The sequence below is a fragment of the Lepidochelys kempii genome, chromosome 10 (genome assembly GCF_965140285.1).
Source record: "Lepidochelys kempii isolate rLepKem1 chromosome 10, rLepKem1.hap1, whole genome shotgun sequence".
NCBI lineage: Eukaryota > Metazoa > Chordata > Testudines > Cheloniidae > Lepidochelys > Lepidochelys kempii.
In genome coordinates, this window is record NC_136389.1 from 8614469 (window position 1) to 8900450 (window position 285982).

Here is a 285982-nt window from a genome sequence, read left to right on the forward strand (position 1 = left end):
GAGCAGATAGCTAGATACTGCACTAAATCCCACAGCCCTTATACATGCAAAACATCCCTGGAAGTAGCTGGGAGATTTGGCTTGCCATTGGTTGTGACTGAAAGTGAGCACCATGTGACAACAGTTTGGTGGTTCTCACGAGGTGAGTTGCCAGGAGGGGATCCTGAGGGACAGTTATTCACACCACAAAATCCATCGCTGCTATTGGCTCAAATTGGCATCCTGTGGTGGAAGATAAACATCTTAAGGATCCTTTTGAAAAGAGAACAACACCAAATTAGCACAAGAGTAGTATTAATACACACTAATATATACCATTAATATATTACTATAACACTAATAATTCAGTGCAACCCGTACAAGAGACCAGTCTATTTGGCACCCCCTTTTTTACAAACTTGGCTTCAGGTATCTTGACATGAACTCAGTAAAAGGAAATGATTTTTCTTGGTCCCTTGACTGGTCTTTTTTAGGCAGGTTTCACTGTAATTAGGAACCACACAGCAGTGCAGGGAGACTTAATTATGAGAGTTACTGTGGGTGCATTGTCAGACAGCTCCAATCCAGTCCTTTTGGCTAAGACACTTGGATCTGATTGAGACGAGCCTATTGACGAGATAATTAAAGTCTGTGAAGTGTTTTAAGATCCTCATGTAAACCGCAGCATGGACACACACACCAAGCCAGGTTTATTAAAAGCCCCTTGACTCCACCAGGGAGCTTGTTTTTTTAAGTCTTGCTGTACCCCTCAGGATACACACCACAAGATTTTTTTTATTTATTAATTTTTTTAGAAAAAAGTAAGTGACTCACCAGTTTCAAACTGTGACATTTCAGTCCTGAACTATTCTCGGAGCAGCTGGCTCCATGACACAGAGACGTGGGGAAGGGGTGGCGGAGAGAGTCAGACTGAAATGTGAAAGCTACTCAATCTCTTCCCCCACACAGGTATGTTGCTTTGAGCCATGTGATTGTGGACAATCTGGTAAATTCTACAGAGGACAAAAATTAAAATCATACTTTGAAAAAATCTTTCTGAGCCAGAGATAAAAGTAAACTTTTGCTAGGCTGGTTTAGCAGCATGGTTTGATCTCTGAACCCCAACCAAGACAGGGAAATTCACTATCCCCAAAAATCTACCCCTTGAATTTGAGCATTGTAGTTCTGGGCTGCTCTTTCAAAGAGCCATCATACGATGCAGAGGTAAGGCTTAGTCCTCAGCAGCACTCAATTAATGTTGGGGGTGAAGCTTGGGTGGGGAGGCGGGGGAGTCAGAAGAAACCCATTTGCAGTTCCCCAATCCCCTGGGTCGTTCTACAACATCCCCGGTGTAGTCTGGAGCAGCCTCAGTGAAAGTGCAATATCATCATAAGCATAACACCCTGCATGTGCGCATGGTGTCTCTCAATGCACATCAGGGGTGTGGGTACATCGGTATGTACGTGACATGGCAGTCCTAGCGGCATGTTGCAGACATGGGCATCAGCATGGCTGATCATTCTCTCACAGGAGCTACGCGGATAAATTCATTAACATTCGGGACGCCCTCGGCTATCAAGGTGATAGATGCAGAAGCGGATGCCACCGTGCTGCCACACGTGCCTCAGGGGCAGGTTTGCAAAAGTGGACACTATAGTTTCTATTGTTTTTAAGGTCAGGCTTGACAAAGCCCTGGCTGGGATGATTTAATTGGGGATCGGTCCTGCTTTGAGCAGGGGGTTGGACTAGATGACCTCCTGAGGTCCCTGCCAGCCCTGATATTCTAGGATTCTATGACACATCAGCATGGCATGAGATCACAAACTGCAGACACAAGGTAGGTGGCGTGAGCATGTCAGCATGCATGCAACGTCACCGCTGTACGTGTCAGAGAGGGAAAACCTCCGGGCAGCTTCACATGGGCGGCTGCAGGATGGTTTTCTACTGGGAACATTGCACCTGTACTGATGTAGAGGGCAGGGGATGGATTTACCCTGTAAAGTGCTGTCTAGATTTACAGCAGCTAGACAAATCATTGCTCACAATGAGGCTGTAAAAGCACACGCCTTGCTGTGCCTTGTACAGTACAATCTAGTGACAGATTCTGGTGCGGGAAATAGCCATGCAGAATTGCAATTCAGTCCCAGTTGCTGGTATAAACGAGAAGGTTTCTTCTGTGGCATTCTTTACACAACAGTGCCCCTGGTGCTGAGTGGCAAACTCAAGCCCATTCCAAACCCGCACCTGGAGGAAGCCTTGTTAAAATCAATGCTCATTCAGGGAAGACGAGCGTGCCTGGCTGCTCTGAACAGTGAGGCATGCAGCACCGGTGACCTTGAGTAGGTATTCGCCTCATGAATACAAAGATGGATATAAAAGCGCTGGGCTCCCCCCCACCACCCCTTTTTAAAAACAATTTCCTGCTCAAGGGAGGGAAGTGCAATGGGTTATTAAAGGAGTGGCTCCATCAGAGCTGGATTTTTTTTGTAACTTCCCTAAATGCCCTTCACCAGCAGGGAAGGGGGAGGGGATTTGCTCTTTGAAGCCATTTCCTTGTGGGAATAGAAAACATGGAAAGAATTCAATTCTCCACCACCGCCAAGCACCATTGATACATGATTCAAAAACCAGGGCCCACAAGGCAGGCAGGCTGGCTGGTGGATGGCTGCTAGATTACTGTAGCAGCAGATTGTGACGGTCCGCCATCCAGCATCATTAATCGTCCCCCTACAGTGTTAGAACAGAGAAGGGAGAGGAGGAAGAATGGAGACCGCACGAGAGAGAAAGGAAAATTAGGAAATTCAGTGCAGAAAAAGAGTTGGAGCTAGTCAAATCTTTGATCAAAAGCACCATCTAGTGGAAAAGAAGAATGCTGCAGTTTAAACCTGTCCTTGGTGAGGCTGCTTACACACATAATGAATGGAATTTGGCTTTCTACAATGCCTCTCAGATGACTTACACTATAGGTTGGCCAATAAAAATGCGCCACAGCGATGGACAAGAACAGGGGCAATAATACAAACAATAAAAAGCAGTCATATAAGAACTCTTAATACAGTCACAAAGCTGTGCCTGTCGCTAGCACCTTCCATCAGAGGATCTCAAAGCACCTTAAAAACAATAATGAATCAAACACCCCAGGAAGGCTGATAGACTTTAAGGCCAGAAGGGACCATTGTGATCATCTAGTCTGACCTCCTGCACATGCAGGACACAGAAACTCACTCCTGTAATAGACCCATAACCTCAGGAAGAGAAGCATCGCCATTTTATTTCATGAAACCAAGGAAGAGAAAGGTTAAACGACTTGCCCAGGATCACACAGGAAGTATGAGGCATATTTGAGAACAGAACCCAGGGACTCTGACTGCTATATCTGAATCACAGATCATTCTTCCTCCGTTTTGTCAATTGTGAATGAATCTTAACCCCTTAATAGCCTGGGGGTGAGGGAGGGAGAGGGAGGGTATTAGTATTTATACAGTTCCATAGGTATGCTTGATGCTTTTCCAGCATGCTCCTTCCTCCAAGAAGTTTTCACAATCTAATGTCTTGTCTACATGGGGAAGTTAGTTTACTGTGCACTAAGGTGTGAATTTAAAGTGAGCTAGCTATTCCTCACTAACTCCCCATCTGGACACTCTTATGGTGCACTAAGGGCTTGGCTACACTTGTGAGTTACTGTGCTCACAAGTAAAGGAGCCCCGGGCGCACTAGCTCACTACCCATCCACACTGGCAAGGCACGTAGAATGCTCTGACTCCCGGCTCGGCGAGTGGAATAACGTTTGCTGTGCCCCCGCTGGAGTGCCGCAATGCCAGTGTGGACAAGATGTTGCATTACTGCGCTCTGATCAGCCTCTGGAAACGTCCCATAATCCCCTTAAGTCAAGTGGCCACTCTGGTCATTGTTTTTGAATCACTGTAGGAATGCGGATATGCCCTTTGAAAGCTCTGTTTCTAACAGCCGGCTGCTTATCTGCTCTGAGACAAAGCAACCATTAGTGTGGAATGCTGTGGGGAGGCGGGGGGGAAAAAGGGGGGTCTGCTGCTGTCTGAACTTACAAGATAGCATGCTGACATGCTCTCAGCCCCCCAAAAACCCACTCTCTCTCCCCCCACATACACACAACACACTCCCTGTCACACTCCACCGCACCCCCACCCCCATTTGAAAAGCCCGTTGAAGTCACTTGCATGCTGGGATAGCTGCCCGTAATGCACCGTGCCCAATGCCACTGGCCACGCCAGTGTGCTTGAAGCTGTCAGTGTGGACACTTTACAGCTCTTTCCCTACTGTGCTCTACGAAGGCTGGTTTAACTCAAAGCGCTCTACATCTGCAAATGTAGCCATGCCCTAAGAGTGCCTTCAGGAGGTTTAGCTTAGTATTAAGCTAATGCACACAAAAGGCACTCTTAGTGCGCAGTATGAGTGTCCACACAGGGAGTTAGTGCAGAATAGTTAGTTTGCACTGGCTAGTGTGCACCAGTTACTGCTGGCTTTTTTCCTTTTGTAGATAAGCCCTAAATTAGACATAACACAAAGAGAAAGGGGGGATGCAACAAAAAGTTATGTGATGTGTTTTGTGTATGTATGGCACACTGAAGTCAATGGGAGCAGTACGTGCTCAGCACCTCTACAAATCTGCCTCAAGCTGGCATTCAAACATTAAAACACCCAGAATGAGTGGGCACCTCTGAAAACATGGGCCTCAACTTTTCCATGTCTTCATTTTTTGATCTGTGCAATGGGGAAAATAATACTTTACTGGGCTATTGTGGGACTGTGAGTCTAGGTGCACACAGTTCTGCAGTATCCATGATCAGAATTCTTTTCATTCCATTCCCCAGCCCTTGGTCTCTCTCTCAGTTCTGTTTTCATTCATTCATTCCTTCTCATCAGCCCACAGTCTATGCAGGTGGAGGGGAGGAGAAATCTCAGTTTTACAGCAGAAGCTGTGATAAGAAAAGCTCTGATCAAGCTCCAGCCCTTTGAACATTTACATTTTCTAGCCTAAGACATTGTGAAAACTGGAACTTTCAGTCCAGGCTTATTCAAGGACCCTTACCCTGAGAAAGACTTTGCTAACCTGTGAGGGAGTCTGCAAAGACTTTATCGCTTAGCAGGGTGTCATAAATATAGGGGGAAGGGTAAACACCTTTAAATCCCTCCTGGCCAGAGGAAAAACCCTTTAACCTGTAAAGGGTTAAGAAGCTAGGATAACCTCGCTGGATCCTGACCAAAATGACCAATGAGGAGACAAGATACTTTCAAAGCTGGAGTGGGGGGGGAGAGACAAAGGTTCTCTCTGTCTGTGGGATGCTTTTGCCAGGAACAGAAAAGGAATGGAGTCTTAGAACTTAGTTCTAGTTATCTAGCTAGATATGCATTAGATTCTGTTTTGTTTAAATGGCTGATAAAATAAGCTGTGCTGAATGGAATGTATATTCCTGTTTTCATGTCTTTTTGTAACTTAAGGTTTTGCCTAGAGGGATTCTCTATGTTTTGAATCTGATTACCCTGTAAGGTATTTACCATCCTGATTTTACAGAGGTGATTCTTTTACTTTTTCTTCAATTAAAATTCTTCTTTTAAGAACCTGATTGCTTTTTCATTGTTCTTAATATCCAAGGGTTTGGGTCTGTGTTCACCTATGCAAATTGGTGAGGATTTTTATCAAGCCTTCCCCAGGAAAGGGGGTGTAGGGTTTGGGAGGATTTTGGGGGGAAAGACGTTTCCAAGTGGGCTCTTTCCTTGTTATATATTTGTTAGACACTTGGTGGTGGCAGTAATAAAGTCCAAGAGCAAAAGGTAAAATAGTTTGTACTTTGGGGAAGTTTTAACCTAAGCTGGTAAAAATAAACTTAGGGGGTTTTCATGCAGGTCCCCACATCTGTATCCTAGAGTTCAGAGTGGGGAAGGAACCTTGACACAGGGGTTCTCAAACTTCATTGCACCAACCCCTTCTGGTATAAAAAAAATTACTAAGTCCCCAGGAGGGGGAACCGAAGCCTGAGCCTGCCCGAGCCCCACCCCCGAGATGGGGGGGCCAAAGTCAAAGGGCTTCAGTCCCAGGCAGAGGGCCTGTAATCTGAACCCCACTGCCCAGGGCTGAAGCCCTTGGCTTTCAGTTTCGTCCACAGGTGCTGGGGCTTGGGCTTCGGCCCCAGCAAGTCTAAGCCAGCTCTGGCAACCCCATTAAAATGGGGTTGTGATCCACTTTGTGGTCCCAACCCACAGTTTGAGAACAGCTGTCTTATAGGGACAATCTCATGCTCTTAAAGGAGGCTGCCAAAACATTTCTTAAGGGAGCAGCCACATTTTAGGCTCCTGCTAAGAGAAAGATGACGAACAAGAGACTGGAAGAACTAGAGCACAAAACTGTGGCCTTAGAGAATCAGATTAAAAGACTGTGTATCCAGCTCAATGATGCTTGCAAAATGAATTAGACATCGCTAGAACCACTTATAACTAGCTCCTTACTAAAAAAGAGACGAGGTTGCTCTTTTGGTTTTCATAAACACCTTCTGTAAGGGGAGGAATAGAACTGGCAGAATGCTTGTCAGAGAGGCACTGAAATATTAGAAGGCTTCCAGCTCTTCAGTTCTGGAACAAAAAGGTTTAAAGGGAGGCTCAGAAGACAGAATAGACGGTAATAAACGTTCCTGCAGAAATTTTTAAAGAGTATACTAATTCTTGCCAAATTGCCATGTGTGTTCTCCAAAAGAGAAGCCTCGGTTACAAGAGATTGCAAGCACCAGAGATTAATTTGATGCTATCAGTGGTATTACTCCAGGGATTAATTTAACCCAATGGGTTTGATGTTTAACACTCTAGGGAATCCTGAGGCTGCTGATATCCAGAGCCTTCGGTTTCATTTTGCTGAGTTTCCATCTCTAACTGCAAACACAATCTAAAATGTAGCCTTTATTCCCTGGATTGCTACTGGCAAAGCCCCGATCAGGGCTATCCATTTTGGAAAGGTGCCCCTGGGGCGTTGTTGAGTTTCAATCCGACTTTGCCAAGCATCTGAAAGGCAGACAGGTGGTGATGCAGTGGTGACCTTGGCTTTTTCCAGTTAAATGAAATAGGGTGGCAGATGTTACGCAGGTTACCATGGAGGTTAGAAGTAATCAGCTGCTCAGTGGCCTGTGAGAATGGAACTGGGTTATGGGTGGAAAAGATGGATCAAAGGTGACCTTTGCCATCTCTGAGATCTAGGAGTCTGTAATGACCATTGTTTCCAATGGCGTTACCACGAAATAACTTGAGTTGTTTTGACTTAAGAAGTTGTCATTTGTGGGATTACATATAGAATAGTATGCTATTCTTTCCTGTCCTCCCCCCAAAGATGGACATCCATCACAAAAGTTTTTATAGTGAAATGGATCAACCTCAGTCCCATTCCCTTTCTCTCCAGAATTTTATTCTCTTAATTATGGACAATCCCTAATTAAAATTAATCCATGTTACCAGTGTATCTCCCATATCTGAAGAGAGGAACAATACAAAATAATCAGAATATAAACTGTCCTTCAAAGACAGAACATAAACTGTCCTTCACTGGTGAAGAGCTAGTCTACCACTTGCTGTTATCTATGGGAATACACACTTGGGATTAGCTGGCTTGGCATATGGATGGTGCTGCTATGCCTCTGGAAACCGTCTGCAAACACACTTTCCTGGCTTTAACTAGGAGAGACCAGAAATTCCTGGGGTTGTTTAGTCTCCAAGGACCAGAAATAGGAAATGGCTGTTTGAGAGGAAAATGCTCTGAAGTATTTAGTAATTAAAAGTTCATTTTAAAATTGGAGCCACATTTGATGCTGTTGAAAGAGAAGGACTAATGATATGGCTGGGTAAATGAAGAGAGGCAGGCCCAGCCCAGCAAAGTGCTGTGAAAGAGTTCCCCTCCCTCCATCTCTACCACTGCATCTCAATCCTATTGCAAACCTGTCGTTATTCCAGTCAAGGGCTTCCTCACAAAGCTCTGTCAAAATGTCTCAATCCTGACTCGCAACCACCCCTCCTTGCCATTCCAGCTCTGAGGCAATGCACAGCAGCTCCAAAGCAGGTCTGTTCTCTGCAGCAGCACACCTTTATATGGGTCCCGGTCTTCCTCAAACAGCTCTGCCTGTGCATCTCAGTCTACAAAACTGAAATGAATTTTTGAAGATAGCACTAAATGTAGTGCTAGTGACAAGTTATGACCTGGCAGTCTTGGAGACTGGAAGCTTCCGTTAATCCACAGAACACGTACATCATGGGCAGTAGCAGGACATGCTTTTCACACAATGACCAACCCATGGACCTTAACCCTGAGAGAGTCCACCATTTCTGTGGTGCAAGGGCTATTCACAATACTCAGCCCATTCAGTCTGAGGGGTGCAAGGAGTTCCAAGAATGATAGGGACATTGGTGTCCCTTCAGGGTCGTACTGAGACCCTCAAATTCATTTCACATAGGACACTGGGCAACCACTAAAGACCTAGGCTGGAGTCAAACTGCTGACCTAATGTAGAAAGGCTCCACATCCCATTACCAATACCCTGAAGTTTATTGCTGAGCAGGGAGATTTAATTAATGGAGACAAAGCTGAAAACCCACCTTTGTGTTTGCAGGCCCCATCCCGTCAAGAACAGGTTGAAATGCTAGTGCTCCACAGTCTGGATTATGAGTTGATAAAACTACTAAGTGAGTGTAGAAGACTCTCCAAGGTACAAACACCTAGTCCTGTAGTTTAGGTAAAAATTGTCTGTGGTAGAAAACAAAGTATGGTACCTCTTTTGAAACCCACAAACCTAGCAATCTTTGGGAGTTTCTTTTCTATGCAAAGATGAAGTATAGAGTTCAAACAAGATTCTTTAAATATCAACTGGGATCAAATCCACGCAAAAATCTCTTATTCAACCCAGCTGCTCTCCTTAAGTGAAGAGAGAAGGTGTTGAAAGCTGGTTAAAGATGCCTCAGCACCAGATGGTGCTCCTGAAGTTTGCCTCTGGGATGTAGTAGTCTGAGTGAAATCTGTCTATCAGGTGCCCTGTATTTAAAAAGCATCTTTATATAATGCAGGACATTTGGGGCCATTTTTTAGGCCTATGTGTCATTTTGTCATTTCCAGTTCAGTTGTTTTTCAAAATTCTGCTCAGGGATCATTTTGCCACACCTTGGCATTAGCCCAAGTCACATGAGCAGGAAAGTGGGAGTCAGTTTATGTAACAGTGTGTTAACTCCTGTTCAGTTCATCACATAAAAAAACCTCAGAAATTGCCTTACAGCTCTGAAAATATACCCCATGGCTTCAGATAAGCAGTAATGTTATTTGGCTGTTAAAACAAAATAAATGCAGTGGGACAAACATATGAAACCATGTATATTGCTTTTAACTTGTCTTTCCTTTACGTCCTCTTAACATTTATCATTCTAGTTATTGGGGCCTCAGAACTGACATAGACTGCAGGCTGCTCTTAAAAACTCACTTTACAGAGGGGTGCTGGAACTAGGGGTGCTGGCACACCCCCTGGCTCGAAATGGTTTCCGCCATATACAGAGTTTACAGTTTAGTTCAGTGACTTTCAGTACCCCCCACTATAAAAACTGTTCCAACACCACCCGTTCGAATATCCACTGATATTCTCTACTCCATATGTAGCACTGTGATACAATCTCCATTCAATATGAGATTCTGCTCCGCCTCCAATGGCGAATCCTCCATAACAACGCATACCTAATAAGTGTCAGGAGCCCACAAAGCGGGATCCGTTTGGACGCTTATTTAAGCCTACAGCAGGCCCCATCCCAATGCCCCCATTGCCACACCTCTCCTTCAATAGCTACTGACTTCCCCAAACTGGGCTAGCCTTTTGGGGCTGGGCGAGCCAGGCTGGTGCCCTGCTACCCTTTCGTCTGAGTGTGATTTAGGGTGAGGGGGCAGACCCAAGGCCTACTCCTCCTCTGAAGTCACTGCTGTCTTTCTCCTCCTTCTCTCTCCTCTCTCCCCACGTGCCCCATTATTTCCCTCCCTCCATTAGGGGAGGCGCCACTACTCTTTCTGGAGCCTTGGCTCCATTGCTGGCTCTGTCGCTTTTCGCGCCGGGAGGGCCCAAGGGGCCCCTAGCTGCCCGCTCCGCCCTGCCGCAGAGGGGCAGCAGCAGGAGGAAAAGGAACCGCAGGCCGGGCGGGCTCGGCGGAGGCTGCAGCTCGCAGCGCTGGGAGGGAACCCCCCAGAGCTACCAGGGGCTGCCCTGGAAATCCCAGAACACGTTTCCCGGAGATTTTCAAGCCTCCCGCCCTGGGCCTAGGTCATATACGGGCAGCCGCCGAGTTTTGGGACCCCAGCAAGGCAAGGGGCCCGGCTATTCCCGCACACGGGGCGGGGGAGTGTCTTTCTCTGCCTAGCGGAACCCCATGAAAGAGCCTATGTTTCCCAGCCGGACAGTAAGTGCGGTGGGACCCGCTGGTCCGTTCCTTCAATCATCCGCTCCGGGCCGAAGCAGGCAACATCCGCCTCTCCCCCAGCGAAGGAACCGCCTCGCTCCTGGTGACGCGAGGGGGCGGGGAGCGCGTTCATTGGTCGGCCGGCGAATGCCGGCCACTTCCCGGTGTGGCCATGGTGACCGGGATCGCCAGGTAGGGTAGGAAGTAGCGGGCGAAGGGTCCCGCCCCCGCCGGGCAAGGTGGGGGCCGCGGGGCTGGCCCCGGTCTCGCGGCCAGGTAGGGCTCCGTGGGGGGACCGGGCTGCGCCAAGGCTACGGAGCGAAGCGGCGCAGCCTGGGGCGAGGCGGCCCGGACCCGCGTGGGGGGCCTGGCTCTGGAGAGCGGCTGGTCTGGCGGGGCGCAGCGAGCCCGGCTGAGACTCCTCGTGCAAGGCGAGGAGTTGGGGACGAGCAACGGGGCGGGGTCCTGGCTGATGTGCTGGTTCCCGTTACCTGTAGGCGCCTGTCTCCCTCCAACAGCCCCATCTCGGGGGGGGTGGGTGGGTGGGGGGGCTCGTAAAAGGCCCCTGCCGAGGTTCACGGCGCTGCAGCCTGGCCACCCCTAGGACGTTGGGCAGAGGGAGACGCGATCTTCTCCAGGGAGGTACCAGCTACTTTGCAACTTGGGGCTTGTCGGCCCTGGGGAACAGCCTGGAGTCGCTATTGTGGAGTAGATGGTTCTTTACAGTCAAACCCGAGTTTCTGTGTATTTGTTTGCTTGTTTTTTTTTTCAGTAGCTTCTCCCTGCAGCCAAGCCCTTCGGGTGTAACGCCTAGGTGTTACTTCTCTTCCCTGCACACTTGTTGGTCATAGGAACTGAGAGGTCGCCAGAAGGGGCAGGGAACGGAGACATTCCAGGGAAAGTAGCCCCAGAAATGAGAGGCGCCTGCAGCTGTGCTGCAAAAGCAGCTTCTTGGTTTGGCAAACATCATGTGGCTCTCCCGTGAGGAACCCTGGTCTGCTTGACATTAGCAGAACTGATGCAGAACAACTTCTGCTGTCAGATTAAAAGTAGGCTAAGGGACTGGTAAAGTCTGTTGTCTGGAACCTGAAAGGGAGACTGGGCATGAAGACTAGTGAGTTGCAGAGGCACCACTGGAGAATGGAGGTTGATCTCTCCAGTTTTGTTGGCTTTTCTTTGCTGAGTTAAATTTAGTTACGTCAATTAAGGGGGCTAGTTCTGTAACTAAGTGTAAAATTTGAAAAACTTAATTCTGAGATAAGCAAATTTATTAGAGCATAAGCTTTCGTGGGCTACAGCCCACTTCATCGGATGCATAGAATGGAACATATAGTAAGGTATTGAAAGCTTATGCTCTAATAAATTTGTTAGTCTCTAAGGTGCCACAAGTACTCCTGTTCTTTTTGCGGATACAGACTAACACGGCTGCTACTCTGAAACCTGTAATCCTGAGATGTAACTGCAATCTATGATGTGAAGAATTTGTGTGTGGTAACCAGTTCTTTAGCTACAGGAGGGTACAAAGTCAAATTACTATGAACAGACAGCTGTTAATAATTTATAGTCTTGGGTAATGGGATAATGAACATTTTGAACTCTAGGTTACACATTCAAATCCATCCCAAGACAGTAGTAGTGACCAAAAGTCATTGCTGTCTGATGGCTGTTCAATGGCCTATATGAAATAGAGCTGCATCTCAATCAGGTCTACATGAGAAACTTTTGTCAGTATAGAAATATTAGTTTGAGGGGGTGGCTATTTGCATTTGGGGTTTTTTGACATTGTATGCTGGCAGAATTCTTAGTGTAAAAGCAGTTATGCCAACACAAAAATGCTTTTGCTGATATAGTTTATTTAATTTGGGGAATAAACTAAGCTTTGCAGTAAAAGCACTCTTTTGACAGTGAAAGCTGTGTCTACTCTAGTATGGTTTACCAGTAAAGCTATACTGGAAAACCTTTTCTAGTGTAGGCCTGGTCTTTGTGTAGGTCCTAGTGGATACCTGTCAACATTAGAAAAATCACAGTTGGCACCTTTGTTGGTAGCGTCAGCAAAGAGGTTATGAACAGAATGAGTTGTACAAACTTGAACTACCTATAGATGTAGTCCGTAGAGGTCAGGAAGACTGGTAAGACAGTGTGTGAGGAGGGAAGGAAATTGCCTCACTGCTGTGCATACTGTATCTTAGGGCTTGTCTACATTGGCACTGTACAGCACTGCAACACTCTCGCTCAGGGGTGTGAAAAAACACTCCCCTGAGCACAGAAAGTTTCAGCACTGTCAAGTGCCAGTGTACACAGTGCCCCAGCGCTGGGAGCGACGCCCCTCGGGGAGGTGGTCTTTTTAGAGTACTGGAAGCCTCTTTCCCAGCGCTGTGTTGCAACTACACAAGCCAAGTTAAAGCGCTGCCAGCATAGACTAGCCCTGAGTCTGTGAATAAAGATAAGTACAGGGCTCTCAAGCTAGTACCTTTCACTGCTGTTATACTCACTAATTATAACTTAAAGAAAACAGGGGAGGAGGGTGAAATTGGAGATAGGTTAATTTCCCCAAAATGTTTCAGGTGGTGTTTGGTCTGATAGAATAATTTTTAGCAAGATATTCTTCTTGGCTTTTGAATCTTTTTTTTCCTGTATTTGTCGGTGTTTTAGCTCGTGCAGTACCCCAAGCACCTCAGCAGAGGGCTTAGAAAGGGGGATTTAGAAATAAAGTTGAATGATCAAGTGAAGGGGGCTTAAAAAAGGTTGCTGAGATTGGGAATGATCTGTCCTAAACTCCCAATCTGGCAGTCATGTCAAGTGCTGAAAACATTCATTTTTTTCCCTGTCTCATAAGGAGATCACTGTATTGTATAATGACCACATGTCAAATCATACACAATACCGTGAAATTTCCTATTGAAATACAGGTGTTTGTTTGACTTAAGATATGGTTTGTAGTAATGTCTACAAGATGAGCAGCTTGTAGAAATAAAGGTGCAAAAACTCAAGCCTCAAACTAAAATTAATACAACTGTGTCCATTTAAAAACAAAAAGCCCCAAACTACTGATTTATTGCTTTCTATTGTGTTCCACTATGTACAACAAAATTCAAACCCAAGATCCTTACCACTTGTGGCTCTTAGACCATCCATGGCACTTTTTGTAAGAGTAAGAGAGTTAACCATGTTTCAGAGTAGCAGCCGTGTTAGTCTGTATTCGCAAAAAGAAAAGGAGTACTTGTGGCACCTTAGAGACTAACCAATTTATTTGAGCATAAGCTTTCGTGAGCTACAGCTCACTTCATCGGATGCATTCAGTGAAAAATACAGCGAGAAGATTTATATACACACAGAACATGAAAAAAATGGGTGTTATCATACACACTGTAAGGAGAGCGATCACTTAAGATGAGAGTTAACCATGACATCCTGGCCAAATTCCAACTTGGGTTATTGCATTCTTTCTCCCTAAATTCCCTCTGCCTTTTCAGTTGGATACAGAAGTTTTCAATTTCTGTGTCATGTTGGTGAATTCTGTGGAATGGCCACTGAGTGCCACCTTTGACGTTTTAGTGATGGCTGATTGTCTCTGACAAATGTTCACATTATTTTCAGTTCATAGAGTCCTTTGGAACAAATGGTGTTATGTAAGTGTAAACTACTGTTTTTAGGTAACTTAATTGTTCACATGTGTAGGAGTGCATGGCCATCCCTCCCTGTCAGTCTCAGAGGGAGCCCACGCCCCCTCACTCTTGGGTCCCTAGCAAGGCAAGGGTTACTGGGGAAATAGCAGTTTCTAAGGGCTTGTCTATACTACCGGCCGGATTGACCGGCAGCGATCAATCCAGTGGTGGGGGGTGTCAATTTATCATGTCTAGTATAGACGCGATAAATCGACTGCTGATCGCTCTAGCATTGACTCTGGTACTCTACCCCAACGAGAAGTGCAAGGGGAATCGACGGGAGAGCGTCTCCTGTTGACACACCGCGGTAAGTAGATCTAAGTATGTCGACTTCAGCTACATTATTCACGTAGCTGAAGTTGCGTAACTTAGATTGCTGCCCCCCCCCCCGTAATGTAGATCAGCCCCAAGGCCCTTGCCCCCTAGGCAGGGCCAAGCTCCAGAGAGTCCAGGGGCTCAGGCCCTCAGCACCAAACAGTCTGACACCCTGGCTCTGCCAGACAGCAGACAAACACTAGTCTGTTGGCCTCAGGTGGGGAGGGTGCCACCCCAGGGGTGGGGTTGGCAGCAGGGCGTAGGGGGACCCAGGCCCACCCTACTGCACCAGGTCCCAGTCCAGGGTCCTAACAGTGGTAGTGGTTTCCACCACATGGTCAGTGGGGATCCAACTCAAACACTGACCTGGATTCAGGCAACAACGCAACCGGACTATCATCTGGTGTCCCTGGCCTACTTCCTATGCTTCCCTCATGGTATACCTGTTGTTTGGAGTTCTCCTCCAATCCCCGAGGTACACTGCTAATCGCAGCTCTTCTGGGTCCTCGTTGCTGTAGAGGTCTCCATTGGGTTCAGTCTTCAGCAGGAGTCATCTGTCTCCTCCAGCAGCTCCAGCCCAACTGAGCTGCAGGGCCTGCCTTTTATTCTTCCTGTCCTGCCCCTCTGCTTCTGGCAGGGTGGGCGTGAGTGTCCTGGCTTCGCCCACCAAGGGGCAGGCTGGGGAGGCCAAGCCCCGTTGCTACAACATAGATTTAATCACTTCACGTTACACCTATGTTTTTCTTATCAAATTCTGAATTAGTCTTTGAGCCTCAGTCTGTCATTTGCAGAGAACTCTCATGTGGTCACATGGAAATTCTGAGTTTGTTACCAACTAAAAATTGCTGTTCACTTTTCATGAGATCATTATAAAAGTTTAATAGGTGATGTTTCTACAGCAGTTTTTTAAAGTCTTAGGTGTGATTTAAATTCCTCTCCAAAGTGGTTGGCTCAATAAAGAGATTAACTGATATGAAACATAAACAGCCCTGGGCCCAGCACTTAAGATACTGGGACATCTCAAGGATGGAGAGAGAGGAGGGGTCTGTTTTTGTTTTTCAAATGTAGTGTGATCCAGTTTCAGGGTCTCTACTCCACTGGAGAGTTGAACTGCATTTGGAACATGCTCCCACTCTGCAGAGATCTCAGCTGGTCCATGAGTCTTTCCCTGCCCCTGCAAAGTACATAAAATTCATTATTCTTCCCGGTAGATGTTCTCTTCAGCCCCATCAGCACCAGCTTAAAAAATTAAGCTGCTCTCTCTTCAAAGGTTATTTTTGTTTTGTTTTTTTCCTCATTCTTCTCTATATCTATATAAGCAGCGGGATCTAAATGACCCTCACATCTCCAAGGTCACAGACAGTGTTCCTGAGGTCTGTTGCTAGAGGCTGTTCTTGGCAATTTCCTGCCAGTGTTGGAGCGAGAGTGGCTGCTTGGCCCCCTGCCACTTCCCAGTTTAGATCTGTCTGCCCCGTGTCACCAGACCAGAGGGAGACACTATCCCAGAGAGCCACTGCTGGCAAGGAAGCTCTTTTCAAAGGTAGGAGATTGTACTTTCTTCAGACCAAAGACAGTAGCTCTCACAGGACAGGGCTGCACTTCTTCCAGCACAGTCAGTCCCCTAGATAGGGGCTCTTCTCTCTTTTTGTTTTATTTTTTAAATGAGACCCTTTGCTTTCTAAAAATACCCTCACAGTTGCTACCATTTGTCATGTAAAGGACAACGTGATTCTAGGAGGCTGGAGTTACAGGAGAATAGGTATTATGAGAGACAGTTCTTCACTGTATAACTGTCTTAGTTTTGCAGTTTTTCATAGAGCCCCTTGGTACTTTAACTTGTCTCTGTTGCTTTCATGATCTCTTGTACTTGATAGGCAAGCCCTTTCACTCCTTCTGACTTCTACAGGCTTCTATTACCTTTCGTTTGGTTTGTTTTGAGGGGAAAAATTATTTGCATGTGTGGATGTGATCTGTTTTATACTATTGTCTTTTTGACAAGTTCCCACTAATTTGTATTTGTTTATATTCATTACAGTTTTTATTTGCCCTCCTGTTCAAGGTCCTTTCTCTTCCCCCACAATCTGTATGTTCTTCTGTGCTTTTGGGGATCGTGAGAGATATGATCAGTGATTTGTGACAGTTATGAGCTTGGAGTCCCCTCTTTTCCAGATAATTTGGTGTCATCTTAAACCTTCCTTCTAGCTGTCAGGAAAAGGTAGTGGATCCAAGTCTTGGAATGATGATGGTGGAATCTTGAACTTTGAAGCTGGAAGTCTGGGGAGTGCCCATTACGTCTTAAATTAACCAGCAGGGTTGATATATGGGCTGCCTCCTTGTATCTCTTCCTGAGATCCCTTTTAGTTACTCTGAAATTTCATCAGGTTTTAGGCCTTCTGACCTTCTTTCCATAACCTTTTGAATATTAATTTTGTGCTGTGGATAAAATCCTTGTTGATTCCTGGCCTGTATTCCTTCCCCAGTTCACAACTACTCATTCCTTCAAACCCCCTCCACCAAGTAAATCTCAAGAAAAATGGTCAGGGCACATTCTGATACCCTGTTGTGTCAGCAAAGATGACTGAAACTGATAGTACCCTGCTTAATAAATGAGAGCACACCCTGTACTGAATTCCTTGGTTTCTGTGGCCATCCATTCCAGGTTGGGTCTGCCTCCACGCTAGCTGTACCTAAACTCTCACAGCAGGTCATTGCTGGGAGACTGGACACAAAAACTAAGGGCTAGATCTATCACCTATTAAAAGGGAATTCTGTGGACTTTAATGGGAGCTGCAGTAGTGCCCAAGGTGAGAGGTATTCTTGCCTTTCATGAACCACTGAAATCCTTTCTATCAGGAAGTTAGTCTAACTTGCAGCTATTAGGAGCTACTTCTGTCCACCCCTTTTATGCATTTAGGAACTATCAAGCAGGGTCCAGGTTCCCTCGGATACTCCACAGTACATGCCATTCCACAGTACATGCCATTCCATATATAGACCAGAAAGCAAGGTAGGATAGGGTTTTCTATTCAAGCTATGACTAGTGAGCGAAACCCTCCCTGGAGTTTCCAACCCCATATGGCCAGGAGAGTAGCTCCCTCTTTGAATCAGTCTTAAAATGTGCTGAATGGTGGAGCCATCAGGCCATGCATTCTGTCCTTATTTTCATAATTCATTTCCTGGGCTACTGGGCAATTCCTTAATGGTTTTAAATTCCACTGGCGGTGTTGGTCCCTGATGATGATCTTGATTGAATGCAGGACCTTTGCTCTCCCCATAGAAAAATAGACTGTAGAACGGAATGGAATACAGCTACCTGGTGCCGTGTTTACTTGGGGCAAACTGTCCTCCAGCACCAAGAGACCCAGAGTGGACTAAGGTATTTTCTCTGTTGACCATGGAATCCAAGACGGTTGTTCCTTGGGCGCGGATGTTTACAAGATGGTTTGTAGTTTTTTACTTCTTATCCATTTTCTATGGGTGCTACCTTTTGCTTTAATTGGATTCTCAAAAACCACAAGTGAAGAAAACAGCAGATCACTGGGAGCTTTCACCAGCCAATAGGGAGCCACGTATACACAAGTCACCTTCTTCTGCAAAGCCTTTTTACCCCAAGACATGTGACTGTGAGGAACGGGGATAGTTGCTGGTATCCATGTTATGTTTTTTCATCCTCTTGTCTGATTGATGGTTTCACCCTTGGCCACTGCTGCAACTCTTATGCCATAGTGATGCTTTCCAAAGTGCTGAAGTGTTCCAGCACTGCAGATGGGATGTACTTGGTACATAATGCAACAAAGAAAGGGCTAAAGTGTGTTTTGTGAGCATAAACAAAAGCCTATGTAAACATGACGTCTTGGCATTCCTTTGCCATATTTACTGTTTCAATGACTTCTATATTAAGCGTCTTCAGTTTTACAATTCAAAGAAATGATTGGGGGTTTTTTTACGTGTAAGTTGACCCTGAAAATGGAGCAGAGCTTAGCAATCTAGGTCTGAGGTACTTTAGCAATTCTTTCCTATGCTTATACCTCTACATTAAGATCAACCCTGATCTCTGTCCTGAGGTTTCAAGCCTGACTGAGTTGGGGCTTCTTTTGTCCTGGGATTCTTTATAGAATTCCATTCCAATTCCATCCTCGGAGTCTCTCAGTGGCTGGCAAGCCTTCCTATTCAGGTAGGTATCTCTGATCATTCATATCCCCCCTATTTCACCAGTTCTTTCTTCCTCTTTTATTTTCCCCTCTCTGCCCTGTGTGGGAGGGAGAGTTATCCAGCGATTGGAACACTAGACTGGAAGTTGTAAAATCAAAGTCCTGCTGCTGGTTGTGCAGCTGGTTCACTGTGATCTTGAGGTGGAGATTAGGTGACTTGTCCAGTTTCCCCATTCATAAATATGGAAATAGTAGAAAAAAGGCAACAAAAATTATTAGAGGTACAGAAAGGCTTCCAGATTCCAGTTTAGAAAGGAGATGATAGACAAGAATAAAAAAAGTGTGGTGTACAGAAAAGGTGAGTCAGGCACTCATTTATGCTCTTTCAGAATGTAAAAACAAGGGGATGCTCAATGAAATTAAAAAGCAGCTTATTTTTGTGGTCAGTAAACCAGATGACTGATCCCCACAACAGTCTGGTGCAGTAGGTAATTCTAATGAGTGTGAACTTGGACTCTGCAGAATTGCTATAGCTATCACACGAGAATTGTCCATATGCTGTCGAACAGGGTGGTTAGCACAGTCATTGTAAAACTGGTTAAAAGGTATTCTAGCCCCACTGTACATATGGGGAAACGGAGGCAAAGAGGTAAAGGGCCAGATTTTCAGAATAGCTCAGCTCCCTTATAGGCACCTCAATTAAATGGCCAATTCCCAGTGAAAACAGCTTAGATGCCTAAATGGGAGTTGAACATCTACCTTGCCATAACTTGTTCCAAAAACAAGGGTCAGTGCCAGGGCTCTTGCCTCCCAGTTTTGCACTCAGACTCTAGAGCATGGCTTCCTTTTGTTCTCTGTGGGTATGTCTACACATTAAAGAAAAACCCGTGGCTGGCCCATGCCAGCCAACTCAGGCTCATGGGGCTCAGGCTGCGGGACTGCTGCATAGACTTCTGGGCTCAGGAGCCTTCCCACCCCACAAGGTGGACTGGTTTATATCCACCTGGAATAATGCATAGGTACTTGTCTGTTATAGTCAGCATTTCGAGACTGTGGTGATAAATGCTATAGGAAAATCTAAGACGTTTTTATAGCACCACAGATGTGCAGACACTTCCTAGCCCCAAGGAGCATGTCGTCCAACTGCTACGTGCACAAGAAAACAAATGCAGAGAGTGAACAGAAATGTACAATGAGAGAAAAAGAGGCTGTTGGAAATGGAGTTTCTGAGCCTAACCGTGTAGCAAGGAACCTTAAGATGCCCAAAACCAAATGTCCTTGTGTGATGCTCAAATGGGCATTTAAGTATCTAAAATGGGCATTTACATGATACTACCAATTTTGTGCAGGATTTTGACATTTTCCTGAATGTGTCCACATGAAAACTGGGTCCTGTGTGCTGGAAAGGGGCCAGGGTAGGGGGCAGAGAGTGGGTACGTGTATGTTAGCTTCTTACTCTGGTCAACATCCTAAAGGGGAAAAGGGACACCAACAGATTTCAAGCTCTTCCTAGCTTTTCTAGCTGTGAAGTGCTTGTTTGCTTTCGTTTTGTTGCTCTAGGAAGAACATTCACAAAGGGAAGCTCATGGATCTCACCTTCACAGCCATTGTCCCACTGCTTCTCGGAAGCGTGGGGCTCTTCGCCCTCTTCAGGCTGCTGCAGCGAATGAGGATGCAAGCCTACCTCCAGGATGCAGTAGTGGTGATCACAGGAGCTACATCTGGCCTGGGGAAAGGTGGGTCTCCAAGTGCACTGCAAGGTGGCAGGAGGATGGGAGTCTGGGGCACAGAGGGGTCTGAAGAGGAATTGTTTGTTCAGAGCCACACCCTTGTGAACATGTAACAGCATGGAGCAGAATGTTTCTGTGCCTTTGCACCTTGGAGAGGTAATGGGAATAGCCATACATCCAAACCAATCACAGCCGCCCAAACTATACGCTTCCATGTAGGATACCATACCTCGGCACTTACTAGTAAGGCGCCTATTGTTTGTTTATATAAACTTGAGAGCTCATTGAAGTGAATGACTGGTAGCAGAGACCCTATGCTGTCAGGGGTCTTTGCCCCCCTAACATACTGGGAAAGCCAGGAGAGCAGACTGACAGATCCTACAGATACATGGAAAATTCAAAGACTCTTATGTCAACTTTATAAATGCTAGATGTATTTGTATGGGCTGGGGTTGTATTCTGGCTCCATGGGAAAGTTATAGGAGTTTTATACAGGAACTAAAATCATTGGAGGAGGGGGGCAATTTAATGCACACCTCTAGGTTGGTAATAAGTCTGGAGAAGCCTCACATTGCATAGACTGGTTTGATGGGGAGAGAACAGCCACTCAGATCTGATCCAAGAACTTACATGGGACTGTGAGGGACAGGCCCTGCAAAAGGACCTGGCATCCTTTAAAACTTGCGAGGGTCTCTGTAAGGTAGATGGGTGACTCTTGGTAAGATAGAAGTGTGTACAGGAGTTGTTCATTGTTTTAAGATTTGTCTTCTCTGAAATGCCGTTGTTCTGAATAAATACTTTGCTTTATGAAAGCTGGCTGGTCCCTGGTTAACCCTGTCATTGTCACTGAGAGAACAGGACTGCAGGCACTGAACTAAAGTCAGACCTGCTGAAAGGATTTCAGAGAATTGCCAGAGAATTCAGAGAGTTGTGGGACTCCCTAGAAGCCTGAGACCTAAGTGGGATGCCCTCAAGGAGGACACGAAGGGCTTAAAGGTGCAGTTACTCAAGAACTGTGACACAGACCATTTCTAAAAGACCTTCTGGAGCTGGTGGTCTGGACTCGTCTCCTCTTGTACTTCCAGATTATATTTTCCGCAGTCTGTTCCTGTCCACAGTTATGGGGCATGATTCTATGCATGCTTCTCTCTCCTTGGGTGCAAATTCCAAGTGGGCAAATTTTAAGTTCAAACACTCCACCCCACCACTGTCAGTGGGAGCCAAGAACTTTAAGAAATGCAAAGGTGGTTCATTTAAACAGCCATTAAGTATGTGATCTGGTAGCTTTTGTCAGTGAGAGACTTATGAGCTGCCTGGGTGGATGTGCTCTATAATTCTTCTTCCCAGAATTGCCTTAAAAAAGCTTTTTGGGCTTAGTGTCCTTTCTGCTGTCTTGTGACTTCTCATTGCCACTTGTACAGCTTGTGTGTGTACTACCTTTTTGTGTGGATTTGTCCTTGAGGAGCAGCAACCTCACTAGCAAAATGGTCAAAATATACTGGATGCCCATCTCAGACAGTCAGAACTGAAGACCTGCAAGTGTGAGGGGGCAGGAGGCAGGGAGGAGTATCATGTTTCATGTTTGGAAGAGAGACAGAACCAGTGTCCTGGGAGAGACCTTTGAAGTCCAAGTAGCGTATTACAATTTAAATGCCATACATTTATTGGGAGTCGCTTTCCTACTTGTTGCTTTTTCAACTAAGGAGCAAGAAGGGATCCTCCCAGCCAATGTTCCCTCTAATTTTTGACATACCCTGTGTGCAAAAAATTTCTTCTGTGCAAATTTTTGTGTGCATGGTGTTTCACCGTGTGTGCAGGGTTTAGGATCTGTGTGTGCATACACACACACACACACACAGAGCTTGGAGGGAACAGTGCTCCAAGCCCAAAGTTCTTACCCCCTTTTCAAATTTTAGTTCCACCCATTATGCAATCAGTTTTCCTCTCTTATAGGCTCTGCTGCATTAAAATGCCAAGAAGAGCTTATGCCATCTCTTTTCTCAGGGCTATTTATACATTGACACATCTAATTACCCTTGGCTACGTATTGTTCCGCACCCTTAGATGTCATCACAAAGCAGTCCAGTGTAATGAATAAGGGACTTATTTCATTAGGTCATGATCAAAGGGCGTGGAAGAACATAAAGCTGCCCTAGTAGTTAAGAATTACACCAGAAATAAATAGCCCTGAGAGAGGGATAACATCACGTTATTTTTTGTTGCCTTTTCTTAAGGATTAGAATAATAGTAGCTGGGTGGATAAGAGTTATCATTAGGGCCCTACCAAATTCACGGCCATGAAAAACATGTCACAGACTGTGAAATCTGGTCTTGGGTGCTCTTACCCTATATTATACAGATTTTACAGGGGAGACCAGCATTTCTCAAATTGGGCATCCCAACCCAAAAGGGAGTTGCGGGGGGGGTCACAGGGTTATTGTCACCCTTACTTCTGCATTGCCTTCAGAGCTGGGTGGCTGGACAGAGGCAGCTGTTAGTGCGGCACTCAGCTCTGAAGGCAGTGTCCCGCAAACAGCAGCGCAGAAGTAAGGGTGGCAATACTATACCAGGCCATCTTACTTCTGCGCTGCTGCTGCTGGCGGTGGCTCTGCCTTCAGAGCTGGGCTCCCAGCCCGCAGCTGCCGCTCTCCAGCTTCCCAGCTCTGAAGGCAGCGCCGCAGCCAGCAGCAGTTCAGAGGTAAGGGTAGAAGTACCACAACCCTCCCTACAATAACCTTGCGACACCCCCCTGCCCCCCCCTCACAATTCCTTTATGGGTTAGGACCCCTAAATTACAGCACCCTGAAATTTCAGATTTAAATAGCTGAAATAATGAAATTTATTTTAAAAATCCTATTACTGTGAAATTGACCAAAATGGACTGTGAATTAGGGATGTAAAATAGTAAACTGTTGGTCAGTAAGCATTAGTCTTACCGGTTAACTGTCCTAACCATTAACCACAGCTGTGCCGACTGGCTGGTGGCCCCAGCAGTTAATCAGTTAAACAATATAATTTTAATCATTTAAACGGTTAACTTTTTTAAACAATATTTACATCCCTGCCGTGAATTTGGTAGGGACCTAGTTATCTCACTGCAATGCCAGGCTGTAGTCTCCCTTCATAGAGAATGAAGCTGCCATTATTCATGACCCTAGTGCATTTGGCTAGGAATGATTTTCCAAGGCCCCTAATGTTTCAGATGCCTGAAGAGGCAATGTGTCCATTTGTTATGTCCCTCCTCCCCATCTCTCTCCACCTTCCAATGGCATAAGGCATTTGTTTCTAGTCCAGGAATGTTAAAATACTGGACCTTAAACTACAACTTTGATTTACAGAAAAACTAGTTTAGATCCTTTTTCGAGGCAATGATTTCCATTGCACTGGCATCTAGAGGCTAAGGCCCCGGTGTGCTAGGCACTGTATATGCACAACAAAAAGATGGTCCTTGCCCAAAAGATTTTACTTTGTTTTAAGACTAGGGACAACAGGTGGACATGGGGAATGTAAGGGGACAGTAACATAGTTATGAGCAGTGGTCAGAACAGGCCAACTGCCTAACCATTGTTAAGTGTTTCTAAAAGACAGAGTTTCTCTCTTACTCCAAGGCCTTTCTGCTGGGACTTATGCTTCTGAGGCAGCCTGGCTTTTCAGACAAAAGATGAAAAATTAAGATACTACTGTAAAAATAAAAAGCTTTTCTATTAGAAATGTGGTATAAAGAAAATGTGTCTTGCTATGGGTTTAAGATTCTGTTGGCGGGTTTGTGAGATGATTTGGTCACGTGATCAACATGGCCATCTCCAGCCCATACTAATGGGATCTTTAGTGCATGTCTCCAGCTATAAAATAGATACAAAATCCGTTTCTGACATTAAAACGTCTGCTCTTCTTTTACCCCCTTCCTCCAAAGAATGTGCAAAAGCTTTCCATGCAGCTGGTTCCAGACTGGTGCTCTGTGGCAGAAATGGTGAGAGACTGCAGGACCTGGTGCAGGAGCTCTCTGCCAAGGCAAATCACGCAAAGAATGTAAGTGTAGGGAGAGAATGGGCTGTTACATCCTGGTGCTGGGTTTGCTGTTCATTCCATTACAGGATATGCAGAATTTCTTGTTGGCTGTGTTGAATGAGAAAGTTGCAATCCCGCAATTATCAGCAGTTTATGCTGCATGTATGGGAGTATAATCTAGTGATGTGTCCTGTCTTGCAGAAAATGTTCATGAGTCAACCAGCTTAAAAATGATGCATGATTTAACAAACCAAGTGTGTGCATGCAGGGTATAGACCTGTACCCCGGGCAGAGTAACTTAACTGACTTTAATTTTGTTTTTGATCTCTCCCTATGAAATTGGTTGGATAAAAGAATAGTATCTGGTCACTGAAGTTCTTCTTAGTGGTGCAGGTACAATCCCAGGATAACAGAACGGGCTGGGACTCTTTGACCATATCCGACTTATTTTATCTAACAAAGCAGTAACACACAGGAGCAAGAGAGATTCCAGGGGGATCGCACTTGCTCACTGCCTGCCTGGTGTTGGGAGCAGACCAAAGCGCAGTGCACTCCAGCTATTCTGTACTGATTTATTGGCCCACAGAGGGCTGTTACATGTTGACACAACTTAGAGCTGCCCTAGGGAGGTGCAAAGGTGATTTAAAGCTGCCTTTTGATCCTCTCTCTCACCTTGTTCCTGCACCAGGTGCAGAAAAGGAGCAACATAGAACTGAGGCCCTTAGTTGTACCTCTCTCTGTCCTAACAATGCATCCCTCCCAAACAGAACAGAACAAACTGGAGGGATGTGTGTATGGTACCTCCATGCACTCTGGCATTTACTTCCACAACTCTAACAACACAAGAATTTTCTGCTGTGCTCTTGGGCCAGATAATAATGCCATTTCTGTTTCCTCATTAAATAGCTCTTTGTCTCTGCTACTTCCACCCTTCACATTGCCACAAACCCTTCCCTAATGCAGAAGGGTGATCCATGTTTTAAAGTGTTACCAGTCTACTGCGGCTCAGATCCCCAGTAGTTTGAGGATGGGACTGCTAGGAGGATGTGGGTAGGGAAGAAGAGTGGACTCTTCCCGATAGGGACTGTCCTACGGAAGTCTGACAGGATATAACAAGTAGAAGAAAATTGATCTCCACACCACTCCATTTCATTACCCTTGTTACTTCCAGTGCTGGGAAGATCAAGAGGTGGCCCAGTTGTGAGGATCATAGAGTTCTAAGATGTGGCCAGGGGCAGCTACCCTCTCTACCAGTAATACTCAGACCTCAGTGTTTCAGGATCAGCATTACCCAAAAGAGTCACAGTAGTGTGAATTCATTGTTTCATTTACCAAGCCTCAGTCTAAAGTATCACTGCTCAATGCTATGGAAGTGTGATCTGAGATTGACATGGTCCCAGCATACAGTTCTTCAGATTAAGATGGAACATTGCATGCTGGAACCTCTGGTTTCTTGAGTCCATACCAAAGGAAATGGAAATTTTCCTCTATTGATGATTGTGGGCTCCTTCCAAGTAGCCACTGCAGCCTATGATCGGACAAAGATTGGGTGATCCTGCCTTCTCAGCTTTGAAGGTACATTCCTCTTCTTTGCACCTTCTCCCTAAGAAATGGGAATGAACGGGCAGAATGTCCAGGAGCCCAGAAGAAGCCTTTTGCTAACATGTAGTTTGTTCACAGATACACAAACCTTTCACTGTGATCTTTGACCTCTCTGATACTAAAATGGTAGTAAGTGCTGCTGAAGAGATCCTGAAGTGTGTGGGTCATGTGGACATACTGATCAACAATGCAGGGATCAGTTACCGAGGAACGATATTGGACACGGGGATGGATGTGGACAAAAAAGTGATGGAAACCAACTACTTTGGTCCTATAGCATTCACAAAAGGTACATGCTGCTTCTCCCTTCCTCATGCATTCAAGTGGGGCTGTTTCTTAGCTCTTCAGATCAGGATTACCTCTGCCCCTTGTTCTAATTGCCTACCCATTGCTCTCTGCTTTACATTGCCACCCCATTCTTAATCCTAATAAGATTCTTCAGAAAAGACCTCCTGAACTCTTTGCTCTCTCAATTCTCAGAGGCCCTTGCACTAAAATAGTTTCTTCCGTAATTGTTGCGTATCCATATTATTTGTGTATCCCTGGTGACAGCCCTATTATGTTTGTCTGGTTTGGAAAAGTTTCTATATAGACAGCAAAACTGGGATCCGTCTGGGAAGTAGGTACCTGACACGAGTTTAGAAATATTGAAACCAAGAGCAAAAGCACTCTTTATCACTTCCGAGAGGCATTTCCTTCTGCCAAGCCATAGAGGGTTAGAAAAAGACAGACACCTTTATTGATAGCATATCTTACTCTACACAGAAGTAATTTGCCTCTCCTCCTTTAGTAACATTTCTGTTGCTCCCTGCCACTTTTGCTGTAGAATGTAAACCGTCCAGTCCTGCCTAAAATTGCCCAGAGTTTAGATGGGCTCAGCAGAGCCGGTCTTCTGTGAACTGTGCTTAGGTGCTTTGTCTTAACTAGAATCCCAGCTGAAGCTGCAGTTAGTGTTCAGGTTTAAAATGACAATCATGGTGCACGCAACCCTTTTGACCCCAAGGAGGGTGGTTCATGAGTCATTAGGAGTGTGTAGAATAGTTCATAATGGAGGGTGCCTCTGGTATTGCAGTCTCAAGTGGAGCTGGAAGATTGGGGTTGGGGGAGAAGAACAAGGAGAGAATGGACCTTCTTGGCATTGCTTAATCTGGGGCCTAACAAGGGGCTTTCACTTTAACGTGAGCATCTTGTTAACCAGTGTCCCCTGGCCCTGCTCCTAAATTGGATCAGCAGACCTTAGATGACCCCAGGTGTCAGTGACATGGCTTTTATAAACACTGATTCTGGTTAGCAGTAACAGCAATTATTAATCTCTCTCTCTAGCTCTTCTGCCCTCCATGATCAAAAGACAACAAGGCCACATTGTGGTGATCAGCAGCGTTCAAGGCAAAATAAGCATTCCTTTCAGATCAGCATGTAAGTAGCTGTACGCAGGACGGGGAATAGGAGTCCAGGGCACTTGAGTGGAGGGCTGAATATTTGGATACTATTTCCACTGTTCCCGTCCTTGGAGGAGGCACTATGCATGGAATGCAAGAGCTGTGGAACATTCTCAGTGTGGCTCAACCCTCTGACAGTGGTCAGAAGTATTCAAGGGAGGGGAGCCTTGATCATAAGTCTTAAAATCTTCATAGACTGAAGCGCTGGTCTAAAATTCTCATGGGAGGGCAGGCTAGACTCTCCTTCCTTCCCTGACAGCTTCATGGCATCGATCCATGCTAATGTCTGAGAGCCCCTGCAAACTTTAGTTACTAGGATTTAGCTCCATAATGGTATTGCCGTTTATCCATGCTCTTTTCCTGGCTGCTGCGTGACAGTTCTCCCTGGGTGTAGGGATCCTGGGAATGTACAAGCGAATCCTGTTACTTAAAGAGCACAGTATTTTTATCAAATCCATAAGCAGATAAGGTCTTTGGCATGAAGAGCCTGCAGTCGAATTTGGACATATAAGGGTAATAATTCAGACTCAAGACGAGCCATCTGTGAAAAAATTAGTGTAGGAGACCTCAAGAAAATAGAGATTTAAAAGGAGAGAGGGAGAGTGCTTGAAACATGGGAAATTGGAGACCATTTCAAGCATAGACTGCAGGATGGAAAGAAGATACAAAGCTGAGAGATAAGAGGGAACAGCAAATAAGGAAGAATGCACAGACGGGTTGTACGATGAAACGAGTGGAACTGTAAAGAGTCTGGTAGGGGAGGAGCTTGGACTTGATATAGAAGGAGAGGGGAAGCCAGTGAAGGGTTTCAAGAAGGGGTTGTGATGTGTTCAGAGCAGCAGCAGCAGAAGATAACAGTAGTGATGTTTTGAATAGATTAGGTTGGGGGAGAACAAGATAAGCTGAAGTAGTTGATAAAATATGCTCCAGGCCTGGACCCAGTTTTTGGAAGCTGGGATGAATGAAGAGAATATGGATTTTAGAGACCACATAAGTGACAGGACTTAATGAGAGCCTGAATGTGGGTTGGAGTAGGGAAGAAAAGAGATTCCAATTATCTAGTCTTGCAGACTCCATGATCGGGGAGAATTAGAGTGTTCCTATTGGACTGGGAAGAGAGACTTTGGGCAGTAGCTCAATTGAGGGGAGGGGGATGCATGGAAAAAAAGGTGAATAAATCCTGCCCTAGGTTGTATGACTTGTCTTTGCTCCCACCTAGTTGTATGATCAGGTTTTTAATTAAGTAAATGTATTTGAAAGAAGCCACTCCCTGAGCCTGCTCTATGCCTTGTCATTATCAGGCCCTGCTGTCCTGCTATTGGGAATTATATTCCTGCTCTGCCTCAACCATGTATTTCCTCAATTGCTCTTCTATGCTGAACTCCAGCTCTCTTATCAAATATGAGAGGCAGTATTGATTGTTCCAGGGCCTTCAGCCCACGTCCGATATTAAGCCCTGTATCCTAGCCAGCTTCCAATTTGGGTAATGACATTTTGAAAATGCCTTTTGAAAATGCCTCTAACTTCCATTAAGAGTTGCTGTTCTTCGCTTCTTGTAATGAAGCAATATAGTGTTGCAGTGTGCTGTTAAATGGTGCTGTGCTCTAGTGACAAAGGGGTTGCAGGTGAAAAAATTTGCCTGAACCCTGCTCCTCCCCCGTCTGACTGCACGCCCAAGTTGTGTTTTGCAGATGCAGCGTCCAAACATGCCACCCAGGCCTTTTTTGACTGCCTGCGAGCGGAGATGGAACAGTATGAAATCGATGTGACTGTTGTGAGCCCTGGCTATATTCAGACAAACCTGTCTGTCAATGCTGTAACTGCAGATGGATCTCGCTATGGAGGTGAGGATTGGCCTTCTGCCAAATTAAATGTAAAAATTTAATAAGAGCCAAAAACTCAAAAGGTAATAACAAAATGTTTAAGTACATCAGAAGCAGGAAGCCTGCTAAACAACCAGTGGGGCCCCTGGATGATCGAGATTCAAAAGGAGCACTTAAAGATAAGTCATCGCAGAGAAACTAAATGAATTATTTGCTTCAGTCTTCACAGCTGAGGATGTTAGGGAGATTCCCAAACCTGAGCCGTCTTTTGTAGGTGACAAATTTTGAGGAATTGTCACTAGAGGAGGTTTTGGAATTAATTGAGAAACTTAACAGTAACAAGTCATCGGGACCAGATGGCATTCACCCAAGAGTTCTGAAAGAACTCAAATGTGAAATTGCAGAACTATTAACTATGGTTTGTAACCTGTCCTTTAAATCAACTACTGTACCCAGTGACTGGAAGATAGCTAATGTAACGCCAATATTTAAGAAGGGCTCTAGAGGCGATCATGGCAATTACAGACAAGTAATTAGTTAGTTACGGCAATTACAGTACCGGGCTAATTAGTTGAAACAATAAAATTGTCAGACGCTTAGAAGAACATAAATTGTTGCACAAAAGTCAACATGGTTTCTGTAAAGGGATATCATGTTTTACTAATTTATTAGAGTTCTTTGAGGGGGTCAACAAACATGTGGACAAGGAGGATCCCGTGGACATAGTGTACAGTAACTTCTCACTTAGTCGTCCCGGTTAACGTTGTTTCGTTGTTACGTTGCTGATCAATTAGGGAACGTTCCCTAATTGATCAGCAACGTAACAACGAAACAACGTTAAAGTTTAAACAACATTTAAAGTTGTGCAATGCTCCACTATTATGTTGTTTGGCTGCCTGCTTTATAATATACCTGTAATTAAATTGCTTGTTTAAAATGTATATAATGCCTTTTTGTCTGGCAAAAAAAAATTTCCTTGGAACCTAACCCCCCCCCCCCCCCCCAGTTACATTAATTCTTATGGGGAAATTGGATTCACTTAACATCGTTTCATTTAAAGTCGCATTTTTCAAGAACATAACTACAATGTTAAGTGAGGAATTACTGTACTTAGATTTCCAGAAAGCCTTTGACAAGGTCCCTCACCACAGGCTCTTACGTAAATTAAGTTGTTATGGGATAAGAGGGAAGATCCTTTCTTGGATTGAGTAAAAGACAGGGAACAAAGGGTAGGAATAAATGGTAAATTTTCAGAATGGAGAGGGGTAACTAGTGGTGTTCCCCAAGGGTCAGTCCTAGGACGAATTCTATTCAACTTATTCATAAATGATCTGGAGAAAGGGGTAAACAGTGAGGTGGCCAAGTTTGCAGATGTTACTAAACTGTTCGAGATAGTTAAGATCAAAGCAGACTGTGAAGAACTTCAAAAAGGTCTCACAAAATTAAGTGATTGGGCAACAAAATGGCAAATGAAATTTAATGTGGATAAATGTAAAGTAATGCACATTGGAAAAAATAACCCCAACTGTATATTCAATATGATGGGGGCTAATTTAGCTACAACTAATCAGGAGAAAGATCTTGGAGTCATCATGGATATTTCTCTGAAGACGTCCACGCAGTGTGCAGCAGCAGTCAAAAAAGCAAATGGGATGTTAGGAATCATTTAAAAAGGGATAGAGAATAAGACGGAGAATATCTTATTACCCTTATATAAATCCATGGTACGCCCACATCTTGAATACTGCATACAGATGTGGTCCCCTCATCTCAAAAAAGATATACTGGCATTGGAAAAGGTTCAGAAAAGGGCAACTAAAATGATTAGGGGTTTGGAACGGGTCCCATATGAGGAGAGATTAAAGAGGCTAGGACTTTTCAGCTTGGAAAAGAGGAGACTAAGGGGGGATATGATAGAGGTATATAAAATCATGAGTGGTGTGGAGAAAGTGAATAAGGAAAAGTTATTTACTTGTTCCCATAATAAAAACTAGGGGCCACCAAATGAAATTAATGGGTAGCAGGTTTAAAACAGATAAAAGGAAGTTCTTCTTCACGCAGCGCACAGTCAACCTGTGGAACTCCTTACCTGAGGAGGTTGTGAAGGCTAGGACTATAACAGGGTTTAAAAGAGAACTGGATAAATTCATGGACGTTAAGTCTATTAATGGCTATTAGCCAGGATGGGTAAGGAATGGTGTCCCTAGCCTCTGTTTGTCAGAGGGTGGAGATGAATGGCAGGAGAGAGATCACTTGATTATTACCTGTTAGGTTCACTGCCTCTGGGGCACTTGGCATTGGCCACTGTCCGTAGACAGGATACTGGGCTGGATGGACCTTTGGTCTGACCCAGTATGGCCATTCTTACGTACTCATAGGAAACACTATCGCTTCTCTGCTAACAAACTACTCTCAACGCCTCCACCTTGGCGATTTGCCAGATCTCTGTGTTGCAGGCAAGAGAGTGATTGCATTAGCAGAGTTCTACAAAAGGGTTGCATCGGCCTCAGGAGTTTGGGGAATGGGGTTTTCCTCAGAGAATGGCTTTGATGCTGGCTGTAGGGGTGTCTCCAAGGAGTAGCACAAAAGCTGAGATCTCTCACAAAGAAGAAATTGCTATGTGGGGGTTACACAGGGACCTCAAGGGGCTTTAAATGGTCCATATGAGCAGGCATTTTTAACAAGCCAATTCTGTGGCAGTCCACACCTGTTTGAAACAAGCTTAATTGACCGTATTTCTTACAGTGTTGCTGTAGCCATATTGGTCCCAGGATATTAGAGAGAAGGTGGATGAGGTAATCTTTTATTGGACCAACTTCTATTGATAAAAAAAAACATTACCTCATCCACCTGGTGTCTTTGTTTCTTACAGGGATACAAAGACTATCCAATAGAAAGGAGGCTGTTAGTTAAGAGGGAAGGAGGAAAATGAGTTCAGATTATTGAACTATAGCTCCAGCTGAGCTTTGGGGAATGTGGAAACTATCCTCGTCTCCCTCATTTCAGCCAGTCAATATGCACCTGGCATTTACGCAGTAAAGTAACAGCAAGTGAAACTTGTGAGAGTGTTCAACATTGGAGCCTCCATCCATAACTGAACTAAAATGTCTAATAATGCCTCTGGTGAACCGCATGGTTCAGTGGTGGAGCAATGGCCTGGGATCTGGGAGGACCCCCTCTACTGACCCGAGCTCAGCCATCACTCCAAACTTGGACTCCCAACAAAGCCATCTGAAACTGGTTTAAAAGCAAGAATCTCACTGACAACAAAACGCTGAGCTTTCCTGGGGAAATAACCCTTCAGAAACGAGTGCTTACCTGCTGCGGTCCATGCTGATTTCCCTTTGCTCTTTACAGTTACGGACAAGAACACCAGTGAAGGCAGAACAGCTGCAGAGGTGGCTCAGGTGGTTCTTAATGCAGTGGGGCAGAAGAAGAAGGAGGTGCTCGTAGCTGGCTTACTGCCTTCCCTGGCTGTTTACCTGCGAACTCTGTCCCCCAGACTCTTCTTCACCTTTATGGCATCTAGAGCAAGAAAGGAGAGGAAAGCGAAGGACTCTTAGGCAGACCTCAGCTCCCACAGGCATTGACTAGGGAAAGGAAATGAACTCAGGCATCTTGGCTTTGTCTATGGATGTGTTACTTCAAGAAACAAATTTAAAAGGTTCCATCTTACCATTGAGTGCAGAGTTGGAAGTTCCATGCAGACCACAGGAGGCCCACGGTGCCAGAAAACAGTGCCATACCATCACCTAGAGAAGGCTTCCTCTACTACAGGTGAACTGGCTGAAGCTGCAAGGGATAATACCTGAGGAGAATCTTTCCCACTCTCCCCACCCTCATTTTGAGTTTTAGTGCTCTCCATTGAGTAGGAACCAGTGCTGGCTAAAGCCAAGCACAGGCAGATAGATGTTAACTTTCCCCCGCAGTGCTTCCAGTGAACTTCAGTCCTCACACAGGAGCTCTCCAGAGCTGAGTCTGCCCCCAATCTGATCCAGAAGTTATCCCTTGGGTTGGAATGGTCTGTGTCCCTAGTACACAGCATCACTTCATTTAAGCCAAAATTAACGGTTCAGTGCTGCTTTTTAAACAGTTTAAAGTGTCCAGGTCCAGTCTGGGATGACACCATGGATATCTGTACTGGATGGAGCATGAGTAACCCATTAAGCCACCTAACCTTCAGATCAGCGTTTGTATTCGCTTTTTCCTAAAGTAGCTCTAGGAAGACAAGCCCTCCACTGCCGTGTTTGGCTGCAGTGCGTGTTGCTGCCAGGTAAGCACTGAACACCTGTGAAAGATGGTGGTGGCGGCAGCAGCATCAACGTGAACCTTGGACTGTAAAACGCACCCAGCATTGTTCTGCTGCGTGCCTAGAGCAAGGAATAAGCTGTGACCCCTTTGGTGCCAGGCAACAAGCCTCGTGATGACAAGGGGTGGGAAGCGAACCTGTAGGTTCAGCTAATGGAGACAGACCCATATGGTTTTGGCTTTAAAACAGGTATTATATATTAATTGGGACCGATTACTCCAAAACACAGTGTGGAAGTAGTATCCTGCTAAACAACTTCAGCACTGAGGCTCCAGGGAGAGGACACTGTATCTGTCCTCCCATTTTCCCTGTGCCTAGTGGAGCATCTCCCTCACAGAGGGAGGCAGGACCCTCATCCCTTCTCCTGAACACTGATTACTAGTGGGCAGGTTAGAATCTGTACCCTACAGGGTGGCAGTGTTGCTCAATTTTCCACTTGTTTGATAAGGCAGGCAGAAGCGGAGCTGAGTCATTCTTAGCTTCCTTATTTAAAAAAAAGACCCTGATAGCAGAAACCGAGTAAAATCCATCCACACCCAATCCCTGCACTCAGCTGTTAAGACCACATCCTGTTCTTATTCTGAGTCTCCATTTCTCCGTACTTTACCACTCTTGTGTGCGTCCTGCCTGTAAGTGCACCACAACTAATGGGAATAAAAGTTGTACTCCGTGTCCCTCCAAGGTTTGAAATGAAGTGTTTTGTGCTGCAGCCCATGTTGGGCAAGGCAGCTGAAGCTAATTTGGGGGAATTCCTGTGCTGGTGCCTTGCCAACGGGGAATCAAGATGAGATTGTAGCATATACACCTCAATCCCAGCCTCCGCTGGCTTGGGCACAGTCTCACTTGTAGAGTAGCTCTCTCCGGCTTCTATTCAGGCAAGAGCTAGTTGTTGTGAAGGGCAGCCTTTTGCAAGGGTGAGGGGCTGGGCGGGCCTTCCCCTCAGAAACTTGCTTCAGGTTTTCACCTTAAAATACTGAATTGCTTTGGCTCTGTGGTGACCCTTGCCCCTGAAAGCCCTAGCAAAGCATTACATTGCAGAGCTGGTAACATAGGATAAACATTACAACTCCTTGGATGGCTGACACCACAAGCTTCTTGTGCAAAATCTCAGAGCTGAAGTTGTAGCTAATGGAAGCTTTCTGATTTACTAACTAAAGCTGAAGGATCTCCCCGCTAAGACTTAAATCCAAGGCATTACTAAGTACTGTTGTCCTTAGCCTTGGAAGGGGAGCTTCCCTTCTACGAGGGGAACTTGTTCTGTGTTTGCTAGCTTAAGTTTTCATACCTTCATACAATTGATGTGTTTTGTGTAGTTCTTGCTACACAGCCAGTATGTCATTTAACCTGCCTGGATCCTTGCAGTGTTAGTGGAATATAGCACTTCTTAATAGTCTTTCCCACCAGCACCATCTTCAGCCCCTAACAGTGGTTCTAACAGAGCCCAAATTGGCAAATTACCATTCTTGGTGCCACTTGTGATCATCACAAGGCTAGGTACACTCTGGCACATCACACCAAGCAGGGGGAGAAATGTTACCTGATGATGAAATAGTTTTAGAACTGCACTGTACAATGAGATGAATGTATTTACAGCAAAATCAATGTAGCAGCCAGCTGAAATTTTGCACATTATTCATATTTATAAAACATTTTCTCCTCTCCCTCATGAAGTTTAAGAAGATACTTAGAGCACCCCATGGCAGCTGAGCATCTGACCTGCAGGAATGGTGGCCAGGCAGCAGTAGGGGCTGGAGTACTCCTTCTGGGGAGGAGGCTGCCCTCGGAGGATCCTAACCCCTGCAGGACAAGAGAACCTCACATGCAAGGGTTACGAACTTTACACAAAGGCTAGTGGGTAGCTCTTGTAAGCAGGGCTGGTGCAGAGCCCTGCTGGAATGTAGTCTTAAGAGATGGCTATGGCTACCTGCACATCTCATTCCATTGTGCAGGTTACTGAACATGCTTTGCACTTGTTTTAATCCCCTAACTTCCCTTGGCTGAATCATCTCTATCCTATCTCAGTTAACTGAATAAACGAATCAGGGGGTGGAAACCAACACAGCCATCCTAAACCTCAGCTTCTGTAGTGACTCCTCGCTGTCTCCATTGTTGATAATCCCATTACAGGCAGAACTGACAGTCTCAGCACAGGTCACTGCTTCATTCATGTCTCACACTGTGGCTTTCAGATGGCACAGAATTCACTAGCAGCCAAGGGATGGTGTTACACTCTGTCAGATCAGTTGGTTATTAAACTGACACTTGAGGTAGTTCTGGGCTGTTTCTCCCTACACATACCATTGTAGAGCATTGTCTTCCCCACACCTACCCCTTCTATACAAAGAACTTAAACCCAAAGATTACTGATGCTTAGGAGGAACTTAGTACAGGAAGAGTCAATTTTTAAGCACACCATCCAGAATCTTCCCCTTCGCCTGCCTTCACTGTTTATACCTGCACATTTCTCTTGTGTTTGAAGCACTGAATTCTTCTTGTGACTAAGGTGCAATCTCCATTTTGCTGGGACAAACATTCATGGTAGTTGCTGGCTTTCCTTGATACTGACCTAAAATATAGAGATGAAGTGAGGGGTGTTTCCACATGTCTTCTCAGACCTTAGCTGAGAGTAACAGCTCTCAGTTACTGTAAAAAAAATGGAACCCAATTTCTCACTCTAGCAAGTAGGTCGAGCTGTCTGTTCACATTTAAGCTCGTAATACCCCACCCACCCCTGATTTTTTTTTTAACTCACTAAACCTCAGCTGATCCAGATGCACTAAGGAGAGGCAGGTAGGGTTTAGTTCCAAGTCATACTGACCCCTCGTGGGCAAGAGAAGGAGTGACACTGACAGGTACCAGCACAGAGGCTCCTTGGCAGCAAAAGGAAATGAGTGGTCTTGCCAGTCTTCCCTGTCAGGCAGGAATCTCTGCTTTGTACAGCATTGCTAAAGGAACTAGGTGCAGAAATATTTCAGCAGCAGAAGTCCATGCCAGCTAGATCCCACCTGCCAAGTGGTATGTTCCAGATGACTTTGATTAAGGCAAGACTTGAGAAATGAGAGAGAGAGAGTTGGAAAAGCACAACACCCAGGTTGGGCACAGACAAAGCATTTGTTTCTTCTCCCCCTACCCCAAAAAAAAAAAAGCACAGGCAGCTGTTCATGGGTGCTATAAATAAAACAGCTCTGACATCTCAGCTACTTTTAACCTTGGATGGAGATAGCTGTATTAGCAGCTTTTGTTAACACAACAAAGGCCAGGGCTTTCACAACGGTCTTTGTCTAGTGAAGCCAGCCGAGGCAGGAAGAGTCAGAAAAGTGAATTGAGTCCTGATACCACAAGAACTCCCTTTAAAGCCTCCATTTGGCATTGTTTATCGGCATTTCTAAATCTGAGCAGTGAGAGTTACTCAAAATGCTGTTTGCAGGCTGTGAAACGTTAGCCTGTCATTAAGGCTAAGATTTTGTCATGGTTATTTTTAGTAAAAATCATGGACAGGTCACAGGCAAACAAAAATTCACAGAAGCCGTGACTTGTCTGACTTTTGCTAGTGCAGCTCCATGGTTTCCTGCACCACCGTGGTGGCTCGGAGCTTTGAGGTTCCCTCTCTGCCCATGGCCACTGGAAGCTGCAGGGTGACCATATTTCCCAGAGAGAAAATGGGACACCCACAGGTGTCCCCCTCCCCCTGATGCGAGGCTGTGGTCAGAACCCTGAGGAGGGCCCCCTCAGTTGTTTGTCCCCTGTCACTGGAACCCTGCCAGGGCCCCACTGGCTGTCAGCTCAAGTCCTGCAGCCCCTGGGGCTGAAGCAGAGAACGTCATGGAGGTCTCTGGAAGTCACGGGTTCCATGACTTCCATGACCTCTGTTATAAACATAGCCTTACTTGTATCCGTGCAGGTAGAGGACATATGCCTGGAACAAAAGCTTTGCCTTCCATACCCGATGCTTAAATGAAAACAGAAGACTACAAATCCCAGCCCTCGGCCAAAATATTCTGCTGAAATTTCAATGTGATAGGGAGTTTTCTGGCCTGCTGTGCCATATGGATAAAGGTGAGTTTAGTTTGGTCTCTGACCTTGTGTGACTCCATTCCAAGGTCAGTACCTGAGCTTTGGAGGTCAAGTTGCAACAGCTATTTAAGCAGGCAGTACACCTGTTCAGGTTACAGGGCTTTGCTCTCAAGCAGAACTGCCTTTCTATAGCAGACCACACGTACCATCACATCTGGCAGGAAGAGATAGGAGCCTGTGTCTACTCCTCTTTAAAATGCAGTTTTGCAAGATTGGTCAGTTACAAATGCTTTTCATTCAAGCAGAAGAGGATTTTGAGTGTTTCCAGCTAGGCATTTATGCACTAGATTGAATTTTTAAATTCCAGAATAGGGCATAATTATTTAACAATTACACAGTTAAGTAGATGGCCTCTTGCATTAACGGCAAGTTCCTCTAGAAGTTACCACCAGTGCCAAAGGAAGTAAATGATCAGGGCACATGTTGCTAATACTATTCTAATTTCACGTAGTGGAATTATGTGCATGACAGTAACAAAATATGACAAGGGTGAAGTAGTCAGCTGCTCCCCTCTGGAGCCCTCAACTCCAAAGCAGTTTAAGACTTACCTACCACACCAAGAGAGCTTAATCTTACACCCAATGGAGAAGTGTCCATAGTGGAGAAGAACCTGTATGCAAGTTGAGCAGGAAGTACTTGGCACCAACAGGAAATTTAGATTAATTCCCACTGAGCTCTGGAGGAAAATGGCAGGACAGCACTGCAATCTAAGAACAGAGCATCAGTGCTCGAGACAGATCATCATAAAAACTGTCACAACCAGCACCCTTTTACCAAGAAGCAACTGGTGATGCACAGGAAGTCAAATATCCCATTGCTCACCAAAGCCATCCCTTCATCAGATTGCAAGGTCACATGGGCACTGCTGCTGTGTATATATAAAGTGTGAATTGCCATGGCTCCCGTGGCAAGATGTTAGGTCCCCTCCCCACTTGAACCGAACTCAAAAAGGAGCCACTTTAGTAGTAAAGAGTGCAAAAGCATTTGAAATTCTCATCTTTTAATGGGCAATGATAACTTTGGGCTGGTTCTGTGTATACAATTAAACAATATACTTAAAGGTTCCCCCACCCCCCAAAAAAAACTTTCACACCCCCTTTTCTTCCATCAACGTTCCACTGCTGGATTTGGCTCCCACAGCCTCGCATACAGCTCTCAAGTCACTGCAGATCCACATCTTAAGAGTAATGAAGAACTGAAAACCCTTGGTGCACCAGTGATGTGTTATTTTAAAAATAACTCTATTAAACCAAATGCCTTCCCAGTCTCCACTGCTTCTCAGAGGAAAAAAATGTTACTGTGGGAGTCTTAATACACTTGTCTTTGTGGCTCTCTCTTTTCCCTACTGAAGTCATACAACGTAGAGTTCATAGATCTTCTTTACACAGTACACCAGGGCAGCAAGTGCTATTGTGTTATGCAGTCTCTTTCTGTGCAGGTCATCCTTTCTCACCAGCACCACAGGAGTGGAGGAGGTGAGTGTATGCAGGGGCAGGCGGGAAAGTTTATAGGCATCATACTCCACTTGGTACTTGCAGCAGGGGTCGAACTGCCAGGAGATACCGTAGAGGGTGCAGCAGGCCATGCTCAGCACGCCCGCAGGCAGGGAGATGTAATGGGAATAATCTACTGGAAGTACCAGCGGGGTAAAGAGACAAGCGGTGCCTGCTAGGACAGCGGTCTTGTGCAGGCAGTTCCCAACTGTGATCCAGCGAGCGGTCTCATCACCGATGCGAGTGGGCTCTATCACTATATATTTGTACTGTGCTTCCAGGGCCTGCTCCAGCTCGTACTCAAACTGGTCCTGAGCATTCTCCCCATTGTAGATTTCATGCACAATGTAACACTCCGTGGAGGACAAGATGATCCTGTTAACAGAAAACACAGAATTAAGCTACAGAACACAGACAACCCTACCCCTACATTAACCCAGTAATCTTGGAGTTTGAGAGATTGACAACTGAAACCAGGTCAGCACCTCATGGTCACTTGATCACTGCTTCTTCCCTCAACAAAGTAGTACTTTTTCTGATCAAAACTCATTTGAGAGCAGCTGATTGTTCAAGGGAAACTCGGAAAAGCTCTTTCATTTAGGCTTAACTATGCATTTTACATACAAGTGAATTTTACTTTCCTCACTTCGGGGAATTAAGAACTTTTCAAGAAAACAAGATCTTGCGATTGGTCGAATCCTCCTGAAACAGATTCCCCACCTGACTTCTGCCATCAGTGACATCACAGTCAGCTGCTGTGGAGATGGTGTCAACCAGCATTTAATTTGTAATTAAAGAGGTGCTGGGGCTCAAGCAATTTTTTTTATATTCATAACTGATGCAGCAAGTCCAGAGGTGCCAGGGCTATGAATTGCCAAGCCCAGAGTTCTCGGGAATCAACCCTGGCAAAAATTAAGCACTGGTGTCAATGTCACAAAGAGGAGACTGTCAAATGATAGAATGAGCCACCAATACAAAAAAAACAAAAACTATGGATACAAAAACAAGTTGTCCCCTCAACGAAGGTGTTGCAAATTTTCAAAGAGACGTGCGTTTTGGCCACCCTCTTTCCTGGCACAGATCAGAACAACCTATGCTAATCCCCACATTTCCAGATCCACACCTCAACCATGTTAGTTCTAGAACCAACAGCTATGCAACCTATACTCCAGCTTGCTAGAAGACTGGATAATTTGTGGGATCCAGCCTGTGGTGATAAGGAATGATACAAATGTGTAGCTAGAGGGAGAGGCAATAGCAGAGCATCACTCAGAATTTGTTAACACATTTGGTTCCTTCCTCTTGCAACAGGGGAAAGAGGTGGGTTTTACTGCAACATTGGTTAAATGCTAAGAAACAGCTGCTCGCATTACCCTGGAGCAGTCTCCCTATCCCTGCCACTGGACTGCATTAGGTAAGTTCTGTACACACAGACTGCATGTAAGATCTCCAGCCCTTTGTAAAATAGCTATAGGTAGCCTGGACTAGTTTCCAGCTTCCTGCCCCTCAGCTGCATCTTATCCTTTATCTTGTTACTCTAAAGTCCACAGATACGTTCGCTTATCTGTGCGGTAGCCTCACATCTGCTCTGCGCCCTCAACGCGAAAGCAGAACAGAGCAAATGGTGTTGTCTGTTACACAGGGTGGGTTTTACCTCCTTAAAAGAAACTGATTTCAATATGTTCTCTTAGAGCCCCAGTGTCCCGAGCACATACGCTCCCAAGGATATAGTTATTTGGCAAATTCCTTTAGCAGAGCAAGAGCAACCAGTACACAACTTTGTCCTACTCGCAGCAGACATCGTTCCTGATAGTACTGGGACTCACTTGGTATTAGTGATCTGGCAATGGAGAACTCTGCAACGAGACCAACACTAACCCTTCTTTCTCGCTCCATTAGCACAAAGATATAGTGGGTTCGCACTGGAAATGGCAAAGGAAGAGAGGATACATGTTTGCAAGCTCCTGTTGTACCAGCCATTACCCTTTAAATTCTGTTTTAGTCACACTGTGAAGGGTATTGTGCAGCAGCCACCTGCAATCAAGAATATTGTTAAATTACAGGCTGTTGCCTGAAGTAGCTTGTTTACAGTGAATGGTGACCAACAATACCAAGCAGCAGTAGCTAAGACTTATCAGCCTCCTTCTTTAGGACAGAATAAGCTGTTTTTATAAGAGTCTGGTTGGCAAGCAAGGTTTTCCGTGTAAGCTAGACATTGGGCATTCTCTGGTTACATTACATTTGCCTTGAGCATGTCTGCACTTAGAATAGGAGAGTCTGCCAGTGCTGCCTAGGACAAGGACTGGTTGGCACATCTCCTATGAGATTCTATTTATTTGGTGATGGAAACAAAACATTTCACTGTGGAGCTTAAGATTTCTTTTCCAAAAAACAAAACAAAACAAATGTTCTCTAGCAGATTAACCCCTTCAGTTTGTCCATTGCTCAGCCCTGGAGCTGCAAACTTTTACAAGAAAACATTTTTGCTAATTTAAAGGGATCATGTCTAGTGAAAGTACAATATTTGCTTTAAAACATATTGAAACATGTATTTGTTTTTCATTTCAGAAAGACATTCCTAAGGTTTAAATGCCAAACAGAATTGGGTTAGCATTACAGCACCAGGAAAAGAATTTGAGCAACCTAGTTTCACTGCCCAAATAGAGTCAAATGTAGTCATGGCATACAGGGTGAAGTTACATCTTTTCACCAACCGTTTCCCCCTTGAGTAAGTACTGAAGACGTCTTAAGTGCTCGTGTAGCCAGGACAGAAGAATTTTCAGATCCATTTCAGAATGCATCAGGGATGGCATGATATTTACCAGAGATGGTTTTTACCTGGTAAAAACCACGTTTTTTAATCACCCCAGAAAAAACGAGTTAGCCACAGTTTAAGGCATTTTCTATTTTAAAAACCGTTTAGTTAATGCACACCACATTACACTTAGTTTTAGTTATATATTCAAATTGTGGTTACACAAGGGAGTAGATTAATCGATTAGTTTAGTTTAGGTTTGTACAATTAAAACTGCAGTGGGTGAAATACTAATATTTAATTAGAATACTGAACATTGGAATGCCTATGCATTTTGGTTTGATATGTTCTCAAGCCAGTTATGCACGTCACGGCTCATTTCTGTTTTTAATACTCTATAAACAAAGTCAAAACCATTGGATTATATGAAAACGACAATAATACCGTTGTAGGCTTGAAGTGTTAAGCAGTCAGAGGTACACAGACTTGCAGACTACCAGGTTCATCTGGCCATGCAGCGTTCTGCAGCAGAAGACCTCCTTCGATGTAGTGGACAGACTGAGCCCATTCCTCAGTTTTGAATCTATGTATCCAAAGCTTGAAAAGGATTTGTTCTATGCTTGCTGAACTAGCCGAGCACTGATGCAATTATTTCCCCTGGTTTAAACCATATGTATGCCTGTATTTACTAGCGCCCTGTCCTAAACTAATTTTTTTCTGGGAAACTGCGAACCCTGAAAGGCACACTTGAGACATAGGCTTTGTGAAACAGCAAGTGGTTTCACCCAGTTGGTGCGAACACTTGACTTCAATCCAGCTTCAAGGGGAAATGCTGCTGAAAGCCATTTTCAGCAATGGTTCTGCTTCCTAGTTAAAAACAAGGCTCAAGTTTCTTACATCAGAAATGCCATGTCAACCAAGTGAAGTTACGGGAAATGTTTATGTTGAGAGAACCACTCTACCCACTGTTAAACTTCCTATAATTTTGTTGGTTGCTCAAATTAGGTCTCTGGCAAGTTAAGAGGCAAGGGCCCATTCTCAGATTGGAACACACAAACCCAGCTCAGACCCCAACACTCTCGGGGCATGTCTACACTTACCTCTGGAGCGATCGATCCAGTGGGGGGTTGATTTATCGCATCTAGTGAAGACGCGAAAAATTGACCGCCGAGCGCTCTCCTGTTGACTCCGCTACTTCACCGGAGCGAGAAGCATAGACAGAGTTGACAGGGGAGCGTCAGCAGTCGACTTACCGCAGTGAAGACATCGCAGTAAGTAGATCTAAGTACACCAACTTCAGCTACGTTATTCATGTAGCTGAAGTTGTGTAACTTAGATCAACCCCCCCTCCCCCACGCCAGTGTAGACCAGGCCTCAGGTTTCAAGTGACTTCTTCCCTCCAGAATCCTTCTGGTCCTTGAAGGATCTTTGAATATTCCTCCTCCCCTGCCTTCCTTTCCCCACACTTTCTATACCCTCATAGACCCACTTGGTCAATAGCCTTCCAGTCAAGGAAAATAGGACAGGAACACATTAAACATGGACTGAAATTACGATAGGAAAATAAGTTTATTCAAGCCCTCCTCTCTCTTCAGAAACTTTATGCATTCTTGGGCTCTAGGCTTTTATAGGTGTGAAGTCAAAACATGATGCATGGGAGCAAAAATAAGCTCAATAAAACTGTTCCATATAAAAACAACGAGGAGTCCTTGTGGCACCTCAGAGACTAACAAATTTACTTGGACATAAGCATGGAGTGGAACATACAGTAAGGAGGTATAAATACACAGCATTTGAAAAGATGGGAGTTGCCTTACCAAGTCGGGGGGGGGGGGGGGGTCAGTGCTAATGAGCCAATGCAACTAAGGTGGAAGTGGGCTATTCTCAACAGTTGACAAGAAGTGTTTGCTGTGTGGTATGCTCTTGTGGTTCCAAGCACAGCAGCTGCTGATCCCTTGACCAAATAATCCCTGTTAGAGCAACTTATTCTTCCATCAGACAGTGCTCAAGATGCAATTGATCATCTTGGCAATTGACTAGATAATCCTAAAAACAAGGGATTGGGGGGGAGAAGAGAGGATATGAGCTACTCAAACAGTAGCAGGTATGAGGAGACAGTGGAGTGAGTAGAAATTACATATGGGGCAAATGCAAGATAAATATTACACTAAAGTTCAGGCAGGTGGGAAGTTAAATTCAGTGTGCGTCATTCCCACATTCGAGGCTGGCTGCAGCAGGTGGAAAGCCTGGGGAAGCCAATCGCACACAAAAGAAGAAAAATCCAAAGAGTGTGTAATGTCCCCCCATAGCAGAACTCTGCCTACAAGACTTACCAGAACTTGTTGACATGCAGAACAAGAAAGGGGTTCTTGCCTCAGAGACCTCAAGTACAAAGACTAACAAAACTGATTTTCCATGACATAGAGCCTTTCATTTGAACAAAACAGCACACACTGAAGCCTGTGAAGTATGCTTTTTGGAACTCACCACCACCCCTGGAAAAAACACAGCCAGGGTTTAAGCATTGTCAGTGCTATGCTTGTATGGACCTAGGTGGGGGTACTGATAACTCAGTTATTCTCAATTTTACTTGGAAGTGCGATAAGTAACTAATGTCAGAGGGAATCCATGTTCAGACAGCATGTAATGATGCCTGACAGCCAAAGGCTGGATGTGCTAGTTATGCTTAAAAGCAGGTGTTAAACTGGGCAATGTTAAATGATTTTCTAGAGCCCTTCTTCCAAGAAGGAAGGGCTTTGCCACAGGAAAGTTTTATATTCATTCTGTGGTAGTTGTGTAACTTGTATCTTGAATGCTATTTGCATATCACTAACGGATGAATCCCATTTCCTGTCATTTTTTTTTTTAAAGTGTCTCATTCTTGATGCCTGGCTTTTCAGTGTCCTTATAAAAAAAAAGGCAGAGGAATGCTCTGTTCTGATGGTTCAGTAGATTAAATGGCTTTTGTCACTAGTTTTATAAGTTTCGGAGTAGCAGCCGTGTTAGTCTGTATTCGCAAAAAGAAAAGGAGTACTAGTGGCACCTTAGAGACTAACCAACTTATCTGAGCATGAGCTTTCCTGAGCTACAGCTCACTTCATCCGAAAGCTCACAAAACTCTTATGCTCAAATAAATTGGTTAGTCTCTAAGGTGCCACTAGTACTCCTTTAGTGTTATACGGTAATTTACACTGATTTCTGTACTTGCAGGATTACAAACAGTGCACCTCAGCAGCTGATACAGCAACCACCAGCAAGAGGGGCAAAAATGCCCATGTTAACCACATGGTGAGTTTAAAATTAAATTTGAAATTTATTCCCCTACTAAAAACATCACTGAATGCACTAAGAACACATTGCAGCTAGCTAGATGCTAGGCACTCACAAAATTTCCCAGTTAGGGTTCCAAAATCTGCCTTCTCTGTCTCCCCTAAAAAGTTAAAAAGCCTCTGGTGGCCACCTAAATGTCACAGGATGCTTCTCAAGCTACCCTATGAGCAGTGCTGTCTAGCCTGTTTTCGTGGTCTCCTAGTCACAAACACACAGTCTGTTTCTTTTTCACCACACATACCTTTTATCCCCAGTTTCCAAACTCGGCAGGACATAGCACAGGTATACAGCAGGAGGAGCCTTTCACATCTTGCTCTCTTGCCAGCTCTGCTGAATTTGGGATCCAGGACAATGTCCTGGAAGAACTCTCCCAGCATCCTCCTCCAGCCAGCAGCTGGGAATGGAAAGGAGGTAAGTCTTCTCATCACTGGGGTGCCCCTGGACCTCACTGGTGGAGACCCCCTCCCTGTCCCGTCTATCATATATACTTCTGGCTAGTAGTTTTAAGTTTTGACTGGTTGGTGTCTGGAAAGCATCTCCACTCCTGATCAGAAGTATCCCCCAATTGTGCACAGTTCACGATTCCTTTCTTGCATTTATTGTTCAAGTTTCTGAACCCCTTTTATATACAACGTGTAAGCCCCAGGTTGGCCTTTTGAAATAGCAGATACAATTAGAATCATAGAATATCAGGGTTGGAAGGGACCTCAGGAGGTCATCTAGTCCAACCCCCTGCTCAAAACAGGACCAATCCCCAACTAAATCATCCCAGCCAGGGCTTTGTCAAGCCTGACCTTAAAAATATCTAAGGAAGGAGATTCCACCCCCTCCCTAGGTAACGCATTCCAGTGTTTCACTACCCTCCTAGTGAAAAAGTTTTTCCTAATATCCAACCTAAACCTCCCACACTGCAACTTGAATCATAAAATATCAGGTTGGAAGGGACCTCAGGAGGTCATCTAATCCAACCCCCTGCTCAAAGCAGGACCAATCCCCAATTTTTGCCCCAGATCCCTAAATGGCCCCCTCAAGGGCTGAACTCACAACCTTGGGTTTAACAGGCCAATGCTCAAACCACTGAGCTATCCCTCCCCTCCGTTGCTCAGGGACAACAGAATACCTGTGGTTCCACCATTCAAAGAGGTTTGACGACTGTAGATAAACAGTACTAGGCAGAAATTCATGAGAACTGCAAATGCAGAGAGACCTGTTTGGGTGGTGACTGAAAAAGATGGGCTTCCTATTGTGTGATAATGCTTGTGATTTGCAAAACTTGCATCACATGCAACATGCACAAAAGAAATGAGTACACCAGTGCAACTAAGGACTGAAGGCTGGCGTGTGAATGAATTCCAATAGAGCCACATCACAGATGGCCAAAAGCACAGTGTCTGACATCATTAGAGTCCCAGCCAAACCTGAATAAGTCAGTACTGCGTGGACAGGCCAGACTCAAGAACATTAATGCACCAATCTTTTATTTCTAGATCTGGGTTCAACTCTGGTTACTTTCAATTATGAAAAATGAGTTGTGGTCTCACCTTAATCCCCAGTGTAAAAATTCCACATCACAAAACCATCATACAATTTGACAAGTTTGTCCATTTCAGCTCAGGAAAGGTCCAGGACTGCAACAACAGGGGTACTCCACATGAGAACTGAGGTATGGCAACAGCGCCGTCCCACATTCTAGCATTCTTAACCCATTACTATCAGTATCTCAGCACAGAGATAGTGTGTTCGACCACAACCTTCAGAGAACAATAATCAATGTGGTCAGAACAAAGAGGAGAAGAAGCAACAGCACAGAGGCAAAGCAAATTTCCATTCAAGGGATGCAACTTAAATGCAATAAGATTATAGCCAAATAAGGAATTCTATATAGTTCTCTTTGGAAAGAGGACTGTGGGGAGGGAGGGGAGAACAGACCAGGGAAAATGAGTCCGAGACCCTCAGAGCTGCACCAGTGATAGAAGACAGTACTCATCACTGAAAACATTGCAATAGCATTAAGGAGACCACACTGAGCAGGAGAAGTGCCACTTTTAGTTTAACAAAAGAATTAGCTAGACTAATGGAAGCAGATCAATCACTGCTCCAAGCAAGCGGATTGCTGGAAATCCAAGCAGTACAGGTAGTGAAAGAAAAGACCTTTAAGACTGCCCAGAAACATAGTTGGGATGACATTAAAGCTGCCTTATTGCATTGTTTATTCTGAGCTGTACAAGTTTGTGAGAACATTTCCCCAGGGAACAAGTGGCATTCTGCTCTGTGCTCTAGTGGTCATCGTGCAGAATTTTAGACAAGAACTCCAAGTGCACTCAGTAGCTGTTCTCAATTATAAATTGCTTTGGGCTACGGATTAGCAATTCCCTTTAGATACTCTGCATAAAGAGTCCCTTTGGAATGAGGGAAAGCAATATTTAGTGGGTTCTCTTTAGTTTGTTTTTCAGTATTTTAACTTTTAACCACCATCATAAAACCAGCCCAGAATCGACAGCTACTATACTGTTACATCCTTAGCCATATGCCCCACGAATAAAGTATAATCTGGTAGTGACCAAAGAGACCTTCCATGTATCAATCAGATCTTTTATGGAAGGATATAGTCTTCATAGTTACAGCTGCCAATCATTTTGCTACATTTGACTAACTTTCCTAACACTGGACAGTATTTTATTCACTAGCTATTCCCTTGACGTTACCCCTCAGCATACACTCCTTTTAGACTAGCTGGCTGACAGCTACAAACTGAGCTACAGAAATACCTTAAAACAGCTCTTTGATGAGAAAACTGGATCAGTGTTCTCAGTCAGTAAGAATTTGTCTTTGAACAAGAGTCATATTCATAGAATCATAGAATATCAGGGTTGGAAGGGACCCCAGAAGGTCATCTAGTCCAACCCCCTGCTCAAAGCAGGACCAATTCCCAGTTAAATCATCCCAGCCAGGGCTTTGTCAAGCCTGACCTTAAAAACCTCTAAGGAAGGAGATTCTACCACCTCCCTAGGTAACGCATTCCAGTGTTTCACCACCCTCTTAGTGAAAAAGTTTTTCCTAATATCCAATCTAAACCTCCCCCACTGCAACTTGAGACCATTACTCCTCGTTCTGTCATCTGCTACCATTGAGAACAGAATATTCATGAACATAAGAAAACTGTATTTGCTATATATAACATATACATGTCATTGTCTGATGATAACTGATCCATCACCATTGCCCTGTACACAAGCTGTGTTCCCAACACCACACAAGATGGGAAAAGACTCTTGAGAGTCTGGCAGTGGATATCTCCAATTCCACAAATGGGAGAACAACATCACTTGGCTAAGAAGATTTACACTAAAAGCAGGTGATCTTACCATACAAAGTTATTTGGAAGGGGAATTGTCTGACACCTAATAAGACTAGCCCTTTGCCAGGTTTGTGTTGGGAGGGAGTGTGTAGTAGTGGTTAGAGGTACTCTAGTCACAGATATATTATCTTGCTGTGTCACCTCTGTGCCTATTTTCATGCCCAACCCCCAACCCCCCACTCATTTGTAAAAGTTAGGATCATATTTAAACCTCAGAACAGGTCAGTTAGGCAAGTAACTCGTTTGTGTTTGTAAAGATTTCAAAGTATCTCTATACAACATCATCATCACCACCACCCCACCTAGGGCTGTCAGAGTCTTTAAATTGGGCTGTAGAACAAAGGACAATTTTGCTACTCCATAAAAAGACAGCTGCTTTCAAAGGCTGTTGGTTACACTAGCTAGCACCAGGGTGGGAAGAAGGAAGGAGATGCCAACGGAAGGGACAACAGGATTGAGCCAAAAGTTTTAAGAAAGTAAAGAATTATGCATACAGATTTTAAGGTAGTGCAAAAAGATTTCTCTCTTTCCTGTCTTTAAAGTTAGGCTTCCAAAACTTCTACAGCTACTCCGCACGTAGTTCCACCATGTCCCAGTTGCTCATCCATCCTGACAGAGGCAGAAACAAAGCTGGTGACCAAACATGCATTTTAGAAAGCTCTTTGTGAGTGCAGACACTACAAAAGCCAACAGCAGCAACCGCCACCAGAGCAGCCAGGCCAATTATACACCCTTCCCTCCCCCTAAAATTACTCTGCAGCCTCCAAATCCAGGGAGAACAACAGTAAAATCCTAAGGACACAACCCACTCAACCAGCATTAAGCCCTCTCCAAAGGGAGGTCACTCTGAAGGTCTTCTGTTGCCTCCACAGCCTTTCAACAGATTTTTAAGGCACGTCCTAGTCTCCAGAATGCTCCTACCACTGAGCAGGGTCACGCGGCATCGTTCAGCCTAAGGGTTAAAGCTGCCTTTGGTAACGTGCAGATTTGCACTGACCTTCCCCCTAACGCTGCCTCTCCTTCCCTTTCCCTCCCCCGCCCCGTGCTCCTCACTCCCGTGGAAACTCGCCCCCAGCCAAGGCACTCCAGCTGGAGCCAGCTGCAGACCGTGCCTCCCTCGCCGCAGCTGGACTCTGCCCTGGATTTACCCGCAGGCTCGGGACTACCGCAGCTCTGTCCTGAGCTCACTCTGGCAGATGGTGGCTTGAATTCCTCCCATCACTGCCCTGTTCTCCCCCCCCAGCCCCGCACCCCCCCCTCACTGTCCCCTCCCCCACCCGTTCTTCCCCTCTCCTCCCTCCCCAGCCCCGCACCCCCCCCACTGTCCCCTCCCCCACCCGTTCTTCCCCTCTCCTCCCTCCCCAGCCCCGCACCCCCCCTCACTCCACCAGCTTCCCGCTCACGGTCTCCTTCTCCCCTCCCCCCACTGGTCTCCCCCTTCTCCCCGACCTGCACCCCCTCACTCCACCGGCCTCCCATCACGGTCCCCTTCTCCCCTCCCCCCCTTCCCCCCGTTCTCCCCTTTTCTCGTCCCCCCCACACTGTGCCCTCCCCCCATGACCTGCAGCCCCTCACTCCACCGGCCTCCCCCTTCCCCCCCGACCTGCACCCCTCGCGAGCCCAGCCTCCGCCTCTGTGCCGTGCCCCCCGCCCCGTCCCATCCCGCCCTCGGGGAGGGGGCCCAGCCTCCGCCCAGCCCGGATCAAGCAGGATCCCGGGTCCACTCCCCATCGCCCCGGAGTCCCCCGCTGCCCGCTCGGCCAGGCCTCACCTCTCCCTACCGCCACCGCCGCTGCTGCCGGGGCCAGCGCGCCTCCTTCCCCACGCCGCCATCTTGGAGACTCTCGGCTCGAGTCGCAAATGTCTCTCCGCCAAGGGGGCCCGGGCCCGCGCCCGAGCCTGCCGGGAAATGGAGTCCAGGCCGCGGGGCCGGCACCACTGCGGGAGCGCGCCCTCCGCCGGAGCGGCCTACGACCCCCACCATGCCCTGCGCCGCGCTGGGGCCCATGGGACATGTAGTCCTGCGGGCCGCAAGGCGGGGACGCTTCCCAGCTGGGGACGCGCCGGGCGGCGCTAGAGAGGCCCAGGCCCTGAGCTCAATCCCGTGGCCTCCCCCTAGCCTGCTTGTCTTCGCAGGGAAATACCCAGGGGAGTGGTTGGGGAAGTGGACTACAACTCCCACAAAGCACCGGGGCAGCCTCGTGGGAGCGGGCCACGTGGGGCCCCAAGTGGGGTCGGGAATGTGCTCTCAGCGTTGGGGGCAGGGGGCCGAGCCCCTGTAAAAGCCTCCTCCGCGGGCTTCCCTCCCCCGCTTCTGTAGGCTTGTGAGCCGGCTGCCCCAAAGCCCAGGCTAAGGTCAGGGAGAGGCTGCCCTGTGGGATACTGCTCTGGCCTCAAACAGGCCTGACCCCACCCAACCCCAAGGGCAGGGTCCGGCCCTGGGTGGAGCAGTGGGGACAGGCTGACCTGGCAGAGGGGCTGGGTAGGGCCCGACAGAGACTCCTGACTACAGCCCCAGCACGGCACCCTCCATGTCCTGCTAGGAAGGAGCAGGAGGGGACAGCAGTGTAATAATACATGCTGTAGATTACGAGCCCCCAAGTAACCTGAACATCGCACAGCTGCAGTGCAGGTGCTAGATTTCTTTAGCTCCCGCAAGCCAGGGCTTCTGCTACTGAGCTGAAGAGAAATCTCCTTCAGCTGTAGGACTGTGGTAGCGGGTTTATGTCAGCTGTAGGCGGGTAACCAAGAAGGGGTGACATATCGCTCTCAGTTGGGCGGGTCTGAGATTCCATGCAATAGAGGCAGGTCTATTGGCATCCTGGGAAGAGAGAGTCGAAACCCACCCGGAACTAAAGACCTGCCCCATCAAGTGAGGGGGAGCAGCCACAGAGCCCAGAAAGTAACTAATTCTGGGGGGCAATGAATGACAAAATGGGGAGAGGCATGAAGGCCAAAGGTTCAAAGCAAGGGCTGCAGAAAGGGAGACTAAGCAGAGAACTCTGAACACCATCCACTGCCTCATGAAGGAGCCCCAAGAGTCAGTGGATGCCACCTGAGGAACTCTGCAATCGAGGCAGGATTGACGCTACTGAAAGGGGGTTCCAAAGAGGATGGCTCTAGACTGTTCTCAATGGTAGCAGATGACAGAACAAGGAGTAATGGTCTCAAGTTGCAGTGGGGGAGGTTTAGATTGGATATTAGGAAAAACTTTTTCACTAAGAGGGTGGTGAAACACTGGAATGCGTTACCTAGGGAGGTGGTAGAATCTCCTTCCTTAGAGGTTTTTAAGGTCAGGCTTGACAAAGCCCTGGCTGGGATGATTTAACTGGGAATTGGTCCTGCTTTGAGCAGGGGGTTGGACTAGATGACCTTCTGGGGTCCCTTCCAACCCTGATATTCTATGATTCTATGATTCTATACACTGCTGGGAACCAGGCGTTGTTGGAATTCTCAAGGCTTTGGTTCAGTGCTGCATTGAAAACAGTAACGGAGCAAGAAGCTGCAGGCTGCAGAAAAGACTGTTCCTGAGCTCAACACCCTCCATTGTGCCATCACGTAAACACCGGGAATACATTATTTTCATGATTTTTTTTTAAAAAGAAATCCCTTTTTATGTCTATTTTTCTGGATCAAATCACAAGGAAAACTTTAGGGAGGGGAGAGGTGACAGCACCCAAGATGCGAGTCTCGGGGTTTCACTTGCAGACAGGTCTGATTGACACATGGAGATGGATTACCGTGTGAGGGAGAAGGATGGAGGGCACGCAGGGAGCTGGTGCCCTGGCAGGGAAGGACAAGTGGGTGACAAGAGCTAGCTGTATTGTGTATGGATACTGTCGAGATGATAATATTTGTGCCTGAACTGAATCTGAACTAAAGATTCATCCCATCTTTTGGCATGAGCATGGAATCTCTGGGAATAAGCCTGCCCTAATAAAAGGAAGTGGACTAGCTGGTTTAGCAAATTTCCGTCTCCAGTTTCTTACTATCCCAAAGCATTTTGCAGATTTAACAAACTGACATATAAACTTGGCAAAAGGATGACCTCACCCACCCCCTGAAATGCAGCTTCCCACAGGGTGAAATGGGAGAAACACCACCACATAACAGATTAGGAGACTACAGGGGTGATTTTTTTTTTTTTTGGTTCAGATTGCCATCTGTAAATTACCTGAGATGGAATTTGGCCAGGACCTACAGAAACCAAACTCACCTCATACCTTCCACTATGTACTTAGCGCCGATCACGTGGACAGAAACAGAATAGAACAGGAGGCCAACTGTAACAGAAAGTAGGTGGAAGGAGTACCAGTGCTTGGCCACACCCTGCCTACCCTCCAACAGGGGCCAGTACCTCTCAGGAAGTGGGTAGTGCTGGTGTGGAAGGGGCTGGGACTAGAGCAATTCGGGGATGGGTTAGAATCAGTGCATCCTCTCCGCAGCCTCCCCTAGCAGAACTCCCATGGAAATGAAAGCTGCCATCCATCCCACGGTGTAAGCACTAAGAGGAGGGCAGTTTTAGGAACAGCACCCATCCTCCCTGGGTTATAGGCCCACTGCCCTCTGAGAACAGCAGCCTTGTAGTAGGTTTGGTAAGCTACAGTTTGCAGAGGATGAATCTGGTCCACTGTATTTATGCTAAAAAGAAGAGGATCTTTTCTATCATTGACGCTTCCCCGTCTTAGGTTACAGCAATGCAAAAGTAATCTTAAACAAGATTTTCCAATGAAACAACGTCCTTTTTCCCCAGCTACAGCAGAGTTCACAACATCCGCAGAGAGGGTGGTGAAACACTGGAATGCGTTACCTAGGGAGGTGGTGGAATCTCCTTCCCTAGAAGTTTTTAAGGTCAGGCTTGACAAAGCCCTGGCTGGGATGATTTAATTGGGGATTGGTCCTGCTTTGAGCAGGGGGTTGGACTAGATGACCTCCTGAGGTCCCTTCCAACCCTGATATTCTATGATTCTATGAGGGTGGCCAATCCCAGCTAAAGAACTTCAGTGGGGCAATACCTGCCCTACCCTGTCCTCACACTCAGTTAACGGAGGCCCCTTCCCCTCAGCAGCAGGAGCAGCAAAACTCCTGGTCCCTGCGGTCCCTTTGGAGATTGCCCAGAATTTCTCTAGTCCATTTACAGATGGCTCAAAGGGATCTGCTCTTAGCTTCTCTGATGTTACACCTCTTCTCCTTGGATCTGATGGCGCTCTCCAGGACATGCCACCTTGGAGCAGTTCGGCCAAGGTTCAGGAATAACAGCAGAGCCCTTCCAGAGAGAGGTGCTCCTTTCCTTCGCAACCATTTCCCCCTTCGGAAACAGCAGCTCTCGTGTGTTGCAGCCTCCGTAACCCAGAAGTTCATTTTTACTTGCTTGGCGGCAGCAGTTCACAGTCTTTGCTGCTTCCATCACAGCATCAAAGAGAGCGACCACATCAGCTTCTGCTCCCTCCGCAGCCACCAACTGTCCTGTTCTACAGCCACAGCACCTTCTGTTCGAATGGTCCCTCTTAAAAGGGCTTTGGCCCATTCACTTTTAAAATTCCTTTCTCCTGCTGTTTCACTCGGTCTGCAGGAAGAGTCCATCACCCAATGACACCTAACTCCTACAAAAAGTGCCGCGAGACCTTTAGAGGCCACAAGAGGTCAGGGCGTTGGCTTTTGGTACATGTGTGAAGTAACTGACAGTGAATTTCAGAATATCGTAAGGAGGTCTGTATAGCTCCCTGCTAGGAAAATACCAGTGGTTATCAATAATGGTATTGATGAGCAACATAATGTAAATAAAGATAATGTAACAACTCCTTAGTCACCTACAACTTTACAGGTGTTGGCACATAGGGCTTAGTTATGACGTACACAGGATAAGTTCTGATTTCTTCCAGCCGAGGGCAGTGGTGCATATACACTCTAGCCACGTCATTCCAAACAACGTGTTTAGAAAATGCCTACAGCACAGCAGAAGTCCATTCACTATGGACTGTACTGTCAAACAGCAACATTACCCTTTGTGTGATGTCGGGTCAGTGGAAATAAGACTTTCTGGAATGTGGAATGTAAATAGAAAGAGTGTACTAGCAACAGTCCAGCTTTTGTGTTATAAACCAAAAATGACGATACAGCTCAAAAGGTGCATCGACCAAAACCTCTGGTGCGTGCGTTTGAAATCAAAGCCTGGAACCAGACTTGAGTTTTACAAATGACCACTGGTTTTACAATGGATATAATCCAAACCCTACGACCAAACACAACCCCTCTCCCCCAGCCTGGGGCATTTGAGATCTGGCTTCAGATTCTGTGGCTTGCACCCAGGTCTTTTTGAAACAATATCATAAAAACAACTTCTGTTCGGGGGCCTGGAGACCAAGTACTTGAGCTGTGCTCCCAGGGCTTCTGAAGGCACTAGACCCCTTGATGGAATTGCCTTGTGTTTCGTGGTGGAGCCTGCCGGTTATCCTTGCTGTGTACAAAAATTGCAGGGAGTAAATCTTTTTCTCCAAGCTATTGAAATACTATTCATGCGTTCTAACCCCAGAATACAAGAACGCAGACCCCCAGGTCAAGGGACAGGCTTACAATTTACCAGGCCCTTGTAGGAACCCCAGATGGAGAGAACTCATCTTGGTGGTCCTGCTGCTGGATGGCAGCGGGGGGTCAGGCTGCGACTCCAGAAGCACTGAGCTTGAAGCAGGCATTACGGCCCAGTTCCTCAGAGGTATTTAGAAGCCTCATTTACATTGAAATCAGCGGGAGTTAGGCTTCTAAATACCTTTCAGATTCTGGGCCTGGGTGTGTACAGCCAGCCTTAACTACGACCCTGAAATATTCCACAGCTTCAGTCCACAACTCCTTGAAACTGGATGGGTTAGTTGCAAAGGGGAGCCTCTCCTTCCTCCCCATTAGTTGGGTTTGGGTCCCTGTCCTCAGGGAGGGTGGTTTACCAAAGGGCTTGGGTAGCCCTTGTTATAGGAAAGGAAAAGACAAGAGCAGCCACAGAGCATCTATGACTATACTGCACCATGTTCAGGTCAGCAGCTCAGCACCGGGACCAAGCCTCACCTCTTATACGGAAGTGTCTTTCTGAATAAAAATCCAGCTATGTATTTACATGTACTTCAGTCCCATAATTTCTGAGTACCCTCCCACCCCCCATCATGGATTTATCCTCCCAACAGCCCCTGTTGGATAGGGAACTAGCACCCCCATTTTGCAGATGGGAAAATGGAGGCACAAACCGTGACCAGCCCAAAGTCACACACCAGGATTTTGTGACAGTGTCAGGGATTGAACCCGGATTTCCCAAGTCCCAGTGCAAAAATTGCAAAAATATCCATCCCTTTCCCCAAAGTAGGAGCAGCCCCCATCAATGCAGATTGGTTAAGCCACACCTTTTATTGTATTGTATTCCATGCAATATGTTCATGTTTAATAGTATGACAGATAGGGAGGGAGAATGTTAGACACAAATGAAAGCAGAAAGGTCATTTGTGTCAGGTCCTGAGTAGGAAAGGCACATAGTTACCACTTAATTCAACAGGAAAAAAAACACAACCCTAGACAGAAGGAAACACAACACTGGAGGCCATACAAGAAAGAGGGAGCTTCAAATTGGTTGACACGGAAGTCAGTTTGACAATGTCCTATAGAGTCCTTAGGTCTTTAGTTCAAATGAGCTTTGTGATCTCAACACACACCTGAAATCACTTTCCCATTCTTGTTCTAAGAACGTCTAGGAGTCTGAGATCCCCCAAGTTCAATCAGCACCATCGAGCATCACAAGGTGTGTGTGTGTGGGGGGGACTCCTTCCCACAGGGATGAGCTAGGAAAGGATGGGTGACGGAAGCGGAGTAGGGGGAGTCTTCCATCACCAGGGACCTGCAAGTCACATCCAGCTGCCAATGATGGATTACTGTAGCACGGAGGACTGCAGCAGCACCAATGACTTGCCTTGGCTAGTAGGTATTGCTATTCCCAAACGTCAAATAATACCAGAAATGAAAGGTGGTGGATGGATACAGCAGTAGAACTGTGAGCACAAACACTGTCAAATGTCTCTATGGGATCAGAAACGGAAATGGTGACAGCACCTCAGAGTGAAGCAGCAGCAAGTCCCTGTAGTGCGCTTGTTTTAAGGCAGGGGTGGCCAATCTCGATCTGATCTAGGAGGCCCAAGGTTCCCAGGGAAATAGCTCAATAGCGTAATATGTGATAATGATAACACCATAGTCCTCCCGTGGGCATTCCAGCAGGAGACATAACTTTGCATGTCTGGAAGCTGTACACCCGAGAGAAGTTAACACCAAAAGTGGGATGAGGTTTTCCATGATGGGGGTGGTCCAGCACTTTGCTTCTACGAGGCAGCCATGTGGGCAAGTCTCAAGCAACTCTGCTGGACCACTGTTACAATAGTGTCTTCTCAGGAGATGGGGATGAGCAGGGCAGTTCTACCATTCTTCAGTTTTGATGCAGCCAGATCTGCCCGTGCCCATCTTAACTAGGCCTTATCTGTATTTTGCCAAACACAACTCTAGTGTGTAGCACCTTAGATTCCGCATGAGCACTGGGCCTTTAACTCTGTACCCATGCTGCTTTTCAGATTCCCCCTACGATTTCCTAGAAGCAGCAGTCAAGGCCCCCGGCATCTGAAGCATGGAGAAGTTCAGGGCGGTCTCTCCAACAATATACTACCACGGACAGCATGAATCAGAGGCATTTCTGTCACTGTCATCGGCCTCGTTAGACAGGACAAAGGTCCATTCACTTTGGAAGCTGGTGTTGTGACAGGTTTGAGGGGTTATTCCAGCCAACGATGTTGCGGGTGGGGGGAGGGGTATGAAGCTGAGACAGCGACAAGGAAGGATGATATCGGAGCATTGTCAGCTAAACCAAGCCAGTTAGATTTCAACCTGTCATTTTAAGATGAGTGAAGGAACTGCTGGTGCCAGCCCTGGTGTCTGAAGTCCTAGGTCTGCAGAACAGATACAGTCTGGTTGGCAGCAAGGCCGACTACCTGCCCTGTAGCCCCCACACGGGGCCTCAACCTTGGCCTGGAGTCTAAGGAGGATAGTTCAGTCTTCATTCTGATTCAGTCACTGGATGCTCTGCTGAGACTGCTACCAAAGAGACCAGCTGAGCAGCCAGCGATGAGGACACCTGTTCTGCGCTGCTGAACCACGGTCTAGTGAAGTCAACAAGAGTCTATCCATTGACTGCAGTGGGCTTGAGCTTAGGTTCCAGGAACAGAACTGGAATCCTCTCTCCACCCATCTCGTTTCTCTTAGACCCCTGAGCAGTGATCAGATTGTAACTTTCAGACACTACCAAAGTAGGGTGGATTTGAATATGGCCAAGCGGTGAAAGGCTCCATATCACACTATCAATTGCCTGAAACACCTACCCCGTGGGTGCTCTGTCATGCAGAGAACAGCATCGACACCTCTCCTGAGTGCCATTCCCTGGTTCTCTGAAGTCTATCTAGTGTCCTGAAAGATACTTAATGAGCCCTGGCTATAGTTTGGGCCTCTCAGTGCCATGATGCTGAGTGATAATGGGACAACATCTTGTCAATAGGGGAGGATATGGCACACAGATGCACAGTCACCAACCACTGATGCAGCAGCAGGATGTGAGGGTGCAAGCCGTGCATAGCCATGGTTCAATATCTGAACTGGGTTATTTCTTCCCCACATGCCAAACAGAAACGGGTGGTGCCCCGGCTGTGGCCGAACAGCCTGGGAGCAGTAGTGAGGGGCTGGTTAGCAGGAACTCTTGATCTGCTTCTTCACTGCCTCACATGCCTGTGCACAGGACAAAACAGACCTCCCTTGCTTCCTAGGTACGGCATTGCATGACGGGTGAGAGAGGGAATAATAGCATTTCAGAGAAGCTCTACTGACTGGTCTGTCTCTGCAGCAGAAGCCAGCACCAGAAGGGTTAATTTAAAAACAGAGTAACTGAAGAAAATAGCAACTCGAATTAATGCCAGAAGACATATATAATGTCCAACAAAAGCAAATGAGATCGCATAGGCCAGGCCTCCATTAGGAGTTTAGGACTTTGGCCTTCACGATCTGGCCCAGAGATAATAATAGGGTCAACTCCAAAGTGGTGTTGCAATTTCTGCTAGAGTCAACGGGTGTTGGCAATACTCAGCACCCCTCAGGATTTAGCCTAATATAAATACAGGGGCTCCTTGCAGTTGACTGCAGCCATTCTACATCAGCAGGGTGAGCTAACTGAGGGTGCTGGGGGAGAGTCTGCTACAAGTTTCACCCAGGCAACCCCAGTGACTTTCCTGATGGTGCCCCGTGTGACTTGGAGCAGAGTGTGGCCCTCCACATCCCGAGCACTGAGAGTTTCCTGAAGGGTAACCCCCCCCCCACACACCCCAAAGTCTAAATGATCAGTGTGAGACTGGGATGGAGCAGAACATGCCCCTTGCTCCCTGTCTGGCATGTCAGCCACCCGCTGCTGCGCTAAAAGGGGAGGACAAAAGTCGGACACCTTTCGCTTGGGCGGGCAGCTCTTGGATTCAGCTGCCAGGGTGCCTGGGTTCCCTAGCAGTAGGGTTTAGCTGACAATGCTGGGCAGGGGAGCAGAGAGGGAAGTGACCACTGAGTGATCCCTGGGCAAACCCCAGGCCTATGCTATTTACTGAGCAGCGGTGGGAGCAGACGCACCGCATCTGTCTCCCTGACCCCTGCCCTGCAGGGACATTCTGCTCCTGACCCCAGCCTCCCAAAGCCTCAGTAAGTCAGTGGAAGAGCAGAGCTTGGGCTGGGGAGGCAGCATTTGGCATTGAGTGCAACAGCCTCACCCCTGCTTCTCCACGGGGATTGGACGCATTCCCTTCTCCCTCCCCCCGGCGTGGCCTGAACACCTCAAGGATCCATGTCCTGCTTGGCTCGGCGTGGCGTGTACGTTTGTGCGGTTGGCTGGGATGGTGGAGCCTGCTTAGCTCATCCACGGGACCCCTGCCTTCCCCTTGCTGATGGTGCTTCTGTCCCTTCCTTGTCACTCACCTCCACTTGGAATCCGAAAGAGGCAGAGAGGCAAAGCCCATGGTGATGGCAGGTATTCCTAGGGTGTGCTCCAGCCACCTCTGCTTTTCTCCCAGCTGCCTGTTACTGCTCCAGCCCCAGCAGGGAAACGTCTCATCCCCCACTTCAGGCCGGAGTTGAGGATCCAGCAAAATGACAGACTGGCTCAAAACACTCCTGCCCCTGACGGAGTAACAAAGTTTATAATCTCCCTTCCCTTGCCCACACCTCAAGCCACTGGACTTCTGAAAGGAGGTCTGGGCTGAGCAACTGCTCTTCAGCACCCCTACATGATGCTGCCCGCCCTGACGGAGGCTGACCACAGACCATCTCACATTGGTCCCCTTTCTGGGACAGAAGGCATCCAGGCCCCAGTGTCTCTGGAGCATGCAGAGAGAGTCCCCTAAGACCCAATCCTCCACCCTCTGGGACTTGATGCTAATGCGCCTTGCTTTGCCCGAAGAGAGCTAACCGGCCGGACTCGATCCTTTCCAGCTCCAGCCCACACAGCAAATGGCACCGACTGGCTTGTCACGCTTTATCATCGGACTCTTCCGTCCCCTCCATGATGAAAGGTGGGTAAGACCCTGTCCCTCTCCACAATCCCCCTTCAGCTCAGGTTGGCTTCATCTGCAGCAGCCCCGCACATTCCTGGAGGAGAGGTGGAGCCCAATGGCTACCCCAAGCCGACTCCGCCCGCCAGCTTCTTGCTTTCGACGAGGGGTGAGGACGTTGCTGAAGGAGGCCGACAGATGCCATCGCCTTCCACCCCGTGGCACGGTGACAGGGGAGCCTGCTGTCAACAGAACCCTGAGCCAGCCCAGCTGTGGAAGGGCCCGGCTGCCGTGCGTTACTAGGGCCCAGGCGCTATTTGGGAGGGTCGCAGCCCCCACGTCCGCACTTAAAAAAATAAGGATTCTGAGAGCGCGTGGGGCTTCCTGAGACCGCGCAGAAGCGAAGGCTGCATCAGACAGTCAGGGGCAGGGCGTGCTACTGCCAGAGGAGTCCGGGCTCTGCAGCCTCCTGCCTTAAGGCTGTAAGTGTTCCAGGTATTGCGGCAGGGGGTTCTCCTTGACGTATTTCTGAATGTACCAGCACGTCAGGTGAGCTCGCAGGTCCTCTTCGACCACAAAGTCCAGGGCTGCCTAGAACCACAAGAGAGGACAGATGGGTTTACAAATGCCACACTCCCCTTGGAGCGAGCTACAACGGGATCCCAGCTCACACCCGACTGACTGTGACCATGCAGGGGGGAGCGGCCCTAGCACCAGGGAAGTTACCTCAGGACTCCTTGAGAGCTGGGGCCCTTCGGGCTGGTGCCATGAAGGGAAACCTGCCCGCATCTGGCCATCTCTCAATCCTGGGCATGCCGAGCCGTTTCAATGACGGCCCCCAGTGCCAGGCAGTAGGCCACATGCTCCCCTCTGGGGTGAGGAGCAAGAGGAGCAACCTGGGGCAGAAAAGCTGGACTCTGCCCCCAGCAACCGCCCCTCGGGGCGCAGCAGAGATGGGGCTTTGGAGGTGGAGCAGCCATAATCTATGCTTCCTCAGGACTATGTGGAAATCAGCCGAACCAGCAGCCACTCCCTCCTGCGCCAGCCACTCCTGTCAGCGGAGGGGGGGCCCATGTAGCCGCTGCCCGGAATGGACAGCCATCGGGGGACAGCCTGGCACTTGCGTTACGCTGCAAAGGCCCCTTACAAGGGACAGTTTGCTGGTAACTCACAGAGTCCCCCCTCCCCCCACGTTTGGGGTCGGGGGCCCCTGCGGCGGGAACAGCCCATTGACTCTCACTGAGCCTGCTGCGTGCCTGTATGAAGCTGGCCTGTGTGTCTCGCTGCCCCAGCCTTCTCCCCCTTTCCCACACATGAAGCGCTGCTGGTGGGGAGAGCCCCCCGGCATTGGAGCCCCCTCCAGGGGTAGCAGCGAAGTTGCTCTTGCAGCAGATGCTGCAGTGGCAGACAGACCCACCGCTGCGTGCATGAGAGGAAAAAAACAAATGTGGTTTTAGCCGAGAATGGGGACGGGAATGGGCAAACTCCCTCCCCCCCCCCCCCCCAGAGCTAGGAACCCGCCTGCTGCTGCTTCCCATCAGGCTGGGAAAGTCCCTGCCCCTTTCAGAGGTAGCAGCATCCCTTCCCCTCTTCCCTGGCCTCATGCAGACAAAGGAAGCTGCTAGTTGTCCCCATCTCCCCTCTGTGTGATGCAGAGGGGAGGGAGGCAGCGGGATTACTGCTCTCTGCACCTGCAGTCCCTGGAGGGTACAAGCAGAAAAGCAGTAAGCTAGCTGTCAGCTCTGTGCCTGGACCGTCAGTTTAACAGAGCTGGTCCCATGTGCTGGGTTCAAAGCGACCCACCCTCCATCAAAGACATATACAGAGAGAAATCCCCATCCACTGCCCCTTTGCCCCTGCCATGAAGCAGTGCTGGAGAGGGCGAGCGAACTCCCACATGGCCAGGGCAGCTGACAGCCCCTCACGTGTTCTCCTAATCCTCTCTGTCCCGGGTTGTGGGCATGTGGGGGGAGGGGAAAGAAAGTTGACAGTTGCTCCTCCCCCCCGTTTTATTTTTGGACGTAGATTCACAGATGATGCGATTAAACCTGTCCAGCTGGAGTAGAAAGGGCACACGTTCTGAGGTGGGAAGGAAAAAGGGCTTCATCTGACCCAAGATGCGGGATCACCCCCACAAACACCTACAGCCGAACACTGGCAGCTGTAAGAGACGTGTGTGAACTGCAGCATAAAGAAGGATTTACCCTCCCTATCTAGCAACCTCTGCAGGAGAGGCATGGATTGTGCAGGGGGCCTGAGTCTATTCTTGTGCCTCTATAACTCTATTGGCTTCAAGCTTTATGACAGATCAGAATCAGGCCCGTTGCAAGGATATTGAGCTTTCATCTGCAACACTCTTTATAGGCATTTATGTAATTCACCCCGACGTACTCCTGTAGATCGGTAGGCCCTTTTTACAGGGAGAAACTGAGGCACGGAAGTAAAGGGCCTTGCTCAAGGCCACTCACCCAATCAGGTCAAAGCCGGAATTAGGGCTCAGGATAGGAGTTATGGCTCCTGAAGGTCAAAGGGAGTGACTTGTGTGCTGCAGTGGGAGAATGGAGCCCTTAGTTCCTGGCTGCTAGTCCCATACTCATACCATCCCTCCCGCGTCCGCTCTCTGGGGCCAATCTGAGCTGCTGGGATAGAAGCAGGGTATTTTTATTTTCAGATGGAAAGAGGAGGCGGCTGGATTAGTAGCTGGCTGTGATGGGACTTGCCCAACAGCATTTGGAGGCCAGAAATAGGAACCCCTGAGTGCAGATTTCCATACCTATAGCCAGTGCCCGAGAAGGACGAGAACTCGGCTGGCTGGTCACAGAGTCATCAGTCACTCATCACAGAAACCAGCTGCTGAGAGCCCCCTGTGCCTGAAGTGGAGCATGTGGAGTGAACTGTCTCCCAGCCAACAGAGCAAGAGTTAAGTCCCTGCTTCCATTACATGGCTGTGATTCTATAGGGACCCTCTTCCCGGCCTGGCTAGGGGACAATCATGCCAAGCTGTCAGATGCCAGGAACAAAACAGGGCTTCCAACAGTGCCAAGAAGGGTAAAAGGGGCATCTCTCTGCTGATGGAGCAGAGGTGCAGTGTCACTTAAGAAGTTCATGTGGGGGTGTTTCTGGGGCAGCCTGCTTATCTCTGAAGGATACACCTCACCTCGTTCCCCGAGCTTGGAAAACCCGGTGGGAAGCCAAGTGAACATAAAAACGGCCATACTGGCCATCCAGCCCAGTAATCTAGCTTCTGACAGTGGCCAATGCCAGGTGCTTCTGAGGGAATGAACAGAACAGACAATCGTCAAGTGATCCATCCCCTGTCGCTCATTCCCAGCTTCTGGCAAACAGAGGCTAGCGACAAGTGCCTCAGTAATGAGTACTAGACACGTCAGGGAAGTGCTGCTCAGAGACTCCAAACTAGCGCCCCTCCGCCTTTGCAATTTGAGAAGCCTCCCAAAAGCCAAAGAGACACCCACTTGCTGGGCGCCAGCTCCATCTGCATCCAAGGTGGGGCAGGCTGTTCTCAACATGCGCGAGGCTTTACAATATCTACTGGAAGAGGAGAGTTGTCCTGCAAAACTGCTCCCCTGTCTTACTGTCCCTGCCAACGGCTCTCCCCCAGGGCAGGAGCCACACGCTCCAGGAGCCAAGCAGTGGGTGGGAGAGGTACAGCTTTACGGGAGAAACAATAAATGACGAACAACGATCACGAGCTGGCTGAGCATCTCAGTCGTTCAGCAGCAGGCAGGGGACGAGCAAGGGGCACGTACAGCAGGGAGTATGGGGAATGCAGCAGGGCGGGTGTGAATGGGCAAGCGCGGCAGGAGGGGAGAGTGGGCACGGCAGGAATTAGGAACGTATGCAGCAGGCCACGTTCCCTGCCACACAGGGCCCGGGCCTTGCAAACAGGTTTGCCTCATGGAGGAGGAGTGGATGGGTCGGGGAAGCAGAGCAGGGAGCAAGCTCCGAAATCACCAGGCTAACACTCCCCGCTCGCAGAGGGGAGCGTGCTCTAGGACTGGGAAGAGCGGGTGGAAGCAGTGAGGGACCCGCCCCAAAGAGAAGGTTGGTGGTAACACAGTCTGTAGCCAGGGCGATCCTAGGTTTGTAACGGGGCTGGCTGGTACCCACCAGGGACAGAGCCCAGCAGTGAGATCTAGCAGGGCCCAATGTTTCTTGCTCACTCTGGAGCTAACCCAGAGAACGTACCCCCACCCTGCGTCCATGGAGCGCTCGAGCGCAGGTGGCCACGCTGCTGCAGACGTGCCATTTGTCTGTACTTGTGCCTTTAGACACCAAGTGCTGTGGGGGCAGGCACAGACTTACTTCAGGGCTTCATCCTGTAGATTTACAGCAGTGCGGAAAGCAACTCTTTATTAGGGCCAATGCGATAAGGAGGAGCCACTTAACCCTGCCCTGCACTGCAGGCTGAAAGGCCTGGTAGGAAAGGCCAGGCACAGAACTTCTAGGGATTATGTTCCTAACTGGGATGCTGCAGTATTGGTGCCTTGCCTGGAAGAAAGAGGGTTCAACGCCTGGAGGCCTGGTTGGAGCAGGGAGAGTGGGACTCCTTAAGCAGTGCTGGTGACGTGGCTCATAACTCCTGCAGCAGGCAATCCAGATAAAAGACAAGTCACCGGTGGCCTTGGAGGGAGAATCGATGTAGCAGTAAGGAGTGGGAAAGCAGAGGCTGCCAGGAGGGGGAGAACGTAGGGTAGGACAATAAGCAGAAGGAAGTGATTGAGTGATTGAGTGTATGAGTGATTGAGTTAGGCCTCAAGAAACCAGCACAGAGGCAGGCAGGCTGGGGTGCAGGGAACTTAATATCCAGGGAATTTAGTTTGAGGGCAGAGCATTCCTGAAATAGCTGAAGACGAGGAGTTTAGCAGAGAATGTCTATCAAGCTGCTTGAAGCCATCAAAGGGGAAAGTAAATCATGAGCATAAATCCAGAATGGGTGGAGGCAGGAGAGAGTAACACCGACAGACCCCAGTTGTTGGCGGTCGGGATCGAACCTGGGACCTCAGTGCATGAGCCCCTACTGCATGAGCTAAAAGCCGGCTGGTTGTTAGCTAAGGCTGTGGAGCAGAGTCATTAATCTCTTTCTCTCTAAGTGGTCCACAGTGCCACTGGCTGGGATAGAACACCACACCCGGGAGGTGTGTGGGTTACAAGAGGATGGGGGTGAGAGGATTTCTAATAGAGAGGCAGGCTCGTGCCACTGAACGTGGAGCCCTGCTTGTAACAGAGGAGCTGGTAACCCCTGGACGGCAGGGGGAGGAGGAAAAAAGTATGAGAAAATGGTAAGAGATCATTTCCAAGGTCACTGTTGTGAGAGAACATGCTCGAGGGTCCCCCGGCCTAGAACATGGAGCATGAACAGACTGGGCAAATACACACAGACAGTCTGGAGGAAGGGAGAGGAGACTGTGACATGGAGGAGTAAGCTTGGAGGTGTACACGCAAATCAAACTCAGCTTGGGCATCAGCCAAGGAGGAAGTGAGGAACACCAGCTGGGATTTGTGCCGGGGGAAACCAGGGCGTGGAGGCAGCCGAGAACATCCCTGGCATTGCAGCCTGGAGAGAATGGGGCAGACAGGAGGACGCTCTGCAGAGCGGCCATCACAGTCCCATTCAAATCAGACATTGGGGGAAGAGCCACCATCGCAAAGCTTTTCTTCTGTTAAGGACGGGGTGATAGGCTCTGGACTCCTCCAACCCCCAGCAATGCTGAAAACCCCCCACTCCAAATCCCACAACACCAGATCCCCCCAAAGTTATCATCTCCCCAGCTTGCTGCCTACACAAAACTCCCCGTCCTCCTTCCCACAACACACACAGGCAAGAGGCAAAACACTTGCCAGCCACTTTTGAGAGTCCGTGATGACACAGGAAGGACACCAGTGAGAACGGAACATGCCCCCAGCTACATTATTGCATCAGGCAACAGAAGAAACAGCTGAGCCACGAGCACGGCCCCTAGAGACTCCGTCCCGCAGAAGGCCCACAAGAAAGGAGTTTATCATCAAAAATCCATTCATTCCCCATGCCTGTGCATTCCCAGCACGTCCCATCCTCCATGGGAACCTTCGATTGCAAGCTGGTTGGCTGATTTGTTTTTGTTTTTTTCTTCTTGGTACCTTAAAGGGGAAGAATCAGCGAAATGAACAAAGAACACCAAGATTAGGGGCAAGGAGGAGAGGTTAACGTGAGGGTCGCAGCGCCTGTAATTTGGGGTGGTTTGGCTCTGCTCCCACAAAAACGTCACTTTGACAAAGGGTGTCGTTCCAAAGCTTTGTTGACATGTTAGAAAATACAGCGCATGGGGAAGATACAGCGATCAGACACAGAATGCTTTGGATCCATTGCGCTGCAGAGTGGCTCATTAGCGTGACAGAATAATGAAGCAAAGAGGCTCAGGGAAGGAAGAGCCTGAACCAAAGCTGCAAACGGAAGGGGGAAATAAAAGGTTGTGTGTGAGAGAGATACCCCCACCCCTGCAGCAGACTCACCATAACACTGCAGCACGCCAACAAAGAAGGTCTTGAGGAGTCTACACTACGGGAAGGAACATAAATCAAGGGAAGTTATTCTCTCACCGGAGAAGCCAGGAGCCAGAGCACGTTTGCACCGTGGAACGCAGCTCTGGTCTCACATAAACACCACCCTATACCGTAAACCTACTGACCGCTATTCCTACCTGCATGCCTCCAGCTTTCACCCTGACCACACCACACGATCCATCGTCTACAGCCAAGCTCTGCGATACAACCGCATTTGCTCCAACCCCTCAGACAGAGACAAACACCTACAAGATCTCTGTCAAGCTTTCTTACAACTACAATACCCACCTGCAGAAGTAAAGAAACAGATTGATAGAGCCAGAAGAGTTCCCAGAAGTTACCTACTACAGGACAGGCCTAACAAAGAAAATAACAGAACGCCACTAGCCGTCACCTTCAGCCCCCAACTAAAACCCCTCCAACGCATTATTAAGGATCTACAACCTATCCTAAAGGATGACCCAACACTCTCACAAGTCTTGGGAGACAGGCCAGTCCTTGCCTACAGACAGCCCCGCAACCTGAAGCAAATACTCACCAACAACCACATACCACACAACAGAACCACTAACCCAGGAACTTATCCTTGCAACAAAGCCCGTTGCCAATTGTGCCCACATATCTATTCAGGGGACACCATCACAGGGCCTAATAACATCAGCCACACTATCAGAGGCTCGTTCACCTGCACATCCACCAATGTGATCTATGCCATCATGTGCCAGCAATGCCCCTCTGCCATGTACATTGGTCAAACTGGACAGTCTCTACGTAAAAGAATAAATGGACACAAATCAGATGTCAAGAATTATAACATTCATAAACCAGTCGGAGAACACTTCAATCTCTCTGGTCACGCAATCACAGACATGAAGGTCGCTATCTTAAAACAAAAAAACTTCAAATCCAGACTCCAGCGAGAAACTGCTGAATTGGAATTCATTTGCAAATTGGATACTATTAATTTAGGCTTAAATAGAGACTGGGAGTGGCTAAGTCATTATGCAAGGTAGCCTGTTTCCTCTTGTTTTTTCCTACCCCCCCCCCCAGATGTTCTGGTTTAACTTGGATTTAAACCTGGAGAATGGTCAGTTTAGATGAGCTATTACCAGCAGGAGAGTGAGTTTGTGTGTGTATGGGGGTGGGGGGGATGTGAGAAAACCTTGATCTATGCAGGAAATAGCCCGACTTGATTATGTAAAGAGTTGTCACTTTGGATGGGCTAGCACCAGCAGGAGAGTGAATTTGTGTCGGGGGGGTGGAGGGTGAGAAAACCTGGATTTGTGCTGGAAATGGCCCACCTGTTGATCACTTTAGATAAGCTATTACCAGCAGGACAGTGGGGTGGGAGGAGGTATTGTTTCATGATTTCTGTGTGTATATAAAGTCTGCTGCAGTTTCCACGGTAAACATCTGATGAAGTGAGCTGTAGCTCACGAAAGCTCATGCTCAAATAAATTGGTTAGTCTCTAAGGTGCCACAAGTCCTCCTTTTCTTTATACTACAGGGAAGAGATGGAAAGATCACAGCAGAGAGCAATTGGAGTGACGTGTGCATCAAGGCATGTGAGTTAGGAAACAATATGAGGCCGATTCAGCCGACGGAGCAGGAAAAGGAAAAGGAACATTTCCTGCCAAGAAAGAGGATCCAGCGAGAAGACGAAGGACAGAGCAGCGCGAAGAAGCCATTTCAGAGAGTAACGCATTCAGGAACAGCGGAAAAGCACTAGCCCCGAAGCAGAAATTCCTTCATAGCCTGGGGCGGTTGAAATTGCAAACTGCCAAAAGTCAGCAACCACACTAATCGCGAAGGCAGCTGGGCCAACTGCTGGGAAAGGAGAGCGGAAGGAACATGGCCGTTCATCAGGATTTATTAGAGCAGGCCCTAATTGGCCAGATGGCCTCCCCTGGCTCTGAGCATTGCTGCGCCTCTCCACGCCTCCCCTTGCTCCTTCGGCAGCTTGCTTTTTGCAGCGCCCTTCCAGTGAGCGTTTCTGGGCAACTTTGGTGCAACCCACCCCCTGTTGAGATGGCCTCTCCCCTTTCTCTGGTGTTCCTGCATGCCACCCTTCTGGAAGGACATGGTGCTAATCCCTGGAGTCACAGGCCTGGGCTGGAACAGACCCTGGCAAAAAGGCTTTATTTTTATTTTTTTTTTTTGCAAAATTTCATTAAAATGCCTGTTCACAGATTCAGTTTGTGGCTCAGGAATGTCAATTTTCACAACTTTTTTTGCAAAGTGTTCTGCTTTGCATCCAAACCTCCAAGATGGAGGGGATTTTTTGGGAGGGAGGGGTAGAGAGCCAGGTGAGGGTTTTTTTGTTTTTTTTTTCCCCAAGATTTGGAAAAATGCTAAGGTTTTTGCTCTAAACTGGTCGTGTTTCACAGTTTGTGTCAAATGGGTTACTTGAGTGAGTTCTAAACACTGCAGAAGCAAACCGCTGCTTTTAGCCATTTGAGAGGCAGCATGGTGCAGGGGTTAGGGCACTGGATCTGGCTTCTTGTCCTTGCTCTGCCACCGATCTGCTGCCTGACCGTTGGTAGCTCACTTCACATCTCTATGCCTCTGCTTCTTCTCCCACCCTTTGTCCAACGTGTCCCTTTAGCCTGAAAGGTCCCCGGGGCAGGGACTGCTGCTCACTCTGCATACATACAGCACCCAGCGCAACAGAGCCCTGATCTCAGTTGGTCTCTAAATGCTATTGTGAGAGAAGTAATATTAGTCCATAAAGGAAGGCAAAATGTCTCTAGAGGCTGGTTGGGTCGTACCTTAGCCAGGTGCTTGGCTATTCCTCTTCCTCGGTAGGCGTCTGGTACCTCTGTGTGCTGCAAGTCCACTATCCTCTTCCCCACGTACTCGTAGAGCAGCACTGCCCTGTCGTGGCAACCTACGGAACGCAAGGCAGGAGTTTAGTTACAGAAATGCCTTGGGGGATAGAACTCTCTGCTCGGGGTGAATGCAGCTCACAGTGATGCTAAGCTAGCACGGGTGTCTGTCCTAACTCCTGGCATCTAGGGATCAGCTCTGCTGAAGGAGCTTGCAACATCTCTTTGTTGGAACAGAAGGAGGCCACCACAGTCTAGCACACTGGAATGCAATGGCTCAGATTTTGCTCCTAGTTATACACCGATTCCCCATTTCATTGAAATGAGGTGAAACCGAGGGCAGGATCTGGCCTACTGGGATAGCTTTGAGGTTTCCCCACCACACACACCCCAGGCCTTGAATTACCATATTATGATGAAATGATTTGTAATATGTACAAATATTGTTCAAATCCTGTGCTGGCTAGAGGTTGTGGGGGAGGGAGGGAATGGGTGGACTAGGTGACCTAACAAACAGATCTTTCCTCTCTAATATATATTATTTTTTTTCCCCTGTGGCATATAAAATCTGCTAGCATTTTCTGATCTGGCAGCCAGAACTGGCATTTCAAACACTTTGGATCTAGTAGAGGATAAAAATTCTTCTGTGAATGAAAACAGACAGACAGACAGACACACACACACCCCTCAGGAAAAATTAAATGTTTCCATCTATAATCATGATCAAATGTGGCACACAAACATGCATGACAAATATATAATAACAACACTGTTAATTTCTCTTCGTAATTCAAATACAAGGGAAAAGGTCTCAGTACGTGGAAAGTGGTGTGTGATACATTTGAAAGATCCTGAGATTTGACCAATATTAGAAGAGAAATCATTTGAATTCTGCATTTCCATAGGTTATGCTTAAAGTTTCTCAAAGGGATTTGAACCAAGGATTTAGATCAGCCTTGCCGAATGGTCATGAATGTTCACCAGTCCAGACACAGAGGGCTCTCCCCCTTGTGCAATCATTGCACTGGCCTAAGAAATCAGTATAACACACTACGAGATCAGAATGGTAGCATTTCATACCCATGTTGTGCGAGCGTGATTACAAACTGGGCTGGACTATGCAGGATCTGGCCCAGGTACTCACTCATTCTTACTGGGATGAAGAAAAGTTAGTGACTGATATTTTGCACAACTGTCAAAAAAAAAATCCCCCACATCAAATGAGTAGAATTTTGCACACCCAAATTAGATATCGGTGTGTGCAGGAGGCAAGTAAAGGCAACTACCATTATTTTCTCAGCAACAGCTCACGCACTGCAATTTGATAGTAATTTAGACAGAACAGAGAGATTTTGACATCCGTGCATAAGAAAGTTTCTGAAACCCACAAACAGAGCTGATGGATCAGAAAAGACTGTCTCCCTCACCAGCCAGTTGCAGCTGGCTGATCTACATGAAGTCACATTGTGAGTATGCCACCGGTTATTTGTGAAAGCGTTTACCATACCTGAAGCTTTGCACGTTTTAGTACAAATGAAAATTAATTCACAAAACTCACACCAGAGCGACAGGGCCAGATTAACCTTCTGTGGGCCTGGCACCAAACATATTTGTGGGCCCCCATGGAGGCAATGGGGCATAGCGCGGGGAGGTCAGTACCTGGAGCGAGGGGTCAGCCAGGGGCAATGGGGCATGGCAGGGGAAGCCCAGCTCCGTCCATGGCGAGGGCACTATTTACAAACTGGCAGTTGCCAGACGCACAGTGGCCTGCCAGACGCACAGTGGCCTGCCCGGCCCTGTGCTGCCAGCATTACCCTCCCCTTTGGGGGCAGGCCCATGTCACACCACACAGCCCGCCCCCCTGCCCAACACCCCCTGACTCCCTATGCCCAGAGCCTCCCCGGGCCCACTATGCCCAGTGCTCCCCCCCAGGCCCACCCACAAATGCCCAGCGCCCTGCACACTACCACCTGGGCCCAGTGCCCCCTTGCCCCACAGCCCCACCACAACTGCCCAGCACCCCCACAGAACCCCCACTCCCTAGTGCCCCAACACACACAGATCCTCCCCGCCCCCTCACAGCCCAGCTCCCCCCCCAGACTCCCCACAGACCCACTCCCCCAAGCCCTGCCTCCCGGCCGCACTCACCGACCCTGCTGGGAGGTGACCGTGTCTGCCGGGCTGAGCCAGTAGCGCAGCCCAGGGCTGGTCCCAGGGCAGGGAATCGTTCTGGCCCCTCGGGAGTGGTGAGATCAGCCAGGCCAGGACCTGCCCCGGCCGGGGTCCCTCAAGACGCATTTGCCTGGAGGGGCCCAGCCCAGCCAAGCCCCCCCGACATCCCTCCCCACCTGGCCAAGACTGGCCAGGCTTCTGCACCAGTCCCAGGTGGCTCAGCTCCAGGGAGACACGGGGGCCCCCAGAGGTGGTGTGAAGCAGAGACTGCCCGGAGGTGGAGGTGCCCTGGGGTCCGGCCTGGGGGCTGAGAGGAGCAGGGGGGTGGGGCCAAGGAGCGGAGAGGAGCAAGTGGTGGGCGGGGGGAGCCAGCGGGGTCTTGGGGCGCAGTGCAAGTGGAGCAGGCTGGGGCCCCTTCTGAGCATGGGCCCGGCTCCATGGAGCCATTGTAAACCCGGCACTGCAGAGCGACTGTGGTTCACCACGTGTCATTTGCACGTTTAGAAAGTTTTAACCATCCAGTTAGAGAGTAACAACAATACCATGTCATCTGAGTGACCAATCACACGCCACGAATAGCTGAAGCAAAGAGCTTACAAACAACAGATAGATGGAAAATTCTTGGCTATTTAGGAACACAGGACTGGAGTCACTGAGGTCACTGAGTCCAGTCTCCTGCTGTCACAGGCAATCCAGTCTTATCAATCCATTCACAAACTTATCAAGCTCCATCTTAAAACTAGTTAGATTCCCGGCCCACACCACTCCTGCTGCAAGGCTGTTCTAGGACCTCACTCTGATGGTTAGAAAATTTCTTCTAATTTCCAGCCTAAATGTTTTCATAGCCAGTTTAACCCCAATTGTTCTCAGTCAACTTTGTCCTTTAACTCAAATAGCTCTTCTCCCTCCCTGGTGTTTACCCACTGGTGTTTTGACAGAGAGCAATCCTATCTCTGCTCACGCCGCATTTTGCTAGTTAAATAAGCCAACCTTTTCCAGTTTCTGGCCAAACCTTTACGCTTGAAGAAGTCAGGCTTGGGAAATGGACTGAAAGGCAACTAAGTTTATAGAGAATCCTGGTCCTGATCCTCCACTGCCCTGCATCTTCTGAAGCGCAAAGTGGCAATAAGACCCTACGAAAACAGAGTAGTAGCCTTGCACACTCGTTCTGCACTGGTGGAATGACCCACATGGAGAATCAGGCCCATTGTTCACAGTAAAGACTTCAACCAGCTCTACCTGCAAAACAGGGATGGAAATTATACACAATTCTCCCACACTGGAGGAAACAAACAGTCATGTATTTGGAGCTGCTCTGTGATAATTTATGAACACTGGGGTGTTTACTGTATGAGATTGGTTTAGTTTAATACAGGGGGCTGTCAGGAAAAACAAACAGGAAAGGAAAGAATGTCTTGAGAAATGCCTCCCCCAGTGTCCCCCAGCCAGCCCATCCACACTGCCTGGCCCATGCTGCCTGGGGCTCCAGCAGCGATTTAAAGGGCCCAGGGTTGTGGCAGCAGCGGCCGGAGCCCCGGGCCCTTTTAAATCGCAGCCCTGGGGCAGCCGCTCCTTTTGCCCCCCCAGCCCTGTCAGCAGCCGGGGGGGGGGGGCAAAGGGCCAATGACATTAAAGTGGCCCTTTGCCACGGCAGTGCTTTAACGTCAGCTGAGTACGGGCTGGTACCTGGCTGCCACTTTTTACTGGTACGCTGTACTGGCCTGTACCAGCTGACTTTCACCCCCGCTTTTGGGTCAGGACCCCCAATTTAAGAAACGCTGGTCTCCCCCGTGAAATCTGTATAGTATAGGGTAAAAGCACACAAAAACACTAGATTTCACGGGGAGACCGGATTTCACGGTCCATGCTGCGTTTTTCATGGCCGTGAATTTGGTAGGGCCCCAATTAAAGCAGTCACCAGTAGCCAGTAATTTAAAGCCTATAATTAAAGGCTTTAAACAGTTTGTTATAAGTGCTCTGTTCACACGCTCCTAACTTTCCACCACACTCGTCTTCGGGGTTGAAAATTTCCATGGTCTCTGGCTGATTTTTTGGAGAGTTTAAGCAAAATCCTTTCAGCTGTGGCAGAACGGGGGGAAAAGTTACATTTCTCATTCTATAAAAACCTATTACGTATATGTGCGTGTATGCACGTACAGAGTACTGCAGCAAAAGAGGTCTTAAAATATGAAACCATGGCCTGGGCAGCATCTTTATTGAATATTTGTATTTGTTATCACAGTAGCAACTGGACACTCCAGCCAAGACTGGTGCCCCATTTTGCTAGGTGCTGTACACACACCTAACAAGAGACAGTCTTACCCTTGAAGGATTTCCAATCTGAATACACAGAGAAATAACCTACTATCCCCATTTTAAAGATAGGGAACTGAGGCCCAGATTAGCAAACCATCCTTATTCAGCCAAGCATGCGAACACATGTTTAACTTTAAGCACATGGGTGAACCAGACCATAAGGGATTTGCAGAGCCAGCAATTGAACCAAGATGCCCAAGTTTCAGTCCAGCTCCTTAAGTGCAAGGCCATCTTTCTTCTCAGGAAGTGTTAGGCTTTTACTCACACTTTTGAAATGAGTGTTTCATCTGTTGTTTGACTTTTTGAAAATTATGCCCCAAGTACGTAGTAGAAAATGGAGTTGTTTACTGGCGCTCAGGTAAACATAGGTGTACGCTGCATGTGTCCACGGCCAGTTGAGCGTGCACAGGCACTGATCCTGTGTGGAAGGTCCATGAAGAGCCCCACTGAAGTCCATGGGGGTGCAGGCATCCATCCGGGCATGCCATGGCTTTATTGCTTAAAGCAATTTACAAACTGGGGAAAGTCACGGGAACTTGGTCCCTCCAACAGCAGAACGGCTCTGGAGCAAGGGCCTGACAAGCTTCACTGGCAAGATTCGGAAGCTTTGGTACCTGAATAGCTGGATTGGTCTCGTTTTGCCTTTTCTTGCTTTATCAACGTTTTTAAAAAGGGAGCAAATTAAATGCAAAAGACTGTGTGAGGGATGCACAGTTAAGCGTTACATAAAATCAGGAAATTAAGAAATTAAGGTTCCAAGTGACCCACAAAGGAAATAGTTGATCTTGTGTTTTGTTTCGTTTTGAAGTGTTGGATAAAGGATGCCTGGATGGTTTTTTTGTCAGAGTAAAAGCTTTTGTCATGCTTTTTCCTCCCCTTCATATGATCAATTTAGAATTTTCCAAAGTAGATACAATATTATGCTGATTGAAGAGCTAACAAAATTACTGTCGAAAAAAAAAAGTATGTGAACATGTAATTAAAGACTGTATCATAATGCATTTGCAGAACAGAAGGTGGCTGAATTAAGGTTGCACAGAATTATTCTGGCTTTGCCCAACTTCTGAGTGCATGACTTTGCAACCTGAATGTTCTTTTACCTGTTTCTGTGTGTGTGTAATTTCCTAGGGCAAAAACACAAACTGAAAATACACATTGCTTCATGCAGCATCATATTGACAGCCCCATGGATCATCAGCAGGTTTGCAATCTTTAGATCCACTGCACAGACATCTACTACTTGAGCTAATGGAGTCACTTATAGCAGTAGTATGTTGTCATCCTCTCTGTGGACCAGCACTAGAAGGGAATGAGACACACACTACACACTTTGCCCCAGTGGGTTTCACAGGTATTTGCTGACAGCAAAGGAACGGTGAGACTCTGCAATCTTGAGCTCCATTCCAGCCTCTAGAAGTGGGCACAGACCCTTTTTTCTCCCACTTCCCCCAAAGCTTCATCCTTTCTACCCACCTCTTCCATCTTGTACCTGTCCTAGTCATGTCTCTTCCCAAGCCCTGGCTCCTCATCCCAGTCCTGGCCTCCTTGCCCAGACATTTTTAGTCTTCCCCTCCAAATCCCATTCTCTCCACTATTTCCAGTCTTCTTGCCCATCCAGTCCCAATTCTTCCCTCCTGGCTCTCTGTCTGAGCCATCTCTCCCCTTCCAGTCATGGTTATATTCCCCTCCCTTCCCAGTTTCCTCCTCTCCACTTCCAATCTCAGTCTCCTCAAACCCCACCCCAGTCCAGGGCTTTTGTCCCTATGAATTTGAATCAGGCAGCTTCCTTCTCCATGCTGGCTGGGTGCCGGTGCAGGTGTAATTGAAAACACAGTGTGATGTCCTAGGTCTTGAACCCAGGGCTGGGAGTCCCCAGACAGCCGCCACCACCACATCCTGGTCTCCACCCAATGTCTACTGAAACCTGGTGGGCTGAGAAGTTACTAGGACTATAGCTCCCGTCAAGGCATCATGCATAGGAGCTGTGATTGGAGGAGTGCATGGCTCCACTGATTGGTCCAACTACACTATTTAAGCCAGGAGGAAGTTTGTCTGAACAACAAGGTGGTTTCTTGTTGTGGCTGTGTTGGACCCTGCTCGTGCCTGCCTCCTGCACCCAACCCTGTTCCTGATTCCTGCTCTGCTCCTGCCTTACCCCCTGTTCCCACGATGCTCCTGCTCCATGCTTGTTCCTTGCCTTTCCTCCTGCCCTCACACCTCACCTCCAATCCTCAGTGACCAGTCCTGGCTCCAACTCCAACTTCTGACTTTGACTTCGGCTTAGCCCTTGACTCTGGCATTTGGCATCTGACCTCGGGTCTGACCCTCAGCTTCGATTTCTGGTTCTGACTCTAGCTTGACCCCTGGCTCTGGTGACTGGCAGTTGACTCTGGTGCTGACCCTTGGCTTTCTTCCCCCGTCTGGACACCTGCTTCGCCCACTAGACCTGACTCCTGCTCTGACCACTAGGCCAGACCCCCTACATCCCACTCCATAACACACAGGAAAGAGAGCGTGAGACTCTCTACTCTTATATATGGTTGCCAGCCCCATCCATGCCCGCTGCAGCCCCGCGGAGAAGCATGCTCAGTCGTTCTGATGGGATGGCACACTAGGAACCATGTGAGGCTCGAGCACGCTCAGTGAGGACGGAATCTTCATGAACGTAGGCATTAAACTCCAACAAGGCTCTACTGGGCATGCGTAAGTAGAAGTTTTTCAAAGGCCGATAACTTGGCCAGATTTGAGCAGATTTTCCTAGGGATGGCAAAAGGCACATCTCTGACACGAAGACCACCCTGCTACCAAATTTCAAGGCACTTCTCAATGGCATGGAGGCATTACAACTTTTCAAAGGAAAGGTTGCCAGAATTTTTTTTAGATGGCAAAGCAATGTGTTTTCCCCTAGCCTCGTTCTTGGAAAAGGCAGAGCTGTTTTGGCTGATTTTATTTATTTTTTAAATTCTTCCAGAGGCAGAAACCCAACATGGAAAGTTTCAGCCCAAACGGTTAAAGTTTGGCAAAGTTATAAGCAATTGACAACAGTCTTATAATGGGAAGTGTCAAGCAACCTTAACAGTAGACAGAACTACCAGCCCAGCTTGTAATTTCACATTTTCTTGAGTCAGCAGAATATCTCAGGCTCCATTAAAGTCAATGGAATTTAAGCACATGCTTCAGGTCTTTGTTTAATCAAGGCCCAAATGCTTATGGTAGATTAATATGGTACTGCATAAGGCCCTGATCCAGCAATGGCTATGCCCAGCAGCTGTACGGTTTGTCCCTCACAGAGTCCCATTGAAATCAGCAGGACACATGCTTATGCCCCTTTGCAGCGTCACCACCTGTGTCATTAAACATATAGCATAAAGATACCAAAATGGAGTGTACAATACAATCCCATTCACATGGCTGTTGAGGCCTTCTCTTTTATCATTCTTGTCTTTTTGTGTGTATGCCATTTCCACTGTGCAACCTTAACGTTGCACCAACCCCGTTTCTTGCGTGTAGCGCAGGGAGGTGGGGAGATGCATGAATTGGTTATTATTATTGTCATGTGTCCCCTGTGTGACTGAATCTGACACAGCCACAGGCCAGAACATGAACTGCATTTTTCAGATGGAAAGAAACATCGAAGAGATGATTTTTCCATATTCATTCCACCCACAGCAATAAGCACATGCATCTTGCCAGTCTGCCATTACCTATCCCCTCCCCCCAGTCTCTTGGGAGAGAGACTTACAGAGAGGTCTTAGCTGTTCAAATGAAAGCTTTACATAGCATGGAAGTGCCCCTGACGATGCTGTGAAATGAGACGGGATTTTTCTTCAGTTTATCTCTGATGCAGCATCTGGTTTTCAGTGGGGTTCCTGCCTTTTCTTCCCCCTTTTTTTTCCTCTCTCTTTCTCCCGCCGTTTTTTTTAAACATACATGGTTTTTCAGCTGCCTGGATGAGGCAGAGGGAGGTCAGGCGACTTTCCTGAGGTCACACAGCGACTCAGGGGCTCAGCAAGTATTAGAATCCAGGCACCTCCTTTGTTCCAGTCACGACACTCCCAGACTGATGGTGCGTGTGCCAGCCGAGTAGGGCAGTGCTAGAGCTCCAGAGGCAGGAGAGGAACGGACAATCTCCTTTGCAAGAATTCAGAGGACAGGGTGGTTACAAGACACCCGCACCTGGTCTTCACAACCCTCCCACCACGGTCAGAAGTAGCGGCACTGTACCCGTGTCGAGAGCAGCAGGAGGAGAGTTGCTGAAAAAGCCCCCATCCCGGACACTACAGAATGAAATGAAAAATGATTCTGAGAGGTTGTGACAGAAGCCCCTTCCCGACTCCACGATGGCAAGAAAGGAAGCATTCATGAGGCATCAGCTGAAGCAACTGGACCCCAAGACACCACGAAGTTCAGCCAGCCTGAATAACTAGCCATCTGCAAGGGGCTCTCTCACCAGCGATCCCATGTCTTAGCGAACCCGAGAGTATCTTGTCTTGGAGAGGATTTAATGCTGCACTTGTGGTGTTTGATCAGAGCGCGCAAGGGTCTCTTCTCCACAAAGGAGCCTTGGACAGAGGATGGACCATCACATGGGCTGATTACATGTGCTCTTCTGGTTGCAATGCAGATTACATAGCTGATGGAGTAGAGAATAAACCTTTCTACCCCAGTTTAGGGAAGGCACAAAGTGACATGAACAGAGTATGTCCCTGGTTTCTGTTCTCTTCAGGAAGCGTGGAGATTAACTTGCATAAAACCCACGACTATTCAGGCTTCAGAGGAACCAATCTCCAGCCCCTTAGACCATGCAGACCTACAGCACAAGCCCCCAACCCCTGTTGCTTGCCATCCACCACACCAACAGCTTATGATCAAAACAGGCCCTTATGCAGCGGTGGAAGCAAGGTGACAAACTTAGGGTTTAAACCAGCTCCCACAGACACTCCTAGAAAACTCCTCAAGTCTTCAGTGTAAGCTGGGGCAGCACCTAATGGGGCAGATCCCCAGCAGACCCAGAGGAAAGTAGCTCCAGTTTGCACACGGATTGGGTGTTGCCAGGATGCCACTGTAGCTCCAGTTCATTCAGTCTGGTGGGGTTGACGGGGGGTCAGAAGTGGGAAGAAGGTTGGCACCAGCTGCCAAAGGGTGGTAGCAACGTAGCTGCGCGGCTGCTCAAAGTGCCAAGTCCACTAGACCCAATTCACCCCAGGAACTATGGATGTAGCAGGTCCCGCAGGACACTGCGCAGGATTTCAATGGACGGACTGCAGCCGGCAGTACCAGGGAAGACATTAACTGCCTTCCCCCCGCAATCTGGGCATGGGAAAGGCCTTACCCTATGGAATAATGGGGCAGCTCATCAGAGGGCAGAGAATGCCACATCAGCAATCAGGGGACATCCTGGGGTGGGTGAGCATAAAGCCATGCGAGGTAGGCAGACGTTAGGCCGGATGAGTTTGCGGTTCCCTAGTGAGAAGTGGGTTCCAGACACTAGAAAGCATTAGACACCCCTTGCCAACCATCCTGAGAGACATGCCCACGAACAAGACGCCATCAGCATGTGACTGGCACGAGTGGGCTAACCTGGACTAAGCTCCGCCAGCCCTTCAGCCAGCAGGGCAATGCCTCCTGCTCTCACCCTCTGAACAATGAGGGCTGATCTCGGCAGTATCAATACTAGGAAGCCTCCAAGCAGGGAAAACAATAGGACAGGCAGCGCCATGGTGGGGGATGGAGCAAAAGGCTGCTGTGGTCCAGGGAACACCAGGGATCGCGGGCTGGGCAGCCCTGGAAGGCCAGTTATTGTCTCACATGGGCTTTCCCTTCAATCCCAGGATTTTGCTTAACACTTTTGTACATTCAGGCGCTAAAACCCAGAGGAGATCAAATCAGGAATGCTGACTAATGAGGAAGCACATGGCCAGGGGGACGGGAGGAGGGGGGGGAAGGGGAGAGAGACACACAGACAGCAGGAGACCAATAACTCTGCACCTTTGTTACTTTGCATTTATTCAAACACTCTGGATTCACAGTCCCTTTCTGGGCCAAATTCAGGAGAGAGTCTAAGATGATATGAACACCACCTTCCTCCACCCCTTCAGCTTGCATGTCACACGAGCAGAGATTCCCTGACAGTGTTCCCAACCTCTTCTGTACTGGGACACTCCCCACTTCCTGCCATGCAGGAATATGGGAAGGGCAAAGAAGTCATGAACCCTCCCTGCCCCATCAAGTCACAACTGGCAGGTTGAGAACCTGTGTCTTAGACAAACACACATCACTTCCGAGTTTGGCCCACGGTGCCTGACAGAGGCTGACCTGGTGTAACTCACAAAGTGCACAGCCACAAGGAAGGTGTGTAACAAGATCAGCAGCTTTGGGCAGGTGTGAGAAGGTGCAGGTCATGTTATCCACATGCTGAGGGGATCAGCCTGTCAGGGACACCGTGAAGGTCTTTGTAACCCACCTCTTGGAATCTATCTGCCAACCCCCAGTCACTATAGTACCTGAGCATCTCACAGTCTTCAGTATATTTAGCCTCACAACACCCCTGTGAGGCAGATCAGAGCTATTATCCCCATTGTACTGATAAGGAAACTGAGGCACAGGGAGACGACGTGACTGTCCCAAGATTCACACAGGAAGCCTTTGGTGGAGCAGGGAATTCCGAGTCCCAGGCTAGTGCCCTAACCAGCAGGCCTCCCTACTCCCAGTGGAGTTTCTGACAGCTCCTCCACATTCTGCACAGAAACATCACTCTAATAATGATTTATCACCGTGGGAATCTCCTCTTCATCCAGCCCAGAGACTCTACTTAAGGGCTTCTGTCCCCCTACACAGGATTAGCCAGAAAGTTGTCCTTACCGCTGAGGTGTGTTTTATAAGCTGCATGACTGAAAAAAATGAATAGGAACTTCACTAACGTCACAACACCCCATGAAGAGCCTCCTGATGTCAAAGTGGGTGGGTGGGGGTGGGGGAGAGAAATCAGAAAAAGGCAAGATCCCCTGAGACTGCAAAGAACATAGAATGGCAGCCAGGGAAGTTACAATTCTGCTGTAACAGGGAATTCACAAACCAATCAGGGAGACAGAGGCATTGCCGGGTTCCAGCATCCATCCCCTCCTCTAGCCCAGGAAGGCAGCTCCAGCTGTTACAGCTTACTCTGAAACCTAGCTTTACTGCAGGGGAACTTGGCTGTCTGCAAACCCAGGAGGGGAGTCCAGCTGGAATGCACAGGACGCCTCCGAGCCCGCCTCACAGCCCGGGGTCTCGAGATACTTTGGCACAACAGGCCTGTTGAACTCAATCAGGAATGAAAGGCTGCCACTGTACACGCACTATCAAGTAGCTACCACAGTGCTATATATCCTACAATGTCTATAATAATATCCTACAGTGCGCATTCCTGCAGAGAACCGGACCTGGGAGAGGAGCTAATTTAGGAGGAAGACCAGAGATGAAATGTTAGATTTAAAGGTTACCGGGAACATCCCCTTAACCCCCTAGGTAGGTTTGGGAAGGTAAAGGTCCGGTAAAGGTCAGACCATCGGTAAAGGTCGATTTCACCGTACGCACACAAACTGACCATCAAATATTTTCAGCGATGATAACTGAAATCTACAGATTGGCAAAGGAAGAAAAATGGTGCTTGAGAATTTAGAGTCAAAATCCAGCGAGTCAGACTTTTGAATTCGGCTTGTTACAAAAAGGACTAGCAAATGAATGGTAAAAACAGGTCTGATCCATGCCACCCCCACTAAATGCGTCCTGCAAAGCTGCTCGCCTCTTCTCTCCCTCACCCAGTGGTGGCTCCTAACCCAGCAAGCCTTGGGAGCGGCTCATATATACAGGTCTGCAGTCTCCTGCTGCCCCAGCCTTCTCCTCTGCTCCCATGGCACTTAGCTGAGCCAGGACAGCATGTGCGGCCCCAGCCTGATGGGGCCCAAAAATGGGCATCCCCGGCCTCTGTCCTGAGCAGGTGGGAGGAGCAAAAGGAGGAAGAGATCTAAACACTTGCGAACAGAAGAGAGAAACATTCCGCCTCCCTTGCTCTGTTGTGTGTGCAATGAGGAGAGGGAAGGGTGACTGTACAGGGCAGGGCAGTTGAGGGGCACAGGAAAGATGCATCAATTCATAGCAAGATGGGCTGCAAGAACAACTTGAGAACAACTGCCTTAATAGCTTTTGCATTAGCTTACAGGGTCACTGGGTGCCCACTACCTAACTCACCCCTTTGGGACAGTATGGAAGATACAAACAGTCTATAAAGACAACCACCAGCATGTGCTACTCCCATCCAGGGCCCTTTCCGAGCTAATGGGGCAAAGCACAGACATTTCTAGCCAGAGTCTGGATTCTCTTTCTTGATTCTTTCTTGTTTTCCATCTCCCAGGGCTCCAAATTTCCCTCCCCATCCAGCCCAAACAGCCACATCCCAAAAAGATGAAGTTATATGGCCAAAAGCTTCCCAGAGCCCTCTCACCTCCAGTCAGACTCCTGCAATTCACAGTCCAGGATTCCCCTGCAGCAGTGACCCTGGCTGAGTAAGAGACTGATGGCTTTTCATTGCCATGTTGTAAAGCTTTTCCTATGAGAAACTGAATGGATTGAAACCCACTGACTTTGGGAATGAGGGGTGTAGCCATTCAATTAACTGCCCGGAGATCAGCTTTGGAAGTTGTGGCAGAAACGGGAGTAGCCCTAGTGGGCTTTTTAGGATGCGGACGTGCTGGTTGACTGAGTTTGCCATGGGTAATGAAGTATCTCTACGTTTTACATGTAAGACATAGCCTCAGCATCTGGTCCCTCCCTGTTGCTATTGCTTGACAGAGGCACAGTCTATCAGGGGCAATTTACAAAGGATTCCCACCGGTGCTAATGCTGCGTTAACATTAATGTTGAATCAGTGCATTCCTGGCACTGGCAGGAATTTTTTGTCTAAGACCAAGACCTTTAAACTCTCCAGTGAAACTTATCAGGCAAGTTTCCCAAGCACACATTCCAGCCAGTTTTGAATGGTTCCAGAAACTAGCCTACGGCAGAGATGATAAATTGGAAATTAACCAAGCAGAGTGGGCAGGAAGAGGTGCAACGTCGGCAGGTACGTTAGGCAGGATGACCATGTCAGGGATATAAACCCTCTTGCATCAGGGCACAAACAAACAGCTAGCTGACGGGGTGAGGAGGCAATTCCCCCACTATGGGGATCCTTCATCATGTCTCATTTCAAGACAAACTAAGAGCACAGGGGCACAATCTCTAGGAAAAGAGGTGTGTTCTCACCAGGTTAGCTAACACCTGGTAACTAATGAGGGAAACACCTAGTGCAGGCCAGGTCAAAATGCGCAACTGAGATTCAGGCTGCATCACATAAGTGAGCTCTGAATAGCTTCATAGTTCCGCGGAGAGGAGTTGGTGACATCCTGGAGCAGGGATCGTGCTTAGGAGCAGATCTAAAGCCTACAATTGAGCCTTGCAGAACAGATGCAGGAGTACCATCTCCTTGTCCCAAAAGAAGTCACCCTGTCAAAGCAGTCCCTGCAGGATGGAGGAAAGCTAAGAGACTGGGCCACCTTCTCCACTCCGTCATGCTCCGGGCCTTGCTGCAGTGCAGAGGGAGGGTGGAATCCAACGGGGGAGAAGCAATCTCCAGAGCTAATGAATCCTGAACTCGAGTCAGGCAAGCTGAGCAGCACCTCACCTTTGCAATCAATCAGTCATCAGCAATATTCAGTTACAGCCAGGTAAACCAACACTTTCCAAACAAGACAGTCAAGGGCTTTGGCTTCCCATCACAAAACCCAGATTCTAGCAACGTTATCTTCTCAGCCATCCCCACAAGCTGTGGTCAGGCACTTAGTGAGTTGAGAGATCAGCTTCTTCCATGAGCTAAACCGTTACAGAAGGGACAAGAGGCGGGGCAGAAGAGAGGGAGAACATGTATCTCAGAAATCTGATGAGCAGGTATGTGACAAACTGCCATTCACTGACTAGCTATCAGATCAAAAGGTTCTGCTCTTTTATCAACTCTGTTCTTTCGGTATGAAGAAAGCGTATTTAGCAGATCTCGTCTTTGCATCAGGACAGTTTCCTCTTGCATTGCTGTCTCGTGCAAGTACCCTGGGAGTTTATTGGTTTGTCAGGTACCCCCAGAAAGAAAAGAACTACGTGCATATATTTCTCTGAATGAGAGGTTTTCCCCTCCAGACACAAACAGCAACCCTTCCATTCAGAATAACCTCCATTGTACACGGAAAATACCCACACAAGAGAGAACACAAGTAAGATCCCTCGGAGATAACACAGTGTGTTTATGCCATCTGCAACAGTTTGTACCTGAACACGGAACGGCTGCTGAATTCTACATGTGGGTAGAGCCATAAGAAACGGACAGGTTCAGAACACAGAAAACAAAGAGCCATCATGATTTCACAGGTAAAGACACCCACCAGGATTTCAAAAGCTCTTTTCCTTTCAGGGCACTGGTTTAAGAGAATTACACCGTGCAATAGGGGTGAATGACTCAGATAAGATAGAATCAGAACTTAGAATCAGAACTCTTGAACTTTCACCAAGAAATAAAATGGAACCTGAGTCTTTGGTTAAATTAACTAACTCTGCTGAGTCACCACAATGTCATTTTCACATACCTCTCCTGCCTCTGAATGGGCTCTGCTAGCACTGTAGGAGACTGGGGATCAGTTACAAACTCTTGGGTTGAGTGTGCTGCAAACAAATGTGACTGAAAAATGAAGTATGATTCTATTTGGTGCCATCCCAGCTCACAGTTAAGTTTCCCCCTTGGCCAGCTGAGATGTTGAATCCTTGACTTCCCTATCTGTGCAAGGTCCACTTTGATCCTCTCTTACACAGATATGCCAAAGCAGGAATCTCTCCCTCTCCACAGTGCGGAAAAGTAATGATCACCCAGGATGGGTGAGGTCAGGACAAGGTGCCTAAGCTTGCTACCAAGGCAATTCAAGCATTTATTTTCATCTCCTGAAATGGTGGCAGATGCACGGGGGAGTTCAGAGGGGACTCGAAGGCCATGCTTACACGATGGGTACTTTGCCAGGACAGCTATATGTGATGGGGTGTACGCCCCACATCAGCCCTGAGAGAGCGGAATTAAGCCAGGCAGGCCCAATCACAAGTATGCAGCAAACAAGGAAGATTTAGGCAGTGTGGAGAGCTTTGATCAGAAAGAAGCTCACCTGTGAGGGAATAGGCAAGGGATTCTATAAAGCCTGGAGGCCAGCAAAAGTGTAGGTGGCAGCAAGGAAGAAGCCTGCAGTCAGTGATGTGCTGCCAAAATCTTAACAACGGGTTCCCTCCTCACCCCATGAGGGGGTCGTTGCCCTCCCCCGCCCCCTAGGACTCCTGCCCCATCCAACCCCCCTGCGTTCCTTGACGCCCCGCCCCCAGGACCCCTGCCCCATCCACCCCCCTCCCCTGTCCCCTGACTGCCCCCAGAACCGGGCAGGAGGGTCTCGTGGGCCACCGTAGTGGGTGCCCACCCCACCCCTAAGAGCCAGAGGCACCTGCCGGGGGACGAGGTGGGGAATCCCGGCGGTGCTTACCTAGGGCAGCTCCCAGGAAGCATCCGGCAGGTCCCTCTGGCTCCTAGGGGCGGGGGAGCATAGCTGGGGGGGAGCGGCCGCTCCCCCACTGATCACATCAAAAGTGGCACCTTAGGCGCCGACTCCCTGGGTGCTGGTCCCAGCTCACCTCTGCTCCACCTCCTCCCCTGAACACGCCCCGCTCTGCTTCTCCGCGCACCCCGCCCCGCCCGGCTTCCTGCGAATCAGCTGTTCGGCGGGAAGCCGGGGAGGACTGAGAAGCAGGCCGTGGCTTCCCACTCAGACGGAGGGTGGCGGAGGTGAGCTGGGGCGTGGAGCGGTTCCCCTACGCCCCCCCCCCCGGGGTTACCTGCTGCGGCACGGGCGGTCCTCCTCATGCCGCCCCCCCCCCCCCCGCCCGAGCTCACCTCAGCTCCGCCTCCCTGGGAAGCCCAGGGTGGGGGGCTGAGAAGCAGAGCGGGGCGGCGCGTTCAGGGGAGGAGGCGGAGGTGGAGCGGAGGTGAGGTGAGCTGGGGCCGGGGGTGGGGCGGGGAGCTGCCGGCGGGTGCTCTGCGCCCACCAAATTTTCCCCTTGGGTGCTCCAGCCTCAGAGCACCCAGGGAGTCGGCGCCTAAGGCATCACTTTTGACCGGTTAAATTTAGAAGCCCTTTCAGAACCGGTTGTCCTTCGCGGAACAACCGGTTCTAAAAGGGCTTCTAAATTTAACAACCGGCTCCAGCTCACCACTGCCTGCAGTCTCTCTCCCTGGAGTAAGGGGAGTATTAGACACGATAATTCGACTCCCCCACTGGATCGATCGCTGCCCGCCGATCCAGCAGGTAGTGTAGACGAGCCCTAAACTCTCCGGGGGCAGGGATGGCATTACTCTGCTTGTATAGCGCTCGACTCAATGGCGCCCCCACCCTGGCTGGTCCCGAGGCAGTAAACATGATCGTGTGCAACTTGCAGACACTCCTTTCCTTTGCACATTACCTTCTGAATTTGGCCCTCTGAACATAAGGGAGTCTGAGTCAGTGCAACTAAGCAGCTGAGGGGTCAGAAGAGAGGAGTGAAGCAACTAAGAGGACGATGTAATGAGGTGCATAGCAGCCCTCCCACCCCCGGCTTTTTCTGGCTCCTTGGCATGTGAATCACGGATGTATGAGTAGGTCTAAGGGAGTCTGACCAAGTGAACTGGAATCTAAGGCTTTGTCTACACTGCGGGGGTTGCACCATTACGCTCCTTTACACACCTCCTCTGAATTTAGTTCCTAGTCTTACAAAACGAAACAAATCGAGCCCAGCCCGTCAGGAAATGCTCTGTGTTTTCAGTAGATCTAATACAGGCTAAGCACACTAGCGAGCTGAGTGCAGAGGTGCTCAACGGCTGCAGCCCTCACTGCATCGTGGGTGCTCGGCCCCTCTTAAAATCAGGCTGTAAGTGCATTCAGCACGTGACTCTCTCTCTTTTTTTTTTTATTATTATTATTATACAAGAGTTTCATTGAGTCAAACATTATGTGGTCACTTAGCAGCTAACCTTTCCTCACAAAGAGGAGAACACATGGCATCTGTTCTGGGTCTTAAGATCACAAGCCCATCCAGCTCCACCTTCCCTTAAAGATAAGGCCTTGTGTAAATCATGGGTTATTAAAATAAAGTCATCAGGGCAGCCCCATGGGTAAGTGTTGGCATTTCACGGGAGATGCACAGCCACCAAGTCCCCCCTCCCCACAAACTGCTCTGACTTTTCCAACAGTGGATAGATGGAAGCCGGCGTCCCAGCTTCCTCCTCCTGGCTGAGGCCCCAGCTGCTAATGGGGGGTAGTGGGTTGGTTCTGTCCCAGAGAGGGGTGGATAGGTGGCAGGCCAGTCCCAGCCCAGGGGATAGAGCGTATGTGGTATGATGGGTAGATGGTGTCTTACACACGGCACTGTCCGTATGGCCCAGCTCTAGTCCAGGCTGCTGGTGCTGCTTCCTGTCTGGCCAGCCTGGGATGGGGGGCAGCACCGACAACACACAGAATTTAGGAGCCCCAGACCACCCTGCAGCAGCCTCCAGCAGGCCTAGGGGAGACATTGCAGGAGCTGAGATTAGCATCTGCCACTTGGAGCACAAGGATCCGGGCGAGACCAGGATCCAACCCCCCCACACCCTGCTGGGGAAGGTCCCTTTCACATACACACCCTGATCCACCCACCCGGGGAGGGCCCCCTTCACACACCCGCTCATGCGCCAAGCGGGTGCTGTGGGGTGGGCCAGGCTGGGGCTCCGAATTGCCTCACCTTGTCAGTGCCGGCCCCCTCTCCCTACTGGCTAGCCACACAGGAAGCAGCTGGTGCCAAGTGGTTAGAGTCCCCTTCCCCTGCCACCAGCGGCCATATTACCCCAGGGCTGTGATTTTCTCAACAGCAGGGAAGGGGAAGTGGACATTCCCACTTCTGCCTTCACGCTGTAGGAAAAAGAAATCACGATACTGGGCTAACTTCACTGTTTCTGGGCAGTCCGTGAAATTGGGATTTACTCAGAGCTGACAGATGGCCGGCCGGCCAAAATGGATTTTGTGTGTAACAAAAGAGCACTGTCTCACCAGCTCCTCACCCTCTCCACTTTCAAACAGCTCTCAGGCTTTAAGATGTTAGTCGCTACTACTGCTTGAGACTTTCATGAGGAGCATGAGGCCACGAACGAAGGATGGTCCAATGGGTAGGGTGCTAGCCTGGGACTCAGAAGACCAGGGGTCATTTCCCTGCTCTGCTACAGGCTTCTTGCGTGATCTCAGGCAAGTCATTTAGCCTCACTGTGTAAGTTCCCTGTCTGTGCAATAGAACACTAATACTTCCTTCCCTCCCAGGGGTGCTAGGGGATACGTTAAAGATGTGGGAGATGTCCAGATACTAGACAGATGAGACTGAAGGCAGGTGTTCTCTGCTGCTTGCCTCCCATTTGCTTCTGCATGGTCCAGTCCACAACAGAGCATTCTGTGCACCCAATGTAATGAAGGGTAGGGCTGACGTGAGCTGCTGCCTTTGGGCCAAATTTTTATCTCAGTTACACTGGTGTAAATCCAGAGTAACACTCCCAGACTTTGTGAATCTGACTCCTACTTTGGTAAACTGGCACAGTTCCTTAAAAATAGGTAGAAGCCACTCCCAGGGAATGGTTTTATTTTCTCCTCACTAGATCATTCCCCAGCTCTCAGCTCAGAGAGGACACTATTCCTAAACTTTGATGGCTGGGGAGTTCAAAGAGGATCATTAAAGCTGTTAGAGGAAGTTACTGCAGAAGAGAAAGGCCGAATTAAGAGGAACAAGTTGCTCTAAGAAGCTACTGCATCTGTCTGATCCAGGGAGCACCCTACCAAGAGCAAGACCAGATTTCTTAGCAATGACACTAAGCAACTGGCATGTTACTACAGGAAGAAACAGACCACGGCATACAGTGTTAAGCAGAGACAATGCAACTGCCACTGAAAGGGACTTACTTAGAAAACAGAGGGGCTCACTTTTTTTTTTTTTTTTTAAAACAGTTTCCTGTTGAGAATTTACCTCAAGATTAAGTAGTTGGAGAGGACAGCTGTGGTATGTTACAGGAGCTCGGTCAGCTTAAAAAGAACGTCATACTGTGAACAGTTTTCTTCGCCTGGGTTTCTAACACAACCTTAGCTGATTAAAAATCCAGTTAGCTCAATGAAACTCAGTGAAGTCTGTTTATAGCCAAATTCACTTTTAGGTCCCTTCAGCATTTGGGAGGCAAAGAAGGAATGGGAATGCATTAAAATGAAGCAGCTGCTTTTATTCAGAATTTTATAAGCCATATATGGCAAAGAATTTTTTGGGGAGAAATGGGGTGAAGCTAAGAGTTCCCCGTAAGATGATTAATATGCCTCACGTGAGAGAAGAGAATTTCATCAGCTTAGGCACAGGGAGCAGACGGAAACAATGATGAACCATGAACAGCTTTAGATACTGACACATTCTTAACATGCATCCGATGAAGTGAGCTGTAGCTCACGAAAGCTCATGCTCAAATAAATTGGTTAGTCTCTAAGGTGCCACAAGTACTCCTTTTCTTTTTGCGAATACAGACTAACACGGCTGTTACTCTGAAACCTATTCTTAACCTATATACAGTTACTTCTGTGTTTCAGACACAGCAGTACCATTAGGTGTTTTTGAACTAGCAATGGCTCCTGAAGTCCGTAGATGGTATGTGAGGGGATCAGGGAATTGTTGGTATGCCTGCCTCATGTTGCATATGACAAGAGCATTGTGATCTGGGTACCCCTTCGAACTCACAGGAACTCCACCTATGTTTGCAGGTTTTACTGTGTTAGGGAGAATTCAAACAAGGGCATTAAAGTGCCGCTGAGATTAAGCACAACAGAAATGGGACAGATGGAAGGTCTCTCACTGCTAGGGATTTATTGGAAACAAGCACCAAGCCACATTCTCCTAATAAGAGACATTTATCTTGTGACTGCATTCTAGGTTTTGATTTTATAAACCAATGGCTAATAATGATGTGAAAATAAAAATAGATTGATTGACATTGGAGCAATAAACATGGAGCATATTTGAATGGTTAGGACAAGTTTGTGGTTTTATTCCCACCTCAGCCACTGATTCATTATATGAGTCACCTAATTTCTCTGTACTTCCATTTCCCCATCTACAGAATGGATACAATACTACTAAATTTCTATGCAGTGTTTTAAACTGTGCAGATGAATGGTGGCATAGAAGTACTTAACAGTGATAGGAGTAGCTCACCATACCATTGCTGAGATGTTGCATTTGGAATCATGGAGGACCAAGTTTTCAAAAGAATCCAAGCCAGATTCTCACATGCCCCATACTCAGCAGCAACCACTGAGGCACTGACAGCCAGCACACCCACCTCTTGAAAATCTGACCATTGGAGCCCAATCCATCTCCCACTGAAATGATTCTCATTGACCTCACAGGAGTTAAATCAGTCCCTTACTGAAGTGACTCATTTTGTGTCAGGCTGAAATTAGCTTATCCACATTACATTTTTGAATAGGTGGTTTTCTGTTTGTTTGAAGTGTATTCTCCACCAGCCCCCCTTCAAGCTGCTGAGGATCACTTGCCAACAACCTGACTGCCAGAGATTTTAATCTGGAGTACTCTGATGAGAAATTAAATCCCTAATAATCTGCTGCCCATAGCCTTCCCCTCACTTTTTGCATGTGCAAACAAGTTTTAAACAATGGCACCAATTTATGACTCTGCATACAGGTTTCAAGTGGGAACCCATCACAATGGATTTATTTTGATCTCTTGCAATTCCAAGAGACCGCTTGGCTTAATCAGTTTCTCTATCTCCCCATACTCAGCTTGCAACCTTTAGTGTCCGGTCCTGCTCACCCATTGCTGAGCCTGAAGACTGCACTTGTAATTAGTGGTTTAAAAAACAAACAAACAAACAGACAGACAAACTAGAATAAAATGTAGGACTATTCTTGTTATTTTATTGAGAATGCCTCCTACTGCACATATAATTTCTGAACTATCCATTGACATTTTTAAGCAATCTACCCTGCAATTTCTGTAGAGCCAGAAGACAGGCTATTTTGCTCAACTAAACAAAACAAAAAACAAAACAGCCTTTGGGATCTTTGTACATTTGGAACTAACCATTAAAACAGGCTGAGAAAATCTTTGCCTGACAACAGGAGATATTGTTGGGTGCCTATTTCTCATTCTTACAGCTAATCAAATGCAGCAAGAGGGATAGCTACTAGGGTCCACATTAGAACCAGATTGTTGTGGCATTACTAACTATAACAGGCTCTGATCTTGCAAACATGCCCATAAGTAGTTCTACTGATTTCAGTAGGATTTCTCCTGTGCTAAGTGGTCACAGATTGGGCCTAAAACAGATCAGATACAGCCCCTCCCCTGGCCTCGTGCCAAGAGCTCTCTGCACTTTTAGGATTGGGGTCTTGGAGAGGACTTCAAATTTATTTAGCTACATCAAGCTTTAATTTCTATTATCTGAATGTTATAGGCCAGCTTGTAGCCTCTGAGGTCCTAATCCTGCAAATACTTACACATGTGCTTAACTTGACTACCACAAGTAGTCCCGCTCAATCAATGAAACTGCTCACAGCAGCCAAGTTAAGTATATGCATAAGTGTTTACAGAATTAAGGCCTAACAGTTTTCTTCCTCCCCCTACAACTCTACACTCCAAGGTAGAAATTACTTCTTTTTTTAAATCTGCAACCTGGCTTCTTACCACTTTCATTATGTGCAATTCACTGAGAGCACACCAAAGCCAGAGAAGTCACACTCCAAGAAGTTCCCATCCAGCTTTAAAATGTTGTTTTGTAAGCACCTATCAAAATTATCTCCCCTGTCCTGAAAACAAAAAGCTGTGGATAATCTTTCACATCTCAGAGTAATTTACAGAAAGTCCGTTATTTCCACTCTGTGCCTTCCCATCACCAGTCTAAAAAACAAAAGGAATTTAACCAACAACCTGCTATCTGCTCCTGTTAGTTTTGAGCACATGATCCAGGGCTAGTTAGATATGTCAGTGAGGGGAGTTTACATTTTTTTTTAAACTGTGATTAGTCAGTATATAGGGAGGGCTTGGCAATCGAGGCAGTTAACAGAAAAGGGAAGAAGTGGGTAGTATCAACCTTAGTGGTCTGTTTATAAATAGAGACAAAGTGGTGAGAGAATATCTTTTATTGGACCAACTTCTGTCGGGGAAAGAGACAAGCTTTGGAGATTCACAGAGCTCTTGTTCAGGCCAGACAAGGTAACCAGCTGTGCACAGCTAAAAATGTTTATAAATACATCTTAAGGGACAGGTGTTCCTCTACCAACCTGAGGGGGAACAGATACAGCAGCAGTTTACCAGAAAGTAACAAAGACAGGCTAGAGGAATGGAAGGTTACTGAGAGAAGAGCTTGCAGGGGAATAGATTGAGGCATGTTCCTTTACCTCCTCTATCGCTCTTTGCTATTCAGTGGCTCTTTGTTGACACCAAAACTAATCTGTTGCATAACCACCCTCGATGTTGCTGTAAAATAATTTAGGAAAAGGAAGAAGGAGAGAGAATTCCCTAGCTGTGAGAGGAAAGCCAGTCCCTGATTTAGCTAGAGGGCACTCTTCTCGTTACCAGCCTCTTTGCTTTACTTGCAAACAAAAGATAGAAAACCGGTGAGGGTGGAGGACAGCGAGAGAAAGGGAAGAAAGAAAAGTGAGATCCCAGGGTCAGCCGGAACCTTACCATTCAGCCGCACTGTGAATTGTCTCCTCTTGCGATCGTGCTCCACCTGGATGGGGCAGTTCTGCTCCAGGATATTGAGCTGAGCGGCATGTGCCATGCTGCTGGGTGGGTGGTGATGGTGGTTGTTTTTTTTTTTTTAACGGGGGCAGAGAGATGTCGTTCGTTCTTCTAGGGCTGGACTCACTCCTTCTCTCCCTGGTCAGCAGGGGGAAGGGACAGGACGAGGACCGGCGGGGAGAGACATGGTGAGCGCCTGCTGAAACTGACACACGGCAACACACACACCAAAAAAAAAAAAAAAAAAAAAAAAAAAAAAGCCAGGAAATCAGCTGTGAACTCACGTGCTGACCTCCCAGCCAATGCCCGAGCAGCCTTTTTGTTTTGATACATTCCATTCGACTCTTAAAGGAACACTGCACCTTGAAACCCACCCCCCATTCCCGCACCTTCCGCGCCTCCCCCATATATAGAGAAGTGAACTTCTCTGCTGAAGGGAAAAGAATCATGCTGTCTTAAGCAAGGGGGTAGTTTTATGATTCATTTCTCCCAAGTGATTCATTTCCTCCTCCGAAATTATTACAGAGCCTGCTGATTGTCCTTAGGGGGCAGCTGAACTCACCTGGCGTCACAGGCTTCCCTGCTCTGTGTCACCCAAAGGAAATTCGAAATCATTTCCATTCTTTCTGTGGGCTCACCTACACGGGGAAATGTTCCGGCACAGCTATGTCACTACAGTTACACCTCTCTAGTTACATCCGGGTAAAGCCCCGTGTGGACATTCTTATTAGGGAATGAAAGTGCCTTTTTCTGGTTTAACACCCGTTTGAAAGCAGTTGAGGGAATACACCTGTTTCCGAGGAACTCATTTTCCTCTGGGGGTCGGGAAATCACGATGAGTGATGCCACAGGGCTCACTTTAATTTACAAGGTAAGTGACGCTATTTTGCAAAACCAGAGGGAGAAACAAAGTTACATGTTGCAAGGACAAAGATCCTGTGCAATATGTCTAGAGAGTTGAACAGGCTCACAAATATTAAAAGAAAACATGTTCTTTGTCTTGGCCACCTTACAGGATACAAACATTAAAAAATAATTAACCTGTACAATCAGTGATTTGTACTGTGGTTTCAAATCATGCTCTATCTGAAGGATAAAGGGCCCGATTTTCCACTCACTTACAGCCAGTTGCTGCTCCCTGGCCCTGGAACAAGAGCCGCTGCCACCCTTCCCTTCCCTACTATGCTGGGGAGGCTGTCACAAGAGGCAACAGAACCATCTTCCCCCGCTTTTTGCCAGCAGTGAGTTTCCCTGCAAGAGGGGAATTCTTCACTGGTTCTCTCCAGCTGCTTTCACTCCACTTTGTGCTGTGTTCATAGTGAAAAGTGAATTTAGCAGACCAGACAATCCAGGTCCTTTATTTAGGCCATGATCCTGCAGTGAACTCTATGTTGGAAACCTCTGTGTCCATGCAGCACCCTGTTGGTGCAGGGATTTGTCAGTGCAGACCTCATTACAGTATCCCAGTCATGAGAGAATCTCAACCAGATGTTCCTCCTCTATGCCCTGGTCTCCATTGGACACTAGATTAGACTTCATTAGATGCTGCATAAATCTAATCTAAGATGCTCAGATGGGGGCTATGTAAGTACCTAGGTAGAGAACTAATACAAGTTCCCAGTACACATTTTTCTGATAGTTTTCACACAATGCATAGTTAGACTGTGGAACTCATTGCCAAGGAAGTTGTGCAAGCCAAGAATTTAGCAAGATTCAAACAGGAACTTGACTTTTATATGGATATCAAGAATACCCAGAGTTATCCTCAGACTTCAGGTCTTAGTCCAAGCTTTAGCTGTTAAAAATCAAGATGAGACCTAATGTGGGGGGCAGATTATCCCACATTTAGTGCTGGCCACTATCAGACTGAATACTGGACCAGATGTCCACAGATCTGATCCTGAATGTATGGGCATTCCCATTTTTAATCTCTACCAGTGAGTGTGATACATTTGAGTGAAACTGCTTTGGACGAACTTAATAAAATACAGTTTAAAAGATTATTGGAGAAGACTACATTATTGTTATTCTGTATCAAATGGTAGGGAACTGGGAATAATAATATTTAATAATTAGTAATACTTTGACCATCTATAGTGCCTTTAAACCAAAGATCTCAAGGAGATTAACAAACTTCAATTAATTAACTTTGTCAACTTTTTGTCCAAGGTCACACTCCACATAAGTGAGGCAGGATGGTCCAGTGGTTTGCATGTTAACTTCAGGCTTGGTAGACCTGTGTTCAATTACTTTCTCTGACACAGACCTTTTGTGTCACCTTAGGTATGATACTTAGTCCCTGTGTCTCTTTCCTCCCTTAGAGGTGTTGTGAAGATATATGCAATAAAGATTATGAGGAGTTCAGACACTACAGTAATGGATGCTTTATATGTACCTTAATAGAGCTAAGCTTAATAGTCCTGACTAGTAGCTGACTGCTATAACTAATAGACAGTGCTCTCATCTGTGTAGCTCCAGATGGTCCTGTGAAAGATTTACCAAGAATCGTGTGAATTAAATGAAAGGGAGAATTTGATTTAATGTGGACAAAAGCAAGTTCCACACACCTGGGTTCTTTCAGCAGCCCCCTGAAAATATGTTGCAATATTAGATGCTATGGATTTATCTTCATGTTGCATGAGGATTATACCCTTGCTAGGATTTCAGAACAGGTACTCAAATGCCAAAGCAGCATCTCTGCCAGCTGAACTAGGGAGAATTCCCAAATGCTTTTGGTAGTTGATATCTTCTATCAGGTTTCCAGTCACTGAGAGGCAAGACTGTTGCATGTCACTGTCTGAGATCATGGAGTGTTTAGCTGGATGATCCACCACCTAATCACACACTGATCTCTCCATCCCAGAGCCTGCAAATCTACACAGTGATCCACAGCATGTAATAAAACTTTAGAAATGTGTGGTGGCCTTTTAGGAATGTTAAAAATCCATCCCCATATGGAGAATGACAAGAACATTTGAGCTCTGTTGGGAATTTTGTCTGTATCTCTGCCTGGTTGCCTCTGCCTCAGGCCAGCCATTAGAGCTACCTCTGACCTTCCAGATACACTTATTCAGCAAAGCAATAGCTGCAGCCTATGACAATCAGCTCAGACAGACAGAAGGAGTCACAGGCCACAGAGAAGGTAAAGGTGCTCAAAATGGGATCTCATCCTGGGAAGACAATGGGAGTTCTGCCATTGACTTCAAAGATCCCCAGCATCAATCCCAGAATGCCTGCCTGTTATTCTGTGTCATCAGGATTCAGGCCATGAAATTCTTGCTGGATATTTCTCTTTATTACACTCGAGGATGTTTTGTATGTTCTTATACTCTACCTAGCAATGACATGTTACCATATCGAATTTTGATGATGAAATATTGTATTGATACTTCTGCAGCACCTTTCTCATCTGAGGATCACACAGCACTTTAGGAACATCAGTTTAACTAAGCTACACAGCAATGTGGGACTTAGATGAGAAATACAGAGGGATTGTTTCATTCAGCCCTTTCAGGGAAACCACCGCTTGTGTGGAAACCAGCACATGATTAACAATGCAGAGTAACGCTGCACAGTGGTTTGGGAGAGGAAACGAAGAACAACACTTAATTTGATTTAAACTGAAAGGGAAATTCAAAAAGACTAAATATAATTACTGGTGATGGAATTTGCCAAGATATGAAGGTTAACACCTCTGCACTTGCAAAAAGCCCCAGAGGCTCCTTAAGACCACGAATGGTCAAGACCTCACAGAATTTACTTTTAACTGGAAAAGCAGCACCTCCAGGAGCAGAATTACTGGTTCAATATTGATGCAGAGGGAAAAGTGGCACCTACTATGTCACCGGCACCACTTCCTGCAGTGTTTCAGAGTAGCAGCCGTACTTAGGAGGTTTTTTTCCATTCAAATCGCAATCAAGCCCTGTCCTGTTCAGATTTGGGATCACAGGAGAAGGTGGAGTGGCTGCCAGTCTCGAGTTCAGACTCTATTACTGATTCATAGACTCATATGTTTTTAAAGCAGAAGAAATTATTTTGATCAACTAGTTGATCTCTTGCAGACACAAGCCAAAGAACTGCATCTAGTAGTTCATGTGTTAAGCCTGATAACTTGTAGTTGAACAAGAGCAGATATCTAGTCCTGATTTAAAGATTTTAAAGATGCAGAATCCACCGTCTTCCTTGGGAAGTTGTTCCCAGGGTTAATCACCCTCACTATTAATATGTGTTTTATTTCCAATCTGAATATTTTTAGCTTCAGCTTCCAACCACTGGATCTTGTTATGTCTTCTCTGCTAGATTAAAGACCCCTCTAGTACCAGATATTGTCTCCCTCTGTAGGTACTTGTAGACCGCCATCAAATCACCTCTTAACCTTCTTTTTGATAAGCTGAATAGATCCGGCTCCTTAAATGTCTCACTATAAATCACGTTTTCCCGTCCTTTAAACATGCTTGTAGTTGCACTCTGAACCATCTCCCATTTTTCAAAATCCTTTTACAAGTGTGGACACCAGAATTGGACATAGTATTCCAGTGCTGATCTCACTAATGCCAAATACAGAGGCCATATCACCTCCCTGCTCCTATTCAGAATGCCCCTGTTTATACATCCAAAGATTGCGTGAGCCCTCTTGGCCACAACAGCATGTTGAGAACTCAGAAATTCGGTAACAGAGAGCTTTTCAATCTAGCAAACAAAGGTGTAACAAGATCCAATGACTGGAAGTTGAAGCTGGATAAATTCAGACTAGAAATAAGATGCAATTTTTTAACAGTGAGAGTAATTCATCACTGGAACAATTTACCAAGGGCAGTGATGCAGTCTCCATCACTGGAAATTTTAAAATCAGGATTGGATGTTTTCCTAAAAGATACACTTTAGTTCAACCAGAAATTCAGGAAAAACCCATGACTTGTGTTACACAGGCAGGCAGACTAGATGTTTTCAATGGTCCCCTCTGTCTTTATAATCTATGTTTAGATGATTTCCAGCCTGCCTCCTTTTCCAGAGTCACTATTTCCCAGAATGCAGACCCCCATCCCATAACTTTGACCACGATTCTTTGTTCCAACAGTTATGCCCCTGAATTTAGCTGTATTAAACTGTACCGTTATGAGCTGGGTGTAGGGTTACCACCCATCCCAAATTAGGCAGGACAGTCCAGAAATGCAGAGTTCAAGTCCCAGTCCTAGGCTGAATGACTCCGGGACAGCATTTGCTCTGCATCTGACTGAGGCTCAGGGGTGTTGCCAGCTTCTTCCTGGTGGTGGTGGTAGCAGGGGGCTGAGGTAGGCCTTAGCCCCCCCTCACCATAAAGCCCCACCCCCTGTCCCGCCTCTCCCCTGAGGCCCCGCCTCCTGGCCAGGCCAGAAACCAGAGTGGGGCAGTAGTAACAGCTGCCCTGGATGGTGTGTCTCAGGGGGGCGGGCACACAGGCCGAGAGCTATTCTCAGACACCCCGGCCCCCTGTCCAGAGCAGGTGGAGGGTCTGAGGCTCCCCACAGTGGCCCAGGCTCCCTGGGTGGTTCTTACCATGGCCTGGCTATGGCTTCTGGCCTGGCTATAGGGTGGGACCTTGAAAGGAAGAAAAGGAGCAGGGAGTGGGGCCTCAGGGGGAATAGGAGGAACAGGAGGCGGGGTCATGGAGGGGGTGGGGTTCCTACATGTGTCCCTCTTTTGCCTTATGAAAAGGTGGTCACACTAACTCAGTGGTTCTCAAACTTTTGTACTGGTGACCCCTTTCAAATAGCAAGCTCTGAGTGTGACCCCCCCCTTATAAATTAAAAACACTTTTTTATATATTTAACACCATTATAAATGCTGGATTTGGGATGGAGGCTGATAGCTTGCGACCCCCATGTAATAACCTCACGAACCCCTGCGGGGTCCTGACCCCCAGTTTGAGAACCCCTGCACTAACTTTGTTATGGGTTCCTCACTGAGACTGATAAGCTTGAATACACTCTTCAGTTAACATAATTGTAAGGATAAGCCCCATCTAAGAGAAAGGAAATATGTGAACACACCCAGGAATGTTTGTTGAGTATTGTTTTAGGTACAGCTCTGTGTGTTGTGTGTGTGTGTGTGTGAAGGTGGAACACCGTGGACCAGAAACCAACACAGCCAGCCAGAAGGAGCAGCTGAAAATGCAGTGTCTGACCCTGAAAGAAACCTGGGGGGAGGTTTTTGGTTCAGGATGCAGGCTGAAAAGAGTTTTCTTGCTGTTGTGAGCAAAAGAAACTGTTTTCTGCTATTTGCTTCCTTGTGTGTACATTCATTGTCAATGAATAAAACTGCATCAAAGAAATACCTGACTACCACAATTTCTGCTCCCAGGGGCCCAAACTAGCCACTCAGGCCAAAACAGGACCACAGCATAAAAAGTAACTGATTTCATTTCAGACAGCAAATTACACTCCTACCTACTTCAGGACATCCCTGTGCTCCACTGGACTTAACTTAGCTATTGTGAAAACCATAGTGCATTCTGGGGTTTCAGAGCCGAGTGAGGGGACAGGGGATTGGGACAGGGGATCAGGACAAAGTTGGTCCTAAAAACCAAACAGTCTATTTTAGAATGTCAGCTGACAATGGTAAACTCATTGTAAATGTAAAGTGCTTGGTAAGTTGTTCCAATGGTTAATTACCCTCACTGTTAAAAAATGGTGCCTTATTTCTAGTCTGAACTTGGCTACCTTCAGCTTCCAGCCATTAGATCCCCTGTAAGCGCTAAGCGTTATGACGCTGATTATTCATGTGCTGAATACCCTTCTCATAGGCCTGGCTATTGAGGACATTCAGCATTATATGGCTGCCAATTCCCAGGATGTGGCAGTCTCCTCTGAACATAAGGTTTAGTGAAGCCTTTGTGACACCTTAGACCTCTCTTCCCATTGGCTTTCCCTTGGTAGAGATGCACTCAGCAGGACTGTCCCCTCCCACCCTGCGTGCATTCTTCATAGAGACCAGGACAATAAAAGAATTTGTGGAATGAAGGTGGGTGGAGAATATAAAAATCCTTATGTGGGTGATCTGTCTGTGCGTATGTTACTCAGGCAGCTTACTCAGCTTGTCCTTTAAGGCAGAGTTTCTTAGCCTATGTTGCCATTAAAATATGTGGAGGGAAGGTACAGTTGATTAAAGCTCAGGGCAGAGAAGAAGGTTGGTTGGCTGGTTGGCTAAATCACTAACTTTTCGCCACTGGATTCCTAATGGATTTGAGTCCTCTGTGGCTCACATAAAAAATGAGTTTGGTGGCTGAAGCCTACAGATCCAGTTTCAAAAGTGGCCACTAATCATGAGACTGTACTTCCATTCTTGGGTGCCCTACCTGAGGTACTTGGGGACTGATTGCCAGAATGGCTGTGCATCCGAAACTCCCACTCTCTTGATTTGGAGCTATAGGTGCTTAGCAGCTCTGAAAAGCAGACATGAGATGCTGTCAGGGTTCCTTCCCCATTCTGAACTCTAGGGTACAGATGTGGGGACCCGCATGAAAGATCCCCTAAGTTTATTCTTACTAGCTTAGGTTAAAAACTTCCCCAAGGTACAAACTTTGCTTTGGCCTTGAACCGTACGCTGCCACCACCAAGCGTTTTAAACAAAGAACAGGGAAAGAGACCACTTGGAGACGTCTTCCCGCAAAATATCCCCCCTTTCCTGGGGAAGGCTTGATAAAAATCCTCACCAATTGGTACAGGTGAACACAGACCCAAACCCCTGGATCTTAAGAACAATGAAAAATCAATCTGGTTCTTAAAAGAAGAATTTTAATTAAAGAAAAGGTAAAAGAATCACCTCTGTAAAATCAGAATGGAAAATACTTTACAGGGTATTCAGATTCAAAACACAGAGGATCCCCCTCTGGGCAAAATCTTAAAGTTACAGAAAACAGGAATAAACCTCCCTCTTAACACAGGGAAAATTCACATAAAACAAAAGATAAACTAATCCGCCTTGCCTGGCTTACTTATACTGGTTGCAATATTGGAGACTTGGATTAGGATGGGTTGGAGAAGATGGATGTCTGTCTGGCCTCTCTCAGGCCCAAGAGAGAACAAAAATGTAAACAAAGAACACAAACAAAAGCCTTTCTCCCCCCCAGATTTGAAAGTATCTTGTCCCCTTATTGGTCCTTTGTGTCAGGTGCCAGCGAGGTTAGCTGAGCTACTTAACCCTTTCCAGGTAACAGGATGTTGCCTCTGGCCAGGAGGTATTTTATAGCACTGTGTACAGAAAGGTGGTTACCCTTCCCTTTATTTTTATGACAGATGTCTTAAGTTGGGCTCCTTAAACATGAAAGTTTTGACCATAGCACTTACTTGATATTTGTCCATAACATAAAACCCATCACACAGGGCTGAGCCAGAGAGCAAAGCAAAGGGGGAGATGGGAAAAAAGAGGCACTCATTTAATTAATGCTGCAGACCAGGACAGAGATAGGAAACAGCAGCATGCCAGAGGGTGATGTCAAAGCAGAGGAGCTCCTGAGGGCTTGTGTGAGCCAAGAACAATGGCAGGGATGACGAAGGAGCAAGAAGGAGCACGGGGAAGTGTCTGATTTCTATCTTTCATTTTCCCTTGGAAGAAATGCTGGCATTCAGCTCCTGTTGGAGCAGAGCTGCTGCAAGCCCTTCCTCACTATGGTCAATGAACTATGGCCATTAAAATGCAAAGCCAACATTTGTGCTAAAGAAACCTGGAAGGGCCAGCTTTAGAGCTAAAAGAGAGGTTCTCTAGAGTCTCATTAGTTTCTGGCCTCTCTGCTGAGTCTGCCAGTGCCCACAAGGGGGCCAACTGATGCAGTGATTTTTACCAGGTAGACGCTTATCTACTGGCAACTGGCCTGAGGGTGGCCTCAGTCTATTATCAGACAGTGACAATGCTTGGTTACTCCCATGCTGGATTTGAACCAGTGACCTAGAGGTAGGAGACTTTGTATCTCATTATCAATCTCTGAGCCATTCAGCGACCCTTAAGATATGTCATTTAGCATGGGATACCTGTCAAATCAGATCCATTTCTTGGCCTAACTGTGATCGGCTTAATATTCCTCCCACTAGGTGGCACAATCAGCACAATTGAAATGTCAGTATTCCCAGAACAAGTCTTACAAACAGCCTTCCCATCAATTCGATTCTGAGGAGGTCCTGGGAGCAAGCCAGGGGGTTCTTCCTGGTACCTGGGGTGACAGTGTGGTGAAGCAGAGGATGGGGAGTTATGGACAACCTGCTGCTCCTTTCAATGTGCATATCTTAAAAGCGTAAACACAACATAGCTACGCATGGGGGATGATTGCTGAATCCATACATGATGCCAGAATCTTGAGAAGGAGACAGTAAGAGCTGGATGAGAGAAGGCAGCAGTGTGTGGAGGGACTACGAACCATTAGGGAATTGCAGGCTCTGGAGAAGGGTGGCAGAGTGAGATACATGAGGAAGGAGAGGCACATGGTACCCTAGAGACTCTTTCAGGCTGTGGAAAGGAAGGAGATGATGGGATTGACGGGGCAGGGAAGGCAGCAGCATAAGGAGTGATGGCGAGGGGTGGGATTTAGAGCAGAGAGGGAGGCTGTGGGATTGGGATTCACCAGGGAGGGAAAGCCGCAACGGGAGTGAAAAACACCAGACTTCCTGTGGCTGGTAACTCATCTTCTTCCAGCAATGTTCCTTGAGGTAAAAGTATCGGCCTGAAAGCATAAACTGGCATCTTCCCTGAAATCTGCTGTCCTGCATATTTCGGAGGCTGTTTGTGGAGTGTCACTGTGTTGTGATGATTTGTGGTGTAGCAATGACAGGTCCATGGAATTTGATGACATCTCACTGCCATGTGATTCAGCTTGATGCAACGGGGCAACATTTTGAAAGCAGTACGATGACACTCTGATGACGAAACGCAGGGATGCTTTGTTGCAACGTGATGTTTTGCTGCACGGTGCCCGCGTTTTCACAAGATTCAGCCATGTTTTGCCTCGTTTCCGGCCACGTTTTTGATGCTCGGTGGCAGCGTTTTGCCGAGATGTCGCTGCGTTGGGGACGAGAGGTGCCCGGCACGTTATAGACCTGGTGCAGTCACATTTAGCTGCCAGGTGGCACCGTTGTGTGATAACCGGCCGGGCCGGCCGGCGGTGTTTTGCCTTGTCCGTGGCCACGTTTTGAATGGAACGTGGCCACGCTTGCCACAGGGCGACGATGGTTTGACGTGACACGGCCACGTTTTGTGGCCCTAGCTGATGTGGCCCCCGTGGTCCAGCCTCCCTAAGGGGAACCAGTGACTCTCCGGGGCCAGGAAGCGGGTGACTGGTGGAATTTCCCGCCCTCCCCCAAACCCCAGCATCTAGGCAGGAGGTCAGAGCCGTGTGGGCCGGGAGGGCGGGGCGACGGTGGCCACGCCCCCCTCTCCAATGGCGGTGGGGGCGGGGCTGGCTGCGCTCGGCCCAGCTGCGCGGCTCGCCAGCCCGCGGCTCAGTATCTCGCCGTTCGCCAGCCGGGCTCGCGCCGCCCGGGGACATGCTCCGGCCCCCGGCCTCCGCCAGCGCCTAGCTCCGCTCAGCCCAGCCCAGCCCAGCGACCGGCCCGGGGACCAGCCATGTCCCTCCCCAGAGGTAGGAGAGAGCGGGGGGCTTCACCCCAGCTGCAGCCTCCCCGCTGGGCTACGGGGGGTCTCCGGTGGGGCCCCTCCTACTCCCTGCGCGGTGCTCCGCTTCTGGGCTACGGGCTGGGGGGGGGTCCCCTCAGTGGGCTCCCCGGGGAGTGGCCCTGCTGCGCTGGGGGTGCCCCCCGCCAAGTTCCGGGGTCCCCTGGTTCTCTATGCGGGGTGCTGCCCCTTCGGGTTACGGGCTGGGGGGGTCCCCCCGGTGCGCTCCCCGGGAGGTGCCCCTGCCGTGCTGGGTTACAGGCTGGGGGTCCCCCTTGCTGGTTGTATAGCTCCCTCCTCTAGCCAGCATCGCGAGCCGGGTATATTCTGCCTTTCTCCCACTGCCCCATCTGCATCCATTGCAGAGTTGCCCTGCCAGCATGCTGTCTGGTTCTCCGCCTCGGTTACAGAGCTGCCCAGTGTGCGCCTGGTTCACCTAAAATCTTCTGCCCACCTCCTCATCCTTCTCCCCTGTAGCCGCATGGAGTTTAGATTGACTCTGCTCCAGAGCTCCTTGACTGAGTGCAATTCTCCAGCCAGTGGGGCAGATTTTGGTGTGTGCTCTGTCAGCAGGGTGCCTGGCCAGACAACTGCTTGCACCTGGTGCCCGATGCATGTTTGGACGTCTCACGTTGCTTGTTATTTTTCCCTCCCGTCCTCCAGTAGAGATGGGGGAGAGTATCTGCTACCTGCAGGTGGAATGTTGCTGCAGGAGACCCTCTATACTAGTGCTACTCAAAGTGGTGGTCGCGGACTGGTGCCGGTCCGCGAGCCATCGGCTGCCGGTCTGCGTGCACATTGGGGGAAAAAATTGCCGGTCCCCCACATCAGCTAGCTTGAGAAGCACTGCTCTATACAGGGCTGAGATTGTCTGAGACTGTGGAGGATGGCATTAATACAACAGGAGCAGCCAAGAATCAAAGAAAGAGAGTGGGTGGGTGGGACAAGGCTGGTTCATGGACAGGGGGAATGAGCAGCATGACAGATCAGATTTGCATGTGTTTTGATACTGCTAATCTGATTTACAGGAATAGACCATACTAAGAGACCTTTAATGCAAGATAGATTCACAGTAGTGTTGGTGTTACTTGCTCACGGGTGGGGATGCCACCTGGGGAAACTTTTGCAGCATTAGCAGCCAGAGTTGTATCCTGGTCACAGCGAGTGTTATATCTGCAGTTCCAGTTCTTCTTCTTTTTCAACACTTAGCCAGACGGTCGGCTGTAGCGATCGTTCACCATTTGGTCCATTCCTGCGCAACTGCAAAGGCTTGATGGCCTGAGAGTCCAACATCGGAACAGACTTGATGAACCCACGTAATTCCACTTGGATCAGACTAAATGTTTTCCCACTAGTATTCCAACTTGGGTGCTGTCTGAAAGCCAGGGGCCTGAAGGTGTGATTAGAGAAGGTGCTATGGCATTTCTGAAGCTCTGGCCTTCAAATGTGTTGAATATGGTGTCAGAGCATTCAGAGGGAGGGCTTTGCATTGGTCTCATTCTGGGAGTAGAGAGAAAGAGACAAACTTTTATAAGCATATTCCTCAGTCCTGACTCAAGCATTGAAATATGGATTGGATGGACTGTATATTACTTGAGTAAAGTTACATAAGCTGGGAAGATACCTGATTGTTGCCTAATCTTTCATGCGTAAATTACCTGTTATCTGCATACTTGCTTTACAGCCAGAAATTAATAGGTAGCAATAATTATGGCTCTTTTACTTTACCTCAATTATGTAGAATAGAATCTTTAAAGTTCAACTCTCTTGTAATCAAGCTCTTTGTAAAGAGCCTAGCAGGATTTTAGAGTAGCAGCCGTGTTAGTCTGTATTCGCAAAAAGAAAAGGAGTACTTGTGGCACCTTAGAGACTAACCAATTTATTTGAGCATAAGCTTTCGTGAACTACAGCTCACTTCATCTGATGCCAGTCGGAGAACACTTCAATCTCTCTGGTCACGCGATTACAGACATGAAAGTTGTGATATTACAACAGAAAAACTTCAAAACCAGAGTCCAGTGAGAGACTGCTGAATTGGAATTAATTTGCAAATTGGATACAATTAACTTAGGCTTGAATAGAGACTGGGAGTGGCTAAGTCATTATGCAAGGTAACCTATTTCCCCTTGTTTTTTCCTACACCCCCCCCCCCCCGAGTTCTTGTTAAACCCTGGATTTGTGCTGGAAATGGCCCACCTTGATTATCATACACATTGTAAGGAGAGTGATCACTTTAGATAAGCTATTACCAGCAGGAGAGTGGGGTGGGAGGAGAAAACCTTTTGAAGTGATAAACACCTATTTTTTCATGGTCTCTGTGTATAAAAACATCCTCACTGCATTTTCCACTTTTATGCATCAGATGAAGTGAGCTGTAGCTCATGAAAGCTTATGCTCAAATAAATTGGTTAGTCTCTAAGGTGCCACAAATACTCCTTTTCTTTTAGCAGGATTTTGGTTCTATATAAACAAATATGAAAGACTGGTTCCCTATTCCAAGGAATTTACAATCTAAGGCCTTGATCTTGCTGTCACTTACATAATTGCTTAACTTGAAGCGGGTGAGTAGTTCCATAGTAGTCAATGGGACTATGTGCGTGCACACACAAGTGTTTGCAGAATTGTGGCCGAAGATGGTAGAAAGCTGCATATGATTTAAGTTGCTCATAGAAATACGCTGATTACAAACCTCAGTGCTTTGGTTTTACTGCACTAAGTCACTTACTTGCTTTGGCTCAATTACTGCCGTAAGTTTGTGGCTGAATTAACAGACGAGTGATTTCCACAGATGGATCAACGGGGCAGTGTGCTTTGTCTGTCCTTTGTTGAGGTGTTACAGTCTAAAACTGAGCAAGACTGACTCTGGCTTTCATTAGAAATGCTGGATTAAAATACAGTAACTAAACCTACTGGTTAAACAGTCTGCTCAGCTGAGTAACTGTCTACGAGAGACAGTATGAGATATAAAAAACAACAAAATATTAGTTTTAAATGCACCCTGGTATATCAAAAGTAAGGGTTTGTATTGCAGTGCACACACCAGTTATCACACTCTTTCATTCTGACATCAGTTTGTAGCTAAGCTGCGTCAGCATTTTCATATATGCAATCTGATTAGTGATCTGCATCGTCGTCATGATGCAAAATAATTATTTTTGTGTATTTTATACTTTTTAGAAAAATGGGGAGTCAGGCCAGTTTGCTATTCAATCCCAAAGATTTAGTTGCAAGTTCTGGAGTAAGTGTCCACTCGAAGAACAGCATAGGCAAAAGTACAATAAAAACTGTGTTTGTTATGACTTCATGACTGCATTACTTCAATAGATCTATGGGAAAGATGATAGCAACTGTTTTCCCCCCCCCCCCCCAAAAAAAAAAAAAAAAGAAAAATAAAATCACTGTTGCAGCTTAGTTAACTTTGAATGTAAATTTCTGTGGATGAGAGTGGTGCAGGTACAGAGCAGTAGCATGTGATGTAACTTCAATAGTGTGAAATAAAATTGCATGTAAAGGAAATACACAGGAACACCTGTCCCTCTAGTACTCCTGGCTTTTGAGCAGAGCTGTGTTTGATCTTTCACTGGACCTGGCATTGATTCTGAGTTCTGACACAGCCTGACTTGACGAGTGTATGTCTGTCAGGCCTTGCCAGATTTTCCCATGTGTCCTTGTTTTATGCAGCTAACAAACGTGAGCAGGTGTCATGGACATTATTATTTGTATAGCTCCAGTGGTATGCCTTGTGCCTTACCGATGAGTAAGAAGATAAGCTCTCTACCCTGAGGTGCTTGCAATTCTAAATTAGGCAGCTAACATAATAAGAAATTACATTGGGCTGGGTTGAGGAGGAAAGGAAAGGGGGGAGGTGGAGGTGGAGAGGAGAAATTATTCCTGACCATTCTGGTGATGCCTTGCCTTGTTAAAGATGAAGAGGGTAAGAGCGGGCAGATCACTCCAGACCTGTGATTAGTGATGGCCAGTAGGATGAAGGCAGGAAGGGAATGCATGAGATTTAATTGCTGCTTCTCGTTTCTCACTGGAATAAACTGGTTTTAGATTTTGGGGGACTTTTCTTCTCCCAGGATGATGCACAGGAAACTTGAAATCAGGGCTCATGTGAGTGGATGAACAACACATAAATATGACTTTGTTTTAAATGACTGTGTCTGAAACGGGGGGAATGTGAACTTGAGTTTCCTGTTTGCTGTGTAACTGCGGTATGAATCAGCAGCAATATAATGGTTCTGAATGGAGCTGCTGAGTCATATGCAAGGGAACATATGCTAGAACTTCCTTCCTGGATGGAAGGAGGTCAGCTATGCTGCTTAAGGAGGCAATAGTGAGTTGGCCTGATGGAAAGGGGAGGTGAACCCCTCTCTTTGCTTAGCAGCCTTTCTGTCTGATCGTGCTGAGAGTCTGTCCTCTACTGAGGAGCTGGATAAGACTAGGGCATGAGCTCAATACAGGAGAAGGATTTGCAAGGAATCATGCACTTATTTGCAAGGTTCTTTGCCTGTCGGCAGATACTGACTGCAGGGAATATGCTTCCTTCAGAACATATCCATGCTTGCTTTGGGGAAAGTGGGTATTTTAAAATGATCCATATTTCAAAGCTGCTGGCTTCTACAGATTGACATTTCTAGTCTTTTGAGAAGAGCTGGTGCCTGTCTGAAATATAATTGCTGCTAATGTCCTTCTGGGTGCCCTTCTGTGACATATAACATGTGCATGACCTGTTGCTTTCTAGTATGTATAGTTAAATTTTGAGTCCATTCAAGTATACTGATTACCTGGTTCTCTTATTGGTCTGAGATTGACAGCTCCATCTCTGTCCATATCATTTACCACCCTTTGTCTGATCTGAGCGTTTTCCTTGTCTCCCCTTATGCTGCGATCTATGTTTGGATCAGCTGCCCATTTAATTGACCAAGCAACTGCTTCCTCTGGAAATCTCTACTCCAGGGATTCTCAAACTTCATTTTAAGGTGACCCCTTTCTGACAACAAAAATTACGACGCAACCCCAGGAGGGGGATCAAAGACTGAGCCCCGCTGCCCCAGATGGGGGAGGGGAGCCCAGGCCCAAGGGCTTCAGCACCAGGCAGGGGGCCTGTAACCTGAGCCCCACGGCTTCAGCTTTGGCCTAGGGCTACGGGGCTCAGGCTTCAGCTTCAGTCCTGGGCCCCAGCAAGTTTAAGACAGTCCTGGCGACTCCATTAAAACAGGGTCGTGACCCACAGTTTGAGAACCGCTGCCCTACTCCTATCCCATGAGTGCTCAGCTACCATGACTGCACACCCTTCTTTTCTCCTCTAACTTGCTTTGTACCTTTGAAATATAGGCCCTTCAGGACAGGCATTTATTAGTGGGTGAGCACTGCTTGCCTGTTGTCTGGTGACATGTTTGCTCTGCAAGAAAGACTTAGTTTGATTAGACTGCACAGGCTCCCTTTCATTGACCATCATGGCATTAGATCACTGTGGCCATCCTATTGGGTAGGCTGAATTTCCAGAGTTCGCTTCTGTTTGGGGAAACTCGCTGCATGGAGTCTGGCAGAGTCAGCTTCCTCTTGTCTGTTGCTTCTGTTTCTTGGTCTTAATCTGATCAGGATATGAAACGGGGACCGTTTCTCTGTAACTCTCAAATGGAATAGCTACATATATCCCATTGCAGCTTTCAAAATTAGACTGTCATTTCTGTTTACTCATAGCATCGTCTTCTACCCCTGCAGTTTCTTTAGATGCTGTGTAACTTGAAACTGTTGCGTGTAACACTTGTCAATGGAATGATGTTGGGTAGGAGGCTTTGTCCAAACATAAACCCCTTGCGTGGACTATATTTAAAGCATAACTATGCCTTCAGCTTTGCAATTGTGTATAATTCACCCTTCCATAGATTTAAGTGGGATGCTGTCACCGATAAGAGGCTCAGAATGTGGCTGGCTTTTTACTGTGCTTTGTTTTTGAAGTCCATACTGCTCTTTGTTCTGAAAAGCAGATGCTTTAATTAAAAGAATTAAGGGGATATTTGGGTCCTAAAACTGGGAGGGGAGGTGGAGAGGGAAACAAATAAGGTGTTTTTATGTGTCCTGAGAAACAAAGGTCTTGGTTGATTTCCCCCAATAAGGTAGGTAGAAAGTTACAGTATTGAAATGAGGAGAAATGCAATTATGACATCTGGAAGAGAATCTGTATGAGAACTGGACTTGGGGGAGTTTCTGTAGCACCAGCCACAAGGTAGCAAAAGCACATTCTTCTCTTTTGGTCTGAGATTCTCCTCTGAGACAGGAAGGAATGAGTGACAGAAAAGTAAGGTGTCATGCATATGAGCATCTGCTTTTCAAACCCATCTGCTTTTACTTCCCTTTTCATGTACACTTATGTGAAGACGTGGATCTGTCTTTCCTGGAGCAATGGCCCTCTATGTGGATTGCGGTTATTGTGGCTTCAAAATTAGATTATAAAAGAGAGGGTTAGCAAAAAAAAAAAAGTGTCAAATTTTTCTTTGCAGTGGGGCTTGAATTGAAACCAGACTTTTATTAAAAGGCAGCTGCATTTCAGAAGATACAGAAAAATCATCTGTGAATGAACTGCTGCTTTCCTGGCAATATGCTCCACTCAAGTGTGGGTAAATAAGTAGTGTGATTTTTAGCATTGACTCGTCCAGCCTGCATTTTTAGGGACTGCACCCTTTGGTTTGATGATTCACTTGTCTTCCATGTGGAATGCAGCTTGGTTAAATGGTTATGCAATTCAGTGGACTTAGATTCCTGAGCTGTCATGTGCAGTCCATACTGTTCCTACAGTTATTGCACCTGATAACACCCAGTTGCGGTAAAATAAAGGTCAAGCCAAAAATAAGGCATTCATATTCGAGGCTCGATCCAGGTTTTGCAGTGGGTCGCTTTATATATAGTGTATGCTTTAGTATGGAGGCACAATGGCGAATTTTAGTTCTGAACCCGCAAAAGCAGGAGCATTCCTATTTTTCAGTTTGATTGTATTTTAATGTAGTGTATGTGATTCATTTAACAATTATAAGGCATAGAGAAGCTCTCTCTGCACTCCTGATGACACTGTTGCACTGTGTCTATTGCCATTTCACAGACAGGAAGAACTCCTTTGGAGCCAGTAAAATATTTTGCTTAGACATCCCAGTATTTCTAATCACGTGTTGATCTGTTTTGCTGGCTGGCTGGATACTGCTTAATATTCATAAGGGCCAAACTTAGCCTGGGATTTTGACTGTGATACAGGTGAAGGTAAGAAGACTGTCTTAAGCATCTGTTTGGATCTGAATCCTTCCACTGCCTTTAGACATTGTTTAGGGCATGAGGACTGTACTGTCCCTTCCATCATGCTGTTTACTGGAATGACTGCCTTGTTGTGTCTCTAGAGTGAAACTTTTTTTTTTTTAAAAACGGAGAACAGGTTGTTGGTCTGTTGGTCAACCCCACCCTGGAGGACCAGTGGACTGCTTTTTGTCTGGCTTGGGTCATCCTTCCAGGAATTAAAAGCTCCTGCCAGCAGAGCTCTCGGGGTGATTGGAATGTGCACGAGCCTTCCAGTTGCACCAAGGTGCCATCCCCGGGGAAGGAATCTGTTATGCTGACCATTAGATACTCCTATTCTCTTCCCACCATGTCTGGTCAGAAAACAGCTCCCCTTCCTCCCCATCAGTCTTCCTTCGCGTCTGGAGCATATGAGACATGAAGGTGTTGTTTTCGCTGCTAAAAACTTATTTTTCACCTCAGGGTAACTAACAAGCATGAGCAAAGACAGGAAAGACCAGGCATGTTACTTTTTCCTCAAGGTAAACTCACCCAGGTCAACCCCAGGCAGGGTATAGTGCTGACCTTGTACTGTGTCTTCACTGTGTTTTTTACCTCAGGATAACACCTGTAGTAAAAACCACAGCAGTAAAGACAAGTCCTAAAACAGCGCAGTCATGCTACATGTCAAAACACATCCCTTTGAAGCCCTTGAGAAGGGTAAACATTCAGTACAGTCTCACCGCTTTGTACGCAGCTGCTTTCATAACACTTTCTAAATGAGAAATATGAAAATATTTTTGATTCATTGGTTTTAAGGCACAAGATCTCCTGGTCTGACCTCCTGCATTGCCCAGGCTGGAATTCCTGCATGAAGCCCGGTGGCTGTGGTTGAACTAGGGCATATCACATAGAAAGACACCTGATGTTGATTTTAAAGATTCCAGGTAATAATAGCTAGGTCTCTTATATAGCACTTTTCATCAGCAGATCTCAGTACTTACCTTACAATACCCCATGAGGTATGGAAGTACTATTTTCCCTATTTTTACAGGTGGAAAACTGAGGCTAAGTGACTTGCCCAAGGTCATACATGAAGTCTGTGGTGGAGCAGAGAATTGAACCTAGGTCTCCCATGTCCTAGGTTAGTGACCTAACTACTGGCCCATCCTACCTGTCTAATGGAAATCAGTGATGTAGTTTAGACTCTTTTGGAGATTATCTTAATCCAAAACATTCCTCCCACCCCCAAAATTAAACACAGCAGATTCAAGGAGTTGTCTGATTTGTGCTCTCTCTACTCTGGGGTATGGCAGCAGCAGACTGGGAAGAAAATGACACCACTTAACTACTTTTCCCGTTCTCCCTCCCATCCCCTTATGGGATGACATCATGGCTCCACCTAACAGGAAGCAAGGAGAAGAAACTCTCTCAGTGATGTACAGTATAAAGGTGATTGCCCAGCTGGTGCCTGGTCTGGTAGAAACTTCCAGAGTGAAACAAGATGATGTGGGGTGCATAAAACAACTGAATTAGTTAAACGCACTACAACCTCCCTTCTTCCCTCCAAGGGTTCATGTGCACTAGGCCTTTTAGTTAACTGAGTGCCTTGATAGCATCTTTTGTAGAGGTTGGTGTGTAGACACTCCCCAAATATTTGTTACAAGCCACATATCTTAAAGCCTTAACAAGTTTGCCAGTTAACTGGATGTATTTTACAATCATGTTAACTCCAGATTTAAAAAAGTCTAGTGTAGACCAACAGAAGGCAGGATGGGGAGGAAACAAAACTCACCACAAGGTTATGTCACCCCCCCAAAAAACATTCTAATGCTGGAAAGAGATAAACCTCCACAGTGCACAATACAAGTAATTTCCCAGAAGAGGTGGCTAACCATAGGCTGTGGTTTGGCACCAGTGTCTGTCAAAACTGAGTCCAGTTGCTAGTGCCAAGTTCCAGGAGTGTGATGTCACAGTTGCACGTTTCCAGCAACGCCATGGCTCTCCTTGCCCAAGGAGCTGGTAGGAGTAGAGAGGTTAAGGCAACTAGTGATGCACATCCTGTTTGTATACCAAGCTAATGTACTCTTGTTCATCATATTGACATTGATGTTTTTGGCACCTTCTAGGGATATAAAAACAGTAATGCGACTTTTGATTTTTCAGGAGCTCTTTTTGGTTCCAGCAGATCATGAGGATGAATATCTGATTGGGGATGGGGGGACAGGTTGATACTGAGTTCAGGACACTAGATTTGGGTAAAGCATCAGGTAAAAGCTACTGCTCCTTCATTTTTGTGGGAGGTGGACACTGTGTGAGTGACGTGCAGGTGAAGGTCTCTTAACACTGGGAATTGAGCTGCAAACACTGTATTTCACCATTGGGATCCAACATAGGATCGTAGTATCTTAGTCTTGGGGTAGAGGAGTGAATGTGTAAGATTTTGCCTATATCTTCCTTTCCATGGGTGTTAAAATGTGAGAGGATAAAATGCCCTATGTGATTGTACTGAGCCCTGGTCTATACAGTGTTCATACTGATTTGAACATATTTTGGGTAGGGGGTGCTCTTTTTTTTAAATAGTGATCTAGCTAAGGCAGTTCAATCTCCTAGTGTGGGCATAGCTATTCCGATGGAAAGGTGCTTGTAGTCCAGTCAATTTATGAAATAGCATGCCAGTATATTTACTGATATAACTGCAGTCCCCACTAATGGATTGTGCTGCTTTAACTAGATCTATTTCTGCACCAACACAGTTAAAGCAGCACAAAAAACATGTGTGGACCAGTCCAGAGTAGCAGCACATCCTGGGGCTCCTCTGGTCCAGTTGGAAGCCTCTGAAGTTTATTATAAAGGTGGTCAGGGCCTTGTGTAATTAGTAAATATAATGCACAATGGCAATTCAAAGTACGAGCCAAAGGCTGGGGAGGTGGTGATATAAGGGGGAAAATGTTCTGCTGTAAGAGCTGGCAGGTGGTCGTAATACGTTTGACAAATTATAAACGTGCTGGGTCAGGTAATTGCATGAGTCAACCGTGGGGTTGTCTGGGAAATATCTGCAAGTCTGGACTATTTGGCCTGATAAATATCGCTTCATGATGCATATGTATGAACACAGTCTTCCTACGGACTTAATGGGGACAGCTGAAAAAGCAGTTTTCCTGCATGGGTCAAGAAAATGCATTTCAGCAGATTCTGCAACAAGTGCAACTCCCAGTCAGGGATGCTCTCTGGGCTCCCTTGCTGTGTCTGCTGATGCTAATTGTTCAAGAACAGAACACCCATATGTCCCCTACGCGGGCATTTGGCTGTCTGCATACCGCAATGCAGTCAAGTAGGTATCTGCTCTTACTGTCCACATCTTTCCATGCAGGGTTTCTCTGTGCTCTTAAAGCTAGTGTGATTATTCTGTCATTGAAGAGGAACACTTCCATTTGGTTAAGTGTCTCCTTTGTCTTTTGGATCAAGTTCTCTTCCCTGGAGCCATAGTGGTTGTTGGATCTTGCGAGTGGAGCAGGCTCAGACTCCGACTCCGTCAGTGCCCAGGTGGGAGACCTGCAGGGATCAAAACAGGAGATGGTGTTGATCAAGGGCATTTCTTCTGAGCCATTACGATACCAGTGCCTTAGCATCCTGTGCTTCTGCAGGGAGCTGTGATGAAAGGCAACGAAAGTGTTTCTTACTACTAAAGATGACGTGACTCTTTCCGCACGAGACCAATATGCTAACCCCACAGTCTGGCTAATTAAATTCCCTCTCCAGGCTGTGGTGGCGGTGGTCAGTTCCTGTCCTGGAGTGCTGTTGCGAATTGCATTGCAGCAGTGGGTGAAGTGGTCGTTACAAAATCCCTTGTTTACCTAGTGCTCAACTAATATTTGAAACCCTTTGAGATCCTTTGTAAGGTGTCCTAGAAATGCATAGCTGTGAGTTCTGCCCCCGCCACTCTGCCTCAGATGGCACAAATACAGCCATTTGACTGCATCCAGAAAATCATTTCCATTAGCAAAAGTTGCATCTTAATGACTTTTTTTTTTAAATGTCCCAGTGTATTGGCAGGCATACTAGGTCTCCCTGGCCTTGCTAGAAGTAAAGTTGGTCCACCATTTCTACCCAGCATTGCCTGTTTAAATCAGACCCTGTCAGCAGGCTGTCCTTCCTGCACTTCCTGTTGACTCCCTTCCCTATTGGCTGACAAGCTCAGTGTTCACAGAAACCAAATAAAGCAACAGTATAAAAGAGGATGCAAGCTGTGGGGATGAGTGGTGTGTGGGTGGAGGTGCTGTGAATGGGATCAGTGCAGGCCTGAGCGTAAGAGCCTCTGCTGGAGTTTAGCTTTATCTCTCTGGCAGTGTTTGGATTTCTTAAAGCTTGAGGCCATGCTGCTATTCTGGTTGATGGCCTCTCCCTGTGTTTTAATTACTTACGTTTTAATTCCTCGAGTATACTGTGCTCTGTTAAGGGAGATTACTGGTCTCTGGCCTGCACATTCCATTCATTAACTCTTTATTACCTTTTCTCACTGGTTTATGGTCTCCAGCATTATTGAGGTGTAGAAAGCCACAGCCAGCTTTGAGCAAGCTTGTCGCGTACCTCTCGGCATGCTGCGTGGTGGAGAGGGGCAATTTTTTAGAGCTGAGAGAACTGGAACTGCCAATTCAATGCCTAGGGTGTTCCATTGGGGGCCAGGCATAGCCCTGGTTTCTTTGCCCTAAAGTTGCACTAAAATCAGGCCCTTTCCCAATTGGTGCTTCTGTCACATACTTAGAGGGCCCTACCAAATTGACAGCCATGAAAAATGCATCACAGAACGTGAAATCTGGTCTCCTCCTGTGAAATCTGGTCTTTTGTGTGCTTTTACCTGATACTATACAAATTTCACGGGGGAGACCAGTGTTTCTAAAATTGGCGGTCCTAACCCAAAAGGGAGTTGCGGGGGGGTCACAAGGTTATTTTAGGGGGTTGCGGTATTGCCACCCTTATTTCTGTACTGCGTTCAGAGCTGGGCGGCTGGAGAGCAGTGGCTGTTAACCGGGCACCCTGCTCTGAAGGCAGCATCCTGCCACCACCAGTGCAGAAGTAAGGATGGCAATATCGTGCCATGCCTCCTTTACTTCTATGCTGCTGCTGGCGGTGGCTCTGCCTTCAGAGCTGGGCTCCCAGCCAGCACTCTCCAGTTGCCCAGCTCTGAAGGCAGCATCGCCACCGGTAGCGGCACAGAAGTAAGGGCAGAAGTACCCCAACCCCCCCTACAATAACCTTTGGACCCCCCCAACTCCTTTTTGGGTCAGGACCCCTAAAATTACAACACACTGACATTTCAGATTTAAATAGCTGAAATCGTGACATTTACAATTTAAAAAATCCTCTAACTGTGAATTTGACCAAAATGGACCGTGAATTTGGTAGGGCCCTACACATACTAAATAGATCTCAGCCACTGCCTTCTTTGAGCATCTGAAGTCTTGGGTCAGTAGTTGTAAACGTGGGCAGATGACTTGAGAATAAAGATGTTGTGGCAGAAGGTATCTTAATATAAGTACAGAAAACCTCAGCATTATGAACACCAGAATTATAAACTGACTAGTCAACCACACATTTCATTTGGAACCAGAAGTACGCAATCAGGCAGCAGCAGAGACCAAAAAAAAAAAGCAAGTACAGTACTGTGTTAAATGTAAACTACTAAAATATAAAGGGAAAGCAGCATTTTTCTTCTACATAGCAAAGTTTCAAAGTTGTAAACTTTTGAAAGAACAACTATAATGTTTTGTTCAGAGTTAGGAACATTTCAGAGTTAGGAACAACCTCTGTGCTGAGGGGTTCGTAACTCTGAGGTTCTACTGTAGGAGAAAGTTGTAAGTGAATTTTGTATGAATCCAAACTTTATTGGCCTCAACACATTCCTCATTTAGACACCCACCACATTCCTTCTCACACTGGTTGTCCTTCTGCCACCATACAGTTGTCGTGTGTGTCTGACTCCTTTTTTTGTGTATGGAGCCCAAGTCACCAGGAAAGTTTGCACTTGAGTTTTGCCTTCACAAGGAGTTTCTTGTGCAGTGATTGTGGGTTTTCCCACTTGGGATTTTACACGTGGCTTCCCCTCAGTGAGCTCTGCCTGTAACAATTGCATGGAAGAAAGCCAACGTTTTTCCCTTTTAATCTTTAAAACTTTGACTTCTGTACATTCCATTCCATTCTACATTCCTCTCGACAGAATGGCCCCCCCTGGCACTTCTGATTCTGGGCTTCTTTCATATGGGAGGCTTTTTTTTTTTTTTTTTTTTTAAGGAATGCCTCGTATAGGGTCTGCCTAGGGCTTCCAAGTGGCTGTAGGCTGCAGCCGAGAAAGCTGTGTTGACTCACAGCCTGTTAGACCTTGACCCAGGATATGAGCTGACATGTTGGGACTTGTCTGTCTGCCCGGCAAAAGCTATTTCCACAGAGCAGAGAGACAGTTGTTTGAATGGGATTTGATACAAAACCACCTGCAAAGCTTATAGCTTATTTCCACTTCACTTTGAGAAACACTCTGTGCAATTAAAATAAATTGATTTGAGAGACGGAAGCAATAGGTGCAGTAAACCATGACACTGGCACAGTGAATTGTGTTGCTCTCTATCCTCTTCCCCTATCTAGGATAACCTAGTGTGACCTGGCTCTGCCGTGCAGGCTGTGATGTTGGCATTTGGAAACTCGCTGTTTGAGGGCTGGGGTATCTTTTCATGGACATGCAGCAGGAGCTTGCAGTCCCACCGCCTGGCCGGAGCCAGCCACGCTGCCCAGAGCACTGCCCAGCAGGAGCGGTGGGCCAGAGGACTGGTGGCGTGGCGAGGTGAGGCTGCGGGGGAGGGGGAACAGCAAGGGAGGGGCCGGGGGCTCGCCTTCCCAGCCAGGAGCTCAGGGGCCAGGCAGGATGGTCCCACGGGCCAGATGTGGGCCGTAGTTTGCCCACCTCTGACTTAGACCCTGATTCACCAAGGACTTGAAGCACCTTCAAGGACGTGAGCAGTGCTATTGACTTTGATGAGACTACGACCGTCCTTAATGTCACGCCTGTGTCTAAGTACCTGTCTGAGTTGAGGACTTGCTTTCTTAATTCTTGTCGCCTCATTGCTGGTGGGGTACGTGGGCCAAGCTTGTCACCTACCTCTTTCATTATGACCTGGTAGCATTATTTGTTCAATGGTTCGGAGTAATGCTTGTAACCTGGCAGTTGTTGAATACAGAGCTTTGGATGTGAGAATGGAGATGCTGATATCCTAAGGTGAAGGCCAGTGGCTGCTTATGGAGAAATGGACCAAGTATCACCGGTTCCGTTTTTTTCTTCCACCCCCGCTATCTCCTCAATGATATGGGAATTCTCCAAACTCCGACAGCTGGCGGGGGGGGGGTAGAGAAATCCCTCTTGAAAGGTTTGTGGGGAACCTGGGGGCTAAGCAGGAATTAAAACTAACTCTTGTTTTCTCTATTATGCATAGAGCCAAATAGAGATTAGTGTATAACACTTGACAGAGCCTATTAAAGTGTCTGGGCGTAAAAGCCAATTGGAATATAGTGGGGACCTGGAAATTTAGTCACAGTTGGTTTGATATGGGAATGGAGGAAATACAGTGTCTAAGATATAACTACTAGTGTAAATGGGGAGGGAGTTATTCAAGATATTGTCACTTATAAATTAAAGAGAAATGTAATGCTGCATTGGTTTGTCATCTTCAATGAACTATCAGTTCAGCATCCCAGTTTGAATTCTTTTCCGCTATAATATATAATCAAAGCCTCCCACTGGATTGAAATGATGACGCAGCCAGGTGCAAATGAATATAGTTTCTCCTCTGAAGATGTACTCGGGGTTATGTCCAAAGAAAAGTAGCAGCAATTCGTTTGGTAGATTGACAGTGAAAGCAGGAAAAAATCCTCTGTAGTACCACTAAAAGAACAGGAGGACTTGTGGCACCTCCGAGACTAACCAATTTATTTGAACATCCGCTTTCGTGAGCTACAGCTCTCTTCATCGGATACATTCAGTGGAAATCCACTGCAGCGGATGAAGTGAACTGTAGCTCACGAAAGCTTATGCTCTAATAAATTGGTTAGTCTCTGAGGTGCCACAAGTCCTCCTGTTCTTTTTGCGAATACAGACTAACACAGCGGCTGCTCTGAAACCTCTAGTACCACTGTTAACTAATGACGACAGGTTTCAGAGCAGCAGCCGTGTCTGTACTTGCATTCAGTGGATGCATCTCCCCACTGTATTTTCCACTGAATGCATCCGATGAAGTGAGCTGTAGCTCATGAAAGCTTATGCTCAAATAAATTTGTTAGTCTCTAAGCTGCCACAAGTACTCCTTTTCCTTTTACTGTTAACTAAGACTTTCACTTGTGATGAGGTCTGTCAGGCTTGTGTTTCTTCTCAGCCTGTCCTGGTTGGAGAAGGCTGCCTTAGTGAGAACAGAATCAGACAACTGATCGTACAAGTGGCACCTCCTTGCTCCTTGAATCTCTGGAGTTTCATGCACAACTATACTTGTTGCTTCTGACAGGCTTTCTTTTACTGCAGGACCCATATGCCTGTGAGAGTGAGTTGGACTCACGGATCCCAGGGGGCGTCTGCAAAGCCAGCAGTTAAACCAAAACATGTAAACTGTGTGTTGAGCTGGAGTGTTGAGAAGCAATAACCACAGAGTCCAATGATGCTACAGTTATGACTCCAGAGGGGGAAACTTTCCTCTAAATGCTCCATGCAGCTGCCTGCCTTGTTCTCAGACTGGAAATTGCTTTTTCTGAAGAAGAGCCTGACTGTGGTCTCTGGGCCAGACAGAACACCTGTGTTTGTTTTCACTATGCCTCTGACCTCTGTTCAGGGAACACAGCTGCAGATGGGAAAAGTTTGCTTATTTTTCACCCAGCTCCATTTGCTAGAGCAGGTGTCTAGTCAGCTTTAAACTTGCAGCAAAGATGAAAATCCCTCTCTGCCTGTCTGGAAGGATTCAAGATATAAATGAGCTGCTGGCTTTTCTGACTCTCCATGGCTATCACCTCTGTGCTTGTGTACCTTTTTGGTCTAGGAGCGAGGTGCGAGGCAGGGAGAGAGAGGATGCATAGGAGTTGCTTTTCTCTTAGTCTCGCTTGCCTTTGCTTAACAATTAAGATGCATTTGGGCTGGGATTGCTTTCCAGATCTTTGTCTTGTGGCTGCATGCCAGCTCCCTTTCTGCTCCCCCACCCCCACCCCGAAGTGTGTGTGCAGCTGGGTCAGTGCAGCCTGTCTTTCGGTCCCAAGTTTCATAATTCTAAGAATATTTTACTCTTTAGGGTTAGCTGTTTGATGCAATTGTGCAGACTAGAGGCTGCATGAGGGTAATGAATCTACCAGCTGGGGCTCTACTGCCTGACTAGACCTTGCACCACAGAGCTGAGGGGTTGGGTTCTGGAGTCAGCTGCTTCAGAAGCCTGTCAGCACGGGGCATGCTTTTATCCATGGCTGGGTCTGCATTAGGAAGATGCTTAACTAGGTCTATGTGCGAGCTTTAAGCAGGGGGACAGTGCCCAGCTGGATGGGGAGCGGTATGAATAGGAGAGGTAGGCAGGTGGTTTAGTGCTGTGTGCCGCTGTAGAGCAGTCACCGACGTCCGCTTGAGTCTGAGTCAGAGCACTTCTGTTCGTGGGAGGAAGCGTAGCCAACGCTGCTGCTCTGAGCAGGCCCTTTGGGAAAGAGATCTCCTGCAAGTGCCTTCCTCTCAAGTACTGAGAACTAGCTTGAAAATCCAGCCACGGAAATGGACATTGATGTAAGGAGTCATCGAAAGAGCTGAAGATGCGGATGTGCGTGGCTGTCCTGTGTCCCGTGAGCTGCGCTTGGCTCTCTGCCTTGAGCCTTGGTGCATTTTTAAATGCAAGCTGGGACATTATCTGCCATTGCCATGCATCTAGTCATCTTATTGAGCTTTCGTATAAGCCCTTGTTGCAAATTCTTAGCACATATATAGCAATGTTGCATATTTAAGGCATCGTACAAACACCAGCTAGTGGTTCCTCATTTCACCTTCTCCTAGAGGGGTGACCGGTCTCCATTATAAGTGGGAAGCTTCCTCACAGCTCTGGGTCTGATCCTGGTGGTATGATTGCAGCCCTGTGTAGGCCATAGTCCTGCAGCTGCAGAACCAGCCCTGTGCTTGAGAGTCTCAGCTTGCATTTAAAAAACAAACCCACCACGTTTTTTTTTCCCAACGCTTGTGGTTGTGCAGGTAACCTGGACACTGAGACTGTAACCAGTGCAGTGGTGTCTTCCTGGAAGTCAGATGGACCACACCAGTAGCTCAGACAGGTGTTATCTGGTCCATGCATCTTAGGGGGATTAACTCAGACTTAAAGCAGGCAATTTAAATGTCAATATTGTGAACTACTTTACAGCTGGTCACATTCAGCAGGAACAGCCGCTAATGTGCTGCTCCCACAAATCCGGTGCTGCGTCCAGGTCCCCAAAGCTCCAGCTAAATCTGCCAAAGTCTCCAGGTTTCCCCTGACTTCCAGCCCCTGCACTGCAGTCAGACATCGTCAGTACAGTGATCTGTTGTATTGAAAACTGGGAATGTGGGCACGGCATAGCATAGATTTTAATATCCAAATAACTAACCCAGAGGTGACTGTATTTTCATATTGGATTCACTTGAAAGCCTGCATATAAATAGAGCTACTGGAGAACTTCTAGTCCGCCACACTAATGTACAGCAGAATCCCCAGGCCTTGCTGTGAGATTGAGGTATGACCCATTGATTGTTGGATTTCCTTTGCATGGGGCGCTCTCAGACCCTAGGGGGCGTCAGTGTTGCATACGTACAGAGGAAACTGTGGCTGCCTAGTCAGTGCACTAAGTGCATATTACTGTAGACTGTTAGAAGCCCAGCACAGTGCAGCATCTTGTAACACTGGGGATTGTCTGGCTGGGAATAGACTGTTCTCTCTGTTACTCGGCTGTAGGGAGGCACAGAAATGTCTGCTAAGAGGAATGTTAATTCATCAAGCTAGAACACTGGATTTTTATTGTAGGATAGAGAAATGTTAAGAGGTTTGATTAAAACCAAACCCCCTTTCCATAACTAGAGCAATTTTGGGGGGGCTGGATTATGGTCCTTTCTATGAAACCTTTCTGCGCAGTTATGGGTTCTTGAATGCAGCCAACTTGATATAGACATGGAAGCTGAATTTTCTGCTATGCAGTCTCTAAGTGACCATGAAATTTCCCAAGTGGAACTTTTAGTATTTTAATTGCAAGGTCTTTATCCCATCAAGAGTTTAAGGAGTCTGTATGGTGCTGGTTTCTTCTCTTGCTGAACTCCGCTTGGCTGTTTAACCCTCTGTCCGCCCCAGCCTCCTAGATAATCAATTCCTACTTCTATCGTGCTAGCACCTAGCGGCTCCAATCTTAGACTCCATTATGCTAGGCCCTGGACACACACCCACACACCAAAAATACAGTCCCTGTCAGTTTAGTCTGAACATTCCTGTGTTTGGATATAAAACTGGATGAAATTTTTGGTCAAAAAAGTGCAGATTTGGGTCCACCAAAAGATTTCATGAATCTCTGTCAAATTGGCCAAATTATTCCATTTGAAAACGGGACATTTTGACATAGCTTTGACATTTCTGAAACAAAGCTTTTTACTTTTTTAAATAAAACAATTAATATTCCAGACAAAAAGTTGTTTAAAATAAAAAAAATCCAAGACAAAACAGTCTTCTCTCCCCCCCAACCCCCCCGCCATTAGTCGAAAAAAATGTTTTGGATTTAAATAAATGTTTAGTTCAACTCCAAGCTAATTATTTTTAACTTTTTGCTTAGTGACCTGAAATACTGGTTATTTGCACAGCTCCTGTTGGCAGATCTGTGTAGCATTGCCTTATGTTTCTTATTTTAAGGGACTCTTAATCCTTTCCCCTCCCAAACATTTAAGAGGTGGGAAAGGGACCCTTCTTACCATGCTAAAGTTGTTGGTGTTTAAGGGGCGAGCTATTACTATTTTCTCTGATTTCTTTCAAAAGCCCTTGCATCTTCCATACGTGTCTTCAGTTATCCTTGATTAGGTATTAACCTTGACTCAGTATTTCCAAAAGCATATTTGTCTGCAGCTGTTTAGAGGGGAAGGGTGATGGAACAGGCCTTTGTTGGGAGGGCTGTTCTAGATCACTGCTGTGTTTAGGGTGTGCTCTTCCACTTACTGAGGGTTGCTGATGTACAGGAGATGGCATGGACTCTGAAAGCCAAGAAGACTGCAGTGTTGCCTTCTGGTTAGAGCAGATTGAGTCAGGACCCCTGCTTTGTATTCCCAGCTCTGCCATGGACTCCGCTGGGCAAGTCCTTTTAACCCACCCGTGCCACAGTTTACCCATCTGAAAAATGGCGAAATAACTTACCCACCTCATGGGGACGTCATGTGGCTAAATTAATTTTAGTAAAACACTTACAATGCCTTTTGTTCAAGGGTCTAACTCAGGTGGGCAAACTTTTTGGCCAGAGGGCCACATCGGTGTTCTGAAACGGTATGAAGGCTGTGCCTCCCCAAACAGCCTGGCCCCCACCCCCTATCCGCCCCCGACTGCCCCCTCAGAACCTCTGACCTATCCAACCCTCCCTGCTCCTTGTCCCCTGACCGCCCCCTCCCAGGACCCCCTGCCCAGAACCATCCCCCCTGCTGCCTGTCCCCTGTCTGCCCCGACCCCTATTCACACCCCTGCCCCCTGGCAGGCCCCCCAGGACTCCCACACCTATCCAACACCCCCGCCCCCCCGAGTACTGGCGGCGCAGTGAGCAGAGTCTGTGGGGGAGGGAGGACAGCCAGCAGGGGAGGGCCTAGGGGCTAGCCTCCCTGGCTGGGAACTCAAGGGCCAGACAGGACAGTCCCGCGGGTGGTAGTTTGCCCACCTCTGGTCTAACTGCACAGTATTAAATGTTGGATGATGAACGTCCAGTTACTTTGCATCCTTTGTGGTGTGGGAGTCTGCAGCGCATTCAAACCTTTGGACTGGGAGTTTGTGTAAATAATATCTGTCTCGCTAACTAAAACATTGACCGAGACTCTTCTCAAGTTCCCCACATCCACTAAGGTTGAAGTTTTCTCAGCTTCGGGAATAAGACATGAGCGGGTGGATTCGGCATTTCTGTTCATTGTCTCATAACACAAAAACAAGGGGACATTCATGAAATTGAAAGTGTTAACTTCAAAACTGATCAAAGGAAACGCTTTTTCACACCAAGTGTAAATAGACGGTGGAAGTCATTGCCACAGAAAGTTGTTGAGGCCAAGAACTTAATAAGATTAAAAGATGAATGGGATGTTTGTATGGATAACAAGAACATCCAGAGTTGTTAGTTATTGCTAAAAATTGGAGAAGGGATACTAAACCCCATGCTTCAGGAGCTTATGTCAGTCTCCATGTTAAAGATCAGGATGAGATCAAGTATGAGCGGCAGATTATCCCACATCTTCCTCTTAAATCATCCAGTGCTGAACAATGTCAAAGATGAAACTGGATTAGATGGATCTCTGTTCTCATCCAGTTTGGCAGTTCCTGTTTTAAGAAACTTTGAAAACCTCAGCCTGAATCTATAGCCTGCGGTGTAAATCCCCCCCCCCCCCCGAAGCATCCTCGACGGTCCTTCTGGGCCGTGTTATAAACACTACTTAAAATTAGAGCAGCCTTGTTAAGTATGTACAGTTATCTCCATCTCTGACCTTTCTTCCTTCCAGTGCCCGTGGTCCAGCATAGCCTACACAATTAGTGAATATTTCATGAGTGAATCAGGCAGGCGCGTATTTCTATTATTAGCTTAAGGTAAAGAAGGAACTTGGTGCAATATCTTTCCTAGGCTGACTCGTGATGGAAACAAATAAAAGCACGTGCTTATCAAAGCTTGAAGCTAAAGAGTAAGTACAAAACTGGCTTTGGTTGGCCTGATCTGAGGGATGGGAGAGAATAAACATGCTTTGGCCCCTATTTTTTACATACACTTGTGCAAAAATATTGAGATTTCCCCTGCAGCCTCCAACTCTTTATTTACAAGTACAGTCCGTACAGTGATTTTTATTTCTGAGATGCCACCACGGCTGTCATCCTGGAATGGCTGTTATCCTGGCATTGTAATGGAACAATGTTTGCATTATTTGTTGTGGTAATAGTTGTCAGAAGCGCACAGCAATTTGGATGTCACCTGCTCTATAAATAAATACAAGCATCTTTCTTCCCTTTGCACTCTGCGCACACCCCCCGTGGACCAAAAGCAATGTCTGCTTTCTTCAATGTAACTACTGCATGATTTGGTGCACCTTCATCTTATTAACTTTAAACAAGCCCTTTGTTTTCCCCCACCACAGAGTTATTGTCATGGCAGTCAGTTGCACTTCTTCCCTACAGCAGCTGGCACTTGCCTGCTCCAAGGAGCTTCTAAGCTCATGCTCAAATAAATTGGTTAGTCTCTAAGGTGCCACAAGTACTCCTTTTCTTTTTGTTCTATTGCTGACACAGGTTGCAGTGCAGGCCGGACTCCAAGCTGGCATGCAAAGCTCCGATAGGTGAGGTGAACCACTAGGAGGGCAAGGTATTTTCCATGAACAGAGATTTCATAGTTGGACAACGGTGTATATGTTAAAAGACACAATCCTGGTTTAAAATTTTTGGTTTAAAAAAAAAAAAGTTTGGTGCATTGTCAGGTTCTGTTGCAGTATGTCTTGAATTCAATGAAGCCCCTTTAAGAAGACCGAAGTGGAGACATAAGCAATCACATAGCTTTATGTTTATAAGCCTTGTCCTTGTCTTGCATTTTCTTTCTTCTTTTGATTAGTTCTCACTGTTTGCATCTTGCTTTATTTAGAGTGCAAGCTCACTGGGGCCGGGGACCAGTCCTCCTTTCAAGTGAAGCACGCGCCATTTCAGTAATGGGCCGTGCTGTGTGGCTTCGGAGCCCTGCAGCTTTGTGGAAAGCAGGATAGAATTCTGATCCGCTGTTCTTGCATTGTGTCCCGTGGTTGTGCGCGGGGACATAAAAAAACGAATTAGCCTGTCTGCATAGCTGTCATGTTTAACTGTTTCATTATTGACCTTGATCTAAAATCGTCTACATTTGGTTGGAAGGGGTGTGTCTGTAAAAGCTGCCTTTTAAAATCCAGCTTGGGTTTAACGACCACTTTGTCCAGTAATGTGTCCTGATGGGATGCATTTTAAAAATCCTGTACTTCAATGGCCTCCATAATTGGCCCTGGTCCAGTTTCCTGTTTGACGTCATGTGCTATTTCACTGCTACAGCTTTTACAACTGTTGAGCTTTCAAAGTGTAATCTGAGCTGAAACTGGCCAACTTCGGCAGCTGCCTGTGAAGGAACACTGCACTCTGCCATCTCACTATCTTTTCCTCTTTCCTCCAGCACACTCAGGCTAGAAAACTTAGAACGATCTGATTGCTTCTAGTTTGTGCACGGGGCGTGGAGGGGAGGAAAGAGAGGTCATCGAAAAGGGCTGTTGAGTACTTTGGACCATGCATACTTTTTTATAATAAGGAGTGTTGTTTGCAGCAAGCTCTGTGCACTGGATCCTGCAGACCTCTCCCCCTTCTCTCCCCCCACCCCCCAGCTGCTTCAAGGCGTGCTGTTTCTGTTCTTCATTTCTGGGAAACCATGGACAAGAAACAAGGTATATGTTGCAATTTCCAAAACACGTGGCGGGAAGCTCTAAAGAGCAGTTCAGATGGTAAAAGGGGCGGTGGAACTTTCTGTCAGTTCATTCTGTGCAGTTTTGCTTTGTAACGTTGCTCGGAGGGGTCTGTATTTCCGGACAGTTAGCTAGTTTTAAAGATATTGGAGACTTGCAGGCGTTGGGTTGAAATGCCAGCTGTAGGTGTACAGGCTGGCATGAGTATGGAAAAATCTGCAGGGTTTGCAGCTAAGCGTGTGTTGTTGGTTTTTTTTTAAAGCATTTGCCAAACACAACAGGCTGTTTGTTTGTTTGTTTTGCACAAAAAGTCCTTTTGCACTAGAATTGAGTGCCCAACAGGGAACCTGCTGCAGTTCAGAGCTGTGATTCAGCAGAGGTTAACAGGTGACTGTTTTTTGTTGGTCTGTGGGCGGCTCTGACTATAAGGGGCTTTTTATGAACTGCCTGTTCCTCCTCCTGGTTGACTTGTTGCGCTTTTTCAACTTCTGCAAAAATTCTACAAAGACGGCTTCTCAGAAAAATTGCCCAGTGGGGCGGGTAACTGCACTTAGCATGCCCCCCGCCCCCCCACTTTGATTGCTCTTTCCAGGCTGCAGAGTGGTGCAAATATTGCCATGGCTCTCTGCTGGAGGAGCCAACAACCCTCTTTGCTTCAGCTGGCTGTGCCTTTATCTAAGGAGATTGTCACCTGATCTCTTATCTTGCCCTTAAAGCTGACTATTATCTGACTGGTTTCAGAGTAGCAGCCGTGTTAGTCTGTATCCGCAAAAAGAAAAGGAGGACTTGTGGCACCTTAGAGACTAACAAATTTATTGTTCTTCTGTGGCTTGGATGAAACACTGGGTTTCCCATCCTTCATTTGCCTTTCTTCATCCCCAAATCAGTGCTCGGACTGTCCTGTCCAGGGGCAAACAGAACGTGCTGGATACAAAATCAAACCCTCTAGAGAGGTGTTGCTAACTTCCTTTCCTGAGCCCTCAAGCCAACTATCTTGTTAATGCTCCAGTTCTTGTCCCTGTTCCCCCTGTATGGTAGATTCTGTAGCGCTGCTGTCTTTCCTCTGCACAGTGCCTTACCTGGGGCTGGCACATGGGAGTACAGAGGCCATGAGGCAACAGAGGTTGCATTTCAAAGGTCAGCTCAGTCAAATAGCTTTATTTACAGTTCTTAAGATTTGTCCTGCTAGTTTCCACCCACGTCAGCCAGTAGGGAGAGGTACCACACACATGCATACACCAAGGTGGAATTAAACAGCTCCAGGAAATGCAATTGGCGGTTTTAAACTTTATCAAGGTTGTGGCAGGAGAAATTCAGTCGGTGGCTTTCTCTAGGGAGGGAAATAGTTCCTCTCTCAGCATGAAGGATGCAGAGGTGTGCCTGTGGCGACATGCTGGGGACTGGAATCCTGCCTACGCAAGGAATTCCTGCCAACTTTTCCCCTACACTGGTGCAACCAATGGCGGCTCCACTCAGAGGACACGGTAGTCAGTGTGCCTGTTCGTGTCTGTGTTGACCATTTCCTCTGTTGTTAGCATCACATTAGGAGAGCTGCACCGGTGCAAGAGAATACCTTACTATTGTTCCCAGTGTAAATGTACCCTAAGGCAGCTGAGTACTTGCTGTTGGACTGGGAGTGGGTGAAAGGGCATGGATCACGTAATGATCACGTGTTCTTTTCATTCCCTCCGGGGCACCTAGCATCGGCCACTATCGGAAGACAGGATTCTGGGCTAGGTGGACCTTTGGCCTGACCCAGTGTGGCCGCTCTCATGTTCTCATGGACATGTGTTGTTTCTATGGCTCTGAGGGGTTGCCTGAGTTAGATGAGGCTCACAAGCCTTTTGAGCTCTGCATCCCTGAAATCATGTCATTCCGATTACCATCTCTTTGCCTCATTTGAATTCTGACATGATCCTTGCAGCATATGTGCCCGATCTTTGGCTGGCGTAAATCAATGGAGCTATGCTGAAGACTGTGGGGCTACTCGGGTTTACAGCAGCTGAGGATCTGACCCCATGTTTCTCAAGCTTCTCGTGCTAGAGGTCAATGCACTGGGGAGCTGGGATGAGTCCAGGGTTTTCAGGCAGCAGGAAGCATTTGTTTCTAGCTCTAACGGAAACCTTGTTGGAATTCAAGTGTGTGGGAGAGATGGTAATCAAGATGACACATGTGGTTAAGAGCTCATATGTAGCCACCTGCTGGGGCTGGAAATGGATGCTTTGCCAGGAGTTGGCCAGGATGGAAGGTCTTGAGTTGCAGGGTTTTGTAATTCTCATCCCACTCTCTTTAAAAAGTCCTCTTTTCCCCCACCCCTTCCTTTCCCCTGAAATGGGGTGTCCGTCTGCTTGTCAGGAGGCAATCACAGCGCACCCACCACCTACCTACCAGGAGCAATCACAGTGCACCTGCCAGTGTCTGGCACTGACCTAGTCAATTCTTGTGCTTACGAAGAATGACACAGCTCTGCTGTGACAGGTACCCCTGGGGTCACTAGAGCCTGCTGTAGTGGAAGTGTTGGTCTCTGCTTGGAGCTGTGCTGGCTGATCTTGGCGCAGTGTTGGGCTTGAATATGTGTATGCCTCTGGAGCAAGAGACTGCTGCCAGAGTACAGAGAGCCCTTAGAGGGTTGCTGTTTTCCTCTTCCTGGGGAGAGCCCTAATGATCAAGCTAGAACGCAGGGATCAGCGGCAGGTCACCGGCTCCCATGCGAGCAGTGTGTTGGAGCAGCTGTGCACGTGGTCATCAGTGTGACTGTAGGTGAGCGCTGAGGGTACTTTGGGTCGAGGTTAACGGCATTGCCAGAGCAAGGGAGTTGGGTATGGAGCCTGATAGTTTCTCCTCCATGCCTTGGTTTAGTCACCGGTTTTTAGATCTGAGCCAGGAAGTGCCTTCAGGGTGTGCCTAGAGGAGGGGGGAGAGTCACACTACCTCAGTTGCTTACTGGAGTAGGTCATTCCTGTGCATGCCCCGTTCGACACCAAGGTAGTGCAGCTATACTGCTGGTCTGCAGCAGAGAGCTACATTTGGAGAAGGGGCAGGGGAGTGTGTAAAAGAAACAACACAGCCCCCGTGTTCACCAGTAGAGACAGGTCCTGTGCTTGGCTTCTAGAAGAGTGAGGGGCAGGGATGCTTACATTTGGGTTTTCACCAGGAGCTCTGAAACCATTCCTGAGAGCTGCCTTTTCAGTCTATATCTGGTTTCCCCCCCGCAATGGACCATATTGCAAGGTGCATCAGTCTTCAGTGTGTTTTGTCCTTGCAAAACCCCTGTGCTGTAATCTCCGCTGTACAGATAGGAAACTGAGGCACAGAGGGATATGTCTGCACTTACAGTTACACATCTGCAGCTGGCCCATGCCTGCTGACTCGGACTCATGGAGCTTTTGAAGAGTAGAGATTCCAGCTCAGGCTGCAGCCTGAACTGTGGGACCCTCCCACCTCTCAGGGTCCTAGAACCCTGGGCTCCAGCCCGCGTCTGAATCTCGACTCTGCAGTTAAGTAACCCCCTAGCCTGAGCCTCTTAGCCTGAGTTGGCTGGCACAGGCCAGCTGCGGGTGTCTAACTGCAGTGTAGATGTACCCAGAGAGACTAAGTGACTTAACACGGGAAGGCTGTGGCAGAGCAGGGTATCGATCCCAGGCTAACCGCCTAAGTTCTTCTACACCATCCTCCCTCTCTGCCGTTGCAAGGGGACTGTTCTCTGCGGACACGCAATCTATTAAGTAACATAGCGCAGAGATGTTTGACTTGGCCCCAGCTACCTCTGGACTGACCCCTAAGTTCAGGGCCAAGAGGGGAGTGTGCAGCGAGTCAGAACGATACCTGGAGCTTGCCTAGGCACCAGCTGAATGCATCACTTATCACTGTGCTGCAAGCATCAATGAAGCCTGTAGCATAGAAGCAGCATTGTATGCGCTGCTGGTAGTTCCTATGGTAACTTCAGGGCAATAGTGGCTAAGTGGGCAGCAGAAGGATTAAGCAAAATAGCTTCCTTTAAACCAGATCCAGCTCATTTCCGTTTCCAGCAGAGATGGAGGCTTTTTAACAACCACCTTCAGCTCTGGCTCCCAATGGAGGCCTTAAACCAGCCTCCCTTTTTGTGCCCACAAACGAGTACAGATGCAGTTTTATGGGCATAATGATTTTCAGGTGCACACACAGGCATGTGGGTATCTCATGGGGGTAGGGGGGGCATGCAGGCAGATGTTGACTCGTTCTCATTTGCAGGCACAAAAAAAGGGAAGCTGGTGTTTTTATAAAGCCACCCCAGAGCACGGGACTCATACTGGATCTAAAAGGTGGCAGGTCCCATGTACAAATGCAACAGGACCCTCCTAGAATGACACGTCCACTCCCACAGAACTGCTTCTCTGAGTGGCAGCTGAGTGGGGAGCTGGGCCGTGTACACTGCATAGCAGGGTGGCAATTTGAGACCTGGAATTTCACTCCATCTGAATTAGCCCTAAGAGGCTTTCACGGCTTTTATCAGTGCACTGGAATGGGTGAATGCACACTGCAGGAAGTGTGGGAGCAAAGGGCTCTCCTTTTGGGCAAGGTTGCATTCTGTGGTTGGGGCCGGGGGGGGGGGGGGTTTGGGCAGGAGGAAGAGTTCTCTTCAAAGGCCCTGACTGAGCAAAGCACTGAAATCCCTTTGTTTTGATGGAACTGAAGTATGTGGATGGGATTTTCCAGACTTGTTGACTTTTGGCCCACTGAAAGGGAATTCGCCCCCTGCAAGTAAATGGGATTTGTACTCCCAAGTCACTTAGGGTGGGATTTTTCCAAATGGGCTTAAGTGCTAAATAGCAAGTCAAATGTGTGCTAAAGAGTTTTGCTGATTCAGGGCCAAAATGAAGTGCAGGAGAAGCCAGTGAGTCTTGGTGCGTGCTGCTGCAGGTGAATTGGGCAGAGCAGAGAGGTGATCTGAGCTGGCGTCAGCGGGCTCCAATTTGTGGCTCTGAGGTGAGCTCTCGGTACCTGGAAACACGTGACTTCTGGGGGTGGGGAATTTCAGAGCTGGTGAATGGATTTGTTCTTTGTTTCGTGTTTGCTCCTGTGGTACTCAAGAAAGTATTCAGAGAAGTATCATCAGAGTGTAAATCTCCCAGGGTTATTTATAGCTTCTCTCACCCATCTGGGCTCCAGGAGGAAAAGCTGCATGCTAGCAAACCTGAAACTGTGACTGCTGCGGTGTTGACAGCTCACTAAACAGAAAGCAGACTCTCAGCAGAGCTTGCTCAGTTAGGAGCTGGCCACTTGCTGCTGAGGCTAGTCAGCGAGCTTGCACCCCCCTCCCCCGGGAGTGTAGGACTCTTGTTGGCTAAGGTGGCAGCGATTTTGTTGTGACGCAAGTTAGGTTCCTTTTCCTTATCTCAAGGGTTGCAACTGCACAATGGGAATAAATATGGGAGCTACCAGGCTGGTTTTGTTGGTGCATGATGGGGAAGGCGAGGCTAATAATAAGGGGCTACTGATTGAGCCCACCTCCCTCTGTGGGACAGGATGGGCTGCTGGTGCAGTGTACTTTGGTACTGGGCGTGGGGAAAAGGAAGGGGGTTGTCTTGCACAGCAGTGCCCTGGTTGGTCTAGGAGCAGAAATGACAGTCTCCAAAGAGGGTCTCCACCAGGTCTCTTTAGGGCCTGGACAGAGGTAGAGAACACCCCTGGGGGAGCCTTGACCTCTCCATTGCACGGGGTAGAACCAATGGTCGTTAACCGAGCATGCCCTATGGGGCAACTCCTGGTGTAGCTGCTGCCAGTGAATCTTCCTGTGGTGAACGCTGGCAGCCAGAGGGCCATAGGGCAGTCGGCCATTGGGTGACCAAAGATGGATGGCTTGCCCAGCGCTCTAGCTCAGCGCTGTTGTGTACGTTCGCCAGATCACAGGGATTGCCTGTGACATAAGGAGGCTGCTGCTCAATTGAACTCTGGAGCAGGGGAGATGAAAGGCAGTGGGTGGTGGAGGAAGGGCCTCTGATATCCAGTGGCAGCTCTGATCTGGTGGTCTGCATAAAGTTTCCCTCCTGGCCTTTGGTCCGACCCATCGTACAGCATGGTATGAAAGCAGGTGGCATTGTTAAGCTTTGACTAGGGTGCCAGGGGCTGGAATCCAGCACGGCCTCCTCTGCAGCAGCCTAGCAGAAGCCTTCAGATCTGCTTTTTCCACGCTGCCCCCCCCTTCCATGTTCTGAGCCATTAGCAAGGCTGTGGTTTGCTGGAGGAGGGGAAGAGGAGAAGTGTATTTCAGGAGTTCTTATTGTCAGGGGCATCTGGTGCCGGCTGGCGACATGCACAGCAACGGTTTGTGTTGGGAACATTTTGTACGTCTCATCTGTCTGATCAGGATGCAGAGGGCTGTGGCAATTGCTGCCTCTCTGGGTCTGTTAATGCTACTGCAGGAATTCTCCTCTCCTGTATGCACAGCAGCTTTCCTACCACTCAGCACTGATGTCCTGTTGTCTCCACTCTGAGATATCAATCTAAAGTAAGCTCTGCTCCCCCTCTGCTGTGTTCAGAGACGTGGTCACACTTTGACTAGGCCCCCATGAGGCAGGTGGGTTGGTACCATTCCCACTTCATAGGGAGGTTGTGACTTGCTCAAGGGCACTTAGCTGCCAGTAGAACTGGAGAGTTCCTGCGACCAGATCACTAGAACACCCCTCTCTTCAGGTGTCTTCTAGGTCAATGCGCTAACAGAGCGGTTGGCAGCAAACTGCAGTCTTCCTTTTGGTACGTTCATAATGCTGAAGTAGGTTGGTGTCTGTAAAACGCGGTTTTTAAACCTCTCCACAGCTGCCTACTAGCTCCTTCCGGGTGAAATCAGCGATATTCTTGTGCTGAGTGAATCTTTTAAGATCTGGTGGCCTGGGCTTCTGTCATGTAACATTAATGGTGCGGCGACCTCATGTGGCCAAAAGATCTCCTATCAACCCAGCACAGTTGACGCATAAAATAAGAGGAGAGCTCGGCTTAGTGAACATGATCTTTTGCAGAGTCTCCGCTGTAGGCTGAAGCTTCCATGCCTAATGCATTCTGCCGAATTTGATGGAACAACTTCATTGCAGGATAGTCTCTCCAGTTCTGCTTCAGCTCCATTTTGTGAGCATCTCCTACCTTTGTGGAAAATGCAAACAGGGCCCCTTTCCTTTTCAGATGTGTGTTGGGTGCTGGAACGAATTTTGTGTTACCCAATAGCATAGAGGCTTGATTTGTACCAAACTTGGTCTAACTCCATCAAAACAGATCTAATCTTTCTTTTCTTTTCTTTTCTTTTTTTTTTTTTAAGATTCCAGAGGATCTTTAGAGCCATCCAAGCCAGGTAGGTGCCCAGCAAAATGATTTATTTAAGCTGATCTGTGTAATTAAAAGTGTATCAGGGGAGTAAGAGCGGTGTGATCGTGCACAGTTCAGCCAACGTGCTTTGCCATGCCCCTCTTTGTCCTGCTGTCCTTGGACAGTGGTGTTCTAGCCTGGGCTTCTGTGATGTGGACAAATGTCCGTTAATGGCTGCGATGAGACCCACAGCCTGTTTTCACTTGTGACTGACACAAAATTTAAAGGCAAGGGCTTGATCCTCCCCTGCCCTGTTATCACTTACAGCTGGTAGCACTTGACCCACTTTGATGACAAGGTGCAAGGCAGAAGAGAATCAGGCCTCTGGTCTCCCCAGAAATGAAAGGCTGGTGCATCTGATTCCTTGCACCACTTGTCTGTTTTTAAAGCCCTTCCAAGCCCAGTTGTGCTGGAGTTGCCCTGTTCCATAGGCTTGTATGTAATGGGACAGTCATGAAGAGAGCATTCCCTGCCAATTTGCTCTTCAGCGTCTCTTGCTGGCTACGTTCTACTGTGACATAGACTGTCCTCGAGAGGTAGGAGGAGGAAACCACCAGAGCAATTCGGGAGAGGAGGAACAAAAGATTAGACTAAGGAGCAGCTGTGGAGAAGCCCAAGGTAGATAGGTTTCCCTTAGGGACCGAACGATTTGGGACAGAGAGGTTAAGACTGGGCTCTGATATCTGGCTTCGAACCATTTCTGAACCCCCGAGTTGCTTTCCACTATAGCTGGATTCTGCTTGGATCCAGCTATAGTGGAAAGCAACCAGCCAGCCCTGGGGTTCAAGTGGCTGTGGAACTGGACGGTAACTTATCTCAGGTTTCAGAGAAGCAGCCATATTAGTCTGTTTTCGCAAAAAGAAAAGGAGGACTTGTGGCACCTTAGAGACTAACAAATTTATCTGAGCATAAGCTTTCGTGAGCTACAGCTCACTGAATTTGTCCGATGAAGTGAGCTGTAGCTCACGAAAGCTTATGCTCAAATAAATTGGTTAGCTTTCGTGAGCTACAGCTCACTTCATCGGACAAATTCAGTGAGCTGTAGCTCACGAAAGCTTATGCTCAGATAAATTTGTTAGTCTCTAAGGTGCCACAAGTACTCCTTTTCTTTTTGGTAACTTATCTGTAGCCAGTCTTTTTGTGCAGGGTAGGAAGATGCTTTGAGGGTGGGGGAGGAAAAATGAGCAAACGTGTCTGTAGCTGTCAGATGTGTCTTCTCTCTTTCAGTGAAAGGCAAGAAAAAACGGGATCTGAAAATAACATGTGTCCCCATCAAGCAACCTGTCGTGAACCCAACGTAAGTCGCTGCTGCTGAATGCTGACTTCCCATGCTCCTGCAAGTCTGCCTTGAGATTTTAGGCTAAAGATTTAAAGATTTGTCAAAGCAAGAGGAATATTCCATTTCAATTTTAGAAATCCAGCTTTCTTTTATTTCTATTCTTTTAGTGTAAACTTAATTTTTAAACCTTTTTCTCTGTATTGCAATAGTGCCTAGGCACCTGGCTCATGGTGGCATTGACCAATCCACGCGGCAAGCCATTGATCTCACTGGTGTTCTACAGTGTTGTGTGTGTTAGGATTAGAAGCGTCATGTGACCTGTTAGCCAGCTGCGGGTGTCAGAGCTGGGAAATGTTGTTTAACGGGCCACTGGAATCTTGCTGCATCGGTGTTATTTTCAGTCATTAACACTCTAATGCCTTGGTACAAGGAGGGCACAGAATATCTTGTTTGTTTTTTAGTTGCCACAATCCGATGCTTGTGTTTAGTGCCCACTCGTATCTCAGCTCACTGGAATGTGTCTCTCTCCTGTTTACTGTGGAAGTCATTCCTTGTTGCACATGGGATGGAGAGCCATTCGCAGCAGTGATCAGAGTTTGGCAGCATGCAGACTGGTACAAGGCCCTGCCTGTCCCTCTGTACTGACCTGCAGCACCGCACCTGGTTTATTCCTAAGCTGCTCCTAGCAAAGGCCGCCAGTTGGCGAACCATCAGGCTCATTCAGTTATGCTCCTTTCAACATTTGAATGCAAGTCTCCGAAGGGGAAAGCCTAATGTGTGAACATACAGTTATCTGCCTGTGCTTGTCCTCCCTCCCGGAGGGCTCCTCGTAAAGGGGATGTGATACACTTCATGAAGCTCAGAAAAACCTGGGTTTGGGGCCTAAGCTATTGTAACAGAAATATTTGCATGACCTTAGAGAGCAGTGCAGAGCTTTTGCTTTGGAATGAAACCATTCCTTGAAGGCAGACATTGCAATGTTATGCTAGCACACGAGAACCTGGAGGGTAAACTAACTGGCTGTTCTTATTCTCCAAGCTAAGTAGGTGTGGGAGCGAGGGGGGGAAGTAACCATGTGTGAGCAATGGAAAGTAAACCTAGGTTTTAAAATCTATTTTAACGATAATTGAAAGTGGTAGATAGTAACAGGTAAGGAACTGTCTTTAAAAAAAAAAAAAAAAAAGAAATCAGCCAGATAGTGTTCATTGCAGCAGAATGCCACTAAAATGTTAGGCCTACTTGCGTGTCAGAGGTGAGTGAGACAGGCCCTTAAGTAGACAAAATGCCGCATCTAGGAAATAACTTTTGTCTTCTATAGCTGGGTTTTTCATGCTACTTGGCAGTCGTGTTGTGTTGACGGTGGATGTCATGATGTGACTGGCTGGGCTAGTCCACCATGAAATCATTGAATGTCATAAATCGGTGTCTCTGGCTGATCTCCTGAAGTGAGAGAATCTCCACTGGCCCATTGCGTGGATGTATTTGACTCCTTCGGGTTGACTATGGCCCGGATCCAACAAACACTGGAGCACATGCATCGCTTGAATCATGCGAGTAGGCAGCAGAGGCTCCGTGTGTGAGGAAGGCTATGTATGTACTCCAGTGCTGGCAGGATAGAGGCCTGTATTTGTAAATGGGACCCTAAGGACAGGGGGTGTGGGCAATGCAAGTGCTTCATGGGTTTGAGACCTGCTGTGAGATAGTGCACAGTCACTGATCTCCTTGCTAACTTCTCTTTTTTCCGTGCAGGCCACCAAGGAACTTGGACTCCAGAACCTTCATTACGATTGGAGACAAAGTATGTTTCAATGGTTTTTCCTTCTTCTGGTCCTTGCTTGTACTTCGCCACCCCCATACGTGCGTCAGACCCCTCTTGTCTGTCTGTCTCACGAATTGTCAAATGTCTACAAAAGCAGTCTTAAATTTCAAAGCACGCTGAGCTCAACCTGGTGGGAACCTGCACTCCTGCTGCCTGCAGTGGGGTTACTACAATGGGTTGATATTTCCGTCCACAAAACCTTCCCCACATTCAGTGATGAGTATCTGCACCAGGGTCTAAAAGATGAATGGCCAAATGGTAGAGCGGGTGGAGATGGGGTGAGGAATTGGTGAAATTTGAAACACTGTCACCAGTTCTGCTTAACAGTTAATCTATTAAGGCCAGAAGGGACCATTCCGATCTACCAGCCTGACCCCCTGCATGGCACAGGCCAGAGAACTCCACCCAGTTCATGGTAGGTGCCAGAGAGAGTGAGCAATGGGATGATGCAGCTCAGAGTCCTTGGCTTCCTGGGTGGGCCCTGCAGTACAGAAAGGAAGAAGACCAGCAGTGATTCCAGTGGGAGGTGGGTGAGGATCTGTGCTCCAGGACTGCAAAACCTATGCTCTTCTGCCGTGTTGGCTGGAATCGAGTCCAGACTGACAAAACCCATTGTTCTTCAGAGACAGACAGCCTGCTGCATTCCTTGCAGTGCACCACCTGTGGGGGCTCATCAAGATGGCACCTTTAAGAAGAGAGGCTCTCTTCTTCTATGCATGGACGTGAGGGAATCCCCTGGTCCCTTATTGTAAGAGACGGAGGCTTGCCCAAAATACCTCCCCCCATCTCACTGTCCTGTGCATCCACTATCAGCCTAGTGACACGCTCCACCTCAGAGGTGGGGGCCATTACCAGGGCTGTGTAGTGAATAGGTCTCTGGCACCTTCTGTGTCAGGGTCTCAAAATGCACCCTGTGAGGTAGGGCAGCATTGTCTCTGTTTTCTACATGGAGATGCTGAGGGACCGAGAAGACAAGAGACTTGTTCAAGGTCGCACAGAAAATCTGTGGCAGAACTGGGTCTTCTGAGCCCCAGTCTGTCTCCTTTAGGCCACCAGTCCAGCAATGCTCATGTGAATAGAGCAGGGCTCTGCGGGTTCCCTGCTTCTATCCCAGATGGCGGACAGCGAAATGAGCCATGTGGGTTTGAGGGACTTAAAAAAAAAAAAAAAAAAAAGACATGAAAATTAATGGGCTATGGATAGCATTATGGGATGGAGAAATTTGCATGCTGGGAACTTGACCCTTAGCTTCCAAAGATCCCTGGGTGAGTCATTTTTATCACACAACATGTTGCAAAAATTTCCCAGGAGACATTGTGCTTTGTATTGACGCAAGCGATTTACCAGCTGCGGTGGCTGAATGCCGATGTCACTTGTGTCGACCAAAGTTTGTCGTGTAGACCTGGCCTCCCTTGGTTAGATCACTTTGGGATGCTGCAGGATAGAAAGTCTTGTGGTGGGTGTGCAAAGCTATTGTGCTTCTAGAACAAATCCACGTGCTGCAGAGACCAGACACAATCCCCCACCTGCAGGGCTGGGATTACAACCCTGATCTCTTGGCCCCCACACCGCAAGCCTGGGCTGCTGCTTGAGCAAGCAGAAATCTCCCTCCCCGGCAGTAGTAGCAGGGCCTTTATCTCCTCTGTGGCTACAGGGCAATGTGGCAGTCACGTGGCTTGCTTCAATGCCTGCCTGATCACATTGCCAGTGGACTGCACTGAAGCCATGTGTGAGGGAATGAGCTTACCCGGCTGTGCGAAGCGCTGTGCAGCTAAAGGGCAGAAGGTGAAGGACCCTTCCTCCCAGTGTGCCGAGCTGCAGTCCGTCCGAGTGAGCTCCATGCACTCTCACTAACACAGCCCCGCTTGTGTTGCTCATTTCCAGGGCTGTTTGTTGCAGGTCTCTAAAGAGAAGCCATGCCTGGGTCTTGCACGGTGCTATAACCCTTCCGTGACGCCATGCCTTTCCTCCCGTGCCTCCCTTGGATTTACCCTGCGATGCCTCGTGCTCTGATGGAAAACACCAGCTGGAAATAGCTGTTGTCTCTGCTCGTTCAGTCTCTGGTTACGGGCCCTGCTGGGGCTGGGTCAGGCTGTTTGCAGTGGGGCTAAAAATAGTGCCTTGGAGGAGAGCTATAACTAACTGTTTACCTTCCATCCTGGGCAGGTGGCAAGTCAGATAAGATCTGGATCTCCAGCCCTCTGTGTGTGTGTGGGGGGGAGGAGCCTGCGCTCGTTCCCACAAAATGGCCCAGTTGCCTTTGTTTGAGTGGCCGGTGGGTACTGCGCAGGTTAATAGTTCGAGGGAGGAGGGGGCGGGGGTGGGAGAGACGCTTTGTAGCAGCCTGGCAGTGTGGCGCTCTAAGGGGGCTGGAGCTCAGGGAAAGGACTCTTTGCCTGCTGGTCTGTTCCCTTGCCCTGTGGCTCTCCAAGCAGTCCCAGTGCAGAGCCACAAGCTGCCTCCCTACCTTGAGAGAGACTAGATGCTGCTGAGCGTGCAGCATACAGGCCTCTTGCCCACCTCATTTTAATTAAACAAGTGACAGAACTGGCTGGCCAGAAATGTCCCCCACCTGCCCCAGCAGGTGCATGCGGCCTCTTTCCCCTCAGGCTGCTGTGCTGTGGTATGAGCGTCTCTACAGGCCCTTGACTTCCCCTTTGCGTGCAGGAGTCTTGCTTTGGCTCCCTAGGACCCGGAGTTTGTGCTGCCTGCCCATCAGACTGGAGCAGCATGGGGCAGGGAGGGAGCATTGAGGCACCTGCAGTTGTGGCTGAAAATCTCAGCCGTAGTCCACTGTGTCTGCGCAACCCATAAATATGTGTACCCTGGCCCCTGCGCTAACCCTAAACCAGCCCTGCCGGGCATTGGCACAGCAGCGAGGAGGGGATTAGTCCCCCTGCACCCTGGCGGGTGGGAACTCAGACCCTGGCAAGCAGCGGGGAGGATGATCCTGGCAGAACGCTGTGCTGGGAACTCCATCGGCTCTTAATGCTGGGGGGAAGGAGTCGCTGGCTTTTGGAAGTGGTTCGTGCAAACGCCCGAATAAAAGACTAAACTGGAGCGCTCACTGAATGGCTGCTCTGGAAGCAGCACAGATGCCCTCTTGGGAGCTGGGAGCCTGCTGCTGCACGCTTCATCCGCTGGCACCAACGGGAGGCAGCCCCCTTGGGTAGTGATTTTGCATGGGTCTCCGGTCAGCCTAACTCTGCTTGCTGACCTGCCCCCTGCCCTAGCCAGCTCCTCCCAGGATGTGCTGTATTGCAGGGGAAGCGGCTGGTGTCTTCCTGTGCTGGGCAGTGCATGCCTTACGGCTGAGCTCAGGCATGGAACTCCCCTGCTTCCTGGACCATATGGGGACCAGAGTCATCTGGCTTTAGTGGACGGTGTTGAGAGTTAAAAGGCACCATGTGGCAGAGTTCTCCTTTTGACCATTACATGGCCCAGTGGCTATGCAGAGAGGGCTCTTTAGGCCCAGATGTGCACTGGCCGCCTGTCTTCAGCACACAGCCCTGTTCCCCCTCCGCTCTGGGTGTAACCTGCGGGCGTTGTTTCTGGAGCAGAGTCCCCCTTGTGCAACAAATGTCGTACCTTACCCGCCCTTCCTCACAGCTTAGCTTTGACTCCTGTGTAAATAGTTGATTTCCTGAAGACCAAAGCAAAACGAGGGGCCATTCCAATCTTGTCGCGCAAAGGGAGGGCTGCTGCTCGCTGGGCGGAGTGCTTGCAGCTTCCTCGCACAATTCGCGGGGCAAGGAACCGATTGGTCTTTGTTACTCTGAATGGGTGTGCAAATAAATCTTGAGAGAGTAGCTCATGATTACATAGGAGAGGAAGGATAATCTAGCGGATGGAGCTGTGGGTTGGGCTCAAGAGACTGGGGATCAGTATGGGCACAAGCTCCCTGTGTGACCTTGGGCAAGTCACTTAGTCTACCCTGGGTCTTTCCGTTCCCTGTCTGTTAAATGGGGCATTACAAGGATAAAATCCATTCACAGTTTTGAGGTGCACCGGTACCGGGGGATGATGGCCATATAATATCTAGATGGAAAGTAGGAGAGCCCTGGAGTGGGTGAAGACAGTACTCTGCCATCGCCAGCAGCCATGCAAGTGTCCTACTTCACCAGCTATGTTCCCCTATTTAAATTCTCCTTTGCCTTGTAGCAAGAGCCATAATGTAACAAACTTGTTGATGCAAAGAGCAGAAGGGGGTGTCAACCCTTTCTGCTCCTCACTATTTATAAAGATGGCTGGAAAGGTGTGTGTGTTTAAAAAAAGATCTCAACCCTTAGAAATATCAGGAATGTCAAGTCTAGTCTTCATCTCTTTGAAGGAAGCTCTGTTGAGTGACTCTCAGATGTGCGGAAAGCTATCCCAGCCTAGGATAGAAGGGATGAGTGGAGTTGTTGCTTTATTTTAGGTGTTAAATGCAACAAAGCTAAACACTCTCAATTAAAATCGCTTCCTTGATTAACCAGCTTTCACTTCATTGGTATGAGGGACATTATAGGAATTGCTAGACTGGATCAGACCATCTGGTCCAGGAATTTGGATCCAACAATAGCTAGTAGCAGTAGTTTCAGAGGAAGGTGCAGGAGGCAGTGGTGGGATAACCTGCCCCCAGGGAAGTCTGCCCCTAACCCCAATTAGTTAGAGGTTGGTTTATGCCCTGAAACCTGTTTGGATCCTTCTAGATCTCAGGGTTTTTTAATCCATATTATTATAACTGTGTACTCTTGTTATCCATCTCCAATCTTCTTTTGATTCCTGACCATCTTGCTAGTTCTCCAGCTGTCCAGAGTCTCCTAGGGTAGACAAGCAATTGCAACCTTAGGTATCAACAACAAGATGACTATTAATGTTTTTTTGGGGAGGTGAGGGAAGAGTCAACTTTCAGGCCTTTCTTCCTAAGAAGTGTAAATAAGGCAGAAGCCCCTTTTCCCCATTTGCCTTGAATATATGGGGTTATACGCCGATAACAATGCATTGTTCCTTTAAAACAAGGAACGTCTGCAAGTCTTAAGTCCGGAGAGTCAACATTTTCTCTCTCACATCGGTTCACCCAACTAGAAAAATGAAGGTCCATGATCAGTACTGAATGAAATTCCTTCTGCGTCCTTGGGTACATGTCAGTTTAAAGCGGCAGAAAGTGGAAGATCTCTTGGATAGCTGCAATGCGCATGCCCGTTGATAAGGGTCCCTAAAGGTCTATTGATTGCGTTTCTGTAGCAACACATTTGCTGCTTGGCTGGAGTCTGAAAAGTTTGCAAAGCAGAATGGAGCAGGGGATGGGGCAGGCTTATAGAGCTCCGTAGTTCCCAGGATTGCTGGCGGTCACGCTCAGGTCACAGCTGCACCCAAAGTTGACCTATGGCTTCCCAGAATTTCCTGTGGAACGCAAGGTGGTGCAGGATAGAGCGGGCCCGGCGTTCAGCTCAGGTTTGCTGCCCCTGCAGCCACTATAGACACATCCTTGTACCAGTAATTCTGATACGGAGAAGCGTGTGTGTCGGAGGGGAGAAACCGACAGCGTTAGCTGCCTCCTGCAATGGCAGTTTGCCGTGGCTGGGCTCTGACTGCCAAGTGGTCGTGGGGCATTGGGCTTCAAACAGGTCCTGGGGAGGAAGGCAGCAAGGAACCTGCTTTCCCGTCTTAGCCGTTATCTCCGACACGGGCTGGGAAAATATACAGTATCTGGGCTTCTGTAACAGCCAGCATATGTCTTGGTATGTGTCTCCCCGCCTCGGGGCGGCTGCGGAGTTCACCTGAGGTGGCTGGGTGGCACCAGTGTGTATTTAACTGATTTCACATGCTTGAGCAAAGCCACTTAGTGAGACCACGGTGCGGAAGCGCTTGGTGGAGGTGCTGAGGCAGGGAAGGTGATGGCTCACTGAGCCCAGCTCGCTGCCCTGTTTAAATCACTTTACAAAGGCAGTAACCTAGCAGCGCGCGGTGTGGTTGCAGTCTTTAGCGTACGTTGTGTAGCAAGTTATGTGCCACTCGCCCAGCCACGTCTGCTTGCAATGGCGCCTGAGTCTCTCATGTTAATATTGTAACATCGCAGACACAGTCTGGTTAGTCCTTGTCTAGCGTGGAGTGCTGGCCCAGTCTATGCTGTCTAAACTGTGAGGAAATGCTTTAGGTGAAGTGTGTCCCAGCCAGTGCACGCAAAAGCCCAGTCTATGCCACCACTTCATGGATTGCAGCTAGCACCTAGTGTGACTGGATTTATGCTGGGAGATTGTCAAATGTGGATATGTTTCAATAACTTTGGACGGAGCCAACTTCACAGGGGTTTGGTAGGAGAAGGCTCTCTGATGCCCTGAATTCAGACTTCATTTCAGCCCACTGGATGCTGTTGGCCCTAAGCAAGTCTTCCCTTTGCATGGTAGCATCTTCTGTGCAGTGACAATGGGTACGGAACAGGACTAAACAGGATGGTGCTGGGTTTCCAGCATGGTTGGGCATATCCAATGGAAGCTCCACAGTGTTTCTCCTCTTATTCGGTAGGAAAGTTGGGGTGGGACAAATGAAAAGAGGGCTACTTAGCCTCCTCTGCCCTTGCCCGAGCAAAATGAAGTTGTTCGTCTGACCTACTTACAGACACAGCGGTCAGTGGGGACGAAACCTGGGACCAAAATTATAGGTCTATCACATGAGCCAAAGAAGTAACTTCACTAGCTGTGCATCGGCAGCAGGCTGTTAGGGTGCTGTGGGCCACCTCTAGCAGGAGTCATGACTGAACTAAACCAGTGTGTTACGGTCTCGTCAAAGTGAATGTCTGGGGTGGACGCTTCAGGTCAAGGCTTGGTTCTGTGGTTGGTGTCCATTTTCACGTGTGGCAGCGAGGGGAGGGATTGTAGCTCCTCCGCTCTTAGTCATGTTTCGTCTATCTCCTGTCGGTGCTGGTGTAGATGGTGATGTGTCCTCTCTCCTACAGAACTTTGAAGTGGAAGCCGATGACTTGGTGACCATTTCGGAGCTGGGCCGTGGAGCCTATGGAGTGGTGGAGAAAGTACGGCATGCGCAGAGTGGCACCATCATGGCTGTCAAGGTGAGAACAGCACACTGGGGTCTCCCGCAGTGGAGCGTGAGGCTCGAGAGAGCAGGGAGCAGCTCCTCTAGAAACCCAGTCCAGCGCCCGTTGGAGTTTATGGAGAGAACCTGAGTGACTCCTCTGGCTGTTGGATTGAGCCCCCGTCTCCTTGGGTACCTGGATGTGAATGAGACCCTGCCTAGTTCCGTGTGTGACTCCAGCACTCCATTGGTGGGGCTGGATTTGGGGAGGCACTGACTAGGCGAGTGGAAAAGCATGAGCAGAACCCACCTTCCTGTAGGGAATGGAGTGCTACTCCTGCAGCACAGGACGCTCTGAAGCATTTCAATGCTCGGTGCATGACATCCCAGCCCTCGAAGTTCATGCCCTCGGTCACCTGGACCTGCTGTGTAGGCCACTTGTATATCTAAGTGCCTGTTCAGGGGCTGGCATGCTTCAAGGGCTGGCATGCTTCAGGGGCTGGCACAGAGTCCACCAATGGTAGCGGAGATCCCTCAGTGGTACCCAAGTACACTACCTGGAAATCTGGGACCTATGTGTCTAAATGACCTAAGGGGTGGGTGAAATTCTGTCCATCAGCACTGCAGATGCAAGATGAGAGGCCTAGTGAAGGTTAGGCTAACAATGGGGCCCTTTAAAGCTCCAAGCACGTAATGGGAGGTCTGAGGTGTCACGTGTGGGCCCAAGAGCATAACTGTTGGCTAACGGCTTTTTTCTGTCTCAGAGAATCCGAGCGACCGTGAACACTCAAGAGCAGAAGAGGTTACTGATGGACTTGGATATCTCCATGAGGACAGTAGACTGCTTCTATACAGTCACCTTCTATGGAGCCCTCTTCCGAGAGGTAAGGGGGCAGTATTAGATCTGGTGTGCTCTGGCAGCTTGGTTCTTAACCTGCTTATGGTACAGGGGTGAAATGGTTTCTTGAAGAACCCCGTATCCAGCCTCTCCTGGCCATTCTGCAGGGGCTGTGTTAGTGGCTGGTTGGACTCCAGCATGGCACAGATCCGTCAATTCTCCAGAAGGAGTAGATCCTAGGCCACCATATTACATCCACCAAGTGCCAAGGAGCCTGGGTGAGGAGGGGGAGTAGTCTCTCTCTCCTCCACTGTCCCACCTCCGTACTAAGGCTCTGATTCAAAGCTCATTGCATCAACGGGGATCTTTCCAGCCATATCACTGTACTTTGCAGCAGGCCTTAAAACAGTACTTGCAACGGTATCTTAAGTGCAGCGTTGGCCCATATGTCTTCATCCCGCCCATGCCGCAGGCAAACATGGTGCTCGGATACAGAAGGAGCTGATGCTTGCAGCAACAGCGTACAGGTTTTCCTGCATCAAAAGGGCAGGGACTGCCACCTTCATTTGATCTCAGGGTGATTCTGTGCAAGGAAATTCCTCCTCCTCCTCCTCTTCCTCGTGAACGGCTTCTCTCCTCATTAGGGCGATGTGTGGATCTGCATGGAGCTGATGGACACCTCTCTGGATAAATTCTATAAGAAGGTGCTGGAAAAGAAGAAGACGATCCCTGAGGATATCCTCGGGAAGATCGCTGTGTCTGTGAGTGGCTGGCTTTTGATTGGAGAATGCTGGGTGGTGTCCTTCGGTACCATCCCCCTACCGACCCCACCTTTGGTTCTGGAAGCTTGCACTGCCCCAGGGCTTGGCCCTGGGGCATGCTGCACAGGTCCTAAGCATGGTGACATTTGTGTGTGAATGCAAAGAGACCACGCGTTGCCGGCCCTGGTGCCCTGAAGCTACTGGCACACGCCACCTGTTCGAACACATACTCGTTTAGAAGCTGGTGGCGGTGTTGCTGGGAAAGGCTTACTCTGTGAGGTTCGGTGTGTCTGACAAGTTCTCTCTCTCCTGATCTCTAGATAGTACGAGCACTGGAGCATTTGCACAGTAAACTGTCGGTGATTCACAGAGGTAAGTGCTGGGTGACTAGAATGACATGCCTGCATGATTCTCTCTCCTTGGAATCCATTTTAGAAGGGCTCAAATCCTGTAGGATGCTGGGTGTGGCTGGCTCCTGGATTCGTTTTGCAGAAGGTGCTTAGAATTCTGAGACAAGCTTCAAACCTACAGGCCTGACCCTAAGGGATGTTTTGCACCCATGACACATTGAAGTTGTTCCTTATAACTAAGGCTGCGTGTCTCGTCACGGAAGACACAGATTCTGTGACCTCCGTGACTTCTGCAATGGCTGGTGCTGGCTCAGGGGCTGCTTGAGCCCCCAGCACCAGCAGGGATCCTGGGTCACATGCCCGCGCCCCCCCCTCCAGCACCAGTAGGGGTCCTGGGCCTTGTGCTGCTGCCCCCCCCCCCCCCCCGGCACCAGCAGGGGTGCCGGGTCACCCCCCACCTCCAGCACCCATGGTGCTCCCAGAGCACCCGGCCCAAGTTTTAGTTAGGGGTATATAGTAAGTCATAGTCAGGTCACGAGCTGTGAATTTTTGTTTACTGCCCGTGACCTGTCCATGACTTTTACTCAAAATGCCCATGACTAAAATGTAGCCTTATTTTTAACCCACCACATGATTCTGGGCCTTTTCCCCTTTCCAGCTCGAATGTGTAACAATTTTATTTCCACATACTTCCCACTCACAACTTCAGCTCCTGAAGAATGGGCATAAATTGCAGACTGTTAGAAAAATTCCCTCAGATTCCTTGCAGCTGGCCGGGGGCTGAAGGATAAACTCATGGCTAAAACTCAGGGACTGGAAGACAGGAGACTTAGGTCCTCTTCCTTGCTCTGCTATAGCGGAGGCATAACCTTGGGCAAGTCACTTATTCTGTCTGCGCTTCAGGTTCTGCATCAGAAGAGATCTGTCTGTCGCCTAAGGAGGTAGAGCAGGGGTGGCCAACCTGGGGCTCCGGAGTCACATGCGGCTCTTCAGACGTTACTATGCGGCTCCTTGTATTGGCACCGACTCCGGGGCTGGAGCGACAGGCGCCAACTTCCCAGTGTGCCAGGGGGTGCTCGCTGCTCAACCCCTGGCTCTGCCACAGGCCCTGCCCCCACTCCACCCCTTCCCGCGCCCTCTCATGAGCCTGCAGTGCCCTTGCTCCTCTCCCTCCCACCCAGAGCCTCCTGCATGCCATGAAACAGCTGATCGGGAGGTTTGGGGAGGGAGTGGGAGGTGCTGATTGGGTGGGGCCGCCAGTGGGCGGGAGGTGCTGGGAGTCGGGGGTGGGGAGGAGCTGATGTGGGGGCTGCTGACGTATTACTGTGGCTCTTTGGCAATGTACGTTGGTAAATTCTGGTTCCTTTTCCGGCTCAGATTAGCCACCCTTGAGGTAGAGGCTTAGCTCATCCTGGGGTATAAGGTGCTATAGAAGTGCAAAGTATACTAAAAATAAGAGCGTATAATATTAAAATCTAGGATCAGTGGGGCTTTTGACTTCTGATCTTGTTTCCTTTGGCTTCTCCTCTCTCCCTTGAGTCAGCCAGGATTCCCTGCAAAGTCTCTGCCAGACAGGAACATTGACTTCCTGGTTTTAAGCCTCCTTAATTCTGTAGCCCACTTCTTTTGTGCTTTCTAAATGGAAGATTTAATCCGCTCCCTCTCTGTAATCCTGTTAGATGTGAAGCCTTCCAACGTTCTCATTAACAAGGAGGGGCACGTGAAAATGTGTGACTTTGGAATCAGTGGCTACTTGGTGGACTCCGTTGCTAAGACCATGGATGCTGGCTGTAAACCCTACATGGCTGTAAGTGTGTGTGGATGTGTAATCTGGTCTGTCATTTTGAGCCTGCATTCTGCCTTGGATCAGCTGTGGGTGGCTCTGTCCCCTCCCCAGCTCCTAATTTTAAGTAGGAACAGAATGAAAACAAACCACCTGCCCACTCCCCTTGGCCTGCCCTGAAATTGAACCGCTCACAGAATGTTCTCTGGGGGCCCCGATTCAGCAAAACACTTGGTTTAACTTGAAGCATGTAATGGGCCCCACTCAAGTCACTGCACATCTGATTAATTGAGTCAGCGGGGTTACCCGTGTAGTTAAGCATGGGCTTTGTTGGACTGGGCACCAAGCGTTGTCTCTGTAACTCAGGCTGCTCCCCTGCCATCTTCTATCCTCAAAATAGCACAGGGAATCGTCTTACTAGCCTGGCCGTTGGCAGAAGATGCCTGTTGGCTGGCTGCCTCCTCATTGGCTAGACAGTGTGCTGACATTTCTACTTACTGAGCTAATCAGGATTGTTTCACTGCTTGCCTTGTCCTCCCAGCACCCCGCCCAGCGTTACCCACCTGTTGCTGTCTTGTTATATGTGCGGACTGTACATTCCTTGGGGGCAGGAACTGTCCTTTTCTCAGATGGATGCACAGTACCTCGCACCAGGAGGGCCACCATAACTGATGATATTGGCAATTGCAGTTGAAGCCATTTCTGGGAGTTGGAATGTGGGGAAAGAAGAACAAAATTAATGTGGGTAAGGCTGATCAAGACATTGCTTTGATCAGTCTTGTTTAGAGGTAACTTTTCTCGGGGGAGCCTATACCCTAACATCAGCCCATGGGGAGCCCACCTAGGCTGGGTTTCGTAGTGCAGAATATATGCTGGTAGGTGTCTGTCTGTCTTCTACGTTGGGCAAATGAGATTGAGTTGAATGCATCTTCCATCTTGTCATTACAGCCTGAGAGAATAAACCCGGAACTGAACCAGAAGGGCTACAACGTGAAGTCTGATGTGTGGAGTCTTGGAATCACAATGGTAATGGTGCTCGCGCTCTGTGGTCTGTATGACCACGCTGGGGAGGGCCTACCTCCAGCTTGTAGCCTGGTCATGTTTAAAGTGGTTTGGAAACTGCTACCCCAGGAGGATATGTTCCAGTAGAAGCCAAATCCTAAGGCCAGTTCCTGTTCCAGTCTATGGGAGCAGGACTGGATGAAGACACAGTAAGGGCCTCGGGGTTTGGCCCTCAACAGACTTCTCCTTGCATTCCCCGGTACAGCTGTTTTGCTGCCTGGGGCTGTGGTTTTCACAAGTACGTTGGGCAGTATCAGGTTAGCTCTGAGCCCCCCTCCACTCCAGAGGGGCTTAAATCCCTTGGCAGGCAAATGAAAATGGCAGGCTGGGCTGTGGGCTCCCAGGGGTGCTGGGTCCAGGCTGGCTCTGTTGATGAAGAGGGTGCTGGTGCCTCTTGTGGGAAGCCAGGATCCCAGGCTTTTAACACCGCATTCACGGCCCTGTCCACCCTCCAGTTCCCTCGTGTGCTAGTTGGGGGCATGGTCTCCGTAGCTGGGCACAAGGAATGTGGTTCAGCTTGTACCCAAGGAGCGACTGTTCTGCCAACCCAGCTGTTTGTACCATGTGCCTGACCCGTGTAGCAGTGCATTCTGGGAGTATCTGGGTCAGTCATGCCATAGTGCCCAGAGAACATGCACACAGAGTAGCAGGTGGGTCAATGCGATGTGGGATATGTCACTGCCCAGAGAGCTGGGAGGAAGGAGGGCCAGCCCAACCAGTTACAGAAAGCAGAGCTTTGGGGATCTGGGTGTTGCAAGAAGTGAGTTGCACCCATCTCAAGACCTCTAGCTGGGGAGGGTGAGGAACACACAACTCTCATGATGCGTGGACACAGGGAATGTTTCAAGCCAGCCATGCTGCTCTCTGGTTATAAATCTGATTTGTAGTAGTGGTGGCTTAGGGTAGCTTATCTACCAAGCGTAAGAAACTGCTGTTTCAGTGAGCATCTAAAGCCTTCTGGCACCAATGGACGAAGGAAATCGCGGTTCGTGGCTCAAAGAATTTAAAGCCTGGGAAATGTTTTCTCCCCTTCCAAGAGATGGAGAGGCTGAGGGGGTAGTGTGTGTTTGTTTTTTGTTTTGTTTTTTTAAAGGATTTCCCCCATGCTTTTAACTGTGACATTCATGAAGTTGGTTTGTGCATGCGGCAAAGGACTGCCTTGGCAAATGTCGTCCGTCCCTGTCCCTTCATCCCGTCCCCCCCACCACCCCGCAAAAGCAACCTCCAACACTTGCCTGTTCGAATTTGCATTCAGTCTGGAGCTGAGCTGATTGGACACCTGCGCAGCAGCCTGGAAATGTGATCATGCTTCAGTTTTCCTCCCAAAATGCAGGAAGCCGTGCAATGAGCAATTGTGTGAATGAGGAAATCTATCGGCTTATGTAAAAGCCAGAGAGAGGGCTCCACTGAAATGTTGCCAGCAGGCCACTGATTTTTGCCCCAGCCTGTGTGATTCTTACTAATGTCTTCCTCTGGGCTGGCTTCCTGTTTTTGTAACCTAGGGGCCAGCATGTATTCAGGACTGTTGGCTAGTACCAAATAGGATCTTTTCGTGGGTGGGTTGCACAGAGTTTTCTGGCAGCAGGAATCCGAATCCAGACTGGTCACCAATCATGAGACCAAAGCCTCCTGGGGCTGCTGCATTGTGTGCCCAGTGTCCCTGCAGGGTGTCGGAGCTCATTGAGGGCTCCTTCCTGCCCTCCCATCCTGGCCTGTGCCAGGCAGTCAGTGACTCTTCCAGCAGGTAACAGTGCCTGTCTGAGGGCAGGAACGAATCCTTTGTAACACGGTGCCATCCCTCGCAGCACTATAGAGAATTTTTACAGGGCAACTCTCATTGTAGTGGTTAAGGACATAAACAGCAGAAGCTAAACTTAGCACAGCTTGCATCGGGCCATGAAGCTGGCTAGACTCTGGCTTCTATGCATTCCAAACCCTTCCAGAGCTTGCTCTGCCGCTGGCCCGCAGAGTTCTCCTTTAGGAGCCAACCGCATGAGCCCCCTAACTGAGCTTAGCTACCGAGACAGGGTTCGTGGTGATGTACCTTAAAGATACAGCTGCAGCTGTGGACCCAGAGGAAGGGCAGCGAAGCTGTCTAGAGATGTGGGAGAACTTGCAATCAAAAGGAGAAAAGGAAGGCTGAGTGTTTAGGTCTGAAAAAAGAGCTGGAGGGCAGTCAGCAAGTATGTGGGCAGTACTTGGAGCGGGATCAATCCTTGTTCTTGTTTTGCTTCCATTGCACGAGCTCCAAGTTACCATCAGACTTAAAAGAAAAGAAGCCTCTGGAATGTGCAGGAGGCTGGAGATTTTTGTTGGGTTTGACTAGGCAGCCTGACTTTGACCGAGAACACTGGAAATTATGCAGGCTAGGGTAGAGGTGGTTGAATCTCCTGATTCTGGGCATAAGCCGATCACCAAATAAATATCCTTTCTCTATGTGGCATTACATGATGCCTCTGGGTGCCTGGTAGGATTTTGTCTGCCTCTGAAACATGCAGCAAAGGCTGCTGATAGAGTAAAGATAGCAGGTTTGGTGGATTCATGGTCCAAACTGGAATAGCCGATTCTCTGCTAACTAATTCTCTTCCATTGGCTTTCCTATTCCATGGGCGTGTCTTTTTGTGTAGTAATATTCCCGGTGGGGGTTAGTGTAAACTCAGGAGGGTGTTAGGAATCTTCAGATGCCCAAATGCCACGTGATGGACATGTTGAAAATGGGCTGAGTAATACCGAAGCGGCCAGCTGCAAAGCAGCTCAGAACTGCCTCGTTTTTCATGGAGAACCTTTTAAAAAAAAATAAATAAAAAATCCCGTTTTCAGAATTTCCTCGGAGAACATATAATATATGTGGGTGAGAAGCCAAAATCTGGAAAAAGAATTGGAGTTGTGGAAAAGCACTTTAGCTTCTGGTTTAATTTTTTAATGAAAAACAGGAAAGTTTTGGCAGGAAACTTTCATTTTGGTCAAAAAGTTCATTTAAAAATGTCACCATTTTTTCACCGAAACAGTATCAACGATCAACTGCTAGTGCCCAGTGTACACTTGGGGCTGTTGGCCTGAAGCTGGTATACTGTATTGCTGTAGTGTCTAGGAACCGAAGTCATGGCCCAGGACCCCTTGTGCTAGCAGAAACACAAAGACAGTCCCTAACCCAGAGAACTATCTAAGTACTATGATGCTGCGGAGCAGTCTGAGGACATGGGCATGCAGTATAGCCAATTCCTCATGGCTGTCTTTTTTTTCTTCTTTTCCCTCCCTTCCCCTCCTAGATTGAGATGGCCATTCTCCGCTTCCCCTACGAGTCCTGGGGCACCCCCTTCCAGCAACTCAAGCAAGTAGTAGAGGAGCCTTCGCCCCAGCTCCCTGCTGATCGCTTCTCAAAGGAGTTTGTGGACTTCACAGCACAGTGGTGAGTGTCTGAACTGAACCCCATCAGTCTCCTGTCTGAGCCTACGGAGGCTTCCCGATGCTGAGTGCTGGTCTTCCGTATCAAAGCACAAACCTTACCTTTACTCTGCCTCGGGACCCCCGTAAGTCTTTCCTGTCCCCTCGTCCCAAATCACCACTGTCCTGCAATCCGTGCCACAAACGCTCCACAGATCCATTTGGTTTTGCCTGGGCCGGCTGAAAAGGAACAGATTGCTCTTCTGCTTTGTACGGTTCACCCTGTTGGAATTTCGGTGATGACTTGTTCAGCTGCAGAAACTCAACCCAGTTGCAGCATCCTGATGCATCTGCTGCCTGACGCTGTCTTTGGCTGCCACTTAGAATTAGGTGAAGGTTCATTGTGACTTTCAGAGGATAAAGCACATCTCAGCTATGCTGGGCTTCGCGCAACTTTTTAAGCGCACCTAGACTCTGCACCGCAGTAGCCTTCAGCTCTTAACTGGGCTATAGCTGGGCCTGTGATTCTGGCATAGGTATTGGCATGCAGCATCTGTCCTGTTGGGTGGTACCCAGACCCTCTTATATTGGGCACAGCTTGCACGTGTTCTGGCTGTACAAGGTGAAGGGTGAGGTTTTCATGTGACTGATTTGCCAGGCCAGGAACGTGTTTGCTGTCCAACAGTGCTTTCCTGTTTGCCTGCTTAATTGATTTGCTAGGCTCTTAGGTTCAAAGCCAATACGTGTGTAACCAAGGGGAGTTAAGAACTGGTAGTAGCCTAATAGAAAGAAGGGGATGCTGGCTAGTGATCTCCCTCTTCTGTCCCATCCTATTTAGTCAATGGACAGCAAAGATTAAGCTACTGTGTCATGGACATTTTTTTTTTTTCTTTCCCCCTATTCCAGCTTAAGGAAGAACCCTGCAGAACGAATGAACTATTTAGAACTTATGGTGAGCATGGATTTTTATTTTTTGATCTCACAAAATCTTGGCCTGTAACTAAAGCTAAATGAATAGTCAGTAAGTGTTAGACCAGTGGTACAACACGCTACACAGCTTAGTTTAGACTCCGGGCTATCTGTACACTTTGAACTCTTTTGCTGAGTCCCAAGTCAGTGACACGGAACAGGTGCGGATTAAACAGGCATATTGAGGTGTCTGCCAGCCAGGTGCATCATGGGTATTCAGACTTCCATCCCTTCACCACCGTCTCCCGTCACCTCTGCTGCTGGCTGGCTTGGAACAATCTCAGCTGTTGGTGTGACAGCTGCTATCGTGGCTGACACACCTGTGGTTGAACTGGGGACCTCCAGAGCTAAAAGCATGAGCTGCTACAGCTTGAACTAGTGAACGAGGGCTCCCTAGTTGGGGCTGTAAGAACCCAGATAATCTGCTGACCAGCACAGAGGAGGACCTGTAACACACGCCCATCAGCTGGTTACACTGGTTTCTGCCACCTGTGATGCTGTGTGGTTGAGTTGTCCCCGATGTCTGACTTTTGTCCTAGAATTTTGTATGTACTTTGAAAGCAGAGGTCACAAAGTGTGCAACGAATCTGTTCAGCTCAGTGTCCTCTGAGATTCAGCCCAGGGCCTCAGACCTGCTGTCTAAAAGGATCAATGTACCAGCCTTGGGCATTCTTGTTGTATTTGCCGGGGGGAAGGGGCAGGGGGGCCACCACAATGTATTGCTGACTTTGTGACTGCTGCCACAATTGTGTTCAGTGTTTGTCCTTCCTCATGCTCAAGCTGACTCCGTCCTGGTTCTTGTTGGCAGGAACATCCTTTCTTCACCTTGCACAACGCCAAAGAGACCGACATGGTCTCCTTTGTGACAGAGATCCTTGGGGAAGACGCCTAACTCACCAGACTCGCTGCCACGTACAGTCACTTCAACCCAATGCCCTGGCTTCCCTGCACAAGAGAGGATGCGGACTCATGTTCACAGTGGTTTGCACAAATTGCATCTCCCCAGCCTGTGTGCGTCTCCAAGCCAGCTGGGCGCGGGGGCACTCTGGTTTTTATCACCTGTATGCTGAAAGTTACACAGGAAGGACCTTGTGGAAATTGACACACACAGTAGTCAGTGCTGTTACTGACTAACCCATGGGATGGAGGGGGCTCGGGAGATGACCTGCTGGTGCCAGACATTCCTCCTCAGTTGTGTCAGGGGAACCAGACTCCTGTGTATCTGAGCTGAGGAATCTGCTATGCCTGAGGATGGGGCAGGGGGAGTGTGAAATAGCCCTCCCCCAATACCATTCAGGTGCGGCAGTGAAGGGTCCAGAGAATATTTGCACTCGCTCCCTCCATTGTGCAGCAGAGTCAAGAGATTCTTCTGGCACTCTCTAGTCTCCTGTCCCCACCTCTCCGAGGCCTGGGGAAGGGGTGGGAGGGTGTCTCTTCCTGAGCCACTGGGGGCCTGAGGGTGCACAGGCTGCCTCCATCAGAGTTCAGTCTTGTTCTGCCTTCCCTCAAGCCCTGCCCTCCCCGCCCGGTACCCTCGCTGCGGGGATCCCACAGGGCTCTGTTCAGAAAGGGGTCTGTGGAAATCTGGGCACAGCTGCAGTTTGCTGCTGCTTGTGGAAGAGGTGGTGGGGGGTGTCGTGGCTCCAGGATCAGAAGCGCGCGGCTGTCCAAGGCCGCTCCACGGCTGAGGTGCCCCTCCCTTCCCAGAGCCCTCTTGAGGCAAATCCACAAACGGGTCAGGTCTCCCTAGACTGTTACAGTAGACCCCCTGTTCCCCCTCAACAGCCTGTTCAAACGGTCCCAGCTTGTTCTAAGCTCCTGCACCCACGCTCCCTGGGCAGCTGCATTCCCGCCTTGGACCACTTCCCCACTCACACCGGCCAGTGGACCCCTGTCCAAACAGACACAGGCCCATGGCATTTGGGGAGAGGATTCCATGTGCAGCCCTTCCCCACCCCAATAAACCGGGCTGAGATTGGCTAGGCAGTTAGGCGGCCAGCTCCCATTGGTAGTCAGTGAGTTAGGTGCCGAAATCCCACCCTCAGCGATGTTTCAGATGTTCATAGAGGCTATGACTTCTCCCCCTTCCCCTCTGCCCCCTGTGGCTGGGCCCTCCCACCCGGAGCTCAAGAACTGACCCAGCACTGTGACTCTCGTTCATTTCTGAGGTTGCTTTAATGCCTATTCGGTCCCGTGTTCACCAAAAAAAAAAAAAAAAAAATCTATGTAAAGCCAATGATGTGTCGAGGTGGTGCTGGTAATTGTACATTTGATGTGTATATATAATGGATTTTGTAACTCATTTCCTAGTTTTAATTGAACTAGCTATAAATTAAACCCTTTCCTTGTGGGAGGAGGGGGCCTCCCCCTTCCTTAACAAATCCACTGTGAAAACCAGATGGGTCCCCCCTCCCGCAGCCATAGAGGCCTTTGAATGGGCCAGGGAATGGAGGAGTTATGACTTCTGCTGTATGTGATCACAGAATGCACATGCCATATGTGGATGATGTTTTTAAAATGGAATGAGTTTTCTGATTTTTTTTCCTTTCTAATACATATTTGTGTGTGTGTGTGTATATATATATATATATATATATTTTTAAATCACTGATGAACATACAAATGTATATGTGGCTAGTGGGTTGGTGAATGCAAGCAACTTTCTGGTTACATTTGGGGTGGCCGGGATGGGTCACAACAAGGCGTAAAAATTGTGGGGTAGTTTGGGTATTTGTTGATAAAAATGCATCTTTTTAACCAAACCTCTTTAAAGACACCTCTTGGAACTTTGTACGTGGGAGATCTGGCTTTCAGGGTGCGGCTCCATTAACTTGTGCTCTGCCCCTTTATAAATCAGGTCACCTAAGTTCATGGCTCTTGTTGTTCTGCTGCATAGTCAATCTAAGGGCTTCTCTACAAGGGGAAATTGACCGGAGTAGCTCCCGTTGTGGAGACTCTATACTGGAATGAGTCACTTGTATTTCATCACAATTAGTGCACTTCCAGAGCAGAGCAGTTATCCCAGGATAAGTGGACTGCACTGGAATAGTGTTCACAGTGGTGGTTTTATTGCAGAATAGCTTATTCTGCAATAGCTATTCTGGCTAATGTCCCATTTTAGACCATGCCTTCCACAACCAGCGCTGTTTATTGATTGGAGATGGCTAAGCCCTGCTCTGTTCTATGGTTCAAAGTACCTTTTTAGATTTACCTGTTGTAAGAAAGTGATTTAACGCTTTCAGCTGCTCCTTCCTCTCACCCACTCTGCAAACCACCTGGAACTCTCATGAGACTTGTAGGTGCAACTCTACAGGCTTGGGACGGCAGCTTTGCTGCTAAGCTGTACGATTGTATTTTTCCTTGTTGGTTAGTTGGGATTGTTTTATTTTGACTTTGAGCTCTTTTCCCTCCTTTATTTCCCCCTCGGGTGTTTTGGGGATTGGTTATCGTTTACTGCGTGGGTTTTGGATGCCTTTCACCTTGCCTGATAAAGCCCTGGCTCTGGTTGGATTCCAGCTGTACTTCTGGTGGCCTGGGAAGGACTTTCCTTTTGCCTGTGTATGGGGAAATCCCATCTGGGGAGCAAATCTCGCACCCTGTGACTGACGTGATGCCAAGGTATTGTTCTCACTGCCTGCACCGGGAGTAAATCTCGCTCTGGGCTAGTTAAATTTTATTTCAGCTTTACCGTTCTGGTATGTGCCCTTGTTTTCTTCTGCTCCAAGGCCTTTATTCTTCTGGCTCTGTTGCTTTCCCTCCGTGGATTGGTGGAAGAACTCCAAGTAACTGCTTGGAACCCAGCTGGGCTTGGAGAGAGAGAATTGTTGCCATGAGAGAAGGCCCTCTCACCTTGTGCTTATGAGAATGGTCTGTAACCATTAACTTGGTCATTGTTTTCAATAAAATAAGCCCCCAAACCAGCTTCTCAAGAGCTTTTCTTGGAACATCAATACTTGCTCATTCTAGCTGCCCCAAACAGTTGTCTATTTTCAGTGTTGGAGTTGGTATTGAAACAAATGAAGTGTATTACAGGAATGCCCCCTCCGGTTGGAGCCGGGCCCCGTGGTGCTAGGCGCTGTACAGACATAAAAAGACAGCTCCTGCCCCGGAGATTGCAGTCTTAGTTTAACACATGACAACACAGCCAGGCAACAAATGGGGAAGGTCAGGGCAACAGCGGTGTACGCAGTTTGTAGAGGTACTGGTATAAGCAGTGTTGTCTAATGGATAGAACACTAAAGTGGGATGCAGGAGACCTCTGTTCTGTTCCTGGGCTGCTGAGGGACTATGGGCAAATCACTTTGCCACTCCGTGCCTCGGTTTCTCCACCTGTGCAATGGGGATAGTGACGCTGAGCTGCGGAAAGTGCTCTGAAAACTATGGCTAACAAGCTGTAGATAAGATAGGCTAGCAGAGCTAGCTCCTGCTGCTGTTAGTCATGCTCAGTAACCAGAGTCCCAACCCTGCCCTGGCCTGGCAGAATGGAATTTTAAGCTACTTTGCGGAGGACAGAGGTTAAATAGTTCAGTGTGTGGCCCGACACCAGCTAGCAGGGGTTCTCATGGCTGTTGATTGGTATTGTAGTAGTGCCTGGGGCCCTGCTGTACCAACATCGCACAGTCCCTGCCCGGAAGAGCAGGCAGTCTAAATTCTGTCCTCCAGAGCCAAGGGCGTCTGTGTTTCAGTTCTGTAGCTACCCAAACACCTGTTAATTCCTGCAAGGAGGAGCAGGGAGGTATAATAATGGGGCTTTAATACTTCCACTGGGTCATTGCATCCCCCAGACGCTCTGAGATCAGACACCTGCCGCCGACACCCCTCCATGCACTTAGTTGCTCTGATCAGAAATTGGGATCGGATTGAGGCTGGTGTAGTATCCCTCTGGCCACCCGCATCAGCTGTCAAGCAGGCCCCATTCCATTCCCTAGCACTGCAGACGCTGTGTGGAAACGGCACTGGAGCGTATTCATTTTTAACAGAGTGAGCCAGCATCGCTATGAATAATAAAAAAAAGTAGTGGATGGAGCTTAATCCGCTGAATCCTTCTGAAAAGTACCTTGGGGTGGGGTCAAGTTGACAAAGAAGATGGACAAAGTAAGCTTTGGAGGAAGTTAGGAGCAAACTCATTTAACTCTAGTCAGTGGTGGAGGATTCACTCCCTTCCAACCCTTGAGCTGTTCCAAGGCAGGGATAGTTCATGAGAACACTGATCTAAGAGGCTAGGGTTTTGTTTTGTTTTTTTAATAGGCTGTGAGAATAGGACTCCTGCCTGATCCCCCTCCCTGCCCTTGAACAGCTGCATAGAAACTCTGGGACTAATTACCCACTTTCTAAGTTGCCCTTCTCTAGTGGGAATGTTGTGGGAGTTTCCCGTTGCCTTGTGGGATGAGCGTTCAGCTGATGTTGACTTAAATTTGGGGGTTGTTTCATGGGTGGGAGGTGCAACCCCTGTTTGGGGAGGCTAGTCCCTTGCCCAAGGCCCTGACCCGGGCCTACTGGAGCCAGAATAGTCCCGAGCCCTGCACCGCAGCACGAGCTGCTCCTGGCCACTAGCCGCCCCGAGCTCTGGGCTGCCAGCCTGAGCCGAGCCCCTGCCGGCTTTGGGGGAGAGGTGGAACAAGGGTGGGGCCTTGAGGCAGAGCCACAGCCTGGGTTTGCGGAGGCTTAGCCTCCCCTGGCCTATTCTACTCTCCACCCATGGTTTGTTTTCATTGCTTCTTACATGCGAAGTGTGTAGACAGGACCTCCCTCCCATCCCTAGCCAATCTCCTTTCCTGGCCCTCTAGCACTGATCTTCTGCTTTCATCAGACCTTCCCTTCCCTTCTAATAGGGTTGGGGAAACCCTAACCTGACCTTTTGCGGAAGATCTGGGGTGCGGGAGGAGCTCAGAGATGAGCCTGTACCTACGTGCTGGGCCCCTAGCAATGGCTTTGGATCTGACCTGGCCCAGCTCCTGAGAGAGAAGACTATCCTCCCAAACAGCCACTAGATGGAGGTAGTGGCTAGTGTTTGCTAGGCTGGCTCTCTATAGTCCTGTGCTTTTTCATTGCTTTCCCCTGCTGCAATGCCTCCTCCATCTCCTGTGAGGCCCAGCGCTGAGCAATTATTACAAGGCAGGGGTCTTGGGCCCCTATATTCTGCCTGGAGCTTGCCTGGTGGGGGAGATACCATGATCACGAAGGTTGTTTTCCCAGGGCAAGGCTCATCCATTGCACTGCAGGTGGCTGGCACCTGCCCCGTGCTCATTACGCCTTGGTCCTTCTACTCTTTTGGTGGGAAGAGACTCCGGCTTCCTGTGTTTAATGAGCACACCGAGGGCAGCAGAGGGAGGAACAGCCGGCAAGGCGGCCCCATCGCTGGGCAGAATCGTTCACTCCTTTGCCACCTGCTGCCCGGATTTGTATCTGATCCATCCCCCCTCCCCACCCCCAACACCCTTCTTGGCTATTGGCGCTGCAGGGGGCAGTCTGTCTGGGCAGGGCTCCCTCCCCGCTACTGCCTTGCTCTTGGGAACCTAAGGGGTGAGAAGTGCAGAGGCAATCCTCCGGGCTCCGCTCAGGGGCAGCCTCAGGAAACTGAGGGGGGAGGGATAGCTCAGTGGTTTGAGCTTTGGCCTGCTAAACCCAGGGTTGTGAGCTCAATCCTTGAGAGGGCCATTTAGGGATCTGGGGCAAAAATTGGGGATTGGTCCTGCTTTGAGCAGGGGGTGGGACTAGATGACCTCCTGAGGTCCCTTCCAACCTTGATATTCTATGAAACGGGTGACTGATGTACCCACAGAAACTGGGTCAGAGGAGGCCAAGCCAATGCAAGAAGCCCTGCCCATCCCAAGTGCAGTAGCCCATGTAGCTGGTATTACTGCCAGCAGAGAGGGAAAGGAGGCAAGGTGGGTAGAACTGCTGACTCAGCATGAGGATGCGGGCCAGCCTTCAGCCGCAGCATCCCTCTCTCTTCCCCGAGCAAAGGGCCATGTGCCAGGAGCTGCTGATCAGGGACTGCGCTGGCTCCCAATGGCCCCCAAAGGAGCCGGCGAGAGCCATGATCAGGCTATTTCGCAGCACCGCTCCTGTCTGCCTTCCTAACCAGGAGCTCGCTGTACTTTACAAACACATGCAGCCTCCCGCCCCAGGATGCCAGTGGTCCTGGCCCTACAAGGCCAATGGCGCAAAGGGCCCAAAGCTGCCACTCAGTTTGGGGGCCCCAGTCAAGAGGTGCTGAACAGCCACCCTGCCTGCAGGTGCCTGGGACCTCTGCAGGATCAGGCCCGTTGTGTCTCCAGCTGGGTACCCACTGCAGTGGATGCTTTTGAGAAGTTGGCAGAGATCTTGCAGGGAGTCAGCAACGCAGAGCCAACAACAGAACCCAGCAGTCCTGACTCCCACGGACGGGCGTTAGCTGCTTTCCCCCTCTTTGGCCTTTAAAATCAAGCATCTGTCTGAAACATACCAGCCCTCCTATGCTCTTGTGCCCTGGAGCACCCAGAACCCTGAGCCTGTCCCTCCCCACCTGCCTCTGGGCCCAGCACCTCTGTCAGCTGTAGGAAAAGCATGGTCCGTCTCTAGGGGATGGAGCAGAAGAGCAGCACGGGGCAATGTCAGAGAAGGCGGCCCCACTTGTGCTTTGGCCATAGGGGAATTTGCTTTCATACAAGTCATTTCATGTCAATGTCAAGGCCGTGGGGGTGTGTTTGTCGGGGGGGGGGGGGGATCGGCCATTGTGTTTCCTAGCCAAAGGATTGTCATTCACAGATCTAGGAGGAGGGCTGCGGTGCAGCCACCAGACCGTGTAATTAGAGCCAGACTTTCTCATTGTCTAGGTGATTGAGGTTGCCATGAGAGGAGGGCAAATAACCCCCAGGGGAGAGCCAGCTGGGAGCAGGTGCTGGGGTCAGCTCCGCCCCCCCTGCTCCCTTTATCTGAGATTAAAGGCAAAGGAGCTTTGGGGTCAGGGCAAAGGCTGAGTTGGGGGGAGACAATTTCCCCTGTCCACTCTCCTGCCTGCATTTCGGGAGGGAGGGGAGAAGTGTCTCGTCTCCAGCACTATCTGGTTCACTTCCTGCCTCCGCCCCTTGCAGAGCATCTGAAGTTCTGCTTTCAGCCCTCCATCCCCCTAATCTGCTTGCTCAGGGACAGGTGGGCCCACATGTGAGGCCTTATCTGCTTCCCATCAGTGAAGGGCGGGTGCTACGCGTTCACCCCTCTTATAAGGGTCGGGGTGACTTGTGCACCAGCTTGGACTGGGATGGCAGATGCTCAGACACCTGCATAGAAAGTCCAGCAGGAATGGCCCGGGTCATAGAGGGATGGCTAACCCCCGCCTGCTAGCTATGTACAGAATTTTTTCAGGGGGAAGTCAAGCTGGAAGGGACCTCATGGCTCCAGGAGCCCATCTAGGATTGGTGCCTACGAGGGGCTTTCTAACCGTCTGCAGCTGTGCCACTGTGTTAGGGGGAGCTGGTTTGCTCTAAAGCGAAGCCACAGTGGGCCTGGTCAGTGGAACAAAAACCAGGTGCTGCAGGAAGTGGTATTGGGAAGCCAGGCAGTGCTGCTCTTCTCTGTGTCCGTACAGACTCAGGGCTAGGTGCGGCTGGAGGAACAGGTCCTGCCCACAGGAGGCCATTGAAAGGTCCCAGTGTATCAGAGCATCTAGCTCCTTCTCAGCAGTAGAGCACAAGACACTTCACACAGGAGGTCACTCTCATTCCCTCCATTTTACAGATGGGAAAAGTGAGGGGCAGCGACTCCTCACCCAAGGTCACTCAGTGGGCCGCTGGCAGAGGCAGGCAGGGAACCTAGCTCTCCCCAGTTCTAGTGCAGTGTTCTGTCCAGGAGGCCGAAGAGAAGGGTGCTACCCCCAGCATCCTGCCCAAAACCCACCTCGGGCAAACACACTCTGCCTAGTACCTTAGGACCTTCCCCCATAGCATCATCTGGACGCAGTGTTCTTCACGTCCTGCCCTCAACTGCTGTGTCGCACGGCTGTGTGCTGTTAGAGAGCTGCAGGGCTGCACCCCAGAGGCGGCTGCATTTCAGCTGTAGCATTGATTCCCGTTTCATCAGCAGAATCCTAAGCTGCAGCAGTAGAGATAGGCCAAGTATTATCCGTGCTTTACCCAGATGAGTTTTAATGTTGCTAGCAACAGGGTTGTCTCCCATGTGCCCGGAGCAGATCTCGTGTTCTCCCTGAGCCAGCCTCCACTTTCCCCTTAGCTGGAAGCACTCATCTTCAATGAGCTTTTGTCAGGCTCTAATTATGGGAGGTGGGATGCCAGGGGACCCCTCCGATAAGCAAAGCAGGCAGGATGGTGCATGCTTTGCTGGAGGAGATCATTAGGCTGCTTAGTAATCAGAATGACCAGGGAGAAAGGCTGGCTGCCGGCTCTCTGTCCATCCGTTTCTCACCTTCTTCCCTCTACTGCTCTCTGCCTTTGTGGGGCCAGGAGAAGCGGGATCCCCCCAAAACACATGCAGCCAGCTCACCTCTAGGTAGGGAGTCTTACTCAGGGGTTTGCTTCTGGGGATGGACGTTTTGCTTTTGAGTCAGCCCCAAGCACGGTCAAAGGAGGGAGAAGCACTGTGAGGTCAATGGATAAAGGAGTGCCCGCATACGCAGGTGTGGCAAACGGCCCCAGACCCATGGCAAGGAGGGCATGCAGCAGGCTGGACCTGGGCATTTAAATTTGCCTCCATGTTGGCCAGGGGCCAGGAAAACCCCCAGAGAGACCGTCCATCTCCAGCACCCCATTACACTGAGAAGGCTTTGGGCATGCTTGGGTGAGATCAGTGCTGCTCTCTAGTGACTGCTAGACAGCCTACAGAACCTACTCCTCTACTCACAGCTGGGGATGTGTATTTTGCAGAAAGGAAGGAGCCGGGTTCTAATCCTGGCTCCCTACATGTGCACTATTTAGCCACGGATGGTCATCTTTGGGCGGCATTCTCCCTGCCGGCAGTCAGAATGAAGGGAGAGAAGACAACACAAGCCTTATGGGAAGAAAAACGCTTTCCAGACAGGGGCTGAAACAATGTTAGCAACAAATACCAAGTGGGCAGGGCCTGCAGCATCTTCGGAGGGAGAACTCAGGGAGAAAGGGTTACACTGGGTCAAAGACAGAATCATAAATCTCCTGGGATGGCCCAGGGCTGGGTCCCAGATAAAGCCAGGGAGGACTTTCTGTTTCAATTACACTCTTAATAGCTACATCAAGGAGCATTAAAAATGTATTAGAGACTCTAAGGGAAAGGCTTTCAGCCAAAGTCAAAATTCATCCCTTAAAGTTACCTTATTAGGACAAAGATTTTTCTCTATTTCCTTTTGAACACCAGCAAAAGGAGGCTATTTTCCTTCCACCCCCTGCCATCTGTTGCTTCCCTACTTGCTGGATTATCCCAGGCCTGCTGAGCCAGCCATATTGCTAGGGCCTTTTTGATCACCCTGGACATTAATGCGCAGCCTTCCCTCAAACCAACCTCTTCCTAGAAGGATGGGAGAACGTGCTCTTCCTTCAAAAATAGCAGGAGAGAAGAGCATCTCCCAACCCAGAGGAAGGGAGAATGGGAATATTAAGGCTGCAGCTGGCTGATTGTACTAGATTTAAAGGGCCAGCCCTGCCCCACCAGAAAGGCATGCTGGGAACAAAAGTTTCTATAAGAATGCAGCACTGCAGTAGAGCTGAGCTAATAGGGACTAAGTTATCAGCAAGGAAGGGGCTGCTTCTGCATGGACCATGCTCACTGTATTACAAAGGGGATCTCCCACTTTGCTGTAGCTGTTGTTTGTGTCAGTCTGATATAAATGCTAAAAAGGGGGCATGTTTTCTGTCTCTTGCCGCCGGCTCTTGCGGGTTATTGCTGCTGAGATCAGAACCCTACTGATGAGGGTGCTGTACAGATGCCCACACGGTCTAGCTCTTCAATAGCCTCTTGCTGAGGGGGGGCGTCTAGCTAACTAGTTGTGTTCACAAAATGGGGAACATTCTGGTGTCCTGGTTTATAGGAAAGTTGCAGAGTCCAGTTTCAGAGTATTTTTGCTCTGCAGGGGCTTTAGGCCCCTTTTCAGTAACCACTCTGCATTAGAGCATTCACACAGGCCAGAGACTTATCCTATGTATACAATTATCATTCTATTGCTCTCTAATCGCTATCTACCCTAGACACTTCTAACACACCCCTCCATGGTAGCCGCTAGGTGCTAGTGATCTGACAATGCTGAATAGCAAGATTTCAGCCCCCGTGGATTAGTCTCTCAATTCCATCACATATTTGCACTCGGCCTTATGATAAATCATGATGGCCAGAACCATCCACCCCAAGCCCATGAGATTTAAATCAATAATAGATGTGGTATTCTTATTGTCTTTGAGCCTTTCGGGATCCTGTTTTCAAGCTTTTCTCTGCAGACAGGAGGGCTAGAAACTTTTTTTTCCTTCCTAAACGGACGCTCAGAGTCTGATGCAATCACATGATTCCAGAAGTTGGAGCTTTAAGAAACACACCAAAAAATAAAATGGCGAGAATTGGCCAAACCAGCACTGTACAGTGAGCTTTAATGGCCAGTTTCCTGGCTAAACTCTATTTTGACCTACTTCTAAAAGCCCCTCTGACAAGCCTGGAAAGGAGCATTTTACCTTGCTACTGACTCAAGCCCTGACTCTGGCCTCTCCATGAGGAGGCAGGTTCTGTTGTCCCTAATCTACAGATGGGCAAACTGTGGTGCAGTTAATAATCCATGACTGCTTGCTAGGCTAAGACTTAGGGTGTGTTGATGTTAGACAGCACGGGCCGTGAACTAGAGGGAACCACCCGGCCTAGGTGTGTCCAGCAGCTTCAATCAAGAGGCTTTTATAGTCCCCACGTTGGGGAACTTTGTGTTTCTTCTCTGCTGTGAGTGACACCACATAGGAGAAGCAGAGACAGCAGCAAGTGCAGTAAATGAGAACAGCGACAGGTGGGCTTGACCAAGGTCACGGAAGCATGGGAGTGTCAGAGGTGGGATTGGAATTCTATGACTCCTGCTTCCCCTTAGCCCTGCAGCTCTCCAGCCAAGCCACTGCCCTCCCTTTCTGCTGCTTCCTTTGCTTGGTTCGAGCCCCGAGAGGGGTCATCAGGGGAGCTACTTTTAGGCGGGTCGCCTGAAATACCTGATGCTGAGGAATGTTGAGCTGGGACCCCTTTGACCTGATTCTGGGAGGGCTGGAGGCATGTTAGGAGTGGTTCAGGGCTGGGAGAGCTCATCCCCTGTGAAGGAGGATTGAGTACTCCGGCATGCCTGCCTGGTGGCTTGCCAGCGCCATGAATAGCTGCACCTGCTGTGTTAACCTTTCTTGAAATGCCACGGCCATTTCAAGCAGCGTTTGAAGGAGCCATTTATTTCCAGACCCCGGTAACTGCATTGGCCAGGCTGTCTGTGCGGGCCCCAGTCTGGCAACCCACTCTGGTTTGGGTTTGATTGATGGCTGAGAACTGTCTGTGAGGGGCAGACCCAAAGGATCCCGACCTATGGAAACCCTAATGTTGGTGCTGCTTGGGGCAAAAGGGGAGCGTCCCACCCACTCCCTCGCCGCCTCCGGATAGTGTGACGAGGTCGGCCATTTCCCTTTGGCACCCCTATAATCACTGAATGTGGCTGGTGTTAACAGGCTGCCTGCAGGTAGTTCTGCTAGGGGAAGGAGTGTGAACTAATGGATGATGTTCTAGGCGGGGACTCAGGACACCTGGGTTCCGCTACTGGTCCGCTGAGTGACATCAGACTAGTCACGTCTCCGCTCTGTGCCTCGCTCTCCCCATCTCTAAAATGGGGCTACTGCTACTGCCCTCCTTGGTAAAGCACGTTGAGATCTACTGATGGCAAACGCTATCTAAGTGCTAGGTGTTACCATTATCCCAGTGCTCATGCTGTCACAGCTGACACGTTCCATTCTCTGCTGCTTCTGGAGGCTGTGGCCGGAGTTCAGTCTCTTTACAGGTGCCCTGGCTAGGTCACAGGACTGCATCCTTTGAGTGACCGCTCGGTGAGCGTGCCCCTCCCTCTCCGATCCCAGACCCTCTCTAAGTCGTGGCTGCTGTTTGATCTCGCTCCCGGCCACGCTGTCAGCAGAACTGGGCTCTGCAGCCACCTCACAGCACTGGCCTGCACGAGCCTTTCCCAGCCCGGCATCCAGATCTAACTGCAAAATTGGTTTAGCCAGCTGCTCCAGCAGGAGCCCTGCAATACCCTGTGACCCCCGCAGCAGATGCCCGGTCGCGGTGTAACACAGTCTGTGTTAGGTGTACCCGCCAAGCCCGTGTGGCTATCGCAGTATCTGAGCACGGAGGCCATTGCTATGCGGGGCACTTCCGTTGACTCTCAGATAGATCAGAGGACGCACCAGGTCAGCAGCCAAACTCTTTATTTCTGTAGAGTCACAGACTGCAGATGGCTGCTGCCAGCCCATAATTTTCCAGCTGGACTGGTTACGCGATCCAAAGCCATGCAGAATGCTGATACAGGCAACAGATCGCTTAGTGCCTCTGCAAAGAAGACGTATTGAATTATGCAGAGCTACCCGCTGTGCATTGACACCAACACCAGTGTGTGTGTGTGGGGGTGAATGGTGAAAATGCTGGTGCACACAAGGCTCAGATGGTTTTATCACTTATTTATCTGACGGCATTTCATCTACAGAACATGCCGCTTCCCCAGCCTTCGTAATTAGTGGCTGGGCCCTCAGGAACAGGCCCTCCGTGACCAAAAGGGAGCGACTGCTGCTCTAATGAAGCTCTAGTGAGTCGAAGCTCCAACTTTACAGCTTGGGGAAAGGGCTAGAGAATAAAACTGGCTTTACACTGGCAATTGCGCAATCCCAGCCTTGACACGAGGGTTTTGGTATTTTGCTCCCTTTCCATATTGGTCTAATATTCCACCCAGACTAAAAGCTTTGTGTACGTGGGTGGGAGGAGGGGAAATCTCCATAGACACAGGCTGGAGATGGAAAAGGCCTAGGGGATGATGTGGTTTAGCCCAGCTCCTGGCTGTGTGGGCCGGATCCCTGCAGAATAGCCTTGCGTGCTTTATTCAGGCTGGTTCTACTTGCCAGCACAGGTTCTTCTTCCCTGATAGAGATTCAGCCCATTTGCTTTTCCATTCTGGGCTGTGGAGACCAAGCCTTATCCTGGGATGGTATAAAGTGCAATTGACAATCCCCTGGGCGATACGCTGAGCCTCCTACCTTGTAGGGCATGTAACTGCTGTGTAAACACACAGCAGCTGCCATGTAAATCCAGCGGCTCCCCTCTCTGAGGCAATGGATCGATAGCGGGCTGGCATTGTGACAGGGCCAAGCCGGGATGCAGCGCTAGGTAGCACCATCCCACCGTCTGGAGCAGCCTGTTCTCTGGATGCTGACGGAACAAAGAGCAAGTAGGAAGCTGTGTGTCCCTATGGGAGCTGGTAGCCTGGAGAGCGGTGACGGGCCTGGAAAGGAGGGTGATGCACGGCAGCAGTGTGTGTGTGTGTGTGTGGAGGGGGCAGGAGAAGTGGGCTCAAAAGGGCGCAGCAGGCAATGCTGATTCAGGCAGGGAAGAAAAGTGGGGGCTGTGGTAGCCTGAGATTCATAAGCAAAACCCCTCTGAAAGGAACCCCCCCCCCCAGCTTAGCTGGAGGCACCTGCAAAATCTGAGCCTCCTCATTGCCAGTGGGGGGCAGCGTGGTCCTGGGTGACGAGCGCAGTCCTGCACCCGCTGACGAGACGAGTCAAACTCCACTCCGGCCGCATGAGAAGCTACAGAGAACAGGCCGAAGGATCAGGCCCAATGCTTGCAGGAGGCGTGAAGGTGGGATGAATGCTCCTCTCCCAGGGGAGTGGGGAGGGTCACCTAGGAGGATGGAGCGACTGCGAGTGTGAGCCTGCCTGGCACAAATATAGAGGATCTCCACTCACAGCAGGACTGGCCATCCTTAGCCTGCCGGAGGGTACTGAGGAAAGCCCACTGGGGTTTACAAGCCAGCAGGACACGGGGGCAGAGGCAGGTCTGTGGTATGTGGGGAAGGAGAAGGGAGCAATGCTTTCTCAAGGGACAGCATTTACAGCCTCCCCATGGCTGACACTTGAGCAATCAGCCCCACCAGTTCGGGGTCCAAGTGACCAAACGCCCCTGCTGATCCCGCTGGGTGCGTGTTGAGTAGGAACCAAGGGCCAGCATCTAGGAACGAGACATTGTCTCTCCAAAGATTGGGCTAGTGGGAGCCTTGGCCTGTTTGGACCTGAAGTTTGTCCCGCTCCCTTCCTCTGTCCACGGGGGCTGCCGGGACACGGCAGATGTTCTGCCTCATGTCTTGGGAGAAGTCTGAAGCAAGACGGAGCCACTCAAGGCATAATCCTGTGCAGTGCTGAGTCCCTCCTGCCTAGTGCTGTGGGCCCTGGACTCCTGCGGAAGTCGAGGGGAGCTGAGGGCGCCCGGCCCTTTCCAGGACCTGGCCCTGCTCCCACAAAGAAATGGAGAGAGGGGACTGGCGAAGTGGCGCCATTTACTTCCGCACCCGGTGACCCGGATTCTGTGCCGACTCCTGCCTGGGTTGTTCTAGAGCCAGTGATTGGCCGGGGGGAAGCGGCAGCCGGTCGGGTGGCTGTGGATGCGGTGACGGCCGCTGCTTACGGTACCGTTGTTGAGTGACGCAGCCCGAGTGGCTGGGACAGTCGTGTCATTCTGGGCCACTCGCAGACCAGCCTGGGTCTGGGGGGAAGGAGCCGGGTGGGGTTAGCGGCCAGAGGGCTGCATGCGTCAGCAGCAAGGGCTGTCTGGCAGCAGGTTGGCTGGCTGACACCAAGCACACTGGGCGTCGTGCGGCAGACAGCTGGCGCCAGTTTTGCTACAAGTCAGGGAGTGAGAGTGTCCCTCTAGGAGTGTGGGCCAGGAAGATCCCCCCGTGAGTCCCTTGCTCACATAAGCAGCAGAAACTCATCAAGCAAAATACCAGCCGTGCGGACTTTCCATGGACCCCAGTCATTTCCCCAGACGAGAGCCTGCTCCCCGCTCCTGGTGCCATTTCCCCAGATGAGAGCCTGCTCCCGGCTGGATCCAGGGGCCCCTGCTGCTCTGGGACAGAGTTGGGTGGAGCTCGAGTTAATGACTGTGTTGGTGTTAACTGGCCTTCTCTGCTGAAAGTGCCCCCCCCGGCCGCTCATCGGGACAGCTCGCCATCCTTCACGCACCTAAAGTGGGCCAGCATGTGGCAACTTTGCAATGCAAATGATGTGACCGGGGCGGCTGGCGGTGCTGGTGAGAACGGGGCCCACATCGATCAGGCTGGCAAGGCCGGCTGGTAATGCTGAGTCAGGCACTTTGCTGCTGCTGTTAGCCGGAAAACAATCAGCTGCAATAAAAAGCTATCTCCAGTCCCTTCTGTGCCAGGCTCTAGCTGCAACCGTCTCAGGGGCATTCGCTTCTCTACCTAGTGCCTGGCTGCCGTGCCCCCGGGCTATGAGCTATTTATAAGCAGCGAGGGGCCAGAACCAAACAGCTCAGAGCTTTGGAAAGATTCTGATCTGGGCCTGTTTCTGGTTCTGCTCTCGACCCGCTTTTCCTGCCCGGGCCCATCACTAACTGCAAAGGGCTGCCCCTGTATGACATGCACCTGCAAAACTCCTTACAGTTCCCTGGCCTGCTGAGGAAGGAGGGGCTCACGTTCCTGTTAGAGACACAATCGAGGACAGGGGAACACAAGAAGATTAGGACTGGCTGGCTCCGCAGTGCATTGTAGGGAGGGAGTCAGACCTGCACCCTGCTCGCCCAGCGCTGGGTCGCCCTGCTTTTGCTGATCCTCCTCAATCTCAACCCGCAGCCCCCTACAGTTACAGACCACCATGGTCCTGACAGTGCCCCTCCATCTCCTGCTGCTGCTGCACGTCCCCGCTCTTAGAGTGCTGGGCTAGGGCCGAGAGGGGCGTTCACTCTCCACGGCCCATTCAGTCCTTGGCCTTTCTGCTGAGTCTGCCAAGAAGGACGCCCGTGGAGCTGGTGTCTAGTCTATGAGCCTGATTCTCCCCTGATTCTCTTCCTCTGAGAGAGAGGAAAAGTTGCACAGCGCGCAATCCTGTATGCATTGACAGTAGCTACAGTCGCAGGGATTTCTCTGCAGCAGTCGCTCACCGGACAGAGGTTCTGCCGGGCTTGGGAGGCTGCGATGCCCACGGGACCCTTTAGAATCTGGAGCCTAGTTTGCAAGGATTTTGCCAAGCGCCTACGGCAGTGGGTGGAGGTGCAGCCCGGGGAGAAGCTATTCGTTTAGCAGCTCTGCAATTAATGTAAAGAATTCTGCGATGCCAGTGGGTTCTCCCGCCTCTAAAAATAAGGCAAAGAAAGGAAGTGAGAGAATTGGGAAAAGCGGGGACCTGAAATCAGACGGGGGCGGACGCAACTTGCAAGCCGAGGAAAGGATGCAGTGGGGTACTGGAGACTGGGAGGCAGACAGGGCATCAGGGTGTGTGTTGGGGAGAGGAGAAGGCACCGATGAAAGGGACTGACAGGTTGTGGCACTTTTATAGCTCTCTCACCTGAATATTGCTAATTATTATCATTTCCCAGAGGAAGTACCAGCCAAATATAGCTTGATTTTTTTCCCCTGTGAATTTAAGTGCTCATGAAATTGAGGGATTGGGAGCAGCAGTTAGAGCCGGGCCTGGCGTGGGGAGGGGGTGAGTGCAGGTTTTCCTCCCCCCAGCATGGCCAGATGCACCTCAGTCCCAGCTCGCATGTCCATGCTGTTCCAGTCCAGGGTCCCGCCAGCTGCCGATGTTCTTCAATCCCAGCGTCCCCTGTTAATTCCAGTCCAGGGTCCTCCCACAGCTCTGCCAGTGCCCCTCAGTCCCAACCCGCTGCCCCCTGGGATTCCAGTCCCGGCTCCCAGCGTGATCTTGCCAATACATGTCAATCCTGCGCCGCTGTTACCCCTCCCTCCTGTTCGAGTCACCGGGGCTAGGGCTGAGAGAAGGATTCACTCTCCGGCGCCTTTTGGTCCTGGACACGCTGCTACTGGCAGGACAGACGTACCTGCTGCGGGGAAAGGCCTAGTCTGTGACCCTGATTCACCCCTGCCTCGCGCCTGGCGTCCCCACTGACACCAGGACAAGGTGGGTGTGAAACCTGCCTGTTCAGCGTGCTCCATCCCCTTTGCACAGACAGTGGCGAGTGGGCCAATAATTCATCCTCCTGGTCTCTCCAGCTGATCAGTGTGTCTGTCCCTGTCCCTCTTTTGACTCTGCCAGCTGCCGGGCTGGACAAGGCCCTGCCTCGCTGCAGAGGGGGGCGTGTACGGAGCAGGCTTTCGAGAGCCCCTCTGGCTTTCAAACAGCCTTTCATCTCTCCCACGTCGTCTGCCCTGCTGCACCGGCGTGTTCCCAGGAGCTGGCAGGCCGCCCCGTCCCGTTCCTCCGGGGAGGCTCAGCCACGCTTGGTTTAATGAAGATACTGTAACTTTGGCAATAATTGCTCTTCGCCGGGAAGGAGCTGACTCAGGAAACCTGCGGCAGGGAAGGGGGGTGGGGGCGAGACACCGGGGGGGGGTTGAAAAGTACCAGGGGAGTCTGTAATTGGGGCATCGCTCAGATCAGCAGCACCCGACAGGTTCCCGTATTGTTCTTTCCAGCCCATGTGAATAAGGGCTGGCACACGGCCAGGCAGCTGGGCTGCACAAACCTAGGGATGTGAGAGCCTGGGGCAGGGGTGCAGCAGGGTTAACCCATGCACTGCCGGGGTCTGAGGCTGTGGGGCTGGACATAAGAAGCTGGTGGGGTTTGAATAGCGAGGGAAGAGCACCAGACGGAATAGGGTTGTGGGAAAGGTGTAAAGGGCTGAGGAGCAGGGAAGGCAGCGAAAGGCCTCTGAGGGTCTTACAGATCAGCTAAGCGGGTGTGGGATGCAAAGTGGCCACCGGCAGCCTCCCAGGGCGAGCGGCCTGAGGTTAAACGCCTTTGGGCGCTGCTCTGTGCAGCTTGGCTCACGAGAAGAGTGACCTGGATCCAGCCTCTGTTCGGCCATGCAGCGTGAGCCGGGGAGCCCCATCAACACCTGCGCATGACAGGGGTTCTCCAGCCCAGATTGCCACAGCACTTAGTGGCTTATTAAGTGAGGCAGCGTGGCCTAGTGGTTAGAAGACTAGGCCTCAAGAGACCTGGGCTCTATTCCCACCTCTGCCACTGACCTGCTGCGTGACCTTGGGCAAGTCATTTCCCCTCAAGGCTCTGCAACAGCAGGGGCCCCTCCCGCTGGGAAAACCAGCATCCGGCAGGTCTTCAGCCCCAGAGATTGGGGCTCCGTATTCTCAAGAGTCTGTTGCCTAGGAGGGCACTACACCCCCACCCAAGGGGGAAACAGCCCTCTAGAGGATCTAATTCTCCCCACCCCACAGGCTGTTCCCTTTCCGGTTGGCACTTGTACAACTCCTGTATGGTCAGTGCCCTCGGAGCTGCTCCACTTAGCAGCTGCTCTGTCATATTGAAGGCAAAGTGAATTAAACAGCCAAGTTATCAGAAGGTGTGTCCGAGGAGATGGATTTTTAATGTGCCTTGAAGCACTTTGCTACACGAATTTGCTCTAGTCTAGGAGTAGCTGGAAGCGATGCCTAGGGGAAGGTTGCCCCACACTTTGCAGTTACCACCTTCTCTTTCCAGCTGCCAAGATCTTTGATGAACTTTAACTGGTTGGATGGACAGTTTCCAAGCTTGCTCCTGGCTTCAGGTTAGAATTTTTCAGCCAGCCGGATCCAAACATGGCATGCGTGCCAAAAGCTGCTCAAAAAGCCCCTTCCTATGGACACAGCGTCAGACTTTCCAAAGTTAGGCAAGGCCAGGTTTGAGGCTGACCGTGCCACCTCGGTTCAGCCCCTTCGTGCGTGCGCATGATGATACAGTCTTGAATTGTGTGAGCACATCCTGTTTGTACTAGGGGATATCTGCCTCATTCATTCATGAAGACACAGGTGTGGGGAGAATCAGGGCTCAGCAACGGTCTGCCGAGCCTTTCACATCCAGCTCACTGGGTCAAATCTAGTTGTAATCAAAACATCCAGGGGAGACGATTAATGGGCTAACCGGTGTACTCAGGAGAAGGGCTTGCTCTGCCATGGGGACATGCAGCTTGGGAAAAATACGGGTGGCCATGCAGCTCTTCGACTAATACAAAAAAGCAGGGGACCCTCTGTTTTTTAGCCGTTCAAAGCAAATGCAAGGAGGAGGTCTGGGGCCTATGGAATCTGGAATCCAGTGGTGTGCTGGGCAGTCATATGGGAAGCTGTAAGCCATTGGTAGGGTAGAAACATTCATAGCTCATGATATTTATCGTCCGACGCAAGCTCGGGTAAGCCCCTTTTGAACAAGTGCCGCTCACCTCAGCCCTTACTGGCTTTTTAAGTGAGGCAGCATTGCCAAGTGGTAGAGCTCTGGGCCAGGATTCAGGAGACCTTGGCTCTAGTCCCACCACTGGCCTGCTGGGTGACACTGGGCAAGTCACTTCCTCAGGCTGTGCCTCGGTTGCCCCATCTCTACAATGGGGATAATCACCATGACCTTTGTAAAGCGCTTTGAGAGCTGCGGATGAAGAGTACGATGTAAGAGCTATTTAATATTATGATTACAGTTGAGAGTCCAGATGTCCACCACACGCTGCCTCTCCCTTACTTGAAGCTGTGGCCCTCTTGTTCTGGTCTCTGGTTCCAGCTCTGTGAGCTCCGTGGCACTTGCTCTCCTCTGTCTCTCTTTATAAATCACATTCAGATAGAAACCCAAGTGCCAGGCAGCAGGGGAGTCCTCCTCTCCATCTGCCCCGAGGGCCGAGACTACAAATCAAATCAATCTCCTCTCTCCTCAGTGCGCCCCTCATGTCCCCAGCTTTCCCTCACGCGCCACCTAATCAGAACGTACAGTTCTGCAGAGGGATGTTCAAGCAGCATTTGTGCTGAAAGGAGAATAAGCAGGAACGTGCCACAGACGCTGCTCTTGAGCATCAGCAACAAGAGGGGGCAAAGGACGGGAGCCCACCAGCTCCCTGGTCCCCCTCTGTCTGCTGTGGGATGACTCACTCATCATGGTGTCATGGCCTGTGTTTACCATGCCTAATATGTGCCACAGTGCTATCTTACGGCCCCTGCACTGCAGGGATCTAGCAGGAAGCAGGCTAGAGAGAGACCTGGACACAGATTCTCACTGAGTGGGATGCTGAATCCAGCTCCATGTGTCGCATTGGTGATGGAGTTGTTTGATACAATTGAAGAATGAAATGAATAGGCAGCAGATTTAAAACAAGCATAAGGAAGGACTTCTCCACACAACACACAGTCAGCCTGTGGAACTCCTTGCCAGGGGATGTTGCAAAGGCCAAAAGTATAAATGGGTTCAAAAAGAATTAGCTCTGTTCATGGAGGCTAGGTCCATCAATAGCTATTAGTCACTATGGTCAGGCCACAACCCCATTCTCTGGGAGCCCCTAAACCTCTGACTGCCAGCAGCTGGGACTGGAGGCCAGGGGATGGTTCACTTGATAATTGCCCTGCTCTGTTCATTCCCTCTGAAGCATTTGTCATTCACCAATGTCAGAGGACAGGATACTGAGCTAGAGGGACTGTCGGTCTGACCCAGTCTGGCTGTTCTTATGTTCTCACACAGTTTTTGCCCTCTTGCGATGAACCAGCTTGTTTGTGTGATGATAATAACGATGAATAATTAAGATCACTTAGCTCTTCCACGGCGCTCTTCTCTGTGGGCCTCCGAGTGCAAACGAGTGGTACCGAGTTTCCTCCTGTCTTTGTACTCTTTTTTTTTTTTCATGGCCTATTGAAGACAATCATTATCTCACCACTTAAGTCTCCCTGGGAAGGACTATTCCAGGCTAAGTTCACCAGGTGGAAGTGCATTAGAGGGAAGGGGAGCTCATTAGGGGCTCTAGGATGAATAATTAAGAGGCTGGTTCTATGAAGGAGACCGGCTTCCATCACAGTCAAGTGCCACTGATTTCCCCCCCTCCACCTCCACCCAGGGAGAACCAGCATAAAACCGGGCCTGAGTGATAGACACCAGGGCCAGGCCGGGCCTGTGGATACAAGGAGCCTGGGATCTGGGGACCCCGCTGGCTTTGTTGGTTAGAAATGGGAAGTGGACAAAGAAAGGGGAAAGGGATGAACGTGTTTGGTGCAGGGGGAGCTGGGATGCTGCCAGCAGCATGTGCTGGGTTAGAGGGGATCAGCTTGACCCTAGTGAATGGGAATTTTGCTGTTGATGTTAATGGGGCCAGGCCTTTGTCCCCATTGCAGACAAAGTCTAAGCCAAAGATCCTCTGGGAATTCTTTGGCTGGGCCTCTTGCTCTGCCTTTCCCCTCCTTTCTCTGAAGACCCTGTGCCCCGTCTCCTCACATGGCACAGCAGGCTGCTGGACAGAGCAACACCCCCCACAGCCCAGTCTCTGCAGCTGATACCCGTGGGCCTGGGCAAGCCTGCAGATGCTCCATCCTGCCTCCTGAGCTCCCTTCCTATGGGGGAGCCTGTTAGCATCCCTGTTTGGCTTCTGCTGCCCCCCCGCACAACCGCCCAACTCCCTCGCTGGTCACCCCCCTCCATGCCAGCCCTCCAGGTTCTCCCAGAAGCCTGCACGGCAATTACTAGCAATGTGACAGCAATTAAACGTGTCCCCTTCCAGGGTGCTGGCACTTGCTCTGTGGCTCCGAGCTGTCACTCTGGAGCAGCCACGTTATTTCGCCTCTTGGCGAGTTTTATGCACGCGGGCTGCCCTAGAATAAGCCGGCTCCAGGAGCTGAAATGCTCAGCAGACGCAAAGGAAACGCTTTTCCACAGCGGTTTCTTCAGCTCCCATTCATTGGCAGCTCGGCGGCTTGTTCCAACGCCCCGGGACGCAGACTGTGCCCTAGGCACTGAGGAGCCAGCGTCTCGAGGTGTTGGTGATGAAGAGCTGAGGCTGTCAGTTGTTTCCAGGCTAGAATGGCTGGCTTTTCATTCACAAAGGGGCTCTGCACACCCAGGCACAGCGAGGAGGTGACAAAGATACCAAACACTGGGGCAGGGATTATCTTTCTACGCTACATATCTGTGGAACACCTAGCACAATGGGGCCCAGATCCCTGTTTGGGGCCTTTGTGGTCATACCAATAAATAATCACAATTAATAATAATACATGGAAGCAATAGGGCAGAGTCCCTTTTAATTTGGAAGCAGGTCCTATTTTTATGGGGGCCTTCCTATACTGTTGGGTTTGCCCCAGGGCTCTTCCCCACACACTGCATTGCCTAACCCATCTGTCTAAGGGCTGCTGGCCTCGCTTGCAAATGACACAAGGCAGATGTTAAGGGGAGTACCCGGCTCAGTAGGTCTGTTTTATGGTTACAGGAAAGTCAGTTGAAGTGAAGCTGAAGCCGGTGGCTGAAAGGGGATGTTGTCAACTTGGCTTAGGCTCAATAGAAAAGTTTCTTTAAGAAACAGAGTTTTTTTTTGCAAAACCTTGTAGGAATTGAAACGTCATGAGTTTAGAAGAAATAGACAATGAAAACGGCTTAGTGGGCCATAAACAGGCAATACTGCAAATGCCGAGCATTCAACAACCACGAGTCAGGCCCCCAAAACCAGGAGACTGGCTTCGAAATCCTGAGATTTTCAAAATAATCAATGTTGGGTTCTTTTTCTTTGCTCTTGGGTTTCGAGCTGTTAGAGATCCTGAGTCCAGAGCTTTTCTCTCCAACCTGGAGCACTAGACACTTCCCTTTTATTTTGTGATGAAAGCTGAGGTTCTTGTGAAATCGTATGATTCCAGCAGCCGGAGCTTTAAGAACAACAAATATGGTGAGGCTTGGAAGGAAATTGTGAGAGTTGGCTCTTTGCAGCAGTGGAAACCCAGATGCAACAGTATTGGGCTAGCGTCTGAGACCCAAGAAGAGAAAGTGATTGTAAATGTAGGGGAAACTGACCAGGCCCAAACAGCATCACTAGAGAAAATAAATGACACTATTAAAAAAAAAAATCCCTTTCAGTGTTAATAATTGAAGGCGGCATTTTTAACCCAAGCCACAAAGATTCTCTTTCCAGATATAATTTCATCTTGACAATCTGCTTATAAAAATGTCTTTCAAAACTCTGGGCCTTTATTTTCTATTTGTCAAAGGTTCTGTGGACTTTTGGGGCCCAGCTCCAGGCTCCTTAGAGGGGCCTGATTTTAAGGAAGTGCTGAGCAGCTGCCCTCTGGAAATCAGACGCTTTTAAAGGGCATCAAGTCAGGTTCACCAAATCACTGCTTGCTTCTGAAAGTCTTAGCCAAAAACTTAAGCTTGCAAAGGCCTATTGTGGGGGCTTTGGGCACTGGTAACACTTTGGTCTCTTCTGCTTTATGCCTGTGGAACAGTTGAGTCTCTTGAGGACTGAAACGCTTTTGTCTAACTAAACTCTTTGGGCTCAATATAGGGGTAAGTTGATGAAATAGAAATGCAAAGAGCTGGCTGAATGCTGCAAATGCGCATTTCAATTCGGGGGCGCTGATTGGCTTGATCATGTGCTTCGTGCTCCTTGGTTAATCACTCTGAATGAGGGTTTGCAGAAATGTTTGGGCAAGGGCTGCTCTTTGTACTACTACTTGAATTCCTGTGTGAGCAAGAATCCACTGTTCCATATCTGATATGCAGTATTTGTTATTCCCCTGTAGAAATCCAGAATGGTGTATTTAATATGCTCCAACTGGCCCTGGGAATGCATGAAAAGACTGACTACGGGCATGTGAGCTACTGACACTAATTACGGCACAGAGAGCACGTGCAAAAGGAACGCATGCAAGGATGTGACATAAGGTGTCATCTAGTTCAGTAATTACCAATAAAATGCAAGAGGAGCGAAGACAGCAAAGAGCTCACCTGGCACGTAGGAGAGATTCTGTATTGCAGCATGTGAACAGATTGACTTTGCAATCATCAAATACATTGGAAAGAGTCTCCCTGACTGTGTTTTGAAAAGCCAAAGCTGATGGAGAATTGCTAAGGGCTGGCACATTTGCACCTGTGCTAGGTAGCATCATGTAAATACCTGCTGCCAAGCACATGCCTCCCCACCCCAAGCTTTGTATTGTTTGAAAAGACTGTGCTGTTACGAGGTTCAGGATGCCATCCAGACCAGTGCGGGCTTGTGTCACCACTTGCCCTGCAACAAGGCTTAAATTCTCATAGAGTATTTCCCAGAGCCCTGTGTCTCAGGGCTTCAGCTCCAACGGCTGCACTGGGGCTCAGGGCTTCTGCCCTGCAGGAGGTGCCAGGGCTCAGGGCTTCTGCCCCACAGGTTTGAAAATATTTACCGGAGCTCCGCTCTGGATAGCTCTGGCTGAATTTAAGCCCTGCCTTGCAAGCCTGGCTGCCTTACAATGCTTTGCTCTTGTAGTGCCCAGCTTGGGATGCTGACAACCAGCCTACAATCATGAATGTCATGCCCTGAGTGTGTGTGTGCTATGCAGCCGACCTTGGGTCAGCAGCTCTCACCCCAGCAGCCTGCCCCATAGCCCCACTCTGGCCTCCATCAGCCTCAGTTACAACTAACAAGGTGACCCCAACACACTCCCAGGCCTGAATTTTCCCCAAACCACATGCTCTGTAATGCCCAGCTTTCTCCTGGACAGTTCAGAGAACTAATAAGGTTTGTCCCTCTAAAGACACAAAAGCACATCACAGCTTATTAACTTGACTGGAATAAATATGCCCTTCCCTGCAAACACAGCGCTGAGCAGGTTTATAGGAAAAATAAAACCAGTGTATTAATAGTAGGCCACCCGGTAAGTGATGCCAGGTCAACGAAATAAAAGTAGAGACAGCTACAAGCAAATAGAAGTGAAAACACACATCTAAATGTCTAAAACTTAACCTAATGAGGTACAGGCTTTGTTCAAGATGGTTTCTCTCACCAATCTTCTCCTTCTTCCCAGCCAGGGCTGACTTTCCCTCAGTCAGGATCTTCCACAGAAGTACAAGGTGCTGGCTTCCCTTGTCTTCCTAGGGGGAAAGATCTTTGCCTAAGCAGGTTTCTTACCTGTAAACTGTTTCCAGAGACTTCAACCCACCTGCTTGGTGGAAGGCTCCATCTTCCTCAGCTTGCAAGAGCTCTGTTCCCCTGTGTCTGTCTAGTGATGCATGCCAAAGATGGCTTCTGTCCTTGCTTATATCTTCTGAAGTTCAATGACTTTGTTTCAAGAGGCAGGATGACCTCATGCTGTTCTTCCCTTCCTGTGGGCTTCCCATCCCCTTGCTGATTTCTAGGCACTAGCTAGGTGGAGAGACTGACAGCTACCTGCCCTTCTCCTCAGCAGAGATCTCCCTGCCTGGGTGAGAATTCATGCTCTCCCTGATCCTGTGCTCCCCCTGCTCATTTTAATCTCCTCTCCCCCTGCAAGGATGCTGTCTTGCAAACCCCTTTGGAGCCGGAGTCGAAGTTTCCGCCGGGTCTGAATCCCGGGTCTGACAGCAGAGGGCTGGCTCAGCTGCACCACGAAGCCTGTGGCTCCTGAATGCCCTGCGCGGGGTGGAGACAGCTGCTACGGTAAATGAGGAAGATGCTGAGCTGGTCCTTGGTCAGGGTGAAGTGTGCTGAGAGGGGCACAGGCTGGAGCGAACACGTGGTGCTGGCAGGCTGGCGGGAGCTGGCATTTCATAGTAGATAAATAAATCGTCTGAGCTAAATAAAGGCCTCGCCACGTGTTTGATGAAACCGACATTTCCAGCATGAATAATGAGTGGGCTGGTGGCACAGTACGTACCCAGGCTAGTCCTCCCAAGTCGTGAGAGTGATACTACTCCAACAAATCCCTGGCCAGCTAAGGACTCCGCAGCTATCATCAGTTTGCACAGCACAGCCGTAACTTGGCAGCCATAAAACACAAACCCTCCTACCCCAAAGATACAGCCCCCTCTGCCACGCGAAGCAAAGGGGAATCTCCAGTCGCTCTTGGCAGGAGAAAGCCTATGGTGCATGGCTGCACAGTTCGGATGCCACAGTGTCGAGGGCGGTGGTGTATACGCACGTGTGTATGCACTAGCTAGGACCCTGTTACGCTTCCCAGTCAGCAACTTTCCAAGGAGGGTTGCAAAGCACATTACAGACGTGACGGAGCTTAGCCCCTCCACGTTCCCGTGACGGAGGTAGATTGTGTTGTCCTCCATTTGCAAACAGGTAAACTGGAGCCCAGGGAGATGCTGAGCAAAGGAAAAGAACCCAGGAGTCCTGACTCCCAGCCTTCCCACTCTAACCACTTGAAGAAACTACCACATCACGCCGTACCAGTGCGTGTGTATATCCTGCCTGCGGGCAGAGAGAATGGCATGTGCATATTCCCCTAGCGTGACGACATAATGTGATGGCACCGAGCCAGACTCTGGTCCCCAGGCTGCTGAGAAAGGGGGAAACCTCTTGTCACTCACACGTCTCTTGAGAGCCAGCAGTGATGAGGAAAGGGAGAAGCAGAGAGGGCACACCTGGGAGAACTCCCTTGGATGATTTGCCTGAGGGGCTCTGGTTTTGTGGCTTGCCTCCCTGCCAGCAAATTGGAGGGTGGCGTAGCCTCTTGGCCACACACCTGGGCCATTCTGCCATCAGAACTAGGGCACGTGTTGTATAAACATCAGCCAAGTGCCGTCAGCTCCTCCTCCAGGCCAGGTCAGAGGAGGGAGGGACCTGGGTCTCCCTTCAGAGTCCAGCCCCAAAACCCGACCAACGCGGATCTAACTGTGAATGCAGCCGGAGCTGCAGGCGAGGCCTCACACCCACCCTACAAAACAGAGACAGAGTTGGGTCTAGTGATAGGGATGTAGATACCAGACTGCACTTCCCATCCTTGTGGAGCAAGCCCTGCTGCATAACCGAATAGCTGAAATCAGATGTCCGCTCGGTCTCTGAAGCTGTGGGTTCTGCACCTCCTGGTCACACCCATGGCTGCTTCCCAGGGCACGTAGGCAGCCACCAGCCCTTGTAGTGGAGGGGTGGCCCCTTTGTCAGACTTGGCCTGGGAGGGGCCAGCATAGGATGAATGAATCCCTTGTTAGCAGGAAGAAAAGGAGTACTTGTGGCACCTTAGAGACTAACCAATTTATTTGAGCATGAGCTGTAGCTCACGAAAGCTCATGCTCAAATAAATTGGTTAGTCTCTAAGGTGCCACAAGTACTCCTTTTCTTTTTGCGAATACAGACTAACACGGCTGTTCCTCTGAAACTTGTTAGCAGGCAAGGCCAAGCCTTCTCCATCGCTCAGCATGGAATCAATAGAAATAAGGCTTGATGTATTTTTAACGAGGCTCAAACACGTGCTCACGTCACAGTAAGTGAATCTGGCTGGAGAGCCGGGGAAGCTAAATGGAGATTAAAAAGTTGGGCCTGTGGACACAGAACGGTCTCTTTGACCCAAATGGAGTTCTAATACATCATTTCCTTATTTCTCTTGGAATTGGGTCTAACTTCCTCCAAGGCAGTACCTGGAGAAAGCAGACATTCCAACAACATGGATGGGAACCCAGCCTCTCAGTGTTACTGTCTCAGAATCCAGCTAAAACAAAGATTGTATACAAAGGATACAGGCAGTGATACTTGCAAAGGTAAGAATTACAGGTGTTACCGATTCTCATGCTTCAGGGCATAAACTGATCACCAGCCAGGGTCAGAAAGGAAATTCTCCCTGCCCTGCCTTGGGATAGCATTACACAGTTTGACTCACTGAGTCCAGTCCTACAAAGTACTGAACACCCTCCTCTCCTACTGATTTCAAAAGGCTCTAACCTTTCCATTGTAGCATTCAGAAATGCTCACCACCCTAGAGAGGACACTGGATGTGACAGACCATGGGTGTGGCAACCTTCTATGTCCGTGTCCTTAACTGTGGGTGGGGTGGGTGGCGGGCAGCCTGCTCGATGCCAGAAGCAGCAGGAAATCCAGCAGGTGAAGTGAAATCTCCTTGAAGCTTAACTAGAGGCAATAATTACCCTTTCCGCTTCTAGGGAAACTGAGGCTGCCAACACACTTGACAAAGGTGGGGGAGTGTTATTACAGAGGGGAAACTGAGGCAAAGAGTGGTGCAGTGACTTGCCCAAGGTCACATAGTGAGTCAGTAGCAGAGTGGGGAAATGAACCCAAGTCTCCTAGCTGCTCCTAGTGGCCAATATTGTTTTGTTCTCTGACTCTCCCAGGAGTGTAGCTCGAGCACTTGTCTGTGCACCTACTTGTCTATCTGCTGCCCCCAGCCTATGGGATTCCCATAAGGTCCCGGGCCAGACACACCATTGCACATTATGATCTAGCCCAGCAGGTGCAGTTAGATAGAGGGTGCTAATAAAATGCTCCTAAAAACCCCGCCCAATCCCATAAGAAATATGGAAATAAAAATGACCTGCAATGGATATTTCTCTGGCATCTGATCTCTTTTCCTGGGTCGCTCTTAACCCCCTGATGCTCTTTGGCAGGGATCCAGCTGCTGTGTCTGTCCAAGGCATGATGGCTTTATAGTCCTTGTGGTGCTGTCATGATCTGAGCCTTGACTATGGCCGCAGGAGGCCCTTTGCCATCCCTCCACCGCCAGCCATCTTTAATTAAAGCTTTGGAAAGGCCCTCCCCTGTTATTCCTCCTCGTTAATTAAAAACATCCATGTGGGCCAATGGAAGGGAACGCAGCACTGAGAAGCAGAGGTTGCCGCTTTGCTTTGTGTCTGTGCGTATGCCAAGCTGCTAACCTGTTTGAAGACCATACCAGGTGGGGCGGAGGGAGCGGGGAAGGAGATGCCGCTGTACCCTGTGCAATCCAGCCGCTAGCTGAGCTGCTGTGTTCAATCCACATTGTCATTGGCCACAGTACGACCCGTGTGGCTTTGCCTCAGTTTCCCCTCATTGCCTCAGTTTCCCCTCTGTAATAACACTTCCCCACCTTTGTCAAGTGTGTTGATAGCCTCAGTTTCCCTCGCAGCGGAAAGGGTAATTATTGCCTCCAGAAAAGCTTCGAGGAGATTTCACTTCATCTGCTGGATTTCTCCTTCTTTTTGCATCAAGCAGGCTGCCCACCATCCACCCAGGTCACAGACATAGGAGGTTGTGGGTCTCACAACCAATCCAGGCTCTCTGCTTTGGGAGGAAGCAGGGCAGATGCTATCTGAGACTGCAGTATTGCCTGGGACTTTGTTTTATTACTGTTAATGCTTCTAGAGATGTGGCTCAGGGTAAGATTCTTCACTTTAGCTGAGTTTATTTTACTGATGGCTTGGTTAAAACCCCACTTGTCCCAATCAATATCCAAGCTTCAAAAAGTCCCCCTCCAGCCCAGAAATAACATGCCACCCACTCAGGTTCTGGCACGTGGTGCTATGAAACTGGTTTTGTGTGTGTGTGTGTGTTTTGTTTTCTATATGCTGCCCCTTTAAATTCCAGAAGGGCTGTCCTTGTGTGCAGAGATAGCTGCCAGGTTTTTCTCAGAGCGTGGCTGCAGACTATGCTGGAGGGGTGCACACACGGAGCTCTCTCCCACAGAGACTTCATGGTAGCTCTCTCTCTGTGCAAGCCACCAGGCTCTGAATGAAGAGAGCCCATGCACCTGGGATTAACAAATTTAGGCTGTGTTGGATCAGTGCGGGTAGTGAATTCCAAAGATGGGAGTGATTTGGCAGCCCTGCATGTGGAAATGTATTCATCCAGGCAGCAGGACTGCAAGCACCCTCTTCCCCCGACTCCCTTCCAGCCTCTGGAACCTGCCTCCCCTACACCCAGAGACCACCTCTAAGGAGATGGGGTAGTTCTCTCTGGCCCCGATCCAGCCAGGCACTTAAGCACATGCTTAAATTTAGGCAAGTGAGTAATCCCACTGAAGTCAATCCCAGATGGTTGCTGCAATTTATCGGAATATAACAGCTCTCTGAGGAAGCCAGTCAATGGAACGATGCACATGCTCAAAATCAGGCATGTGTTTTGCTGGATTGGAGCCTCAGTCCTTGGGTCTCTCTGTTGTGACAGCAATGGATGGTGCCCTGACTAGCCTCTAGAAACAGAACCAGGACAATTTGCTCCCTTCACACAGGCCACTGACCAGCTGGTAGATGGTAACAAGTTACAGCAACTACTGACCCGGGTCAGATGCAGACTTGTGGTTCGAAAGGCTCAGTAGCTTATTCCAAGCCCCTAAGCCAGCCAGTCCTGCATCTGCTACTTTTAAAACTAAGATCTCCCTTATGGATTGGCTTGGAGGTCATTATCAATGACACACTTAGTCCCATGGTAGGGAGAGAAAGAAGATGAAAAACTTTCTCATGCAGGCTGTCAGCCAGGTGTTATGGGAGACAGTGAGGAAACTATGGGTTTCCCGCTCTCCGGGCAAACAGGGATTAGTGGCTGGCAGAGGTTACCGGAGCTTTGAAGACTTAATTGTCGACCCTGCTCTGGACAAGATCCACCAGCTGGCAAGCGGGTATTCATTGGTTTGGATGGGTGAACCAGTCTGGGTGATATCAACGCAGATCCTAGGCTTGCCCTGACACAGGGAGTGGCTTTGGAGGTTGGAAGAAGTTCCATCCCCTTTCCTTGATCTTGAGAGCGGCAAGTCACACTGGGCATTGTTGGAAAGTTATGGGGTAAGAATCTAAGACAGAGAGGCTGAGCTTTTCAAAGGTGCGTGGGGCACATAGGCGCCCACACAGTGGCGTCTGTCTAACTTTTGCACGCAAATGCCAGAGGTGTGCGCACACAGCATCTAGTAGGCACCGAACAGGCCATTGTGTGTGCAATTATGTGTTTGCATGACTTGGAAAATCTGGCTCCAAAGGCAGAGAGAGGTTAAAAGGGCAATTTGATCCAATAGAGCAGGTGACCTCTGTGTGAATATGGGGCTCCACAAGTCACTACAGCCCCGTGAGCGTATGCAATCTTTAATTAGTGACTCCGGGGACAACTGTTTCTGTACATTCACAGTCAGCACTATTAGCTGGGTGCTGCTGTCTGGCGGACGAACATTAGTGTGGATCATTATGTAAAGTGGATGCAATTTAGGTGATTCTTGTCCAGCAAGGTAGATCTCAGCAGAAAGCTTCTACCTGGCAGGTGGAAATATAAATTCAGCTTTCAGTCCCAGAGCCCAAACACCTGGAGGCAGAATGCAGAGGAGAGTGTCGTGCTCTCCATCCATCGTCAGTGGGCATTTTCCTGGCACTTAGCAGACAGTTGCCTTATCTTTTCTTCTAGAAATAGACTAAATAGGTGACTTTCTTAGCTCTCTGTCTGACTGGAACATGTGTTTCTGGAGTGATCCATCATCAGAGCAACAGGGAAATGTCAGGAACAATTAGACAGAACCGGTGGCATTAACTTTTATCAGAGACAATATGTCTTTTTTAATGAACCTCCATGAAAAAGTGTTGACAGCAAAAGTATTCTTTCACCTCCAATTTACTGGCGTGTGCATTTTTCTTCCAAGGAAACAATGTATGCGCATATTCATGTAACTATTGTATGTGCTGCTAGGCAACACTTTGTATTTCTAAAGCTGTGTGCAGACTTTCACTAATTAGTCTTGGCAGCCTCCCTGTGAGAGATCTATCACTGAACTAGCCAGATCACCGAAAGAATCCCCAAACCTTGCCCTGACGTTAGGTTAAAAGGACATTTCCCTCTCCACCTCTGCACAGATACGTGCTCAGCACACTCAGTCTGACTCTTACAGTCATGGAAAGACTCCCTTTGACTTCAGTGGGAGCTGGAGCAGGCAGTGGGTGAGCTCATTCAGACTCAGCTCTTCTCCTGAGCCACTTTGGCTCCAGCAGCCCTTCATCAAGGGGCCAACTCAGTTGCCCTTGAGGTGCCGTGGGAATATTTCCATTGACTTCAATGAGAGATAGATCGGGGCTTAAATCAAGCCAGCAGTTGAAGGGATGATCTGATGGGCAAACAGGCCTAGAAGCCATGGATAGAATGCTTGAAAGCACCTTATGAAAGTCAAAGGATTTAAGCTCCTAAGTCACTGAGGCACTTTTGAAAATGTTACTCCAATATGTACACACTGTATTGTTTCTTTTTGTATTGTCAGTGGGGTGACACACGTCTCCCACCACAAGATTGGGGAAAGACACCCTCTCAAATCTAGCTTGAACTGTTGTATTTTTAGCTCCTTCCATTGATGAAACAAACCCAACAGAATGATTTGAAGTGTTCTTTCGCTCATTCATTAAGAACGAAGACGGGGTCTTCTCTGTTTGGTGTCGACTACAAACATGGCATTACATTATTTAGGCTAAAGCATCTCAGCAGACAAAAAATAATCATTGCTTTTTTCTGTGCAAAGATTGTTTTTTAAATAATAACAGGAAATTCTCGCTTTAAAGTCGTAGCATTCCACGCAGTAAAAAGATCTCCAGCCAACATTCTTGTTTCGATTAGCAAATGGGTCACCCTACCTCGTTTCGGTCTGGAGTCATTGATACAATGCAAAGCTAGCAGGCAGTTTCCAGTGCCGGGGATGCTATTTTAAAATAAGTCTAGTGCATGTGAAAATAAATATGCAAAGCATTTCGTAAGACTGTACACAGGGCAGGAAAGAGGAGACCAGATGTACTAAAATATTTAACAAACATTTTCTTGATTTCTCAAAATGCATATTTGATTTAATAAATGCCAATGCAATTTTAATTTGATCCAATATTTATTCGGTCAGATCATCCTAAGGCCTTTGCCCACGATGAACAGGTATGTGAGCCATTCAGAGAACGCTCCATACAGCCACATTGTTGTCACTTATAAATGCAAAGCTCATTAAACATGTCCGGGATTTTTTTTGGTTTTGTTTTCAAGTTAGCTCCTGAAAGTGAAAGATGAAATATCAATCTAGAATTCCCTTTCATCTTGGGGCATGGTTTTAATCCATTGCTCAGATGACACTGCTGCTTTGTCGAAATTTCATTTGATTTAAAAGATGAGAGAGAATTAAAGGAGGCTGCGCTCACGTTGCTTTAGCGGCTCTTTGTGAACTGCAGGGGCAGGGAGCCCTGGCCTAGAGGAAGTGGAGTTCATTCCAAGGCTCCAGGCTTGTCACACTGTTGCCACACGTTACGTTCGGGTCCAGGGTGCAGCCTTTGATTTTATTCGATTTTTACCCTGTTGGGTGAATTTAGTGCTGTTGAAAATGAGGAATGAACAGCAAAGGCTGGAACTACGGCTCAATCCAGTGACATCAAGGGCAAAACTGAACAGTGGGGCAGGTGCTTTAGTGCTGCCAATCAGCTTCAGTCCTGACCTGCAGCCCCCCTTGCTCTTGCAGCTTTAGGTTGGCAACACCAGCGTGTGCGTGCTCCATGCTAAGAGAGTCACCCTCAGGCCCCAGGACATCCAGCTGGTGCTGCAGGGAGCTAGCCTAGATCCCCTCGGCAGCACTCGGAGCCTGCTTGCTTCCAGCAACCACCTCAGAGGCTCCAGATTCCCTCCGACAACTCTGCCACTGCACCTCGTTAACCTGCAGCACGCCCCAGCTACTCCAGTGTGGACCCTGGCCTGTGCAGAGACTGCAGTCTGGGCTGACCTGGGTGCTGAGTTTTGTGAGGGCAGCTCAGGTCTACGAAGCAGATGACTGAGGTGGCCAAACTTGTCACACTTGTGGCCAAACCCAAGGCAGCTGTGATCTTTGGCCTGCAGAGGTGAAAAGCCAGTGTAACACGGCACCATGACAGCATGGGACTGGACAGATGTTGGCCTGGTCTCTAAAGAGAGCACATTCACCTCTAATGCGCAGTGTCGGGGAGGGTAAGAGGCGGTGACCTGTGAATTTCCCATCCCTTTCTGGCGGAAAGCGTGTCTTTCCCCTTTTCTGTGGGTTCTTCTCCCCAGATCCTCTTGCCCCTTTGTCAGGCACCAACAGATTTCAGGGCACCGGGTTTCCTGCTGAAGCACATCCCCATGACATGGAGTTGACTCAGAACAGCGGGGAGTGCAGACTGCGTACGAGCAATTTCCCCTTGCAGAAACCGCAGCCAAGGCACATCCGCCCTGTTATCTGCTGCCCTTGTCGCTCTTGGGCTCTCCTGCTTAACACACTGGTTCCTTCCCCTTCCTCGGAGGCGTTACCGCTGGAAACCACCTAGAGCAAAATTGCCCACCTAGGGCCACCTGGTCTTGAAGATGGCTTGCTCATTGCCTCCCCTCTCGTGTCGCTGCGCTGAACTGCAAAGGAAGTTTAGGAAAGGTGTTGCTGCCCATGCGGACGGAGGAGAGCGCTTTACCCTACCCCGTCCCCTTAACGACGGGCTGGGTTACTGCGTGGAGTATTCACTGGTTCAGTGCAGTGCCACCCTGAGTGCTTAGCCATTGACATTAGAGCCTCTTGATGTAACTGTACAAAGGCACTTAGAGCCTGATCCAGAGCCATTGGCATCTTTCCATTGGCTAACCATGGACTTTGGGTAAGGACCTTAGGTCAGGTCTCCATTAGGAAAAAAGGTGTATTTTTAAAGTGTTAAAATCCTAGTGGAGACAAGACGTGTGTAGTTTTTAACACGTGTTGGCTGGTCAAGATAAACCTTACGGTTTACACACATTGGGTTAACCCATGTTAAAAAAACCCATCTTCGTTCTAGTGAAGACAAGGCCGGAGTGACCCCAAGCCAGTTAGTTAGCACCCATCATTCAGGCCTGGCTACACACGGATTTTGTACTGGTATAATTATGCTGGTTAGGGGTGTATTTTTTTTACCATTATAGTTCAACCAGTGCAACCCCTAATGCGGACTTATACCAGTAAAACGTATTCCCCTTCCCTGGAATAAGTTCTACCAGTATAAACACCTTTATACCCGTATAACTGTGTCCACATTTGGGGGGTGGGGGTTGTACTGCTGTAACTAGACCAGCCTAGTTAAAGCCGTACAACTTTGGTGTTCAGACAAGGCTCTGAACAGAAGTTCCCTCACCAAGTATTTTGAGTGAACCAAGGGGTAAAGAGAGAAGACTGGAAATCTGAAGCACTCCTAGCTCCAGGTCAATCTTTAATGTGGACGTCCTGGTTCTGCCAATAAAGCTCTGGTCATTTATTTAAAATGAATTGCCAGGATCCACAGACAACATGCTGGAGGGGAAAAAAAGAAAAAATAGGAATAGAATTTTCCTAAGCATGAAAATGCAGCTCTCACCTTCAGAGAAATCAAGTGCTGAGTAACGCATCAATCCCCCTTAACTGTATATTTTTTAAACCATTGTGGGACTTGCAGAGGTTGTCACATGTGTTCAGTGCTCTTCAGGAAAAGCATCTCAGGAGGTTTTGAATGCTCCTTTCTCTTTATTCTTTCAGATCCATCGGTGATACAGGAATACTGGGCTGAGACTTGGAGGAAGGGGAAATATTTGCCATGGATAATTCAATGCATAATTGATCACCAGGCAAGCTAAACTGCAAGTCAGTTAAGGGGGAAATATAAAGCTTGCTTGCTTGCTTTCTGAAAACTCAATGGTACAGTTTGTATGGAATTCGAAAGCATGTCCTTACTGCTTCATGTAGGTGGGGTGACTAACATGAGACAGGTCAGTACTGAGATGCAACAGTAGAGTTGGCTAGCATGGGGTGGCAGGGCTGCTGGAGATCAGGAGTGAAGTTAATTAATGGACTTGCATGTGGGTCCAAGTCTGGACTAGCAGGGCGTGTTGCAGGTCAGGTGCATTGGCAGCGATGTGGTAGCAGGGGCAGCTGCAGGTGGGTGGGTTTTCCCTGGATAAAATCAGCTGAGCTTGGGAGCAGCAGATGGTGGGAACGGTGTAATGGAGCTGTGATATGGCCAAAAATCTGGAGCCAGCCCGTAACTTGTTTGGCGTCTGAAAGTCTCAGCAACCCAAGGGGCTTTGCATGCCAGAGACATGCTCTGTCATTGCCGGTGAGAGGCGCGACTCGAGATTTTCTGATGCAGTTGGGTCCGTCTTCTTGAAATCTGACAGCTAAGCACAATCTCCCCACTTCTGCCTAACAACGGCCCAGCTCTTTGAATGTCCACCAGGCATATTGGCTCTTTACAAGCTTTCCATTGCCAGAAGACACCGGCAGCTTGTCAGTGAAGTCCATTCAAGCCCGCTATGAAAGGGAGGCCCAGCCAGTCCCACTGCTGCTTCCCAAGCTCCAAGCCATGAAAGCAGTTTCCCTGACACTCCCTGTAGCCTGTCTTTGTCTCCTCCCCAGTAGGGAGTGCATTAATGCTCCACTGAAAGGAGGTCTCCGTACATTAACCCAGCTTCATAGGCATAATTACCAAGGGCTGAAGGGGGGGTGGGGGGGGCTTTCAGAGCCCAGTGACACACAAGGTATGAAACTCGTACTGTACCCACAAATCCTGCCCGGCAGTGTAGTCACTGGTTCATTCCAGGACTGGTGAGTCCAGGCCAGACACTTAAGGAGACTGTGCAATACACTAGAGTAGGTCAGAGCATTTCTGATGCAAAGTCACTGAAATCTGCTGCTTCGTCAAACCCCAAACAGTTCCTGGAAATGGAGCAGTTTCAACAAAGTTGTCATTGGGGTTTGGGGAGAGAGACTCTATCGCCTGGGAGGGCTCAAATCCTGGTTCTGCCTGAATCAGAATCATGGGGGATGAAAAACTCTGCTCTGAACCAGGCAGAGCAGGGACTTAACCCTGCGTCCTCCCCCCACCTCAGCAAAAAAAAACCCCAAAGCCCTGGTTTTTGATTGAAAATGAACATTCTGACCCAATCCAGGTTACACCGGAAAGATTTAAGCTTTGTTCCATTGTGGAGTGAAAACGAATTCCAAAACCTCTGAAGTTGCCCCCAAAGGGAGTTGTCGTCCCCAGGTCAGCTCCACTGGCCGGCTGTTGGTCCCCCGGGAGCTAGAGAGGCAGAGAGAGCCACAGGGTCACGCTGTGTCCAGCCGTCTCACTAAAGACACCCTTTATATTCCTAGCAGCAGTCGCTTATCCCTTCGCTCCCACAAAGGACACTCTCACTCCCCGGGGCCTTTGTCTGGTACATGGAAGAGCCTGCTACTACCAGAAACCTGCTCGCCATGTAGGTACTTACTGCCCATGATGGAGTCACCTTGGCAGCTTCTCTTTGTTAGGCTGACTGCACACCGCTTCTTGTAAGGCAGGTTTTCCAGACTTCTAACCATTCTGGTAGCTCTTTGTCTGCACCCTTTCCAATTTGTCAACGTGCTTTTTAAAGTGTGGACATAAGACCTGGATGCAGTATTCTAGCAAAGGGCTTACTGTTCTACACAGTGATAATACCACCTCCCTTCTTATTCAATACTCCTCTGCTTGGCCATCCAAGGATCACATTTGCTGTCAGTCACTGCACCAAGTGGTTATCTGTCATGCCCGCCCAGTCCTTCGTTGAGTCACTGTTTTCCAAAATACAGCCCTCCCATCCTATACATATGACCTTGCATTTAGCTGTATCAAAACTTATGTTGTTCAAGTGACCTCAACTTACCATGTGATCCAGATAGCACTGTGGAAGAGACCTGGCCTTATCATTATTTACCACTCCCTGCAAGTTCAGTACCACCTGCATAGGGCAATTTCATTCTGCCAACCCTTGCAGCTTCAGCTGGACATGGCATTCTTCCCTTCCTGCCCCAAATCACTGGACATAGAATCACTTGGTGCCATTAAGCAACTGGCACATTCCACCCCAGAGGTGCCTGCCCTTTGTCAGGGGGTGAATCCATAATAGTCCAATGATTTTATATGGATAATTAAACAGAGATTACCCTGCACTAAAACAGTGGACTCAAACATTGGCAACCTTTGGATCTAGACCATGAGCCCGTGTCTCATATTAACAGTCTCCAAAGTTTGTCATCACCATGTTGTAGATGAACTTAGAGACCTTTCATCTTAAGCGCTTTATGCTTAAGATAAATACAGAACAATAAAATCCTGACACACATAAAGAGGTGACACCTCAGGCCACATGCTCAGTTGGTGTAGATCAGCATAACTCCATTGACATTAATGAAGCTACTCCAGTGTTGGCCAGGTGAGGATTTAGTCCCTTTTGTTATTGCATTGGAGGCATGTGCATGAGACCACAACACCACACGGCCCGGAGCACGTTGCTCAACCAGCAACCCCTGAGCACATGGTACATACCCAGCATCGCTGTAAGGTACATCCTCTGGCCGGCGAGGCGAGCAGTTAACTAAGTGAACTATGTGATTAGCAGCAACTCCACTGGAAGTTAAACACCCATTAAAGGCAGAAACATGCCTTAGGAGAGCAGCGCTCCTCTCACTACGCTTGCCTTGCTACGGAAGAGCCTAATTATGCATTTATTGCTTATGTAATTTTGATGTAAGTATGTGTCAAGGAGATTGAATCGGTGCTCGCGAGCAGCCTCGCAGACCTCGGCGAGAGTCATACAATAGCGGCTTTAATACAGCCTTAATGAAGACATCAGAGACCTCAAGCGGCGGGTGGCATGTGTTGGAAATGGAGCCTTGTGTGTGTGGTTTGTCAGGCGCGAACAAATTCCTCCCAGCTGTCCATAGCTTCTGCCATGCACTGTCGGTCCCCGTGGGCCCGGGCGGCTGCTCCGTTCCAGAGATGTCACGATGTTCCTCCTGTTCTCCATCACCCCCGGTACTTTTTGTGCTAAGCTCTGAAGACTGGTGACTTGGCTCTCTTGTTGTTTGATGCCTCTCTCCCCTCGCCGGGTGTTTGGCCATAAACCCTTGGCTGGGACTGGCACGTTAAACAAACACAGGCATTGTCATCTGAGAAGTGGGCTTTGGCTGGGGAGGGGTGGAGGTGGGGGCGCTGGAGGGGCAGAACGGAAGACTTCCAGAGATGCTCAATGCTCTGATTATCTCAGCGTGGTTTTGTCAGGGTTTGTTACTTAGCGCTGGAGAAAAAAAAATCCCCTTTGACAGCCAGAAAGATTGAGATTATCTAGCAGCGTTACCAGCTCCCTCAGCAGCCCCAGGCCAAAGCTGGCGGAAGAGGTTAGGCCAGTCGCCAAGGCTCTTGCAGTCCTTAGAGCCCTCCGCAGAGATTGCTGAGGAGGAGGTCAGCTACTGCCAATACCTAGGGTGGGTTCTGTGCTTTACCTTTCAGTAAGGGACTGGACAAATGAGGACACCTGGCCATGGCTGCCTCACAGTCAGACCGTCATCCAACCTCCATCACTAGGTCCCTCCTCTACTAGGGTGACCAGATGTCCTCATTTTATAGGGACAGTCCCGATATTTGGGGCTTTTTCTTATATAGGCACCCATTACCCCCCCACCCCGTCCCGATTTTTCACATTTGCTATGTGCTCACCCTTCTCCTCTACTCTTGGCTGCTGATAGCAGGATTGTCAGACAACTGCCTGCTTCCAAGAACAGCCAGGAGAGGCACCCTGCAGCTGTGCACTGACCTATCCTGCTTGAGTGCTGCTGGCCATCCATGAATCACAGAGCAACCGAGCGCCCTAGGTTTGTTACGTAGGGTCGCCCAGCCTTGGGCAGGCCAGTTCCAGAGGAAAACTCCCCTTCTGCCTCCTCCCCACGCTTTGAGAGTTCGGGGTTCCAGGGACAGGTGAAATGGGGAGGTCACCAACTTTGGACTGCTGGCGCCCTTCATCAGAAAAACCTTTAAGCAGTCAGCGGCTGCAGCTGTGACTCCAGTTCTCTGTGTGCTATGACTGTGTGTGAATGGCAAACGGATCTAATGCTAGCAATACAGGGCCTAGGACACACAGTGGAGCGCTGCTTCCATCCAGCAGAGGGCTCAGATGCGCATTAGCCAGTTCACGATACGATCTCTATTGGCCCTTCGGCTGGGGCTCTCAGACAACTTAAACAGCACAGAGATCCACAGGGGGTGGATTTCACCCAGAGGTCCTCCCTGTGGCCTAGCTGCAGGGCCTAGGAAACAACAGACCTATTGCAGCAGGCGTGCTCCACAGGGTTTCTCTCCTTTTGCTCCCCCAGCTGCTCCTGATGAGGGCTTTGAACTGTCTGTCTCCCTGCGAGAAAAGCTATACATAGCTGAGCTGATGTAAAATTTATAAAGCGCTGCTCGCAGGGCTGAAGCTTGCCTAAGAATCCACGGCCCCCCCCCCCACCAAGGAATCACACTTCAAGGGCCCAGAAATTGCTTCCAGCTGGTGCCCTTTTTAAAAAGAGAGAGAGAGCAAAGAGCACATATCCTCCAGCACCAGTCAATCCACAGCACATCAGCCTCCGTCCGCTAAGCAACCCCGCCTGGAATGTGCTGCTTGGTTGTCTCCTCTTCAGGGAGTAGCTGAGTCCCACTGATCTGGCCCTTGGCTTCCGCTGCGGGCAGCAGGAGGGAACACGTCCCGGCTCTGGCTGATCCTCTCTGGTGCCAAGAGACGGTGGCAAGTGGGACATCTCACCATCCACGCCTCGTCTGGGTCCTGAGGGGGGTGACACGAGCTGGCCATTTCGTGCGCCGGAGGAGCAGTGTTGAGAGACAGAATCCACAACTGGGAGACTCTTGAGAACCCCGCTCCTGATCGCGTGGAAACAGAGAGCCCATTGGCTACATTCTTCCCTGCTGTAACTTCATGGAGGTTGATGGAGTTACACCAGGGATGAATTTGGCTCTGTCTGTCTGATGGCAGCCCGTGTGGCTGACCCACCAGGGTTGGAGGGGGGAACCTCCAGAGCTAAAAGCATGAGCTGCTACAGCTTGAGCAAAAGAACTGTGGTTGTCTGAGTGGTAGTGGGGGTAACAACTCATATCCTCTGTGGGTCGACACAGCGGGGTCCATATACCACACGCTCACCAGTGGGTTACATATGTTGTAGGCCTGGATGAACAGCTCTAGGAGAGAACTAGCTGGTTACTAATAAGATGTTATGCTGGAAACTAATCCTGATTTAGAATGGATCACTGAATTTTTTTTCTCAGTCCATGGTCTCCTTTATTAACACGATCCTTTGGGATAGTTTTGGGACAGCACACTATGGGTCCCTCTCTAGAAGGCTCTGGATGCCCTCAGATGCCATTGAAGTTAGTGAGGCTACTAGGCTTGGATTCTATTTTCCCTATATCCTTCCTTTAGGATTACAACTGACTCCTCCCACCCAGGGAGTCTGCAGAAACTTGCCAAGAAGGATCCAAGGATTATCCTTGACAATCAAGAACAGAGGAGGAAATGCTGCCATCTTGTCCATGAGATAAAAACAAATGGCCAAATTCACGGGGTTTATTTAGGAAACCTAATTAGGCTCAAGAAATAAAGTAGATCAGGCTTCCCTTTAAGCCAAATTTCCCCTTATTTGGCATATCACTGAGATGTGAAGGCATTCGAGAGCTTGTCAGGTGGTTTAGGTGCCATAAAAGAAACACGTCCCGGTTTAGATGTTACCAGCAAAGACTGGCTCAGGCTAGTGGCTCAGCAGCACTGCTGTGTCCTGATATATGGTAATACCTTTCAAGTGACTTCGGATTCCTCCAGCCCCTTGGAGGCCAATGGAAGAATGGAAACAACCATCTTCATTTCAGGGGAGGGTTTCACCTAGGAGCCGCAGGTAGTGGAAACAATGGGCCACATTTCAAAATGAGTCTAAGGGTCTATAAGGAAATCGGTCTAACACAATGTAATTTGCACCTTCTTTCAGTCCAGCCCAGCCCCACTCAGCATATGAATTAAACTCCCCTTCGACTCAGGCCCTCTTACCAGCAAGTACAGTCATTTGCTCCTCTGAAGTGGGCCCACTGGATCTGAGTTGGGGAAACTCACATATCAGGAGGCCTGGAAGAAAGTGTAAGTTGCATCGACCTCAGTGCCCTGGGGTTCACCTGTGAACAAGGTCCTGACTAGGCTGGGATGCAAAGAGGGGATGGGGAAGTGGTGGATACCAAATGCAAGAAAGTAGATAAGAATGAGGTGCTCCCGAGCCACATCTGCAGCTGGGCTGGTCCCCTGTTGGTGGCGGATGCCTCCTGGAAGATATGCTTTGGGCAGATGCTTGGGGGGTCTCACTTTTGTTGGAAACAGCAGTAAAGGACATTAGGGGCTGGGAATAGCAGCCTCACGGTGAAGAAGAACGAGGAGGGCTGGAGTTGGCTGGTGGCACGGGGAAATAAGACTTAAATTAACCTAAAGAAAAGCTCTGGTTTGAGATCTGGGCTGAAGTTTGGCTGGTTATATTTACTCACCAGAAAACCTACTTCCCCGTGATCAGAAGGGTCTTTAAGTTTGATGCTATCTGAGCACGGGAAGTGACTGAAATGGAGAGGGGGAGCAGGCAGTAGGGTTTCCTAGGGGAAATGCTGAAGGCCTCTGTGCTGCAGAACCAGATGCACCATTGCAGGAATTAAATTGAAAGAATCAAAGCCGCAACCCTAAACCACACACTTCTCCACTGGCCTAATCTTCTTAAACAAATACCCGGCAAAGCACTAACAACCTGCCAAAGGAACATGTCCCAGGGCTACAGGGTTGATAGGGCTCAGTGCATATGAGCATGGAACCATGGCAATAGAATTGCCCCATTGCATTTTAGTGCTCATGCTAAAAAAAGACTGGCGTTTAATGGAGCGGGGCAGGTAGAGTGGCACGTGAATACCACCCACCCAGCTCTGCTGATGCCTCTCCTGACTGGCAGTCCCCCTCTGCTAGTCCAGCCCTGGGATCCAAACACAGCTCTGATAATGCACCTTGCTCCTGAGCCAAAGCATTCGAGTTCTGGCCTCCCTGAAACACAGACCCCATATTGAACTGTGCCCCAAACGGGCACTGACATTCTGACACTGGGACGTCTCTGCTAGAGACCTGCCTGAAAGCACCCGTCTCATTTCACGTTGGCCACAGTCTCCATTGCTAGAGGACTGTCCTGTTTCAAATGCCTCCCCTCTGTGTTAACCTAGGGTGGCAATGGGGTCCAAATCCTCAGATGGTGTCAATAGCTAAATGGAGCTGAGGATCTGGCCCCTAGCCTCAGACTGGCAGAGCCCGGATCTATTGCTCTTCTGGGCAGCTTCTCAGGTGTTCAGCTCCGATATAAAGTGTGGCCTGAGGAAGCCATTTGCAAGGCATACGTTTTGTTGAGCCTACAAAACTCAGGAACTATGTTACGTATTCTTGAGCCCCATCTATTGGCACCTTCTCTATGAGCTCCCTACTCACCTATAGCCAGATGCAGAGCGCTCTTGTCACACTGGGCCTTCTGGGGGGGCAAGGGGCATGGTGGGGTGGGCTGAACGGGCCATGGTGAGTGGGATGGGGAAGGCAGAGGGAAGGTTTTAGTTGTGGAGGGGCTGGTGGAAGCGCCTTGTGAATATTGCTCCACTTGGTCTTTTTTGTATGCGTTTAAACAAAAAAAGAACAGAGAAGGGCCTGATTCTCTTCTCATGTTGGTGTAAATCAGGAGTAACTGCACTGGAGTTGATGGAGCTGCAGCGGTCTGAGTGAGACGACTGAGAGCCAAAAAGCCTGCGGTGTTTAGCGCTGGAGGCTGGGAACCAAGGAGCTGGGTTCTATTCCTCACTGTGTGACTGGGGGCAAGTTGCTTGACCTCTCGGCCTCATAACAGCTGCAAAGCAAGAACGGTTAGTTCCCACATCTGTACAGTGCTTTCAGATCCTCAGATGGGAGGGATTACATAAAGGCAAAGCACGCTCATTCCTTTAATGAAGACAGAGGAAACAAATCTGTTTGGATTAAATCTAGCTCAGAGATTGCTGCAGAGCTTTACATAAGGCGAAGAACCACCAGACCCTGGAGGCTATTTAAATGCGCCCAGATGGTCTTCCTGGTTGTCAGCAGCAAACATGAAAGGCTTGGAGTAGCTTCAATGGGTGGTGAGCAGGCCCCAAAACTCTGTCCCCTTGGGAGTGGGAATTGAAATCAATTCCTTGTTAAATGAAGCCAGCAAACCTCCTCCTCTCCTCCCTACCCCTCTTGAGTCACTGAGAGCAATAAGACGTAGAATTGAGGAGCAGCCACAAAAAGCTGCACCTGGAATAGGGCTGGCTGCAGAGCAAACCTCTGAGGATCATCACATGGAGGATCTTTGTATTCATGTTCTGAATGCAGCCTGTGGCTTTTAAAAGATATTGTTACTCGTTTTGACCCAAGCAGTTAGTCCGAGTTTGGAGCCCTAAGGGTTGTTTCCAGTAAGAGGAGAAACTAATAATGGTGCAATCCTATTTATTTACAAGAAGGTACAAAGTCTTGTTCTCCTGAACACACTGGAGACAATTTCTTTGCTCAGAGCTCTTAGCCCCTTTTTAGGCAGCACTCAGCCCAAAAGTGCTCTCCCTTTCTAAGTTTTTCTTATTACTAAACTCTCAGTGTTTGTTCAGGCTGTATCTGAGTTTCTGCTCCTTCCCTGTGTCTGTTTCTGGGAGTGGGGGAGATGAAGTCCGTGGGTGATATCCTTGCCTCTGCTGAAATCCACCTCCAATCTCTTGATGCTGTTGAATCATCCCTGCCAGTAATGACATTCCCAGGTGCATAAGAACCATGTCAGTGTTGCCAGCTCTCACAATTTCCTCACGAGTCTCATGATAGCATGATAAACCCCCAGCTCCGGGAGTCAAGTGATTGTCTGACAATCTCAGCTTTCTTTTTAAAAAAAAAAAAATGTTTCTAGCACTCATGTCTGCAGAGAAAAACTTGAAAATGTGACCAGAGAGCACCTTAGAGGTTCAAACCCCAGTGAAAAATAAATCCCATTTTACTTTAATAATTGAGATTAAAAGAAAATAAACTCATGAGTTTGGGAGTCTGACTCCTGATTTTTTAATGTTTGGGGTTGGCAATACTGAGTGCTTTCAAAGAGCAAATTTGGTAGTGGATTGGATTGTACTATTTCCTGGGCCAGGATATTTCTGAGTTCTCTACTGGGTATTCATCCCACCTCCTATTTCATCCCTACTTTCTATTGCAAGTGGCTCAGCTTTGCCCTCAGCTGTTCCCTGTATAGTCTTCAGGAGCACAGGACGACACACTTCCAGCCAAGTGCATTATGGAAGAAAAGTCTGTTCGCCTCCTTTCTTTGTGGTTATAAGAAAGAGTTGTGTTTACATGGCAATACAAATAGATCCTCTCCTCCCTCGCCCCACTGTTCGGATGTGCATGTGCCGCTGGGAGATGGGGTTATTGCAGGGGCCAGGGGACCCTTCTGTGGGAGCACCTTGTTCAACTATTGGAAGCACCTCACTGGGCTTCATTGCCTCCTATAATCTCCTTGCAACTGTCCTCCTTTGCAGCATAGACAGCTACGTTTATGAATGCGGTAAAGAATTTCCTACTCTTAGCATCATTATGCAAATCAAGCTTCATAAGAACGCTGTTCATTGGGGTTGGGGGCGAACTTCCACAAGGCCTGGAGAACTGTCTTGAAGTCACTAGGCCAATTCAGCATAGATCCATTAGAGTCAATGGCACTATGCCAATTTATACTAGCTCAGGATCTGGCCCGCTGCCTGAGAGAACTCAGAACTCAGCAGTCTCAGGGCTGGATGACCTGGTAGGGGAACTACCCCGATGTGCTCTATAGCTTGCGACAAGTTTTGGGACGTGCTGCTGCTGAGAGTTTGGTGGTCTCCAGAGAGAAGATGGAGATGCAGATCCTTGGCCGCCTTCCTTTTTCCATTGTTTGTGGGGAGAGGGTGGCCAGAGTATAGGGAGGAGAGATGAATAATCACCAAATGAGTATGGGCACCGGCCTTCATGATGTTTGTAGCTTCTGTGTACAGTGCCCAGGGTGAATGAACTGGTGTCTGACAATATTATGCAGTGCAATCTGCGCATAGTACATTCTGTACAGGTCACTTCTGAGCACGTTTATGCCAGGGAGAGAACAATGTCGGGGAAGGGGGAACAAAAGAGGCAAATCTGTTTTGCACATCTGTCTGAAGGTCTGTGCAGCATCACTGCCAAGGTAATGGGCGGAAGCTGATGGGATTTCAAGGGAATTCTCAGAATGCTAGAGGCCAGCAGATGTCTCCAGACCCCTGACATGACCACTTACCAGAACACCACACCAATTAAGCAGCAGATATTTAACTGGACATTGCAGATGGGAAATGATGCTTTCCAAGAACTCCTTGTTCCTAATTCCCTGTCCCTTGAATTTATCTGATGTCTTTCTATTGCTCTAACTGGGTTTTGGATCAGGACCACTCATGTGGATGCTCTACTAAATCCTAAGACTTGGGCTTTTATTGATGCTTCTTTTCATCTCACCTGGTCTTTTTAGAGAGGGCAAGATTTCCAAGCTTAAGGAAATGAAACCAAGACAGTGTGGGCCCACTCCTGGCTTTATTCACACTGGCTTTACAACATTGATTCCACTGACTTCTATGAGGTTCGAACTGATTCACAGCACAGTGACTGAGATCAGAATCGAGCTCTTTGATTCCCAATTCCCTGACACTAATTGAGGAGCAGTCACTCCTCAGGCATATGGCTGTGGGTTTAGTGTGTCCAATCCCCTCTAAAGTACTTATTTGTGTTAATTACGCAAACACTTGTCAAAGGCATGCTTCTGGCTCTTCCTTTTTAGTGTATTTCTTCCCATGGTTCTTGCAAAACGTCCTCATTCCATCCCTTTAAACACAAGATTGAACCAGAGTTCCTCAGATGCCAGTGCCCCCAAACATGGAGGGAATTTGGATCCATAACCCAGCTTTGTGGCTGGCCCATATATCTATAAGGGGAGGAACCAAAATTCTGGATTTGACCCCCAAATCCTGCACTTTGGGGAAGCAGCTTGTGCCTATAATATCACCTATGGCCCCTTCTCTGACTGTGGGGTCAAGGCCAGGACTTAGAGAGACCCTGTTTGTTGCGGCTAAGCAGCACAGGCCATGTCACTCAGTCTGAGAGCTACAAAGACAGGGAGAACAACAGGGTCTGTCAGCGTCCAGCAGCCTCAATGAACATTCCCCTTTCCGTTAACTCCAGCTGAGTCCCTTCTTGACCATGCAAAGACTACAGGGCCCATCTCTGCTTTGGACAGAACAGCAGGAGAGCTTCTTTCCAGTCAAAACTCTTAAGGCCGATTTGGCTCCCGTTTCCATGGGTGTGAATCAGGAGTGACTTCACTCAAGTCAGAGGCATTCCACCAGTCTTAAACTAGGGTGAGATCTGATTCAAGCTCTCAGTATCTAACAGAAAGCAGGATTCCCCACAGCTCATTTCACTGCTTCAGAAAAGAAACAAGGTCCAGTTGGACACCCACATAGGGTCAAGTCTTCCTGCTCTGGCACTGGCTAGACTCCTGTAGGCTTGGATATGATGGGGAGTTATGGAGGTTACACTGCACTCAGAAGTTTTTCCTACAACAGATCATCCTTTGGGGCTACAATTTATTGGCTAAAAATATGCTTACCCTTCCCCGCTTCCTCTCCTACTTCACGTTGTCTTTCAGCACATACATGCCCAAGAGCCAGAATAATAATGACGAGGGGGCTCATAGAAACATAGCAAGATACAGCTGCTGCCCCATGATGCTTGCCGTCTAATAAGACTCAGATAATCAGACCCATTTAATAGGCTGGATGATGGTCGAGGGATCATCATAGAAGAAACAAAGGCGCCTAGAGAAAGAGTGGGAGGAGATAAGAGCTGATGTGTGGGCCGGGATGGAATCATGAAGGACTGTGAAGATGAAGAACATGGAGCTTTGCCTTGATGTGGGAGGCAGGAGTTAGCAAAGGGAACTGAATGGTATGGCTGGAGCTGCAGGAGAACATGGCTCTACCAACAGCCTTTGGAGCAGACCGAAGCTGAGTCCAGATGAGGTGTGGGGAGCCCAGAAAGGAAAGGAGGAGGCTGCAGTAGCCGAAGTGCAGAAGGTGACTGAGATGTGGCTGACCCACTTGGCGTTTGGCCAGATGTGTCACATGGAAGGCACGAAGGGAACCCACCCAGAGATGCCCAGCTTCTTGTGCCCCTCACATTTCATCGCATGGCCCTTAGTAGCGAGCCATCCTAAATGAGTTTCTAGGCAAGGTTGCAGCACCCAGACATGCTGGAGGAGCATTTCCTGCCGTGCCACTGGTTTGGTTTGGATAACTAACCAGATAATTAGTTGCTATGGAAATGCAATGTGGGAGAACTTTGGGGAGGAGAAATTAGAGGTAATTTTTGTTTGTTTGAGCCCTGTTCCTATAGTAACAGGAGTCACTGTCACTGACTACCAGTTGGTTTCCATGGAGCTAGCAGCTAGTTCTAGGTTATTAATGGTTTGAAACATAAAACAACGCAACTTATCTGATAGCGCCTCCTTGTGGAAGCTTCTTTACCAGCTGCATGAGAAGTTCTTAACTACCTCTACCCAAACCCTTTTCACCATTCCTTCCGGTTGAGTAAGATCATTCAGAAATTCATAGAGCTTAAGGCCAGAAGGGGTCTGTTAGATCATGTCGTCTGACCTGTATAACCCAGGCCATTACATTTCATCCAGCTACCCTTGTAGTGAGCGTAATAACATGTGTGTGAGTAATGTATAACTTGGGTTTGGCTAAAGCGTCTCTTCCAGAAAGGCATCCAGTCTTGATCTGAAGACGTCAAGAGATGGGGAATCCACCATTTCCCTTGGCAGTTTGTTCCAGTGGCTACTCAGCCTCACTGTTAAAAATTTGTGCCTAATTTCTAATCTGAATGTGTCTGGCTTCAGCTTCCAGCCACTGGTTCTTATCAAGCCTTTCTCCGCTAGAGTAAAGAGCTCTTTAGTATCTGGTATTTTTTCCCCATGAATGTGCTTATAAACTGTAAATCAAGTCACCTCTCAATCTTCTTTTCGACAAGCTATAAACAGATTGAGCTTTTTCTATTGCTTCCTGTAAGGTCTTTTCTCCAGCTTTTGAATAAATGTTTTGGTTCTTTTCTGCACTCTTCCCAATTTTTCAACATTCTTTTTAAAATGTGGACACCAGAACTGGAGGCAATATTCCAGGATCGGTCTCGCCAGTCCTGTTTATAGAGATAAAATCACCTCTCTATCCTACTTGCTACTCCCTTGAGAGCTCATGTTCAGTAGCTTGTCTGCTATGATTCTTAGATCCTTTTCAGAGTCATTGCTTTCCAGGATACAAGCCCCCATTCTGTTGGTATGGCCTGCATTCCTTCTTCCTAGATGTATAACTTTGCATTTGACTGTATGAACACACATTTTATTTGTATGGTCCCAACTGACCAAGTGATCCACATCGCTCTGTGTGTCTGCCCTGGCCTCATTCGTTACCACTCTGCCAATCTTTGTGTGGTCTGCAAATTTTATCAGCCATGATTTTATATTTAAGTCCTGATCATGGATGAAAATATTGCCTAGCATCAGGCCTACCTCGTAGTGATCCCTGCGGAACCCCATTAGAAACACCCCCATCCAATGATGAGTCCCCATGGATGCCTTTTTTACTATGCTACAGCGGAGAACATTCTGGCTGAGGCAGGCCCTGCAATCCTGATGTATGACCTGATGCTGAGTCCACTGAAATGCACGAGAGCTAAGTTTTGCTTTCACACCTGTATGCAGAAAGTCATTTGCAGGCCCAGTAACTTGTTGGATATTTGGCTGGATGGCCCCAAGAGATACCAATGTCTGGTGCCTTCACAGAAAGGCCAGCCCCCGATAATGCACATTGCCAATTATGCCGTGCTGCCCACTACTTCCTTCCTGACCCCTGTGGTCAAACAGCTGACACCCTGAAGTAGGAGGTTCAATTGCCCAGCTATGTTATTAATGGTCATATACTTACCCAGTCCATGACTCATTGATTTCCTGCTCCCAACAGTGCTACAGGTTGACTTTTTGCTACAGGGAGGAGTGCTTCCTTTTTATTGGTGCTAAAATGATTGGCTTTGGTTTCATAGAGCATCACCTTGTTTTGGTATGAAAATGAACAAGAGTTGGAACAGGGCTATGCTAGAGTATCACTCATTAGACATGTAGCACGGCAGGTGGCAATTCACCCATAGCCTCACCTGATCCTCCCCCTTCCCTTGTACCTTTCCTCCCCATAACCATTGCTGGCACAAACAGCTTTCTCCGAAGGTTTCGATCTCCAGTTCTGCCTTTGGCTTATGACTCTGGTTACCCCTTGGCTCTGGCACTTGGCTTCTGAACCTTCCTTTCCTGGACAATACAAGCTATATTAGGTCCATTATTTCTTTAAAAGGAATAATATGCACACAACTTGCCACCCTAAATGGAGTTTCCCACACACTTCAATTTAAGCACCCTGGATTAGATAAAACAAGTTTATTAACTACAAAGAGAGATATTTTAAGTGAACGCAAGTAATGAGGCATAGAAGTCAGAAATGGTTACAAGAAAAATAAAGATAAAATGCTACTGGTGCCAAACTTAACAAACTATGTTAAATTAAAAGCAAAGTTTTCTCACCACATGCTTTCAGCAGTCTTACTGACCAAACTTCTTAGGTCAGGACCTATCCCCAGACCAACAGCTGCTTCCTTTATCCCTTCGGGTATAGTGAATCGATGGGCAGAGAGAAAGAGAGAGGTGCCTTGGGGTGGTTTCTCTTCTTTTTATAGTTTCAGTGCCCACCTCTTGAAAAACATTTCCAGCTGGGTACCAGAAGGCAAAAGATCTATGGAAGGAAGTTCCCTGCGGCTTTTTTCTTACCTGTTTGAGCTTCCTTTGTTTCCCTTCCTGCTGGATGACTCTGTTTACTGCTTAAGTGCAAATTAAGCAGAGCACACATTCCCCCACCCCTCCACTATGATGTCATTCCTTACAGCACTGTCACTGAGAGCCAGAGCTGTTGGGAAATGATGACATCACACCATTCACCAATCACCCTGCAAGACCTTTGCACAAAGAATCCCAGAAGAATTCTGGGTAAGTCTCCTGGGAACAGTGTCAAGGACATGGTAGGCTCAGGTTTGCCACTTTTCACCTAGTGTTGAGCCACTGTATCACATCACCATGATGTTTTGTCATCACTTCATGACACAATGCTATCACCAGGTGACATCACAATGTAAAGTCACCATGTTGCAGTCTGATGACATCACACCAGCAACAAACCATTCTCAGACCATTTTAATTCATTGCAAACTCCAGGGTAGCCCTGGGGGTCAATCTGACAGATATCAGGATGGGGGTAGCCTGGGGCAGCAGGTCTGAGGTGGGCCAGTTAGGATCCAATCACCTCTACTACCCAAGAGACCTCCACTTCTGAACGTCCATGTGCTGGTGCCCAATATTAGGGGGAAGGGATGTCAGAGAGAGCCACTAAGAGTGATGCCAAAATGTTGCTCCACTGCAAATTTGATCATGAATAGCACGATTGTTTTATCATGATAATTCTTCCGGCTTAGTGGGTTGCTTTGTGGCCCTTGGAGGTCCCCAGGATCCTGTTACTGCAGTACCCCAATCAGGGATCAAGTCCCATGATGCTAGCACACCTGTTTCTATTCAAGCTCTTCGTGTGATACAGCACACAAGTGGGTTGCACCAGCCTAGAGCTTAGCACAGCTGCACCTGGTGCAGGGGGCTCACTGACTGGCTACCTCCACTCAACCCGTCTGGCTTCCAGTTAACAAACAAGGTGGCCAAAAAGATGATCTTCCTATTGGAATTTCTCTAAAGCCAAGTGGCCATCTTGGGGTTCAACCCCCGCCCCCCAAACCATTCCCTGGTGGACACGCTCCCCAACACACACGTGCATATCTTCCCTGCTGCTTTAGTCTGGGACATCTTTTCCTGCCATTTAGAGAGGATAACTGAGCTACCTTGGAGCACCCTGATACCATCCAAAATATTAGTGGCAGGTGTGGTGCTGAATGGAGTTGGGGGCACAGGGATATTACTTATTTGTATTATCATTGCATCTAGAAACCGCATTTATGGCCCATGTAGGTGCTGTACAAACACAGAACAAACAGGTTCTCTCTGCCCCCTCTCCGTATAAGACAAGAGAAACAGATGGATCCAGCCAGCCCGACAGGGGAGCACAAGCAAACAGTGAGACAATTGCTTTGTGTGGCATCTCAGCACTGCGGCAGGAGGTTATTTTTGATCTATCCAAGCATATGTCAACGTGACCGAAGCGAATCATTGCTCTCCTTGAGGTGAGGACACTGGGAGATTTGCTGGCGTAAGCAGCGGCAAGGGCTCAGAGTGGGGAAGAGTTTGAATGTGAAACCCAATAACTTCTCATGTGGCTAAAAGTGGTTGGCTGGGTGTCACCGTGAGGAAAGCCAGGGCCTGTTAGTACTTGCTAAAGCAGATGCTCTCCAGGCTTCACTACACCACTTGGCTAATACTGCCCAGTGCTGCCCTCCAGCTCCCCTGCTATTCCTGGCTTGGGCCCCTGGAAAGCCCTGCTAGCTCAATCTTGATTCCAGCTCTGGCCAATCCTCTTCGGTCTTCACTGGCAACATCCTGTGCTAGTCCAGTGCTGGGCTCCCGCAGAACTGTGAGCCCACCCCAATCCTCACTTGCAGCACCGCCAGCTATTTCAGTCCCACGCTCCCACACAGCTCAGTGCCTCAGCTGCATCATTTCTTGAAGCACCCAGTAGCTGCCATTGTTTTCCATGGGAACTGCTGGTTGCTGAACTCTGTGTCCCTTACACAGCTATGGTATTGCATGCCAGTTCTTACCTGCAACACCCTCTGATATCCTCATGCTAGACCCGCCAGAACACTACCAACCCTGACCTGGAGCAGCCCCTGCTCATTAACATAACATAAGAACGGCCCTACTGGGTCAGACTAAAGGTCCATCTAGCCCCAGTATCCTGTCTTCTGACAGTGGCCAATGTCAGGTCCCCAGAGGGAATGAACAGAACAGGGAATCATCAAGTGATCCATCCCCTGTCGCCCATTCCCAGCTTCTGGCAAACAGAGGCTAGGGACACCATTCCTGCCCATCCTGGCTAATAGCCATTGATGGACCTATCCTCCAGGAATTTATCTAGTTCTTTTTTTAATGCTGTTATGGTCTTGGTCTTCACAACATCCTCTGGCAAGGAGTTCCACAGGTTGACTGTGCATTGTGTGAAGAAATACTTCCTTTTATTTGTTTTAAACCTGCTGCCTATTAATTTCATTTGGTGACCCCTAGTTCTTGTGTAATGAGAAGTAGTAAACAACACTTCCTTATCTACTTTCTCTACACCAGTCATGATTTTATAAACCTCAATCATATCTCCCCTTTGCCGTCTCTTTTCCAAGCTGAAAAGTCCCAGTCTTATTAATCTCTCCTCATATGGAAGTAGTTCCATCCCCTCATCATTTTTGTTGTCCTTTTCTGAACCTTTTCCAATTCCAATATAAATTCAGTCCTGAGTCTTCAGAATCCTCAAATCCTCAAGAGTTTGAGTTTATTCAAGGGAATAATAACAACAATAATAATGTATCGGGGGTAGCCGTGTTAGTCTGTATCCACAAAAACAACAAGGAGTCTGGTGGCACCTTAAAGACTAACAGATCATCTATTAGATATAATAGATAATATATAATATAATTAGATAGATAGATAATTAGATATAGATAGATAATTAGGTTAGATAGAATTATCTAATCTAATTATGATTTTAGTTTATTGTTCATTTATTGTGTGATGTTATAATTAACTAACATGTTACATCATATATAATCACTGTATGTTAAATAGAGTTAAATTGAAAGATTATAGAAGTATAAGATTGATTAGTAGTTAGGAGGAATCATGTATTAGATATCTAAGTAAGCAGGGCTGAAACGCAAGGCCTACAGGCTGAGGCCTGTAAAATTGTAGCTTAAGCCATACTAGGCCTAGAGATAAGAAATGCTGACATAAGTAAGTGACCGCAGAATAACCCAATGCCCTAAGATTATGGGAAAAGAAGTACCAAGTGGTAATATAGTGAACAGTAAAATAAATTTTCGGCTTACAAGCTAGCCGGTACAGTAATCACATTTTTTTAACCCCTGCCCTAACCGCCGGGTGCATGATGTGCAGAAATGCTAATGAGGTATTGTCAGAATTACATTATAAAAGAGGGTGCCTAGATTAGGACTATTGAGCTCCCTATGGGAAAATCCAGCAGGAACCATCCCTCTTCTGATGATCAAGCCATGAGAGACCCATCAGACCCTAACACTATTGTTAAGGATGCGAGGAGAACCATATTTGTAACTTATGCATAGGTCTTTATAGAATTTCTATTTGCTTGGGTAATCACAACTTTAACAAAACTTATAAAATAGATTAAACTTTGTACTTGTGAATATCTGTGTGGTCACGGTCCTTGGTGTTTGTGTGGTCCTAGAGACTCTAAAGCCAAAGCAAGTAGCAGAGGTGACTTTCACTCTGTTAAGCTTGAAACTGTAGCCCCCAGAGCTGAACCCACGGTGGTGTAACACCATATTACAAAATTCACTTTGAATAAAATAAAAGGCTACAATAATAATAATAATAATTAATAAAAAAACTAGGGCTAAAACTTGGCTCCCTGACCTTGGAGCCGTGATTCTCATGTGTCCTCCAGCCAATCTGAGCTGGTTCATTAGTCCGAGTGTGCATTCCAGACAGTCCCTCGCAGACGGAAGGCATGAATCCCGGTCAGGCGCCAGCTTTCCAGTTCATTAAAATGCGGAGGTCTGGTTACGCATTGTTTGGGTTTTGTGCAGTCCTGGAGGGCCCAGGGAGCGTCGTTGGTTTAAAAGCCTCACACGTGATTTCATAGCTTTATTCTCAACAAATAAACAGAAGGCAGGGAGTGTGGGCACATTGGGTACCACAGGCTCCAAGCTTCACACTAGAGTGGTACCACTTTGAGCTACGCCCTGCAGGCAGCAAACGCTGGGCTGGCTTGTTCACCAAACAGAGCCGGCAGCTTTCTATTGCTTTCTTCTGTAGCTCGGATGGCTTTAGAATGACCGTTGTCTTAGTCATTTACTGGGGATTGACCCCTATCTCCACAGCAAAAACCGCGAGCCTTGGCAGAGCTGAAGAACCAAGTTCCTGAGCTAGTAGCCTTCTAGCCACTGCAGATCAGGCACAGAGGGGGACACACTGAGCAGTGGGTTGCGGCTTTAATGTCCCTGACTTTAAATCTCTTTACCCTCATCGTCTTGCACTGCAGCCACCATCATTCCAGGTGAGCACTGGAGGGCGTTTTCTTTGGAGCCCCTAAGGTTCTGTCTACACAGGTAAAACACCCGTGGCTGGCCTGGTTCAGCTGAATCAAGCTTGCAGGGCTTGGCCTATGGGGCTAATGTAGAGGTTTGGGCCTGGGCTCTGGGACCCTACGGGGGGGAGAGTCTCTCTCAGAGGCTGGGTTCCAGTCTGAGCTCGAATGAATCCACTACTATTTTTAGACCTGCCTCCTGACCCCCATGAGCCCAAGTCAGCTGACCCGGGCTCGGAGTTGGTTCTCATCACAGTGTCGCCATACCCTGACCAACCAGCTGTTGGTCAAATCCTCTGGCAGGATTTAGAGACGAAAGCCTGGAAATGGTTGCAATGGGTACTAATTGCTGGTGCCACTAGGAGAGCTCACTTAAAGGTAAATCTGATCTCGTGTCTCAGGGCATCATCTGATTGTCGCAGGGCTCAGGAAGGAAGAGACGGGTACAGGGTTGCACAGTTGGCCAGGTGCATGATGGGGATGATGAAGCAAGGAGTGTCACAGGGAGACCGCAGGCCCGTGTCTCACCTGTCTGTAGGTGTACATGTACCACACTGGGCTCACACAGATACCTCTCCCCACCCCCCCACCCCCGCTCCACCGTCTGATTGGTTTATCCCCCCTCGGAGGGTCCGAATCTCTGCATGTGGGGGTGCCGGGGCGTTGCTATCCTCCCAGCTAATGGGACATGCAGATGAGGACTACAGACGATCCCGATGCAGACCGGGCGCTCTGGAAAAGGGCAGGATGAGCCCCACGGTCCTGGCACCTTTCGACTCACACTGCCAATAGCTGGGACAGCTCCAGGGGTCCCTGGAATCCTGCTGGCCTCTGAAGACGCGTGGGGCCTGGGAGGAGAGGTTGTAGACAAATGCCTGTACAGTGTTGGCCATGGCCCAGGAAGTGCACTACTGACTGTACTATGTCAGACTCCCTCCTCCTCAGCAGCTTCCACATATCTGGCCACTAGGACGGCAGAGAATCTACCCTGGACGCGCTCCGGAAACAGCCACGTGATGATCTAATGCCCGAGAGAAGAGCCTCATGGGAAAGAGGAGTGGCCTCTCCTGGTCAGTGACCAAGCTCAGGGTATTTCAGCCTTCATCTTGGAAGGGGACTCTAGCTCATGAGGAACCTCCCACTGGCCAGGTCGTAATACACCATAGATGCCCAGGGATTTCCCAGCTGTATCTCAGAGCAGCTAGTGTTCCCAGACTCCTGGATTTGTGCTGAATAAAAGAAGATTGGGTTTGGGATCTGGTCACAGAGTGTGATGACCCCAGACTTCGGTGGAGTGGGGTCCCCGCACCAGCCCTTGCTCGAGCAGACCATCCCCAGAGCCGGGCTGGCAGAAGAAGTCGACCTGTGAGGAGCAGCAGCAGGAAACCTGATCCAGAAACATGGAGGGAAGTAAAGAGCCGGCTGAGAGCAGGCCCATGCATGCCTGTGTATAAGTCTGCGCATAACACCTGGGGCAAGCGTGTTGTGTGGCTGGTCCCCAGAGAGGACATGAGCTTAGCAAGCAGTGGAGATAGTCCTTTGTGGGGAAGAGAGTTTGGCTAACAGGTGGCTCTTTGATGTAGCAGGAAAAGGTAGGACAAGAGCCAATGGTTGGAAGGTGAACCTAGGACTGGACAGAGGGCACTCATTTTTAACAGTGGGGGTCATTAACCATTGGCAGGACTTAGTGAGGGATGTGGTGGATTCTCCATCACCTGACATCTTTAAATAGAGCCTGGATATTTTTCTGGAAGAGATGCTCTAGGTCAGTCAGAAGTTATGGGCGCAAAGCAGGAATTACCGGGTCAGGTTCTATGACCTGTGTTGTACAGGAGGTCAGATCAGCTGAATATAACGGTTCCTCCTGGCCTTAAAGTCTGTGAATTTAGCTCAACTACCAGAGGCCTTTGCTTTTGTAACTGAAGACCCCAGGCACAGTCTCTGCTGGTAACCCATGATGGGGGCCATGATGAGGCCATATGCTTGTGTACGGACCGGGTGTGGCCTCTTTCATGAGTGAGATCTCCTGGTCATCGCCCCAGGTACCGAATGTTTATAACAAAACAGGGTTGTTTTATAAGGACATAGACCCTTTGCCAGTTGAAATGTTTGCATTTCTTCATGTGTTACTCCACCGGCAAGGAACGAAGAAAAGAAGAGTGAGCTGGAAAGGGAAGGCCACAGGTATCTGTATCCACCCGTGTTAACTATTGCTAGAGATATGCAGCATTGTCGAGTACCCTCGCTTGTGTTTAGAGCCAGAACCTCCTGAATTCCAGTCCCAGCCTTTCCACAGAGTCCTCCTCTGGCTTAGAGCAAGTCACTGAGCTTTTGTGTGTCTCTCTTTTCTCACCTGTAAAACAAGGAGAACTCCAGCTGCCTGCTTTGTGGGGACACTGTGGATCAGTGGGGGACTGTAACATGCAAAGAATTCCTCCTCCTCCCTCTTTTCTCCAGCGCTGGTCATTCCACTGCCCTTTCGTGTCTCGTGTTGACAGCATTCTAAGCCTCTAAGCTCAGGAAGGCTGCAAGGCTGGAATTCAGTAACAAGAACTGGCCGGGCGTCTATTCTGAGGCACCGTAAACAGATGAAGCTGCACTTTTGCAGGAGGGGTGCGGGGGGGGGGGAGAGTGACATGATGGATATGTCCCTCTTCCTCCCGCCAACTCCTGGGAATCCATCTCGGGTTTCATTTCCTGCTGTTTATCACTGTGCCAACATTAGGTGCTACCTGGAACTTCCAGAGGGATCTATTCCTGGCTCCGCCACTTTGAGCAAATCCCTTCGCCTCCGAGCTCCTTGGGACAGTGTCTTGTGTATTTGGACAGAACCTAGCACAAGGGGGCCCTGATCTCAGGCTGGGGCTATTGCAATAATATTAAGCCACCTTCTGTCAATGCCACTCCGATGCCTGTGTTTAGGAGCCCTTGTAGAGCCACATCCTGGTGTGATCTGAAGTTGATGGGAGCTTGCCAATGGCTGCAGGATTTGGGTCCTTGGAGCAAGCCCCTCTCCTAGGGTGCACGTTTGCCAGAGGATGTTGTGAAGGCCAAGATTATAACAGGGTTCAAAAAAGAACTAGATACAGTCCTGGAGAATAGGTCCATCAATGGCTATTAGCCAGGATGGGCAGGGAGGGTGTTCCTGGCCTCTGTTTGCCAGAAGCTGGGAATGGACAACAGGGGATGGATCATTTGATGATTACCTGTTCTGTTCATTCCCTCTGGGGTACCTGGCATTGGTCACTGTCAGAGGACAGGATACTGAGCTAGCTGGACCTTTGGTCTGACCCAGTGTGGCCATTCTGATGTTCCACCCCCTGTCCTGTCTCGCTTCCCAAAACGGGTTAAACTTTCATGACCAAATCAGAGGCTGTAAAGAATCGAACGTCCCCTGGGAAATGCCATGCATAGATGTGGCTTCCCTTGAACAAGCTGACATGCACTGGTGAGCTAGGACAGATGCTAACCCTTTGCAGGTGGTTACATGCAGGTCAGGAGGCTGTCAGGCGTTTGGCACAGGGGGAGCCCCAGATCCAGATCTCGCCTGAGCTGAGATCCCCTGTGAGAGACTGGGCTCAGCATGCAAATTGTTTCTGAGAAGCAACTGCTGAGACTCTCCTTGCGTTGTTCAGTGATGGGCTGTCTCCAAAGGAGATGCCGAAGCCTCTGAAGGCAGTTTGTCTGGGAGACTTGGGTGAGTTTTGGTTTCACCTAGGGAGGCGTGCTGGCAAGTAGGTCTGATGTGGAAAAGAGGGGAGCTACTGGGACGGGGAGAGAATTAAGCGCTGACAATAGTGATATATCGAAGCTCTCGAAAGCGCGGTGTTATGGTGGCGTGACTGGCGGTATGAAGGCAGCAGTGCATGCAGCCTGCTTCAGTTATTCTCCTCAGATGTCATGCAGCTCTCCTTTAGGGCTGAGAGCCACTCAAGGTGAGGGAAATATATGTACATTATTAACAGCCCACCTGAAATTTGAGAAGAGAACCAGACACAGTCTCCTTCCCTGCCTGGCTACCCATATGGCCCCTTGAGCTGGCTAAGTCTTTGCTCAGGCCAATAGAAATGCCTGCTGGGGTACTTAGGCCCTTGGGATGAAACCGAGGTCACTTACTACTCAGCTGCCCTAATAACAGTGATATTTTACCATGTACTATTTGCAGTGGGCTTTAGAAATACTGAGCCAGATCCTCAGCTCTGCTCTAACAGTGCAAAGGGGCTGTGAAGCGAGCTTAACTGGCTACCCCATTGTCGACGAGAATCACTGGGTGGCTTGGTACTGACATGATTGCTCTCGGTCCCCACACTTGCCGCCTTTGGAATAAGTGGGTGTAGTCAGAGAGGAAGGGTATGGCCAATGAGGAGGGGGTGCAGTCAAATAGGGGGTGCCTATTAAGTCCGGCTGTCCTTGAACACTGGAATGGTCCCCATAGGTTAGAGTAGCCTTGGGGCGGCTCTAAATTAAACTGGGGCCATGAAGCCATTTTTGGCCCTCACACTTGGCTCCTGCTCTGAGGACCATAGACTAGTCAGTCCTCACAGCATCCCTATCCAACAGCTAGGAAACGACCATCTCCTTTTTATAGATGGGGAAACTGAGGCAGAGAGGGGACATGACCTGCCCAAGGTCACACAGGGAGTTGGGGGCAGAACAGGGTTAAGAGTTTGGGAATTCCTGGCTCTTAGGCCTGTTACCAAACATCTTTTTCACTGTGATCGGTAAGAGAACTTTATACAAAGGGCGTGATTGAGGGTATAAATTAGAGCTGGTCAAAAAATTTCTTGATGAAATATGGTGGATTGAAACTGACATATTTTCATGGGAAAACGTTGATTTCATCAACACTTTCTCATTTTTCCAATGGAAAAATTCAAAGCAAAAAGTTTCGTTTCAAGTTTTTATTTCGATCCAACTTTGCCCCCACCCCCAACATTTTTTGGAACTTTTCATGCCACAAAAATACTCGCTATTTCGAATTCTTGTTCTGTTTTGGGACTGTCAAAATATTGGCCTTTCCCGCCTGGCGGAAATGCCATTATCTGAATAGCTCTACTATAGGCCTTTGATTGAAAAAAAGCTGAATAATAAAAATGAACCAGATATGTTTATTTCTCAGGGTATTTCCACACTGCAAGAAAAGCCCCATGGCACGGCTACGGCAGGCCTGGGTTGGCTGACTCGGGCTTGGGCTGTGGGGCTACAAAATTGCAGGGTAGACGTTTGGGCTCGGGCTGGAACCTGGGCTCTGCGACCCTGTGTGTGTGTGTGTGTGGGGGGTGGTCTCAGAGCCGACTTGGCCCAGCTGCAGCCAGGCTGCAAGTTTTCTATTGCAGGGTGGACATTCCCTCAGGCATTACAGCTTACCATGTGATGGGTGATTTCCAGCTCAGGAAGAACAAAGAGAAGATTCATAGGGGTGCCAGGAAAGCCCTTGGGAGAACAGCACCAGTTTTGATCCCACTGGTCCCATGTGTCAGAGACTTCTTAGCCAGAACTCCCTTGTTTTATTAAAGAGAACCTCATTCTAGGAAATGAAGTCCTGCAGGAATATGTGTGCTGCGTTCCCAGCACATCTGTCTTCCTCGTCACCCTCCATATCCAAGTGTGCAAGCATTACTGTAACCACTTACTAGGATGTAGGCTATTGATCCCTTATTCCGCTCTAACGCCCCACTTCTCCACCAACGCCCAAGTTCTCCATCACCTTCTGAGTTGCTGAGAATGGGCCCCAAGCTTCAAAACCAGCCCGAACACGGCAGGTCCTCAGAAAAGCAACGGTGCCCACAAACATGGCCGTGGAGCTCCTTCCTGTAAAGGGGAGATGTTCTTCTGCACTTCCTGGCTCGCTTGAAGCCAATAAGACAGGACGAGGCAGTGCATTTCTAGGAGAGAGGCATTCCTGGGTATCTGAACCAGGAGGCTTAAGAAAGGCTGGAGAGTCTGTACCCCACGAGAAGCACAAACAAATAAATGGACGTGAGCCCGCTCAAATGTCTGATTTACTGTTATCAGGTGGACTATGGGCTTGAGTCCGTGCCCATTGGAGTTAATGGGAGATTGGGCCCTCTCTAAGTCAAACTAAGGGATCTTGTCAGACTCGTGTGTTTCCTGGCTGTTATTGACATGGTACAGCATCCCTGGCAGCCAATCAGAAAGCTGCGTCTGGGCCTAACCTGTGTCCCAAAGCCATCTCATAAGTTGGGCTGAGGCAGCAGCTCCGATTCCCTAGCGCTGGGGCCGGTGGGTTGGCTGTCTCCTGTCCTTCAAAGCTGTGCTAGGCCTGGCGACTGCAGTAGCCAAAGGTGACGAATGTCCCTGAGCCCGGGGCAGCTTTATATTTATAAACTGTTGTGGAGCAATGTGCTCTCTAAGAGCTTGTTGGCCGTAAGCCGCAGAGATCTTTCCATCCACCTGGCAGCCAGGCCTGAACCTGAGCTGCCCATAGCCCAAGCCTGGATTCTGTTTCCTTTGCAAGGGTGGAGGCTGCTCTTCTTTAATGGAGCATTTCTAGACAGGAGAAATGGCATGCGATTCCTTTGCAATGGGTATTTCCTGCTCTGTCCCTTATAACCCAGGCCCCCAGGCTGGCTTCCGTTAGCCGTGTGCTGGTAAGGTGAAATTAGTCTTTATTTTTGTACTCTGGAAGTGCCTCGAGGCCTCAGAGGAGATCAGGGCCCCGCTGTGCTTGGCCCAGTATGCACATGTAATGGGAGACAGCTTCTGCCCCAAGGAGCTCGCAATGTAAATAGGCAAGACTGACCCAGGAACGACTATTACCACCCTTTCACCCGGAGGGAACTCAAACACAGAGCAATTACATGACTTCCTCAAGGTCACATAGGGAGTATGTAGGAGAGCCGGAGATCAGACCCACATCACCTGAGGCCTAATCTAGGACCTTGACCACAAGACCATTCATTCTCTCAAAGGACAGCCTCAAATATTCCCAGTCTGTGTTTGACCCCGATCCTGCAACCCATACCGACAGTCCTTACTCAAGCAAAGAATCCCATTGACTTCAATGGGTCACATCTGAAGCTACTCATTTGAGTAAGGGTTGTAGGACTGGGGCCTAACATTGTTATGGTTCAGTAGTGAAATGCATTTGAAATTCAAATGCATGCTGCTTCTGTGCCCCTGCATTGGAATGCCCGTAGCAAGGCTCTGCATTCATCCGCTGTTATGGTGTGCAGGGCTGTATGGTGCAAAAATGACTCCAGCTTACACATCTGTCAGACACTGTGCAACGTGGAGACCGATTTTATTTGCGGCGACGTCAAATGAACAATTAATTGACGCTTACAGAAGTGCTTGTGAGAGAATCGCTCATTTACTAAGACAAGCATCTGTTGCTCCTGCCATTCAGAGCAATTCTGTAATGTCAGGTCGTGCTCTGCATTTCTGGGCCGCGTCTCTCCAGGGATCTCAAAGTGCTTTACAAACATTACGAAATGAAGCCTTTATCTCACTGAGTCCGCACCTTCCTTTTCTTGGCTCCTCTCTACATTGTTGGAGTGTTTTTTTTTTTTTAATATAACTCAAGCGACAAAGCCTTATCAAAGAGGAACTTAACTTTCATCTGAAGGCGAATAGGTCCTTTTATAGGGCTCCCATTCAAGTCTTAACCAGGCCCGACCCTTCTTCAGCTTATGAGATCTGACATGCACTACGTTACATGCATAGTGACAAAGCTTCAGTCCTTTCCCTGTGGTGCTCTTGCTCTCGTGTTTACCTTGCAACTCCCTTTTCTGTTTGCTTGGTGGTTTGTTTTCGGAGCTAGATATGGCACAAATCTCCCCAGGAGTTAACCTGGGAACTTTGTGAAGGCAGAAAGAACTAGAAGATGGGCAGGAGATTCTGCTAACTTCCTTGGGTTACTGAGAATCCAAATAAGAATCATAGGCCTCTTCTGTCCTCCCAGGCACCGAGAGCCAGCTGGGTTTAGCTGGAGTTAAAAAGTGATCTAGAACAGGTTGAGTCTCTCAACTGCTGGCTGTGACTGTGGAGGAGAGAGGAGGGGAGGGGAACCACTGCTTCCAGCAGAGGAAGACGAAACAACAGCAACAAAATTTGGCTGCAAAAGAATTTGCAAGAGGTAAAGCAGTAACCTCTGCTGTTTATCAGACAGCAATATCGACACTTGTAGCAGGATCTGCATCTAAAATGAAGCCTCTGGAAGTAACGGTGCCATAAGCCGTGATTGTGTCTGGAGTCAGCCCCTCTGCTGGGATAGATCAGTGTACAGAAGCTCCGTGGACCTTTAATGCAGCTATGTGGATTTACACTAGCTGAGCGTTTTCAGGTTCAACCTATAAAGAAAGGCCAGGAGAGTGGACTGGAGGTGTCTTGATCAGTCAGTGCAATCTGCAGGAGAAAAGCGCTGTTTTGTCACCTAATGCTACCTGTCCCATTAAACTCATCTGCTACCACATTCACCCAAGCATTAAAAATTGGAGTCGATTTACCTGTCTGTGTTGGGCACTATTATACACCCCCTGGCTGTTACAAACTGAATAATATTTGCTAGATTGGAATGGGAAGTGCCAAACAGCTAAAATGCTACCTGTTGTTATGGCTGCATGCAGTGTTGTTGTAGCCATGGTGGTCCCAGGATATTAGAGAGACAAAGTGGGAGAGACAATATCTATTATTGGACTAACTTCTGTTGGTGAGAGAGACACGCTTTGACCTACACAGAGCGCTTCTTCAGGACCTCTCTCACCAATGGAAGTTGGTCCAGTAAAAGATATTATATCACCACCTTGTCTCCCTTTTTATTGACAGGATCATGAGGCTCCAGAGTGAGATCCTGATCTCGGTCCCACTGGTGTAAATCTGGAGTGTCGCCATCAATGCAATTATTCTGGATTGATGCCAGCATAGCTGAGAGCAGAATTTCACCTGCTGCTGTCTCTCCACAGATGGAAATGTGCCGAGATTTGGATTTACCCAGGAAACTGCTTTCTTATGCACACTGGTTCTCCACTTGTAAGGTAACTCCCTTCTCTTCATGTGTCCGTATATTTATGCCTGCATCTCTAATTTTCACTCCATGCATCTGAAGAAGTGGGTTTTTTACCCATGAAAGCTTATGCTCAAATAAATCTGTTAGTCTTTAAGGTGCCATCGGACTCCTTGTTGTTCTTATGCACACAGATTGCTCTGATTTCCCAGGCCAAGCAGCAAAGAAAATCACTTGCTTAGTAGAATCCACTTAGGGGTGTAACCTTGTGACACAAACCATGCAGGGCTAAGTGTTCAGCTTGGCATGTAGTGTTGAGCAGCATGACTCCCATCAGGATATGAAATATCTAATTTATTTTTCCCATAAGAGGCATTGGCTTAAGGGGGAATATGCTGTTTCTAGCAAAGACCTATTGGTTTGCTACGTTCGAACCATCAATCTCTTCTGCTGGCATGTCCGACTCACCTTTGGGGGCACCCTGGTTTATTCCTTTGGGCTGGCTTCCCTCCTGCTATGGGCCAGAGCCCCAGCTTGCGTGAATTGTCAGAGTTCAAGAGAACTGTGCTGGCTTACACCAGCTGAGGATCCAGCCCTGTATTGATGCCACTCCCCACCACAGGTGCTCAGATGACATGGGGATGAACCAGCCTAAGAACCTAAAGAGAACAGTGACAAAGCCCTGTGTGACTCACAGGTCGTGCCTGCCCTTGGAGTTAGGGTTGATTCCAGCTCGCACCCGAGCTCCTAGACCAGTGGTCTCCAACCTTTCTAAGCACAAGATCATTTTTTTAATTTAAGTGCAAGTTGCAACCCAGGATCTACCCTGCCCCTCCCCCGAGGCCCTGCCCCACTCACTTCATCCCCGCTCCCTCCATCGCTCGCTCTCCCCCATCCTCACTCACTGCCACTGGGCTGGGGCAGGGGGTTGTGGTGCAGGAGGGGGTGCGGGCTCTGGGCTGGGGCTGAGGGGTTCAGAGTGTGGGAGGGGGTTCAGGGCTGAGCCTGGGGCAGGGGGTTGGGGTGCAGGAGGGGGTAAGGGGTGCAAGCTCTGGGAGGGAGCTTGGGTGCGTGAGGGGGCTCCGGGATGGGGCAGGGGTTGGGGTGCGGGGTGGGCTCTGGGAGGGAGTTTGGGTGCAGGAGGTGTTCAGGGTGCAGGAAGGGGTAGGGGGTGCTGGCTCTGGGAGGGGGTTCAGAGCTGGGGCAGGGGGTTTAGGTTCAGGAGGGGTGCAGGCTTCTGCTGGGTGGCACTTACCTCGGGCGGCTCCCGGTGAGCGATGCAGCAGGGCTAAGGCAGGCTCCCTGCTTAACCTAGCCCCATGCCGCTCCAGGAAGCTGCCAGCTTGTCCCTGCGGCCCCTGGGCTCCATGTGCTGCCCCTCCCTGTAGGCATCACCTCCGCAGCTCCCATTGGCCGCAGTTCCCCATTCCCAGCCAGTGGGAGCTGCAGGGATGGTGCCTTCTGGCAGGAGCAGCGTGCGGAGACCCCCGCCCTCCCCCCCATGCAGGGATGTGCTGGCCACTTCTGGGAGTGGCATGGGGCCAAGGCAGGCAGGGAGCTTGCCTTAGCCCCGCTGTGCGGCCGGAGACTGCAATTGACAGGCAGAGGCTCTGCGATTGATCTACCGATCGGTGATCACTGTCCTAGACGTAGCCTGAGTTTGGCACCAAGGAGCTTTGTCTGCTGCTGATCCATCTGACCCAAGCACCCAACTGCTCTGAAGTAGAAGGAATGCCGTTGCTAATCATTTTAGATACATCCAGGCCTTGGACACTGTCTGCTGAACACACTGCTTAAGGCGCATCAATAGTATGCTAACACGCTGCAGGGGCGGTGCATGGGTTAAAGCATGGCTTCGTTCTGACAGGCCTTTTGAATCCAAAAGCTCAGCATTGCCGAAGAATGCACTGGGCTGGTGCAGAGCCATAGGGTCTGATCCAGTGCTTACTGCAGTCAATGGGAGCCTTTCCATTGACGTCAATGGGCTTTGGATCAGAACCACCACAAGCGTCTTCCAGCTCCCAAGGACATGAAGGTTTACATGCTGTTCTCAGATCATTTGTTAAGAACATAAAAAAGGCCAGACTGGCTCAGACCCATGGTCCAGCTAGCCCAGTATCCTGTCTTCCGACAGAGGCCAATGCCAGGTGCTTCAGAGGGAATGACCAGAACAGGCAATCATTGAGTGATCCATCCCCTGTCCTTCACAACCAGCTTCTGGCAGTCAGAAGCTAGGGACGCCCAGAGCATGGGGTTGCATGCCTAACCATCTTGGCTAATAGCCATTGATGGACCTATCCTTCATGGACTTAGCTAGTTCTTTTTTGAAGCCCATTATAATTTTCTCAAGGGCGTCTATGGATTCTACCCTGACCGCAGCCCTTCCAAGTCAATGGTGCCTCCTCTCTGGACAGCAAAGCTTCTTCTGTCCCTCTCAGTGCACACCCATCTCCACAAAGAGCAGCAGACCTGTCCCTTGGGCTGCCTCAGCCATCTGAAACAGCTTCTCCGGGCTGTGCGGGAATTCCTGGCTCTCTTTTCAAGACTCACTTTTCCTCCCTGGCCTATGACTTTCTTTAATACAACAATTAAATCCTAATCTCTTATCCTCCCAATTCTTCTCAGAACCCAGCCTTTTGACCCTTCTTCATCCCTGTCCTTGACCGCTCAAGATTATTTTTTATTTGAAGCACAGAAGCCCCTGCAGCCCCACTCGAGATTGCAGCCCCATTGTGCAAGGTGCTGTACAAACACGTAGTGAAATACACATGTTACCAAAGGGTTTACATGCTAACTAGAGCAAACAGAGAAAGATGAAACCAAAAGGCACAGAGAGGTAGAGAAACTTGCCCACGGTCACGCAGCAGGTCAGTGGTAAGGCCAGAAATCAAACCTAGGGGGCAGGAATCCAGCGTCCTAGTCACTGGCTCATGTGACCTCGCAACAGCTGCTGTCTATGGCAATGGTTCTCAAATGCTTTACTAAGACAACCCGCCAACCATGTTGTGTCATTATTTGGAACTCACCCAGGATTCAGATTCATGTGGGGAGCCCCGAAATCACAAGTCAGCATCCTGCACCTCTCCACTGCTGCCTCCTCCTCCTTGTCCTGCCGAGGGGGCACTGACCACCCACAGCAGTACCCTCTGCCCGGGAACCACAACCCTAATCCCAGCCTGGTGCAGAGGGGAGGCCCTGGGGTGGGGTGCTGAAGAATGAGCCCAACCTACACTCACCCAGCAGCAGCTCCTAGCCTATGGAGCTGAGCCTGGCTCCCCGCTCCATGCAAATGGCCTGGTGCCTGGAGCTGCAGCACCCCTCAGGTTTGGCCCAACCTCAGTGATGGAGGGCGACTAGGCCAAACCTGAGTGGTGCTGTGACCCCATGCGCCAGGTTGCAACACTTGGAGTGGGAAGCCGGGCCCAGCCCCTTGGGACAGGATTCGCCGCTGTGGGTTGGGTGTAGGGCAGGCTCGCTCTCTAGCCCTCTTCCCCTGCCTGTTGTCTTCTCTGCACCTGCCCTGCAAACTGTCTAGAACCTTCCCATGACCCATTGGTGTCTCATGACCTGCCTTTTCGTATAGATGCTCCTGACCTACATTCTTTTCTTCTATCTCCATGTCTAGGCTAATGGGGTCTGAAACGTACATTGTAATGCAGTGAACCATGGTCGTTACTTTAGCAAATGAGACAAAGGAACCCAGGAGCCAATAATCAGTGAACATCTGAGCCCAGCTCCTGTTGTTATTACCCACCATTGCTCCTTGGCCAAAGGTACTTTGCATCTGCCAAAAATTACCCTCCTTGGCTTTAGGAAGCAATGGAGCATCAGAACAACAGGTGCGAGGGCCAGACTATCTGACCAGTGCTGTCCTATCTCCTGAAGATCAAGCCAACCATCCTTGGAACACTATAGCTACTAATGACCCACAATATCAGGACCATGTCCAGCTCTGGTTGACACTGCCAGGTGATCAAAGATCAAAGAACTTAGGTCATCTGTGGGTGAGAGACCATATTGGGTATCATGAGATGCAAATTTCAGTGGTGCTGGTGGAGGTAGTTGGGGGCTGATCCCAGGAGAAATTACTTTCAAAGCCAATGGGAGTATTAATTATTGAGAGGGAACTATCTGGTTCTTTAGGTAACAGGTGTTGGGTTTACTAGAGCTTTATTTATTTAACAGGGAAAAAATCCACGTGCCCTCCTGCTCACATTCCATGTCTTGGCACATGTAATGAGAGTGGATGTGCTAAACAATTGCAGAGGATTCATGGACACCACCTGACATGTGTCCTGCTATAAGAGAGATCCAGTCTGGTGAATCAAACTGGGGAGCTGCGGGCAAGGCACTGGATTTGTTGGTGGCTGATTATCCTGTTGCCGGGTCATGACTGTCCTTGTCCAGCACACGGCCTGGCCATCCTTTCAGCGCTGTCAGAACTCACTCTTGGAGAGCGTGGAAGGAAGCCTATTGATGAAGCATAGCTGGAACCAAGGAAATGCCATGTCCTGTGGTCACCGTTTGCCAACGAACGTCACACAGTGGCATCTCATTTCCCCCATATAAGTAGATGTCGGAAACAATATAAGATAGGAAACAATTGATTTTTTAATGGTGACCGTGCCAAACTAGGTGGAGGGAGGAGAAAATTCCAGGGGCAATCAAGGAGTCTTGGATGTTACGGGAAAAGTGGTTGTAAAGAGGTCATTTGATATGACCAATTTTTCAGCTTCTCAGAAGGAAGAAATGAAATGGGGCTTCAAAGCAGCTGTTTCTTCTGCAGCATTATATATGAGTCAGTGAGATGATTTCACCTGCCCCCCTTACCTGCCATCACTGATGGCTATGAAGAATTGAAGCTGAAGGCTTCACCCAGGCCTCGAAAATTCACTACAATGGAAGCGATTTGCAGAATTGAGGACCCCGTTGACCCAGGGGACCATCAAGTTTTTCCACAGAGAGAAAAGGGCTCTGAGACCCCCAAGGCCAAAACGGATTAGGGCGTTATTGGTTAAAGCCGTCACCTGCAATGGCACTGAGAAGGGAAGCGGAAGCCAGTGCAGGTCAGGGAGCACTGTTGTAACATGCTCTCTGCCAGAACAAACAGCTGAATTCTGCGTTAGCTATAGTTTCTGGGTGGTCTTCAAATGTAGCCTCCAAGGCTTATGGGCTAACGTGTGGGAAGGAAATAATCCGCACTTGAAATAGAAGGAAAATGAGGGGATGCTCCAACTTCTTCATCTTGTCTTTCACTTTCCTCCTTTTTATAAAAGTGGCAGCCTTGGGAAGCCTCAGGGGCACCAATCTGCCTCTACTGTCCCCACCAGTCCCATACTAGTGATAGGAGTTGTTTGGCTTTCCTCGGCAGGGCTGCACACGAATAGGTCTGTGTGCCCATGTCTGTGGCCAGATCACCCTTGTGCTTGAAAGCAGTGTGAAGAGAGGAGTTACATTGGCATGAGGCCAGGATAGAAAGAGGGCATCAAAGCTGCACCATGACACGCTGAAAATAAGGACAACTTGTGCATGTGGTTCTTGGGCTTTGCTGTACCCACCCAACTGCAATCAGTAGTGGGCTCCTCCGTGTTTATACATATTGGGACTTCGGGATGTTAATCTGGGAGGAAGATGCCTGAAGAAGATAGGAAATAACCAGTCCATGGGCCAAAGTCTGTTCTTGGATCCCATTCTATTGTGTGTCCGATGCATTTTGGGTGGGGAGTGAAGGGAGACTATTCAGGGGCGATGCATCCAGAGCAGGATCTGAGACACAGGCCTGGGTGGGTTTGTTTCTAAGGAAGCACCTCGAAATCTGAGTTTCACCAGGATCCATTGACCGCAGTAAAGCCCCTCCAAGCACCCTTGCCTGCCTGTGAAAATGTAGAGGAGGCTGGTGCTTTCTCGGAGGAAGGCGAGAGAGTGGGGAGAGAGTGGATTGTCTGAAATTCTCCACAGCAGGTTGTGGATCTGGCTCGCTAAGACATGGTCCTATGAGCAAACGCTACGGCTCCCATCAGTAAGGATGTGGGTAGGACCCAAGACCAGATTTCACTCCCCTGATTAAGTGGGAAGAGAAAATAATAAATGCACATTGTTCCTTCAAATATAATTACCAGAAAGAAGAGATTTTTCAAACTTTGGGTCCCTCGGCTGGAATGTTTTATTCATAGCCTGGCTGGGAAGTGCTCAGCAATGTCATTAATTACGGGAGCTGCTCTGGCTGCCGAGCCTGCCTCCTGAGAACCCGCCACGGCTTTATCATCCTGACATCCGGAGTTTATTTCGAGCCCTCTGTGCAGCGCGATGCAGGAGTCAGCGAGGAAGCGGGGTGGCTCGGGGCATGGAGTCAGCTCCTCGTCCACTGCAGGTTTAATGAGATTAAAGTGCCCCTGCCCTGGAGACCTGGCGCTCAGGATCAAGATTTAGCTTCAGTGATCAACTTCACTTCTCCGCACTGTGCTGAGCGATCGCACAATCATCCGCTCTGCTACGGGACAGCTAGTCAAGCAGTAAAGTCATTGAGACTAACAAACATTATTCTGCAACAGAAAGGCAACAAATCATTGTCTTTCCAGTGCACCAGATACCTCGCAGAACGTGGCTACTGGGAAGGCAGTGTAAAGCTCATGGTTCGGTTCAGAGGCCCAAATAAAAAGAAATGAAAGAACATTAAGCTCACACTGCTGAGTTGAATGGGGCCTACAAAAGCAGGGGACCCAGGTCCAGTTCAGTGCCCACTTACTCCAGTTTCATCCCCATGTGACTCCGCTGAGTTTCCTGGAACTGCTTCTGCTTGACACTGGGGTGAGCGAGGTGCAGGCCTATGGAAGCTGGATGACTAAGATCCACTGGGATGACTTTACAAAGAGAGGGGAATTTATCCCTGCCTTAACTCACCCCAGGTCAGGTCTCTCACCCTTCTGAGACCCCCGGCGTATGACCTGCCAACCAAGGGCACTGCATGTTAATTCTTAAACAGTACAGAGACACGGGACAGGTAGAGCTTACATGTAGCGTACAATAGCATTAGTGTAGCAAACGCCTGAGCCGGCCTCAAGCATCCTGTTCCATACCCCTATCAAGACAGCTCGTAGTCTTGGACTGTACTAAGAGCTGGTGCAAGGTGCCAGCCTGGCAGCCCCGGTGGGTGCGGTCCTTCCTGCACAGAATGAGTGCAGCACAAGAGGTGACAGGGCAAACGTCCATCCACACTGTCCCCTGCCCTCCTCCCCCCCCTCCACCGGTCCTGCCCTTGACTTTTGCCTCTAGAGAAGGAAGAGGGAAGCAAAATCTTCAGGCCAGATTCTGCACTCAGCTAGACCCAGACAGGAGGCACAGGCCTACCGCCCACGCACTCCTTTCCTTGCCAAGGTGGGTGCCAATTAACATGACATCCTTGGGCTGGTTTTGTGGTGTAGACGCTTGGGGACTAGACTGGTGCCACCAGTACATTTTGCAGAGGCCACTGGGCAGCTGTCAGACCGTCGCATCTCTTGGTAGCCGTTGCCCGGTAGCATCAGTGATCGAGGTGAAAGGCTCCATAGCCCGTCCCTTGAGCCAGCTGCACTAAAGGGCTCTAGCGACGCTGGGCTGGGCAAGACAAATCTAGGCCACAGCAGCCGAAAAGGGCCAAGAGGTTACCTCAGTTGACTTTCTTTCCCCTTCGCCCCATTTCTAGGCTGCCCCCTGCATGTGAAAGGGTTAAATATCCCCTGCTCAGTTCGCTGGAAGGGTAGACGGCCCTTTGCCCACGGCCCTTTTGCCCTTTGCATCTCAGCCCGCCCTTCCTGCAGTCCTATCCTCCTGTCGTTGCTTTGGCCACTTCCCCAGCTGCCGTCTTCACTTCATCTTGATACACGGAGCCCCACCTTCACTGGTTACTGCAGCTGACAATCCAGTCCAGCCCTCACTTGTATCTCCCAGCACAGCCATCGCCCCTGGCTGCTTGGTACTTCTTTGTGCCCACTGGTACTAAGCACGAGTGACAAGCCCTAATGCTGTCTGCCATAATTGTCTCCTTGAATTTCTATAAGTTCCCTCGTTTTCACTTGTTCCCCCAGAGAGCCCAGCCGGAACCAGAGAGCAGTGTTCTCAATGTTCCCCTCTGCTTCACACCCACAAACTCACACTCATGCGTTGTGTTAACACATCCATCCCCGCGCACACTGGCACATGGAAACACACACACAGATATATGGAGCATCGCACACAGCTGTATTCACATACACACCTTTACAAGCCCCGATAATGCCATACAAACACTCACACGCAATAACGGCCAACCCACAGACACACTCCGGCCCACCCGTACCACACACACGTCCACAGGACGTCCGCCACACACATCCATTCGCTCTCCCTTAGGAATGCCTCTGTCTGCCTGTCTCTGAGGCCCCATGGCAGGTATCTAAACATTCCTGGAGGAGCGGTTTGTGAGGAAATCTGCAGAACTGCTGTAGGGTTCGCGAGGCCTCTGCTTTTCTGGACAGCTAGAGGAGCAGTTAACAGAACCGGCAGTTACTCGCAGGCATTAAAAGACTGCCTTCGCTCCTGAGTTACACTGGCATAGTGTCGTCACTGAAATCAACGACCTGATCCTGGTGTAAACCCGTGTAAGTGAGAAGACAGAATTGCTTCAGACCCTCTCATCTAACCTGAGATTCTCATGCTGCTCTGACTGGTGTAAAGCGGGCACAATTCCATCGAAATCGCCAGAGCTGCCCAGCTGCCAAATGGAATAAAGGGCATCAGAACCAGGCCCAGAAAGCCTGAGGCTGCTCTGTTACCCCAATGTAAAACTGGAGTCAGTCCACTGGCTTCAGCTGGGTTACACCAGTGTCTCTGAGAGTAGAAGCCGCGCCTTGGTGTTCCTGCCATGACAGTAGTTTTCACGCTTGCCCCCACATTTTACTGTCTGCCTGCCCTAGTGACCCTGGGTCTCTGACTTTTACTGCTTTCACTTCAGTGGAACCAAACCGATAAACTCAGAAAAAGTAAAGTGACTGGACTTGTCAGTGTGTCTAATAACAACTACTAATAATAAATAACTAATAATAATGCATTCGTTCCTAAGACTCAGGGAAATTTTCAGAAGTGTCTAAGGGATTTAGGAACAGAAGCCCTATGGACTTTCAGTGGGACTTGTGCTTCTAAGTCTCCTAGGTACGTTTGAAAATGTCCCTCTTGCAACCTAGAAAGGAGTGAGATCATCTCCAGGGCTTGCATTTTTGGCTCTGTCCCCACAACCTGTGCAGTGCCTGCCTTTGGATCTGCTTTGGGCTACCCTGTTCTGTCCAGCCCATGCTCTGTGGATGTGAGAATTCAGTTAATACAAGCAAGCCTCTCCCACAGTGATCTCTGGTCACCAATTTTTAATGTTTTGCTTTACCCAAAGCTGGCGACAATGGTTTTTTACCATCTTGAGGGGCTGATAGGAGAGCGGGCGTGTCTGTGATCAGAGGTGTCTCCGATCACCGGCATGTGGCTTGGGAAATTCCCAGAAACGAGATCTATGTGTCCAGCCTGCTGCTAGCTCCAGTGGGTCTGTTAATGAAAGTGCTACTGTGACCAGAAAAGTAATAGTTTAAGAAATGGCAATTTCTGCCTCGCCACGTATCTGCTCCTGCATTTTCCAAAGTCCCGTCAGCTCTTTTCACTGACGCAAACGCCTTTTTTGTTACTCCTGTTAGTCCTGCAGAACCACTCCAGCGAGGCCTCAATCTATCTCTGGCTTGTGCATCTTCAGCAAAATTGGCAGTGAAGCTCTGAATAGCCTTTGCTGTCTCAGATCCCAGGTGGAGTTTGCAGCCAGAGTGTTTAGAAAATCATCTCCTGACCTGTGAACTGCACAGATTGCTGAGGAATTTATAGTGGGCCTGATTCGAAACTCAGTGAAGTCAATGGTAGTCTGTCCTTTGTCTTCAATGGGTTTTGGATCAGGTCCAGAGAGACTCAACATGGAACCACCACTATGCCACGTTTTCAGGCGCTTTTCGGACTCTACAGACCTGGCCCTATAAAATTCCTCTTGTCTTGCAGATAGAGGAGTGTCTCTTTATTGGGGACTCATTTCTAGTCAATGGAATTGACCTGACAAGGCAGGAAACCCCTTGCAAAACACGGAACAATTTTAAAGGGCCAGGATTGGAATTGCACTTTGACAACGGGGAGCCTCATTCCAAGAAGAGGAAAGAATGGAAAGGAGATGACGAATGGGGAGGGGCGGAGGGGAGGAAAGCAAGGCACTGGGGATGGAAAATACCCATCAAGTCACAATAATTTTACAGTGGAATGATAGCCAGGTCAGTGTGGCATGTAACTCACAATACCTAGGTATAGCTGGTCTGTTCTCCTAGCTAACCCAATGTTCCCACCTCTGGGCTTTGCATTGAAGAACCAAAGCCCTGCAGAAAGTAGTTGCCAATGGAGGGCACCGGGCTCCTGGGCTAGACATTATGGGCCTGGTTCTCCAAAGGGCTCAGCACCTGCTCCTCAGTGTCCCAGTCAGAGCTTTTGGAAATCTGGCCCTTATTTAGGTGCCCAGGTGGGAGCTGAGCCTGGGTGCAAATCTGGCCCCTCTTGTGGCTGCTGCTGAGCCCTTGAACATCTGGACCTCTCGTTCGATCCTTCTGAACAGCAGGAGGAAATTTGGCTCATTCCCGAAGTCTCCAAATAACAACCACCGGCGGAATTAGAACTAGCCTGAGCTGAACAAGGGAAGAGAAGTAGTGACAATAAGACCCAAACGGTAGAGCTGGATCTGAACCAAACCCTAGGGTCTGAACACCACAAATGCTGGGATAGTTCCGCTCTGGATCCAAATCCCCAAGCTCATGCTCAGCTGTCCCCATGAGTAACACTGCTCCCAGAGTGCTCCCTGGGGCATGCCGATAGCCAGTTATAAACTGTGCCCAAAAGGGGATTAACCATGCACAGAACAGGGCACCCCCTTTGCCTCTCAAAGAACATATCAGTGTGAGTGGCTCATGGTCTTTTTTGGAGGGGGATGGAGCCGGGCAAAAGCAGAAACTTTTAAACACCCTGTTGGAGCCTGGACTTATTTGAGTAACTGGTTCCCTGCGGGATCGAGAGGTGGAGACGGAGTTTGTCCCAGCAGGTGCCCCCAGCCTTCGGCCCAGCTAATGTGTGTGTATTTTTTGTATGATCCAGGAAACCGCCCCAGTGACTTCCCGGGGTGTGATAAACACCTGGTATCAGGCAAAGGGGACCAGGCGCAGGGAGGGTGCAAGTGAAAAGAGACCTAGAAACAAACAGAGAGATGGCTACCGGAGAAGACCACATTCCTGTGTTTGAGAGGCAGGCTGAGTGCAGGGGAGTGAAGGGAAAAGCAGCCCGAATGCTCGCTGTGGGTAGCCAGAGCAGGGAGCCCCTAACAGGGTCTTGAATACAAAGCAATGGCTTCCAGTACAGCCCTTCACCCGGGAGGGTCAGAGAGTACTTTAGAGAGTGGCCTGCAAAGTGCAAAGCCAGGGCTAAGGTCAGCACCTGGGACGATTCGCTCCTTATGTCTGCCTGGCACTGGCCTCTTGAGTCAGTGAAGCTCCTCCCCACTGGGCCCCATTTTTCTGTGGAGGGATGAGGGGGAAGAAATGACCCGAGGATCCTCTGTCTGGCCCTTCCCCAGCACTAAGACTAGGCATGACTCTAAGGCGGAGGTGGCTCTGAGCGAGTTGCCAGCGCCACTTCCAGATGCACCCAGAGTTTTTCCATCCAAGCGCCGGCTGGACCCAGCGTCTGAGGGGCTGATATCCCAGAACCGTTTAGCAGAACCTGTGACTTTCCAGGGTACAAGAAACCTGCTTTCAAACCCTGCGTCGATAGGGTGCTGGTGGAAGGTGCATCTTTGCTGTTTGCAGAGCGGGGTGGAACCCTGAAGGGGCCTCCCCATGGAAACACTTGTTTTGCCCCCCTCAGGAGACTGGAGGGCACAAGGGGCCAGACTCACTCACGGTCCTGGGGCGCCGCATATCCCCAGAACAGGCACCGTACAGACAGCGACAGAAAAAGCTACTCACGCTGCCCCACCTCCATGGCCCAGCCCTGACCTGAGGGGCACACACCATGGGCGGAGAGAGGCTGCCATTCAGAATGCCAGTCTGGTTGCCACGCAGTGCCACCGGCTTTTGTTTGAGGTGGTCCCAGGTCCTCTGGGAACTTGGCTGAGCCTGGCAAACGGCCTTCAGAGCATGCTAGACATGAACCAGGGAGCTTGCAGCCCGATAGGCTCTGTCTCCCGCGGTAATCTCCTGACTGCCAAGGAAACGGCTTCCAATGGTTTCTGTTACTAACACATTTTCGAGGGTGGCTCCTGGCTAGGCTATGGGGCAGGAGGGAGAGTGGCCCAAGCTAACCCAGCGAGGCCCAGCTGTCTGTCCCTGGCCACTCACTTCATGCCTCCTCACGGGAGGGGAGGGGGCGACGTTGTGAGGAGGCGGTGGAAGGAGAGACTGCGCCTGTCCTCCTGCCACTGTATGGCCCTGGCAGAGTGCCATGGATCTCATGAGCGCTGGTACCATCAATAAATCTGCCAGGCTGGAACAGGGTCACGTTTCGAGGGTGCGAGTGTTGCCGAGGAAGAAGCCTGTGAAAAATCTGTTCCTCCAACAAAAGCAGCGCAATGCGCCTGAATCTGGGGCAAGCACCTGGGCGAGCAGAACCGAGACGGGCTGTTTCCTTAGCGCAGCTCCAGCCGACGGAAATGGGTGCCGGCCACTCAGTGCTTAATTTCTGCCAGGGCTTGCCAGGGCTGAGCCCTGGCATGCTATAGCCCGGGCACCTCTGGTTGCCGTGTCAGTTATGAAAGTAAAAACATTGCTTCAATCCCAGCATCCCTTTAGTTATTAAGCCCTGCTGTCACTCCAGTGAGCAGGAGGGACTAGCCAGCCGGGCACCCGGGTTGCAGCATTCAGAGAGCTGGGGACTTTTTTCGTATGTGGCTTTTGAAAAGAACACAGACAAAGCAGAAGGTGCCATGAAAAGGGGCAGGACCGTTCATTACAAAGAGGCAAACACGGGTAAACAACCTCTCGCTCTGCTTATTAATGAGTAGAAAAGGCCTGAGCTGGGTCCCGTGCAATCATGGAAGGCACGGCAGCTGGCTCCCATGAGCAATGGGCCCACGCTGAATGGGGCTACCAGCTGTTCGACCACATTTACACTGCCAGAGTGGTATAAGGGGGCCTAAGTATAAAATGAAAATTGGGCCAAGTGCGCAGATTGAGTCAGAGTTAGCTAGTTGCTTTGTACATGTTCAGGTAGGGCCATCCGCAGTCAATGACAAGGATGGGGAAGCCAGACTGGTTAGATCTGCATTAGGTGAAGGAATTTCCACTGAATCTCCATCAGGAATCTCCCTGAGTCCTGGCTGACTGCCCCCATCTGCACTCATCTGCCTTTGGGATGCCTGAAGACCAAAGCTCATGCAATATTTATGGGCTCAGGAGTGGAGCTTACAAGACTAATAAAACTTGGACTAAAGAGAGCTCGCTTGATACGTTCCCTCTCCCCTTCTTCCCCCCCCGCCCCGTTGGGAGAAACCGAGAAACATCCAGCGTATGTGTGTTGTTCTCTACACAGATAACGTCTCATACCCAGAACAACCATCACCCATATGTGTGGGGGAACAAGGGAACACTTGCAACTTTTGCACAAGTGAGCAAGCCTTGGAACCCTCATGGTGGCCCTTATGAACAGCATGAGTGGGAAGTCTGCACTGCCCAGCCTGTGCTGTGTCTGTTCCGTGGCTAGAGGAGACCTCTGCCCCCAGAGCCATCAGCTCTGCACTAGCATTCATTTCACGTACCAGAAGAACAACGTTTGCTCTTGCCGTTTCCCCTGCAGACTGTGAACTACTGAGAGCACGGGGCTATAGTGCCATGGCCTCCCTCCAGATCCCTGCTTCCCAGCCACCAGCTGATCTCTTAGAAAATACCCCTGGCAGCTTGTCTGTGAGAAAGCTCTGCATAAACTCATATGCTTACCTGCCGCCCCTGCCCCTGCCTGGACAGACAGCTGTCTCCGAGACGGGCGTGTTGGCTGACATTTTCAAAAGTGACTAGTCATTTTGGGGTGCCTCCGTTTTTAGGTGTCCAATCTTAGACCCTCTCCAGGGCCTGATTTTCAAAGGGCAGGTGAGCAGCATTTCTGAGAGATCAGGTCTCTTTCAGTGGTCTCAAGTTGGGCATCCAAAACAGGAGGCCCCCCAAATCACTGGTCACTTCTGAAGAGCTCGGCCATTATTATTTTAGCAGCACCCAGAGGCCCTAGCTGAGATCAGGGGCCCATTGTACTAGGTGCTGTACAAACATCGAGCAAGAGGCAATGCCTCGAACTAGACAAGACATGAGAGAAAAGAGGGGAAATGACTTGCCCAAGGTCACACAGCAAATCAGTGTCAGAGCCAGGAATTGAACCCCAATCTGCTGAGTCGTCATCTTCTACCTTAGCCACAGGACTAGCTGGCCTCTCGTAAGTGACTGGTGTCTGGATGAAGCGTGCCATTCTCCCACATGAAAATGGGAACACGTAAATGCTCCTGACTAGCCAGTGATAAGGGGCATAGACACTATGGATTAAGATCAGCTTCAGCGAATGTTCACAACCACTGGCCTTGAGTCTCCCCTCTCCTGACACTAGTGATTTCCAGGCAGTGACTCCCGATTTATCCACAGCAATTGAGAGCAGAATCAGGCCCATTGAATCTGGAGCCCTTGCCCATCGCTGTTTATGAGATGACCTCACTCCTCAGCATTTCCAAACACAGAGGCTGTTTTCAGTGAAGATGCAGTGAGCAAAGGGAGTTAATAATGTCCAGGCCAGTAAAGCACTGCTTTATGTTTGCACAGGACCTTTCTGGCTTCTCCAGAATCAGAACCGCCCTGAGAGGCTCATTCCTCACACCCGCAATTGGTTGTTACTTTTACAACCCACCCTCTTTGTTTTAATGTGCTTAGACAACGAGCCAGGCTCCTTCTCAACAGTCGTGTGCATTAACGCTGAAGAAAATGATCGCAAATGTTTCCGTTTTGCTGCAGGTGGCTGGTCGTCACCTGATTAGTCAAGAAAAGGAAGCCAGATGCTCAACTATTTGTTCTTTGATTTTTCTGTTGGGTCAAGGTGAACTGGGTCAGTTTCCCCAGAGGCATGACCACTCAGACTTACTTGGGCTACAGGGACTTCCTCCCTTGTTCACCAGGAGCTCATTGCTAGTAGCAGGTAGAGAACTGAAATAGGCTGGGGTCTGGGGTGAAAAGCTTATTTTGGGAGCCCCAGTAGCCAAGCGAAGGGTTCCCATGGCAGCCTGAGTGACCTGGGTGTGGATTTCTGTCCCCTGGGTTGGGATCTGCTGGAAACGGCTTCTCTCCAGGTCATCGCCATTTTCTAATAAACAGACGGTGCGTGTCAAGAACATTTAACTGAGGATCGTGACTCAGATTGCCCTGGGGATCTCAGCTGGTTTTAACCATGGTGTAAATGGTGCCAAGTACCCTTTGTCCTTGGATACACTTGCAATGAAACCATGTTCAGCCGCACCCACTGACCAGCAGCACCTGCAAACTGGTGATTTTGCTAGCATAGGCCAAGCTACCGGGAATCAGTAGCGACACCAGGAAAAGAACCCAGACGGACCAACTCCCAGCATGGGCCTTAATCACAGCACCGTCCTCTCGCCCCTGAAAACGGGGGAGGCCAATGTGGCAGATGAACTACTTAGGGTGATCCAAAAGCGTATAACAAGTAGCCAGTCTTTATAAAGCACTGGAAAGCTAGGTTGGTCACCAGGAAAAGTGTCCCAATGGGGAGGGGATAATCTCCCAGAGAGACTGAAACAAATTCCCCCATGGCTGGACTTGTCAAAGCGCTAGAGAAAACAATCCTGTATCTCAGCATGGGCAGGGTCAGGTCTGCTATTGCTGCGGGGCTTTTCCGTTTCAGAGAGCTGCGATTTGCTGAGCACTGCACAGCGGTAGCAGGGGGAAGCTCGGGAACTGAGGCAACCACAATCACTCCTTCTTCCTGAGTGTGGCGTAAAGAGAACAGAAATTCGGGCCGGGGGAAAGTTAGCTGAAAGGAGAGATTCAAAGGGCAAAATCTGGGAGTACGTAAACCCGCCCGACCTCCTGGGTTGGTGCTTCGGTGACTAGTCCATGCTGCAGTGTCCATACCGCAATTTTTAACGTGCTGGCTGGAGCAGAGCTAGCGGGCGTCTGTCTACGCATGTTGGGAGGCATGCTCTCAGCTACAGGGTAGACATACCCGGAGTAGCTGAAATCCTGATTAAGGAAGCTGGAGCTAGAGCCTTGGTTGGCATGAATCAGCCTAGATGCGCTGAAATTAACAGCACCGTGCTGATTTGCACCAGCTGATGTCCTGGTGGTGGCACAATTAGCCTTATTGATGTGAAAACCTGATAGGGCATAGAGAGGGGAGGGGTTCCCCCAGCTGAGCCTTATGAAAGAATATAGCTATGTATGCATGTAGACATTCCCGGGAAGGTAGGGAAGCTACGAGCAAAAGAAAAACCTGCAGGGATGGATGAAATGACCTATGCACCCAGGCTAGTGCTGGTGGGTGTTAGGTGTTGCAGAGTTAATAATTCTTAGAGCTTAGGTGCAGAGAGGAGAGAACACAGGAGAAAAGCATTCAGTGAAATAGAAGGGGTGTGACTAGGGGTGTGCGGCTGAACCCACAGGCAGGTGGGCAGGGAGAATGCAAGGACAGAGCCCAGGGCGTGGAAGTGAGGTACACGGGAGCAGTAGGCTGTCTCTTGGAACCTGTCTGTCCTGGGTGTCCACTGATGTTCCTTTGAAGTCCGTGTACTTCGAGGCATAGGGTACAGCCAGCCACGCAGCAGGCGTGCTCTGCCTGGGGAGCTGTTCAGTTGCTGATTTTTAGTAGGCCTTTGTCCTATACTACAAATAGGCCTGAACCAAATGCCCCTGAACCTTACAGCTTAGGGCCAATCTAATCACCGACTCTTGGGCTGTATCCCATCAACTGGTCTCAGCCTGGAAGCAGTAGCGGTTTGTTATGGAGAAGGGGCCTAGGGACAGGTTCCAAACTGCAGCTTGGGATTTCTCCACTGGCATTAACTTCCAGGGGGATTTTCACCAGGCTCTGCCAGGGGCAATGCACCTGGAACAGCTGAACCCCGGCAAGACACCCCATCACACCCTGCCCAGCCATGCTTCCTCTTTGTCATTCCCACCCCCGCATGGACTCAGAGGGAGGAGATGATGCCCTTGGGAAGCCAACCATTTTGTGGCGAGACAGAGGGGTTAAGGAAGTGAGATCTATCACCGCCCTCACACGGCTCAGTGAGGGGCAGCAGATGCTATTGACCCAGAATTTGCAAAGGAAAAGAGCTTCATTACCTCTAATCTCTCCCTCCCTCTGACCTCTTCCTACGCATGTTAGACTTATTGCCTTAGGAAGGAATCAGTCTCTCTGGATCCCCCTATCCCTCATCCCCCAAGTTTTCATCCAGCCCATCCCTGATGCTAGGGCCTTGCTTTGGTCTGCTCAGTCACTTGGGGCAAGGAAGAATGGGAACGGGAGTTTGGTCGTCCTGCCCCCCTGAAATGAACTAGCCAGGCCCTGACTTCCATTGAGCGCCTCTTGCTCTTTCTCCACCCCTACCTGCCTTGTGACTGCCTTGACCAGGGTTCTCTATTTCAGCTGATGACAACCTCTTAGCAGCTGCCCCTTGGATGGATCACAAAGCTCTTAAATACCAGACACGTCCAATTTTGCCGACCCAGCAGGAAGAGCAAAGCGGCTGGAGGTCACCATGTGGGAGTCCCATGGTGCTTCTAAGAGCTGCAATCTACACATCGTGCACCTCTCGAGAGTTTAGTGACCCTGGTCCCGAGCCACCGAGCAGTCTTGCAAGAGCTCCGGTACTGATTTCCAGGCCACGTGTGCTATAGAAAAGCTATTAGCCAGAGGGAGAAAAGCCCATTGATTAGGGTTTCAGACAGACTTCCCGTATCGTACCTACCTCCCTGGGGCCACAGAATCATTCCTCTTGGAAGGGAAGCGTAATGTGTTCCAGAGATGCAGGAGCAATGAGGAGTGGGAGGATCTAATGGAAAGAGGACACGGTCTCCCCTCTTTGAGTCTCTGATTAATACCACTTTCTTTGGAAAGGGCCCCCAGGTGCCACGTTAATAGATGCTCTATAAATACTTGCTCTGTTAATGCCAAAGGCTCTATAGACAAGCTTAGCTGAGAATCCTCCAGGTACGGCCAAGTAGCTAACAGTCTGGAACCTCCTAGGGTAAAAGGAAGGATTAGAAAGGGAGCTTTTGGTCTGCTCTCACGGGGAATTTAACAGCCTGTGATTCGAGGCAGTGTCAGGCCAGCTCCTGCTCCTTCTCTGCTAATTCAGAACATGTCGTCCCCTGAAACTTTAATGCCTCTACAATGGTGCTTCAATTATTAAGCAGGGTGATAATGGAGAAGCCAGGCCATGAGGAGGGCACTGCCAGGTGGGATGGGGTCCACAAGCATTCACTGCGCACGTGGCTCCATCTCAAGAAACTTCTGCTGGGCACAGAGTAGCAGATGGAGTCCTTGTCCTGCAAGGTTAGGGTCACAATGTGTTTTCTTGTGTAGGTCCCACTGCACATTACAAACAAGGATGAGGCTTAGCCTTGTGTGGGAGGCGGGGAATGGAGGGAAGCAGAGTTATAGAGGGGGTAAATGAGGCACAGATGGGCTTAAGTGACTTGCCCACGGCCATCCGATGAGTCAGTGGCAAGGCCAATAACAGACCTCAGACTCCCTGTATGGTACTTGAAACACAAGATCATCCTTCCTCCCTTTCTTCCCTGCCCTTGCTTAGGCCCAGGGCTGTAGCATCCCTGTGCAGTGGAGCCATGCTGTGGATGACAAGTTCCAGGGGTCCGCTTGTCATCTCAACTCCCTCTAGGTTTCTATAATCTTTTCCCTGTGTGTTTTAATAGAGGATCGGGAGTCAGGACCTTTAGGGGGCTGGACTATCATGGTGAGGTCCAGAACTGTATTTCATTCCTAAACCATGGAGTAACTTCTCCCAGGACGGCAATGTTTGACTAGGAGGTGTGCTCGGACAAGAGGAGTCCATCAGGCGTCTCCCATGGGCATTGGGTTATACAAGGTACTTTGTGCAATGAATAGATATGAGTCTGTTTACTGGGAGACATAATTATAACAGTCTGAGTTCACCTGGCTGCTGGTAGGCATGGCCCATCCCAGCAGAGGTGAAGAGATACACAGAGCCAGCCTCTTGGTAGTTAACACAGTGCAGCAGTTGCTTTTGGGTGTTATGTCATGGCACTATCCCTTTTAAATGCCAGAGTCTGCTCTCTCAGGGATTATAAAAGGCCCGTGTGGCTTATGGACCACTTTCTCTGGGTGAAATGGTCCAATTCTCATCAGTTTGTATGACACTCTGGGGTCGCAGTGGGTTCTGAGACCATATGCATGGGAGTGTTGTGCCCATGTTTTTAAGCCAGCCCTAACTTCAAAAGCCCATCGGCCTGTGTAAGACCCTGAAGAAGGAACCCCCCAAGCCAGTTACCATTTCCAGGGAAGATCCCCACAAATTTGGTAGAAAGGTTGTTCTGAAATGCCTGTCCCATATGAGGGGTCCCCTACTCTAAATCCCACGGTCCTGGAGAGGTTGCCTAAGATCTCTTTCCAAGAGGTGCATCTGATCTCCTGTGTCGTCTGGTCTCAAGGATGATGCTGCAAGTTAGTTGGCACCTTGTTTTTGTCTTGTGGTACATTGTGCAACTCCTAAAACACCTGTAACAGAGAATGAGGCCAGGTTGTAGGCAGCAACCCCAGGATCTCTGTTTGATAGTCACTGTGGATAGCCCCAGGCTGCCAGTGCATGTTTTAAATCACATCTGTGTGTTACTGCATGTTTTATTACACGATGGTATCAAATCAGAGACCAGAAGGCCTTGATATGGTGAATAAAGCCAGCTCCACAGAGCAAATGGCCAGGCTTCCTCAACCAGTCTCAGTTAGCTGGTGGATCAGATCACAAGGGGAAGACTGAGACCTTCTGCACGAAACGGGGTTTGCTGGAAGCAATGACAGAAGAGTTCCCCTTGAGCTGAGTAAGAGCCTCCCAGTAGCTATGAAATGGTGCGTGTTTGCCAAGAAAAATTTTAAAAACCCAACAGCCTTGTGATAACAGGGTAATTAATTCTAGGTCATCAGGGGAACTAAAATCTTGTCACTGCCTCTGGATCGCTGTCAGGCTGGGAAAAGCCCTTCCTTCGGGGCTGTGAGAGAGCCCACCACGTCACACTGAATGGCAGCTGCGTCTGCTGGGGAAACTGCAGGGCCTAATGGCCCGGAATGTGGCGCCCTGCCCGGGCCTCCGGGGGCAACACCAGAAACACCATCGATAGTGCATCACGGAGCAATCGAGACTTACGCATTGAAGCACACAAGTCCCAGCACTTTCTAGTGTGCTCCAGAGCGAGGGGGGGATTCCAAGCATCCTTGATCCAGGGCCTTGTCTGAGCAGAGACTTGCTGGTTGCCTTTGGATAAGGCCTATAAATATCCATGATCAGTTATGAGCCCCAGTAAAGTCCCTGTGTTGAGTATCTCAGGGCCTGATCGGGCTTCGGATCAGGCCCTGATCCACTACGCCTGCTATTTATTTACTCTTGTACCTAAGAGCCGCAGTGGGGGACCAGGACTTTATTATGCTAGGCACTGGACAGACACAGAACAAAAAGACAGTCCTTGCCCCGGGGAGTTTGATTTAATCCCCAGCCTGGGTGTCTTTTCTCCCGCTTCCTTCAAGGAAAGCAAGGCTGAAACCTCCTTCTGCAACCCGGTCGCTCTCCCTGCTCCCAGAGCAGGTTGATCTCTTCCTTCAGCTGCTCCCACCTCCTGTGGGGCTTGTTGAGGAGACTGAACAAGTCCTTGCATTTTACAGGTCGCTGCATACAGCTGACGTGCTCTCTAGAAATGATCCTTCTGGCTCGTGTCTCTCCTGTGTGTGCGTCTCCAAGGAAGGCCTTTTCGGATGAGCTGAAACCTGCCTCCGTGTCTCATGCGGTGTCAGAGATTGGCATTTCCCCACAGAGACTTTCTCTCTGAATTTAGCCCCGCGCTGTCCCTTTGAGACAGGTGATTAACTCTGTTTGACCAGACCGGGGGAGGCCACTGAGGTGTTCCAGACCACACAGCGACAGCTTCTAGATCTCCTGGCACCCAGCCCTGTGCTCCAGCTCTTAGGCCATACTCCCTCCTGCCCTGTTTCTCTCGCTGACTTCTTAGAGCTCCATTTATTCTTCACTTTGTGCCGCTTGCACTTGCTGCTTGTTATTTCTTTGATCCCTGTAGTTTAATTATTTTTTTAAGTCAACTAATTTTTTTAACAGTCTCTGTCAGGAAGCTGAGGTGTGCGTGGACCTCGCTGGTTAAAAATAGCAACAGATAACGTTGCTCAAAGCCAGCATCCATGTACTTCACGCTTTCCCCCTGCAAGCAGGCACTTCGCCCCTCCTCTTGCTGTGAGATCTGGCACACCGAGCTCAAATTCTTCAGGACCTTGGGCGTTCGGCTGAGGCTAATGCAAAGTCTCTCCCCGCTTCCTTTCCCAGAGCCTGCTGCTTGGAACCCAGTTGTTTCCTAACGCAGTCGCGCACCTCATGAATAAAGATTAAGTTGATTAAAAAGGAAAACCCAGAGCAAGATGGAATAAAAGTGATTTGCAGAGATTAGCTGCTCTGGCACACCAGGCGTTCCCTAAAGGGTTTAGCTAACATGTTCAAGCAAAAGAGCTTTAAACCTTTCTCTCTGTTTTGTAACTAATGGCATTGGGATGGGATGAGTAGCTCACCAGGCTGATAATCATCCCCGGGGGACCACTGTGATACTTCACACACTGCATAATCAGCATCTTTGGGGAGAGCGGAGGAATGTGGGATTAACCGGTTGAGTGCCCTGGTGCACAGCATACTTGGGGAGCATGGGAGGGGCAGAGGACACATGCACTGAGGGGGTGGAGCAGACCTCAACCTTTGGAGAGCATGAGCGGGGGCAAAGTACACGTACACTCAGTGGGGGTGGAGCACAGAGCACCCTTGGGGGCAGCTTGATGGAGAAAACTGCTCTTGTGTTTCCCCAAACCTGCTGCAAATCATAGAATAGAATATCAGGGTTGGAAGGGACCTCAGGAGGTCATCTAGTCCAAACCGCTGCAGGACCAATCCCCAATGTTTGCCCCAGATCCCTAAATGGCCCCCTCAAGGATTAAACTCACAACCCTGGGTTTAGCAGGCCAATGCTCAAACCACTGAGCTATCCCTCCCCCCTTTTGCTGGCTGCAAACCTGGCCGGACTAGAAACGATACAGTTTTAGTCAATTACTGGTTTTGTATCAACAGCAAACAGAATCGTCACTTGCGAGCCGAAGTTATTTTCTTCGGTCACGAATGCAAGAGAAAGGACGTGACATGCACGGAAAGGGGCTGCAGCAAAATGAAGGCAGGGTTAGTTATCGGGATAAGCAGAGACGCTAGACTGCATTATAAAGGGCAGGCTACTGAGGCTTACCTCTTGTGCCTAGCGCTGAGAGAGTGCCAGACGAAAAGCACTATGTAAGAACAGGGGGTGTTATAGAAGGGATGCCAATGGTTGGGTTTTAGGCCTTTCCTCCCACTTGTTCCAGCTTTACTACACTGCAGCTGTTACCAGTAAATCTCTCCCTTTCCCCTTAGTTCCTTTGTGCCTGCGAACCATTTACAAATTAAGCTCTGAATTAAGTTAGCTATTTATTGCCGGCGCGGTTACTTCTTTGTGGTGTCCCCGTGGGCCAGGCTGGTGGGTGTTACAGATAGGTCCTGTGTGTGTCGCGTAGGAAGCTACAAAGCTGGGATCAGTTCTGGAACAGATGTGGCTGTTTCCCCCAAGCTATTTTATCGTGGCTTCCCTGGACTGGGAATGAAGCGAGGGGACTCGTAGGCTGGAGGTTCATTCATAGAGCTTTGCAGGGTGTATGTCAATTGCAGGGTACTCCTCGGAACATCAGCAGTGTCTCAAAATTCAGCCTCGGAAGGTGACGCAGGTGCTGTGATTTTGGCCAGCCAGGCACAGAGAGCATGCTCTCCATGTGTGTTTGTCTGCAGGCACATGCTATGGCCTCCTGTCCATAATGCAGCAAGACCGTTCCTTCCCAAAGAGCAAGTCTGGTCCTCTAAACCAGGGTTTGACTCCCGATCCTCAGAATGGGGCAGTGGGTAGGGCACCAGCCCGGGACTTGGGAACCCTCAGCTCAGGGCCTTGCTCTGCCACAGGCTTTGTATGACCTTGGCCAAGTCACTTAGTGCAGCTGTTCCCCGTGTGTGAAATGCGGCGAAGAGCAGAGGTGTGGTGAGGATAAAGACGTTACAGATCGTGAGGTGCTCAGATGCTCTGGCATTTTTATATCAGTAGCTTAGATAGAGCGAAGCTATGCAGCAGAGTCCGTGCTACGCAGCCCCCTTTGAGCTCTGGTTTACATCCACCTATTGTTGCCTTCATCATTCACACTGTATGAATCAAAATCTCACAAAGCTCCAAGCTCTAGCCCAGTCTGAACGAGCCAGGCGCCTGTTCTGGGAGATCTCTGCTCTGATCCGTCTCACAAGGGAGAACGCTCTCTCTTTCATGCAGTGTTCTTCTTACAAAGCATTCCTTGTTGCATCAGCTTAATTTACAATTCAGCCAGGATAACTCTTCCAGTTTGATAACCCCGGCTCCTTTCCACCCACAACACAAAGGGGAGCACTTTTCTCCCCCTCCCCGCCCCCCCCCCCCGTGCTTCTGACAACCAGAAGAAAGAGACAGACAGACCCTCCTCTCTTTACTGTGTTCCCTTGTTCAAAGGCGGGGGGTGGGGGGGGAATGTCACATCTTCCATGGAATAATCTTGCCTTTCATTTCAGGGGCATGCAGAGAAACTGGTTCCTTTGGGCATGGATTCTGGCGTACAAAGTCTCCTTGCTAGAGAGAAGGGCATTTCTGGAGATGGGGGTGGGAGGGATGTGTGTAACCTGAAAATCAATCATTCAGCACCGTCAGTGGATTCATGCCAGTGTCAACGAGGGCAGAATTTGGCCCACCCAGTTTATACATAAACTTACTGATTATAAACGTAGGTATTATTATTTATTTGTGCCGAGGAGCCCCATAGTGCCAGATAAATACAGAACAAAAAACGAGTCCCTGCCCCAATCTAAACAGCCTTTTAATTCAAGAGTGAGAAGAAGCTGCTTTGTACAGTAGCACTTTCCACAGTCCTTTCTCTGTTAGAGTTCTCAATATGCTCATTGAGTTATTGAGAGTTATGAATCTCATGCAGGCACAGATGCTGGAATTAGGGTGCAGGGGGTGCTGCCGTACCCCCTGGCTTGAAGTGATTTCCATTATATCCAGGGTTTACAGTTTGGTTCAGTGGCTCTCAGCACCCCCACTATACAAACTCTTCCAGCACGCAGATCTGGATTAACACTGTGATGATTCAGACTTCTGACTGATAAAATACCATTTTGGCCACTGCTCCTTATATAGAGCAAGAGTGAGGAAGAATAATACTTGTCAATTAATCACCTGTCAATTAATCACCATTAGCTCAAACGATTAATGCAAAACAAACGAACTAGATTAAAAAAATTAGTCACCATTAATCAGTTTTAATTGCACTGTTAAAAATAATAGAATACCCATTTACATTTATTGTACATATTTTTGGATGTTTTTCTACATTTTCAAATATGTTGATTTCAATTCCAACGCAGTATACAAAGTGTACAGTGCTCACTTTATGTTATTATTTTTTATTACAAATATTTGCACTATAAAAAAGATTTTAAAAATAGTATTTTTCGGTTCCCCTCAGACAAGTACTGTCATGCAATCTCTTTCTTGGGCAAGTGCAACTTACAAATGTAGAATTATTATTATTTTTTACATGACTGCACTCAAAAACAAAATAATGTTAAACTTTAGAGCCTACAAGTCCACTCAGTCCTACTTCTTGTTCGGCCAATTGCTCAGACAAACAAGTTTGTTCACGTGGACGGGTGATGCTGCTGCCCGCTTACAATGTCACCTGGAAGTGAGAACAGGCGTTCGCATGGCACTGTTGTAGCTGGCGTTGCAAGGTATTTACGTGCCCAGCAGGCACCCAAGGAAGGAAGGAATTCACCATCTCAGCGCTGATTCAACACAATGAGAAGAGCATCCCCTACCCTTTGCTGAGTGGCACATGATCCCCCTTGGCACTCAGAAACCCCCTGAAGAATACACCAAGAGGATGCTACCTTATTGTGCCCAAAGCCTATAAATGCAAGAGAGTTGGCCTGGGTCAGCAGGTGAAGAGGAGACATCCAAGGAGCACCCCACAGGTACAGGGAGCTGTGCTAGGGGAATGAGAAGGTTACACTGCTATCTCTGTGCTAATGCTGCACCAGTGACCCCGTGGGGCCAAACACCACCCGCAGTGTCAGGGCCGACTCCAGGCACCAGCGTTCCAAGTTGGTGCTTGGGGCGGCAGTCAGAATGGGGCGGCGGTTTTTCCAGGGCCGCGGCAATTCGGCGGCAGCACCTCAGTCCCGCCGTCCGTGGTGGCAATTTAGCGGCAGCTTCTCCCTTTGCTGTCCGCAGTGGCAGATTTTTTCACTGCTTGGGGCAGCAAAAACTGTAGAGCCGGCCCTGCCCAGTGTTATCTGCACAAAATTCTCCGTTACTCACACACTCAAGGGGCACCCCCCTTTACCCAGTTCCTAGGGTTCAGACGTAACCCTCTTAATTTAGGCACCCACCCTCACCCTTCTGTGGGCTCAGGCGTAACCTTATACTCTAGGGCACCCACCCGTACCCAATTCCTAGAGCTCAGGGCGTTATTTTCTATGGATTTGCAGGACCTTTTGCCAGTGAAAGAGCCACGCTCAGTAATATCTTTATCCTCTATAAGAATGCACACACTACACGTGCAATGCTCACCACTCCCAATAAGACTGATGAACTTTTCCTGATGGCCAGCCAGGATCGCGTCCATCTGGGGGACTCCAGTTTCTGCAGTGTCACTGGCAGCATTGAGGTCTGGCAGCTCTGTTCTTGGGGCTGTGTCCTGGAGTTGGTTCCCAACAAACTTCCTTTTGGACCGCAGTTTATACAGTGAAACTTGAGTCCTGCTTAGCTATACCTTAACCAATCATTTTACTAAAATTTTACTAACAAAATTCTCTAACCAATCATACCCCACCATCTTAATTAATTTACACCTAGCAAAATTAATTATGTAACAGACAGAAACAAACAAAGAACTAGCCAGAGATCATACAGACAAACAATAGGGAAGTGGGGACCATAATGACAAAACAATAGAGAAATGAGGATTTCACAACCACAAGTATTGATAAGTGATTTCTTGACAGACAGAATGCTATCAGCCTAAGTTTTCTTTAACCATCTTAAGTTCTGTATCTTTATCTGGTGATAGTGGTGCCATTAAGACGGGGTCTCCTTCTTAACAGCCTGATATGACATTGTTTTAATGTAATTTAGATGGAATGTGAGGATGGGATTTCCTGCTTCTCAGCTAATAGCTGCTGCTCTTCTAATCTGGCTGCAGACAAAGGCCTTAGGCTTTAGGCCTTACAATATGGCTATAGGAAAATGCCTTATCCTTACACCAGGAGTCAGACAAGTATTATTCCAATTTTACAGGTATGGGAAAACAAAGGCAGAGGGAAGTAAAATGACATACCCAAGGCCATGCAGCAAATCTGTGGCAGATTTGAGAATAGAACCCAGGAGTTCTGACCCCTGCTCCAGGGAATAGGCCAAATTCCAGCATAGATTTAATAATTTTATTAAGATGATGTTGAAGTAAAAAGAAAATGGTACAGAGTTTAAGCATAGAAGTTTCTGGTTATCAGGGAATAAGGTACAGATTATCAAGGGGTGCGAAATTCGGTTTAGGAACGGGTGGCATAAGGAATACACAATCTGCAATCTCCCCGATTGGGGGTAAAAGTTTAACGGGTCAAAGTGCAGACATTGAGATATGGGGGTATGTTGTTCATATAATGGCTATCAATACACTCTGCCTCTTTAAATTGACTGCTAGAAGCTGGGACTGGATGACAAGGCATGGATCACTTGATAAATTGCCCTGTTCTGTTCACTCTGTCTGACATACCTGACACTGGCCACCTTCAGAAGACAGGATACTGGTCTGATCCAGTATGGCCATTCTTATGTTAAATTCCTCTTGACATTTCGATGGGATTTGCTACTCTTCTTCATGCCTGAGCTGTTTAAAGTGCTGCGAGTGGTTGCTGTGCTCCAGGCCAGAGTTGGCTGCATTTCAGTGGTCGGTGGTGTAAGTCCCACGAATAGTTTGATTTTGAAAAATGCTTTAGGGAGCCTCAGGGCTGAACAGTGAGGTTTCTGTGCAAGACCTGATTGCTAATTATTGTACCCAAAATAGCAAATTGTATTGGTTCTTCATCTGGGGCCAGCTCAGGCGTCTGTCACGGGTAATACAAAGAGAGCAGAGGAAAGAAAGTGGAGTGTTTGTGATTGTGTGTGCGTGCACTCCTCTAAGCCAGAGTCTCAGCTGCTGTAAACCACGGAGCTCCCCTGACTTCAGCGAAGCCCCACCGATTTACACCATCTGAGGACCTGGCCCGTTGCCTCTCACATGTGGCGATGTCCATGCGTGCGTCCAAAATGCAGCAAATGAAGCAGTGCCTAGATGCATTCCCTCGTGCAGCCACAGCTCATCTTCTTGAGCAACTGGATCCAGTGCAGGACTCTGGCAGACATACAAGCCCATCAGCTCAGGAAGCTATTTTCCCCCCTAGGGTCCAGAAGAGAATAAATACAGAGTAGTTCAAATACCGTAACGCTGCGTATGGGGGGATTAGCCGGCTGACTATGGAAATATTTGACCTACATATAGTCTAGTTGTACCAGCAAAATCAAAATTAGTGGCATTTCTTCCCAAACTTCTGCTCAGGGCAGGGCTTTTTTTAAATTAGTTTTTATATGTGTTCAATATAAAGCAGACAGTTAACCATACCTAGGAAGGGGAGCCAATTACCAGATCTGAGAAGCGAGATGTTCCTGGTGGTTGTATTACTAAAGGAACAGATTACCGGTGACTTTTATGTTGGGCATGTGAGCTGCGCAGACACGGGTTGGTTTGGGTCGGGTCAAGGGCTTAAAATGCTACGCTGTAGCACTCAGGTGTGCAATGCCCTTTAGGACACGTGCAGGGTCTTTCTCAGCGCCGGGCAGGATTTCCCAATCTGGGGCTGTCAGTCAAAACAAACTAACGTTTATATATTCATCTATAAATCCCATGCTGTGCGACTCCTTCCCCACTCTCCCCCATCTCCAACCAACAGTCCCCAGGCCACCAGGGTTGGATTTAAGGATTAGGGCCCAGTAGGTGAGGAGACACTTCTCCGCAAGACCAAGCTTGGTCAGACACTGCAGTGGGGGTGCCCTGGGCCCCTTCAGTTCCCAGTGAAGTCAATCAGGATTGAATTGGCTCTTGCCTTCTGCAGGATCTGACCCCAGGGAAGGTTTTGACAGGGCTCCTTGCCCTGATTCCAGTTCAAGAGGAATTAAGAAATAGGCGCATGAGATTAAGATGGTGGCTGGTTCATCACAAGATCCAGTGGACTGAGTCAGGATCCCAAGGAGCGGTGCATGGAGAATGAAAAGTTCCATGTTGCAAAGGATTTCCACATTTCAAAATGTGATTTCTTTCTGGATCCCAGTGAAAACGGGGAAATAATCCGCGAAAGAAGATTCTGAAAAAAGAAAGGTGTGCTGAGCCCAGTTGAAACCTCCAATTTCAGTAGTGTCTTTTTACACGTTTTTGTATTATAATAGATATTTTATATAATAGAAATATACAACATTCAAAATGAAAAATCAAACCATTTCCTTCTGAAAATGTTGGAATGCGACGTGAACAGGACATCTCAACACTGGTGGAATTTTTTCCTCCGGTTCTCAAAGGAAATCCCAGTGAAAGTGACCTGATTTTGCAGGTGGTTTCGATTTGGAGGGAACCACATATTCCAACAGAATACGGCTCAGTCGGAGTTTTTGCAACTAGCTCTAACCCCAAATGCCTCGCTGTGACTAACCCTCATTTCTATGTCAAATACTTTTGTTTGTGTCTACGAGCCAGGTAAAAATTCAATCACTCAGCTCGCCTCCCCGCAGCCACCTTGTTAGCATTGGGGTTTGTAGCTTTCCCTTGCTAGAGCAGAGGTGGAGGACACTCTGGGAGAGAGGTCCTGTATGGAGCCAAGATAGAGAACTACAGTTTACCACCAGGAAGCCACTTTATGTCAGGGGACATGAGCACATGCTCCATGTTGCTAGGATGAAACCACCATGTCCACCAGCAGAGAGTACTTTGTGTGTTTCTTTCTCTTTATAGGGAGAATCCCTGATGACAGGGCCGGGATGCCAGGAGCCCAATGCTGGCCTGGTTTTGACCAGCCAGCATACAGAATCAAGGGGCTCTGAAAAGAATCTTGTAGAGCCTTCAAAGAAATGCTGGAATTTATGAATGAGCAGCTCCCAGGGAAAATCTGTTGCATTTTGTCTGGCAGAATTGTATTTGCAGGCTAAAAAGACATCCTTACTGTACTATATACTTTACATACTGCATTCTTTATGTACTGTACCATACACTTTGTGTGTGTGTGTGTGTGTGTGTACACAGATTACACAGGCTACCATCGTGTCAACACATTGGGGCATTTTTTGCAGCGAAAGCACCTGCTATCCCACCGTAACCACCACACCACTACTGTGGCAAAGAGCATGCTAGCTCCACCGAGCACACTTAGGAGGTAACTCACAGCACCACAATGAGACTGAATGGAATGGGCAGTTTGTTTATTCGACAGATTTTGCCTTTTGTGTTCCTGTCTGCGAGTTGCTCCCAGACGATTCGGGATTGCCTTGCATTTTTTCAGCATTCCGAATGATCCCTCGGTTTCTGGGACTAATTCTTAGCCTGTACTAGGACCAGTCGTAAAAGGGCGGGGCGGGGGGAGATGGCACAAAAATGATCACACATCCCCTTTTTTTTTAATTCAGAAAATTTCATCCAGTTCTATAGTTTGGTTAAAAAAACGGAGGGGGAAAATGTGGGAAAATGTTGCCAGGGTGTTCTCAGTCTTCAATTTTTGCATGTCAAAATTTGAATTTTTTCCTACCACGACCCTCAATTTTGTTTGCAAATGCTTCATTGTGAAGGGTTTGAGATTTTAAATTCAAGCTGCACTGGGTTTTTGTGTGTGGAATCACACAGTCTAGTTCTAGTTTCTTTGGATGAATGTAACTCTTGGACCCCATGTGCTAGGCGCTGTGCAGACACAGAACACAAAGATGGTCCCTGCCCCAAAGAGCTTGCAATGACCATGTTTCTGGGGTGAATATTTACAACGGTGTGCTCCAAATTCACGCCCTGAAAATGTTCTCCACTGTTCACTTAGTGCCAGCATGTTGCTGAACATTCCTGCCTGGAAACTCGCTCCCTCTAATATTTGCAGACAGTGAACACAAAAGGAACACCAGCATGACCACTGCAAATTCTTTTAGAAATGTGAACTGAATGCGGTGATGGGCGGGAGGTCATCACAGCATGTACAAAGCCTGCTGAGACCGGCCTGACTGTAACTGGCTGTATCAGCGCCACATTAAATCACTACCAGCTCCACGTGACCTCCCCTTTCCATGAGCAAAATCTTTCGTGACTACCACTCCCCTCCTCTTTTCCCAGCCATCCCAGGGCTTGGCTGCCCTCCCATCCTTGAATCTGACCATTCCTGTCATCTGAGGTTGATGCAGCCCAGCACCTGCCCTGCTGCTCTCGACCCTGTAAGTAATATCTCCAGTTCGATCCATCTCTAGCGAGAAGTGTCATTTAAAGGGAAAAGTAACAGTGTTTGTTACTTGCCCGTACTGCAGACAGTTTCACTGAGGGATGAACAACACTGAACATAGAGTGCTTTCCCCTTTAAGTGAATATCTTGCATACCGTGCCTTTCCTTCTAAAATACTCACTAATCCCTCTGTCTAGCTACCTATCTAATGTGCCCATTGCTGTATTTATTACCTGGGGAGCAAGCTGTATAATCCAGCACCACTCAAATGCAGCCATTTCTGGGGCAGAGGACAGCTGTCAACTCATGTCCAGCAAGCAGCAGGGTGAAGGAAATTATGACCAAGGACACTGGGCAAATCCTTTCTGAGAACAGCGGCTCTGGAGCTTGTCCAAATTTGACTCACCACATCCTTTGCAAGGCTGGGCTTGAGGCTCTGTGCTACTTGGAAGGACAGAGATCTAGATAACCAGAGCCAAAATATCCAGCACAAAGTAGCCTAGATCCAACGACCTGCCACCGGAAACAATAGCCTTGGCATGTCTACCTACAGTATATAGATAGCCAGGAGAAGGGGGCACAGGAGGACATGGGGCCTTTCCAATAACATGACAGCACAAATATTTGCTGATTCTCTCCTCCCAAATCCACAGTGATTATTTGACTACAAAGGCCAACATTCTCCATCCCCGAAGGGCTGGCTAACTCTTTTTTGTGCCTAAGCCCAGGGCTCGGATGCAGCCTGTTCACCTAAGGCCGGGGGACAATAGCTCCGATGCAAACGCTTGCTGTTGCCATTATTGCTGGGGTAGATTGGTTCTCCCTGCCAGCTTAACCTTGATCCTAGGCTCCAGGTCTGGGGCTGGCACTGGTAGCCACGTGTTGCAAGTAACTCCTGTTGCTTTTTTTAGCACAGAGCAATGGTGTGAAATGATACTTGTAAAATGCAGGGACTGACTGCCAGCAGCTACAACTCGGGAAGGGGCCCCATGCCAGCCTGAAATGAGAGGTCGAGTCTCATTTGAGCTCCTGCTTTCCAGCCAGAGGACCAGGAAGGGAGCAAAGCCCGCTTGTACCTCCAGGGACATGGCGCTGTCAATGGCATTGCCATCCACGGAGTCAGCCACGCTGCCTGGCGAGTCTCCATGCATCTGTGCCCCAAGTAGGGCCAGTTCTCTGCTGGCTTGGGGGGGCGGTGGGCAGAGAAACAGCGAAGAAGCAGACAGCTGTGGGGCAGGGAGGGGAATGCTGAGCTGAAGAGAGAGAGTAGGCAAAGTGTGGCAAGCTCTGCACCTACCAGCCAGAGGGCAGAGGCCTCCTAGCACTGTTCTGTAGGTTAGCACACCCAGCAGAGCAAAAGCAGATCCACGCTGCTGGCACGGACTCAGGAGGCATGTATGGGATCTGTGCCGTCTCACTGCTCTCTCAATGAATCGCGTGTGTTGAGTGCACACCACATACACACATGTCACACACAAACGGGTGGGATGAAGTTATCCGAGCTGATGCTCTGTATTTACCTTGAACTGTCTGGGAGCCTGCCAGCGATCAGAGGCTTCACCCCATGGCTAGTGGCAGGGCTCTTCGGTCACGACCCAGCATCCCTCCCTCCATGGGCTGCGTATCTGCGTCTTGCCGAATGTCACAGCTCAAGAACCTTCCCATAATCCATCAAAAGTCTCACACAGCCCCTTCGCTCTCCTCCTCCGTGGAATAAATACATGCAGGGGTTCCTGGGCAGTGGGGGATGGCCTCAGCCATTCCACGCTCTATCTGCTTTGTGCGGGAGTCTATTCATATGAACTCTCCCCCCGTCCCCTTTGTTCTTCAGCAGCAGGTACCCGCCACGGTGAGGTTCATGGCGCTAACGGGGCCATCCTGAGAGCCAGCCCCACTGTGAAGGATTCATAACAGCGCTGGAGCCAGAAGTCCTGTCTCTGGAGAACAGGCTCAGCAGGGCTGGATACCCTTGGCCCCCTTGCCAGTGTACCTCAATCCGGACCTCCCTGGGGCTGAGGTACGTTCAGGCTCTGTGTGCATTCCAGAGCCCGGCTTCTCTGCCAAGGCTGCTGACAAGGGGTGTTGATTGCAGGGGTAATTTTTGCTCTGGGATCACCTGTGTATGGGGATGGAGGGGAAGCCCAGCAAACTCATCTCACACACAGGCAACCTGCCAGGAACTTTGAGTCTTTGGGCTGTACTTGAACTAATGACCTGGGGGTGAAAAAGCTGCCATTGCCCAGAGACCCTTGTATGACTCTCCAGTGTTTCCCCATGGCAGGCCTTGATAAATGACCCGTCTAATCAAGCAGAGCAGAGCCATTTACTACCTTGGCTTTTTTACCAGCTTTTTCCAATCCCTCCCCCTGCAAAATGAACTGCGGGTCCAAAGGGAACATGTCTGAGGACAAATAAGTATCTGCAAGCTCAGCGTCAGCTTCGGTTTCTGTCTCCAATCTTGGGGGAAATCTATCACTGACAATTAGATGTTACAGATGTACCCGGGCTACTGCAGCAGGCAGGCAGCTGAGCTGAATTTGCAGCATCCAAAGGTATCTGCTCCTCTGCTTGTAAACTGGGCTGCACCCACGGGCACCTTTTTGGGTTACTAAACCCAAATGACTGGCTGTGACTCCAGTGAGTTATGGGGGCAACCCTGAAGTTAATGGGAGCTTTGCCAGAATAAGGACCCTCAGGTCCATCCCCACTGGTGCTGTGAAGTCTTAGGGGGTGATGGATCTGTTGGTGTAGGTGGTAAAGACCTGGCATTGCACAACTGCATTGCCCGTTTGTTGGGTGCTCCCTGCAGGGAGTGACTGCCCATGTCTGTGTTACTAGAGCCACAGCTGGGGTTTCCCCTGGAGGGGCAGCTTGCTCCACGACTGTCATGGAGTCTCGTAGCGCTTTCCTGCAAAACAAATTCAAAAAGCTAAGGCAGATTTCCCGTGACGACAAAAATGTATCCGGTTTGGAGACACACCACTAACTGCCGAGAACTTGCAGCCCTCCCCAGGTCCTGTCTCACCTACAATCTGCCTATTTCCTTTAGAAAGGAGCTGGGCTACCCCACGTCGCTGTTCTCTGAATCCAAGCTAGAATTGGTTACATAAGATCTATACTGTATCGCCCAAGGCCTCCTTGACAAGGAGCCAGGGGGATCATTAGGTGACATTTGCTCGGCACTGAGTGAATTTCAACTTCAGAGCATCTGCTGCCCGGACCAGTGACCTTGGGATTGGCGCCCCAAGGGCTTCTATGGAAGACACCGGCAGGAGCTTTACACTGCTGGGATGGGGGGAATACAGTCACCTGTAGCAGTCAGGTTTGTGGAGTTACTGGACAACTGGACTGTGATTGGAGGCAGTGTGTTCTCATGGGTAGGGTACTGAACTGGCATTCCAGAGAGCTGTTCTATTCCTGATTCTGCCATCGTGTGACGGTGGGCAAGCCACTGTCCCTATCTGTGCCTTTGCTTCCCCTCCCACCCTTTGTATTTCTTGTCTGTTTAGAGGGTAAGCTCTTTGAGGTAGGCACAGCCAATGGGATTTAGACTCCTACATGCCTAAATCCCTTTTGAAAAGGAGACAGAGGTGCCTAAAGCTGGTAGGCGCAGCCTAAATGCCTTTACAAATCTGGGCCAGGGTACGCAGTGGCCCCAACCGGGTTGAGCCCCCACATTGTGCTGGGTCCTGTACAGACCTATAGGAAATGATGGTCAGTGCTCCGAAGAGCTTACGCTCCAGAAGACAAGACCTAATCGGCGGATGAAACAAACAAGGGAGAGAGAGGACGGGGGTTCCCTGCTGTGCTGATTCTGGGCTCTACCTTGTAGTCCTGACCCACAGCCCCCTCTCCGCTATCCCATTCCAGGCTTTCAAGTGACAAAAGGCTACCAAAGTGACTAATTTTGGCCAATTCTGGGATTGTTTGGTGCTGTGGACAAACACCTCCGCTCTGAACTAGACTGAGAACCTACCTAACTCATGTCGCTTGTGACCCAATCAGGATTTGAATGGAGGCTCCCAGAAGGGGAAAGTTCAGCTCCCTACCACACAAAGCAAAGTTCCTGTAAGGTGACATGGGAGGGGGGTGATGTTGTAGTGGCTGGCGGTGATCTGAGAATCTCTCACACGAGGGATCTTTCTACCAGAGAGGCCACTTCTGCAATGGGAAAGCCACTCTGGGCCCAGCTGGCATGACATGAGGTTGGCATAAAGCTTGGGCAGTAGGTCCAGAAAATCCCTACATCTGTTGCCAGCCTTTTCAGCTGAACAAAATCCACCCCCACAACGAGGCGAGGTCACAATGGTAGCAGACAAGCTCTTCGCTTCCTGCTATTCCTAGCTCCTGGCCTACATTTGCTTTGCAGTTATACTGAGGTGACACTGGAGTCCAAAATATTTCACGGGTCGTGGCAGCCCGGATGGATTTGCAGTGCTAGCCTTTTGCCTCCCGAGACCCGGGTTACAGGTTGGGTTAGGGCACAAGTGCACATGAACTTGGTGGCTGCATCCCACGCTCTGAACGTGTGCCCTAGAAGGAGACGTAGAGAGTTGCATATGAGAGCAGGTAGGTGGCTCATCGAAGTGTGGCAGAGCTGTGGGCGTGGATGTCCAGGACTGGCACAGCAGGGGGAGTGGAAAATCAAGACTGAGGTGAAATGAGCGATGATGGCAGGGGTGGAGCTGAATGTAGCAGAGAAGGGATGCTGAGGTCTGGAATGAGGTGCAAAGGCATCTCAAGATCTCCACTTGCTCAGCTCTTTGGAACAAGGCCTGATGCTTTGTTATGTGTTTGTGCAGCTCCTAATACAACGGGACCCTACCGCGGTACAAACAACGATTATAATAGCCCCTCCTTGTTGGCGATTTGGGGATGACAAAGCCCTGGCTGGGATGATTTAGTTTGGGATTGGTCCTGCTTTGAGCAGGGGGTTGGACTAGATGACCTCGTGAGGTCCCTTCCAACCCTGATATTCTATGATTCTATGATCAACACCAATAAACCCAAGGTACAACAAACACACAGTGATTTAGCTTAGGCCTAGGGTTGCCAATTTTGGCTGGATGTGTTCCTGGAGGTTTCATCACATGACATAATCTTTAATTAAAGACTAATCTTTCATTCCTGGAGCCCCTAGGACAATCCTGGAAGGTTGGCAACTGTACTTAGGCCTCCAGTTTACGGTTTTATTAAAACTGTTTATAGGTCTGGGCCCCTCCCTCCATCGTAAAAACTCCCGTGTGGTTGCCTCTGAAACAAGCCACCACTCTCCCCTCCCATATTCCAGCCTCTTTCCTGCCTTGCCCCTTGCCTGCTATTGATGAGAGGACACTACACAGTAACCAGGAGAGAGGCTGCATACTGCTGTGTCTGATCAGAGGTTTGTGAGATGAGATCCAGCCGCTCTTTACCCCTTGCTGTGGGGCTGGGGAAGGGGCAGATGACAAGGCCACAAGGTTGTCTGAACGCATTGGGAACAATATGCAAATAGCCACATCGGTTTGTCTAAGAGGCACTCACTAGATTTAAAACTGTGTATCAATAATGATTCCTCGAGTTGATAAAGCCGCTGCTAAGGGATTCAGGGCCCAACGGCAAGACTCCCTTGAAGTCAGTATGGTGGGACTGGGCCCTTCGTCCCGTTTTGGATCTGCGGAGAATCATTCAGAAATAGACCCGGATTTTCTGGGAATGGATTCACTCTTCATGATGCGTCTGCCAAAGCATCTGGAGGAATAAGTTTCAGGCCCTGGATCGCTCGTGAGCTACTTGCTTTGGGTCTGCATTTTGGGGAGATCCCAGTTCATGAACCACTGAGGGGAGAAAAACCCGCAGGCCTTTGTCCAAATGCAGGGCTTGCTCCTGCCGCTATAGAAGTCAGTAGGAAAACTCCCATTTGCCTGGCTGGGCCTTGGGCTGATGCCAGATCAGTGACGTCTGCATGGCTTGTATCAAGTGAACTCAATTTTATATAATGTAAAGAACCCACAGCCATTTGGAAACCCGCAGTTGAGGCCCCTGATCCATTCCCTGGGTCAGGGTCCCACAGAACATCGTTTTGACCAGTCTGTTGGTAAGTGGCTCAGGCAAGGGGCCCTCCGCCGGCTCAATGCTGTGAAACACTATGTACGTTTCTGCCAGAGACGCATGGGAAAAGCGCATTGAATACATCATCTTCGCTGTGGCAAATGATGTCAGGGAATGACATACCCAAGGGGACGTGTTGTAACGAGACGTAATAGGATGAAATTAAGACCAGATAAATTTAGGCTGAATATCAGGGGAAAGGCCCAACTGCGAGATCTGTTAGACAGAAGCACTGTCTCCCAAGAGAAATGGCGGAAGCCCTGTCACTTCAATCATTTAAAACTGGGCCCAACAAAGCACTGACTGGACTATATTCAAGGGAGTGGAACAATCATGCCCTGACCAAAGAGACAGTTAATGGTAAGATTTCCCCCCACCCAGCTCTTGTATAAGCCAGGCAACCCCTGACTCCCACTGGAAGCCATAAGAGACATCAGTTAGAGCTGCTCAAATGAGTAACTGCTCCCCAGGCTTGGTGGCACTAACTTGGCAAAATGGCACTTTCTTTTAAGGTGCCATCTTGTACTCCAGAATCTCAGCCTTTTTTTCTTTTTTAAAGTTAGTCTCTAGCTGTTCTGGTTGGGAAGAAAAATCTTCACAATGTGAAGCGAGTATAACTAGTGCAGCGATATCTGCCTGAGTTTGCAGAGAGCCTGAAACAATAATTCTGAGAGGAGTGAACTACCCCATTCATTCCAGTGGGTGTTAACTTCCATGAACAGAGATGATCATTTAAATGTCAGCATTAACAACTGTTCCACTGGTGATCAAAACTGGCTAGAAGTGAGAGGAATGTATTAGGAAGCCCTGCACAGCTGCCTATGAGTGGCATCTCCATTTGGTGTTTGGGAAAGTACCAGTACTTCCCCACCCCACACCTGACCACTGCTGCTCCCTAAAAGGTTCACAATCTGCCATATGGTTCTGTGATTGTCTCTAGCCTCAGGAGCAATAGGGATGACATATGTTGGGGAGGAGGGTTTAATTGCACTTTGAATAATGTGGTTTCTTGGGGCCTGGCTCTGTCCCTCCCCCTGAGTGCTTTGTACTTCCCACTAAAATGAGCGGCTCTCCTGATGGATGCCGATACCGCTCAAGGTGAGTAAGGGCGACAGGACCTGGCCCTTAGTCTGACATAGCTCTAATCACTGGGCACAGTGCAGGTGTGCTCCCTGTTTATGGAAGGTCTATTCTGAGATCAGCTCTCCCACCCTCACTGTAAATGCAATGGGTGGTTGAATCTTGCCCCATTCACACTTTAATTTCCAGGGTTCTGTTTCCTTAGGGTGACCGGAAAAGAACCACAAGAAATGACTCTCTCTGTCCACTGCAGCCCTGCTCCTAGGAGTCCTTCACCACGGAAGAACCTCTTCATGTCCCGGATGACAACCCAAGCAGAGACAGTCCCTGAAAGTGCTGTGTGATGCCAGCCCCAGTGCATGCTGGGACAGAGACCTGGGACACAAGATGCCTTCCTGTGCTTAACTTGTAAGGAAAGAGAAGCCGGGGCTCAAAGTTTTTTTTTAACTTTCATAACTTGCCACGGCAAGCCCAGAGGTGCCGGGGCTCTGAACTGCCAAGCCCAGAGATGCCGGGGCTCAGCCCTGGCACAAATGAAGCACTGATGCTCTCCCCTTATGGGGTAAAGCTCTGCAGCCCCCAGCTCTCCTGGCTGCTCTCCTGCAATCCTGTAAGATCTCAGCACTCCGAAACCGAGCGCCACCCAACATGCCGGGCCACCTTGTGGCGCACACAGCTCACTGCACCATGGCAGCCTTGGGAGGAGAAGGCAGCACCAGACGGAGGGATGATCTTTCCCATTCCACGGTGCTCGCCTTTGGAGAGGGGTCAGGAGCAAAAAGGAGCATCCCCGCCCCTCCACCAGTAACTGGCATCCCCTTCACCTCTGTGCATGGGACACCTGGGGAACGGAGGCAGCTTGGCTGCAGAGTCAGAGCCGTGGGCATTAATAGCACAGAGAGAATCTATTTTTAACTTTGATAGATGAGAGCTTATTTCCCCTCTCTTGTAATGTTCATTATTCTGATTGTGCAGCGAAGCTGTGTCAGCCCCAAGGCTCCCGCTCCCTGCACCAGAGAGAGGCCCGGCCCCGTCAGAGGCGACCAGCCTCGGACACCATGGGGTGCGGCGGAGGGGACAGAACCTGGGAGCAGGTGGAGGAATTGCCAGGCCTCCCGAGAGGGGACCCTCGTGGCTCGGGGGTGAGGAAAGGCACCTCTAGGCCACCCGTCCAAGTGAGCAGGGGCTGACGGTTGTTACCATCAGAGGGCTCTTTGGTGACCTACGTGCAATGAGTTTGGGGGGGTCTCAGCCCAGTTCCCTGTGGACAGGTGTCCCAAGTGTCAATACCCGGCTCCACTGTTGGCCCTCTTCACAAAGAGGCTGAGCGTTGAACAGACCATGGAAACTGCATGGCACATCTAGCAGGGGTCCCTCTGGTCAGGGCTGGGCACGTAATACCAGGGGTTCTGGAGGAAACAGCATTCAAAGGCCATGGAGCAGACCTGTGGGGTTTGGTCTGTCTTTTGATCTCCCCCACATGTGCATGTGACAATCAGTGTCGTCCCCCCCCGCCACTGCAGGAACTCTCACCCCCACATCAGTCATGTCCCATGCTTCCCAACAGGCCCAGGTTTCGTGGGACAGTCTCGCTTTGACCCCCCTGACCCAAATGAAGAGGCTCCTGTCCCATGGCAATGGTTGGGCTTGGTGCTCTGTTCTGGGAGTTGCAACCTAGCTCCTGGAGCAGGGGGGTCTCACTGCCACTCATTCAAACTTGGCCCAGCTGCCCTGCCGGGGGCTGAGAGCGGGGAGAGGGCCAAGGCAAACAGGGCGGGTGCTGCAGGACGGGAGGCAGGATGATCTGCTGGGCTGTGAGAAAACTGCCAGCTCCAGAGCCCAGCCCAGCCTCCTGCAGGAGCCCTGAATGGCTGCCCTGTCCCATGTGGCAGGGCAAAGGGAAGGCAGCCAGCCAGAGGGGGTTTCTTCCCCGGCAGGGCTAGAGATTCTTGGTCATCGCCAGCCAGGCACCCGCCTGGCCTGAAATCCTGTCACTCCCTGAGACACAGCGAGAGCTGGCAACACCGAACTCAGCAGAGGGCCTGATCTCCAGCACCCTCACCCTTGAGGCACCTTCTAAAAATGGATCTGTAGCCACCTGCTGAAAATACCAGGCTGCCCCCCAGCCATGTGGCTAGTGCTCTGTGCTTCCAGGCCAGGGAAAATCCAGGCCACCAGCCCTCTAGACGCAGCACGCTCCGCCCCTGAGGGAGGTAGGGAACAAGTGGCCTGGCACTGCAGCCGCTTCTCAGCCAGGGGACGGGGAAGGAAATGACCAGCGCGGCAGGGGAGTCCTCAGAAGAAAGTGACCGACGATCTGGACTATCCAGCGTCTTCCCAGGATGTCCTGTGTCTCTAGAGCCTACGATCACTCCTTCCCTAAGCCCGCCCCCTGTTCCTGGGGTGGGTTCGCCCACGCACGCCTCCTGCTCCGCACCGGGCTGCCGACCCCATCGAGCCGTCTCCTCGGTTCGCGGCCGTCCCCTCTGTAAAAGCACAGCACTTGGGTAGCCTGAGCAACTTCTTGCATTTTTCTTGCCCCTCCACCCCTGGTCTCTGTGACACTAGTGCAATGCCAGCCCTGGATGGTGTAAGCAGCAGCCCTCCAGTCGGCCCATCCGTCTTTATGAAATTTGGCAGGACTAGCTGCGTGCTGGCTTGCTCCGCGCCGAGCACAGACTGAATGTGAAGGGGGGGGGGGGATCGGCGTGAGGCACACTCACCCCTTAATGGGGCCGGATGAGGCCATCATGAGCGTCTCAAGGCGAGACCGAGCTGCTGTAATGTGATGTGATGTGCCCTGGGGTGTGGTGGTGACGAGGGGGACGCAGGGCCTTGCCTGGTTTCTGGGGGAAAGTGGTCCCCACTGAATCCTCCTGCACACTGATGAAGAGGAAGGGTGCTGGCTGGTCACCGATTAGTTAGCTGCAGAACCATTAGGCAGTTGCCATGACCAGCCACGGTCCCTTTAACCGGAGTCGGCCTGGCTGCTTTTACCAGCTGGGAGCGGCACGCTAGATTTCTGGGGCTCAGATGTGCACTCCTGTGGCTGAGGGGTGGGTCCAGGGAGCTGAATCGCAGACCTTTGCTTCCGGGTCCACTGCCAGAGCAGAAAGTGCAGCCACACTCCTGTGCGGGGCTGGAGGCTGTCCCCGTCCCCATGTATCCTCGGGCGAGGGAGGAAGAAAGCGAGAACATCAGGCCTACTCGGATCCCTCCTGCCAGGCTCATCCTGGCTTTGCCATATGCCTTTAACCCTTTGTGCTGAGTCCTGCAGGGTGGGACCCGGCTGTCCTCACCCCCCCGTTACTGGAATTTGTCTATCAGCCACTCCCCAGCACCCCACAGACAGGGGGTGACTTGAGGCCACCGGGGGCTTTATGTGGCAGCTGAGCACTCCCCATGCTTTCCCGAGTGCAGCTGAAAGGGCGTCTCATTACATAAGAGAAAAGTCCAAGGATTTTATTGATTGTCCCTCAGCCGGAGAAATGTCCTGCTCTAACAGCCTTAAAGTGCTGTCAAGAGACCCAGCCGAGAGCCTGGCTGGGCTTGCTGCAGGGAGGGGGGAAGTAATAACATGATGAAAGCAGAGAATGAAATCTAAAAAGGGTTGGGTAATATGGAGCTGTGGGTTGGGTTTTTTGTTGTTGTTTTTTTTTCCTCTCTAGATTTCTTTCCACCAGGCCTTGGACTGCCGCCAGCTCTCCGACCTAATCGTTTAAAGTCCTGTAGCCAATTTCCATGTTGTCCAGCCACATAATTATATTTATGGTTAAAGTGAGAGAGTGAAACAGCCGGCTGGCGAATGGGGGGGACCTTTGTGTTGTATCTCGGGAGGAGGGGCGGGGGGGGGGGAGAGAAGGGGAGGTAAAAATAAACATGACCAGGCAAATGGGGAAAGACTAACTGGGCTGGGGGAGATGTTGGTTTATTTGATAAATGTTTTACTGTAGGGAATAGGTTCCCACCCCCCTCCAGATTAAAGGGCTTGAACCACATTGTGTTCTCTCTTGATTCTACCCCATTGACTTCAGTGGGGCTACTCTGCATTGCTGTCTGTATCTCTAAGGCTTGTCTATACACACACGTTGTACTGCAGGATGGGTCAAGTGGTCCAATCCTCCCTAGCCTGGCTGCAGTTATAGTGGTATAAAGGATGCTTATAACAGTATAGTTTATTCCCACAGGACAGGGGACTAAACTGTATGGGCAGAAGGAACCTTTACAACAGTCTAACTGCACGCACCCTTGGGGTTGTGTCAATTTAACTAAGTGGGTGGAAAATCATCCCCCTAACTGAGATAGTTACATGAATTCAAAACCTGTGTGTAGAACAAGTTTCGAAACAGAATTTAGCCCAGAGATTAGAGACATGCTCCAAGCACAGCTGGATCTGGATTTTGAAAATCCTCCTAGGTCAGGATGGTTTGTATCCAAGCCCAATAATATTAATCATAATTAATAAAACCTAACAAACCCCAATAGTAATTCATAATTTGCAATAATTCACAATCATTATCCATGCTGATATTTAGATTACTTAGCAATTTTGAAATTGCATGCACACATGAGGTACATAAAATGTACATAAGTTCATCACGCAAGGAAGAGCTGTGTGCAGTTTGAAAGCTTGTCTCTCTCACCAACAAATAAAAGATATTACCGGTCCAATATATATATGGTCCAATGGCACTCACCTTGTCTCTCATCATCATATAGTTCATGGCATACAGTTGTGTTATGTTATTTCAGATCTATTTCTGCAAATTATTATGGAGCAAAACCTACACCCCTCACTTAGGCTAAACTCCTGCTGAATTCTATAAATAACAATATTTAGATCTTCTGGACTGAGCCAGAGCCCACTGAAAGCAATTGAATGACTCCCGTTGACTTCAATTCACTTTGGATCAAGCCCATACAGAGCTTTTCATCCAGAGATCTCAAAGTGCTTTTACACAGGAAACACTTTGCATTATCTGACTTCAGGGCTGGTCCTTGGGAATGCATTAGCGGAGTAAAGAGAGAGAAATAGATGCACGCTGGGGTGGAGGGAGATCAGAGCTGAGCTGGTGACGCCAAGTTTGGCCCTGCCTCTGAACTTTTCCAGACTCTCCCAGGGTTTTGAGCTGGTGTGGGTTATAATGCCCCACCTCTGATGAAATGGTGAAGGTAAATAAGCTGCTGTAGAGGAGTGGGGAAAGTCCACAAGAGAGAGGGGAGAAATAAACGGGAAGAAGAGAAATAAAGAGAACACTGAGAAACCCACCACCTTCTGCTCCAAGTGCAAGGTGCCTTTCTGGGACCCTGCCTTCTCCTACTTAAACACAACATGTATATTAAAAATAAACTCATTAAAAAAAACCCTACCCAAACAAGGCTCTCCACTGCACTCACTCCTTCCTGGGGGGAGGATGAGAGAACAAACAACTCTTGACAGATGTGTAGTCACTTTGATTCAGGCACAGCTGGGACGGGGGTGGGGGGGAGCTGGATTCCGGTGCTGAGCATGGCGCCAGACCCCAGAGAGACTGTCATTTGGATCCTGCACAGAGTGGTGTACAGTGGAAAGGTTGGGGGGTAAGGGGGGGGAATGGTGTATGGGGGGGCACCAAGCCAAGGAAAGTGAAATCAGAAAAAAGGTGGAAATGAGAAGGAGGGAGAAGAAAATCACTTAATCAGTGCAGGAATTTGTGGGTGAAATTCTATGGCCTGGCTCTGTTCCTATGGGCTACATAGTGAGACGGGTTCCTCCCCCCGGCTTTAAAATCCAGGAAATAGGCAAAGATGGGGGGGTGGGGTCCAGCATAGGGGGAGGGGAGCCAGGCAAGGCCATGGAAGGGGGAGGTTTCCCCATTTCATGTTGGATTTTTGAGTCTAGGCAAATTTTGCAAAACTACCTGTCAGGTGTCGCAAGTCACCACTAAAGACAGGACGCCGGGGGGGGGGGGGTGGAGGGAGAGACCTGAGCCCCCCAAACAAGTCAAACAAAGCCAAACAGACATCTCGGCGTTTCCAAGTCCCCCGGCCCACGTGTGAGTCCTGGCCCGGGCCTGCCTCCCACGGGGAAAGGCTCCGTCCTGCAGAAATGTCCCCTCGGCCCCCCGTCCTGTCTGCGGCGCCTTTCGCCCCGTGACCCGCCCAAATACGCCCCCGCTCGCCCCCCCCAACCCCCCCTCAATAAACCCCGTCGGAAATCAACCTCCTCCCCCAGTCGGGAGAAATAAAGCAACAAACTGACCCCCTCCCTCCCCGGATCCTTTCCCCGAGCAGAGCCAGAGACTCCAGGAAAATCCACTCGGGACTTTGCTCCCGCAAGGCGCCCAGATGCTACGGGGACGGGCGGCGAGCTAGCTCTCTCCCCCGCCCCTCCCCAGCCAGGCGGCTCCCATGGGCCCGCGGCCAAGTCATGACAGGCCCGGCTGTTGCTTCCCCGCAGCCGCGGCGGAGCCAGCCCGGGCCGGGCACGGGAGGCGAACCGGCGGCAGCGGGGCGCGGGTCTCCGGGCGGAGTCGGGGGAGTTGCCGTTCGCGGGAGGGTGGGCGCCCGAGGCTCGCTCGCTGCGGGTTGGGAGCCAGCCCCTGTCAAACGGCGGGGAAAGCACCGGCAGGCAGCCGCTAGCCAGGAAACCACCAGGAGAAGAGGGGCAACAAAACCCACCCTCCTCCTCGCCCAGCCTGCGCTCGCCAAGTGCCCAGCGGAGCGGCGGAGAAACTCCCCCGTCCCCGGCCGGAGCGGAGCGGCGCCCCCAGGAGACCCGATGAGACTTGCCCCGTGATGGGTCCCCCCGCATCCTCCCGAGCCCCCGTGCGGGCGAACGCTCCAGGGAGCGAGGAAGAGTTGGAAGCTCAATTCACCTGAGGCTGGATCTCTTGGGGGGGAGGGAGGGGGGTTGTTGGGATTTTTTGGGGGGGGAGGGGGAAACATTGTGGGGGGGGGACCAACCCTCTCTTTTATTTTTGGAGGGGAGGAAGAAGGTTTTTGTGGTTGGAATGGAGGGATTGGTCCTCTACCTGCGCCAGTCCTGGCCCAAAGCGGCGCAGACCTGGGGTTCCTTACCAGCCAACTGGCCAGGACTTCCAGCATAAGATCTGGGATTTGGGGCTCTCCATGCACTGAGAGGTAAGCGACTGCTCTAGCAACAGACTGCCTGAAAGAGACAGGGAGACGCAGCTGCGGTGGTCCTGTAGCTCTGCCTAATCCTAAAGCAGGGGCGGGGGGAGGAACAGCAGTTTCGGGGACACTCCAGCACCCAGTGAAGGCTGCACAGGCTGGCCCTTGCAGCCCAAAATGTGTGTGTTAAAATAGTGACGGGAAGGGGAGAGGGAAGTTTTGCAGCAACCAACAACCTCTCTAGTGCCCTGTAGGTGTTTGGGTTCCCTAAGATTGCTTTGCCAAGGTTGCTGGAGAGGTTACAGTCCTGGGCAGATTACAGAGAATGGCTGGCTGTGGGTTGCAGTAGTGTGCCAGATGCTGATTCCTGGCTTGGTTTGCTCTCTGTCCCTCCCAACCCTTGCTCTTTTGCGGTTGAGCTTGTGAGGCCGACCTTCGGCTTTGAAACTTTGCCTTTTGCTTCTGCTTTGGAACTTTCCACACAGTCTTTGTGAAATTCCTTGTGCCGATGCAATGCGCGCTCGGCCCGTTGGGTCCAAACCCCCGGAATTGTCTGTCCGAGATGGTGGCCAGCTTGTGACTCAATTGTGTCCGCGCGAGTGACTTTAAAAGAGAAATATTAAGCCACCGCCTGGTTTATTTTTAAAAAAGAAAAGAAAAAGCCACTGCACCACCCAAACCGTATCATCTCTCAGTGAGAACCAGTGGAGTAAAATTATTCTGAAAATGGGATATTATAAAGTGTCTTCAATTAGCACCCTCACATCTTACTCTCTCAGTGGATTAGAATACTTATATTTTTAGAAGTCACTCTTAATTATAACCCAAACAACACTAGGAATGTATTTATCAGCATTAATTCCAGGACAGTTATGCAGTGTGAGTGTGATCACAAAACAGGCCCCCCCCCCAATTCTGATTTCAAACCACCTGTTTTGTAGATGTATCTGCAGATTAAGTCTCTATTTTTGATGGCAGTTCTTAGAAAGAGCAGTGATAGCTTCGCTGTTTGCTAGTGTTACTTCGTTCTGGCTTTTAGAAAGAGTTAGTAGGCACAGGTGCCCCGAGCTGGGAAGTTTGGATCTGGATTCTTAACCCCCTTTCCCCAAAGTTTGGGGACTGTTTGGCGATGCCCATCTCTGATAGTTTAATGTTCAGAGGGGACAGTCAGACCTGGATCAAAAATCATCACATAATACACACACCCCCCCAAAACCTAATGTCAGATTATATCAAAATATAAATACCACCTCCCTGCTTTAGTGATGGAATCGTCCAGATGAGGTGTTAATAGTTAGATGCTACCGTAATGGGTGTTCTATAGATACCTAAGATATGCAGCTAGAGAGATCACACCGTCAGAATGTGTAAGTACTAATTTTGTTCCTATCAAACTCCTTCCCTCCACTTTGAAAACTTTCCACTTGTGCATTTCCTTTTAAAGTCCTCAGCACAGGTGAGATTATCCTCATTTTGATCTCTCTCTCTCTCTCTCTCTCTCACACACACACACTCCCATCCCGTGCTCCTCAGGCCTGGGTTAGAACAATCCACAAAATATGCTTATGTGATAAATAAAATATAGTATCCTCTTAAGTAGGCGCATTAGTGGGCATGCTTTTTTGTGTGTGCCCCCAGTGCTATGACACATTCTGAAACCCAGTGTGATCTCTGTTACTCCTTTCCTGAGGGAGTCGCATACCTAGAAACTCAACAGCTGTGTTTTTGGAAATAATCCGGGAGGAATATGACAAATTCCAGCTGGGGCCAGGGTGTTTCCTGCCCCTAACAGAAGATGAGGGGCACTTTATCACTTTAGCATTTCCTGGGAACCAATGCATCCACTTTACCGAGTGAACTGCAGCACATTTCAATTGTGTTTGAAAACGCTTTGTAGTCAGACACACGCAAAGGAATGAAAGATTCAACTTCAGGTTTGCTTTTGTCACTTTGGAGGGCCGGCTGATGCTTAAACATCTCGCCGCTCCCTTAGCAGAGCATATGTTAAAAGGTGGCCCTCCGCAGATAAACTTGTAAATCAGTGTAAAGAAACTAGATGCAGAGTTTAAAAATTATGTGTTGTCAGGCTGACTAATGTGTGGGTATAGTGTGTGTGTATCTATATAATTAGGCACCGCAGATACCAAGCATGTGTCTATAGCATGTATCTGGAGAGACCAAGGAAAAGTTTTGTCATTAGGAAGGGCAGTTTTTGCAGTGACTGTTCTATCCCTTCATTTCTTCTCTCTCCTCAGTGAAATCTTTACTAGTAGAATGTGTCCATAGCAGTCATTACATAAGCAAGGAAGGCAGCATGGTCCAATGGTTAGGGCTCGACGTCTGTTCTAGAGCCCACTCTGCTAGTGACTCGCTGTACTTGACCTTGGGAAAATCACTTCACCTCTTTCTCCCTCAGTTTCCCCATCCCCAATAGTGCAGGGTTGGTGAGGCTGACCCAGTTTTGTGGAGCGCTTTGAGGTCTCCCATCTGGATGACAGGTGTTGTGTAACTGCTGCACAGAATTAGCATGATGCCAGATGCTGGAGCGAAACAAGGAGATGGAGGTGACAACTTTCTCAAAGGGAATGGATCCTGGTCTGGAATCCTTCACCTCTCCAAGCCTGGAGGCTGTCTGTGTGTGTGGACGCGCCTGGGAGTTTGTTCAGCGTGCAAGGAAAAGGAATCTCTTCTGAGAGAGGATTCTGGACAGGGCTGGGGCATTTGGACCCACTGGGACTGGGTTCAGCCCCATCTCTAGAGTCTCTTGCATTGGCTTTTTGGCTAAGGTCCAGCGTAGTATCAGTTTAATAGGGTATGTAATCTGCCCCGCATCCTGCCCCGGAAGGGGACAGACCTCATGAGCAAACCTGTCTTGCCCATTTCTAGTGTCCTGGCTCTCTGGCCGGGGAGGAAGAGAAGGAAGAAAACAGCTTGGTTTGTTTGTATTATTGTGCCTACAGGTCCCCTGGGTCCAGGACGAGGTGGGGATATGGCCCGGGTCCCAAAATGCCCTCTGTGAAACAGGGAAACTGAGCAGTGAGAGCTCGGGGAGGCTGGCTGCATTAGCTGTGTTTTGCTGTGCAGTGTCTGTTGTGGCCTGCAACGCACCACCAGCCCTATAACAGGTGCAAGGGTGGCCCCATCCCAGCATCCTCATCAACAAGTGGGCCCTGAGCTGGATGGCTCCTGGCAGGGAGCACCTTTGACTCTTAATGACTTCAGTGGCAGTCGGCTGGGACAGGGCAGGGTTTGTTCTAGCAAGAGGAGAGACTCCTGTCTTTGCATATGTCCCTCTCCCTAGCCTTGAGCCCTGGCTGCCTTGCTCCAACCTCTCCCCATGTGTCCTTTCTCTGACCTGTCCGGTGCTGAAAGCAGCCACACCATGTTTGTGGACCCAGGGCCCAGCTGTTCTCATTGTAGAGTGAAGGAAGCAGGTCCCAGCAGAGAGACGAGGAGCAAAGAGAGCTGGCTGGGCTAAAGGGAACTGCCAAGCCACCGGCAAGTCAATGCCGAGCCTGAGGGGTTGGTGATACCATTTTTAGGCATCAAACCGACATGCCGCTTCCCAAACTGAAATCCACTAGGAGCACGGAGCAGATGGCGAAAGAGAGGCAGTGTGGTGTGGTGGTTAGAGCAGGGGACAGTCAGTCAGGACACCTGTGTTGTATACTCAGCTCTGCCATCAACTCTCTCGATGACCATGGACATGTCACATTGCCTCCTGGTGCCTCAGTTTCCCCACTAGTAAAAGTGGGGGTGATTATATCGCAGCAGGGCTGGGGTGCACAGTGAGTTACCACTTGTAAAGTGCTCTGAGATTCCCCAGGTAGGAGTCACTTGAAGTGCCAAGAAAAAATGTTTCAGCTTTATTCTGAATTATTTATTATCACTCCTTTAATTATTGATTTATAAATAAATATCCCTGGGATCAATACTTGGATCTTCTTGAACCCTGCACCAGAAATGAGCAGATACAGACCAAAGGTGTCCAGAGAGGAAGGGGGAGCAGGAAGAGGAGACGGGTACACCTTTTCCATTGCTTTGGAGGGATTCTTTTTGTCAAGCTGCACTGGGAAGGAGCGTGCTGCAGGAAGCTGTCTGCCAGCTGTTCCTGTCCTGTGGTGGCATTCCTCTGCCGGCGCGGCGTAACCTCAGGCAGGCACGTATGGCACTGACGGATCTTCCTCTTGCTGAGAAAGGCCCCCGCACCTCTTTGCAGGCTGGATGGTGCAGAGGGGTGGCAGCCTGACAGAGGAGTTAGCCTGGTTCTGTGGCACTGGGGGTGAGGGCATATGTCCTTAGGGGGAAAACAGCAGCAGGTCACCCTTGCCAATTCCAAACCATTCCACCCGCCATCGTCCGGCAGGGCAACTGTCAGAGGCAGCTTGGAAGCATCCCTCACCTTTTGGTCCTTGAGCGCTGAATGTCAGACCGGCTACTTCCTCCGGCTTGGCTGCCATCCTGCTTAGCACAGACGAGTGAGGTAACCTGGCCAGTGCTGGAGCAGGCATCAGGATTAGAACTGAGCAGTTCCTGGTGCCCAGGCCTGTGTTCAGGCCACTAGACCACACTCCTCTTGCTGCCTTGCAGCGTCCTGACCGTATTCTAGCCACCTGAATGGGTGACGTAGCAGGGGTGGGAGTGCTGATTGTGGGAGAGGCAATATCCCGACCCCATGGGCCAGTTGCTCCCTGCTTCATGAGTTACCTCAAGTATTGAGTCCTGGAAACCCAGGTGAGAGAGCACTGGCTGTTTGGTTGTGTCAGGGCATTGGTGCAATGGTAAAGTGAGGGTGTAGCTGACTCAAATGAACAGAGAGGACCTGGGTGAGGGGCCAGTTGCCCTTCGCTTGCCCACAGTGTACCCCAATAAAAACCTCCTCTAAGCATTGCAAATGCCACTTGTCACCTTTAAGACTCTGCCCTCTGGGGAAAAAAGCCGCTCCCAGGTGTTACACTATTGCAACCTGGAGATCTGAATGTCTCCTGCATGCAGCATCCTGGACACACCCAGGTATGTCTGCAGCACGACATGGAGAGGTTGCATATCCCAGATCAATCCAGGATTCAACGCTGGCCTGCAAGCTTGGCAAGAACCTGGCTCAGCCCCTGGTAATCAGGCTGCCTCCTCAGTTCCGGGATGGGTGGCAACCCATGTGTCCCAGACCCTAGGAAGCCAGCTAACCGTACATAACGTACATGCTGCAGGCATACTGGGCATGTTAAAGGTAGAGCTGCAGCCTGGGCTGAGTTTCCCTGGATTTGGGAGTGGGTTCGGGGGAGCCCTGTCTGTTTGCAGGGACTGTTGTCTCACGACTGGAGTAGCTAGCCAGGTTCTACTCCCAGCCCTGCCACTCACATGCTTTGTGACCACGGGAGAAGAAATCACTTAAGCTCTGTGAGCCCCTTTGAAGAGGGGGGTAAAAGTGCTTTGAGATCCTTACCAACGGGTGCTAGCTAAATGCAACATTCATTAGTACAGGGGAGAGCTTTGTACAAGGACCTTGCTGTAGTTAATAAACATGAGTTACTCCTGTGAGGCAGGTGCGGCTGATCCCCATTCTACAGAGAGAGGAACAGAGGCAGAAGGTGGCTCGGGGGTTGCAGCCAGGGGCAGAGTCAAGAATTAGAGCCCAGAAGCCTTGGCTCTCTGTCTCCCACAGGAGCACCCATTCCCAGGTGTGTGGTCTGTGTGCATCTGGAGCAGCGGAGCCCTGAGATGCACCTTGGCAGCTTGGCCTGGAAGGAAATACAGGTCTTGAACTTTGCTGCGTGGTTTATGAACCTAGGTTACACTGGGCCTGAAATCTTAGCAGCAGCATCCTGCCCCAGATGCAGAGAGAAGGCAGCGACACAGCCAGCCTCTTCCACGGGTTGCTTTGTGCCGTGCTCGGGAGGGAGTCAGTGCGGATCAGGAAAGAGAGAACGGTAGGGACTCCCTTGCCAGATCCAGCTGATGCCTGTGGCCTGGCCTGGCGCTGGGGGAGTAAATATGAATGATCTGAATTAAGTGGCTAGTACTCACCTGTGACCCTTCCCAGACTGTGGCCTGGCCAGGCTCTGCAGGGCTTGGAAAGGGCCAGGTAGGATGGAAGGCGGGGCAGAGGGGAGTGAAAAAAGGCAGCCTGGGAATGAGTGGGAGGGGAGAGCGGTCTAATGCAGTGTTTCTTAATGACCGGTTCGTGGACCGGTGCCGGTCCCAGAGATCACCCTGACGCTGTTAAGAAGGCAGCAAACCGCTCCCTGGTATCAAAAAGGCAGAGAAACACTGGTCTACTGCGTGTGCTTGGACGAGGGGCAAGGGGTCACAGTCCAGGCAGCACTCCAGGGCAGTGCCTCCAGCAGAGCGGGGATGCAGGAACTGGTCTGATCATCAGCGTGCGTCATCCTCAGACCTCAGGGCATGCTGCTAAAACAGCCCACCCCGGTTTATGGGGCCCACCCCACAAGCAGCCCTAGCTCCCCACTCCCCACCTAGATTCCCGCAGTTCGCTCTCTCCTGCCCCTATTTCCTGCCGTACATGCTCCAGCGAAGCAGGTCAGGGGGAAAAGGCACGAATGCCAAGATCCTTTTGGGGTGGGGGGAGTGCCAGGATTCAAGCTCTCTGAGCCGTGGCTTCCTCCGAGAGCTGGGCTGCAGCTGGTGTTCTCTGTGTGCGCCGTTTCGGCTCCCTCTCTGCCCGGTGCTGTGACTCAACACCCGTGACTGCCATCACACCGTGACTCTGTGCCCACTGTCTGACGGCATGGTGCCAGGACTCGGTCCTAGGGAGCACCCTCCTGCCACGAGCGTTCCCGGGTCAGCAGGCTGGAAGGAGCAGTGGAGTGGTGTCCTGCATGGAGTGTGTTGACCAGGCTTGTGGCTAGATGCACTGTGCCGTGTGGAGAGCCTGAAGCCAGGAACACAGACGCAAAGGGCAGGGCAGTGACAGGAAGGGTCAGCCGAATTACCTCAGGATTTAGGGCTGGAATTCCACGCTGTTCCAGGAAGTATTTAATTCTCCAAATCCCATCTTGCGCAGGGAGCTTGGGCAGCCATTCCACCTCTGCCACGGAACTGTCCGCTGCCCCCCGCTCACTCGCTGCCTGTCTCCCCGGGGAGAAAGGAGGCACCTCTTTGCAGTGCTCCCAAGAGTTGAGAGAGGCTGTGTGGGCCAGGATGCCAGGGTTTGCCAGGCACCTAGATTGCTGAGAGCAGCCACGTTTTCTGGGGAAGAGCTCAGAGCTCTCAGAGGGGCTGCTCAGGGGTGGCTGAACCTGGGGACATGAAAGTGACTGGCACTTACCCCAGTAAAGATTGTTTAATTTTTGTCAATCAAAACTTGATCGTGTCCTATCGTGGGACATGCCGCAACAGACACGTGAATGGACATGTATTGGACTGGCAAGATGGGACAGACCTAGGGCATAATTCTCCCCTGGCTGGCACCTTGTTTCATCACTAATGCCTGAGTGAAGCGGGCAGGAGGTGCCTCCAGAGCAGGAAGTTGTCATTGCAGCCGGGGCTTTGCACGGGTGTAAATGACCATGTGTTGCCAAGTGGTGAAGATCCAGGCCCAAACTATCACAGCAGCTGCAAGGAGCCAGAAGATTTTTCTTTCTAAGATTCAATGTTGCTGGCATCAAAATGTGAGTCCCCTTTCTCGTGTGCTCAGGGGAGGAGAAGAGACCAAAATGAACCCCTTAAACAGGTCTGGTTCTCCTCTCACTGACACCTGTGTAAATCAGGAGTTACTCTACTAACATCAGTAGGTCTAATTCTGTATTTCTCTGCCCCCGTGTAGTCAAGTACACCAGTGCACTGGGGGTGTGTGTGTGTGTCTGAGATGCTACCACATCAGACTGGTAGCATTGCACACTCACTTTGCATTGGTGTATAAGTTTACACAGAGGCCCAGAGGACTTAGATCAACGTAAATGGGCTGCAAGAGAGAAGAGAATTCAGCCCATAATGACTGGATTGCACTTCAGTCTATTTACTAAAAAGAAAAGGAGGACTTGTGGCACCTTAGAGACTAACAAATTTATTTGAGCATAAGCTTTTGTGAGCTACAGCTCATGAATGCATCCGATGAAGTGAGCTGTAGCTCACGAAAGCTTATGCTCAAATAAATTTGTCAGTCTCTAAGGTGCCCCAAGTACTCCTTTTCTCTTTGCGAATACAGACTAACACGGCTGTTACTCTGAAACCAGTCTATTTACTGAATCCCCACTTGGTCTCTGGTGCAGAGTTAGAATTAAACTATCTATTTATTTGTGGCTATGAAATTCTAGCTTGTGCACTAGGTGGTCCAGGGAGTTAATACACTAGGCCAGACGTCAAGGAGGGAGGGGAAAAACAACAGCTCACAAACCAAGCTCCATCCCATGCCAAAAGGAGATGCTGGTCACAATTGCCCTCCATTGTATAAGTGCAACTCTCCTTTGTGCTACGCTTTGATCAGCAGTGAACTAGTCAATGATGTTGACATTCAACTTTTTAGTGCGAGGTTTCAGAATCAGCCACCCTTGAAATGGAGAGGGGATCTCAGAGCTATTGTTCCAGGCAGGCTGCAGACTCAGGCAAACCCCACCCCATCTGTTACACTTGGTGCCCATGTTCAAGGTTTTCTTTGCCCCCACAAAGGCCAGGGCCTTAGACTTCATTTTCAATTAAAGCTGAGATGCAATAGCACAAGATGGTGGGCTCTAGGAAAAGGTACAGCTATGATGAGCCATCAAGCATTTTGACCCCTTTCCTGTCTGCCAGCCTGGGGTCCACCTGATTCAGATAAACAAGGGTATCCTTGGGGGATGTTTGTCAGGGGTGCAAAAGCACTATGCATCTTAGCATGCTGGCTCAGCTGCTCACCACACCTTTAGCATCATGCACCTCGGGATAGATGGGGCCTGTAAAGGAGCGGACTCACCCCTGCAGCGCCTCCTGCTGGTCATTGGGAATTAGCTCTTTTCCAGCCTGGAGCACCCTCGGCAGGCCGGTGATCCTCAGAACTCTGGCCCCCGTGTCCCTCACAGACCCCGGTGCCCCTTTCTCTGGGGTTCTGCCCCCTGGCAGTAACTTCACACTCTGCCTCTGGGTCTCCCCTTCCTGGGGAACCCCCAACTCACTATGCCCACCTTGACTCAGTCTGGGCTACTGCCAGTCATCATCAAGCCCCCGCACCCTGAGGCAGACGGCAGTGTAAAGGCCACTCATCATAGGCAAGGGGGTTCGGACCGGCTGCCTTCCTCTGCCTCCCAGTACCTCTATGGGCTGTGGACCAGGCCCTACAGCCTGGAGCACCCCCGCTCAGCGTGCTCTTTCCCCAGCACGGCACAGCACCACCCTCAGTATCCTGTCAGGCAGGCAGCTAGACCCTGCTCTCTCCCAGCCTCAAGAGAGACTCCTTGGGCCGCTGGCTCACAGCCTTTTTATACAGGCCAGCTGGGGCCTGACTGGGGCGTGGCCCAGCTGTGGCTGCTTCCCCATAACGCTGCGTGCCCGCCCTACTCCCGGCTCTAGCCAGTCCTATCAAGTCTTTCACTCTGATATATGCCGAAATTCATCGAAACGTGAAAAGCCAAGCAGCCGGTTTACCCTGTGGAGCAATGTGAGGAATGCACACCCAGCCTCCCATAGCTGTATGACACGCCACCCTTCCCATTCCCTCCCCATGCCATATGTCGGGCAGCCTCTCCCCTTTCCCCTTTGTTCTGTTTCCCCCGGTGTGGATTAGGGAGTTGGCCATCCAATGGAAGGTGCATGGGCTGAGCTGCATGGGACTCAGCATTCTAAATCCCTGTATTACCTACGTACAGACACACTGACCAAATGCGTGGGACATCAGGACAGAACCCAGGACCTCTGGTTCCAGAGACACAGGCCTCTACCCCTTGAGCTAAAGGAAAGCTCCCTCAGCTGGAGCTAGCAGTTGATCCCTTACTCCCTCTTTAGCGGGTCAGCCATTAGGCAATGACATGATCACAAACCCTGAGCCAGCACATTACAGCAGGACTGGAATAGCAAGGGGCCTTGCACGTCAGGATTGAGGTGAATAGGCACAGGTGTGGGAGGGGACGTAAAGGTCAGGAGTGGCATATGTGGGTGTGTTGCAGGTGGTTGTTGAGTCACGCTGGCAGGGCTCTGGGGGTGTTGCTGAGTAGCTCTCTCACTCCCTGCCTGCTTTATATCTCGCTCAGTCACTGCTCTCAGTCCCTGCTTTCCCTAGGTAATAAAATGCACTGAGAATGCAAAGAGGACAGCATCCCAGAGAAGGGGAAATCAATGCCTGGGAGTGAAACCCCATTCCTCCTCTGTGTCGCTGATCCTTCCCCTTCTCTTCTTCCAAGAAGCTTTACTCCTCCAGCGTAATGGCTGCTCCCATCCCAGGAGCTGGCCAGCAGGAAATGCTGTCACATTAACATGAAAGCCCCCTGGAGAGGGACACTACCAAAGCTCCAGAGAGGAACAAGCCAGGCTCCTTCTCTCCCACCTCCAGCTTCATGTGGAGTATGCTACTGTCTTCTTATCAAGCAAGGGTTCGTTATACTGAACTGATAAGGAACAAAGGCTTCCGTGGTCTAATAATCTCTACTCTGCTGGTGTGGAAAATCACAGCATTGTCTGCTCCGTGAAAGGCTCTGGGGGACTTTGGTTCTTCTTTGGGACACTGCTAGAAATAAACCATCAAAACAAATGCCAGGAAAATAAGGTTTCAATAGCAGCTTCCTTTTCCAAGCCAGCACAGGGCTTTGCAAGGCTCTCAGACTGTGGATCTCCCAGCCCAGGGCGGGATCATTTCTAACAGCGTCTTCTGTGAGGTTATGACATTCCCACCGACCCAGAGTCATGGCAGCCAAGTCTGCTGGAGAAGCTGCAGTTTCTTCCCGCTAAGAACCAGTCCAAAAGACATAGCAGCCCGAACCAAATCCAGCACCTCCCTCCCTAACCACCACATCCACCCACTAAATGCTGCTCAGGTACCATCAGATTCAAAAGTGCTGATGAAAGGGGCTGGCTCAGCTGCGGGGATGATGTCCATAGAGCAGCAGGTACCTGCATGCTGCCCTGCAACTAAGGTTCAGCCTATGGGCCCACCTTTAAAAATGACAGTGGAGTTCAGTCTGCGTGGCCCATGCAAATGTTGGCCTTCTGCTGAGCCTGTCAGCAATGGGGCCCTCAGGGATGCCAGAGGTGCTGCTGGCGGCTTTGCTAGGATAACTGTCCACGGCTGGCCTGAGACCCCCTGCAACTCATCTCACACTGAGGCTGTCACACATCTGTTAGACAGGAATCCATGCATTAAAGGTTGCATCTGCCAGTTTGCCAGAGACTGTAGTTACATTATAGATGCACTCTGATTAAAGTGAAAATATAGTGTGTAACCCATGGAGTTAACCTCCCAGTTGTAGGATTCTGCAACAGGTTTGTGTATCAAAAAGTAAAACCTCGGGGCAATGTATTAAGTATGAAATTGAAAGAGAAATTATATGTACTAAGGGAAGTGGTGGATTCCCAGACTCTTGGAACCTTCTGATCAAGACTGGATGCCTTTCTTGAAGAGATGCTTTAATCAAACACAGGTTATTGGTCTAAATACAGCAGTAATGGTAAAATTTAGTGTGATAGCCACCAGGTCAAACAAGATGATCTAATGTTCCCTGCTGGCCTTAAACTCTATGAATCTATGACTTAGGACTTAACCCTACCCCCTAGGAGCTTCTATAACCCAATAATGGAGAAGACCCAGAAACTCTATGAATCCCACTGGGGACTTCACCCATTGCTGATCTAGTTTATGTGGAAGGTGCTCAGGAACTACAGTGATGGGTGGTAGGAAAAAAATCTAAGATAGAGAAAGAGAGAAAAACTGTATGGATTTTTCTGACAATTTAAATGTGTTGGGGAGAGAAAATGTGAGCAAAATAAACTCACTTTCTTTTGGAGAAACCTGTTCTATGTGGTGACAATATGGGAGAAACATCCCTGTTTCTTTGGGGGCCTTTGTGTGTGTGTGGAGGGGCTGATCTGAACCCAGGAGGTGCTGAGAACCCTCAGCCGAGTGACACGAACCCAGGTGATGATGGTGCTCAGCACCTCCTCTGACTGGATCCTAAGTTGCCAAGGAGAAAGGGGGGAAATTATGACTATCAAAAGCTCTCCAGTCATGTGGATCTGTCCCTCCACTCCCAGCGCCCCCGGTTATTCTGGCATGCTCGTCGCTGTGGAGAGGAGTCACAGCAAAGGCTGTTGTGTAATGAGCTGTTGCCTTTTTTGTAGTTAATTATATGGATCGGTGCCATAATCAGACAAATAAGTAGTGTTGTCCCAGATGGTGGAGTCTAATAAGGGCAGGGAGAAAATTGGGGAGTTTGACTCTATGCTATGATATACGTCCGTATAAAGATATTGTATAGCGTGTGTGTATGAGAGAGACAGAAATATCAGTGTGCACACAACTGAATGTACTTTGTTATCCCGTGCTCCAGAGATGGCCCGGCATCATTTGCTAAGGACAGCTAGAACGTAGCGGGTACTGCTCATCTACCCACTTTATAATTCCTTCAAAAAGTTGGAGGTGTCTTTCTGCCGCTCACACAGAGCTGAGGAGCAGATGTGGTGGTGTGATCTCCTGGGGCTAAGCTGCCCCTCTTTCAGCAAACACGTGGCTGTCCATTTACTAACACCGCGTATGGAGTATTCGCATCAGTAAATGAAGCCAAACTCCGATGGTTTAAAATCAATGGACAAAGTACGTTCTGTGTTGCATTGTTTTTGCTTTTTCAGTTGCCTTTGTTCACTAATTAGCAAAATCTGGCACTGCACACTGTTCCCCCGCTCATTAATGATTATTAATTATTTGTGAAGCAACGTGGATGCGCTCTGCGTTGTAGATGACACAAATGAAAACAGCCACAGATCTCACGGAGCTTATGTAACATACCATCCTCTTGGTCATCATGAGGGATTGAACCTGGGTTCTCTAGAGCTGAGGGCATGATCCTCAGTGGATCAGGCACAGTGGGGAATGTTATACACATTGAACAGTGATTTACACTGGCAGGCACAGATAAGGTGAGATACACTGGGGGGAAAAGGTTAACTAGCAGGTAAACTAATGTTGGGGAGGAGAGGGGAGTTGATTGATTAGTGGGTTAGTGTTTGTGGCAGAATTTGAATGAAGAAGGGTGGGAGGCCCTTTTAAGAGGGTGGCATAGAAGAAGCTAGGGAGATGGGATGGGGAGAAGGAAATGACAGGGAATATGAGGCTGGCATCACGGGTCGAGCAGAGCAGGTGATAGGAAACAAAATCTGAGATGTGCTGTAGTCAGGGTGGAAGGAATTCTCCATGCTGCCCAGGGTCAGGATGAATTAGGCTGTCTACTTTTTACCCCTCCTTTACTGAATGCAGCCATTCCACCTTGGGCCATGATCCCGTCCTTCAGAACTCACAGGCGAAGCAGGGTGAGACAAGAGCAGTGGTTGAGAGATTTTTGAAGGACCTCTAGATGCTTTTGGAAGTGGTGTTGATTGACTAGATGGCACTTTCTCCTCTCTGAGTAGGTATTGAGCCAATCTCCTAGCAATGAATAGGGGGATAGCGTGGTCTAATGGCTAAGGTAGCGGCTGGAGAGTCAAGAGACTTGGGTTTTATTCCCAGCTCTGACCTGCCATATGACTTTGGGCAAGTCACTTCATCTCACTGTGCCTCTGATCTCCATCCCACCTTTGGTCAGCCTCGTCACTCACTGAGTGATGGCCGTGCCTAGCACAGCGGACCACCATTCTCAGGAGCAGTCTCTGGATGCTACTGCAGTATAGTGGACACTATATGGCTGGAAGAACCATATTTCGGGTGAAATGTACAACCAAGGCCCTGATTGCTTGTGGCTTTTGTTATTACAAGAGTTGGGATGGTAGGCAAATGATAACTCAGGGATTTAAAAAGGGAAAATAGGTAAATTGGAGATTAAAAAAAGCTTAAAAGCTCATCTGAATCAGCCTCAGTGGCTTTTTTCCAGGGAGAATGATACTGCACTGAGCTAGTTTTGTTCCAGAGACAAGGCCTTTGTAAAGAGCTGGGCTTTGCACCATGCTCTGAAGCATTCCCTGCTCATTATGCATGCCAATGCATTTTAGAGTTGCATTTGGCCAATGTCTGAAATAGATCTACACATGAAATAGATGGTGGTTTATAGCTCTTGCCTACTGTGCATTCTGGTCCTAAAGAGCCATCCCTCTAAAGTGTTATCTTAGCAGAGCTGAAATTTGGGGTAATAAAGTTATTTTGGGGGACAACAATGCCATCCCAGCTCTAGTTCTAAATAATTCCTTGCCCAGCCTTGTAGCAATAAAATGATGGCTACATCTGGTCCTGCTAAGCACAACTGGTAGGTCATGGGCAGGTAGGTGAGCATCACCATAGGATACCCACAGTGGACTACCAAAAATATGTGTGGCACTGTGAAATTCTGCACAGGAAAGCACCATTCAGATTTCCCAAGTTGCCATCACTCATTCTATTCTCCTGTGGATTATTTGGCAAGTTACACATGGTAGGTCCAACCATAGTTCCCATGTCAACTGCACTCAGCTACTTTCAGTTTCAGGAGGTGGGAATAACCACATTTCCTCTCTTACCACCTGACACTTTGTGGTACTTCCCATGGAATTAAATAGTGAGCTGGTCCTTGGGCAGGTCAGGAGCACTGCTGGAAGACCCATGCCTGGTTCGAGCATTGGTGGTTCCTGGTTAGCAAGAAGCATGAGATGTTCAGGGCTGTACCTGTTAGTGGGAAGCAGATAGCATGCTAAGAGGTCTCAACGGCTAGTGTGTTTAATTATTCATTAGGAATTCAGCCCTTTGTTCTGTCCTTGGGCTGATCCTGATTCCTGCAAAGGTTTCTGTTTGTCCTAAGTATTCACCACTTTTTCAGCCTTGTTTGCTTCAATTGTTCGCTATTCGTTATGCCTGGTGTGTGATTGGTCAGTTACCCTAACTCAGATGGTGTTGCGTTCGCTTCCTGATTGGATGACGGAAACTTTTAAAACCAGAGAACAAACCACTAACAAATGCTAAATAATGAAGAGTGAATAACTCACTTTCTGGGATGACTTTCTGGTCAGTTCTCTTTTGGGGCTAAAGTTTGTGAAATGTTAGGAATTCACAAACACCTTCACAAATATGCTGGTGGCCCTCCAGATACTTGGGAATAATGACAGTATGGCTCTGGTGTTGGGCTGTATGTGCAGCTGCAGCCTGTATCTGAGTCAAGGCTGGATTTAGCATGTAGGCTGAACCAACTGCCTATCTCTAATAAAGTACTGAACCCTGCAGCTAACAATGTTTGCATTAGCTTACTCCAGATGATAACAGCATGGCCAGATTTGCAGCATGTATCATAAAATGGACTTTCTAGTCCCGCTGTGAATGCACAAAGATTCATGGAGCAGCTGAAGGGGAAAGCAAGATGCTAAGGCTCTGCTCGGGGAGAGCAGTGACCAGTGAGCTGTCTCAGACCTGCCTGTGCACACCAGAGTCAGCCCAGCATTCCTCTCATGTATATGGAGCTGTACTGGCAGATTAAGTGCACTGGATGTGACAGGTTTGGACCACGTCAGCTGATCTCCATTCGAATCTGTGAGCAGACACGTGTGTTTTGTTTCACTTTCCTTCCCATGGGAAAACAGCTCCATCTTGGGCCTCAAGGAGCTGAACAACCCCAAACTCTGTGTGTGTGTGTGTCTGCCCTGGGTGGGTATATGTGTGTGTGGATATACACTTGTGTGCGTTTCTCTGGAATTCGAGCTCATCTCCTGTTCTGAAATTCACCAATGTTCCCCTATGTCTACAATGGTCCAACCCCGCCCCAATGTCCCCCTGTGTCTACAATGGTCCAACCCCGCCCCAATGTCCCCCTATGTCTACAATGGTCCAACCCTGCCCCAATGTCCCCTGTGTCTACAATGGTCCAACCCCGCCCCAGTGTTGTGGGGCTGACAGTCTGGATCTACATCCAAATGTCATGATCCTGCCCCATCGCTGCTCAGATTGAAGCTGGATGTTGCTAGCACGGTTCTCATACCACCATGGGTCAGGCTTAGAAACAAAGGAGGGGGGGGAAAACAATGTAACTGGTAATGGAGCGCATCCTTTTCCACGCGACAGGAGGAAGCTCTATCCCCGAGGATGCAGACGGCACTGCACATGCTCACTCACATGGGTGCTATTTCCAACTTGCTGAGCGCTGGGCCAAGTTTGCTCCAACAGATTGAGTTTGGATTCTAAGTGATCCCCCCCCCCCCTCCCAGCACCCGCTGTCTGCAGGCATTTGAGAGAATTCAGTGGCTGCTGAGCCTCTTGCTCCAAATATATGATTTGCTCCTTACATTATTTTTACAAGGGATACACACAAACACACACACTCTGTTGCCCTCCTATAGCCACACACACTGGGGCATTCAGACCCACCCACCCCTAATCTCATTTAACACTGCTGCTCTCACAAACAGATCTCTACATCTCCTGTGGCCCCACACACTTTAATGCGTGGCCCTGCTCCTCTCTAGCCACACGCATGTCGATACACTCACATGCCCGTCCCCAATTGCCTACACATATACCATGGATGCACACTCGCACTCAATTCTTTTCAAGTAGATAACATTACTTCTTCCTTCTTTTGCTTCCTCCTTCCATTCACCCCCCCTCCCACACACACACCATTGCAACCCCTGAAAGTGCAGCTGGTTTAGCGACTGTATCCTTCCCCTGTTTGAAACGCAGGGAGGAATATGCATGCAACTTATTGTCTCCAACCCCTATAATCATTTTGTCAACCAAAAGGCAGCTCTCTGTCAAACACCCACAAGCAAATTGGGAGATTTAATGAATTTGGGAGAGGCACCTGAGATCAGGCTGTGGGTTTCTTTTTGGAGTGGGGTGAGTTCGGAGGTTGGATTTTTATTCCCCCTCCTTTCTCCTTTCGTGAGCGATGCAGGAACTCTCCTCAGATGGATTTAAAAGAAAAAAGGTCTTTGCCAGAGATTTATAATGCTGGAGCAAATGGGTTGCCACCGGCTCAGCTCTCTAGAGAAAGTGGAATTATGCAATGAAGAGAGAAAGGAATTCAGCTAAAGAAGAGATGTTGGGGGGGTTCCAACAAAGACTAATGGAGCTCAGAGCTCAGTCACCTGGAAAGGCTCTAAGAATGGCCCTTCCTGTCCCTTTTCTGCTTCCATAGGGCATTCAGTGTTTCCTTTTGTCCTTTGTGTGTGTTTGTCTCCTGAGTCTTTGCCACACAGGGTTAATGTGACCCTTTTGCTCCGTTACAAAAGCAAATAAACCGGACAAAAGCCTTTCGCCCGCAAAACCGGGGACTTGTTCATTTTTAATGACCTGGCTGCAGCAGCTACAAACAGGGTGTTCTTTATGACAACACCTGCTCCATAAGGAGGAAGGGAGTTCGGCCCTGGTGGCCCAGTGCGGCCCACGGCCCGCCCCGCTCAGTTTGCTATCAAAGGCACCAGTGAATGAATGCCCGTGGGGATGGTGGCTGGCTTTTTGTGACATGTGCACCTGGGTCCTAGGAAATGGATGGAGACCACCATGAAACAGCAGGAGCCTAGGAAGTTCCTAGGTAGCCAGAGAGCGATTGTACAATTTGCTAATGCAGAATTCTCACTGGCCAGGCAGACTAGTAACTGGCCGGAGACTGAACCTGTGGGCTGATTATCTGAGTTCTCGCTGAAGTGTTGGCAGTGGCCTAGAGACGCCACTGGCATATCACCACCATCTACAGTGCCCCCCGCCAAATCCAGGGACTGCCCAGCTTTCCTTCCTTTCTCTGGTGCCTGTTGGGGTCTGATCCATGTCCTGTGCCCACCTCATTGAATTGGCCCCATGGGAAGCTGCCTCATCAGATATAGGCAGTGCCCACATACATCACAGAGCAGCAAGAAACGGTCTCAGGAATGGCCACTCTGTTGGGGTATAGGAACTCCTATTCCTAGTGTTGCCAGAGAGTTACCATGCGGCCGCAGGCATGTGCCTCAGTTTCCCTATCTGTAAATTGCAGTAAAGCCCCTCCCTGTGGCTGAATTAGAGTTTGAATATGGAAAGGTGCGAAGTGCTGTTTGTTAGGAGCTCTAAAAGGCAAGAGCAGAAGAGCAGGAAAGGGGGAAACCTGGTGGTTTGCTCAGCACTCGCCCAGGAACCGTACTAAATCCAGCATCGCAGCAGACTCCCGCCCCAAGCCTCCTGAGCTCTGCCTGCGGCCCCCGTTAGCTCTCACCCCCTGTCTCTTTCCTCCCATCCACCCACCCCCATTTCTTCTCTGCCAGGCTGCACCCAGAATCTCCTGTTCTCGCGCCGTGTCACAACGGCACGTTCTTGTCCCCTGGAGAAAAGCGACCCGAGGGATGGTGAGAGAACCTCACCTTAGGGGTTCTCTGCCAAGGACAAGCATCTCCAGGCTAACCCGAGAACCTTCTGGTCCTCTCCCAGTGGCGGGGAGGGGAAGGCTGAGTGGCAAACTGTATTTGGTGGGGTCAAGTGCACAGGCGGTCCCCAAAGGACTGATGCAACCTGCCCTGCTAGAGACCTATGCTAGGCTCTCTGACCTGTGCACCTCCAGGGACTTGCATAGAGAAGTTCCTCTCTCTTTAACCTTCCAGCTAATGCCTGGGATATTTGTGGCAGGCCTGCAAAGCGGAGTTGAAAGGTCAAAGCAATCCCAGCCAAGGAGACATAGTGCATACGAAGGGCCACGAATCTGCAACCTGCCAGCACCAGATGCTTGGACAGGTCCCTGCAAGCTGCTCTTTGTTCACCGAAAGCCTCTCAGCCCTGAGGGAGCCAGGGAACAAGAGCAGTGAGAAAGAGCAAGGTACCAAAGAGCTGGATCCTGCAGCAGTTGATGTTACAATACAGCCTAGAAAGCTGAATGGAGGCAAGGGTGGGGGGGGACTTGCATTCATCAGCTGCTTCTGACTTGCCTTTCAAAGAAACCCAAGGCGTTTAGAGAATTCAGTAGCAAGAACAAGACTTTTGAGTTCTTTGCCTCTGTGAGAGAGGCACAGGGCACATGCCATAGACATTTGGAACAGATTGATGACTGTGAACCATACCCCACATCTTAGCATATCTGCAATGTTCCTCAGATGGCAGGTAACCAGGATTCATCACTGAATTTGGTCCACTGGTTGGATCATTAGCTTGCCCAGCTTGGGCCAGGTACTGACAGGGAGTCAACATGTACACTGATTCATGCCTCCCATACCCCACTGGCAGGGGTGAGCCCAAAGTCTGGCCCTCATTTCAAACCCACTTGAATGCTGCCTATTGCAAAGTTCGATTCAAATCTCATTGGGTTTGCCATTCCCTTGGGGTCCAGGGCTGGTTTTTCGCGTGTCCTTGGAAAAAGTGTTTCTGAGTGAAACTCACCCCTGTGCAAAGAGCCAGCAGACAGTCTTCCAAAGAGGGCTTAAGTGATTCACCTGTGGTGCCTGTGTAGTGGAAAAAAATAAACCTAAGGTGCCCTGTCGAGTCTCCGCCATATTCAGCCCAGGGTCATTCGAAGGGGGCAAATCACAGAGTATTTGCCACAAATATTGCTTTGGATTTCAAAGCCAGTTTGCTCCTCTTCTGTGTTTGTGCTCACGAATATTCCGCCGAGTGAGTTCCCTGGCAGGAGAGTTTAGAGGAACGATGTATGTTCAGTGACTAGTGGAGAATATTCATGGAAAGTGGGGCCTGACTTCATAAACGTGGACTGCGAGCTGCTTGGGGCAGGGAGAGTCTTTTTGTTCTGTGTTTGTACAGTACCTAGTGCACTGAGGTCCTGGTCCGGGACAGGAGCTCTGAGGTACTACCACCCTACACATAATAATAATAATAATAAAACACAAATATTCACACCAGGAACCAAATTCTAAGACTTGTGCTTATCCAGTCAGGTATCAGAAACATATCCGCTGTCCTAAAATGTCCCAACTCCGCCCATCAGTGCAGTCAGAATGTTGAAGATCAAACACTCACTGCAAACATCTCCCAAAGGTCCAGAGATATCCAGTAAATAATTTTCAATGCAGAATACATTTTGAGAAAAATTGGGATTTGTGATCATGGGCAATTTGAGAGCAGACAAAAAAAGGAAGAAAAAAATTGTCACATGAATGATTTGTTCTACATTAGTTGCTCAACTTTAATAATAAATTCCACACAAGTAAAAAGGGAAACTGACTAATTGATTGATTATACAAGAGAACCAGGAAACTGATTCTCCACTCCCATTTGAAAGAATAGAAAGAAATCATTTTTCTCTTGAATCCCTCACAGTTACCATTGTCTTGGGTGTTACTTGCAGTAACACTAGTAAAAATGGTCAGAAAAGGAGTGTGTTAGAAATTGATGGTGTCTCTTTAATTCATTAGTCTAGAGCCAGACCTGTAAGAACTGCCTGGAAGAATGCTGCTTTCTGATCTGAGTACACTGCTGCTATTTTGCTCACTTACTCCTTGGAATCTCTTTCCGCGGGGTTAATATCTATCAGCAGATCAATTGAGAAAATTCTGGCCTGCTTGCCTTATGTTATTCTATGCTATAATAGTCTAGTTTGAATACATCTTACTTGATTAGTGAATCACTCCAGCATTATGGGTTATGACCTGCTAGCCATTATGTTTACTAAGACTTTGCAATCTATATTTATTAGTGAAACTGGGCAAAGTCTTTTTTGGCCTCATGCTGTTTCTCTGAGCTTACAGATTGTGAGTAACACTGTTCTTAAATGTGTGTGGATATGTCATTTTCTATTGCATTATGGTAGGTTTCCTGCCTGCTAGATATTGATAACACTATAAGCCACTACAAGGCAAGCCTGCTTGTGCTATCGGTTCTCAGTCCGGTTGCATTCGTCTCCTTCTTCAACCACCCAGTGGCTCGGGAATGTAGGTCCCATTGTGGTGCAGTGATACTGGAATATGTTTCGAAAAAGGAGCCTGGAACTGGGAGCTGTACAGTTCCTCCTGATTGGCTTCCTATTACATCTCTGTTAGTTGTGGGGCTGCATTGCATATGGCTACCCTGCCTATAGTCCGTCAAAGGGCTAGATTATTACATGGACTATGTGCACCCATATCCCTACACCGGCTACCCAGAATTTGGGTTCCAGCGTGTAGGAGTAGGTGGGTCTATGCCTACATTTGTGTGCGGTATGTGGGGTTCCCCTAGAAGCAAATAGGCAGAGAGTGGGTGGAGACAGGGAGGAAATTGGGTGGAGACTGGAAGGAGCCTTGACTCTCCTCCCTTCTTGCTGGGCAGAGACGTTGAATTGATACAGGCCAGCAGCAAATTACTCCCTCCTCCTGCCCGCAGAGGAAGCAGGGCAGGAATTGTGCCTCAGAAGAGCAAGTTGGAGTCCCTGGGCTTCCTGGGAACAGTATATTTCATACACCACCCCTTGCTCTGCCTACAGTCACAGTGAAGCTCTAAGCATGTGCATGACCTCTGAGCATTTCTCTTGGTCTCCCTTGGGTGTTTCTTTGCTGAAAAGTGTATTACCCTACCTAGGAGACATGCTTTTAGGGCCAAAGCCTCGGTCTGAGACGCTGATCCCTCAGCCCAAGGGCTCTAGTGCGGACTGTGGAATCAGGCCTTTAATCTCTGCATGGGGCCAGATATTACCTCTCTATGCACATGAACAGTTGTCCCTGGGGCCAATGGGAGCTGTGTCCACCCATCCAAGAGCAGCATTTGGCCGTTAATTTGTTTATTGCCGCTCCAGAGATAGACGCACACTTTGTAATTAACTCCAATTTGCATAATACGGCACCTATGAATTGGCTGTGATTCTGTCTGCAACTCTCCTGTTCCCTGGGACTCGAAATGAAGGCTTATCTGCATTGGGAGAACAGAATGGAGATGACCTAGAATTCTCTCTGCTTGGACAATAATATACTGGCTCTCTCCTTGAAATTTCCTATTAATTTGACTCCCTGGGTGCTTTTTAATGACTTAGGATGGATGATACTCCTTGCGCTCTGGCTGCATACACATTAGATATTGTTAACACTGCCCAGGCTCTGCCTCTTGATCAGTTCAGCGCGCTCTTTGAAGAAATGCAATCTCTGGGCCAGATTCTGCTACGCTTAGCTCCTGCTGGGTGCCAGCCGGTCCACATGGAGCCACTTTGAAACCAGTGGGGCTGCTCAGCCTGAGCGTGGGTGGCAGAACTGGGTTTTCTGCCGCTAATGATTTTTGTTTGCTAAATATCATTTGTCTCCTTTGTATTGGGTTAGTTATATGAGGGTGAAATCCGAAGGGCCAATTCTGATCCCCTTACTCAGGCTGAGCAGTTATGCCTTACTCCACAGGAGCTCCCATTTGACCTCAGTGGGGCTAGTCATGGAGAGAGGTGCTATTCACAGTAAGTGGGGCCATCAGAATCTGGCCCATGGCTATTCACGCCTTACTACAGCTGGTTAAAAAACTTTCTGAGGGACCAGTTTACCATTGGAAAACGCTGATTTGACAAAAATGAACCATTTCACGGGAATGTATCGATTGCATCAAAAGCTTCATGGGGAATTATCAAAACATTTCATTTCAACAGGATCACTGTGCCCTAATATATAATTAATGATAACATCAAAACAAAATGTTTCAACCTTAGCAATGTGTTCAAAACAAAATATGTTCTGAATATTTCATTTGGAAAAAATTCCCACATTTTGGA

General features: G+C 49.0%; 4 protein-coding genes across 15 annotated transcripts; 2 read left to right on the forward strand and 2 right to left on the reverse strand.

The window, feature by feature from the left end:
- Positions 1-10322: 10322 nt before the first annotated feature.
- DHRS7B (dehydrogenase/reductase 7B) lies at positions 10323-34139 on the forward strand. Of its 9 annotated transcripts, none has more exons than XM_078854532.1 (8): positions 10674-10692; positions 17674-17772; positions 20108-20283; positions 24191-24306; positions 25966-26176; positions 27211-27303; positions 29018-29170; positions 32507-34139. In XM_078854532.1, the coding sequence occupies exons 3-8, from the start codon at positions 20133-20135 to the stop codon at positions 32710-32712; spliced, it is 930 nt and encodes a 309-aa protein (XP_078710658.1). In that variant the 5' UTR covers positions 10674-10692; positions 17674-17772; positions 20108-20132; the 3' UTR covers positions 32713-34139. The 9 variants fall into 9 exon arrangements, with proteins under 9 accessions (XP_073217980.1, XP_073217975.1, XP_073217976.1 ...); XM_078854531.1 differs by lacking the exon at positions 10674-10692 and adding an exon at positions 14447-15936; XM_073361879.2 differs by lacking the exons at positions 10674-10692; positions 17674-17772 and adding an exon at positions 10323-10416.
- Positions 34140-38515: 4376 nt separating this feature from the next.
- On the reverse strand, positions 38516-50432 carry TMEM11 (transmembrane protein 11). Its single transcript, XM_073361883.1, has 2 exons — positions 50240-50432; positions 38516-39400 (listed from the first exon to the last, which is right to left on the reverse strand). Exons 1-2 carry the CDS (start codon positions 50299-50301, stop codon positions 38884-38886), a joined length of 579 nt encoding a protein of 192 aa, XP_073217984.1. The 5' UTR covers positions 50302-50432; the 3' UTR covers positions 38516-38883.
- Positions 50433-55838: 5406 nt separating this feature from the next.
- On the reverse strand, positions 55839-93483 carry NATD1 (N-acetyltransferase domain containing 1). Of its 2 annotated transcripts, XM_073361882.2 has the most exons (4): positions 93378-93483; positions 92759-93020; positions 69389-69507; positions 55839-60650 (listed from the first exon to the last, which is right to left on the reverse strand). In XM_073361882.2, the coding sequence occupies exons 2-4, from the start codon at positions 92853-92855 to the stop codon at positions 60534-60536; spliced, it is 333 nt and encodes a 110-aa protein (XP_073217983.1). In that variant the 5' UTR covers positions 92856-93020; positions 93378-93483; the 3' UTR covers positions 55839-60533. The 2 variants fall into 2 exon arrangements, with proteins under 2 accessions (XP_073217983.1, XP_073217982.1); XM_073361881.2 differs by lacking the exons at positions 55839-60650; positions 93378-93483 and adding an exon at positions 61015-61478 and having other exon boundaries at positions 92759-93038.
- Positions 93484-103225: 9742 nt separating this feature from the next.
- On the forward strand, positions 103226-156936 carry MAP2K3 (mitogen-activated protein kinase kinase 3). 3 transcript variants are annotated; one of them, XM_073361886.2, is made up of 13 exons: positions 103226-103421; positions 133711-133743; positions 134985-135054; positions 136786-136834; positions 143793-143906; positions 144634-144753; positions 145352-145468; positions 145789-145840; positions 147498-147625; positions 148550-148627; positions 151933-152072; positions 152954-152999; positions 153825-156936. In XM_073361886.2, the coding sequence occupies exons 1-13, from the start codon at positions 103406-103408 to the stop codon at positions 153906-153908; spliced, it is 1047 nt and encodes a 348-aa protein (XP_073217987.1). In that variant the 5' UTR covers positions 103226-103405; the 3' UTR covers positions 153909-156936. The 3 variants fall into 3 exon arrangements, with proteins under 3 accessions (XP_073217987.1, XP_073217985.1, XP_073217986.2); XM_073361884.2 differs by lacking the exon at positions 103226-103421 and adding an exon at positions 117342-117557; XM_073361885.2 differs by lacking the exon at positions 103226-103421 and adding an exon at positions 126333-126404.
- Positions 156937-285982: the final 129046 nt, after the last annotated feature.

Bases quoted from the DNA above. Each gene is read 5' to 3' on its own strand.
- DHRS7B (XM_073361880.2), top strand. From the start codon at position 17,648: ATGCAGGACCTTTGCTCTCCCCATAGAAAAATAGACTGTAGAACGGAA. The intron at 17,773-20,107 runs GTATTTTCTCTG...TTGTTGCTCTAG, and splicing joins GAGACCCAGAGTGGACTAAG to GAAGAACATTCACAAAGGGA. The intron at 20,284-24,190 runs GTGGGTCTCCAA...CTTCCTCCAAAG, and splicing joins TACATCTGGCCTGGGGAAAG to AATGTGCAAAAGCTTTCCAT.
- TMEM11 (XM_073361883.1), bottom strand. From the start codon at position 50,301: ATGGCGGCGTGGGGAAGGAGGCGCGCTGGCCCCGGCAGCAGCGGCGGT. The intron at 39,401-50,239 runs GTGAGGCCTGGC...TTCTGTTAACAG, and splicing joins GGCGGTGGCGGTAGGGAGAG to GATCATCTTGTCCTCCACGG.
- NATD1 (XM_073361881.2), bottom strand. From the start codon at position 92,855: ATGGCACATGCCGCTCAGCTCAATATCCTGGAGCAGAACTGCCCCATC. The intron at 69,508-92,758 runs GTAAGGTTCCGG...TGCGTTCCGTAG, and splicing joins ATTCACAGTGCGGCTGAATG to GTTGCCACGACAGGGCAGTG. The intron at 61,479-69,388 runs GTACGACCCAAC...TCATGCACGCAG, and splicing joins TAGCCAAGCACCTGGCTAAG to CGGTGGGTCTGTCTGCCACT.
- MAP2K3 (XM_073361884.2), top strand. From the start codon at position 117,401: ATGTTGGCATTTGGAAACTCGCTGTTTGAGGGCTGGGGTATCTTTTCA. The intron at 117,558-133,710 runs GTGAGGCTGCGG...TTTTTTTTTAAG, and splicing joins AGGACTGGTGGCGTGGCGAG to ATTCCAGAGGATCTTTAGAG. The intron at 145,841-147,497 runs GTAAGTGCTGGG...TAATCCTGTTAG, and splicing joins ACTGTCGGTGATTCACAGAG to ATGTGAAGCCTTCCAACGTT.